Source organism: Barbus barbus, assembly GCF_936440315.1.
Source record: "Barbus barbus genome assembly, chromosome: 50".
In the NCBI taxonomy this organism is placed as follows: domain Eukaryota; kingdom Metazoa; phylum Chordata; class Actinopteri; order Cypriniformes; family Cyprinidae; genus Barbus; species Barbus barbus.
The window spans coordinates 10,484,160-10,739,019 of NC_136728.1; the positions used below are offsets into that span (position 1 = coordinate 10,484,160).

The following is a 254,860-nucleotide window of genomic DNA, read 5'->3' on the forward strand; positions in this document are numbered from 1 at the left end:
TTGAAATCAGTCGCCACAGAAAAGACAGCATTACTCTGGATCAACGCAGACTGAACCGTGTGCTGAACCGCCATTCCAGATACCCTCCTCTGAATATATGTTTGCACACTGGATCTTAGAGAGTACCCTTTTTTTACATAATATATAAAAAATAGTTTTAAACAGTTTTTTAAATTCGAGACTGTGAAAGTGCACTCTCCTTAACGTAAATATATTAGCTCTTATACTGATAGTTTCTTTACTATCAGTAGAAGCAGGTGAGAGGTCAGCTAACGATTTTTAAGTTAGTCCGTATTATAGGTTAAAGAAGACCAATATGTAAATCACTCATGAGCAATCTCTGTTTGCGTATTCAGAGTTTCATAGGACGATTTTTCATAGGGCCCCCCTCCACAGGTACATCGAGTTCATGGAAAAGCTCCAGCGTAACCTAGAGGAGATGGACCGGCTGCAGGATATATTAGGTGGGTATGATGGTGTGTTTTTTTGTTTTCACTCAGTCCACACTCATTTCTAATAAAATGTATATAGTTTAAATACTTTCTAAAATGACATAAGTAGACATTAGTAACATTTGTATTAGTAAGATAATAAACCTTTTCATCTTTATGATATATTTGACTGTTTTTAATTAATTTAATTAAATCTATCAGTCTGTCGTTCTATCAATCTGATAAACGTTCCAACATAATGCTATATGTGCAAGCCTTGTGACTTCACCTCAGATACTACCTAATTAGCAAACCTGACTTTGAGCATTGAACTCTCTCAAAAGCCATCTTGGCATCGGCACCCAAAGTCTAGTGGGCAGTACCGATATATAACGCCAGCTTTATTTTACATGGACTGGGTCGCTTCACGGGGGCAGTCATTTTGAAATCACATGACTAGCTGGAATCAATTAATCATGGCTGACTGCAAATAAAACGTTTCATCCACACCACTAAGTGTCAGTACAAGGCAACGTCCAGTGCAACATAAAAACATGACTGAGCACCTTTAATGTGAATTATTTCAGTGATAGTTTTGCTTTTCGCTTACTTCATGTAAAACAACAGTAAAATGTACAATAAAACACTCTCCGAGACCCTTCAGCAATTTATATCATTAACATCTTCAGCAAAAACATTGTTTAATTCTCTGACACCTGAGGCAAATCTTGAAAATGGCTATTATAGTATTATTGCAACACAATCAAGTAAGTTACAGTGTGACAAATTAATAGCGCCACATGAACACAATCATGATGTACGATACATTCACTCCTGTTTTATACTGGAGTGTGGTTTGTCTGGCGAAACACAGAGGCATGCTTATGGATCAGAATCAGTGGAATATTGAAGAAGGAAGGAACACACAAGAGGGAGGAGTCAGGAGAAGGGAGGAGCTAAGCAAGACTGCCAGTCTATTTAAACTGGCTGATGGGGGCGGGGATTTTGATGTCTTGGCCTCTCTCCAGTTTCCTCTCACATTCGATGAGGTAGTTCACTCCATCTATCACAGTCTGAACCAGCTGGACCTGAGTATATATTGATAGAGACAAGAAGTCACGGTGAAGAAACAGTTCACCCAAAAATTTAAATACTGTACTTACCACAATATATCGGGCCTGAAATTAACACTCAAGTGCGAAATACGACAAAAAAAAAAAAATCATCTTTGGAGAGTATTTGAAACACTGTTATTCACCAGTTGGCTAGTAACTTTTTTATTAATTCTAACAATGCCCAAAAACGCAATATGGTTTAGCATGATTATGAAATCACAAAGAATGCAGAGTAATTATACAAATATGTAATCTGATGTGCTGTGTGAAGTGCTGTTATCTTTTCGCAGTTCACAGTAAAAGATGCTTACAAAAATCTATATAAATTAAAATGATGAAATAGTGATACTGTAATATTTCTTCTTTAATTTTATAATTTGATTAAATTATAATAATAAATCTGTTTTCCCAGTTTTCTGCCTCTTTTTAATGAACTTTAAGGCAGTAATAATTTGATATCAGTTAAATATAATTTCTCACAAAATCCATTTTCATACTGTACATTATATAATGTTGTGATGCCTAAATTTACTTGTAACATTTAAAATGTTTTTTTTTTTTAGTATTTTATTTTTTATTTATTTAGACAAAGTAATGAATAACTTGAATATCATTATCTAATTTTTTTTTAAAACTTAAATATATTTGTTTATTGTGACACCACTGACCTCTGATTGGCCCAGCCTGTCCAGATTGGAAATATCAAAAGTGTTTCCAACAGCTGCGGTGTCCACTCCTCCAGTCCCCCTTTTCTGGAGTCGCAGGTTATCCAGGATCTTAGGTAAACGAGGGTCCTGCAAGAAAAAGTGAACATAAATATTGAAATGCATTCATATTAGCATCCATGTGACAAAACAAGGTGCAAAATTGTTAACATGACATAAGTTTATAATGCGAGGACCTTGCTGAGGCGAGGAAGAGTAACATGGACGCCAGCTCGTAGCCCTGTGCCCAGGTTTGACGGACAGGTGAGAACATAACCCAGGTGCTCGTTCCACATGAATTCCCAACCCTTCTCCTGAATTAGTCTCTCAACCTGAGAGACAAAGAGAGAGTCTTGTGAGAAAGATACAAAAGTGCTCTGTTTTAACTAAAAACAATTAAAAAGCTGCTCAAAAATAAAACATACGATATATATTTGTGATTCCCTTTTAGAATGAGCAACAGACTAAAACAGACCCACACACATAATTACACACAGATGCCCGTCTGGCAGGACGATGCGTTTACAACTGTATGTCCACAAAAGAGCATTGCTTTGAGCTGCAATAAACCCAGCTGCAGCATTTCTGCTGGATAAATAATGGAGGCTTGTGCACTTTTAACAGTGACTGAGAGCCACATGCTACACAATACACATACATGACCTCACCTCTTGGAGACCCCTGCAGAAACGCTCAAAGACCCTCCTCATGTTGCCCCCCTTCTCCATGGAGATCACACGAGTGTGGTCTTCCTCGTTGACCCACACCAGGAAGGTTTTCTCATTGTTGTGCCTGGAATTGACAGGCATCTCATTATTATCTTCTGCAGAAATATGTGGCCTGTAAATATATGCATGTGACGCCAAATGTTTTTGGATTGAATGAGGCTTTTGAAGAGATCTCCACCATTTTGATTCAGTCAAAAGAATCATATCAGAGGCATCTAATCTGGAATTGAACTACATTGGTTGCACTGTATATTTCTGATTCTGTAAAGAAAGAATCGACTCAGTCATTTGTTTGAGAATCTGACTCCACTGGTTGCGCTGTATGTTTCTGATACAGTAAAAAGGAGTGACTTAGAGTCATTCATTCGAGAATCGGATGGCACTGATTGCATTGCATATTTTTCATTTACTAAAACAACCAATTGATAAGAGTCATTCAGTTGGACTACAATAGTTGCACTTTATGCTTAACGCTTTGCTGCATTATTTAATATGCCAATATGTCCACATCGGCAAAATGGTTCTGTTATTTTTAAAATAAGAATCTGTTCTTGTTTCCCAAACCTAGTTACCATTGACCTTATTACATTTTAGTCTCACTTTTAGTCTCAAATGGTTTCAGAAGTGCTTTGTTAGCTCGAAAACCATCAGGGTATTAAATCAAAGGTAATTTCCAAATTGAGTCTAGCAACGCTGGGACACTTTCCCTTGCAAGCAGAAAGAAGAAGAGAAAAACAGAGGATGAATAATGCAGGAGATGTAAGTGAGCCACGGGTACACTCCGTGATCGATATCAAACCACAGCACATGGCCGTAGAGGTTGCTTCAAACTATTTCTGGATTAATGCAGGACATCGTTTGCCATCAAACCACTCAAAACTCACCAGATGCCTCTTGCGTCGGGCCAGTCGCGAGCCATGCCTGCACATGTCAGCAGGGGCGACACAGGCTTATCAAACAGGAAGTGATCCTAAATAGCAAAACGAAAGGTCAGCATGAAATCTTATTGAGTTAAATATCATCACATTTGTGAATATACCCACATCAATGAGCTGCTGCTGCTCTTGTTCGGTCATCAAAGTGAGGCTGTAGTATTTTCCAGCCAGATCCCCTTTTAGGCCTGCCAAGGCATCGATCACGACCCTCTCCACCTCTCTGCGCTCAGCGCGGGTGCAGGCCGGGGGCAGACTCAGGCCTCTGATGCTCCTACCTGTCCTGACTCGAGACGACAGCACGTACTTCTCATCGAATTGGCCTCCCCGTATCTGATGGGATGAAAATAGGATGAACATAATGGAAGTAACTTGAAACTGTAAGGCTTGTGTTTGTGACCTGCCTTTCCATTTAAAACATGTTAAAAAATACCAAACTGTTGGCGCCAGTAGCCTCATGGCAGTACGGAGATATATAGTGATAATGCGCTTCAGGCATCCAAAGTTCGAGTTCCCCTCTCTCTCTCCCACTTTGCTTTCTGTTAATTAACCGTGCTATCCAAATAAAGGCTAAAAATGCCCCAAAAAATTAATCTTAGAAAAAAAGAAGAATGCCAAACTATCATGATATTATATAACTATGTGCACTTTTCTTTTACCCCACAGTGTAATTTTGTGGTGGTGTAAATTACATTTTAAAGTTTCAAATTAAATTGCAAATGTATTTTTTCAAAAAATATTTTTTTCTCAAGATTAAACAAATAATAAAAAAAAAGTTTTAAATTAAATTGTTTATTTCATGCCAACGTTTTTTCATGCAATTTTTAGAAAATACTGGTGACTTGCCAAGGCTAATTCCATGACTAGCATTTTATTATTCCTCAATACCCACAATTAAATAGTATATCTTTATTTTTTGATATAATGAAATATAATTTCAGTATCATTTTGAATATAGATTTTCGGGAAATAAAAGTGCCCACAGTTCAAGAAACACTACTACTGTCAGTGTTGTATGTGCAAGTAAAACATTTCCTCTTACCTTACTAGAATCCAGGTCAGTGGGATGCTTCGTGTTGCAGGGGTCATAACCATTGTGCCTTTCTTTGATGACTGGGTTAAAGATGTCAGCAAAGACCTGCACAAAACATATTTGATGTACTTTTGTGCTCCAAATGTGCTAACCTCTTAATATGCCAAATGTGTGATATATAATATCCTCTTACCTCATATGACTCCTCATCTCCGGCCACCATTCCTACTGTCTTAATAAAGGGGTGGCCTGGGTTGTCCACGCCAGTTTGGATAGCCTGGTCCAAAGTGTAACCATTCGGAGTGGTTTTATCACACAGCTTTGCATATACAGCAGGAGTCAGGTGACTGGCCATACAGTTATTGTGCTTCCGCAAATCTGGATATTCAGCACTGTTGAGAAAAAGAACTAAGCTGAAAATCAAGGACAATGGCTGTGTCTCAGAACCAAACAAGCTGCCTACCAACACAGTTGTTGGGCCTATCTATCAAAACGGGCTTTTTGAGCGTCAAAATTAACCGCGTTCTGTACGCGTCAGATCTGAGCTCCCTAATAAAGCTCCCTATTACTGCCAGGCTGTTATTGAAAATAAGAACTTGTTCTTTATCAACTTGCCTGGTGGAATAAAGGTTAAATAAATAAATTAAAATTAAAACGGTGCTTTGAGCGTCATAACCGCGTTCCGAACGCGTTTTGAGCCGCTAACAAATGTCATAGACGCGTTCTGTACGCGTTAAAACCCAAGACGCTGTCTGTCTCGTGTTTTTTTGACACAGCCAACGTTCAACCACTACATGTGCATTTTTAATACAAAATGTGAATTATGATATTAATTGTATACAACATGTATTCAAACAAATAAATAGGCTAAATAAATTTGCACTGATCATCATTTTGTAATAGGTGTAAAAATAAAAGGGTTCATTCTACTGTATTTAAAAGATCTAAACGAAACAATTAGATCTACAATATAGAATACAAAATTTAAAAGGCATAATATAGCCTAATATAATATAATGCTTATTTATCGCTACGCGTCCGTGGAACTGAATCATTCCTGACTCATATGAATAATATTTGACGCCCACTTAGGCATTTGTGCAATACAATGCATAGTTTGTTTGGCATTCTCTCACAATATTTCATTGTTTTTTTGTAAGATATTGTCGTTATAAAACATTGACATGGCTGTAGTTACCTAGCAGGATAGATTCTCCGGACGTGCGCTCCTGCATTGACATGCTGCTCTCTATTCAGGAAGAATCCCACGGTCAGAGATCCCGCACCGACCAACGACAAGATTCCCACCTTCCTTTTACTGGACAAAATCCGTGCGAAGCTACTGGCCATTTTAACCCTACAGAAGCAGACGAGGTCTCTCCAGATGAACGTGGACAGACAGAAGGAGAGACACTAGGATTACTGGAGGATGCAGGGGAATGCTGCGGATATCTGCCCTTCTCCCAACACTACAGCCGTCTGATCACCCTCCCCTCCACAGATAGCAGCAGCACAGGACGAGATGAGCTTGTCCCAACCCTTACAGTAAACCAGTCAACAACCTTGAATATCCTTACACTTAGTGGGGTTCAATTTTATTAACGTCTTAATGAGTTTTTTAAGGTACCAAAAGGGAACATTAAATGTATTGTTAACCATGAAGCCACTGACACTGACAGCTCATCTGAACCTTGTACGTGACTTTGAAGCCCATTGGTTCATCTTTACCTGTGAAACAACATACACCCTTCTGCAGCACGCGCATGCGCGCTAGGGATTGGCTGATGAGTGGCCCCGTTGCATACATTATATGGTTATTTAGATATGGGTTGAGATTTTTTTTTTTTTTTTTTTTTTTTTTCTGTTGTATGAAAAAAAATTGTATGGGGTGGTGATGGCGCAGTGGATAAGACACATGCCTTTGGTGTGAGAGACCCGGGTTCGAATCCACTGTGAGACACCAATGTGTCCCTGAGCAAGACACTTAACCCCCTAGTTGCTCCAGAGGCGTGCGACCTCTGACATATATAGCAATTGTAAGTCGCTTTGGATAAAAGCGTCAGCTAAATGAATAAATGTAAATGTAAATGTATGATACCGTGAGTAGTTTAATTGCACTCTGGAGCCTTACAAGTTCACTTTGAGTCTTTAAGTGAAACTAAGAAGGTTAAAAATGCTAAAACAGATTCTGGCAGGGACTAGAAGGATGCCACAAAAATATAGTTTTAATAAAAATGTGTCCTTAATGTTATAGCCTAGTTTATAATTTATTTAAAATATTGATATATCTTCATTTTTAAAAAGCAAGACATTCAAGACTGTGCTATAAAGTGAATATTACACATTTTAGCTGCGTTACAATGTTTGTTTATGATGGCAAATAAATGCGTAAGCAAGTATATTTGCTTAAATATGTTTTCATATATTGAAGATCAATGAGTTTTCCACACAATGGCTAATGAATTTAACCCAGCATTTCACATTTGTGATTGAATTTGCTTTTCAGTTTGAAGGGTCTGAAACAAGTTATTTTAAATATAAAGAGCATATTGTTTTAACAGCATGTAAAACATTTAACAAGTGTGCTGTAAATCACGTGACCAGATACTGTATATGACCTCTGTCTCAAGACCCCATTAAAGAAGCACAGATATAGATAGGCTATATAGGATGATATTTGCTATAATATTTAAAGGGTCTGTTATTAATATATTGAAATTCTCTGTCATGATCACTTGCCAGCTGTCTGACACCTCTTACGCCCAATTTTGTCATTCCGTTGTCTTAAAAAATGACATGCTGTTTGTTTCATATGTGCTAATGTAAACTGGAAAACATTTGGGAACAAATGGGTTGACATAAATTCATCATAAGCCTGCTTTAGGCCTAACCGAGACAAGTTCATAACATTTACCGGTCTTAGTTGGGATGAAAATCCTTGGTTTAAACCTTTCCCCTAGGATACTATGCAGAAATCATTTGGAAAAAAACAAGAGAATTACTGTAGGCATAACAAGCTAAAGCCTGTATAATAATCCCTTACTGTTTTGTACAGCAAGCTGGTCATTATTGTGAGATTAAATCAGTGTTTAAATGATGCAAGGCAGAAATGAGTGAATTGCAGACTCTCTATAATACAGGAATATTTCCATTGAAATGCAGTGCAAACGTGGAATGTTTGAACAAGTATGTCATTCATCAAATGTAAAAGTACTCTAGTGGCGCTGGAAAATTAATGACACATTACACTGCTTGCATATTTGAAATGAGATTTTAAAGCTTACCGGGTAATTTTAATCCGCCGAAGTTGGTCTTATCTTTTGAAGTACAGTAGGAACCAGGAACAAGGGCAAAGTTTTTACTTTCTTCAATGCAGCAGAGCAGAAATAGGTGTGTCCGTTTTTATTACAGTGCCATGGCGTGTTAAGACTTCCTTTTGTTTGACCTGCCACTGTAACGCTCAAGTAGCACTGTGCCATTCATTCATTGGCTGGCTAATGCTGCCTAATGTTTCCTGGCAACAAAATCATGACTGGATTCCTTATCTGTGCCCGGTGTGATCAGAGCTGGGCATGAGATAATGAACCCAAAATCAGTTCAAAGGTCACTGGGACAACGGGATAAATGACACGTCTCTTTTACAATACTGTTACCTTGATGTCGTTAAAACCAACTAAACAATGTAACAAAGAAACTCTACAATATGCAAAAAATAAAAATAAATAACAAAACAACATTCAACTTAAAGCCATTATTGTCTTTATCATCTGTATTGTTTAATAACTGATAAATATCTAGCTGCTGAACTGTTGAAGGCCCCTGAAGTCTTAATGGAAAGCAAAAATGGAAACTACTTACAAATACAGTCAAAGCAAGAATGATATATATCATACCTATATATATATATATATATATATATATATATATATAATATATATATATATTTATATATATATATGTGTGTGTGTGTATGTGTTAAGCTTCTTTCAAACTTCTTTCCTTCTTTAACAAAAAAAAAAATTTTTCAGAACAGCTAAAAAAATCATTTTATGTATTTTCTTTTTGTTCTGTACGTATCCTTTAATCATGTCAAATTAGTCTTGCAAGAGTTGGATTAAAGTTCTTATTTCTTACTCGTTTCACTAATTGTATGAATAGTTCTTTAAGTAAAATCTATAGCTAATATGATATATATACACACACAAACATACATATATACATATCCTTTGTTTAGCCTGGATAATCTCTTTTGAGATTAAAAATCTCTAAAAAGAGTCCTTGCCAAGAATAGGCAGCAGTTATAATCACAAACTCACGAAACAAAAAAACAAGAAACTAAAACACACCTCATTGAGTCTTCTTCAAGTGACCGAATAATAGATTTAAAATGTTTACAGACTGTATATTGCTGTATTCTGTATATATTCTGTATCGCTGCTCCCCCTGGTGGAATTATTCTGCTATATACAAACATGGAAAATTAATTAGGCCCGTGTTAATAGGGTTTATAGCACAGCTTTATTTCAGTTTTATGACCGTCTGCACATCATGCATGTAATGAAACCCTGAAAATTTGTAAAACATTTTAAAATGTCACCCTAAACCGGTGTAGTAGAGTGCACCCTGGACGATGGGGCGGGGCGACACATTAAGGTGGGGTCGACACGTGTGGCTCCGCCCATCCCCAATTTCATTGGTTTATGATACAGCAGAGCTTATTGGTGTAGACGTTTGCGCATGAGCATTCTTTATATACGTTACACATTAAATATTATTATTAATATGAATGATCTACGCTGTTTGGCTGTAAGAAAATAAGACAATAATACCAAATAGCCCATCAGTGTGAACTGTGTAGATAATGAGAATAAAAACCTTGCTGAAACAAATTTTTTTTTTTTGCATATAGGCCTATTTTAAATGTTTTTGTTTACTAAAACAGCTATTATTAAATCTGAACTACATCAAATATTATTATTAATGTGCTTTAGTGCGTATTTACGCAATAGGCCTAAATGTTCATATATTTTCTCTGCAACATTTTTATTTATACTTTTATATATGGGATATATGCACAAATGAAATTACTGGGTTTGTGGCTCAATCCTTTAAAAAGTACCAGGAATCACTGTACTATATTAGGCCTACTGACTTTAGATCTTTAGTAGTTATTATAGTCATCAATAATAATAATAAAAAATAGTAATCACAGAGAAGGTCTCTTTTACTCATTAAGTGCTCACGTAGCCTACCTATTGCACATATTTAATATAGTTATGCAGCTCTATGTGGCTGCAATGATCGAGTGTTAATAACTGAATCTAAATTAATCCCGTACACAGATTAGAACACGCATTGAGGGATCAGATTAATATCTGATGTCACGGACACTTATTTAGGGCAGAGCGGGACACAAAGTAACACTTTTTCACTTCATTCTGGTAGACAGAATGGTTCACCTAATTACAGAACCACCCATACATATATTGTTAAGCTTTTTTTGTTTGTTATTGGATGGCTCTTGGATATGTCATAGTCTGCCTATGCACTGATTTTCAACATACCGTGTGTCCTGTCTGAGACTCATATTTTAGCCACGATTTCATTTAAAATGAAGGTCCGGACATTCAACAAAGGTTGATGAAAGTCTTATAGTGACAGCTAGGGATATGGCAGGATCAATAACCACGAAAGGTCCAATAGAAAGGGGCTTTACTATCTGTTTACACAGCCACCTTACAATTTAGAGATTTATGGATCAGTCAGTGAAAAATGTCAGTCTTAAATCTGTTAGTTGCTACACTTTTGAATGAAATTAAATGAAAGCAAAAACCTGTTAAATGGGGACACCTTAATCTCAGGAGACACATGGTTTCTGCCACTCTGTATTTAGTCAACACAACAGGCGAGTTTCCTGTAAACAGATATTTCCTCAAACATTGTTTTATTTAATGATAAAAAAAACACCACTATTATAGCTATATTTAAATCATAATGTCATACACAAGCACTAATTTAAAAGTGAATCTGAACTGGCGAGTGAATATAAGTATATTAAATAAAAGGTTTCGTTTACCTCCTGATAAACCCATAATTTTCAAGCAAACTGAGTGAAGGCATTGCTTACTTGAACTACCAATCAAAAGTTTGAACGTTTTTATTTTTTTGAAAGAAGTCTCTTATACTCACTGAAAATAAAAACATATTTGGTCAAAATACAGTAAAATAGTTATACAGTGAAATATTACATACTGTAGCTGTAGGGGTGAATTCAGAAAAAAATGAGGATACTTTTTGCCATTGAGATGATTGGGAAAAAAGTCCCAATCAACCTAAAGTTCAATTATAAAATGTAATTTATTCCTATGATGGCAAAGCTGATTTTTCTGCAACCATTATTCCAGTCTTCAGTGTCACATGATCCTTCAGAAATCATCCTAATAAGCAGATTTGCTGCTCAAGAAAGACTTCCTATTATTAACAATATCAAAAACAGTTGTTCTGCTTAATATTTAATATAAACAGCAACACATTTTGATAAAAAGAAGTTCAAAAGAACAGTTTTTTCAGCCAAGAAAAATAATGTAAGGACAACAGCATCAAACAGTAGTAAACCAAGCCCAAGGGTACCCCCCCCCCCCCCCCCCACCTCCATGCCATTCACACTGTTTCCACAAGCAGTTAGCGTGAAGGCAATGTTTAGACACCTTTAACACCCACATCTGTTCAAAAGAGGAACTTCAACACTCAACTAGAGACATTAAAATGGACAGCAGTCTCAACAGCAAACCAGAGGTTCAGTCTGCAACTCCACCAATGGAAGACAACAATAGCACGGAAGATAGTAGCCATAATGACGAAGCTGCAATTTCTTCTTCTCTGGAAACAGCTGGAAATGGAGATTCCTCACAACTACCAACAATTAGCTCTAAGTTACTGAGAATGCTGGAAGCAGCAACTAACCGGCGACCTGTGCTCACAAAAATGCAGTACAACGAGGAAGTGTTCGATGAAAATGATGGAATCATCAGTGAAGCACCAAGAACAAAAAAAGTAAGTGCAACTGAAGCTGAATAAATACAATGGATTTGTTATTGTTTAGTGTTGTGCATTATAATGTAATAACAGACTAAATGTAAGACATAAATACAATGAACTAATTCTATAAGTCTCCCATATTTGTAATATTACTTTGTTCAGTGTGTTCCTGTTTCAAACCTTGACTTGCATCACAAAAGTAATGTAAACTTAGGAAAGGAAGAATCATGAATCTTACAGTTATTTGGGTTCTTTACCTCCATTTGTCCTTGAACAATATACTTGATCCCTCGTTTTTTTCAACAGGAATACCCCTATAGAGATAGAGAGAGCTGTCAATTTCCTGTTTTATACCAGATTCTGAAAGGGTTAAATGTCTGTGCTGGCCGTTAGAGGTCATAGAAGTCCTGAGGTCAAACCTTGGAAAGGGAGAACCATGAATCTGAGTTGTTTAGCTTCTTTACCATTTTGTCTTTGAACAAGGCTCTTGATCAGTTGCCTCGATGAGAATTTCCTGTTAGCAACAGAACTGTCCATTTTCTTGTTTTATACCAAATTCAGAAGGGGTTAAATGTCTGTGCTGGACATGAAGCAGAGACCCATGAATCTGGGAGCTCTGTAGGTTCTTTACCAGCAATTTGTCTTTTAACAAAGTATTTGATCACAGGATGCTTGAACAGGCATTTCCCTAAAGCATCAGAATGGTCAATGTCCTGTTTTATACCAAATTCAGAAGGGGTTAAATGTCTGTTCTGAGATGAAACAGAGACCCATGAATCTGAGAGTGTAGGTTCTTTACTAGCAATTTGTCCTTGAACAAAGTGCTCGATCACAGTTTGCTTTAACAGGAATGTCCTGTTTTACACCAGATTTGGAAAGGGTTAAATGTCTCTGCTGGTCTGAACAAAGTGCTTTATCCCCAGTTACTTCAATGGGAAAGTCTCTAAAGCAACAGAACTGTCAATGTCCTGTTTTACACCAGATTTGGAAAAGGTTAAATGTCTGTGCTGGTCATTGGAGCTTATAGAAGTCCTGAGGTCAGACTTTGGAAAGGGAGACTCATGAATCTTAATGGTTTTTTGAATTCCCTTACTTCCATTTTGTCATTGAGCACTTGTCCATAGGTTGTGTCAAGGAGACTTTCTCTGTGAGAAGTGAACTGGTTGTTTTTTTACAAGGTGGGATAAGGGTACTACATCTGGGTGTAGTAACCTAAATGCACTGCATGGGTTTAAACGCCAAAAAGCCTAGAATTTGAGAGCCATTGAGTTTCCTTACCTCCACTGTGTCCTTAAACACTTGACCCCAGGTTGTGCCAAGGGGACTGTCTCTGTGAGAAGCAAACTGGCTTCAATATACCACAATGTGGTAGGGGTAAATAGAGTTTCTGGTTTGGTAAATTAAATGAGCTGGGTTTAAACCCTGGAAAGCATAAGAATTGAGTTGCCTTGCCTCCATTTTGCCCTTGAACAAGGCACTTGACCCCAGGTTGCTTCAAAGGACTGTCCCTTTTGTAAGAGAACCACAAAGAACAGCAAGTAATTTTGGATACAACATGCCTGCTAAATGACGTGTAACCGAATAACCTGTTCTTGATCATTATTAATAACCCTGAACAGAGACACGGGCTGAACACAGACCAGTGCTCTTACAAGTAGCAGCTCAGTGGCACTGGGCCAGAATTAATAAATGACTTGTGGGAACTTTTGTGACCTCATAGACTTTAATCATTGTCGAATCATGTAAGCGGATAGAGATCTCTGAATTTATTGTACAGGCTCTGGTCTCACAGTGTAGGATTTCATCTGACAGTGGACCCATGCTTCTCTAGCCTGCTCATTTAACATCATGGCATGACAATTACCATTGTGGTTCAGCCTTTAAATGCTTACGTGGGAGTTATTCTACGCATTTCTCAAGAGGATCAGACACCATGAGGAAAGTCTACAGCCTGGTTAGTCACACTAAAAACAGGGAATCAAAAGATGCTGTGTTGTCTCTTAACATCAAGGTATTTCCAGAGAAGTTGCTTTTTCTCAGAATTAGGTCATAAGTGTGTTTTTTTGTGATTGATAGAAATTTATATTCATTAATTTAGTCATTTTGTCCTGAGTGGTGTTATATTATTAGTTTATTGACTATGAAAACACAAACTTAATTTCCAATCCCAGAGTAGACTGTGAAAAGGTTTGGTGCTCAAGTTAATTTTTATTCATTACTTGCTAATATAGTTAAGCAGTATCAGCATTTTGATATATAATCACATTTTTGTTGGCAGGTAAAACAATGGGATTACTAGTGCTAACCCTAACAAACTCGTAATTATGATGCCGTGTTTAATTTCAAGTTTTCCTTTGTTATTTGTTTGTTTATTGTGTTTGTGAGCAAGTGAAAGTTACTGCATATTTGGTCTATTAGATCTCTTGTCTGTATCTGAAACATATGTTTCTATACATTTAGTCCCAACACTATTTTAATATTTCTACCATTAGTTATGAGTCTACTTTTAGAATAAAGGGGTTATAATTTTTCTATTATTTTGAGAAATCACATTAAGATTTTGGTTTTCTGCAGGAAATGGATACATTCGCATTCAAATATCAAGATTTGGAATTAGATAAAAGGTTGACAACTGTACAAAGAAATTAAAATGTTTTGGTGGTAATGCATTTGTATATATCGAATACTACATACAAAAAATACATATTTGAGGCATTTTAAATAGATTTTATTTTAAATATACAAAAAAAAAATATATATATATAATAGTTTTTTTCCTTAGCAAATCCAATATCCTGAGCAGACACGAGAATTTGACAGTCGATTAACAAAGACGGGACGCCGCTCCCTGTCCCACTCTATTTCTCATTCCTCTACAGACAGCAACAGCTCAGGTAGATGCCACACAAATTCCTTCAAACTGGAAAATTTATATTTTTGGTAGTTCTTTTTTATTTTCATCGCAATCTTTGATCCCATTTTACTTTCTCATTTTGCAGGGGGTTCAGATGCAGAAAATCCAGAAGATGAGGTCTCTCCTCGAAACATGCAACAGATTAACTCTAAAGGGAGCAAGGAATTCTGCATCAAAAATATCAAACTGGCAGACTTTGGCCGCCGTGAGATAGAACTTGCCGAGGATGGTAGGCATACAGTATGGTTTAAAACACATAAGCATTGTACAATATTCAGAAAGAAATGTAATAAATTTGTGCATAATTTTATTAATTAAAGAGATGACTGCACTAATGGCCTTGAGAAAAGCTGCCCAGGGAGAGAAACCATTGGCAGGGGCTAAAATAGTGGGATGCACCCACGTCACGGCCCAGACAGCTGTAAGTGTCTTCCCTTCACGGCATTTTAAATGTATACTGTATCATGCTAAAAAATTCACACAGAAACAAAACCTGTTTTACAAGGTTGACAGCACCAACATGAAACATGAAACCCCCAACACCTCCCATATCCCCCTAATAAATATACATTTAAACTACTGTTGTACTGTTTGGGATCAGCAAGATTGAAAAATGATTAAAGTTACCACAAAAATATTAAGCAGCACAGCTGATAATAAATGTTTCTTAAGCACCAAATCAGCATATTAGAATGATTTCTGAAGGATCATGTGACATTTAAGATTGGAGTAATGGCTAATAGATTTATATACTTTTTTTAGGTGCTGTTTGAGACTCTGATGGTATTAGGGGCTCAGTGTAGGTGGGCAGCCTGCAATATTTACTCCACTCAGGATGAAGTGGCAGCTGCTTTAGCAGAGCAAGGTAAAAGAAACTCAATCTAATTGTCATTCATTTTCTTTTTGCATGTGACTATTTACCTTCTTTGATTTCTCCCTCATCTTGCCCTCTGCTCTCCATGGCAGATTTTCCAGTGTTTGCATGGAAAGGAGAATCTGAGGATGACTTCTGGTGGTGTATTGATCGCTGTGTAAATGTGGAGGGCTGGGAGCCAAACATGGTACAAGTGCCTTCAGTGATATGGGACCACTTTCCCTTCAAGGATCAATAGTATCTCTTATCTTGTGTTTTCACCTGTAAATAGAAGTTTGTTAATGGTCTTTTCTTCTTTAGATCCTCGATGACGGAGGAGATATGACACATTGGATATACAAGAAATATCCTCACCTCTTCAAGAAAGTCAAGGGTATCGTTGAAGAAAGTATCACAGGCATTCACAGGTTGGGTCCCTTTCTAATCCTGGTTATTTGTCACATTTGTGGAGAGATGATTACACTGAATTGACACTAGGGTGTTTGACAATGAAACTTACAGCTTTACAAATGTTTTTGCATCACATTTATCAGACTTCATCACCTCTCTAAAGCTGGAAAACTATGTGTGCCAGCCATAAATATGAATGACTCGGTCACTAAACAAAAGTTTGACAATCTCTACTGCTCCAGGGAGTCAATTCTGGATAGGTAAGATAACAATACCAGTGTTTCTCCATTAAATTCACAGTATTTATATGATTAAACGTATACTTTCTATCTTATTCCTATTCTCTCAGTCTGAAAAAGACTGCTGATATCATGTTTGGGGGAAAGCAGGTGGCCGTATGTGGATATGGAGAGGTACGACTCCTGATTCCAGTAAATGATAGTTTCCATTGTCAATATGCCACTTGAGAGCGGTGTCCATCAACCTGCAGTAGTTTAGTATTGGCCTCTGTTTTGTGTGCGTAAGTGTAAATATTGGTGCCCACAGGTGGGAAAAGGCTGCTCTGCAGCTCTAAAAGCGATGGGATCTGTGGTGTATGTAACCGAAATCGACCCCATCTGTGCTCTACAAGCATGGTAAGATATTAGTTATTTGAAAGAAACTATCCAAAGAGTTATATTTTCTACAGTATCACTCCTGACAGCCAACTATATTTCAACTAGCATGGATGGCTTTCGACTGGCCACACTAGGTGATGTTGTCAGACAAGTGGACATGGTTATCACCTGCACAGGCAAGTTGCACAATATCATAAATAAAACAAGTCTTTGCTGTAATATTACCTTATACAGTTTGCTTTGACAGCGGACCCTTTGTCTACACAGGTAACAAAAACGTTGTTGTGAGGGAACACATGGACCTAATGAAGAATGGCTGCGTTGTCTGCAACATGGGACGCTCTAATACAGAAATTGATGTCGTAAGTGGTTGCAGGACGCGATAAAACACACAATTAGTGATGACAACTGCATGCTTGTAATTTAATTGTTTGCATTTCTTGTCATTTGTGTTAACTTTGGAATTTTCAGAGCAGTCTAAGAACCCCAGAGTTAATATGGCAGCATGTGAGAGCGCAAGTGGATCACATTATTTGGCCTGATGGCAAGAGAATAGTACTCCTTGCAGAGGTAAGAGAATACAGAATACTATTAAAAATATAAAACAAACATATTTACCTTATTTTTCAGCATGTTAGGAACAATTTGTGCCTCAAAGCAATGGATCTAAGAGAATGTCCTACTTGTGTAAAACATGTTAAGCTATAATCGCCATTTACTCATTACAAACCTCATGGCATATTGGTCATTAATGTTAATGGCATAGTTACTGTTTTACCATTTGATTCTAGGGCCGTGTCCTTAATCTAAGCTCCTCCACTGTACCCATATACGTGCTTTCCATCACAGCCACCACACAGGTATGAAAGCAGTTTGCTAATACATTAATTTTTTAGAGGTTTTAAGTTGGTAGCCTAAAGGCTAGTTATTCTTTTACGTAGCCTACACATTAGCTGGGCATAGCAATAAAACTTTTAAAAGAACATTTGCATTTAGTACAACACAATGTAAATGGGAAGCATGCCAGTCTTGGGCTATAGTTGGGTTTAAAATTGTTTTGTTGATACTGAATGGATAGGTTGTCTCCCTCTTGTTTACATGTTTAGCTTTCTGTATACTTTTTGAAGGCTTTGGCATTGATCGAGCTCTTCAATGCCCCTGAGGGCCGTTACAAGCAAGATGTCTATCTTCTTCCCAAGAAACTGGGTAACAACGCAATGGCCAGAATTTATTATTGTTCATCCATATTTCATAATGTACCAAATCATATTTGGATAAAAATGGCATCACAAACTGATTCAGTACTTTGTGTACCAGATGAGTATGTTGCAAGCCTGCACCTGCAGACCTTTGACGCACACCTGACTGAGCTCACCGATGAACAAGCCAAATACATGGGCTTGAGTAAATATGGCCCCTTCAAACCCAGTAACTACAGGTGATGAATGTGTTTAAAAATTAAAATTAAATTATTGCATTTATAGATATGTAGTGTGAAACATTTAACGCCTGCTTTGTGCTTTGGCTTGTTTTTAGGTATTAAGTCTCATTGTAACTCATCATCATTTAAAAGAAAACAGATGGATCTATGGGCAGAAACCGATTTGACTCAGCGGGGATTTCATTCATCCTGCTCTTCACCAACACATGATATTACAGGCTTGACCATTAAGGGTCAGAGCGTACAAATATAAAGTGAACTATAGCACTTTTTCCTCTTGCTATTGTACTGCTAACCATTTTAGAGAAGGTGTCCATTCTGGTTTTATACAACATACATTACCACTAAAACTTCCACAAAGTAAATAATTACATAAAGGTAAAAGAAAATGCAATAAAAGAACATAGCGTGCTACAAGTATGTTATTTAGACCCTTGCATGGTTCTCTAATAAAACACTGTATTCTGCTAAGTTTGTTTACTTCAAAAATATAAAACCTGACAGGGCAAATCCACTGTTTTTGCTACAAATGACATGGATAACATTATTCTTTAAACACTGAACACTGACACTTAACATTACACATGAAACCTGGAAACACAAACTGACAGTATAGAATGGAAAAGAGCTTGGTGTACTCACTTTAAGTCCAGTAAAGGGGTAAAGGGTAAACATTTCCATAGAACATCTGTCCTTCAATCTTGAAGTAGGGAAAAATTCCTCAATGTGCCTCTAGATGGAGGTAATGTAAAAGAGAGCAAGTCTTTGGCAAACAAGGCAAAGAATGCCAGGGATATTTGCTTTTCTAGCAGCAAGAATCTTGTTTGCAAGTTTGCAAGACAGAAATTTAGTTGATTATACTTTTCCTCCACTGTATCTTTTGTGTCCAAGTAGTTTAATAAAGGTATTTCCAAACAGCACAGCCTGTGCTTTCTGAAAGCTGCGGTTTTCATGTGCTACCAAAGCTTCCTTTTTCTGTTACAAAATATAAGTCTCTTACAAATATGGTTGACCGAGTTTTAGTTTACTACTGATAAGCAAAAGAAAGGGTTTGGTAATTCATTTTGGAACGTCATTTTGTGTAATATCACTCTATATTTTATTATATGAAAATTGCTTTTATAAACAGAAATTATAAATATATTTATAAATGACCACAAATCCAAGCCTTTAAAACATACCCGGAAAAAGCATGTGCTTTTTTTAACATGCTGAAACTATTTAGCATGTGCACTACTGACTTAAAACATCACCCAAAATTTAAATTCTGTCATCATTTACTCACCCTCCAATATTACAAGAAAACAGTTTTGGAATGACATCAAGGCATGTAAAGTGAGTAATCAGTAAGTGATGACAGGACTTAAATTTTTGTGTGAACTATCCCTTTAATCACCTCCTTAATGACATTGACACATACATTTGCTGTGACTTTGTATGCATAACAATGTTATGTTGTTTGAAGCGTGCCTCTAACATATTTTTTCATGGGTCCTCTGAGCTTTGACTGCATAGCTCAAGTTGTTTCTGCCCTAAATATAGAGTTGGCTTTTCCCTACAATGTCAAATGTAACTTGATTCCATAAGTTAAGTCACAGCACGTCAGTTGCTGGCTGACCGGCTGAGTTCCTCTCACTCTGTGCCACACTGCACGATGGAGTCTGTGGGAGTGCTATGCAGCCCCACTGGGGCCAGCTCCAACCTACTGAGCTTGCCGGCACCCTGCCCCTGGGATGAGGATGAGGAGTCACTGGGTCTGGAAGGAATCAAGCCCAAATCTTCACCCATACCGAGACGACGGAGTTCAGCGTCTTCCGATGACTCCCTGCCTCCCCCTTCCAGCAGCCGAAGAGTATCTTTTGCTGATGCCTTCGGTTTGAATCTTGTCTCTGTAAAACAGTTTGATGTCTGGGGAGTAACTGACCCATCAGGCTCTCTGGAGAGTGACTTGAATGAAGATAAGGAGTATTATATGGTTCCTCTTTTCACTCTTCCACAGACCTCTGAGGAACTAGCCTTGCGGGTTCACGAGCAGAAGCTAGAACTCGAGAGTTTGGAGTTGCTTTCTGGGACCACCACCCTAAGAGGAATCATTCGTGTGATGAATATTAGTTTTGATAAAATGGTCTATGTACGTACCTCTTTAGATTCATGGAAAAGTCATTTTGATCTGTTGGGAGAGTACGTACCTGGGTCAAACAATTTTGGGATGGATTGTTTTTCCTTCAAACTCACTCTAGTACCCCCATTTGGAGAAGAGGGCACTAGGGTCGACTTCTGTTTGCGATATGAAACATCTCTAGGCACTTTTTGGGCAAACAATAATGAAAAGAACTACTCTCTGTTTTGTTGTGAAAAAATTAAGGAGAAACCCCAAAATGAGAGTGAAAACAGAAGAAAAAGCTGTCTGAAAACAACCAGGTGAGAGGTCACCAACACATCTGTTGCATAAATAGTAATGAATGTCAAAATAAATATTTATAAAATGTTAATATTACTGTACTTTTATCAAATTTATCAATAATGCATACTAAAAGACTTGATAACAATTGCTACAGTTTTTAAATGTCAGTGACATGCCAAAGTTAATATATGTTTAAAACTACAATACTAAAGTGGAACTCAATGAATTATGCAACTATATACATACTGCCTTTTCCACAATTCTTTATTGTATAATTTTCCAGCCCAAATGTCTCTGCTTCGACTGTTCCAGCAACAAACAATGAAGAATTTCCTGGTAACTGACCTCCTGAAAATGACTTACAACTAGATTTGGAAACACTATACAATTTTGATAAATACATATGTTTTGTTTCCTCAGATATAGATCTAAATTCTGGATCTCTAAATGAAAACTTTGAAAAACTTGAAAGCAAGGAATTAGTGGTGAGTTCTAAATTTTACCAAAGATTCATCCACTATCAACTAATTGTGTGTTTTAATGAAACAATTTTAGCCTCAAATTAAATAGGGAAAACAATTTTATAAATTGTTCTGTGACACTGGCTGCATGTCATGTGGTTACTGATGTTAGGCTTTGACAAGTGTTAGTGTAACATTACAGTATGTACTGTCCCAAACAAGACACATGATAGGACATGCTGTTCAGGGTCGCTCTGAGACCATCAAGTACTGTTGTTAAAAGTAAACTCAAGTCAATGAGCATCATTCACTAAGCATGTGCATTGCGTATGCACAATTTCTTTGCGTGAAACCTGCATATGAACGTTTTCACGAACAAATCATGATTCTCTAAAACTTTCATAATAAAATTTATTCTACATTTAAGAAAAAAAACATAGGAACAGCTGAAAGCACATGCCACGTCTGAAGACAGTGTGCATGATATGGGGTTGCGCGGAGTATATCTTTGATGAAAGGCTGTAAGGAAAGCGTGTGCGTAAAGTCCTTGTATGGAGACGGCATGTTTTATGCAAATTACTAACCTTATGCATGCAGTGGTTCATTTAGAATACTCCAGAGTTTTCGTGAGATGTTCGAATATGTGAATAAATGCGAATAATCCAAGCAATTATTAGTGAATGAGACCCAATGTCTTAATTAAACCCATCTTAAAAGTTAAAAAAGGTATTTCAATAAGATTTATTTAAATTGTTTAATTTATTTAAAAAGTTATTTAAATTGTATTTACTGAAGACAGCATTTCATTCAGTATTTTTCACATTTATCTCTTTGGAAAAAGGAGGAAATTAACAGAAACCGCAGCCGAAGAAGCAGAAGAAAGGCTGCGCGATTAGCAAAAGTCAAGGAACACTTTGATAAGAGGGAAGAAGAAAAGAAACAAGGGACCAAGACCAAAGAAAGTGAAGGTACAGGAGACACCAGCATGCAGGAACATGCATCATTGCTGGAGAAGACATCATGCAGTTCCCTATCACAACAAACTGCTCGACCACCAACGTGTAACCAAATATCACCCTCTCTAACTGAGTCTCTTAAATCTGCTGAGTATAGTGGAGATTCCACTGACATCATCAGCCAAGCTCTAACACAAGAAGAAGACAACATAATCCACTCCAAGACTAATTTATCCACAGCAAACACAAATTTACTCCTTGAAGACTCCATCAGTTGTGATGAATCAATTGCATGCTCTGCTTCTGAGGTCTTGGAAGACGTCCAATCTACCGCGTGCATTACTGACCAACCAGTTTCAATCAATCAGGCTGCTCCTGTATGCCAAAATCCTGACTTGTCTATTTGCAAGAATGTTGAAAAAGCATGGAAGGACTTTGAGAAGGATGCGAAGCAAATAATTAAAAATGTGGAACTAAACTCTAAGATGCATGAGGACATGAATATTAGCGATGAGAAACCAAAAGAGGATGTGAGTTTGAAAACTAATTCAGAGCCTCAGCTGTGCTCCCATGGCTTCACATTTGGGACCATTGTAGCTCCACTTTATCATCAGGTTTTTAAAAACATGGAAAAAGAGAGAAAAGACTTCTTTCCGAAAGCTTTAGATAGGTCATTTAGGAAACTAGAGGATGCGAGTCGAAGAGCGGTCACAGCCCCTGAGACCACAGACATTTGGCCAGAGTCTTGCCTGTCTACAAAACAGACAATAGATGATATTAATGTTGGCGTCTGCAAAGAATCAACACAACAGAACTCAAAACTTACAATAAACCCAACCAAAAAACCTCTTCCTGAGCCAAATGAGAGTAAACATGTAGAAAATGCAGAAGCTTCTTTCAATCAAAATGATTGTATCAGTAGTATTAGAGAGTACCCAAGAGACATCACATTTACTGAAACAAACCCTCCAAAAGTTACATCCAGGCAGCCAGATCCTCCACTAAGAGAAGTTTCAACAGTGTGCACAGTCACACTAGCTTTGACCGAATGCTCCATCCAGGATGATCCTTGCCAAAGTCTTTGTTTATTTCCCCAACAAGGACCAGAACTTTTAGTAACAACAAATCAAACAATAGAGTCAGGTACTGACAGCCTACCTGAACAGATTCATCCATCAACCACAGCAGTTTTGAAAACTTCATCATGTTTGGATAATCAGCGGTCCTGTATAAAAACTGAAAAGTCGCAGAACCAGGAGGACCCTACAATTATCCACACCAAAGAGGAGAATATTTCTGAGCAAACAGAATATTCAATCAGCACTTCTTGCTTTCTAGGCCACACTCCAGAGGACCCCAAAAGAATCACTTTAGGTTCCTCTAATGATAAATTAGAGCCTGACTGCTGTGAGATGAGATCGAGCATTGAAAAACTTGAAGAAATTTCTTACTTAGCAATAGCAAAAGCCAAGCCAATAGAACCATATACAGAATTGGAGAACACACAGATAAATATGAGCGATATTTTGGATAGCTACCAAATGAATGAAAAGGAGGAACAAATTCTCATGGGTTTTTCTACGACTTCAGAGACGGAGAGCTCAAATATTATTAATTTTGATGCAGAATATAACACATCAATGATTAAGGAGTTGGAAGAAATTCACAAAATGAAAAATTATGAAAGCCTGGAAGAGCAAGAAGAGGGAAGTGGAAATCAAATTAAGCAGATGGACAAGCAGAAACAAGAGAAAGACCAAGAACAAGAAGATGCAGAAGAAAAGCATGAAAGCAAAGGAGTAATAAATAGCATTGAAGATGAGTTGAAATACATAGATGATGAAGAGGACTTGGATGCAATGGAATCTGAGAAAGAAAAGAAACAACAAGCAGATGCAGATGATCTGCTTTCTCTTGAACAAGATTCAGATGAACAGAAGCAGATCATTAGTACCAGCACTGTTGAATCATTACCACATCATATTGACTTAAAAGAAATAGAAAGTCTAGGTGAGTACTCCGAAAAAGAGGCCATTCACGTCAACCTTGGATTAGAGATCTGTGAGGAAACTGCTACATCTTGGCAAGAATCATCTCAAAAGAGTGATATCGAATTCAGTGGAAGTACGCAAGCTATGGCGAATGATTGGAACTGTTTTGAATGTATTGATAATGAAGAGAATGTGTCCTATGAAAGTATGAAAAGTGACTGGAAACCTATTGATGATGTAAAAAATATGCTGGAAAACATGGAATGCCTGGCAAAAGACAGAGATCTTGAAAACGTTGAAGACAATACCTCAACAGAATCGCAGATAGATGACGAGATGGAGCTGTACCTGAACAGTCTGAGGAATTCACAGCAGTCAGTATTCAGAGAAGGTGCAATGAGTGGAAGCTACTGCAAAAGACCCTCTTTGAGCAGAGGGAGGCCATTAGCTATGCCTTCAATCTCAGAGTCTGTGGATGAGGACCAGTCGAATAGTTCCCTAGAGGATTTAACAAATATGGAGTACAACATGGAGCTGGAGAGAGCTACACTGCCTCTAGTGGATGGGAATGAACATGTCATTGGACGTAATGTCTTGTGGTGGAGAGAGTTTCTGTCCTATGGCAATATTTCAAGGGTGACTGGATACACATTTTTGTTGATAGTGTTTTTAGTCACAGCATATTATTATGACTTCATTGCATGTTTTGCCCTATATATTATTACAGTGTATTGGATGTTTCGTCAAGGGGAGGAACAACCACTGAAAAGCTCTCGGAAAGGTGAAAGAGGAGTGCAGTAAATATGATTTACTCATTAACATTTGTTGGAGAACTTAGAAATGTGGAAGTGAATCCAAATATGTGTTGTACACATAGAGTTGCTGTACAACAACAGTGGATTATGTGGGGCTATTTATCACACAAAAGTGCATGATGGCAAAGACATGATGATCATAAGATGACTTTTGTAGAATGAAGGATTGTGAATAAACTTTTACATTAATTTGTCATTTGCATACAAGTATGCATACAATATCACAATGCTCTTTAAAAAGAGATGAACATACAGCAAGAGATCATATGGGGTCTATATATGTAGAAATGGTTGGGTTCTGTGCTAATGGTGCTTGGTACAGTGATGTTTAAAGGACCACTGGGTGAGTGAAAAATTTGAGAGATTATAGAGGATTAGTCTTGAAAAAAGGATTAGTTATGCATAACTTTAATTTCATGCCAAGTACCTGATTGGATTATGATTTATATACATATAGGCCTAATGCATATACAAAACACATAACTTATCTATAACTATAACCTGTTTTTTTTTGTAATAATCATTTTTGATTCAATCAATCAAGATGAATGCCCATGTAACATATGAAGTGATGATAAAAATGAAATGCACTTTTTCTGTTGCAATTATTTTTCCTTACTTGGTCGTACAAATTTACTAGAGTTAATCTGTTAGTTAATTTGTCTGGTCTATTTACAGTAAAACTGTTTGAGACTACCTTTTTCTAAAGACATCAAGGATCAATATCCTCTTTTGTTTCAATATACCAAACATTCTTAACATCTCCAAACTGACCAGCTTTTGCTTCATAAGGACAGAGGTATCAGAGGTGTCATATGACACAGGTGTGTAAACATAATGAATAAACCATGCAAAATAAACCATAATTTACATCATTATGCACTCAAAATAGATAAGATTAATGGATTTTCTTTCTTTCTGTTGTCTGTAAATTTGCTTTGTCCAATCAACAGAGTATTTTACTGTAATTCAATATTGTGCACCTGTTATTATTTCCAGTTGTCTTTATCTTGTCCATTTATTGTTAGACATCATTCATGGAACTGGCTTTCAATGAACAAACAAATGAACTATGATCTCATCCCCAGGATATTAGGCTCTGCAGTTCACAGAAATAAATATGACCACAGATCTCTCCAAACAGATTTTTTTTTTAGCTGTAGATATTTTAGGAATGTTTTAATTGCTGGCCATACAGTGAAAGTCATTGGGGTCCATAGCAACATCAGACCTAAATGACTTTAATTGTATGGAAATAAAAAGGTAATTAATTAATTAATTAGTTTTAAAGTAATTTATCTAAATATTGTCTTTTGTGTTCCATAGAAGAAAGAATGCATAAATGAGGGTGAGTAAATCACATAATTTTCACCTTTCTGTGAACTTTTCCTAAGGTCATCTTTAGAACACTATATAATTTCATGGCAAGATGAATGACTGCATATTTATAAGATGATAAAATAAGAAACACTGCAGTTCATGGGGAGGAGTTTGTACAGTTGAGCATGGTAACTATTATGGGATTATCACTCCCCATGATGACATTTTCAAACCCAAGGGGACACACAATGGCATTGTGGCTCCAGGTTTGCTAACGGTTGATGTACCATATAGAGTACTGACAAGATAATATGCTTACATATATGGTTAATCCATTTTTGACATTTTTCCCAGTGTTAAAAGTGTCCTACTTTACCTAAATTTACCTTATATAGCCTATATTTTGCTATGAGAAATTGGTAACAGCATCACAAACGTCATACTGTACATTATAGTAATTTTTAATACATAGTTTTAACATGATTAATCATAATTTGAAAAACTACAGCAAAATAACTTACTGGGTCATATCAGAGTCGTTGAAAAATGTTTCAACAGCTCTGGGTCAGACTAGTTGGGTGTAGTGAGGTTTACAGTACTCACAGAGTAGCCCAGACCTCTGTGGGGTGAAATGTGACAGAACTCACATTCTCTTCTCGCCACACAGGATTCCAGAGCGCCGATGTGATTCTCACGACCAAACACTAGAAAGACCTAGGCTACCTTACGTGGATCATTTTCAGCAGTGGGACTCCCTGCTTTGACCGCCCCTTTATTCGTAATCCTGTGTAAATGTAAACGTCTACTATGGAGCGAAGGAAAGCTGTGAATGAACATCTTTTCTTCTCACGCCACACTAATTTCGGCACGAAACTACAGGTAAGTTGTTTATACTCAGGCCAAGCCAATCACAGCGTGACAAAGTTTTCTTTTAAATTAATATTAAGTTCTTATAAATTATATGTATAATACATTTATATGTATTATACATTCATACATACATATACATACATATATATATATATATATATATATATATATATATATATAATACATATGAATATAGGGCTATTGTCACAGATCAGCCAGGCTCATTCACCTCCCAATCACAACGCACTCCTTCACCTGAGTATTAATTGTACATACCTGCACTTCATCAGCTCCCTCATCAGCCTGCACATAAAAGCACACACCTCACACTAACTCATTGTCTGATCTCGTTTTCTTTTGAAGTGGACTGATGCTACTACAGCTACTAACCTGTGTATTTGCCTTGATCCCCTACTTACCCCTTGTCTCATCTCCAGCGTGTTCTTCACAGCTCAACTCCATCGTCTGTGTCTCCAAGGATCTCCACGAGTGTGTCCCCCCTGTCCGGGATTGTGAGGTTTGTGTGCTCCGTATCCCCTATCCACGAGTTCCTGTGAAAGCAAAGGATATTCCATGATCTCCCTCATCGTACTACTATACCTGTTCATTGAACTTGTTACTCACCTCCATCAGCAAACCGCTGACCCCACCGATTGCAATTAAAACTCACCTGTTGTATTCTAACCATCTGTCTGAGTCTGCTTCTCTAACAGCTATATATATATATATTAGGGGTGTCCTCGACTAAGGATTTTCATAATCGAATCTGAATTTTCGAATCTTGCCGATATTCGACTGAGAGTCGAATCATATGTTTTGGGGGCGGGGCAAAATACATTAGTCAGACATAAATAATTACTGACTTTAATGCAGGGAAGATGTAAATAATGGTTTTAATGCTTTTGTTTTGATTAAAAGATAGTTAACATTAAACGTCAGCGAAACCCTAAGAATTCACAACATTTTTTACAATATACTCATTATAACGTTATGTAGGCCTACATGACAATTGTTAATAATGTTCTGTATTTCTGTTTTGAGCTGCACGCGCTGAAGATTTAAATCAATGGGATTTAACTCATCATTTATATAGAGTACTTCGTTATTTATACAACATTTCGTAAATATAAGATATCTGCACGAAATGCCCCGAAGGCACATGAACTTGTCCGCGTGCCTCTGAATGAACTCTTTTGGACGCATTCTTCATGCAACAACGTGCAGAAACACGGCAACTAAACTCTAAAAATTCACAGCGTTTGATTATAATAATGTCCTCATAATTATGTATATGACAGTCCCAGTCATAGTTATTAATATTCTGCATCGCGCTAAGAGATATTAGGCTAATCACCGTAGTACTACATGAAGCGTTTTACTGCAGTGTAACTCAATTAAATGCATCATATACGAGATAATATATGCTACACCATATATATAAACTGGCTGAAATGTTTTGAAATCACTCGTACCCTACCTGATCGTAAAAATCCAGTCTTTCACTCTGCCTGTGTCAGTTTGATTCGTGTTAAAGATTAAAATCCCTGCCGCCAAAATTTTATGGAAAGTGAAACGTACATCTATTTAAACTTATAGGCTACCTCTTATTTATAGCATTATTTTAATAGGCTGTATATTAACTTATTAGGAGAAAACTGGTAGTTTTATGTGAAATCAAACATTTTGAGCACCCCCATTTATCCCAAGTATAGGTCTCTGCAGCAAAGTAATGGGAGTTACCAGATCGGGGCGTTTTTAGACCATGTGTCCTGATTGGCTGACGTCATAGTGATGGTAGGTTTAGGGGTGGGGTTAGGTAAGGGGGATCATTTTGTTTGTATGATTGAGAAACTCCCAGCAGTTTGAAAACACCCACAAATTCAGAAACGCCCTCTTTTACTCTGCAGAGACCTCAATCTCATTTATCCAAAAAGGTATGATAACACCCGCGAATATTCGACTGTGAGATTGGGAGTCGAATCAGGCCCCTCCTATCGAAGCATCGAAGTATCGAATCATCGAATCATCGACTATTCGGGGGCACCCCTAATATATATATATATATATATATATATATATATATATATATATTTATTGTGTGTGTGTTTGTGTGTATATAGCCTATATATATATATATATATATATACACACACACACACACACACACGCACAAACAGTATGTTTATACAATTAAATGTATAGGCTATATCATGTACATATACTATTACTACTAAACAATAAGTTTGTTAATGTATTAGTCTAAATGTGGCCTATGCCTTTTAGGAAGGGCCAGTCCATTATCTTAAGTATTCTTATTTTTAATCATTTTATTAACAACGGTAACAATAACGATATAAATCATTAAAGCTGCAGTATGTTCGTTTTGCTTCGTTCTCGCCATATCTGTTTGAAACCCTGGAATTGCAACTTTTTGCGGGATTATCTTCCTTACATGGGGTTGTGAGTCGGCAAGGCTCCAGCGCAGATGAACCTAATGTTTTGAGGTGAGTAGCTGTCAGTCACGGCACTGGTGTGGATATTTACTGTACTTCGCAATCACAGATTCTAGCATACGTCTTGGAATATATGACCCAAATAAGAATTTTCACCATATATTGTCATCTGAACAAATAAGTAACAAGTCTGCCACGTTTGTTCTGACCAACTGAGGAAAAAAGCATTACCATAAATCACGCTACCATTGGTGATTTATTCTAAAGATCGGTTAGCTCATATCACATTAAACCATGCAAATTATTATTATTGTTATACTTTATTCTCAAATTATTAATGTTAACAACATCAGCATTGCGTGACTATGAGTATTGTGTATTAGCGAGTAGATTTAAATTTCTGTAGTCTAATCTCTAATTGTCATACCATTCACATTTTATATTAAGAAATTCTTTTAACCCAAAAAGCAAACTATGCTTCCTTCGAACTGGTTATCATTCACATGTGTTTCATAAACACATAATCCTTTCTGGATCACAATATGCCATCAAAATGATACATTTAATTATTCTGGCTGTTGTGTGAAAAGGCTAAAGGATCTGCAGGATCCTCACGTGCAATAGCCTAGTAGCCGGGACAACTTCTTTATGTTTAAAGACGTGACGTAATGACGCAGCAGCATGCTCGAATTTCCCACAAAAACCTACCCATACCACTCAAATTAGAACACATAAGTAAGACGATAGTTTTGAACACTGGCTGGTTATGTACTTGCTCAAATATTGATTTCAGATAATTTTTTATTAAAAAAGTTACGGACTGCAGTTTTATATTATTAATTTAATTTATATTTTGAAATAATTAATATGACATTTGCAAACATCTATATAATTAATAATAATTAATAATTAATATAATTACACATTTATATGATTCATTGTATAGAATAATACTGTGCATAATAGCCATAATGATGGTTAATAATAATAATAATAATAATAATAATTTATAATAATAATAAATTATAATAATTATATTATTATTATTATACAATAATAATAATAATAATTATTATTATTATCAGAAAGAGCTTTTATTGCCAAGTATGCTTGCACATACAAGGAATTTGTTTTAGTGTCATAAGCTTCCAGTTCACAGAGACAATAAAAAAAACTTACATGAGAATAAATAATACACATATATAAATATAAATAAACAAAAAAATGAAAAAGAAAAATAATTTGAAATATAAATGATTGTATATACAGTTGTGGTATAGATGATAGAATGGGATAGAATAGAAGGAGATGCAGGAATGCATTATTACTATTATTATTATTATATGTTAAATAATACAAGTTATCATTAAGTTATCAAAACTTAATGATCAAACTTAATTATCAACCCTTCAGAGAGTTTGATTTGAGTTTAATTTTCAGCTTTCACAGATTGGACGCGCACTTCCGGCACGTTCGCTGGAGAGGCGCAATCAGGCTGCGCGTTGTTGCAGTGCGTGCGTGCGTGCGTGCGTGCTGACGGCCTGACGGAGCCGGTGCGCCGGTAGCCTCAGTGCTGTGTACTATGGACCTGCGGAGCAGCGCCGAGACAGAGTCGGATCTCTCCGTCGCGACGGAGCTGCAGTGCAGGAAGCAGCAGCAGGAGAAGCTGTCGGGGGTGGTGAAGAGCGTGCACCGAAAACTCCGCAGGAAATACATTGAAGGTAACTTACTGCTTGAGATGCGTAACGTTAGTTGTGTAGCCTAGCCTAGACCAGTTTCTGTTGTCTGGCCTTATCAGAGATGCGGACATTCAAACCACTGGATAACAACCGTGAACCTACAGAACAAAAATTGAGTTATTTTAATGTAAACTTGTGTTGCATGACTGTTGACATGAACAGATTTCGTACTTGGCTCGTTTTGGAAACCTTTGGCTGTGGCTCAAAACCTAGTGAGCTGCCTACATAGACAGCATTTTGGGTAACATTTCAATGGAACGTTCCGAACGCACTAAAATAATGTTGTCTAGGTAACAGTTAGGCAGCACATTAGGTATTGAAACAGCCTCTGTCTGTCTGTCTGTCTGTCTGTAGCCCGACTTTATAGTCTAGTCAGTAAGCCTGTGCAGGGTCGTTCATCTGTTCCTGTTTTGCTCTTCATTGATCCGATGACTGCGTTTGAAAGCATAAACTATTTTGAATTCTCTTTAGGGAAGAAAAAGGCAATAAAGCAATAATTTATGAGCATGAAGCCTCTGAATTAAGTGTCCTGACTGTGTATAAGTGACAAGTGTGCTGCTCCAAAAGCTTTAATGTTCTCTACACTGTCAATTATTTATCCATTTATTGTTTAACACCTTTCTTATCTAATGACCTAATACACCTATGATAAATAATGGTCAGCTGACCAATTTTTAGTGTGTCTACTTACTGGGGATGATATAGTATAGGCAAAATAAGTATATATATACCGTGTTTTTTGTATTTATTTATTTTTTTACTTTTAACATTTGGTTTAAGGATAAATATATAAAAAGTACATAAAGTAAGTAGTAAATAAGTGAACTCAAAATGTAATTCAACCAGGCAGCAACAGAAGAATTGCAATCAAGAAGAGTTAAAGCTGACGTCAGTTATATTGGTTTCAGTGTGACAATGTCACCGTGGTTATGAGCACTTGTGGTGTAAATCTGGATTTTTTTTTTAGTTGCCTAATCTTTAGTACACTAGCTTCTCTCCTCAGTTGACTTTCCTATTAGAGATTTTAGCATGTTCTTTTTAAAGTGTACTTAAAAAGTACAAAATTCACTGATAGTGTTCTGACTTAAATATCTGCATCCAGTCCTTTTTTGGCAACCATAGAGGTCTTGGCCTTCTCCACTGTATATAAAACAAACATGCAACCAAACATACAAAACTGTCAACATTAATCTGTTGAAATGAGACTAAAATTAATCAGAAACTGATTTTAATAACTTTTGTCCAAAAGTAATTAATCTTGTCACCATGTAAAGAAATGAGGGTGAGTAAATGAAGACAGAATTTACATTTTTGGGTGAACTATCACTTTAAGCACAGTCTGTCACGTATAAAAATGCCATTTTTCAGGCCATATTTTGTACCCAGTTTTTGGAAAGTGCCTCTTATTATGTCTGATGAAGACTAAGTCCCAAAAAAACGATGCATGCACATTTTTAAAAAATATGTAAAAAATATTATTTTGAGAATTGTTAGACTAATAGGCCTAGTCTTTTTTTATTGATAGAGATAATTGACTGCGTGAGGATGTTGTTAAATTTCCTGTTACAGTCTTGCACTGAAGTGAGCTTCATCCAAGACGGATATCATGACAGAGATTATGAAATGTTATATTTTTGCCTGCAATTAGTTGTACCCGCAGGAAGCAGAATTTAATATAAAATACCACCACGTTTATACCATCTGGCTTTAAATGTGTTGTTGAGTTTCTCATGGTTCAGACTAGCTTTATCGAATCTTCCCCCGAGAGGGACGAGCAGCGCTATAAATCCCACACACAGTAGTCTATTCACTAGACCCCGTGATGGGTTAATAAGGAAGGCATGAGCTGGTCTTCTTGGCATTGTACAGCAGTATTCATATATAACGGCATTTCAGTCTCTTCCCTTCTTGTCTTACTCTCTGTAAAGGCCTGTATTTTCCATTCTGTCATGGGACGGCAATTTGTGTCAGTTCTTGCCCTCCCAAGCACTCTTGTAGGGTAGCGGTTGCTTTCTGATGTCATCGGCGTTATCAGCCAGTTTGTGAACTGTGTGTGAATCAGCACAAACGCTTTGATGATAGGGTACTTTTGAGCTTGGCGATGGAGTTTCACTGAGTTGTTGAAGAAATCGGACTGTGTTTTGTGAGCCGTTGGAGGCTATGGTTTCAGAATCAAAATTTAGAGGAAGCACAACATCAGCTGACTTATGAAAGTAGGCTATGTGAAATTGTTCACTTAGTTATGCCTTGCAGAAGGATCAATCATGACTGTACGCTCCTCTGTTCTGTCTTTTCGACTGCAGTGGGAGATTTCGAGAAAATATGGCGTGAACATTGTGAAGACGAGCAGACTCTTAGCGAATATGCCATGGCCATGAAGAACTTGGCTGACAACCACTGGGCGAATAAATGCGAGGGCGAGGGGCGCATCGAATGGTGCCGCAGGTATGAGTGCTAATGGTTAGTATTTTATGTTGAGAAGCTGATTTGGTATTTATTGCTGTTAAATCTCTCTTGCCGCAGTGTTTGTCAGGAGTACTTCCAGGATGGAGGGATGAGGCGAGTGTTGGAGAAGGATGAGAAGAGTGCTAGGCATGACGCAGCTGGGAATAACTCCTCTGCAAACTCTCCACCACAATCATCATCTTCAAGGTTCTCTAGAATGACAGATTTGAACAGAATTTAATGAGTTCATTGACTAAATCAGATTTTTATTCATGCTTGGCAACAGCTCAACGTTCCAGCTTGGGAGGATACGACTGCTGGATGTGGGCAGCTGTTTCAATCCCTTCCTGAAGTTTGACGAGTTTCTGACTGTTGGAATTGACATTGTGCCAGCAGTAGAGGTTTGTGTTTCTTGAAGCTATATGAGACCGTCGGCTTGTTAATTAACTTAATAAATAAAGTATTGTTGGCACCAATAGCACTGTGGGCAGTGCGCCGACATACAGCGCCAATGCACAACGGGTGTCCTGAGTTCGAATCCCGAATCGAGGACCTTTCCTGATCCCGCCCCCCTCTCTGTATCGCTTCCTGTCAGCTCTGATCTGTCCTATCATAATAAAATGCCAAAAATAAATCTTTAAAAAAAATATCAGTAAATGAAGTATGGCATATACCCTGACTAAAGTTTGCTATTGGTTAAATTACATTGTTTTCTTTGTCTGGATCTATTAATTTATTTATTAAAAACATCAAAATGTGGCTTAAATATACCTCTTTTCATTTGGATGTTTTTTGGGCATCAATTTCAAAAACTTGATGTCAGGGTAGTATAACCATCCTGGCAATGAAATATTTTAAATAAGGGTTGTTTATTTAATCAAAAATAAAGTAAAAACAGGATAATTGTGAAATATTATTGTAGTTTAAAATAACTGTTTTTGTATTTCAGTGTATTTTAAAATGTAATTTATTTCTGTGATGTAAAGCTGAATTTTCAGCAGCCATTACTCCAGTCTCCAGTGTCACATTGTCCTTAAAAATTATTTTAATATGCAAGAAACATTTCTTCTTATCAGTGTTGAATGCAGTTGTGCTGCATCAATTTTTGTGGTAACTGTGATAGTTTTTTTTTTAGTATTTTTTGATGACTAGAAAGTTTTTGTGTGTAATAAATATGGTAAATGTCTTGACTGTCATTTTTATCAATTGAATGCATTTTTTTCATATATAAAAACATTTGATTAATAGTATAATGTTACACCACATTTTATTGTCATTAAATTTAAACTTTTGCATTGTAATTTGTAAAAATGTTTTTCAAAACCAATATGAATACAAAAAGTAAATTTCTAGGAAATTATTATATAATACATACATTTATATCCTTTATTTTGGACACTCTTTCTGTCATTGACCCTTGTGCTAATTTTACCTGTTCTGCTGAGTCTAGCTAAATGTTCAGATTTTTTTGTTCCTCTTTATGGTTACAGAGCGTCTACAAATGCGACTTTCTCAACCTGCAGCTGCAGCAGCCTCTGCAGCTGGCCAGCGACGCCTTGGATGCCTTCCTGCGGCAGCTGCGCGGCCCCATCGACGCTTTACCTGCTCAGCTATTTCACGTGGTAGTCTTCTCCCTGCTTCTCTCCTACTTCCCATCGCCCTACCAGCGCTGGCTCTGCTGCAAGAAAGCACATGAACTCCTGACCCTGAATGGCCTGCTCCTCATCATCACCCCTGACTCCTCCCACCAGGGCCGGCACGCGCTTATGATGCGCAGCTGGCGAGTTGCAGTGGAGTCTCTGGGCTTCAAGCGCTACAAGTATGTCAAGTTCTCCCACATGCACCTGATTGCTTTCCGCAAGGTGTCGCCCACCACCAGCAGTGACCTGGTCAGCCGCAACTACCCAGAGATGCTTTACATCCCGCAGGATTTTAACACGCTCGACGAGGACGCATTCACAGATTGCTACGAACCTCCACGCTCCGATTTCGAGGAAGACCAGTTGGCTTGTAGCTTCGCAGAATTGCCAGACACACCGTACGATTCGGACTCAGGCGAGAGCCAGAGCAGCTCGGCTCCCTTCCACGAGCTGGAAGACCCTATTTTGCTGCAGAGCTGAACTTGTTTACTGCCCCTCTTGATATTTAGTACCCTACCTTCGTGCTGCCAAATTTGCTCCGCTGCGTTTGTGTACTCGACCCCTTTTTAAGAAGCAAAAAGTTTGCACAGAGTGAATGAGGACGTTTAAGTGGGCGTTGATTTTTAAGAGCGTGCAAGACATCCTTTTGAACACAAATGTACACACTAAGCAATCTTAACTAAGAAATAGAAGTGATGTAGTTTTGTAACAGCTGAGTGATTTCAGGTCGAGGAAGATTTTGCTCACCCACTTTGGCTGTTTTCTCATTTAGAATGACTGGACAAACCTTTTTAGATTTATAGCATAGGCGTAGTTATCGTCAGTGTCAAAAGATCCAACCTTTTGGTCAGTTACCATACTGCTTTGGACTTTTTCAGCTGAATTTCGTAAAAGGATAGTTCGCTCAATGTCGTTTCAGACCTGTATGACGTCCGTCTTCTCTGAAATACATATATTTTGAAAAATGCCTCAGTGTAATTTTGCCCATACAGTCAAAGTCAATGTAACTTTTAGTAACAATGAAACTCAATGGGGTCCAAAACAACATCGTTGTTACATTGAGTTACATTGTTACTAAAAGTTACATTGAAACGAAAGTTGCAATGAAAGTCGTTTTGGACCCCATTGACTTCCTTTGTTAGAACAAAAACAGTTCAACATTACAGTAAATAGAAATGAATACAGTTGTGGGACATGGTGGTGAATAAATGATGACAGAATTCTCCATTTTTGCGCGAACTATCCATTTAATGGTTTGACATTTTAGAGGACAATTTCAGCCATCTGTTCTCTACCGACTTTTTTGAATAGTCTTTATCAATGATATTTGTAGCATTTTAAGTGTCTGCAGAACTTGTGCGTGTTTGGTTATGTGACATTGTAACTGTGAATGTGGATTTCTCGCTTCAACAAGGTACAAATCATGCAAAGTAGTCATAGTTTTTCAGAACAAACAATCTTGCAGGTGACCAGATTGGATACATGCGTTGTGGCAACGTGTTTCTAATCTTGCGATCAAACGGCCTAAAAGTAGCTGCGTGTCTGCCTTCATTTTCGTTTTAACCGCTATTATAACCAGTAATATCCGATTACTTGTCAGTAGTATGTAGTATGGAACAGGTTCGATTTCTCTGCATTGCGCCATAATGTGACTTTATTGAGTAGGATGATTGTTTACTCTTGACTGTTTACTCTCGAAATCTTCGGTTGCTCTAAATCTACTTCCTGTATCGTTATCTGGTGTATATCCTATTGACTTTTTCCAGTACACTATTTTAGTTTTCCGCTTTCAATTACAAAATAAAGCTTTTAAGGTACAAAAGTTGGAAAAGTACTCTGCCAAATATTGATTTAAAAGTACTACAAAAAGATTGTCACGTATCACTGTACGTTTTTAGCTTCTATGTATGTAACTGCAGAATGTGCAGCTTTTTTATTCACTCCAGGTTCTTAAAAACACTATTTTGATCGTCCAAGCACATATTTGCACGTTTTCGATAACACCCTTCGTAGGGTTGGCAAAATATCGATATTGGCATCAGCACTTCATTAGAATAGCAATACGTTCATAATCATAATCGGTCAAAAATTCCCCATATCACTGTAACCTGGCAGTTATACTGAGTAACTAATATTAGGCACTGTTTTCTATTGTATTCATGTGGTTACCGTTTGGTAAACCTGATGACATGAGAATATGCTGTGATGGCTCTACTCTTGAAGGAGTGTGTGAGATGTACATTGGGGTTCTGTTGAAGTATCTATGTGAGGTTTTGGTGTTAGGCACTTTAAATGTGTTTTAGGGGTGCCAAAAGTAAGTGTGGAAAGATTTGAAATGGTGATAGAATTCAGTATGTGATCTTTCAGGGTATCAGAAAAAAAAAAATCCTCCTCAAGGTGCCTTCAAACTCAAATTGTATTTTTGCATTTGTGATTATATAGACTGGATTCAAGAACAGGCTACTGATTGTCATAAGAAAGTGCGATAATTTCTCTCCCACAGTAAACAGTTACAGTACATACTTTCAGCAAATTAACCAGCTCTTGGAAATGAATTACTGAAATACTGCCCTGTTAGCAATAGCAGTTAAAGGCATTCTTTAGTCTGTACCCGATTTATAAATCTTAAAAAAATTAAAACATAAAAAAAAAGCTTTGTGTTATATTGTTTACTCGGTGGTGTGTTCAGATATTCACATATCAAGTGTCTTTGTCTTCCCCAGGCTCTAATCCACTGTTTGCATGATTGATTTTCTTTATCAGTGTTAAGATGGTTGACTCCCACAGCACCGGAATATTTGTGAGGAATATTGTTATTCATCTTTTATAAATAAAGGTTTTTGTTGCCTTTTATCTCTGGTCTTTCATTTGCCTATAGCAGGTCGCTTTAAATTCTTTACAGCTATTCATAAAAGATTATATGTGTTTCATATCTGACGGAATACATTTGAAATGTTTATCTATTGTAGTGCTATTTAATGTACACAAACATTTGGGGTCAGTAATATTTTTTTTCATTCAGCAAGGATGAATTGAAATTGATCAAAGGTGTCAGTAAAGACTGTTAAACTAATTTTAATATAATGGATGGATTTAATGGATTATAATGTTACACTGATTTCAACATTGATGTTAAGAACTTTTTTTTTGAGCAGCAAATTGGCATAATAAAATCAAGTGACACTGGAGTAATGGCTGCTGAAAATTCAGCTTTGCATCACAGGAATTATATTTTAAAATCAGCTATTTTAAATCGTAATAATATTTCACAATATTGTTGTTTTTACTGTGTTTTTAATCAAATGCCGCTTTGGTAATAATAAGAGACATTTCAAAAACATAAAATCTCATATAACTTTATATAAACAAAAATTATACCCGTGTACAAATTTTCCAGTATTTTTAATATTGCTGCCATAAATAACAGTGGTGTAAGTCAAACATTTTATCCCATCCACCCGTTTCACTGAGACGCGTTGTTTGTCCTTTCAGGGACTCCGTAGCGGCTTAATACCGATGTGCAAACATGGCGGACATTGAGCGAAGTTTAGGCGATGGTTCGGGATATTGTGCGATAAATCTCAAGTTTTAGTTGTTTTTCTGTAAACGACAACGATCAATGTCTTGTATATCTACTGGCGTATTTCTTTTAGCTTGATTTAATGGATGTTACTCTCGTCGTGAACAGAAGCAACACATTGTGTCAACTTTCTGATGCCGGTAAACGCACTGGAATCTGCTCGACTAAATCATTAAAACTCTTCACCTCTGATATTAACCCTCATTTAATAACTTTTGACGAGTTTATCATTTGCACATGTACTTCACGCCTTCGTTATAACATGACCTTGAGTTGAACAGTTCGGTTCATTCAGCAGTAACAGGTTTCATTGTAGATGTTACTCTAACGTTTGCACTAAAATGTCTTTAGGAACGGTTTAGTTTTAGATTTACCTCAAATCCACCCTACAACATGCCCTTCTTACATCCATTTTGGTGACTAGTTATGTCGCGAATAATTGTTCCTGTTGTGAAGTATGAATTATGTGACTCACGACGTTGAGTCTGCAAGTTTTTCTGCTGTTGTGCGAGTTTTAATTCTGCAACGATGTGCAAGCTGCTCAAGTATTGCTTCAGTCACTTCCTTTATGCTGCCATGACCCGGCTGGACGAAGCCAACAAAGGGGTCAACATGTGGTCATCCATTCGGTACCTGGGTTACCTGTCCAGCCTGAACTCCCTGGTGGCCATTTGCCTGGGAATTTACATACAATGGGAGAAAACCACAGACACCATCATCTTGGTCATTTTCATTTTGGGCCTCTTCGTTCTTGGGATTGCCTGCATTCTCCACTATTACTTCAGCATGGAGTGCGTCAGTCTGTTTCTCCTGCATCTGTGGTTTGGTTTCCTTCAGGGTTTACTGTGCTTCATCAACGTCCCATCCAAAGAGCTCAATGTTAAGGAGCAGGTGGCCAACTATATGTTAATAGCGAGCATTATGATACGAACCCTATGGGCTTTGGTTGGAAGAATGTGCGGTTATACCCGACATCAACCTGCTTTCCTCACCTCAAGGGAAGCTTTGGAGCTCACAGGCTTCGCTGTGGCCAGCACAACCCTGGTCAGCCAAAAATCCATAAGCCTTGTGGTCCTGTCACTGGCTTTGGCTGCTGTAGTTGTGGATTTGCGCATGAAGTCCCTCTTCGCAATCCCAAACCTGGTCTGCTTCTCGGTTGTCGCTGCGTTCTTTTTCCAGGAATCTTTAGGAGTGTCCACAAACCCCTTTGCCTTGTCTTGCTTCTTCAGCCGCCTCGTCTGTGACCCAATACTGGACGTCTACTTCAGCGGACTTTCGGTCACTGAACGCTGGTCACCGCTGCTGCTGAGAAGAGGCCTGTGGAGACGCTTAACGCTTCTTCCCCTGGTTGTCATGGAGGTGATATTTTCGGTCGTGGCCGCTCTGAAGATGAGAGATCTGGATCGGTGGTACTTGCTCATCCCGGGTCTTTCAGTATCTGCTGTTTTCTGGATCATCTGCCATCTGGTTTTTCTCGTCACGCTGTGGGGTTTTCACAGCAAGCTGAGTGACTGTCAGAGGATGTGCATGCTGCACACGTCAGAGGCTGGAGAGCTGGACAGGGTCATGGCGTCTAAGGGTATACGGCACTTCTGTCTCATATCAAAACGCCTGGTGCTCTTCAGTCTGATGTCCACCATCATACTCGGGGCTCTGGGTTGGCAGGTAAGGCTTCCAGTGAAAATCTTTCTTAGAAATTTAGTTCTTGTGTTCATGGTGGTTTCACATGGTTTGAAATACATTTATACACTTTTCAAGAAAGGTTTAGACCTAATGACTCTAAATAAATAAAAGTAACATGTTTTGCTTATACCTTGAATACATGTGAGTGACTGTCAGTCCTTTCGAAAAAGTAAAAAAAATATTTTAAATGGGTAGTTCACCCAAAAATGAAAATTCTGTCATTAATTGCTCACCCTCATGTTGTTCAAAACCTGTAAAGTCCTTCGTTTATCTTAGGAACACAAATTAAGTTATTTTTGATGAAATCTGAAAGCTTTCTGACTCTGCATAGACAGCAACGCAACTGACACATTCAAGGCCCACAAAAGTAGAAAGGACATCGTTAAAATAGTCCATGTGACATCTGAGTTCAAGCTAAATATTATGAAGCTACGAGAATACTTTTATGTGCAAAGAAAACAAAAATAATGACTTTATTCAACAATTTCTTCTCTTCCATGTTAGTCTATGATGCGTGTTTATAAGAGTACCACGATGAGTAATTAATGACAAATTTAATTTTTGGTTAACTATCCCTCAAGGTATACAGTGTAATTATATATATATATATATATATATATATATATATATATATATATATATATATATATATATATATATATATATATATATATATATATATATATATATATTTTTTTTTTTTTTTTTTTTTTTGTACTAATAATATCAAATGAATATTTCATAAATATTCCACATTCTTTTTTTGGAAGTCGCACCAGATGATGGTGTACATCTTACCACCCATAAAAAGATTAAATTACAGTCATGAGGGTTTACAAGAGTGATATGATATAATTTCCTGTTTTATGGTTATTTTTCATGTTTGTTGGTTTCACACCATGACTTTGATTTGGCACACAAATGTTTTTCAAGTAATAATATGTGGTAATGCACCTAAATGTTATAAATAACTTTTCTGTTTTATAAATGTATAGAATATAATTTATAGAATAAATATTTCAGCATCACTACTCCAGTCTTCAGTGCAGCCCTCAACAATGCGAGTAAATCACTCACATATGCGACTACTCTTCACTCTGGGCGACTAAATGATGTCGATTATTAGCCAATGGCTAATAAACGCTCAGATTTTACTCGCCAGTGTGTGAGTTGGAGGCTAAGTATTAGTTTAGCACTGATGTATTTTCACTCTTTGAACGCACTGACTGAGCGCTTCAGAGTTTCGCTCTCTGTCAAGCGATCTGTGCTGTTTCTCAGTTCATCTGAATGGATGCGCAGCACACCTGTATTTGACGGACCGTGAACTCTAGTGTAACGGAGCACGACTCACCGTCGCTTTGGTGAGAGCAGAGAGAGCAAAAGAGAGTCTTACGAAACATGCAGAATTGACGCGCTACATGTAAACGATATTCTTTGTTGTACTTTCCTGTCAAAATAACGGAGTTCCTTTGGATTTGTTCAGCTTTTAAGAACTGCCGGTTTCTCCGGTAGTGGGCGGAGCTAATTCGCAAACGGCAATCTCATTGGCTGGCGCTCACCTATTATCCTCCCTGTTTTGATTATCAGCGAATCAGTTCGAGTGAACGCACACAACCTGATTAATATTCATGAATCCAGCTGCTCATTAACCCTTAGTGTATTTTATACTGTTCTTATTAGCAGAATTCCTATTATTTTCGTCTTATCAGTATTATTGTTAGTTTCCCCCCCCCCTTTTTTTTTTTTAAATAGAAACACTGAATGACCAAAAAAGCACCACCAGTCCTAAATTCAGTTAAAATGTCTATGCATTCATACATGGTTACTAAGTTTTAATTCTAATTACTAAAGTTCAATCATTAAATAATTATTTGTTTATCATAATGTTATATTATAATGCTTGACTGACTGATGTTAAGAGTGTACTTTCAGATATTTAAAAAGCTGTGCCATTTTGCAAACATATACAGTAATATATATAATAGGCCTAGTATTATCAGTCTGGCGAGTAAACTAAAATATTTACTAGCCAATGGCGATTCAATTGCCAATGTGTCTGTAGAGGGTTGCTTCAGTGTCACACAATCCTTCAGAAATCATTCTAATATGCTGATATGCTGCAAGAAAATTGATCAGTTTGGAAGTTGTGCTGCTTAATATCTTTGTGGAAACCGTTTTATATATATATATATATATATATATATATAAAATCGTCGTCAAAATATTCTGCCTGGTGATAATTTTCTTTGGTCCTAAATGTTTTATTTTCTTCTACAGACGTCCAACAGTCTGTTTATTGCGTTATTTCTGCTGGTGCTGCCTCTGGAGTCACTAGCCCACGGTCTCTTCCATGAGCTGGGAAACAGCCTCGGAGGAACCTGTGTCGGCTACGCTGTGGTGATTCCTACCAACTACTGCAGGTACTGGAAACATATACACTCACATTTCACTAACTCAGATACTTCAGTTTATTAGTCAGTAACTTACACAGTGTTTCAGTATTTCATCCTCATCCTCTCATTTTCTCTCAGCCCAGATGGTCAGCCCACCCTGCTGCCCCCGGCACATGTGCAGCAGCTCAACTTGCGTTCCACAGGGATGCTTAACAACGTGCAGCGCTTCTTCTCTCATCACATGATCGAGACCTACGGTTGTGATTACTCCACGAGCGGCTTGAGTCTGGAAGCCCTGCAGGCCAAGCTCCGCATTTTCATGGAGGCGCACACAGCTGACGGCCCACGACACGACACCTACGTGCTGTATTACAGCGGACACACCCACCGCAGCGGAGAGTGGGCTCTAGCAGGTGGGAGAATCATTACATAACATTTTCTCCTGTAGAAACAGACACAACCGAACTTGAGAGAATCTCATAACTTAAAACTCAAAACCATTCACCCAAAATGAAAAGAAAAAAAAGCGTCTTGTCAGGTATTTGAATAAGCAAATTAATTAAAGGCCTTGGCAAATACAACCATAAAGTATACTTTACAATTTAATAATATGATTTTAGTTTTTTTCAAATGGCAGCAATACATTTTTTTTTTAATTTTATGGAAAATGAAATTAATTTAGACCAATCACCATTTTTTTTACATTTTTAAAATGCATTTTCCTTCAATTCTTATTACTATTACTATAATACAGAAAATCTCATTAATATTAGTGTATTTGTAAAGGATTATATATTATTTGTGTGTTTAATTTTTGATAATTTTACTTATAGAAATCACTAAAACGAATGTTTTAAAGATAATGTATTATATTAATGAAGTCACTGGAGATATGAGAAAAAAAACATGATATTAAATGTAAAAACCTGTTAAATGTATTAGAATCAGCATGAATTAAACGTCTTACAGCAAATACAATCAATGTATAAACACTTTCCAATTTAAAAATATGATTTTTTCCAAATGACATCCATCCATCTACTCACCCAACCACCCCTCATCCATCCATCCATCCATCCATCCATCCATCCATCCATCCATCCATCCATCCATCCATCCATCCATCCATCCATCCATCCATCCATCCATCCATCCATCCATCCATCCATCCATCCATCCATCCATCCATCCACTCACCCACCCATCACCTATCTATCCATCCATCGATCCGTCTATCCGTCTGTCTAGTTGTCTGTCTAGCTGTCTATCTATCCATCCGTCTATCTATCTATCTATCTACTCAACCCACAACCTATCTATCCATCCATCCATCGATCCCTCTATCCATCTATCCGTCTGTCTGTCTGTCTATCTATCCATCCATCCATCTGTCTGTCTGTCTGTCTGTCTATCCATCCATCTATCTAGATTTTGCAGATAAATATGATCTGGAAATTTGTTTGTAACTAACACACATATTAGTACAATTTGCATACCATTTACATAAAATGCATTAAAAAAGCTATGCATATGGAGCTCAGCCGAACTCTGGGAAAGAGTTTTATACAGGCCTTTTTTGTCTTTTAATATAATCAGGTGGAGATGTTTTACGTCTAGATGAGATTGTGCAGATCTGGAGAGAAAAGAATGCCGGATTCTGTTCCCGTCTCATCATTATTCTCGACACCGACAGCTCGCTCCCCTGGGTGAAGGAGGTGCAGAAAATTGAGGGACTTTATGTAGCGGTTCAAGGAGCAGTGCTCTCTAGTCCCACAGACCCGGAGGTCCAGGACGCGCCTCAGCTCGGGGACTTCACCTGTCAATGGGTTGATTTTAACTGTAACCCTGACAGCATAGTTCGGTGGTCTGAGCGTGGGCGGCCCGTCCAAGCAGCCTATGGCATCTCCAGACACTGGAGCGACTACAAGCTTCACCTGCCCACTGAAAGCGACGTCACCAGGCACTGGAGACTCTACTTCCCACGCCTGACTTACCCTGTGGTTCAGCTCGCGCACTGGTGCAGCGGATTGAACCTCTTTTGGGTTTGCGGATACTGCGTTCGACTGCTCCGAAGGCTCAAACTCACGTGGTTCCCACCTGCGGTGCTGGATACGGGCCAAGGTTTCAAACTGGTTAAATCATAGAACAGGACCTAAAGTGTGGCGATACTGTAAGCAGCTGGTCTGAGCTGTTTCTGGACATGGTTAGGTGATGCTCACCTATGGCAGCTTTAGGTTGTATTGACCAGCACAGCAATTTATAAAATCTCAGGTGTGAAAACACTCCATGTGTGTGTTTGTGATTGAAAGAAATGGCTAAAAATTGACCAACTTACAAGAATTTCATATTCATTACTCAGCAAGGGTGAATCACCTCTAAATCAAAAGATAGATGAACATAAGATATTATATTTTGCATAAAGAAATAAAATCATTTTTTTTTATTAAGTTTATTTTAATGACAATTAAGTATATTTTCTTGTCAGAATCATAATGAAAAGATGTCGTTATTGTAATATGAATTTTCACATTTTTATATGAAAAAATTCACATTTTTATATGATATAAAATTAATAAATAATAAATACAAAAATAAATTACAGTAAAAAAAATCCCTGATTACATAATGCAATCTTTTGTTGATTTAAACTTTTAAATTATTTTTATATTAATTATATTATTGTTGTTATTATACAACATATACAGGATTATTTCAGTAAAAAAAATATCCCTGATTTAAATAATGAAAAATGTTTTTTAAATTTTTATTAAAAAAATGCAAATTTCTATCCTTAATTGTCATGAAAACATGACCCTAAAATAGGTTTTAATTTTTTATGCAAAATTATTCTTTCCTTTTGATATTAGGGTAAAATATGGCCTGGAGTTTTTTTTTTTAACAAGATTCATTGTTACTGATGGGCCTAACAGCATTACATCGTCTAGCCAATTCAGCTGTTACAGCTTTAACTTCTTGTATTTTTCTCCCACTGCCATTTTAACACTTCTCATTATAAACATTTTTCATGACTTTTGTAAACTCTTCAGTTATAATGTATCAGCACTAAACTGTTGAATGCAGGATTTGTACAAGATCCAGCAGCACAGCGTGAAACCATTACCAGCCATTTTGCAGTGCCTCTTCTTTACTGCACTAGACAAAGCACGGCCTTATATTTGGTGTCTATACAAGGGACATACTGTCCTTTAACACTATTACCCACACATTCAGATCTGTCCAGTCAGTGGAGTGGTGTATTTTGTTTTGTGTATACAGAAAACGATTTTCTACTGCCCTTTATAAATTGATAAATTCATACGTTTTTGTATAGTTTGGTTGGTCTTGACTAATATTGCGTGTTGCTAGCACTTACAGCAGTTTGGGTTGAGTGTTTATACTAGTTGGTTACATGTTCTGAAGTGCCTTGGGTAAGATTAGTCTTCACCAAAAGACATGAGGATTTACTCCTAGTGAAATATGCAATATTTATTGATTGACTTAAAATATGTATGAAGAATAAAGTATAAAGGAACCTGTGAATGGCTTCAACAAAGAATAAACGAGACGCTGGGATGATTTCAATGATTGTTTGCATGTTTGAAATCAGACATGAGAATGAATTTGATATTTTGATAATAAAAGAGTGGCTCTTTTACTGCAATGTTGTGTATTGTGTTTTTATCATACCGACAGACAAAAAAACCCTACTAAATATTTCTAAATTTAGGTTACTATTAAATTTATATTCAGTGAACTGGTTCATGTTTAAATAAGTGAAATAAACGAGAGAAACTAAAAATGCAGTGACTCCTAGTTATGAGTTTGCATGGGTGGAATTCAGTACAATTCGATAGGAATTTACACGATAGTATGGAAGCCAAAAGCTGGTTTCCGACACGAAAAAGGTAAATGCAACATTTCATGCTACACTATTGACAATAGACCAATTTTTCCCCCAGAAATTTTAAGCGAAGTTTTTTAAAGTGAAGTTTGGACATATAGCGCTGTTGCTCTCTCTCACCTCGCTTTTTGCCTGAAAACTGTCCTATCATAATAAAGATAAAAATCTTTAAAAAAAACAACAACATATAACTAACACCATTATATATAGCACCATATATTGATTTGATATTCCCATTCTCTACCTTGTTTTTAAATTTCTTCTGGCTGTTCTTAATAATTTAGCATTATTAAGTAATGTAAATGGACCTGTAAACTGTACTGACTATTGATACTGTTCTGACAATATCTTTATTAAAACAAATGTTAATATTTACAGTGCCAATACACTACTAAACTGCTCTGTCAGTCAGGTTATTTGCAGTCAAATCCTTTCAATTAGGGATTTCCATTGATCAACCAATGACATAGGTAAATAAATAAAGTTTACTTGACTGCTTTTTCACAATGTGAGCACTGTCAATATACTCTACACCCACATAAATAGAAATGAATAGTCACATCATTAGTCTCAACATATTCATTTTTACTCTGAAAGCAATAGACACATAATTTGAGCATAATTCTCTGGGTGTCCCTCGTCTTCAGTTAGAGCCGCCTCTGTCTTTGAGCAGTTTATTAAGCACGCTGGTCTGTTTTATAACCTTGAGGTTTGAAATGTCTTCAGCAATAACGGGAACTTCAGAGCTGGGATTTGGACCCTCAGATTCGCTCTCGCTGTCTGACAGAGCTGTAAGAAGAGCGTCGTTCTCATATGTAGGAAAGTAGTATCTGAAAAAGCAGCACATTATATTTTTTATTTATTTAGTCATTTTTACAGTATAAGTGCTCATTCTAATGTCCAAAGGCTATATTATAAAAAACTAATGGCTCATTTCAATTCTACAGACTTTAATGGGTCTAATATTTAACATAATAAAATCTAATAATAAAATAATATACAAATTAATAATATAACACAAATAAATAATATAAAATCATTTTTAATTGTCCAGATGGAAACTCGATTGAATAATACAAAAAAAGTGAGGTGAAGATAACAATAATATGGAATAGGATTAGGGCCAAGCAATAATAAAAAAAAGTGACTTTTTTTCCTATAAATTTAATGATTTTTTCTTAAAACGTAACAACTTTTTTCTCGTAATTTAATGAGTTTTTTCTTATAATTTAACAATTTTAATCTCAAGATCTCAAGCTTTTATTTTTTATTATTGCTTGGCCCTAATCCTCTTCCATAGAATTAATATTAAAAAATTAATTATATTAAATAATTTTTAATTTGTTCAGATGGAAACATGATTGAATAATACTAAAAAGGTCATGTGAAGATAATACAATAAAAAAAAAAAAATAATAATATAAAAAATATATATATTACTTGTCCAGATGGAAACTCAACTGAATACTTAAAAAAAAAAAAAGGGTGATCATAAACGCGTCATACTTACTGTGGTTGGTCCCAGTGCGAGACCTCAGGCAGCTGCATCACATGACCTGTGTTAACCAGGTGTTGCACTAGTTCCTCTTTGGTTTCAAACTTCTCCTGACAGCAGTAGCACCGGCACTGGTGAAGCTCACGGCGGATGTAATTTACTAGTTTCACTTGCTGGTAAAACTTCAGGCCTGGACAAATGACACACATGACATTAATGACCCTCTATGTTGTCAAGGGTTCTTCTTCTCAAAAACAATTCTGCATTACTCACTTAAGTCTGTTTTTAATTTGTGCAGGTCAAATTCATGAGTTTCCTGGATGAAGACAAATGTTATTAGTGTTATTAGTAGTATAATACTTTTTCAGGCACTCAAATATTACAATTTTGTTCAGCAGCATCATATACCTCCATGTGTGTGTACATTTTTTCCATTGTTTCGGCTTGCTGCTCACAAAACAGACACACAGCACACACAGGATGAGCCTGCCAATCTGACCAATCACTGCAGAGAGTGCAGAATATCAGGAAGGAGAATAAAACTGAAAATGTGGTCAGAGTAAAAATATAAAGGCCTTACTCATCTTCATCCTCAAAGAGCTCCCTGTCATCCTCAGACTGCACCTCCTCCCATGTCTTCCCCAACTCCTGCAACATTACAACAGCACAATAGGGTGATTTCATGTTGACTATTTATTTGTTCAGATGAGAAATGTACAAACCGACACATGGTCATACCAGGTAATTGATGACATAGAAGCGATCGTAGTCGTTGTTTCTGGCGTTTATTCGTCGATGCTGCTTTTTCCTCATGTGATCTTTCAAGGTGGTTTTGTCTCTGAATGTTTTCTCACAGTACAGGCACTGCATGCTGTATAAAAATAATAATATAGTGATATTAGTTTTAGTAAATAGTTTTAGTCATTGAAAACAAACAAACTTGCTTGAAAAATACTAAGAATGAATGAACAAGTGAAGAAATAAAAGTAGAAAAACTAAAAAAAAAAAAAGTATACAAATACATATTATTTACTACAACAGAAATACACAGTGTAAAATAACTTTCATTATGCCTTTATTTTTGCTTCTTCTATTTATGTCACTGACCTAAACACTAACCCTACTTGGTGATTTTGGATTAATGCAATGACTGCAAGCACCAAGAGGGGGCGTTCAAACCTTCTCCATTTCCATTTGAAATTTTTTCAATTTGTAATAGTGGTTTGACCATTAATAATATATATAGTGTATAAGTGTGTAAGATTACATGCAGCATTGTGGCAAAATCTCAAACACTCACTTCTCCAGTTTCCTCTCCAGAGCGTCGAGATACTCGTTGCAGTAGACGATGTTGTCAGGCAGACCGATGCTAAAAGAGTGTTCTTTAGCCATGTGATTCAGCAGTGAAGATCTGCAGTGAATCCACAGTGCACAAATACATCATGTTACATAAATATGCAGTGCTGTTTGCTACAAATAATAAAATAAAGCAAAAATAGTGGATTATATCTAGATAAGCGTCAGAGTGGAGGGCCGAAGATGGGTGGCTTGTGACATTACTATACAATGAAAACTGTATTCATGAATATATACTCTGACACTACAAGGCAATCTGCCTAGGCCTTCAGTCAAATGAGCTAATTAATATTTGTTTTCACCTTGGTATGATTTTGAAATCGATACCCTTAACAAACTTTGCAGATGCTCCATGTCAAATATATATATATATATACACACACACACACATTTGACATATAATGCAAATAAATATTTTTAATGTCAAAATATTCATAATTTTTATAATGTAAAAATATATATTTTTTATTAAATACTAAATAGGACACTATATTTAATATTGAATACTATATAATAAATGTTATATAATTTATAAAACATTTTATATATTAATATTATATAAATAATTACCATTATAAATATTCTTAATAAATAATTCAGAGATCGGATCTGTTGTAGAGCTCATGTACAAGATGCCAAAACTCAAATGTCAACAATTTCACATCAAGACATGATTTGAAGTTAAATATACTGATTCTAGAATGAGAAATTAATCAGAAATGAGTTTGTAATGCAAACGACAGTTGTGGGTCACCTGTTTCCAGTAAACTCCTCATTGCAGAACATACATGCGCGATGAAACGTTGTGTCGTCCCTCTCTTTTTGCTGCTGATCCAGAACTTCCTCCTATCAAAATATATCAAACTTCATTAACGATTTTGCAGCATTGTAAGACATTACCATAGTGCACATTATAAATATGGTTACATAATTGTTGTGAGTCTATAAACAATATTTATAATTGGTATGAATCTCAGTGTGGTGTTTTTATCATTCTGCGTTTCTGAAAACCCGCTGTTCGATTGCCATAATCATCGATAATTATCCCAGACGCAATCTGAGAATGATTTGTGTTTAATAAACAGTGCTAATCCTCTCAGCTGGAGTTCCATCGACGTGCAGCGTGTCACCCAATGATTGAGAAAGGTCACAGCTGCACTGTTAAACAGCTGGTCGCCACACTGCAGAGCCCACTGCAGAGGTGCTGAGAACACTGGTTGCCTAGCAACCACAATCGCAGATTTTTGCCTGAGATGAAGTGTGTGTAAGATGATTATGTTGACTCATAATATCTCTGCAAAAACAATCTGGGTGGGGGGGTTGTTTGGCTTCTCACTGAACACTGTGTTAATTGTTCCCTCAGTATTTTTAGGCATGTAACCATTCTGGAAATTCTGGCAACCCAAAATCTGGCAACCCAATTTTATTTATTTTTGTACAGTTACAAGCAACATTTCAGCTGTATTAGATTTGTTACGCAATTACAGACAACAAAAAAATCTAAATGCTTTATAGTTAAATATTAAAAGTGATCTACACATTCAAAAAAAAAAAAGTTTGCTTCAATCTTTTAACTCTCAATAACATTTTCAATCTATAAAATGACATTTTATATCTGACATAATAGGATTTGTAGGTAGAAAAAATGATTAATAATGAAATAATTATTAACCAAAATATCTCTTCAAAATCATTTTCATTACATATGAAAATACATACTACTGTCATTACATTAATATTTTTAATAACATTTTAACAATCCAATAATTTTTAGTTCAGGACACAAAAGTCCCTTGTTTTACAACAACAACAATAATATTATTATTAATAATAATAATAAACAAAATAACAATAATAATAAATTAAACTGAAATATTTTTTAATTTCCATATTTATTTAAAAAAAAAAAACTTTTTGAAATAAGAAAACAAAGTCTTCTCTTATGATTGTGTTATATTACATTAATTTGATTTTGGTTTGTACTACTGTTGGATCGGTTTTGAATACCCATAACCTAGTGTCAGACAGGATGGGAGCTGATCCCAGAACAGCACTCCTAACCTGACAGACACAGGTCCTTGTCTTTTTATAGACACTCACCAGTCGTCTCTGTTGTAGCTGCTCCCTAAGGATCCTGTCCTCTGGCAGAGCATCACACAATAGGAAGTAGTGCTCTTGTTGTTCTAAAATGACACAAAGCAGTTTTTTGGTAATTGGAGTCTAAAAGGGACACCACCTGAACAGGCCTTCATAGATTTAGACTTCACTTTTAAATCAGAGAACTTAAAGAGCTATTCCCCAAACCAGTATTATTTTAGTATTATTTATATGCTATTATAGTATTTATTGATATTTTGAATTAGCTTTTATTTACTATTATTAGTTTTATTTTTATTAGTATAAAATTGATTTTCATCTTCAGCTTCATTTTAATTAAAATTGTATTTTTATAGCTTCAGTTAATAATAACAACATGCTTGAACTGTGACCTAGAATCTATAAACAATTATGGTAAACTAATGGCAGATCATCACCAATATGCCATTTTAGCCCAGGTCACAGCAGGCACTTAAAGGTGCACTAAGCAATATTTGAAAAACGCTTTTGACCACAATGTCGGACCAAGTCCCAAAACACACATGTAGCCAATTAGCAGTAAGGGACATGTCTTGTAATGATGGAGAGAAGAGAGCTCTCAATTTGAGTGCACAGGATGGATTTTAGCAGATCAACTACAGATAGAGAGAGATGGCAGATAAAAAAAAGAGGAAAATATCTGAGGAACAAAACATTTAAAAAAAGGGTTACGATCAGGCAAGAGGTAGGACCTGCGTAAATATCGGAGCAGCTCCATTTGGGATATGAGTGTGTTTGTTTTGGTACTTTCAAATATCAACATCGTTTGGCAAAAATCGTTTAGTGCACCTTTAATGTCTTATTTTCAATTCATTTTATATGAGGTTTTCCACTTTTAGAACCTTGTTACTAAAATTTGTCATGTCCACATACAGCTAAAAAAAACCCGTGTGATTTTGTAACATAAAAAGCAAAAATTGAAATAATAAAATCTCAAAATAAAAAACAATGGCAGATTTTTAAGGTTTGTAAGTCGCAGACTTGCATTTTTGTTCTTAATTAAACTACATGTTTTGAAAAGTGGAAATGTGGGAACAAGTCAAATGTGCAAAATGTGGGGCAATGTGTTTTATGTTAAATATTATTCAATATATTTTGATATTTGAATCTATATGTTAAATACAATGATAGAAGTTAGTAGTATAATAATTAAACAATTCTGTTATTTTTACATTATATCATTTTAAATGTTGACTACAGTGGGACAGAATAAAAATTGTAAATTCCATGGCTATTAATTCACTATATAAAATGTAAATACAAGATGTAATACAAGATTGTTCTGCTTGAATGTGTCTTACCCACAGGACCTTCAGAGTTGGTCTTGATAACGCTGCAGAAGTCTGTGATGGGCTGTTCTGTAAACCGTTTCTTCCAGTACAACATGTACCTGCAACAAAACAATTAGAAATGTTTTCATTATTTTGTGTTATCTGTATTGTGGTTGATGAATTTCTCTATAAACAAATGCTGACACACGTAGGTTACAAATCTTGTGAATTCTCACCGTGGAAAGTCAGCGATGAGTTTGACATCAGCGATAACCAGTTTGTGATCCAACACCATGTGCTTGAGAAGCTGTTCTTTTTCAGAAGCGGGAAAAGAGTCTGAACAGAGCGCACAGGTCACCGGACGGCCATCGCTGGAGGAGGTGAGAGAAGTGCTACCACACAGGTACTCGGGGAAACAAAGCGGCTCAAGAATACAATCCTGCTCAGCTAACAATGAGAGAAAACACAATATTCATACATTTAATAAATATGATGCACAACTATCTTTGTGTAAATCCATTCTAGATTATTAATTCAGTCTGAAGTACTCCAGCTTGTGAGAAACCCTTGTCCCACAAATAAATCCCACGACCTTTCAAGATATGCAACAGTCACACAAACAAGCAGCTGATTCACACAAAATGACGGTGTGACTCATATAAACAGCAGATTATCCTCTAAAACCTGGTACATTTGTGCTCCTAAGTGCACTTTATGAGTTGTTTTGCCTCTTCGAAATGAGCTTTTGCAGTGACAGATTAAAGGGTCGCTGATCATCTATTTGAAGATACACATCAACAAACTTTACACTTTAACCACCCACTCCTTGCTGAGAAAAACAGCTTAAACTATGTTCTGCTGGTTTCAGCTGGCCTTGTTTGGCTGGTCTGTTGCTGGTTTTAAAGGGTTTTTGGCTTCTTTCCAACTAGAAGACCAGGTAGACCAGCTGAAAACCAGCTTTGCAGGGCTGGGAGACAAGTTCAAACCACTTCGACCATTAAAGTCCAGAAAAGCGGATGACAAACTTGCATTACTGTAATAATTTTTGAGCAGATTTAACGTTACTGTTATAACTAGCCATAGCTTTAACTTTACAATAGCTAGTTGCTAGTTCACGGACACATTCAGAAAAAATAAACATATAACTTGCTAGATATTCAAAAATGAGATAGAAACGCAAATAAAGCAATATAATATACAATATCTGCCAATATTAATAATTTCGTTAACCAACCTGTCAAACTAGCGTTGTACATCTGAGCGGCCATGTTTTGGGGTTTTCAAATCACGTGACCTGGTGAATGCCCTACTGACCAATCAGAGTTAAACCGCCGCTGTGTATGCGGTTACTGGGTGTTGTAGTTCTCCATCCAATCTTTCTCATTCATTTCCTACATCTCCCATGAGGCAATTGTGTTTTTCTTCAGGGCTGAGAAGTGTGGTGTATGTGGGGTGCTGCTGTGGCTCTGCCCTCAGAACAATACAGTGCAACCCTGTGTAACAACAATATGGATAGTGTCCGCCGTAATTGCCCTGTTTTATAGCACACTTTCTTTTACTTGACGCGGAAAAAATGTGGATACCGACTGAACATGAAAAATATGGCGTTGGTAAGTAATATATTTACATTATATTGCCGCATCGTTAATAAAACGCAAGTTATATCGCTGCAGGTGCGATAATGAGCCGTGACAAATACAATCTGATGGCAGATGAAATGCCACATCATTTTCCGCTGATTTAAAAATTTGAACGCAAGTGACAAAATAATGCATATCGAGTGTGCTTTATTATTTATTATTTTTTAATTATCTGACTGGAATTATTTATGATGTTTTCCTTCATTAATTTGAATGGTCATCTTTAATAGTCCTTATATGCAGCAATAAGAAGAAATAGCCGCAATAAAGGCTGATCTTTTGTTTTCCTTTATATAGACGCTCTAATTCATTTACTGAGCAAATGATTTTACGTCTAAAACCGAAGCAATACTGTTTTATTTGAGAAATGCATATTCATTATCTAGTCTATCTATTATTACATCAACAGCAAACAATAACGTATTTGACTTATATTCGTTATATTTGTATTTATTTATTTATATATGTGCATTTTTGTTTACATATTAATAAATGTTTACATTTTTGCGTATTTATTGGTCTATCTATCTATCTGTCTATCTATCTATCTGTCTATCTATCTATCTCTATCTATCTATCTATCTATCTATCTATCTATCTATCTATCTATCTATCTATCTATCTATCTATCTACACACACACACACACACACACACACAGACAGACCCTTTATGTACATATTGATAACTGATTAATTATTCACTAAATTGCTTAAAATAGTGTTTGTATTAAGTGCCATCAAATTTTCAGGGCAAGCTGACTCAAATGATAACCTCAGTGATAATATTTAGATATTTATTTATTTTTTGTAAGTTTGTTGTGACAGCAGTTGACAGTTTGAAGGATGATTTTTGGCAGATGAGCAGTCTGGAATCTGCTCATCTCTCATTGGCTGACGGGTAGAGATGGACATAAAGTCAGTTGAGCGGTTTTGAGGAGGCCAGCAGTACAGTGGAGTTCACATGGGCTTCAGGTCTCCTGTGATCTTGTTCACTACAGCTTTGCTCAAATAAACAGGATGACATTTGGTCATTTCTTCACTTAGAAGGAGAGAAGGTCAGAGCAAAGAAGAAATGTAGTTTGAGGGGGCAGGGAAGGTGGGACAACAAACAAAGCCTCTGTTTTTTATGTTCTTAAATTGCAGAATGATATTATTGAAAATAGCAAAATGGTTTTCTCTTTTTTTCATGTTAGCCTCAAACCACATCTTGAGCATATTGCAGTTGAATATGGTAAAATGGCTGAATATTACAGTTCTGCTCTTTGGAAAGTGTACACAGCTACCGAAACCTTTATCAGTCCTGAAATATGGATGGAGTCCAGCTGGGGTGGGACACATGTACACACACACACACACATAAATGCATGTATACACATTTACACACAGGCATGCACTGTAATCTTGGCCTCTCAGCCCTTTTGGTTGCAAATTCAGCTTAATGAACCATCTGCTATTTACAGTAAATGTATCATTAAATGCAATGGCATTTCAAGCAAGAATGTGTCTGTTGATCATCTTCCCACACCTGGCTTTTCCTCTTTAACCCAAAGCTGATGGAAGGAAATGGGGATATTAATGGGACTAAGAGAAAAAAATGAACATTTTGTCATTATTTACTCACCTGCATTTTTTTTCTGTTGTGAGATTCAACGGGATTATATTTTAAGGTCTTTTTTGTCTTTGCAATTAGAGTAAATGGGAAATGGTGTGTTTAAGCATCAAAAATACATATTATGTATGTAGTCCATATGATTTGTGTACAGTATTCCAAGTCTTCTGAATTAAAGCAATAGTTCACCCAAAAATTAAAATTTGCTGAAAATTGACTCGCCCTTAGGCCATGCAAGATATACAGTAGATGAGTTTGTTTGTCACTTGCTCACCAATGGATCCTCTGCAGTGAATGGGTGCCGTCAGAATGAGAGTCCAAACAGCTGATAAAAACATCACAATACTCCACAGGTAAATGACACAAATCCAGTCCATCAATTAATATCTTGTGAAGTGAAAATCTGCATGTTTGTAAAAGATGTTTTAACTCCAGCTAAAATATGAGTCCATTTCTCCAGTTAAAAAGTCAACTTGTCTGAATCAGTAGAGAAATATGCACAGATCAAGCACTGATTATAAGTGAAAACAAATCAAAACAGTTCTGAACAAATCTGTCAGTGGATTTTGATGTGAGAGGACAACAGGAGATGGACTTTTTCATTGGAGGAAGATTATTATTATAGATTATGTAGCGGTATTTTGGTTAAAACGCCTTAATGATGAATTTGTTTATTACAAACAAACAGCTTTACACTTGAAAAGACGTTAATTGATGGTCTGGAGTCGTGTGGATTACTTGTAGATTATTGTGATGGTTTTGTCAGCTGTTTGGACTCTCATTCTGACGGCACCCATTCACTGCAGAGGATCCATTGGTGAGTCGTCTGTAGATTTCTCCACATCCATTCCTATTATTCAAGTAGTATTGCGTGAGAAATAAATGTCAATTTAAAGCAATAGTTCACCCAAAAATATAAATTCTTTCATCATTTAGTCACCCTCTTGTCGTACCAAACATGTATGGCTTTCTTTTAAACATCATCTTCTTAAAAACATTTGAACAAAAACAAGAAGTTTTGAAGGTCAATGAAATTCAGTGTTGTTTTGGGCACCAGTGCCTTTCATTGTACTGTATGGATGAAAATGACATGAGAATTGTAATTTTTCGGTGAATGTTCCTTTGAAATCACGTCATTCTGAATGTCATCTCTGCATCCCTACTGAATTTGGACGTTGATTGGCTCGTGATGAAAACCACCATGTGGAATCTGCAGTGAACAGCTGGGAACAGACAGTTTGACAAGTCCATATTGGTTTATAATTACGCCATAATGTTCTGAACATTTAATAAGTAAAGTGAAAGCTAATGTCACCAGCACATAGTACTTTTCTTGTTACTTCTTATTCCAGACTCCCACATGCACATCAGCACCGTGTCACATCTCTTCCGATTGGTGAAGAATTTAGCGAAATTGAAACATCCAGCGCTTCACTTACCACCAGCCCAAAAACTGATCTCGGTCAAACTATTTAGCGATGTAGTCAGGGATCGGCACATCCCGTTCCTGTGATTCTCAGCTCGGATTTATGATGCCAGCGCTTTCCGCATACAAATGAGGCTCTTGCTTTTGTCACATGCTGACTGGGCGCCTACTGTGCCCTGGTCAACAGGCACGCTGCCACTCTGAGAAAGAGATAAGATTGACAGATAAAGCTAGAAGTGGCCTAGTCAGCTGCTAGATCTGTGAGGCGTCGGTGGGAATTAAATGAGACTTCTAGTGCACACATAAGCTCTGTTCCTAAACCTAGCGAGCATTTTAAGGCATCATGGGATGCAAAAGCTGTTTCAAAAGGTTGGCAGCAACATTATGCAGCCATCTAGGATACTTAATTTTGGCCGAATCCTAAGGCAGCGCTGCATGTGTCCTTAACAGACAGGGCCATCCCAGAATTCATAAAGAAATGTTTAATACCAAAAATTATCACTAAAATTAACAGTCTAATTTTATAAACTATCTATCTCAGTCCATGTTTGTGTGCGGGGTATTTATTGCGTTATATATACCAACACCCCCCCCCCCCCCCCCCCCCCCCAATTTCATTGGTCAACTCAATCACACAGTCAACTGTCAACAAAAGTATGGACTTAGTTAAGAGTTCATAAAGAAATCATTGTTGCAATCAGTTGCAGGACAGTCAATTTTTGAAATTGCTATTTTATTGAATATTGGTATACTATATCTTTTTACGCTTATTAATAACACATTCATAACGCACCATGTTAACATCAAACTCTTTTGGAATCAGCTGTAAAATAGAGTCTTACATACGCTTACTGTGAGTGAAAAAGATTTTTGAATAACAACAAAATGTAGGATGGGAGTTAAGACTTGTCCATATGCTGAGCATAATGTGTGCTGTTACTGTTTACTGTTACAATATTTAAGTCTAATTTTACAATGTGACTATTTCACTCAGTATTCATGTGACAAGTACGTAGAGCATTTCAAATCAGTCACTTAAGACTTAAGTTTCCGTCCAGTTAGGATGCTGTCTATGTAGGCAGTAGATGGCAAGACAGCTCACTAGATTTTGGAACACAGCTATAGTTGGTATACGCTGACATTTACTTAAAGATTTGTGAACGCTTAAAGGTTTATTGCCCAGAGTGAGCTTTCACTGTTCAAATAGCTGCATGTCGCAACAAGGTGTAAAAGTGTCAGTTGTGAGCTCTTTTGGTGATGTAGGAGCGTATTTTTAAAAATATCCTGTCACTGCAAAGACTCAGTTTAGAGAGAGAGCAGGATATAGATTTGAATCATTCATGCTTATAACAATCTCAGCAGCTCGTTTTGCATAATTCATTGTCATGTGTGCAGAACTCATTCCTGCATGTTACCACTTCAATAACATACGACGCTCTATGTTCTCTGTCACTGCCAAAACAATCGTTAGGGTTTTATTCTTTGGTAAAATCAGCTCATCCAGCATCCTGTTGCTAGTATCCACTCATATTTTGCTCACACCCAGTCCCATAATTCCTTTCACCCTCCAGGAGAAAGCAAAAAGAATCCAATATTGGATTCATTTTTCTATGGCCTTGCCAGGAACAGGAATCTCTATGGATTTCAGGCTTTGAGCTTTTGATTCTTCAGAGCTTTCTTCTAATTTATCTCATTGGTTTAAAGCGATCGTTCACCCAAAGATGACAATTCTGTTATTATTTACACTCATGTTGTTCGAAACCCATTTTTTCTGTGGTACATAAAAGTGGATTTTTTTTGTAGCAAATACAGCTCATTCCAAACAACGACAGGTCATAGTACCACATCTGAAATAAAAAAACACAAAAAGTGGTCCAACAAAGTCATATTGTACAGTATAGAAAATGGTTCTTCAAACAGCTGATAAAAACATCACAACAATCCACAAGTAATCCACATGACTCCAGTCCATCAATTAACATCTTGTAAATCGAAAAGCTGTGTGTTTGTAGGGAACACATCCATCATTAAGGTGTTTTAACTTCAAACCTTTTAATGGATACTCTTTCCATAATGTTGCTTTCTCCAGTGGAAAAGTAATCTCGTCTGAATCAGGAGAGAAATATGCACCGATCGAGCACCATTTACAAGCCAAAACAGTTCTAAGCAAATATGTTGGTGGATTTTGATGTGAGAGGACAACAGGGATGGACTTTTTCACTGGAGGAAGCGTAATGGATAATGGACATATATTTTGGCCAGAAGCAAAGGTTTAAATTTAAAATGCCTAAATGAGAGATTTGTTTCTTATGAACATGCAGCTTTTCTCTTCACAAGATATTGATTGATGAACTGGAGTTGCATGAGTTTTGTGGAGTAATGGATTGGTACCAAAACCAACGGATTGTTATCCATTACTGTATATATTATGGCTCGTTTCCACCGAGCAGTACGGGTCAGTACAGTACGGTATGGTACGATTCGGGATGGAACACCCTGATCCAGCTTGCGTTTCCACTGCCAACAGTACCCTTACTTGATAGGCGTGGTGTATGCCAGAAAGTAGTGATCGACAATAAACCATGACAATAAGCACAACTCTGCCTCTTTTTGTTAAATGTCAGTTTTAATGAACAATAATAGCCATTATAAAAGTATATGTACAAAGTATAAGAGGCTTATATAAGAGGAAATAAAGACAAAAGCAAACAATTCAGTCAAGCGTATGCTACAATGTCAGCGCTGAACTACGGTAAAGTTCAAAATAAATATATTAAGTTAAACATTTTGTGCTCAGCCAAAACAATATGACCAGGAACAAATAATAGATTCATGAGACCACGAATGCCTGTTAAATATACACAAACGAATTGTAGGCCTATCTCATGTTTAATCACTACAGAGACATCAGAGCCAGCGGCAAATGTCGGAAGGACTAGCCGTGCGTAAGGCTGCTCTCGGCGTATACATGAGCACTGAGCGCCCGGTGACGGCGTGGAGCTCCGAAATCGGCATAGCAAATTTTCCATATAGGCGCTATCTTTATAAATAAACCACAGATTTGAGTTTTAAACAACTACATTAAAACTACATTTCATGACACGATAACAGTAATATTTTGAAAATTACGTGGGTTTTTGGGCAATCACCTTTCACAAGTCCACAAGAACAGACAAGAACGTATATTGACAAACGGCTATTGTCTGCGTGAAAATATAAAATGATAAAATACACTGTTATATTTTTTTGTGTTTGCGCACTCTGATGTAAATAAGCCCAACACGGACAGCAGAGCGGAAGGAGACGAGTGAACTTTATCCCCTTCAACCAATCAACTTCTGCAGTGAGTTTAGCTCCAGCCTTTTGGTACCCTTTGCTGTGCTAGGTACCCCAACAGAAGGGTACCAAAAAAGTGGTACAGTACGGTTCGCTATTTTGGTTCCATTCACAGCTTCTGACAATGGAAACTTGCGTAATAAAAATTGCGTACCGTACCGTACTGAACCGTACCGCTCAGTGGAAATAAGCCATTAAAGAAAATATTGTGAATTGGCCAATTACTAATAAAAACAGCTCTTTGTTTACCATGGTTGAGTAAAGTTTCTTTTTAGTCCTCAACAACAATTATTTACAGTTGTAGATTTCATATAACATGCAGTTTTTGAAATCTCCAAAGATAAGAACTGACCGTATGCGCTGGAGCCTGTCTGTCAGGTAGTTTACAGTGTGACTTGAACAGTTGTGCTCATCGGTTGCTGTCAAAACGCATGTAGAGCATGGCTGTCTGTGTGGGAAGGGTTTGAAAGGGCACTCGCTCGCCAAACTGCTGCCTTTGTGCTTGTTACCATCTGTCAGAGCTCATCGGCTGTTTTTCATAGCAACCACGTTGATAGTCAGGTGATTTACTCTCACCTACAGGTTGAAGAAGTTGCATATGGTTTGCTTTTCTCAGAGAAACCTGCGAGGCCGTACTTGACATGGAGAATGAGACCTCAGAGTTATGTCAGATTTATTTTTGCCATGCTGTTGGACAGACCCAGTTGACAGGTTGGAAATATGGTGCATTCAAGTCCTCCTGGGAAGTTACAGCATCAGATGAGTTCAAGTAACTTTGGTCGGAGCAAAATGGAAATGTACGTTTTCTACTGCAATTGTACAGTACTAACGTATTTTGAATGTATAACAAGCTATATTAATTGCAAATGAAAAAAGTAATTAATTTCAACAAATTTACCATCAATGCCGATGCTGTGTCTATTGTGTCTGCCCTATTTTCTCACTGACACCAAACTCAGAAACTCTGGTTAAAGGTAGGGTTGGTGTTTTGGAGAGGCTAGCAATAGCAAGCTAGCTTTGAAAGCATAAGATCCCACTCTCCCTGCAAATCACTCTCCAAAGACATGCCTCAGCTCAGAGGGACATGGAGTGCTTTAACCAGTTAGAAATGCCCAATCTTTTGACATTTTAAACATAAAAAATGTAAAAATGAAAATAGACTTTAAATGTGAAATTAAAACCGTGAGTCATTGCGTTTGAACCGAATCATTTAACGGTTGATTCAGGAACAAAGCACTGTCATGTTGCTCAGAGATGCAAAACAGTGCTGTAGCTGTTTGGAATTATTTTTTTGTCGCGTAATGGAGCAAAAACAGGCAATATGGTGTCTAAAACGTACGTTTCTTAATATTAACTAATTGTTTATTGAACTGTTGCATAAAATCAATATCACATTTGTAATCATGCTTATTTTTGAAGAAAAAATGGCATGAAACGTAAATATATACATTTTCTGCCCCCATATCTTGAATTTTGCGATCATTCTTAATGCATTTTAAGAGACTGAATCATGCAGTGAAAGAACCCACTCTAAATGCGCACGTGCACCGTTTAACCCGCTTCATCACCACTAATGTAAGCATGCACTCCGAAGGTGTTTTGTTTGGTTTCGCAAAATACTCGATATTGTCAAATTGCACATCGTTAAAACAACAATTAACTTACGATATTATCTCAGACAATATATATCGCACACCCCTAGCTCTTGGCTTTCTTAGACTGTCAAGTACAGTTTCTCTGCCTTCTGTAACATTAGAGAAAATGACAGCCGAAGACAAACAATTCCCAAAAGTGAGTTTGCTGTGTGTTTTCCACCACTCTCCTCCAGTTCTTTCTCTCCGTCTCAGTTGTTCTCTCTCTGGGCATTCTGGTAATAACGGCCGTCCTGTGCTCTGTGGAGAATAGCTACAAGACAGTGCCACGCTTCACTAATGAACACAGAATACAAACACATTTAGGCTCTATTGTCAGAAAATCATCTGAGAATGCTTTCTTATTTAATTTTGAAACTGTGAAGTAATATTATTGTTTCTTGATGGATTTATTCACTTACCTTTCTTCACTTAAATAATGACTCTTTGCAAACAGGTTTCCAGAACACTTACCCTACCCTGTCATTGGTCTAACAACAGAAAGCTACGCCCCCAACTCACGTGATTGGTTAGCAATGTTTTGATAGTGCCTCAGAGCCTCATTTTACACCTTTGTGGGGGGAAAAAATGTTTTACCATGTCAGAAACATCTTTTGATGAAGGTCAGCTACTGTTATCAAAGGATCTTTGTCAAAAAGGCCTTGACTGAAAAATCATTAGTCTTCTTTTAATAGCATTGATGTCTAGGAGAAACAGTTGAGATGTTAAAGAGACCTCTTTTGTATTTCTCTAATTTTGTAAATCTGCTAATCCTGTCATTTTGATTTCTGACAGAATTGTTAATCTAAATGTTCTTTGTGCATCATAATGGCCTGTATTTATTTTAAGTGAGATGTCTTTATGGTGATGGCGTTTTGTTATTCTAGAACTACAATAGCGCTGTTTTATATGCAAATAAAGTGTTAATATAGAAAGATGTTGCACTCTGGGAGTGAACAGAACAAAGCAAAATATGTGATGTAATATCAAAACTAATATTCTCATTACAGCACACAAGGGCTGAGTCTGGGAATGATTACACATCAAATGAGAAAACCGCACTGCTGGTGTACCTCTGGTGCTTGATTTTTATTAAAGTTGTTTGTTTTAGAGACTGGCTGAGCCATTTTCGGCCAATATATTGAACTTGTGTCTCTGCTAATGCTTGGTGTGATTAAATGAGCCAAAAGCTTTATCAGCATCTTGTATTCTAAGCTTAGAAAGCCATAGTATATTTGCTTCAATAATAATGTCTAAAGGTTCAATCAAATGTTTTATTTAAAAAAAAAAAAAAACGATTTTTCTGATTTATATTTTTTCATGTGTGATGAGCTTGATGAGTGTAGATTTCTTTCTTTTGTTTACATATTTCATGTTGAAACATGAACCATGATTTGTTAGTGAGAAAACATGTCGAATGCAATGTATGCAGCATCTGTATTGATGGTAAATTTGTTCAAATGCATGAAGTTTTATAAATATATATTTTATATTTTAAAATAAAATACCATTGTATTGTACAGTTACAGTAGAAAATATAATACTTTTCAATTAAATTAATTTAATTTTTATTAATTTATTACTTAATTACTTAATATATTACTTTTCAATTCAATTAATATAACCTTCATAAACTGAGTAAAAACTTAAAAAACCAAAACACACTTTAAGCATGTTTTTATTCATCATGTTTAGTTAAAAAAAATCTTTCTGAATTTTATGTAGAAATGGTACTTTGCCATCTCGCTCCGACCAGGGTTATTAAACAATTAACTAAACCTGAAACAAAAACCTCAACCAAAAATATTTTCTCAAGCAGCATAAAGCAGCATTTCTCATTTCAGTGTGCTTTAACTTGATGCACTAAAATTACAAAAATTTAATAAAAATGTATTTAAGATATGCAAAAAACGATATTACTAAAACAACACGGTTGTAGCTGTGTGGACTAATTATAAATGTGTATACAAGTAGAATTTATAAATGATTAAGTAACAAACAACAATAATAATTTAATCATTTATGATGAAATAATAAGAATAACAAATTGATAGTAAAAAATTACTACTACTACTAATTATTATTATTATTATTATTATTATTATTTAATAATTTATCAATTCTAATTTTATACGCATATGTATGTTTAATCATTGTTTTTAAATTCAAATTACAAATTGAAGTTCCAAAAGAAACAATCATATAATCAAAAATTGTGTAAAACACCTGAAATATTTGTTATTTATATTTTGCTGACACAAAAATTCCCTAGAAGTTTACAGCTACTTTTGAATGGCTGTCATAGGAGAAACAGTAATAATTGCAGTGAACAGGCTGTGCTGTCCAGCCAATCCTGAACCCGTTGTGTTTAATAGGTGTCCAATCCTAGCCTCACTCACTACAAGAATAACTGCAGGATCCCAGGATACCCATACGAACATCCCTCTCATTAGCAATCTAAGTGTTGTGTTGGTATTTCTGTGTATCAAGAGTATGTCTGTTCTCGCTCTGCCTTCGGCTGGTATTGTCCTCTCTGGATGCTGACTCCATACAACATTACAGCTAGCGTCAAAAAGCAATATGAAGAGAGGTTAGTGAGCACGCCCATCCATCACCCTTACACACAGATATCAGCGAGCTCTGACTGTCTACAGGGGATTCTGCTGTGGTTTAATGTCCTGACATCAGCCATTTGCTGTCTCTGGTAACGCTGATAAATGGCATTTGCAGTGAATACATTAGTACATGTAAAATATAGTAAGTAATGATGGTTTTAAAAATACAGAATAAGTGTTTTGTGGTAAGTTGTATTGCATCAGATCAGTAGGATCTGCAGCTGTTCTTTCTATGAGGACTGCAGGTGCGAGTGTTTCGGGTCAGTTTCGGGTACCTTCAATTGCTGAATCAGATCAGTTCTGTGTTTTTCAGGCGAACATAGATGAGATCTTGTGAGAATGATAGTCGTGGAAGCAAAAAACTATTCAGTAAAGTTATGCATCATGTGATTGTATTCTAACAAAAGTGTACGTATGAATTCACAACTTCCATTCAAGTTATTTGCATTCAGCTGATGCAATTTCCAGTTACTATTGTAAATTTTAAAACATAGTAAATTATTTGAGGTATTTTTGCACAGAAAAAAAGCCTATATTATATATATATATATATATATATATATATATATATATATATATATATATATATATATATATATATATATATATATAATATTATACTAAAATGTAGCATATATAACATTAATAATTTATTTCAAATATTTCAATTTTTGTAATGTAGCTATGAAAAATCCTGTCAGATGTGATAATTATTTTCATGTTATGGTTACGATCAATAAGTAATTGGTATTAAAATGTTACAAGTTTGTCAAAATAAATAAAACAAAACAAAAATAAAAAAAAAAAAAAATAATTTGTTTTAAATGCTACAAGTAAATTTAGGCATCACAACATTTTAATGTACACTATGAAAAACTAAATATTTTGAGATTATACTCAATGTTTTTAAATGTTTACTTTAAGTGATCATAAGATGCCAGCAGATGTAATATAAATGTAAATAAACATTCAAATATACTATACTGTTTATTGATTAAAAAAATCTGTAATATCAGTGATAACCCATACCTGACCACATTAACAATATGTACATTTGACTGATTATAAGTTGTATTTAAATGCACAGGCTAGAAAGCTTTATACAATTGTTACACATTGTTCTTTGAGTTCATACCAGTCTATCTTGAGGAAAACTGCTTTCTGTGGGTAACCTTTGAGCACAGCAGAGAAAATGTGCCAACACATCAACCGGAGCGATGCAATGAGCAGACACGCAGTCCATCACAACCTTTTCTCCAAACATAGCCAACTCAAAAATGTGTGATATTCTTCATATCCACAGAGATTTAGAAGCTGAACATGCATAATATTGTGCAGTCTATAAATGTGGCCACAGTAATTAATGCTACCTTAACCTTTCTAAAATGCTCCGATGTATAATAGCAGCCACTTTACCACAGAAGCAACTCGACTGAACCTTCCTGCACGGTGACTGTAGATCACAGCCGCACGATTGAGTCACAGGCTCAGCGTTATAGGGGTCCGGACGGCTCTTTGCACCTGGTAAGGGTTATGCGAGATGGGCCTCTGGCTGCCCTGTCTCTCTGCCAAGCAGCAGTGTGTGTCCACAGCGCTGACAGCAGGACCGTGGGAAAGCGTTTAGCACAAGTGCACAGCTCAGACGGGTTCGCCCGTCCTATTACAACAGAGCTTTTGTCACTCCCGTTGGCAATGGCTGAGTTTCAAATAGGTTTAAGCTGTAATAAAATTTAATATTTGACTCTGTGAACCGTGCATTTCCTGGTTGTCAGGGTGTTGCTATACGGTCACTAAGTGAAGATCAGTTTGTTGTTGTTTTTTTGTGTTTGTGTTCGCTCAAGCTAGTTCACAAAATAATAGATTCATTAGCTTCATCTGAATCAAAATGAATATTAAAAATCCTTAATCCAGTAATCACTAGGGCTGCCCTCGACTAAGGATTTTTCTGGTCGACTAGTAGTCGTTCATTTGAAGCATTAGTCGACTAATCGCACGTTTATTAATAAACCATTTAAATCATTATAATGAGGCTTTAATTGCTTACGTAGCCTAATAAGCGCTCAAGCACACGCATAAAGCTTGCCACAGCGCACCAGCAGAAGTAATGATTATGATTGTGTCAGGGAAAAACAGTACAGAGGCTGCATTAACATTTTAATAATTTGATGAACTAGTGCTTTCTTTGTTTTCGGCTTAAGAGATGAATTGGCGACACTGACTCATCATCTCCACAGTGACGCGCCTGTATGCATATTTCATACAGATTATATAATCTGAGAATATTTGTTTTCCATTTTAATTGGTTCATTTGAAGGTAGACATTTCACTCTGTCTATATTTTTAATGTCTGTAAGGCAAAGATATACACAGAATTTCACGCTCGAGTTCACAGACCGAGATGGCAGAAAGCGCATCATGTTTGCTTTCATTATTTTACAATGGCGCAATGTTTTGTTGTTATTGTGAGTGCACACAATTAAACGAAAGATATATTACTCTTATCTGTATGAGCAAAAATGACGGAGTATTTTGTAAGTGAGCGCAACGGCGCCTCCATCTGTCCTGCAGTGAGCTACTGTTTAGCTTCACACTCCGCACAGACACTATAGCGCACATTTCTCTAGGTTAACATTAGATTGAGCAGCCATGTAAAGTTGCTAATACTTACATATTTCAGATGATAAGCCATATTTGAGGTTGATTAATGATAGGCGAGCGTTTGGATGTTCTGCATTACCACATAGTCTAGTCGTTGATGATCTGTCCGTCACGGACTGCGTGACTTCGCCTGTGGATTTAAAAAAAAAAATTCTGCGACTAATAAAATGTTGGTCGACCAAGCCTCTTCTGGTCGACTAACAATTAGTCGACTAATAGGGGACAGCCCTATTAATCACACATGATTGTAATGGAAAACAATGCAGAAATCCATTTGTTAAATAAGATATTTATATCTGTGTCAATGATATGTCACTTATTCAGTTCATTTATTCAGAAATGAATAAAAATTTGAAAAAAAATATTTAAGATTTTTTTACATTTTCTTTTGTGTAATAAAGTCAAAAATATCAAGGAGATACAATTGCTAGACCAAAGAAATAAAGTAATATTATGCCAAATTAATTACCAAATTAATTGTGATTTTTTTTCTTGATTGATATACTGGCTGGTGTTATAACAGGCTGGTGTTTCTGGCTAAAAACCTTTAAGGTTTAGATGTGTAACCCTAATCAGCATTTTGGTCATGTTGGCTTAAAACATGTTTACTTAGTCTGAAGTTGAAGTTATTTTCTGTTACTATTCTAATCTATTAACTTATTTATTGTTACTGATTGGAATTTGATTGTTGATTATGTTTAAAATGTAGAATGTTGTTTAGAACTTTTCAGTTTAAGGCACATACGGTACGTGAGCAAACTTATTTTGGTCTAATTTATTATTTCATCTGATATTTGTATTTTATTTATTACCTGTTTTTAAGAGATTGTGGAAACACACTACACTGTTGATCTTATTTGCCTTTATTTTTTTATGCTATTTATACATTTGAATATATTTTTTATTATTTGTTTTAAGGAGAATTCATTGTTCATATCGTGTAAAATAATCGTGATTTCAATAATGACCAAAATAATCGTGATTATGATTTTTTCCATAATCGAGCAGCCCTAATACATACACAGTACACACACATATATTATGTAAACAAAAACTTTTATTTTGAATGCGATTACTTGTTTGACAGCACTAATATATATATATATATATATATATACTGTAACATTTGACCCATTTATTAAATTATTTTATATTTAATCAAGTTGTTAAATATGACTGTAATTACCTGTTCTAAAATTGTTGTTAATTAATGGAAAAAAAAATCTCAACTTAGATTTTTTGACCTATTTAATGTTAATAGTAATAATATTTTGTTAAATGGCTATAATTACCCATTTTATCCTAAGAAATCACACAAAATATCCTTTAATATAAGTATCAATATTGATAATGGTGATGTTAACCTTGATCGTACTTAGTATCTGATTGGAAAGAGTACTATCCTTGCAGCGTCTCTGCTGGATTCAGGCCGGATGCTGTGTGTTTGTTTCAGAATGTATTAATGCACATCACTGACAGGCAGCGAGCACAGCAACACATCCCGTCTTTAAAAGCTGACACGGCTGTTTCGGCAGCCTGCTTAACCTCTGAGCAGTGTCAAATCTCTGGCGGGTTTTGTTTATGCACATAATTATTTATTTATTTCCATGTCAGAATATTTACTAACCCACTTGATATGCAAAAGAGTCTCCAAATTAACATATTTGTGCATAAAGAATCTACGCATATGAATGCAAAAAGTAGTTGATGGGTTGAGCCTGTGCACTCCTGTGTGGAGAGATCTTGTACTTGTTATGTAACTTATGCTTAGGGATGTGACTCAGGGTTTATTTAAGAAAGCAGTGAGATAATGTTAGAAGTGCAGATCTAAGCATAGTGTGGTTTAATGTTTTTTAGCAAATGTGTGGAGTGCTGGGTTGTGTGTCCTGAATTCAGAGTCAGTATTGAACATAATGTTGATATTACTTCACCCACTGAGCCAAACTAAAGATGGTTTCCATCTCTTCCATGCAAAGTTTTGAGAAGACCGATGGTTTTGTCACATTGTGGTCTGTCAGAGCCGTTACTTATGGAAGCCCGTTTCCGCCACTGAATAAAAAATAAAAAAAAGGTTATTTTTATCTCCCACTCAAAATTGCAATTTATAAAGTCACAATTGCAAGATAAAAACTCACAATTCTGACTTTTTTTCTCAGAATTGCATGATATAAACTCACAATTGTGAGTTGTAAAGTCAGAATTGCGAGATATAAACAATTGCAAGAAAAAAAGTCAGAATTGAGTCAGTATCTGACTTTATAACTCGCAATTGTGAGTTTATATTACAATTGTTAGTTTATATTATAAAGTCAGAATTACGATTTATAGTCACAATTGTGAGATTTTGACTTTTTTTCTCGCAATTGCGAGTTTATATCTTACAATTCTGAGAAAAAAGTCGCAATTACCTTTTAAATTTTTTATTCGGTGGCGGAAACGTGCTTCCATAGTTACTTTACTCAGGAGCCGTCCAATTTGTTTTTACTTACTGTTTGCTTTTTCTCTTTCAGTGCTGGCAAATTTTCGAGGAATGGTTCAGCATGGACTTCCGCTGGAGATCGGTGACACGGTGCAGATTTTGGAGAAATGTGAAGGTATTTGTTGTTGTTGTGTAGCTGACAATCAACCTCTTTAGAGCTGCATATCCTCAGCTGTGCAAACTGATTCTGTTGAATATAATAATAACACAGTGGATGTCTTTCTTTATAACTTTATCAAATTTAATTCTTACTATGTTTGCATTGTTTACATCTTTTTGGGTGTTTCATCAACTAGAAGCGGACAAAAGAAGCCACTGACATGTTTTTTTTTCTTCTTCTTTTTTTTTGGTAAAAACCCTTTATCCCTGAAACATGTTTTATTAGTCCATGCTGGATTTAACCACTGTGAGAAACCTTTTTATTTTCCTTTTTTTTTTAAATAATTTTTCATTTCAATTATACTAAGTTGAACCAAGTATAATTTTAGAGTATTAACAAAAATTGATTTTTAAAAATCTCTTAATTTACTATATTTTTCTTGCCATAAAATACCCACAGAAGCTGGCATGGCAATAAAAAACACATTTTATATTTTTTTGTTTATATTAAATATTTTTATTAATTTTTTTATATGTAATGTTTAATATATTTTGTGTAAAAATACATTTACAAATACAACTCTCATAAAACGCACTTTCCACACTGATCACTAGTATATTTTCTAGAATTCCACAGGGTTAAAGTGTCCATAGCTGAAGAAACACCCTCAGTGAAACCAGTTCATTTTTGTACCACATACTTAAAGTTGAAACGGTTGGAAGTGTTATGAATACGCTTTGCATTCTACTGTTGAAATATGAAAGTGTGAGATTATTATAAATGCCATTTTGCAGGATGGTACAGAGGATTCATCACAAAGAATCCAAACGTAAAGGTGAGAACAATCCCATATCGCTGTACGTTTGACTCTATAAATGTGCAAAATTTAAATGATTTCTATATTACCGTCAGTTTTTCATGTTTATCTGTATTTTCATCCTCTGCTTTGACTCTCAGCACATTTATATACAGATGATAGTGCATGTTTTTTTTACTCTGGTGTGTTTTGCATGCAGTAATTGGCTCATTAAATAACTTTTTGTTGTCTCTCCCAGGGAATATTCCCAAGCTCGTATATTCATCTCAAGAATGCCCACGTCAAGAACAAAGGGTATGAGTCCATGAAAAAACATTTATACAGTATATGCATATCTGTGACAATTAAGCCACACATAAAAACGTAAATCTAAAATTTCTAAAATGTTATTGCATTATATCATGAATAATATATCAATCCAAGTGGCATTTATTTTAAAGAAAGACCGTTTTGAATCTGGTGGAACTGGTGACCCATGAATGGACGGCTAATGAAATCTCACCTTTGACCTGCCACCAATGCCCTTGAGAAAAACACTGAACTGCTACTAGGGATCGTCCTTGTGCTTCAGATAAAATGCATTTGCAAAATGACACGTCTGCTCTATTGAAGTGACAGGAGCCTTCTCTATCCCACAAGCCATCGCAAGTGTATTTGCAGACACGTCCTCATGAGTCAGTGTTACTCCACAGGGTCATGTGAGGTCACTGCTCTCCATCCTGGACTCGTTCAGATGTGTGTGTGTGATTGTGTGTTTGTGTGTCTTGTCCTGCAGGCAGTTTGAGACCGTCATTCCCACTGAGGACTCGGTCATTACAGAGATAACTATGACCTTGAGAGACTGGGGCACCATGTGGAAGCAGCTCTACATGGTAAATATCACTCTTTGTGCTGCACTGAACAAATGCAGTTGCTTTATCTGTGGAGATTTCATTTGTAAGTTCATATTTTTTTATTAGTCTTGTCAATGATACATGCATTTATCAGAAATAAATATTTTTTACATTCTAAACTCATTAAAAACCTGGAAATCTGATTTTTTTTAAAATATTTAATGTTATATGAATATTTAAAATGTGGTCTCTAGGCCTGGAAAAATCATGGAAATTAATAATAAAATATAATAAATATATTTAAACTAAACTGGTATACTTTAAGTGCAAAATTATTTGTTCCAATTTAGCAAACTTTATGCACTTCAGTTGTTCAGAAGTAGTGATGCAGTCCAACTGAAGATATACTGAAGTATTTTGGATTGTGTTAAAGTGGAACTATTGTAAGTGTACTTTAGGTACATGGTAAATATCTTGCATTTAAAGACCAATATTATTCAAAGATCATACAATCTTCATCAATAGAGAGATTAAAACACATTTTAGGCTTAATATTAAGAAATGTGCATTGTGCACAAGTAATACTCCAAATAAAGAAGTGCTTCATATTGCATCAGGACAATGGCCCAAAACACCCTGCCAGTTCAGTCAAGGAATTTATAAGGGCAAAGAAATGGAAAGTCTTAGATCGCCCAAGTCAATCTCCAGATTTAAATCCGATTGAACATGAATTTCACCAGCTGAAGAGGAGAGTAAAGGCAGAAAATCCCCAAAACAAGCAACAATTGTGATTGGCTGCATTAAAGGCTGGGAAAAGTATTTCAAAGAATGAGACCAAGAGTCTGGTGATGTCTATGGGTCACAGACTCACTGCTGTGATTGTGATCAAGGGATCTGCAACTAAATAATAGCTTTTAATCTTTTATATCTGCCTTATGTTCAACTGTCCCAATACTTATGCTCACATCAATGAGTGGGATGGACTCTAAAAGTGCTGATCTTTTTATTTGGTAAAACATGTATGTGTTGAAACGGCTAATAATAAAATGTGAAATTCTGTAGTTTTGTCTCATATTCATCTTTTAATCATATTTGTAAATGTCTTGACTCCACAGCCAACAGAGAAATTTTGTCTTTACTGCTCCAATACTTATGGAGGGCACTGTATATTTATATATGAATAGAGTTGTTTTACTATTCACCATTGATGTAAAAGTTGTTATATGATAGTTACTAAATTGTCTTGTTTTTTTTCTCTTTGATTCATTCATGTTGGTTGTGTACAATTTTACATTTTGATTTGTTTTAACCATTGCATTGAAAAAAAAAATAGTTACCAGGCAACTGGCCAGTAATTTTGTTTCATTTACCCAAAGACAAGTTTTATTAATTTAGAGCTTGGCATGTATTAATTAATAAGTTGTAGTCTGAAAACTGTTTCTGCTGAAACTGTGCCAACTATATCGTTTTCATAAACTCATTTAATTAAAAAAGGTGAACACACTTTCTCTGTCACCCACTCATGTTTTCATTGTGTCTCTCAGAGGAATGAAGGGGATCTTTTTCACAGACTGTGGCACGTGATGAATGAGATACTGGAGCTGCGGCAGCAGGTTCTGGTGGGCCACCTCACTCACGACCGGTTGAGTGACATAAAACAGCACATCACGGCACGACTGGACTGGGGAAACGAGTGAGTTACAGTCACATACACCACAAAATAAAATACTGTCATTGTCGTGATGGTATTTGTATCTACTACTGCAAATTTGGGTTATGTGACAACTTCAAAGCCTTGCAAAATCATTCAGTTTGATTCATTTATGCCATTAGAGTTTGGCTTTTCTGTCTTTGCCACATTGTGTTATTTTTTTCAGTTATTGCGAATGTATTGTGCGGTACACATAAAAACAGTGGGTGGAACGCCGTGGTTGGGACAGTGATGATGAATTGCCGGCAAATGCTGGCCAATCTGTCAGCCATGTGCTCGAATGCATATATGCGGTTTTTCTCAAAAAAAATAAATTGCAGATGGTAGTAACGAGTGGGACGTGTTACGTATGGTTTTCTGCTGTCTTTCAGTACATAGTCGTTTTTTGGAGGGTTTACAATGAAATGGATTCTTCTCACATTTGAGTCATGCTTTGTGAAGGTTACTGCAGATTGTCCTCTGAAAATGACTTTGGTTATTGTTATGGGCGAAATCATGGAATCTGGTCATAAATATGGAATTTACTGTATAAATTGGAATGTCACAGAATTTGGCAAAATTTGGATGAATAAAACAAAAGTGGAAGTGATACACGTAAGAGTGTGTATATATTTATTTAATATAAAATGTACATGGGTCTATGAAATAAAAATGTGTCACTCACAAATCTGTATTTGTATTTGTTGTTGTAAATCAGAAAATAGTGCTAAAATAAAAACTAAATGGAAAATGCAAAATTATAATAACCATGGTGGGATTTGATAGGTAGGATCAAAATGTTGTGTTTTTGTGTGCGACAGGCAGCTGGGTTTGGATCTGGTCCCCAGGAGGGATTTCGGCATGGTGGACCCTGATGAGATCAGCATCACAGAGCTGTATCGGCTGGTGGGTAGGCATACATTCACTCTCACATACATGCATGCATACACACACACACACTCCCATTACCCATGAGTCACCTCACATCCCTCCTCTGCCACCCATATTCTTTGCTGTGTTACTATGGCAACTGCAGCTCGACCTGACGCCAAGGCTCTCTCTCGAGTGCTTCGTCCTCTGTTTTAACAAAGAGACACACACACACACACACCTCTAGTCGTCTGTGTATAGGGAAATGATAGTAATTAAGGACAAGAGAGAAATGCTAAATGGCGCATTAACAGGCTGTTTGCAAACTGCAGAGACACTTCACGCATGCAGTTTCCTGCCCTTATAATTTGGCATACATGCAGCATCATTGGCGCAATTGGTTCATATCTTTCAAAGTCACAACAGTGCCTGTGTACAGATCTTTGCAATGTAATATCTGTAACTCCGGACAATAATAGTAACTGCGGACATAAGCAACTGCCTTCTAAAGGAACATCTTAACTGACGTAGAACATTTTATGTTATTTTTATTTTATTTTATTATTTATTTATTTGTAATATGTTTTTAATTTGTTCATTTTTATTTTATAATTAGTTAATTAATATTAATTTATTTTATTTTATATCTTATTGTTTGTATTAGATTTTATTCATTTTTATTTGACTATTTAATATTATTATTTTATTTTATTATTTTAAATAGTTAAATATGAATTAGTCTTGTTTTAAATGGACTTCTTTTTTGTTAAATATCATTATTAAAATCCCTAGCATCTTTTTTTATTTGGCATATTTAGCATATTTTACTACTTATTTTGAATAGTATAAATTAAAAAAATGAAAACAAATATTATTGTATATTCAATTTAAATACTATTGTTTTATAACTATATTTCTCAGTTTTGAATATACATAGCACACACACATTTGGGGTAATATAGTCATAAAGTCATAATATAGTCATAAAATAAAATTTTAATTTATTTTATAATTAACTTTTAAACTATTTTTATCTATACTTCTCAGTACTGAATGAATAATAGTATATAAATATAAAAAACTCATAGGTAATTGCTATGGAATTACATTCTCTGCAAAGGAAACATACATTTCTGCATTAGAATTTGGTTAGAAGAAAAGTATCTTAGTAGGCTGCATTATGAAGTTAAGCCTTTGTATCAGGAGAGCGTCTGTAATGTCTTGAAATGCTGCCTAGCTCACTAGATTTTTAAAAGCGAGCTAGTAAGACGATACCAGTATAGTCAGAATTCACCAAATTCTCTGTCTTTTTCTCTCAGCTGCAGGCCTGACCACACGTGTCCCAGTTTCCATGGGTGGGCAGAGGTGTGGGGGTAGGGGTTAAAGGAGGAAGGAAAGAAACAAAAGAGAACAAGATGTGGGTGTGGATGTACTAGACTAGAGAGAGCGTTTAAAGAGAGGATAGTGGGAAGTGAAGGCGCAAGCAAAAAAGACACCAGTGTGGTGTCCCCTGGGTCAAGTGCCTTTTTGAAGGATCTTTCTGTTCAGAAGAACACAGGAAGGGTCCAAAGCTTAAAGATGAAACCACAGTGCTAGGATTTTAATGATCTGTTATTAAATTATATAATGTAATAATGTAGTAAAAGTTATTATAATTTGATATATATGGTTTATAGTGAAGAAATACATAGGTTACATAAAGCTTTAGTTTTACTTAATACTTTCAATATAAATTGTGCATTTTAGCAGCATTGCATGACTTTTATTTATGTATTTTTACACAAATATACAGTATGTGTGTTAGCAGCAATGCTAGCAACTAGCTGCTGCTGTGTAAAATCCTTTCCCCCACAGTCTGATGATAAAAAATAGCTTATTATTCATGAAAACATGCTACTGTAATGTCTTTTAAATGACATGTCAGAGAATTAAAAGGGTCATATTAAATATTTATCTTTCCTTGTGTTTTCAATTAGGCTTTGATTAGAAAGCTAAGAGCTTAGTTTATTAGCTTAGCGTAGCGACAACTGTTTAAGACTGGTTAACTGGCTCTTTTGGTTAGATAGATCAATATAGGCCTATCACAATAACAGGCTACTTTTTTTCAGTCAGGCATTGGGGGGAATAGGACATACTACTTGCATACAAACCATAAAGAATGACAATAAAAAAACAACAACAATGCACTGATTTAAACCACGATTATTAGATGTTAATTAGAGATATAAGACATGGTCACACTTTATTTTAAGGTCAAATTCTTGCCATTAACAAACCAATAGCCAATAGCAATTGATAGTTCACAATTATATTTAGTCATTTAGCAGACTAGTAATAGTTGTTAAGTTTAGATATTGTTAGATTGGGGGCTGTTAGATAATTTATGGAAATTTGTTGTTGTAAATGTCTTTGTCATTATAATGATTAATGATTATATTTTGGTTTCTTTTGAATAGATGGAGAGACGTCATCGCAGACGCGAGGCTCCCCCGCAGGCCAGTATGCACCACCTGTTCCTTCAGATGAAGAGCATGATGAGTTCAAACCTGGGGGAGGAGCTGGAAGTCTTCTTCTCTGTCTATGACAGCAGGGAAATGCGACCAATCAGGTGCCAACTCCGACCCTAGACACCCAATTGCAAGTCTTAAATTGACTGGAGTATAATGAAATCACCCAAAAATGAAAAATCAGGCATCATTTAATAATTCTCATGTTGTTTAAACCTGTATGACATTCTTATGTAGAACACAAAGATATTTTGAAATACGTCTTCCATACAATAAAAGTAAGTGGGGTCCAATGTTGACTTGTTTTGGACCCCATTGACTTTCATTGTATGAACAGCTGAAACATTCTTCAAATATCTTCTTGCATACATAAAGTGATAGTTCTCCCAAAAATGAGAAATTCCCCATGATTTACTCATCCTCAAGCCATCCTAGGTATATATATATATATATATATATATATATATATATATATATATATATATATATATATATATATATATATATATATATATATATAGTTATATTTAAAAATGTCCAAGCTTCATAATGGCAGTGATATATATATATATATATATATATATATATATATAGTTATATATATATATATATATATATATATATATATATATATATATATATATATATATATATATATATATATAGTTATATATATATAGTTATATATATATATATATATATATAGTTATATAGTTATATTTAAAAATGTCCAAGCTTCATAATGGCAGTGATAAGTTTGAATGCAATAAAAGGCTTTCATGTTGACTACTCACTAAGTTGTCCATCAGATCCGTCAATAAAAATCCCAGAAAACATGCATCGATTCAGTCTGACAATGATTTCATTATGAATCGCTATACTCTTTCTAGCTGTCTGAAAGACGTCTCCAAGCCCAACCAGTCACCCGTCAATGCGTTTACCTAGAGCATATATGTATGACGCTATCAGACTATTACGTTGATTGCGCTGCTACTGGGATCTTATATCTGAAATTCAATTCAGCTGTGACGTCAATGCATCTGTTTACCGCTCTCCATCCTACATACATCAGCCTGAGGGATGTTTTAGTTTCACATCCATGACGGAACTACGGCCTTGATGTGTTTGTTGAATTTTTCATTGGTTTCTGTCTCTTTTTCTCTCCCTCCTTCTCTCTCGCCGCTCATGTTAGGGGGTGTACTGTTCAGGCACCCCTCCTCGTTGTAAATTATTTAGAACGAGTGGCGCCCCAGGGCACTTAGTGAAAGTGAAGGAGAATCGAGGAGATACCCAGCCTCAATGGGCCTCTCCGTGTAATTACCTAGCACTAGTGTTGCGGACGCACACGTACACACTCGCATCGGTCTTGCTGTGTTTCCTTATGCTTCATGCCGTGTTTGTGGTGAACCTGACAGTCTCTCTCTCTCTTTCTGTCTGTGCAGTGAGAGGTTCTTTGTGCGCCTCAATAAGCAAGGGCTACCAAAGTCTCCAGAGAAGACTGAGAGGCAGTGTACACTCTTTGTTGTAAGTATGGACTTTTTTTGGGGTGCACCAAGGACGTATCCTTGGACCTTTTTCAACACATATCCTTGACTGAAAATTTTTGATAATGGGGGAGGTTTTAAATTTAAATGTGAACAAAAAAGCGTTGTTTTGTGAATCTGAACAGGAATTTTTGAAGAAAATAAAATTACACATTTTAGATGTGTTTTCTCAACAGTTATCATTTGTAAATATCTAGAGTAAGACTGTGTGTATGGCATGGTGAGTTATTAATCACGTTGATTGCAATAATCACATTTATCACTATTTGCTGTGAAAAGCCCCCAAATTTAGTTTATATCAGGAATTAGATTTTTTTATGGCAGACAAGCAGATCATTGAATCAACATTACAAAAAAATGTCTTTGGATGTCAAAATATTTTATTGTTTCACTGTTTATAAGGAAATCCTGTGTTTTCCTTGTTTTGTTTTGCTATTTCTTTAGATTTTTTTGTTCTTTTGTTTGTTTTGTTCTAGTAGTTCATTTCTTTTTTTGTTTAGTTTTGTTAGTTCTTTCATGTTTTGTTTTGCTAGTTCTTTTGTTTTTAGTTTTTGTTTTGCTTGTTCTTTTTATTTGATTATTTTGTTGCATTTTACTGCAATGCATTGTTTTTGTGTATTTAATAGCAATAAATTAGCATGTTAAACTGACATACTTTATTTGATTGTTTAAATAGAAGCTTTTAACAGCGTAGGTTTAGAGAATGTTTGGTTCATGGAATCTAGTAAATATTGCTCAATAAAACATTTGTCTTTTTTTAAGGATTTGGGAAGTAGCGATCTTCGCAAAGATGTGTATGTTGTAGCTCATATTTTTAGAATAGGTAAGAGCTTTTGGATAAACACAAATTTTCTCGCCTTGTGACCTGTCATAATGCCTTAGTGACTCATAATCGGTGTCATGAATTTCACAACTTGATAGTGCACTGCTTGTTAGTGCTTTAAGATTTTTATTGACAGATTATGTCAGACGTATTCGTCAATAGTAATGGCAGCATTATAAGGGCTGAATGACAGGCCACTTCAAGTCAGTTGTGACTAAGATGGTGTTTTTGTCTGTAAACGTCACCTTGTGTCTGTGTAGCAGTCGTCGCTACATGCATGGCCTGCACCGGTACAGATTCTGTGATGTTACAGTATAGATTAATGCTCATTTGCATGTATGTAATTCATGTCACTGTGGACTGGGAAGTGTTCGTTGTGTAACGGTTGTTGGTATGTCTATTTTGTGTTTCAAGAGTCATTATAAAGACATAAGTGTTAATCATTCTGTCATAAGAGCTACATAAAACTGAGAGTTTCTGGGTAAGACGCGGCTGTAATGCTTTAGTAGTGTAACATGACGCATTATGTCAAGCTTGTGACAGTGCTATGTGTTCTTTGAGGCAGAATAAGAAAAACTTTTTGTATTAGCTTATATATTTACTCTCATAAAAGCAGTGTGTGATCCTCAATATGTGTGTCCGCAGGGCGAATGGTTGCAGGTGAGAAGAAGAGTGTGAGTAACACGCAGTACAAGCGTCCATACGGTTGTGCTGTGATTAGCGTGGCTGACCTGTTAACAGCAGACTTCAAGGACGATCACTTGCTGAAGATTTACTCGTGAGTATTCAAAATTTGTACAGTATTCACTATATTTATAATTCATAAATATAGTGATGATATTCAGATATATCACACAGCCTATAACTTGTTGAAATATATAGCAAACCCATGGCACATTATGTTTACAGATGTAATGCAGAAAGTGAGTGGTACCAAATCCATGACAGTATTATCAGGAAGGTCAGCTCACGATACAGCCATATTGGCTCAAATACAGGTAAGATTTCATTTTGCTTGTCTTCTTAAAAGGATAGTTCAACAAAAAATTATACGTATGAACACAATGCCATGTCATTCCAAACCAGTATGACCTTTCTTTCTACAAAAGGAGAAATTTTAGTCTGTTCCTCACAGTTTTTGGACAACTTAAGAACAGAAGGCTTAGTCTGTAACAGAAGACACAGTCTATAATACACAATTTCCATTTTTGGGTGAACTTTCCCTTTAAAGAATTTTTTTTCTGTCATAGCAGCAGTGTTCTTCTGAAAATGTTGAACCAAGTGATTTAATTAATTGAAGTAGTCAAATTGTACCAAATCATGCTGCAGAATTTATTTTCTTCATGCTCTCTAGATATAAATAGCAAAACTCTACAGAGAAATGCCGGGGTCTCTCCTAGCAACAGGTTCTGAGCAGCAGCAGAAGCCTGCAGTCAAAGCATACGCCAGTGTGAATTCAACAGAGAGAGCGAGGAGAGCTGTTATTCAGGCGCTTTTGTTTTTATGATGTCTGCATGACTCAAAGAGTCATGGCCACTTTAATAAGACCAGCATTTCAAGAAGACCTTTTCACCAAGATTATTTTAGGGTTGGGCATTTGTCATAATACTAATGCTAATAGTTACTTATTATCATTTATTTTAAAAGTGGTGGTGTCTCTTACTTGCAGTGGATTAAAGGTGAAGTGTGTAATTCCTGTGCACCACATCAGCTTGCAAGAACAATGTTCTTTATACATTTTCTGAAGAAAACGTGAACGGTGCTTATCTTGTCAGTTGTGGCTAGTTGCCAGGGCACTTCTGTATGGTTGCTAAGGTGTTCTGAGATGTTTCAAGCATGTTGCTCGGGGCTTGTAAAATTGCTAGCCCAAGATTTGGGGCTTTTGTGTTTTCCAGTCGGGCTGCCAAAATGTTGAATAGTGAAATGAAATCCCATGGTCGGGGTAATTTGTTTATTGGTTCTTATTATATTACTGACGGTTAACTTTTCTTTAATAATGTTTGACCTTTTTAGTTATGTTGCTAGTTTGTGGTCATCCAAAAACTGATCCAATCTGTGACTTAAAACCCACAATATGATCCAAACCATGAGATATGTGATCTGTTGCAGCCCCACACTCTTGCTATTTGAAGAAGAAATGCAATCACTGAAGTTTTCAATCATGCTGATTTTGTCCGCAGTGAAGTTCATCTGAGGTCTTTTATTTATTTTTTTTTGTATTCGGGCTAGTTAAATTAATTTTGGGCTTCTAAAATTTGAAGAATGCCAGGGATTTTGAAATTTTGCTAGCCTTGATGCTACAGTATGTGGTGGCTGCAGTGCTTTTTAGGTGATTGTTTACTGGCCCAAATTAAAAACACTGTCCTCTATGAAATCTATATTTTATTTTATTTTTATGTACTGTATTCGTATAGTATTTTTATTTTGTTTTTAGCTTTGTTTTTTGTTAAATTTTGTTTTGTAACAATATTATTATTTAAGAGCCAAATGCTTTGTTTTGGTTTGGCTTATTTTGGCTTTCTTTTGTTTGTTTTTTTGTTTTGTTTTGTTGTTTTATTTGTTTTTTTTGCTGGGTTTTGTTTTGCTTTGCGTGGCTATTCTGTTTTGCCTGGCTTTTTGTTGTTTTATTTGGTTTGTTTTATTTGTTTTTTGGCTTGGCTTTGTTTTCTTTAAATTTTTTTATTTTGCACTTTGCTTGGCTTTGTTTTGTTGTTTTATTTTTGTTTTGTTTTTGGCTTGGCTTTTATTGTTTTATTTGTTATTGTTATTGTTTAGTTTTTTTTGTTATGTTTTGTTTTGCTTGGCTTTATTTTGTTTGTGCCTTAAATTTATATGCCTGGTCTATAGTCTAGGGTCCACAGACTCTTTTTGGAAGAATCCATACAATGGTTTACTTATACAGTACATGTCACAGAACTTTTGAATGGGATATGAATTGCAAACAACTTTAAACACAGAAGCCACAAACACAGACCTGTAATTCATTCAGCTAGATCAGAAAAAAACTGATCTCAATCAACTTGTAAATGGCATCTAGTCATCTGCAGTAATTCAGTTACGCTAAATGAATGTCTTTTTAACTGATGACCATTAGTAGCTATTTATCAGTCACACTCATCGGCTATCCGTGTGGACTAGAACGCCATATCGATCTCGTGCACAGAGAGCAGTTGACCCTTTTCATGACATTGTTGTCACTCTAGATGTTTTAATGGCCAAATCGCTAGCTCTTATAGCTATTCGCTTGGATAAAAGCCAAATTACTATTATTGATTTTGTTGCTGGTTTAAAAAAACGAACAGAGATAAAGAAACAACAATGTTCGTTTTAGGTTTAAAAAGGCAAACAGATGAAAGACGAAGTAGGGGTCTCTGAATGCATGGTGTTGTGTTGTTGATGCCATGTTTTGTGGAGGTGGTGGAGTAGTAGTTATATAATCTTGGTGTGCATCATCTCGCAAGTGGTTTCAAAATGAATGGACTGCTGGTGATTTCACTCGTGTGGGCAGCTTACTCTGAATATATTATGAAACCATAATGAAGCCATGGCTTTATAGATGCTTCCAGAGCTTATAAACCCATCAAACCTCATATATGCAACCCAAAACTGAAAAATGTACCTGCAATATTTGTTATTTGTGAAGTATGAGACATTGGAGACTTAAGCTTGAAGAAGAGGGCCAGATAAAAAAAACGGAGGGAGTCAAAAACACGATCAAGCAGGAAAGAGATTACGCAGTTTCTCTCATGTCAATCTAAACCGCAGGCTGTGTCCCTCAGCCGATGTTCAGCAGGGTTATACTTGAGATGAAAGTCGTTTAGACAAATGAAGGAATGGGAATGGGTGAAATTTCCATCTGTAAGAACTCAACATCTAGCTAGGCTTTGTGATGAAATTCGAGAAACAAAGTGTTTCTTCAAAGAGACTTTGGACTTTAAAGTGTAAATCTAGTGCACGGATGTCAGAATCGTTGACTTTCATCAGTTGGATGAATGAGGGACGCAGAGAAATGCTTGCAAGTCTTTAAGTGTGGTGGAACACAATAAGATCTATTACTGATTCGATGGAGAGGATATGGTAACAAGCACAAATGTACCCATAATTAATTTAATCAAAAGGCAGCCGGGTCATTCCTGTTATGCAGGACCTTTTGAACTCAAACTGTAGAAAAATAAATGTAATTCTGTTTTTTTATTACTTAGTAATTGCAAATGAACAGGGTGGAAATAAAACACAAATTTAGCCGTTTAGAAGGACTGACTTTCAAGTTAATTTTCATTGTTTATTTAGGGATATTCCCACCAATAATTAAAACTCAGCCTTGTGTTGTTCCTATATGACTTCTGTGGAGCATAAAAGAAGATATTTTGAAGAATGTTAGTAACCAGATGGTTTTGGGTCCTATTGACTTCCATAGTACGGACAAAAAGTGCAATGAAAAACAATGGAAACCCAAAGCTTTTTGGTTAACAAAATACCTTCTTTTGCATTCCACAAAAGAAAGAAAGTCATAAATGTTTGGAAAGACATGAGGATATGTAAATTGTGACAGAATTGTCATTTTTTGGGTGAACTATCCCTTAAAGTGTGTTTGGAATTTATCAAGCAGGATGTTTTAAAGAGAGACAAACCAACAAATACTACTAAATTTACCATGTTATTGCTAATACTTACTGATGAGTGTGCTGTTGTTTTCCCACCAATAAATTATGTCACTTCCTGGTGGATGATGTCATATCAAGAACTATCAAGTTGAAGGGATTGTACAAAAGTAACAGGGTGGAAGTGATATTGAAGAAAATATGTGTCATTGTGAGATCCTTGTTATATTTCATAATAAAATGCTGGTTTTATAAGTTGTGGAACTATTTTTATATTTTTATATATTTATTTATTTTCCAATATATTACCACATTAGTGAGTGAATTGTGAGACTGAATGATACATATTCTGTTAGGCTTATGTTCTCTTCCGGATTTTCTCTACATACAGTACAGTAAGAGGAAATCCAGCTGTTTTTGTTGTCAGACACTTATGGTTTTTGTCTGTTAGCATATGGTATAATACTGTGAGATTTTACCGCAAAGATTCATTAAAATGCATTTGTGTTTATTTTGTAGGTCTTAATGTCTCTCTCCAGCTCCTGCATGGGGATATGGAGCAGATTCGCAAGGATTACATGCGTCTTTTCACCCGCAACGTCTCTATTACTAAGAGGCTTGGTTTCTCCGATATCATCATTCCAGGTGGGATAATCATGTTTTGTTGTCATTATGCTGCTTTTATTCATCACATTACCATTGAATTTATGTTTTGCAATGTTATGCAAATGAAATCTGTAGCTTTACGATACCTTTTGTCATTCAATCATATCATATGGTAATGTGGCCGCTCTGTGCCATTTGTAGTAATGGTTTAATCATGTCATTATGCAGTTAAATAATTGCTTAGCAGAGTAAATACAGGCTTTACAGGAACAAAATACTGGTTTTATTGAGTTAATGTGAACTTTGAGAGATAACATTGTCATATACAGTATACCATAATTTAACACAGACACATCTAACAAAGATACCACAGTCAATTTTGTACAAAGTAGGATTGATTTTACAGGATGTTCTTGTTTTGCTCACTGTCACATAATGTACATGCACGAGTAAAGAATAAAATCAGTGCGATTTTTTTTTTTTTTTTTTTTTTTTTTTTTTCCTCATGTGTTCCTTCCCTTTGTTTGACTGTAACAAAAAAAAATGGCTTGTATTCTGTCCTTTCATTACACACAATGCACTGGTGCGCCCACATTTGATTTGATATTTGCTTTCACACCCTCAGTTGGCGATCAGGCACCTTTGAGCCACATGTGTTGACAGAGTAATTAGAAATGTTTTATGGTGTTTCTAACATCTCTGAGGATCTTTAACAGTTTAGCTGAAATTTATTCACAGTTTTCTTGTCCTGCTCAGACTTTATGTATGTATAAAGGAATGTGCCTTATAAAAAAAATACATACAACAATATTGTCTTGAAGTAATACTTGTAAACAAAGTATTCATGGTCAGTTATCAATGTATCTGCACACAATAGAAAAATCGACTCCATTTTCAGCTACTTCCCCTGATAAGCTGATTTCAACACCCGATTGCCGACTGGAAGTGCTGTGTTGGTGGAAAATGTTTTCTGGGATATGGTTATCTTCCTCTTGCAGGTGAAATAAGGAACGACCTGTATGTGACCCTTGAGAGGGGAGAATTTGAGAAAGGTGGAAAAAGCGTGGCACGTAATGTGGAAGTCATCGTCTATCTCCTGGGAGGTGATGGGCAACTTCTGAAGGTGAGAACTGTCATTGGATGTCACGTGTTTCATGTTACCATGTCATGTTGCGTCTAAATTAATAGATGTTTCTCTCACACTTTCAGTTTTCAGATAACGTAATATGCATTCGTAATATGCACCTCAAACTTTGTTTTTTATCTGTTTTTATTCTTCTTGTCTTGAATTGAAAGTAAAAAAAAAAAAAAATCATTTAGTTTAATTGATGTACTAAAATGACTACAACTGAAATAAAATTAATAAAAATGATAGACATTTAAAAAAATACAAATGTATAAAAATGTCAAACTAAAATGAAAATGAAAATATCAAAATAAATAAAAATTCTAAATATTAATAAGAATTATTATATCTCAATTATACTAAAATCTAATAATAATATAATATAATAAATACTTATCATTTGTTTACATACGTCACTACATCACATTTATGTCAGTAAATAATTAAATACTAACAGTTTCTTTATCAAAACAGTAAAATATTTGAGCATAATCCAAGTAATATTAATGATCTATGCTTTTGCATGGCTGTGATGTCAAATTACCTGCCAAGTAATTATTATTATGTTTATTTATTTATTTGGGAAGTTAAAGCCTTAAAGGGATGGTTCACCCAGAAAGGAAAATTCTGTCATCATTTACTCACCCTCAAGTAGTTCCAAACATGTATGAATTTCTTTTATTCTGCTGAACACCAAGGAAGATATTTTGAAGAAAGTGTGTAACCAGGCTGTTTTGGGGCACCTTTGACTTCCATAGTAGGAAAAAAAAATACTAAGCTCTGTAAGAACTGCTCTGTTTCCCACATTCTTCAGAATATCTTCCTTTGTGTTCAGCAGAACAAAGGCATTCATACAAGTTTGGAACTACTTGAGGGTGCGTAGATGATGACAGACTTTTTATTTTCAGATGAACTATCCCTTTAAAAAGAGCATTTTTGTTATTCAGCATTTGGCCCAGTGGATCCAAACTGTATAAAATCATTGATCATTTATGGTTCATGACTACTTCAAAATAACATACACTGGTGAGTGGTTCACAGTACGACTTTCAATATTTATTAAAAATGCTATTGGGGTCAATTTCATGTTCTCCATTTCTCTCTCAGGGTCTGGTTTATTGCGGCTCCGGGGAACCAGGAGTGGATGAGCACCGCTCTTTTGTTCTGTATCACAGTAACAGCCCTCGCTGGGCCGAACAGATCAAACTGCCCATCCCTCTGGAGATGTTTCACGGCACACACTTACGCTTCGAGCTCAGGCACTGCTCCAGTAAGACTCCATAACGCTTGCACTTTTTTTCTTGAAAATTGATTTTACCTCTACTTGCTATTCCATTTTCTGAGATTTTAGACTTTGCAATTATTGACTCGTTTCATATAACTACTGTTGCCTCTGTTCATGCAGCAAAAGAAAAGGGTGAGAAGAAGCTTTTCGGCTTCTCTTTTGTCCCTCTGATGCAGGACGATGGGAGACCATTGCCTGATGGGACACATGAGCTCATTGTCCACAAGGTACTGTCTCTTTGTGTATCAGTCTGTTTGTATGAATTGGAAGAATCTTCTTGTTATATATATATAGACTTACCAGAATTAACAAAGGAGAAAGCTCTTTGCAATTACTGAATGGGATCCTTTCTACAAATAATGTTTGGTGATGGGAAAAATTTACCTGTTTATCATAGATAGATAGATAGATAGATAGATAGATAGATAGATAGATTTTTTTATATACAAAATGATATCCATGGTTTCTTTGTATCTATTGTGTAATTATGAAAGTTTTGGTCTGTGAACTTCACTGTCTCCCTCACAACAGTGTGAAGAGACAACTGATCTCCAGGATCCTGCTCGGTACCTCAAACTGCCATTTTCCAAAGCCAGCCTCCAGCCAGGCAACAGCCAGACAATAAAGAACAGCAAAGAGTCTTTCTGGATCCAGTCGTCTCTCTGCTCCACTAAACTCACTCAGAATGGTGAGACGATGTTCCTCCTTACAATATGCCAAAAAACTAAATTAAGTTATCTGGATTTGAGATATGAGATTAAGTTAAACCTGATCTGGCATAAACACAACAAGAAGAAATTAGAGGTGAAACAATAAAAATAACTCAAGCTTACTGAAAACAAGTAAACAGTGATTAAATAAGAAACTAATTACACGCAATAGGACAAAAAAACTACAGTAGAACAAGTAAATAATAAATGCTGCAGTAATCAAATGTATAAAAACACTGGATTTAGTCAAGAGCAGCGAGAGATTTTCTCACTTTTGTTTGATAAAAAAGCAGGAATATTAGACTGCTTGGGCAGCTCTGTCACTTTAAGAGCTGCCCGGGTCCATTATACTGTTACACATGTGCTTTCTTTTTCAGCTGTTTGCTTTCACTTAAGACGTGAATTACGAGGATACTTGGAGATATGGGCATTTTGACACATAAAAGTCTGTATTTAACCTTTCAAGGTTTCAGAAAAAAAAAAATCAGTTAAATCTTTAACTGAGTGTTGCATAGCACTGAATAAAAATAATACAGTATTTTGAGATTTAATATTAATATGTTTTCTGTCCAATTTTATTTTTATTTTCAATAAAAGTGTTATTTAAATGGCTTGTATTTTTTTTTTTTATTTAGTAAAATAAAAGTTATTGCATTAACTTACAAGGCTTACAAAATTATTTCGTATTATCTAATAAAATAATGAATAATTATTAAAAAGCATTTTTAACAAACCGGTTTCGATTTTCCGGGAAAGTGCATACAGAATTTTTGGTTTCAGTTTCGCAATTCTTAAAAACGCATGCAAACGATATGTTTTTTGTGAGCGTGTAACCACGATAGAGATTATAGTCGAAAATCTCTACCAGTTGACACATTTCTACCGGTTAATTGTGTCTACCAGTATATCGCCCACCCCTAGAAGAAACACAAAACAAACAATAAAAATTTCTATCAAGTAAATGGAAAATTATTGTCTCAGTCAAGATCTCAGATCTGTCTTATAACTCAATAACTCACCTATGTCTGATGTCTGTTAGAGAGCGGTGATTTCAGAAATGCCTTCTCTCTGTGCCATATGGCCCCGTCTGCATCATGACCTTGATATTGTGATATATTGATCTGAGCCCTTCAGCAGGTGAATGTCATGGTAACAGTGGCAGGAAACAGAGAGGTCTGCTTTTGGACCGGAGATCACAGCGGGCTGAGCCCACACCTGCCTCTGTTGACCTTGGAGCTTCGCCCAGTGTCTCTGCGGCTCTGCCATGCCTTCGCCCAAATGCACACATATCAACGGCCATCTGGCTGTTATTTAACTGAAGGCACTGAACCCAAGTTAGATTCAGTTTATATTGCATCTATACTCAGTCTTAAGCTTCAGGCTTTTTAAAGTTTAGCTGTTTATATTGAGCTTGATCTTTGAAATATATCGGTGAGATGTATGAACTATAGACAAAGCCACTTTTGTCATGTTGTAAGTTTAAGTATTCAGTTGAATGTCTATGGCTGTGTTTGAAATACCATACTATCATACTACTCTTACTATTTCTGCAGCATCCAGTATGTATGCTGTGCATAGTATGCAAATTTTCTGTATGCATGAAATACCCAGATGACCTACTATATTTGCCAGAATCTGCTAAATATAACTCAAGTACACTAAAATCAGTACAGAAGCTGTGTTCGGAATGGCATACTATCATACAATTCCTACTATACTGCAGTATGCTATGTGAATACTGTGAATAGTATGTGAATTTTCTGTATGCATGGAATGCCCGGATTACCTGCTACATTTGCTGAAATTTGATGTATGCATCTGAAGACGCTGCATGGGATACTGTTTCCCAGAACGCAACGCGCTACATGTGACGTTTCATCTTCAAACGCGTGAGTGAACTGGAGGCGGGGAATAGTAATTATAAATGTTACACTTGTATATGTACGTATATACATATACATATAAACTACAAACTATCGCTGTGTATCTAAAAACAATATAATTTGTTGTACATAAATTGTACTTTAATCTCTATGGCACTTTTCCGATCAAGTCAAATGACATCACCTTTATTTCTATAGCGCTTATACATTGTTTCAAAGATATTAAATAATAATATTAATATTGCAGTAATATAATATATAAATAAAATGTATAAATAAAATTCATATATCAATTAAGCAAACAGAATTAAATTCCGCTGTCAAGCAACTCTAAAAAGAAACAGAGTGTATTTTTCTCCAAGCACAAATAGACCAATTTGTTGTCAGAGGCTATTTACATAAACTCCGCCCACCAATGCCTGGCTGCAATAAATAGCACTGCAAAAGACGTGCACTTTTGTAAAATCAGTGGCGCAGTGAGTAAAAGGCGCGAGATGTGTGCTGTTGATGCGAGCGATCCGAGTTCGATTCTGCCTTTTGTCAAACTCGTGCAACTCCTTTATCCATCACATACCAGATCAGAAAGGCATTTATTTAAAAAAAAAATTAAGCAAATATTTGAAAAGTGGAGATTAAACACCTCATTAATAATACAGTGTGCTTAGCTGTAGGTAGGGTTTTGTCCCAATAAAGTGGCGTTCATCAAATAAAATGTATGATAATTTACAATATTGTTTTATAATGCACAGTACTGAAGTATAAATATCTGCCACCTAACTACTATTTACACACCTCTTGTTCAAGAAAATGCTGCTATTTTAGTGTAAACAGAATTTATCATTATTTGTAGGGCTGCAACAACTAATCGATAAAATCGATTATTATCGATTATGAAAATCATCGACAACGATTCTCATTATCGATTAATCGGGTCTGCCCACAGTGCACGTCCAACTTCAGCTGGTTAGTCAAATTACGGCACTGAATAATGCATTTCTATGGACAAAATGCATCTAAAAATAGTGGAGGAAACAGAATGAGATTCTGCCGGAGAAGCACGTGATCCAAGCTGCCCAAAACATGATAATTCTTTATTTTAAGCTTTAAGTTAATGCATAAGAGTAATGGCTTGCCCTGTCAGGCGCTTTGACAGATGCGTGTGCGTCCTCAGCGCAAAAACGTTCAGTTTACGGTCATATCCTTATCTATAAATGCCACAAATTCACGCGAGCATTTCCATTTTTGCATAAAGGTCCGTCCTGACAGTCTGTGTTAAGTTTAAAATACCGAATGAGCGACGGCGCGGCGCGCACGCGCGTCAGACGGACAGAACACAGTAGAGAGGGAGACAAGTAATAGGCTTTTCAGCGCAAACATATCCATTGTGCTGAATTATCTGTTGTTGAAAGTTAATTTAAGGTTTAAAATAAATTAAAATATTTTATGAGAGTAGGAACTTTAAAGGGATAACAGCGTGTAATTGTCTGTCTGAATATAAACATGAGACGCTCCATAACGGCCTTTTACAGGATAAAGAAATGACGAGGTGACTGTGATCAAAGTAGTTCCTGCAGAACATTACTCTTACCTGTTGGTTAACACTGAGTTTGTGTTTTTATTCGTCTTTATTATTATCTTTATTATTTTAATTTTTAATAGAGGTTTAAACTATATTCAATTTTTACAATGCTTAACAAATTTATGTAAGTTTAACAATGTGTTTATGTAAGGTTTGTGCCACTGCTGCTCTAAAGTAACAGTATTGGTGATAACCAAAATCATTTTTCGGCTTTCTGTACTGGTTAGTACTCCAATATGTGTAAGCTCTTTAGTAACAGTAGTAGGCTATTTTTAATGCTATAATATCATTATTGCTGTTATCTATGAAAGAAAACCAGAGCACTTATTTTTTCTTGTATTTTTTATTTGAGTATTTTTTTTTCGCGATACCCAATTGCAGTCAAAAAGTACATAAACAATACCAGCAAGAATGCAAGCTGTTATGAGGCCATTTTTTATTATTATGTCCAATAAATGATAATAACATTTTTAAATTTAAACAAATTTTTGACAAATTTCTAAAATATGTTTTCTCTTTATTATGCTAAGTGGTCTAATAAATTAAGCACTGTATGTTTTCATAGCATTCAGTTGTCACGTTTGTTTGAAGGACATTGGGCAGAATGTGGAATAGTGGTTTTTTTTGGTCAATATTTTTTTTATCCGATTAATCGATTAATCGAAAGAATAATCGGCCAACTAATCGATTATCAAAATAATCGTTAGTTGCAGCCCTAATTATTTGCACTTAGTGTAACTAGAATATATCACTCTTTCCAATTAGTTTAACTTCCAAAAATATCTTTGTTCAGTTAAAGATAGCTCATTCAGTTCAGTCCAATAGCCTATGTAAAGTTCTTCAATTATGAAATGAATTCAATTGGGCAATACAGCATTGTTTACTAAGATGAAGCCTTATTAACAAGCCTTTGAAAAAAGAATAGTTAGCACATGTTTGTAAGGTAACAACCTTGATAGCTGTGCTGAATTAATGTTTGTGTTTGTCATGTCACAATTAAGCATACTACTCTGAAACATTTGTTGCTTATTGTATACTGTTTCATACACTATTCTTTAAAAAAATAGTTGGCAGAATGCACTGTGTACTGGGCAGTACGCAGAAAGCAGTAAGCAAGTATGCCATTTCGAACACAGCCTATGTCTTTGTCATTCTTGCATATATCCCATATATTTAATGACAGTGTTTGGAAGGACCCCTAAAAGGTTCACTGGTGATTGATATGAAGACGGTTGATTAACGTACAGTTGATTTGCCATTGGTTGATTTTGTACTGGCTGATTTGCCAACAGTTGATTTTCCAGCGGTTGACTCACTAGTGTTGACAGCTGATTCACCTACAGTAATTGATTCGCCGGTCATTGATTCAGTACCAGTTGATTCACCAGTGGTAGGTAGACTAATGATGATGGTTGATTCACCTATATTTGATTCAACAGTGATTGATTTACTAACAGTTGATTCACCTACAGTTGAATTACAAATGGTTGATTTCATACTAGCTGATTTGCCAAAAAATGGGGAAGTTGCCTCCTAATGGTTAGAGAGTTGGACTCGTAATCCAAAGGTTGCGGGTTCGAGTCTCGGGCCGGCAGGGATTGTAGGTGGGGGGAGTGAATGTCCAGCGCTCTATCCACCCTCAATACCACGACTGAGGTGCCCTTGAGCAAGGCACCGAATCCCCAACTGCTTTGGATGGGTTAAATGCAGAGCACAAATTCTGAGTATGGGTCACCATGTCATGTCACGTCACGTCACAAAAGTTGATTTGCCAGATGTTGATTCACCAATGATGATAATTGATTGATCTGCAGTAGTTGATTTACCAATTGTTGATCCAGTACCAATTGGTTTGCCAACAGTTGATTCAACATGGATGATAATTAATTGATCTACAGTAGCTGATTTGCCAATCATTGATTTGTTACCGGTGGATTCACCCAACAGTTGATTCCCCATTGATGATGGTTGATTCACCCACAGTTCATTTGCCAATCATTGATTTGTTACCGGTGGATTCACCCAACAGTTAATTCACCATTGATGATGGTTGATTCACCCACAGTTGATTCGTCAGTTGTTGATTTAGTTTCCGGTGGATTCGCCAACATTTGATTCACCAGTGATGATGGTTGACTCACCTAGTTGATTCTCCAGTGATTGATTCAACAACATTTGATTCACCAGTGATGATGGTTGACTCACCTAGTTGATTCTCCAGTGATTGATTCAACAACATTTGATTCACCAGCAGTTGAATTGCCAGTGTTGGATTAATCAACAATTGATTTGTCAACAACGGATTCATCAACATTTTATTTGCAGACAGCTGATTTTGTAATTGTTAATTCTTTAATGGTTTATTTGGAAACTACTGATATAAAAATTGTTGATTTGCCAGCATTGGATTTGTTAGTTGTTATTTCGCTAGAGGTTGATTCATTAATGTTTATTCTGCCAGTGGATTTAACAGATCTGCCAAAAGACTGATTCAGCAACTTTATCAATAACGCAATTTAAATAGTTCCTATTCAAAAATGCATGTTTCTTATATTGATTTCAGGTGATATGTTGGACTTGCTGAAATGGAGAGTCCATCCAGACAGAATCATTGACTGCCTCTCCAAACTGAAGGACATTGATGGCACTGAAATTGTTAAGGTATAAACCACGTACAGCAACTTGCTTTTACAGCTGAAATGGCTGAAATAGCATAGAATATTTCCCCAAAAATATTTCCCCCTTTTTTTGGCTGTCTCTGTAACAATTGATTGTCCCTGTATAGTTTTTACAGGACACACTGGACACCTTGTTTGGGATTTTAGATGAGAGTCCCCAGCGGTATGGACTAAAAGTGTTTGACTGCCTGGTGAGTGATGCCCTGTTCAAACTTTATGAATGTGAATGTATGAAATGTAGACACTGCAATGCTCTCAAGTTTCTAGTTTCCACAGATACTCTACATATTTTGACTACGAACTCACACAAATTCATCCATCTCTTTCACAAGGAGACGGTTTCTTGCCGTTAATGAGTACAAGATGCTTTCCTCACCTTTCCTGCACTGTGTTTCCACGGTTACATGCAAAATATGGCAACTCATAAAATCCATCTTAGACTTCTCTTGCTATAATCCAACTCCTGCCCTCACATCCTCTTTATTTCAGGCAGAACAAAGTACTTCTAGATCAGAAAGCAAATTTTAAATAAACTCTGCATGATTGAGTGTTCTTTAGGGCTGCGTGGGAAGCGTTTTGTACAGTAACTTAACTTTTTACACGGTTCTCTGGAATAGCTGATTCTGATTGGTCAGTTGCTGCACCCTTCGGTCTGTTAAAAACAATTGCTGTCTTGGGCAAACCGATTTCCTACATAGCTGTGCTTTTTTATGTGTCATATATCACTCCACGGCCTCCTTTTCACATAAAATAATTTAAATTTATCATGGAAATGGCACCTTAAAAGGTTCATAAAACGGTTGATTCACCAGTGTTTATTTCAATGGTGTCAATGGTTGATGTGATGCCAACTGATTCACCAATAATTCCTTTACTACCATATGATTCACCAGAGGTAATGCATCTTATCTCATCTTTGACTTCTCTTGCTATAACTCCTGTCCTCATATCATATGATTAAACTAGTATAATAGGCAGGATAATGTACATTAATAGTTGATTTCAGTGCGTTTCCGCCTATCGCACCTTCACTAACTTTAAGTTAATCGACAATGAATTGTGACTCCCGGGAAAAACAGGACGTCTGGTCACCCACTCCCTAACCCTTCGGGTGCTGAGGCCATTGTTTCAGATCGCTAGTTCGTGTTTTGGTAGCCTATCCGTCCACTGCGGCTGCCATGCAAACGAACCTTATCCAATGACAGAAAGACGCACATTTTGAAAGACAAGACAGTTAACTTATAGCCTATAGGATGTATTTTGAATGTCCGGTAGTCCTCAAATAACATTTTAGTTCCGTCTCGTCTTGTTAATGAAGATGTGGCATAAATTTCGTCATAGTTTTTATCATCAGATATTAGTTTTAGCTCGTCAACGTCTCGTCTTAGTCACAGAAAAAAGGTTCGTTGACGAATATTTTTTGTCGTTGTCTTTGTCAACGAAATGAACACTGCTGATTTAAAAAAGTTTGCCTTTTCTTGATTCTGCTGGTCAGTAATGCAAAATAAATTCTGCCAAAGCCAAAGAGACTTATTTATCTTAAATTATGTTAATAATTTTGCTATGGATATGCTTACAGCTTTATTGAAGTGATGATTTTCATTTTCTCCTCAGGTGCATGTTATAAATTTGCTGCAGGACAGCAAATTCCAGCTCTTCAAACCTGTAATGGACAACTACATCGAGAACCACTTTGCTGGTGCCCTTTCCTACAGGTAAACACTAGGGGTTACAAATCACGATTTATAATAAAAATGATTTTAAATTGTCATTAGTTTAAAAAAAACTTTCTGCAGCAGTTGGTATGTCAGCTGGCACAGCATGTTTTTCTTTTCCATTGTTTTTGCGCTTGATTTCACTGTTGTTGTGTCTTTTGTGGTGTCTTGCATATGAGCTCATGATTTTAAAATACTGTGTCAAATTAAAGGGATAGTTCACCCAAAAATGAAAATTCTCTCTTTATTTACTCACCCTCATGAATTCTGAGAGCTCTTTGACCCTCCTATAGACAGCAATGTAATTACCACGATCAAGGTCCAGAAACACAGCAAGGACTTTGTTAAAAATAATCCATAATTCAAGCAGACAATATTTATTTATATAAATCAATTTAGATTCATCTGTATTACTAAAGTGATTTAGTCAAGAGCAGTGAGTTTTTTTTTTTGTCTTTCTTTTGTTGCTTGATTAACATAAATGCCACAGACAATAGGAACTAAATTAGGCTGCTGTCCCTTTAAAACCGAATGCACGGATGCAGTGTACTGATACACGTCCGTTATTCTCCCAACTGTTTACGTTCACAAGACATAACCGAATGTGAACATCACTTTGTGTGTATTTCTCCGTTCATGAGGCACAAGAGAGCAGGCTAATCGTATGTTGTGGGAGAGGCGCTGCTTCGGTGTCTGCTCTCGTACTGAAGCGAATTCAGTTCTCTTTTGCGTCGTCAAATTTATCTATATGTCTACTCTTCTCTTACTCCTAGATATTGAAATTTTTGAACGTTTTATGAGATGTGCAGCAAATGTATGCCAGCTTATGTCCCTCCGGATAGATCAATAGGCTATGTTACAGTTCAAATGTGAGCATGATCGTGTTAATTACATTGCTGTCTATGGGAGGGTCAGAAAGCTCTCAGAATTCATCAAAAATATCTTAATTTGTGTTCTGAAGATAAACGGTCTTGCGTGTTTGGGATGAGTAATTAATGACAGAATTGTCATTTTTGGGTGAACTATCCCTTTAAAAGCAGTTTGATTTTTATTACAATGAGAACTTTGTCAAAACGGATTGGGGGCAGGACATATTAATATCAAAATAAAAGTCTTGCAACCTAAAGATATAAAGAATAATCAAACATTATTAATGTTGGTGAAAAAGAGAAACCCCGCTTACTGCTTTTTTTGGGGGAAATTTTTAGTAGCTGAAGCCCTTTGAATGAAACCACTCTTTGTCTGTGTTTTTATTTGTATTTTGGAAGCTATTAAGTGAGCTGTTAGCAAATATTTTAAGTATTTAAACAAAAATCAACATCTTGGACATCGAGAGCCAAAATGCATTTATACAAATTGCGTATATACTTAAATTGCAATAGAAATCAAAACGACAGCTAAATATCGCAATATGCAATCGGGAGATCTAGCCATTTCCAGCCCTAGTAAACATGCTACACATGTAAAAATTATGCATCACATACTTGTATGAGTTTCGAAACACTCCAAAAATCCTAGAACTCCTCTAGTTCATGCAATCTGAAATTGCATGTCATGCTTTTGGGAGAGTTGTGTTTGGTATCGTAGAAAGATAAAAGGTGTTTTATGTTGAGCTCCAGGTGTTGTATACTGTAACCCGTGGAGTTTCCAGGTCCTGTCAGCGCAGAGGGAGATGCAAAACACAGCGTAGTCTTGCTTTCATCTGTCATGACCCGTTTAATTTTACTGACAGTGCAGTTTTTGCATTAGATGTGTGGTCAGGAATGTAATGCGTGTTGTCAAATAGTGTTTCAGATCTCGAGTATAATTCAATAGGTCGATGCTTCTCAAAAGTCCTCTTTTGACTTTTTGTTGTTCTTTGTCTTTCTTTTCCTGCTAATGTTGGTTTTAACCTTGGTTTTAACCTTTTCTTCTGAACCTTCAGCTTTCTGTCTCTCTCTTTCCCTGTCATGTTTGGCTATGTTCTGTGTGTGTGTGTGTGTGTGTGTGTGTGTGCGCGGTGTTCTGGCCGTGCTGTCTGTCAGTAATGAGGCGTGTGGTTGTGTTGTTGTGTGTGGGCAGTGATCTTCTGTAACGCACTGAGGTGTGGAGTATCATGTCAGAGTTGAGGTGGATGTGGGCGGCTTGCAAAATACTCACTCTCGTGCTGTTCCCATCACCCAGTCCCTTAATGCTGTCCCGTGTTTCTGTCTGTCTCGGTCTCTATCCTCACTCCTTCTTTCTCTTCTTCGTCTGTATTTTGTTTTATTTTATTTTATTTTATTTTTGTTGTCTGGTTTTGTTTTGTTTTGTTGTGATACCTAAATTCAAACATATTTTTTGTTATTTTTTATTATTTAATTGTATTTACTTTTATTATTTTGCATTGTGTGTGTGTCAAGAGTATGTTTACATATTATTTCGAACTATTGTGTTTCAAAAGTGCCAAGAAAATTCCGGTTGATATGTTCCCCATGGATTTCAGACAGTGTTTTTTTTTCACAGCCTATTTTCAGTTTAATATTATTTGCTTTGTAACCATTCACACACACACACATCTTCACACAGCGCTGTTTCTCCCAGCATGCTCAAAGACACACTAAGGTTAATCTGCAGTCAGGATGGATGCTGTGGTGATAAGGGGCTGTTTTTATCAGGGTAGTGAAAAAACTGTGCCGCTGGGTTCAATCTGTGTGTCAGTGTTCCTAAAATCGCTGCAGTAAATGTAGCTGATGATGTTGTCAGACTATTTACTGCTGTTATCACTAGTGAATAAACAATTAGGGTCACATAGTTGTATTCACATTTGCAACACTATTTAAGTAGTATGAAATAAGAGGTCTGTATTATGTAATTTATGGTACAATCTAGGTGAAAAAAAGTGAATCGTTTCTAACTGAACAGATTTGAATTGATAGAACAGAACATATGTAATTGAGCTGAACTTAACCAAAATAATTGGTTCTGTCTGAACAAAGCTGAATTAAAGAAAATTAAATCAAATTTCAAACTGAACAGAACAGAAAAAACTAAACTAAACCTTTTTGAATCACATTGAATCTGGAAACAGGACACAATTGAATCAAATGTTTACTGAACAGATTTAAACTGATAGAACAGAACTAAACGAAATGAGTTGAACTGATTTGAACCAAGCTGAACTTAATCAAACAAAACTAAATCAAATTGAGTTGTTTCTAGCTGAACAAAGCTAAATTCAATTAAATTTAATCAAAGCAAACAGAACAGAACAGAAAAACTGAACTGAACCGATTTGAATCACATTGAATTGAGCAGAACAGAACAGACAGAGCTAAACAGAAACAAGCTGAACTGAATCAAGAGTAACTTAATCAAACAAAACTAATTTGAATGGAATCTAGATGAACCACGATGAATTGAATCACACAGAAAAGTGAACTGAACTTTTCTGAACAAAACAGAACACAACTGAACTGAACAAAATTGAGTCTAATCAAACTGAATTGAGGGCCGTGTAGTTCAGCCAAAATATATTTGTATTAATATATTTGTAAATATAAATAGGATCAATAATATTAAAAACGCACAGTTCTTGGTTAATATGTTTGGACTCTAATATTTTCAAGGCAGTTGATTTTAGCACAATCACAACATATCTTAAAATTAGTGAGGTGCTACAGTGTGTTTAATTAAGATCTAATTGGATTTTAAATGAAATCTTTAGGGGGAATGAGAGCTGGTATTATGCCGTGGTTAACATTAATTGCAATCCCATGCTGGGAATCTTAACATTTTCCTCCTTATGGCCAAATTACTCTCCTGGGCTTCCAAAATCAACAAGAGCCTCATAAAGACCCAGTTTGCCTCCAATTATTTTTCATTTGTTATTAATCACAACATCTCACTTTATAAATTAAGCAATGCAGCAAAAAACAAAAGTTTTAAGCAAAAGCAAACTAGCCTCAATCCATTTCTCAGGTTTTCCAAGATTTTGACCTACTGTACTCACCATCCACAGAAGCACAGTCCTTCTGACACAGATCTTGATGGATTGGACCCTAAGGATGTTTTAAACCATTTTAATGAGTTTTGACTGCAACAGAGACCATTAACCCAGAATGTTCAGAGTCTGTTTACAAAGAGTCCTGGCGACAGCATGAAGTATTCATGAAGACCTGTGTACTCTAACACCATTGATTCATTATCACCATCACGTTTCATCGCCTGAGTGTTTAAGTCCCCTTATGGGACAAACAGGACCTTTACTGATCTTGTAGAAACATTCAATGACACTGAAGACTGGAGTAATGATGCTGAAAACTCAGCTTTTCCATCTCAGGAATAAATTACATTTGAACATATATTAAAACAGAAAACAGTTATTTTAAGTTATAATAATATTTCACAATATTTCAGTTTTTACTGTATTTTTAATACAGTTTTTATTGAACATAAGAGACTTCTATCTAAAACATTACAAAGTCTTCAGACCTCAAACTTTTGAATGACAATGTATATTTATTCAAAATATCATTTTTCCTAGGTCTGTCAATTTATTTAAATTTTGAATTGAGTTTTATGTAATATAATGTAAATATGTCAGATCATCAAATTAAATGATAATTAATCACATATATCAATATTTACAGAGAAAGTATAATATACTTTATATTTCAAAAACATAAAAAAATCGTACTGACTCTAACAGAAGTATAAACCTTTATTCTCCATTAAAACTAAATGAATAACTGAAATATAAACTAGTGAATAAAAAAACAACATCAAAAACGTGAAGGTACCGAATAGTGTAACATGAGCATGCAAAGATTTTCCCATGCATTTTTTTTTTATCTGCAGATTTTAGATGATCCATAATATCTTGAGCGCTGCCTTTGAATAATTTGTGATATGATGCAGGACAAACAGACACGTACAGCATTCACACATAAATACATAGCATTAAACAAACATTGCCCTTGATGTCTGATATTCACGGCTTGTGTCTGCAGGGATCTGATCCGTGTGTTGAAGTGGTATGTGGATCGTATCATTGATGCCGAGCACCAGGAACAGATCCAGCAGGTTTTGAAGGTGAGAAGACTAACATATTATACTTCATTCAGGATGTGCGTTACAGTATATATGCTAATCTATGAGGAAACATATGCACCCAATCTCTCTCTGTCGGCCCATCATGTTGGGGTTAACCCTCACCCGCTGCTGATCTTCTGAGCTTCCTCCCCAGCAGCTATGAATACCCTTGATGCATCTATTTTACTGCTCCAGCCTCTCTCACCCACAGAAGTTCTTTTCTTACCCATCATGCAATTAAGCTACAAACATTCGGTCTTTTCTTTTGTTCATTCGCCTGGTTTACTTTCATGACCTGCCATGGGACCACCAGGCGCATTCTCCAGATACATCCATGCTCGTTTACACCCTTCAAAGGTGTTATTTAAAAGCAATTCCCACTTTCTTACCTTGAACCCTTCAAACCTCTTTGGGCACAATGTGCGCCATTCATCTTTTGGTGTTTTTGCTCTTTCTAATTGAAAACGGAAAATGCACTTCACACAGTGTCTCCAGGTTTGACCTTCCTTCCTTCCAATTATTTATTTATTTATTAAAAAATAAAAAATAGTAAGTAAACAGTTTATGCATCCAATTATATTCAGTATGTTAAATAAAAAAAGGCCTGTAAATTTTCAACGTTCAAAACTTTGCTGAAAAATGTATTGTCTCTACTATGTCTTCTGTCGTCTGATTGATAGTTAATATTTTTTTTAGCAAGTAAGATGCCTTTTAGTGTGTTTTTAGAAAAATCATGATAAAATGCCAGTTTCAGGTTTTGAGAAACATTTATTTGTACATCTCTCAGTCATCATTGTACTGCATTGCATCATGTTTTGCATTATATGTTTATTTCAATAACAGTTGTTTGACTTCATATGCTTGCAGGCATCTGAGAACTTGTTTAAGTACATTGTGCAGTCACGGCGTCTGTACGCAGCAGCCACCGGGGGACAGAACGAGGAGGAATTTCGCTGCTCTGTTCACGAACTCTTCAAATCCATCCACCTGTTCCTGTCACATGAGAGTAAAGGCATCAGCCCCATCACACACACACAGGTGAGACACACACACACACAAGCCTATAGATTTAAAAAGTTTGTACTGTACTGATGTGAAAGCATGCACTTCTTTTGTAAGAATGTAGTGAGCTAATATTCTAGCACTTGAGCATACAATTGCATTTTTACAACCTGAAGTGGTCGACACCCCCCCCTCCCACCTAAATTCCAAATAATTCCATATATATATATATATATATATAAATGTATTGTTAAATTATATATATTATTATTATTATTATATATATCATTATTTTATATATATATATATTTTATTTTTTTTTATTTTTTTTTTCAACAGGAATGTTGATTGTGAATTTTTGAAGCTATAATACCTTACAATAATAATAAAAAAGTTCTTATACTTGATGAATAATAAAAAATAATTTTTGGAAGGAAATATAAGATATAGTATATAATGTAAATAATAATAGATTTTTTCATTAAAAACAGATGTGATGATGTGTTTCTCATTTTAGCATTTTTAGAATTTTTGTGATTGGACCAACAGAAATCATTATTTTATGTTATTAATTATTTCAAATGGACCCAAACTTGGCTCTGGATTCGAAGCTCGATCTGCTGTTGTTGACATCTGAGTTTGTGGATAATGTTATTTGAAACACTGTCTATGGATACACACCTCCAGATATTTTCGGTTTATTTATGATTTGCACTAATTTAGCCCTATGTCTGTAAATTATACTTCACATAGATTTCAAATTGAATTTAAGATGTGTAAGGAAATTTGATTAAGACATTTATTTTACCCATATTGGAACCATTTTACTAATCTGTTCTGTTCCCACCAGTCTAGTTTTACTATGTTTATGAGAGCATTTCCAGAAATCTGCCACTCAATTATAGCGAAGCAAATGCATTAACAAGGAAAACACAAGTTAGCAGTCTTTATTGAGCACAGCACTTCTTTTTCAGCCCCACCCAGATTTGTTCTGTTAGCATATCAGTGTTCAAAGCTCAGTCAGCCCATGGAGAGTTAAGCCAGTATTGATATACACAAATGGAGATGCACACTGAGCGCGCTAAAAGCCCACCACACACTGTCACGGCCCGCCGAGCTCTGGGTCAGCTGGGCCATGTGTGTCCGACGGGCTCCCATTCTCTCCGAGATTGCTTTCGGTGCACGCACATTCGCTCGCACTGAACTCTCACACAGGTCTGTTCTTGTTATGGCAGCCCAGCAGGAGAGCAGATTTCAATTAACACAGCCAAGAAAACAAAGCGTCTTTGGACACCGCGGCATAATCCGAAGCACATGCAGACGACTGGAGCTGTGCCAGATTTGTGTCACCGCGATATTTGCGTGTGCGCGAGTGCCTTTGCTTACATCTGTTGTTTGACATCCCCTACTGTGCCAGAAGAACATTTTCCCACTACATCAATGCGAAAATGCGTTTTGAGGAAGATGATTGCGACATTACAGTGACACAAATGCAACAAAACACACACATACTGCAGCATGTTACACGTAGTATTAAACTTTATCTCTTGGGTACCAACTAATGAGGCTTTTTTGTATTTAAATAACTTGTTTATTGGCATTTTCGCAGGCTGTGTTCCTGAGATCGTTCCCGACTGTGTGCTGCGAGCTGCTAAAGATCTTCAGCATGAGAGAGGTGGCAAATCTGGCCCGTGACACTCTGAGCAGCCTGCCTGCCCTCACGCACACGGACTGCCCTCTACAGGCCGTCAAACTGCAGTGCATGGCCAAGACCGTGGAGAGTCCACTTTACGTCAACCCGGGTAAAGTATCTCACTCAGTTTTCTGTTTTAAAAGTAGTTAAAAAATAATAATTATTGCTAGAAACGTTGTAAAAACAAGTTTGTTTATTAGAGGCCATATAAATGCTAGTGTACACTGTGTCTATGTTGTTTGAAGGGACAGTTCACCCAAAAATGAAAATTCTGTCATTACTTACTCACCCCCATGGTGTTCCAAACCCGCAAGACCTTTGTTCATCTTCGGAACACAAATAAAGATATTTTTGATGAAATCCGAGAGCTTTCTTACCTTGCATAGACAGCAATGTAACTGACTCGTTCAAGGCCCAGAAAGGTAGTAAGGACATTGTTAAAATAGTCATAACATGTGATATCAGTGGTGCAACCGTAATTTTATGAAGCTAAGAGAATTTCTTCTCTTCCGTGTCAGTCTTTGACGGGCCTAAAGAAATCAATGTTTCATATCACAGGTACATCAGGCTTTTATGGCTCATATAGTTTGATATTTTTTATTCAGTGGTCTAAACCGAGCAAACATATGCAATTTGGTGCAGTTGAATATATTTTTATGGCCAAAAAGTAAAATCTCTCAACAATATGTATTAGTAAGTATTTAAATGTTTAGTTTTATGATCAAAGCTCTGTAGTTTTTATTGTGGAGGCAAAACTTATAAAGCAATGCAATACAAATACGGGTTGAAAGATGAATAGATAAACAGTCTTGAAAAGCCTGATTGTATCATTTTTGATATTGACATTTTACCATGAGTTTCCTAAAAAAACTGATCGAGTTACTCCAGTCCAGTAAAGTTATTCTTGCATTTACTTTAGCAAAATCAGTAAAGATTTCACAACAGAAAGACCTGAACATTTTACAATTAAACTAAAAGGTCTTTAACTTGCTAAAAAAATGTTTAAACTATCAATCAGACGACAGAAGGCATGTAGTAGATTGTGTACAACAGTTTTTCAGCAGTTTTGATAATGTTGATCATTCAAAGGCCTGAGATACGATAGAGTAGGCTTTATAGGGTTAGATGCTACTTGATTCTTATATATATATGTGTGTGTGTGTGTGTGTGTGTGTGTTGTCAGAGTCGAGGTGTGTGCTGTTACCTGTAGTGCTGCGTCTGCTGCACACACACCTGCAGGAGCAGAGGGAGCTGGTGCTATGTGCCAATATCCTCACCAGCATGCTGACGGTCAACACACCCGCCACGGTCAGTCTTATGCTCAAACTCTGCTGCTAGAGACATTTTCACACTGTTTACTTCATTCTCTGCATAAGTTTCTTCTTTTGTTCTATTTATTGGTTAGTTTGTATCTCCTGTCCTTTTTTGTTTATTTATTTTTTCTGACTAGAATTGCTGGTGAGATTTAGTACCTATTTTAGTTGCTTATATATATATTTATATAAGTTGCTGATTTTGTATAAAGTATAAAAAATGTAAATGACATTCAATGTGTCATGTTTAAATTAATTACTTAGTTAATATGATTAAATTAGGGCTTATTCATTCATATAAAAATTATCATTAATTATGTAACCAAATAAGTTTTCAAAAAAAAAAAAAAGGTAATTGTGACTTCCTGACCTGTATGCAAATTTCACAATAAGGGAATTTGGTGCGTTGAAATATTTTTAACCTGAAACTGATGTTCATTCAATATTTTCTCCTTTACTACAATAATGTAATGGGGCTTTTCTTAGTCAATATTTATATATGTGATTAATTGTTATTTAATTTGATCAACACATATTTAAAATATATGGAATATTTAAAAAAGTTAATGTGTTTATCCATTTTAATAAATGAAAAAAGAAATCAAATTAAATCAAATTAAATAAAATGTCTGTTTATGTCTCTGTAGGAGTGTGGTGTGTCTGAGGAGGTGAATCTGGTCATGGAGAGTCTGTCTGGAGTGTTACTCAGAACTGTACTGGAAGTGACCAACCGGCCTCAGCCTGCCGCCACCTCCCTACGCCTGCAGTACCAGGATGTTACAGTGCGTGTGACCTTTTCTGACGACCTTGGATTTTTACTTCAGGGAAAGTATTTCAGTAAATTGAATAACAAATTAGATGTGTGTGTTTCAGGGTGAATTTGTTGCCTGTTTGCTCACATTGCTACAGCAGTTGAAAGATAAAGAATACCAGCAGCTTCTCAGCAGATTTCCCACTAAAGATGAACTAACGGTAAAATCATTTTATAAACCTTACCAGAGTGCATTGAGGCTGTTTAACCAGCTTTTTAATAATAGTGATTGCTGTAGTTTAACTTTACAATCTGGTTTTTCAGAGTTTCCTCCTGCAATTATTCACTGTCTTCAGAATACTTATCCGACCGGATATGTTCCCCAAAGACTGGACTGTCATGAGACTGGTCGCTAATAAGTAAGTGCGGAAAACAAAACCTGAAATGGTTCATATATAATCTCATTCAGCCATAGAAATGACGTTTCTGTTTGTTTGTGTTTAGTGTCATCATAACCACCATCTTATATCTCTCCGATACTCTGCGCAACAACTTCCTTAATGAGAAATTTGACTTCAAGGTAAAGAGATTTTACATTTACTACTGTTCAAAAAGTTTTTATTTATTAAACGGATCAAAAGTGAAAGACATTAAAATGAACTGCAATGGATATGTCATTTATTTTCTAAATGCAAGTCTGGCTTTTTCATTTGTCTTGCAGAAAGCTCTTAAAAATATTGATTTAAAAATATTTTCTGGATCATTTTACAATTCATTATTATTTTTATTCATTAAGCTGATCAAAAGTGAAAGACATTTATAATTTTATGAGACATTTCTATTTCAAATGAATGCTGTTCTTTTTAAATTTCTATTCTATCAGAGATTCCTGAAAAAAAAGTCACAAAATTATCAAACAGCACAGCTGTTTACAACATTGAATTGTGTCTTGAGCAGCAAATTAGCAGATTCGATTTTATTTTTTAAATAATAACAGTATTTCACCATTTTACAATTTTTTATTATTATATGTTTGATAAAATAAATGCAGCCCTGGCTTCTTTCAAAAAACATTTGTGAATTGAACCCACGACCAGGCTGTTGCTAACATCAAAAGTTCACAATTTTCATTTTATTACAGTAAATATAATGAAGTATGTGAAACATCTGCACATAATCTTCATTCTCAACGTTTATATAAATAAATAAAATGTAGTGTAAATACTACAGATTATTAATATAATTAAGAAACATTTGCATGTACTGCATGAAATTCACTAACTTGCCATCACTTTTACTATTTCATTAAATATGCTAATATATTCAGATGTCTTTAGTACACTGAGTATGTATAAAATCTATAAAAATCTAAACTATAAAAACGTTTAATCAATTAACCTGTAAATAATATATATAATATAATGTTATTTAATATGGCAGAATCAACTTGAATACAGTAGATCATACCAGGAAAAAAAATTACGGGTCAGATGAAGTAGAAATATTTCCTTGCATATTTTTATTTACAGTGTGAACATATAAAAAATGACTGCATAGGAGCAATGTCTTTTTTTCTGTATCTCCTAGAGCATCCTGGGAACATGTTAAACATGTGCCTGCAGTGCAGATAATCATCGTCAGCATCTTAATTAGCTCTCTTTTTATCTGTAGGTATGGGAGTCCTATTTTTATCTCTGTATAATATTCATCAACCAGCCTTGCCTCCAACTGGAAATGTTCCCGCCCTCCAAGAGGAAAAAAGTCCTGGAGAAGTGAGAGCCCTTCGTGTTCTTTTCCTTCGTATGATCAGAATCCCCCTGGGAATGAGATTGAAGGATTTCAGGATGTAAAATGCGTAATGATGCACTATTAGTAGCAGCAGTTTTAGTGATTTACTGTATACTGGGTTATTTAGTACTTATACATTGTGAGCAATTAGCAAGTTGCACCATGGGAAAACCGTTGCAATTACCACAATATCCAGATGTGATATGATTTTTTAAATGTTTTTAAAGGTACGGTGACATGAGAGTGATGATCGGCTGTGAGATTTTCAGCATGTGGCAGCATTTGGGTTCGTCCTCTTTCACAACTCTGCATTGAGCACTTATGGAGTCACATGACTGGTGCATATGTAAAAGCAATGTATGGTTTTGTCTCCCAGGTGACTATAAGTTAAATCTCATTCCCACCCTGATTGGTCCGTTCATGGAGGTGACTCTGGTACCACAGATGGACCTGAGGAACGTCCTCATCCCCGTTTTCCACGATATGATGGACTCCGAACAGCAACGGAGCGGCAACTTCAAACAGGTGCTGAAATCACAGTGACATAAACATATTTGAACGCACGAGAGCAGCACGATGTTCATGTCACAGTAAATTATGTGCGGGCGTCAGAGTAAAACGCTGTGGATGAGAGGAAATCGAGCTTGCTTACCAAAATCGTGTCGCTTTGGAATGGAATTAAAATTTGAAAAGGATTGCCAGCAAGAATTTGAGCTACTCATGCAAATTTAAAGTTGAACTACAATGGATATATAATGTATTTTCTAAATGTAACTCCGCTGTCTTGCAGAAATCCCTTAAAAATAATGATAAAAAAGCTTGACTAACATCATACTGTAAGTGGATTCAAAAACATGCTGTAAGAATGAAAACTGATATTTTGAGGATTTAATTTTTTTGAGGTTTTGTTTTTTAAAGGTGGAGGCCAAATTAATAGACAAACTGGATGGCCTGATGTCGGAGGGAAAAGGAGATGAGACATACAGAGAGCTCTTTAACAACATGTGAGTTGTAATTCTTTCCTAAATCATGTTTTTTAGCTGCAATGAGAAATTTAAATAAATTATATTTATAGAAATTTATAGAAATATCAAACTTTATGTGCTATAAATGATTAAATATAAATATAAAATAGTCTATGCTATTGTCCAAAAGTTTGGGGTCAGTAGGTTTATTTTTATTTTATGAAATTAATACTTTTTTTAATTAGTATATAAAAAAAATTAAAATAAAATATTACAAACTATGAATTACTTCAAAGTATATATTCAATTTAAAAAATATATAAGAAAATATTTGAAATAGTTTTTCTATTTTTCTGCACTAGAATTCCACTGTTTGGTCCGTATCCGAGGTAAGACCCTCATTAAATACCATGCACTATATACTGTACAGATGGGTGTAACAAAATAAAAGGGTGATCACGTCTTCAATTTAGAATTTGACTTTAAGTTTGTATTGTTGTTTTAACTAGTTCTTATAATATATCTGATTTAGTCTCCTGAAGAAGATTGAGAGAGAGACCTGGAGAGAAAGTGGCGTTTCCCACATCGCTACGGTCACACGGCTAATGGAGAGATTACTAGATTACAGGTGAAGCAGACACACTCACATCCATACAGTATACAGTACAAACACACTCATGTTCCATGCATGAGGCTCAGAGATGCTCTTCAACATCTCTTCACAGGGACTGCATGAAGATCGGTGAGGTTGATGGGAAGACAATGGGATGTACAGTCAACCTTCTGGTTAGTTTTGGATATAAAATAGAACACATTTAACCTTTTATTATTATAGTTATTTGGTATTTATTGAGGCAAATTACAGAAAAAAGCATGTTCTGCTCACATCTTCCTGTTCTTTTCAGAACTTCTACAAAACCGAGTTGAATAAAGAAGAAATGTACATCCGTTATATTCACAAGCTCTATGAGCTGCACCTGAAGGCACAAAATTACACCGGTAATAACATATTTGTGTTGATCTGTATCATTTTCATTTTTTACTGTAATTTCTACACCAATTAATTTTGAGTAATATTAATATAATATTAAGAATTTTAAGAATAATACTAATAAATATTGTCCTATTAGAATATTATAAATGAGTATTTTCTGATAATTTTTTAATGATCTTTGTGACTGTGTTGCAGAGGCGTCCTACACCCTCCTGCTGTATGATGAGCTGTTGGAGTGGACCGAAAGGCCTCTCAGAGAGTTCCTCACGTACCCCATGCAGAGCGAATGGCAGAGGAAGGAATGCCTTCATCTCACCATCATACACAATTTTGACAGAGGAAAAGTGAGTCCATCTCTCCTTTTAAGATGCACCCCACCCATCTTAAAATAATTTATGTGACTAATTAGGCTTGATGTTGAAGGATCAGGGCAGCTACCATAAGTAAAAGACCAGAGGTTTACTGTGACAACTTCTGATTTCCAGCTACTGAACTGTGAATATGGACAACACCTAAGTTAATTTCTTCCTACATACTGCCATCTTGTGGCTGAAACCTACTGCTGCAATTACGCAACCGTTTTGATGAGCAGGGGTCCTTGTTTATAGCTAAAAAATATATACTTTTATGTTTGAAGTATTACTGTTATTTAAGCCTTAAAAACTGAACTATTCATTCCAGTGCTGGGAAAACTGCATCATACTGTGTCGAGAGCTGGCCAATCAGTACGAAACGTATTATGACTACAGGAACCTCAGCAAGATGAGGGTAAGTGTTTCCTCTTTACAGACCATGCAGTATGTGGGTAAGTATATATTTATTTATTTTGGTATTAATTTATTGAATACATATTTGATAAATAATATGTATTTTATTATTTTTTTTTTAAAGGGGTCATATGACGTTGCTAAAAAGAACATTATTTTGTGTATTTGGTGTAATGCAATGTGTTTATGCGGTTTAAGGTTCAAAAACATTATTTTCCACATACTGTATATTATTGTCCGCTTTTCTGAAACGTGTCGATTTTTACAAAGCTCATCGTTTTGAACAGTGAGGTGTGCTCTGATTGGCCAGCTATCCAGTGTGTTGTGATTGGCCGAACACCTCAAGCGTGTGATGGAAATGTTACGCCCCTAACCATATTTGGAAACACACAGCGTCTCCTCGACATGGCGGCGGCAAAAATACTACAGAGAAAATAAAAGTTACACCACCTTTCTTTGCATAAACATTTGTGCAGTGTTATGCAAATCTTCCCACACAGTGACGTAGATATGTGGGGGCGTGTTTGAATGAGTCGCTTTAGGAAGGCGTGGACGAGTCTTAACTTTTAGAAAGAATATCTCCTTGGGTTTGAGACTTTTTAATATTTGTGACTTTACGAATCTTATATATGCACGAACAGCTTGTAACACCCCAAAGACAAAGGAAATCATGTCACATGACCCCTTTAAATTTCTTTGTAGTTTTACAGTATTTATTTACTTATTTTCATGCACACTAGTCGGCAGTTCAAACACCCAGTGGGTGTAAATATAGTGCTTATTTGAACTCAATTGAGTTGTTAATATGTTCATTACACTTACAGCCAATTGTTATCCTAATGAGGCGTTTGGCTTTAACCGTTAAACTGAATCTCCCCGATTGTTTTTTGTTGATTCTGTTACACAGTCGATTGCTTCACAGATTGTGGCAGTAATTTGTCAGCTGTTTGTGTTACATTGTGCTCAATGGTCTGTTTTATTTGCATGTTTGATAGATGATGGAAGCCTCTTTCTATGACAAAATAATGAACCAGCAGCGGCTCGAGCCGGAGTTCTTCAGAGTCGGCTTCTACGGAAAGAAGTTCCCCTTCTTTTTAAGGGTATACAATTCTTAAAAGCATATTTGTATTATATTTATATATGTTTGTATACATATATTATAATAATGTATATAATATAAAATAATAAAAGCTGATTATATTAGGTAAATATTTTACAGATATCGCTATCTTATTCATCCATTGTTTTCGTATTTAGACGGATTTTTCTATTTTGGCCGAAATATGGCTTATTCTATTAAAATGTTATTCTGTAATTCAACATCTTGTCCTCTAGGGGGCACTTTCCTTCCAGCTCTCACTGTGACTCATCTATAATTTGTAACATTTCTGCAACGTTTGCTTTTTATTGAGCTATTTGCATTTTATCCAATTGCTATTCTTTGTATTTTCACTCCACAGTTCAATTTGTGGATGATTGTAATGGGAATGGAGGGGAAAATGAGAAGGAATTAGGAATTATGAAAGATTTACTCTATTCTCATTTAGTCCCTCAAACAGAGTCAATATTGTGTCCAGTTTCTTCCACTTTTCTCATTACTTGTGTCTGTGTGTGTTGCCGGCGGTCAGAATAAAGAGTTTGTGTGTCGAGGGAATGATTACGAGCGTCTGGAGGCCTTTCAGCAGCGGATGCTCAGCGAGTTTCCTCACGCCATTGCAATGCAGCACGCCAACCTGCCAGACCAGACCATCCACCAAGCAGACGCGCAGTGTATCCTGAAACACATTTCTGTCTATTTAATTTTTGTTTCATTTTTTTCCAGTATTTTTTTTTTTGTTCATTATGAAAGCCACATAAAAAGTCAAAATGGTTTTGAATAAATTGGGGGAAAAAATAAATAAATAAATATATATATATTTGTTCATTATGAAAGCCACATGATATATATATATCATGATATATATACATATACATATACACATGATATATATATATATATATATCAATTTGTCTTGTATTAGCTGGAGTTGTTTATTCAGGACGGTACATTCCCAGTTTAATTTAATTTCTTAAGATTGCCAAATTGCTCCTCAAGGGTTCTTAGATGAGGGCTGGTGTGTGGATAAGGGCAATTAAAGAACGGAGAAGTGCTAATAGGGCAGCTGTTAGATGTGTAAACTGTTGGTTAGCAGCCAGCAATACAGTTTCTAATCAGATGGGTATCTGAACTGAGTTCATGCTCCTCTGTGACCTCTTCTCTTCACAGAGTCCAACCAGCTGCTAATGGTCTGATAGCTGAGTATATCTGTGGCACAAGTTCATGAGTAGCTCGAACTTATTTCAGAGGAAGGATTTATTGCTCTATTACAGTTCGGAGACTTAAGTCTCAGTTATGCTTAATTTATAAGTGACACCTTTGTCTCTGATGTGTCCCATAAAAAAAGAAAAACAAATGAGATAACTATGAGATTTACTTGAAAGAAATGAGAGAATGAGATTATTAGTGTCTGCTTGTTTGTTTGTGTGAACTGACTGAATGTGCTTTGTACGTCCCTTAACTGGTCGTGATTCAGATCTGCAGATCTATGCCGTTAGTCCTGTCCCTGAAAACCAGGACGTCCTGCAGAGAGACGGAGTCCCAAACAACATCAAGAGCTTCTACAAAGTCAACCATATTTGGAGATTTCGCTACGACAGGCCTTTTCACAAGGGAACTAAAGACAAAGAGAACGAGTTTAAGGTGCTGTAGACTTAGGTTATGTTTCTTTGTCTATCTATCTATCTATCTATCTATCTATCTATCTATCTATCTATCTATCTATCTATCTATCTATCTATCTATCTATCTATCTATCTATCTATCTATCTATCTATCTATCTATCTATCTATCTATCTATCTATCTATCTATCTATCTATCTATCTATTTCTAAATCTCTCACTCTTTCTTTGCAGTTCTTTTCTTTTTGTGATGTTGCTAAAGTCTTGGGCACCAAGATGATGAAATTATTTCATTTTTTAAAATCAGTTTTGTGATGTTCATGCTGTTTGTGTTGTGCTGTAGAGCCTGTGGGTTGAGCGGACAACACTGACCCTCGCTCAGAGTCTACCTGGCATCTCTCGGTGGTTTGAAGTTGAGAAAAGGGAACTGGTGAGTCATTCTCATTTTGACAAGACACTTGTAGACTACAGCCTTTGATAAATCACACTGCCTATCACGTACCAGACGAGGATTTTTCAAGCACTTCACCAATGTCATGAATTTAAATTAACTACCCCCAAGACTGCACATCCACCATCAAAACAATCATATAAACATAAACGGAGACATCATAACCTCTGTCTGCTTTCAATACAGGTGGAGATGAGTCCCTTGGAGAACGCCAGCGAGGTGATTGAAAATAAGACGCTGCAGTTGAGGACGCTGATTGCCCAGTGTCAGATGAGGCAGATGCTGAACATCAACCCTCTCACTATGTGCCTGAATGGAGTCATCGACGCCGCTGTCAATGGAGGACTGGCTCGATACCAGGAGGTATGGGACTGGATGGAGAGCAGGGTCAATCTGCTTCTGATAGATTAGAGGTGGACTTTGGGTTGACTATAACTAATGTAAAATGTAGGAAATCTTATTTTTATTTCCAGGAAAATAAGTCATTTTAATCAAAGTCAATATTTTAGACTGGTTAGTTCAAGTTAGTAGCAATGAGAAAATAGTTTTTATGTAGACAAAATAAATATTGAAAATTTGAAATCTTTGAACTCTTCTGATCCAAATGCCTGGATTTTATTGTTGTCTCATGATCTTGGTCTTGAGCTGCTAATAAAAAGTAGCTACACTAAAGTTCATTTCATTTTATTTTATTTTATTGCATAGAGTAATTGCAGTATATAAGAGATTTTTTTATTTTATTATAATTTTAGTTTAAATTTTAGGCGACTGATTTGTTAAAAAAAATAGTGGCGATGCTGCTGTTATTAACTCCCCAATATTAATTGAATTCAAATGCCAAATATTATTTTGTGTTCAATCACTATTACAGAAAAAAATTGTTTACATATTTATCAATTACAAATACATCCTCTGAGTTTTTGTCATTTATTTATTTTTTTAAACTGTTTTTTGGCGTTTTATGAACTGTTGTGATCGAAATGTTTTGACTCTGTTGATGTCTCGTAGCCTTGACAACATAAATAGTCTGTAAAGTGATTTATTGGTCTGAGCGCACTCCAGTTTCACCTTCTTCCTTTTAGCAAGATGAAAGACCAGTTTCTAGCTGTTGTTTTCAGCGGAACCCTCAAAAGAGCATTCGCTGGATGTTTAATGACTAGCCCACATCCTCACAATTCATTGGACCGTTTGCTCCGTGTATCTCTGACAGTTGCCAAGCAACAGCATGTTGAGCACTGGGCTTTTGTTGGGCGTGAGCTTCAGCTAACTCTATTAAAAGGGAAGAGCTAACGGCAGGGGTCCTCCTGAATCCCAGCATGCACCTCTCTGCACAGATGATGAGTTTACCACAGAGCACAGGGCTCCAGGTCTAGTCACCGGGCTATGAAAGCTGGATCAAAATGTCACTTACATATGACAATTAGCATGACATATTAAAGGAGAGTCATGGAAACGTTCCCCAAGCCTCTTTGTAATACTGCATCATAGTTTGTAAGAAATGAGTAGGAGTGCAGGTTAGTTTACTGCGTTGAAATGCCTGTGAGACATGCGCTGGATTTCACACTGTATGAGTTTAGGCCTACTTATTAACTCTTCTTTTCTTAAAAAGTAGCCTGAATACAAATGATTCATGCGTCTCTTTATGTACTTCCCCACGCAGGCATTCTTTGCGAAAGATTACATGGCAAATCATCCAGAGGATGGAGAGAAAATTACTCGTCTTAGGGAACTGATGTTTGAACAGGTACAAAAACAATAATTGTTTGGGTCAGTGATATTTTTTTGTCTGTTTAATTAAAATATATTTTTAAATATATATTAAAAATACATCTGATAATGTGTCTCTTTGTGTATTAACTATTCATTATATTTGTTAAAAATACTTTTACTTTGAAAAATATTGAAAAGTTTTAGTTTAAAAAAAAAAATGCTATTACCTTTTACTTGATGGTTGCAAAACATGATACTTTTAAAGCTATTAGATGTAAAAATGTCTTGAAAATTCAAAACAATTTGAAGCAAAAACTAAATGAAGCCAACATTTATACAAAAAGTACATTTCTATACATTTTCCTCTTTTATGTTTATATAAATATTTAGTTTGTTCTAAGAATAATACAATTTTCTCTCTGACTTTTTGCAGGCCCATATTCTGGAATTTGGTTTAGCCGTGCACGAGAAGTTCGTCCCACAGGATATGAGGCCGTTACATAAAAAGCTTGTCGATCAGTTTCATGTGATGCGCTCCAGTCTGGGGATTCAAGTATGTTTACTTTTGCACATATAGATACATATTCACTGGTCTTAAAGTGGAATTGTGCACATTTTTAGATGTTAAAATGAACATCCCAATTTAATATGCACATTTAAAGGGAAAGTTCACCCAAAAAGGAAAATAACCCCATGATTTACTCACTCTCAAGACATCCTCAGTGTTTATGACTTTATGACTATTCTTTCAGACCAATAACAGTCAGAGTTATATACAAATTTTTCCTGGCTCTCCTAAGCTTTATAATGGCAGTAAATGGTGGTCGAGATTTTGAAGTCTAATAAAGTGCATCCATCCATCATAAAATGTTCTCCACACGGCTTAATAAATGCCTTCTAAAGTGAAGCGCTGCATTTGTGTAAGAAAAATATACAAAAATATCCATATTTAAAACTCACTTCAGAACAGGAATCACTTTCAGAACAGTTCCTGTTGATAAACAGACAGCCAATCAGAAATCCCGACCAGTCGGCCATAGTAACATTAGCTCAATCGGTGGCATGAGTTTGGGGCAGGGCCACTGAGTTTGTCTGACCAATAGCAGATGAATGTTTGAGAAACCTGTTTAAAAAGTTAATTTTGCTTAGTGCCTCTAGAGGCATTGAAATTACATGTGACCTTTAAAAATTGTGTTAATTTTAACAATTTCATGAAACACTTTCTATAAATTTTTTGTTTAGCCACAAGAGTTTCCCGCTTATGTGCGAGTTAGTCCTCTGCATTTTGCAAATGGCAGCCCGCGCACATGCAGGACCCCCGTACCTAATGCCATCAGTCCAGAGGGAGGCCGAATCGTGGCGAGACGCAGGTTTGTAGTTTAAAAAGTTGAACTCAGTTGAAATCTCAGCCAAGTAGATGCTATTTAGGAAAGCTTATGTTTTGGATCAGGTTTGACAGATTGGCAGCTTCAACGCACCCACACGTTTGCTAAATTTATCCTGTCTTTCTCTTGTGTCTTCAATTCCCTTTCAGTCCTCTCAGCTATCCAGCTGTCAACAGATATTCCTCATCCTCACTGTCATCACAGGCCTCAAATGAAGTGAGCAACATCACTGGCCAATCAGAGAGCTCGGATGAGGTCTTCAACATGCAAGTGAGAAATTCAAAGATACTTTCAGTGTTAGGGAACTAAAAAGTTACTAAAAGTTAACGCTATTAACTGTCAGATTCAGACAACCATTCTATTAATTAAATTAATTAATTACATTTTTTATTTATTTAATTTTTTAGGATTAAGTTTTCTGTTCAATGCTGTTAGCTGTCACCTTAAGTTTAAATAAAAAAAGTGCAAAACCCATTCTTTTGTGCCAGAAAATGCAATATCATAAAAATAATATCATTGGTGACATCCAACAGTTTTAAAAATATTATTTAATTATTTAATATTATTAATAATATTAGTAATTATCTAATATATATATATATATATATATATATATATATGTAATATATAATACATTTGTTTACATAATTTATACGTTTATTTTTTAGGATCTTTTTTAATGATAATTTATACACTGTATACGTTTTTCCTTGAAAGCGTGTGTATACATCATAATTTTCTTTTCCAAAAAAACGTTTAAAATGCCTTTTTTAACAAAAATAATGAATTATTAAAGAATACATAAACATCATTATGTTTTTGAGTCACAAAATTACATGTATTTAAGTATTTCATTTTGAATATATATTCTTTTAATATATTTTTATTCATCCCTTTAAAATGATAAAATCAATTTAAAAATAAATGTTACAATATGATGGCATTGTACACAATTATATATAATAGCATTATTTATATAGTTAACACTTGTTATTTATATTATGATAATTTATATGGTCATTTTTAATGTATCTTTGCTTATTTACTTCATAAAAGAACAACAACAACAACAACAAAAAATCACATTGCATATCTGTTGTCTATTTCTAGCCCAGTCCGTCTACCTCAAGTCTGAGCTCAAATCACTCTGGCTCACACAATGTGAACAGCTCTGCGCCCTCCAGCAATAGAGGTGAGTGAATTCAATAGACTATAAGCAATCCGGCACTCGAAAGCAAGCAGTACTTACAACGCCTCGCGACATAATTGGCATCATTTTGCAGCATTGCCTCATTTCCTCTGTTATTTCCTATCTTTTCAACTCTCACACTACGTGCCTTTATTCCTCTTCATTAGCTTCTCCACTGCCGTCTGACAAGCACAAGCACTCCAGAGACAACGCCTGCCTCTCTCCACGGGACAGAATCTGCAGCAGCATTTTCCCCAGCCCACTGGACCCCACACAGGTCATAGCGGCTCCACCGCCACTCTTTAACAATTACATGTCAAACTGAATTTTAAGTGGGAAATAATGTAGGGTGGGGCTTCATTTTTATCCACCAAAAATGTATTATGAAATTTTAAATTCTCATAAACTTACATTGAATGAGGCTCCCAAGCCACATCTAGAAACCATAATATTTTTTTTTAAGTTAAAAAAAGGTGGGCCCTTTGATTTAAGTAATTACCCAGAAGACGTTAGTAACCACCTAGCAACCAACAACTCCTATACTGTATTGTTTAGAAACCTTTTTTTTTTTTTAGTGCTGTCAAACAATTAATCGTTATTAATCGCATCCAAAATGAAAGTTTTTGTTTACATAATATGATATGTATGTGTACTGTGTTTATTTATTATGTATATATAAATACACACACATAGAGTATATATTTTTTTTAAATATTTACATGCATATACATTTATATATTTATATTCTTATTTTTATATTATACATAAATATATTTAATATATAAACATAACATGTTTTTCTTAAATGTATACATGCATGTGTTTGTATTTATATATACATAATAAATATACACAGTACACACACATATATTATGTAAACAAAAACGTTTATTTTGGAATGCGATTAATCGCGATTAATCATTTGACAGCACTCCTTTTTTTCATATATTTTTGGAAAATATGTTTATGTAGTTTGAGGTAGTTAAGTATTTTTTATGTTAATGAAAGAAGACTCTCATGCCCACCAAGGCAGCTTTTATTTGCTCAAAAATACAGAAAACATTATGAAATATTATTACAAAAAAAATGTTTTCTGTTTGAAAATATTTTAAAATGTAATTTTTTTTTCCTGTGATGGCAAAGCATCATTACTCCAGTCTTCAGTGTCACATGATAATTCAGAAATCATTCTAATATGCTGATTTGCTGCAACATTAACAACATGGAAAATAGGTTCTGCTTAATATTTTTGTTTAAACTGTGATACATTTTTTTCAGTACAGGGCTCCAGACAAAAAAATCGAGTAAGGAGCCATTGGCTCCTATAAAAGAAAAACTTAGGCGCCAAATTATTTTTTTAGGTGCCACAGAATAAAAGTGGTTTATTTTATTATTATCATTTTATTTTTCCCCCCTATTTTAACATTTCAATCATTTTGTCATGTGTTTGTCTTATCTTTTCTAGGCTTTATCAGCATTTTAATCCATCTTGTAGATGATCAGGTCGACTGGGGGACTAAGGTTCACTTAAAGTGTGAATTAAATGTCTTTTACAACTTGAAATATACAGCCACAAAGAATTGTTCGTTACACAGAATCTGTACCAATATCATGGACCATAAGCATCACTTGGCAACTGAGTGCAGTGCATCCTATAAATGTTGTCACGTCTTTCACACATTCAGTCTGTTTTTCTTCATTAGTAAAATGCAATTTTATAGGAGGAGTTGAATCATGTACAACAGAATAAGTAAAAATATTAATATGCAACAGCGCATAAATATAGCAAAACGCTCCTCTTTATAGTTATTTTTCTAGCTGGCTGATGAGTTTATGGACACTGAGTGGTTATTCTGAGGTAAATGTATTACAATGCAATGTTTACAAGCTTTATACATTTCCTCAGTTTGAAACACTGAATGAGCTTTTACATAAAACATTTCAGTAAGTTGTAGCTACTATAGGCTTTCTTATTGACTGAGGTGCTAAAGAGATCGCGCCTGAGCATTAAGTGCGATACTCTCCGCTCACGCGATCCGGACGCATACACGGACCGTGTGGACGCGGGGTGCTGGTGTTTATATTACCGACAGTGTGCGCTTGTGGTCCACATTAAAGAGCACCCAAACCGCATCATTTGAATTTCGTAGCATTTTAAAGCTGATACTTTGTTTATTAAAAAGTAAGACAGCACAAAGCTTTTTGCGATTACTGGATGGCAAGTGCGCTTCAAATAACAGGAAGTCCATGCATTAACAGAACACAGCATATAGACTAAGATCTCGATAAGAAGATCGACCGGACAAGTGTAAATGCATCTGGTTGTTGAAACTACATATGGTAATTTTACTCCTCCCATAATATTAAAATAATAGACATGTGAGAGCGTTTTATAGGCTATATGGCATGTTATAGTCAGATATGACAGCGCAATGCAACAAGCATCACCGCGGATGAGTAGCGGAGTATTTCTTCAGCAAGCGACGCGCAAACTGAATGAACCTGAAAGTAAGTCGCAGACGCTCAACACACAATCTTCTTCATTAAAAGTAGCGAGACTAGCCTATCTTTCCAGTGCCGATGCCGCGCGATCTCTTGTTGCGGTCTCTGATATTGAAATTAGCTGATAATTAATAAAATTATCCATTGCTTTCATTGACGTGAACTCCGTTATATTTGCATATGAAGCGGGAATTGAAGAACGGATTTATATCCGTTTTGCGATGACACATTTATGTGGCCAAGTGTAAATGGGGAAACGTTTTAACAAATCATATAGATATCCGATGAGAGAAAATGCATGAAGTGACCAGGTGTAAACAGGCCCTTTCAGGTCTCTCTCACTGCGTTCAGCAGACTGTGTGCGGCAGAGACGAGGACTGTTTGAAACTCTTTTCCAGTAAAACTTTGATGCGCATCCTCTTATGTAAGTTTAATACGTGAACATAACAAAAGATGTGAGCGCAAAACAATCGGGAAAAAAGTCCTTTCATGCAAATTATATATAGTCGCCAGTGGCGACCTCAGCAAAAACTTCACTCGCAAATTAATATTTTTGGTCGCAAATGCGACCATTTTAGTCGCAGTTTGGAGCCCTGCAGTATTCTTTGATGAAAAGAAATTCAAAAGAATAGCATTTATTTTAAATAGAAATCTTTCTCACTTCTGATCAATTTAATGTGTCATTAGCATCGTTACTGAATCATAGTAATTTCTTCACAAAAATCCTGCTGACCCCAAACATTTGGTATATGGTGGTATATATCTTTTTATAAATATTATTAAATATAATGTATTAAATATAAAGTTTTTTCCTGCTTACGTTACACCAGCAGAAATAAATACTGAAAATATTTTTTAATAATTACTATATGCATTATATAATATAAAAAATATGCAATTTCATTGTCATATATTATTACAGTATGTATAATTTACTGTCTGTAAATAGTATAAATAATAATTGAAACTATAAATACTGAGTATTTAAAAAACAATAATAAATTCTCCGTAAATTAAAAAAAGAATAAGTATAATAAATTAAATAAAAACAATTCTTTAGAGTAATGTGCACTGATGAATATGTGACAATGATGACTAAAATTAAGTCCATTTTATCTTACAGTGTTCAATAAATGTCCACAGTATAGCAGGAGTAGCAGATTGACTGGGATTTCTATCTTTTCTATCTTTTGCAGAGGATGATTCCGTTCCAAATACCAGTGGATACAGCATTACCACGCTGTGAACCCAATCTCCCCACACCTGAAACAGGTACTGCAGCTTTCTGCTGTCAGATAACAGCCGTTACACTTCTATCGGTTATGTACAGCTCAATGACACGTCCTTTTGTTCCTCTGTGTGTGTGTGTGTGTGTGTGTGTGTTGAACAGGATCTCTGTGCAAGAACGTGAGGTCTCTGTCTCCCATGCCAAATGCCCGTTCCCCTCAGAAGGTGACTGGTTTATGCTTAAGTCCCTCTGTGTTACTAGTTGGTGATAAGTTGGTGTATATCTAATGAAGTTTGTCCTTGGTTTTGCTCTGCAGTCAATGGTCCCGCCCCTCACTCCCTCCCCGACCGATGGCTTGCCGATGGGGAGCCTGGTGTCTCACTCCCCCGCCCGCTCTGGCAGCTACAGCAGCGGGATCTCGTCCCTCAGCCGCTGCAGCGTCTCCGAAACGTGCGGGATCGACCTCCCGCTGCCCGACCCTCCTCTACCTCCCGCCGTCCCTGCAGACATGCCCATTCGCCGGGGCAGCAAGACTCCTCCACCCTACAGCGTCTACGAGCGGAACAATCCTCGGCGAGCCACACCGCTGCCACACAGTCTGTCAGTGCCGCCCAGTTCCGACAACCCCAGCCTGACCGGCAAACCCCAGCTGAACCGCGTGCAGCGCATTAATTCAGAGCCCCGTCACCGGCCCACACCCAGGAAGGTCTCTCAGCTGTAGCGCGTCAGCGGTAACTTGGACTACATTGCATTTTTTGCAGCCGTTTACTGTAAAATAGCTGTAGGTTATGTATCATAATTGGCAATGTTTTCAAATGCAAGGAGGTGCATTTTTTTGGAGGATAGGGAGTGGCATATAAATAAATCTTTCAAATCTTACTAATTTTACTAAATTAGTAAGCATATGTCAATAAATAAAGCAAAATATGTCAATAAATATGTCAAAGTCCAAAGCAAACAAGCAAACATTTAATTTGAAAGTCATTTATTTATTGACACATTTCATGCTTTATTTATACTATATAAATAATTTAAATCATATTAAAAAATTCAATAAATAAGTATGTTAATAAATAAATCAAGAGGTGTCAATTAAGTAAATCAATAAATAAATGTTAATAAATCTATCATAGTCCGATACAAAACATAATTTAAAAATTATTTATATATCGACACATTTCAAATATTGTGTCAATAAATAAATTGTCAACATTAATACATCAAAGTTTTTTGCAAAATAGAATTGATTTATTTGACACATTTCATTCATGCTTTATTGATTTATTTGTTTAAATGTTATATATAATATTTTATAATTGTATTTATTTATCAAATAAGCAATTTCATTTATAAAATAATGTAATTATTTTAATTTATTAAATAATGTTAATACATGAGTAAATTTATTGGAATTTGGACTATGTATTTATTGTCATACACATTTCATGATTTTTTTTATTTATTTATTGACAAAAGATTTATTTATTATCATATGCCACTCTCGGTCCTCCATACGTTTTGATTTTTAATTGAGCGATTTGTATTCTAAAATCGAAATGAAAGTGAAACGGAATGCTCCCGTGATGAATGTTTTCCCTTTTTTGTTCGTTGATATTAAGTAGATCATCTTAATTTCATTTTAAAGCTGCATATTTGATGGTTTAGTGACTATTTAGTGGATCGGCTCTTTAGACCCAGTCTAAAGCGCAGCTCAGAATTGTTCTTCATCGATGAACTGAACCGGCCATCTCGGCACAGTCCTTCTGATATGCAGTTACGGCTAGAAATGAAATGTACTAGAAAAGCCATGAAGAGATTATGTACGCTTTGAAATGGCATGTAATTTACAGCAAAATCTGAAGATCTGGCAGGTCCATATCCCATTTAGAGTGCTCTGAAACATATTGCTAGCAAGGTATTTTTGATAGAAGTACAAAATCAGTGTTGTACAGCTTTTCTTTCCACACTACAGCAGTTTTTTTTTTTTGGTTTTGCACAAACCGAGGCGTACAGCTAGACCTGCGTCCCGTTTTAACCGCTTTGTACTTTCTGGAATGGCTAAAAGGTGCTACATATTTCTTAGTGTTTGGTTTTTTCTAATGTAGCCTCGTATCTACCGAAACTGCCTGACCGTTTAAATGTGCCAATGTGATGAAATTGTGTGGTCTCCGAGTATTGTGCCAAAGATGCAAACAGTATTAACTTCTTTGTCAGTGAGAGTAGTTAGGAAAGCTTAACTGAAGTTAGCGTGACCGCTAGTGCTCAACAATGTGCTTCGTAAACCATGTGCAGAGGCGTAGATCAAGACTGCATGGGGCATGAGCAGTACAAAGCAATATAACCATTGTAGTTTGCAGAGAGCGATAGAAACAAACATCATCTAGTTCTGAGATGACTTTTCCCAGCAGCCTGATCCCAAATCAGGTTGTGTCGCCGCAGTCACTTCCAAACAATATTGGCTAGATCAAATCTGTTTTTCTTTCTCCTTTGAATGTTAAATCTGACAGAACTTTTCGCATTACGGTCAGAAATTCAATTTGGGATCTTATTTGGACTCTAGGTTGTAGACGATAAACAAAATTTAGGAAATGCCGTGTGGAATTGATGTTCATTTATGCTGTTTTACCTTTTTTATTCTTTCAGTATTTGTTTTCTTCTAAAAAAATTTTTTTTTAGTATTTTTTTACATCGCATTTCCATTTAAAAAAAAAAAAAAAGTATTTTCTCATTTTATGTGTATTTTATTTGTATTTATTTTTTACCATGGAACATGCTAACAACATTCAAATATTAGTTTTTCTTGCTAACGAAGCCAATGTGGTCAAGTGTTTAACAAAACAGCTGATTTTAGACATTTACGAAGTTTCATTTCAAAGAAAATACAAACCCGATCTCACAGGAAAACGTAACTATATTACAAAGTGGTGATTTCGTTCGAATTCATACGATGTTAATCTTATGAAATCGTATGTTTTTCGGAAAAAGTAAGCATGAAGGTCCACGCCTGAACATAACTGAGCGTAAGCAAATTGTACGAATTCATATCAATTAGCCACCAATTTGTCGAAACGCAAAATAGTTACGAATTACCATGTGTGTTGCTACATCCCTTCCTACGAAAGAAAAATTTCCACATACTGATGTAAAATTGATAGTAACAAACAGCTTTTTCACTGCCAGCTTAAAAGCCCGCCGTTATTTTAATAAATATCGGATACTAAATGTTTGATAGTCATTAAAATGCAATTTTAAAACTTTGTGAATCTCGGCTGTCAGTTTACATTATTGATCATATATAGACAATTGAAATGGTCTGTACTTGATTAAAAAAAATAATAGTTCTTGGCAAAAATATCCCCTGCGATTTTATTCTATTATTGCATTTTTGTAGATAAATAAAAAGTTCAAAGTGCTGTATTTTTTTGGCAACCTAAAATATTTGAAGTGTGAAGAATCGAACTAACGTTGGAATGATTATAAAATACTTAAAGATGGGCACCGTAACCGATTCGTTTGTTACCTATTTTATTAACGGCTTTGCAGCTATGTTCTCATATTGCCATGTTATGAGATTTGCTTATTTTCGGCAATCACGTTTTGTAATTTCGATAGATTGCCAATGGTCAACTCTAGTCACGCCTGTATTTCTTCTGTCCTGTTTTCTCCTTTCACTCTCCTTTTTATGGATTATACTCTTTCTGTTCAATTTTTTGAACTTGTAAAGTTGTACTTTATATCATACAATGGGATGAAAGTATTCCATATAGCCTGTGTTACAGATTTTGTACAAAAGGTGTTTATATGAAAATGTAACCAGTTCATAGCTTTGAATGTTGCAACTAAAGTTTTTATTTGTAAATGTTGAATATTAACCATCAAACAAATAAAGGTTGATTGATGTAAACTGTGATGTTATATATATTATGGCGTCTCGTGAGATCCAGTTACAAGGACTGTAAGCAACCTTTTACTATGTTTACCATGTTTAAACAGTTACCACAGCTTTTTAACTGTTTGACAAGAGTTCTCATTTTATTTTATTATGCATGACTAGTATTTTGATGGAAACTTCATTCAGTTTCATTGAACTTTAAAGAACCAAAATGTACATCTGCCACACGTTAGTTAAAAACAGTTTTATCATAATACCATAGTAAAACCATGTTTTGTAGATGCCATTTTTATATTTGTGATTAAAAACAATGCTATGGATAGATTCATAGTCTGTATAAGGGATTGTAATATTTTTCACATTAATATTTTTAATTATATTAATTACTATTAATATAATGGTTATGAATATATTTTTAATGGTTATAAAACTTTTCAAATAAATCTCTAGTGACAAAAAATCATACATATAAAATACATTATGAAAATGACATGTAACAACCTTTTGATCAGACATCTACCTCAGCCTCATTTTCGTCAAATTTAAAAATTAATGCAATGTATAGTATTTTTTTTTCTGTCCTAAAAATATTTCAAATTTCTAAATCAAATATAGCTAATTTATTTCAAATATCACATTCCATTTATTTATTTATTTTTTATCTTAAATATTACCTTATTAATCATAATATGTAAAATAGGCCTATTACTTTGAATAATTATTTCAATTTTATATGCAGGCTATGTATGTGTGTATGTATGCATTTTATTTTACATTTTAAATATTTTATTATTGTTTTTAAAACAAGTTTAGTAATGTTTATTTACTTTGAAAGAATTATACACATACTTTATCTAAATTTCCAAACATTTCCTTATTGTATTATTACATGTGAAATGTAATTATACACTAGTCTACACATGCTCAAGCTAATGATATGAATGAGAGGGAGGGCTTTAGGACCCGGAAGCAGCGAGCGTGGTGTCGTATTGAACGGAGCGACGTACAGCACGTACATAAAGACATTAGGTGAGTGTATGAACACGCGTCTGATATCAACGATACTCGGCATTTAGTCCGCATTAGTATTGAGGGGTATATGCTTCACTTTTGGTTATGTATTATAATTGTATGCACCGTTTTGAAGTTCATCACACGCCCACTGTTTGCCCTTGTCTATAGTAGCGGTTGACCTGTCAATGCAGCGTGGTCGCCATAAACGCTGAACTACTGGAGCATTTACTGATGTAAGTTAGTTTGAATTAGTATAGTACACCACAAAAATGAAACGAGAGATGGAGGGAAAGACGACGACATACTGTACATTTGCTAATGTAGTAACTGTTTTGTTTGTACAGTCGGTTTGTCAGAGCTCAGGCTGTATCTCAATTTACGTAGAATACCTAAATTACTACAGTAGTAGTGTACTACACAGAATACTGTACCCCACTAAGTTATATGCAGTGCACTTTACTCGACCTCCCATGTCCAGCGAGTCCAAGTTGTCTATCAGGAACTATTTAAACAGTTGTAAGACATTTTTTACACAAAATGATGGGAAATAATAGTTTTTATATCCGAATGTTTAACTGAACAGCACTTGCTAAATTAAACAAACATGCAAAAGGTCATATAAAGGTAATACAGTAGCTATAATAGCATGTGTGTATATATACATACGCTTTCTTTTAAGTTGTAGAAATGGCCATAAGCATTCAAAACAGGCCTGTGATGCCCAAAAATGTTGCTTGTTCAAAATGTGTTTATGCCAGCTAGGCAGGCAGCTCATTATGTTTTGAGACACAGCCTTTGCTTGTTTGCTGCACATCACAGTCACTCAGTTCAGGAGTAAAGATCAGTATCTTTTCACTTTAGCCATACAGATCTCATGTAAAGGTAGGTGAAGACACTGATATAAAAAGAGGTCATTCTCCCATATGAGTGCTGAATTTAGTTTCTGGGTTAATTAATTAACGAATTTGCCCTTGCGAAGCTGCCCTAATGAATAAGATTATTTAGAATTTCTAATCAGTAACTTGTGAAAACATCAATTTATATTGGCTTTGAGGTTTAAAATAGTTGTTTCCATTAAAGGAATATTAGACTTAGTGTATATTAAATATAACAGATCATATATTATACATACACATACATATATGTATATATACATTTTTATAATTTTTTATTAAAATCTTTAAATAACATTTAATTTAAATAATTTAATAGAATATTTTATATTTTTGAAAGAAAAAAAACACACTCTCATATAATCTCAATGACAGGCTATATGGAATATTTTCCATTGTATGACGACCACAAGTGTGTGTGTGTGTATATACACACATACTCACACACACTTGTAATTAAAATATTCAATCATTTAATTTAACCCTAAAAAGTGCAAAACCATAAAGAGACATCAGAAAAGTAATTTATTTCTATTTTCCATGTTATTAGAACTCAAATAATAAAATTTCATTTTTCAAATTTGATTATTTTGATTTTAATGTTTGTATCCCACAGGATACATCGCTCTTTGGGGTATAAATTCACTGAAAACAGAATACTTGTTTATCAATGCTTATTACAACATGGTTGTAATTCCTGAACACTTTGGAATACAGAGCTAAGGTTGGTCTCTTTTTAATGAAGACACATAGCAGATTATTGCTGAAGTGAAAGCATTTAAAAAAAAAAAAAAGTATAAAAAAGTCATAGAAGTTTAAGTTTACAATAAAGATAATGTAGTATAGTATTTTATATAAAATAAGTATAAGTAATTCTAAAATTTCTATGAAATCAAAGCCATATGTCTAACCAAGTTGTGTTCCAAATTTGAAGTTGATATCACAACAATTGTGGTTCCTGTGAGATTTTGTTTGGGCATTATACCAAAAATAACCACTGGGTTACACCCAAACTGCATTTTGATGCAGTTTTCTGTCACAAATCAATCATTTTCTATCACAATATCACTTCTATTACAAAACAGTTACCAAATACGGAACCTTGACTGTCAGACCTTTCCAACGATATGCGTTTTGTCAAGATTACAAAAAGATCTGTTTTTCTAAAACACAAGCCATAAAATCACTGTCTACATGTTTTTATATCTTGATTGATACCCCTAAAAGGGCGACGTATCCCCTGAGATACAAACATTTAGAGACAGATTACAAAAAATGTAAGCAACGTGTAAATATGTGAAGTAGATCAATTTTTATCAGAGGGTGAGTAGATTTCCCACTACAGGCGGTCATGCAGTTTTAAATGCTTCCTGTGAGCGAGAAAAAATAATAATGTAGAAACAAAAGTCACTTCATCTAAATAATCACAACAAACACCCTTTCAACACCCTACACTTTCACTTATTCTCCCCACAGCTTCTCAAATATTTGTATCCCGCAGGATACAGTGCCCCTTTTAGGGTTAAATCATTTAATAATCACACACACACATATATGAATATATAATAAAACACTCTTGTTTCACCCTCATTTTAATGGATTATATATTTTCTGTTAAATTTTTTGAACTTGTAAAGTTGTCATACAATGGAATATATTCCATATAGCCTGTCATTGAGATTTTGTACAAAAGGTGTTTATATGATGATAATTTTATTTTTTATTTAAAAATATGTACAAATAATCTCATCTTAAATATGAAATAGCTCAAATGTATATTAATTGAAAAATAATAATACGTTTGTGTGTGTGTAGCCTATATGTAAGACTGTTTAAAAGCAGCCAGTTGTGTGCGAACCTTTGACTTTTGCATATAAACAGATTTAAAAAGTTTTACCATAGGATATCGTGAGTCAGCCTCGTTCTTTTTTTGTCTGCTCGTCTACAGCTGTCTGCAGCACATCATTAATCTCACCGCTGCTGTGATGCAGACTAATGGTCAAGCATTCCAGCTGAAATCATACTTACAGGTGTAGACATTGAGATAATTTAATCAGATTCGGTCTGTCAGTGCCGTGTTGTGAAATACACTGTTAAAATAGGCCCATGCATCAAGGAAATTGCCTTGTCGAGAGTGGAAATCTGTCATTGCGGTTTCAAATTACCCCAAAGCAGCAAGTTCACTAAGCATTTTTGGACACATTTGATGACTGGTGCAATTAAAATGGTTACGCTCAGGTATGCATAAACAAAGCTACCAGGCTACAGTTTTACATTATGCAGGTGCCATATTTGACAGTATTACTCGCAGGATAAATGGGTTAGAGAAGTTATAAATGCAAAGCATATGATAAATTGATTCTGCTGGCATGAGACCACCGTGCTCCGTTCCACAGCTGTGTGCAATGGTCACCTAATATTTCCCAGACATTTGCTTTCAACTCTAGAAACACATCTTTAATTGGACGCGGCTACAAAAAAATCCATCTATGTTGCACACCTGCTGTGCCAACCTTGGTTTTTTATCGCTCACGGTTTTATTTCTGTCCGTAGCACATGGAAAATGGTGCAAAATGTTCTCGACTCGGAATATGAAAGCAGCCTTTGATGAAAACTGAACTCAACGCTTTCTTTTGATCACCGTGCACTAGTCCTAGATTCTTCCATCTGCCCGTTTTTAAGAAGAAACTGTTAGATGCTCCACTTTACACACCTTTGAGATCCTCGTGGCAGGTGCCAAACTCTCCGTGTGTAGCCTGAATTAAAAATATAGGATTGTGGCTCAGTGGAGGGACAAGCAAAAATAGACGTCTTTGGAGAAAAAAAGGCCGTTGTGTGGCACCAGCATGATTGGCAGTCTCTCACTGTATGTGCTGGTGAGGGATTATTGTTAGAGGAACCTGACAGCTGGCACTTGGCAGGTCTGCCCTGAACACCATGGATAATTTAGCTGCTCGTTGTCATAATAGTTCATTAGTTGCACTCTTGTGTGAGACACAGCTAAGCGAATGAATACTTAAAACTACAAGAAGTTTCAGAGCAGGGTGAGGCACATGAGAGATGAATCTGCTAGACGAAAATGACGTGAAATCAAAATGTACCCCGTTTGCTTTCTTAATACATGTTTCTGCTCTTATTGTGTTTGATTCAGCACTTACAAGGTCTTCCAGAGAAAAAAAGAAAATTGTGTTTAATTAAAATTCAGTAACCTTTGACATTTATATATACAGTACCATTTAAACATTTATTTGAAGGAAATTATTACCTTTATTCAGCAGGAACACATTCAATTGATCAAAAATGACAGTAAATACTTTGTTACATTTATTGTTTTTATATTATTTTTTATGTAATTTACGGTTACAAATTTTTTTTTTCTATTTTCTATTTATTACCTTTAAAAAACCTTCTACAAAAATATAAAGCAGCATAAACTGTTATAAACTATTTTCAGCAGTGTTATTAATAATAAATGTTTCATGAGCAGGAGCAAACCAGCATATTAGAATGATTTCTGAAGGATCAGGTGACACGGAAGACTGATGTAATGATGCTGAAAATTCTGCCTTTTCATTTTACATTTACATTCAATTACATTTTAAAATAAATCCAAAAAGAAAACAGTTATTTTAAATGTTAATAATATTTAATATCTGACTTTTACCTTCTGGAAGGCGTTATAGTCTGGTTAAAACAAGAACTACCAGATTTCAGAATAGCTTTCTTCCAGTAGCCGTAAAAACTCTAAATTCTACCATGTAACTTTGTAATACTGTAATTTTGCAAGTTTTCTTTCTTCTTTGTGTGCATGTGAGAACACAAATTTGTATAATGACATGGGTATGACAGAGGTATTACAATATGAAGGTGGTTTATGAGGACACTGCCTATGTCCCCGTAATTCAAAAGGCTTAAAAAACATACTAAATGGTGTTTTTTTTGAAAATCTAAAAATGCACAAAGTCTCCTGTGAGGGCTAAGTTTAGGTGTAGGGTTGGTGTAGGGCAATAGCACACAGTTTGTTCAGTATAAAAACCTTTACGCCTATGGAGAGTCCCCATAAACCACAAAAACCAACGTGTGTGTGTGTGTGTGTGGGGGTGGGAAAAATTTAATTTTTTTCTTGTAACTTATTTCAAAAAGTTAAATTTTCATATATTCTAGCTTCATTATATGTAAAGTAAAATATTTCAAAAGTTTTTTTTTTTTTGTTTTTTTTTTTTGATAAGAGATTACAGCTAATATCTCAAAATATTAGAATATTTACATTTCAGTTTAATTTGAGACCATCCATACAGTATAAATTCCAGGTATCTCTTGTTCTTTGAAACCACAATAATGGAGAAGACTGCTGACTTGGCAATGATCCAGAAGACAATCATTGACATAAAGAGTGTAAGTCACAGAAGGTCATTACTGAAAAGCAGTGTTGGGGGTAACGCATTACAAGTAACGCGAGTTACGTAATAATATTACTTTTTTCAAGTAACTAGTAAAGTAACTCATTACGTTTTAATTAACATGAAAATATCTGAGTTACTTTTTCAAAAAAGTAACGCCAGTTACTTTTTCCCCATTTATTGACTGACAGTGCGCTGTGTGAGCATGCTGTTACTGTAGTTATATACTAAATGTGAATGTGCATGAATTCATCCCACGCAAAAAACTGATTTAGTATTCATCAAAATGAATTAAAACAGTGAAATGCAAACTCAGAATATGACGCAAACTGCAATAATCAAATATGTTAAACAACACAAATGTATCTAATCCCATTTTATTAACCAATGTCTTTGCTGCTGACCTTTGATGATCCAGTTCAATCATACTAATAAGCAAAAATGACTTTAGATAAACTAACAATTGTGCTTCATTGTTTTTTTATTGCCGAAGAGTGTTAAACCTTCTTATCCTGAGTTTTACTTTTCCTTCACAAGATACAGGGCTTTTACATTTGTATTAATGTAAATTAAAACAATCAAGCCCTGCTCATATTTAAAAAGTAACGCAAAAGTAACGTAACGCATTACTTTCCATAAAAAGTAGCTAAGTAACGTAATTAGTTACTTTTTTAGGGAGTAACGTAATTGTAATGCATTACTTTTTACTAGGGGGCAGTCGTGGCCTAATGGATAGAGAGTTGGACTTGTAACCCGAAGGTCGTGGGTTCGAGTCTCAGGTCCGGCAACCACGACTGAGGTGAGACCCTTGAGCAAGGCACCGAACCCCTCAACTGCTCCCCGGGCGCCGCATTGATGGCTGCCCGCTGCTCCAGGTGTACCTGGATGGGTTAAATGCAGAGAACGTCCCTTTCCCCCTTCCCCTTTTTGGGGAAGTTGTGGCCTAATGGTTAGAGAGTCTGACTCGTAATCGAAAGGTTGCGGGTTCGAGTCCCCGGCCGGCAGGGATTGTAGGTGGGGGGAGTGAATGTCCAGTGCTCTCTCCACCCTCAATACCACGACTGAGGTGCCCTTGAGCAAGGCACCGAACCCCCAATTGCTCCCCGGGCGCCGCAGCATGGCTGCCCACTGCTCCGGGTGTGTGTTCACGGTGTGTGTGTGTGTGTGTGCATTTGTTCACTACTCACTGCTGTGTGTGTGCACTTGGATGGGTTAAACGCAGAGCACCAATTTCGAGTATGGGTCACCATACTTGACAATACGTCACGACTTTCACTTTCACTTTCGACTTTCACTTAAAAGTAACTTTCCCCAACACTGCTGAAAAGGGTGGCTATTCACAGAGTGCTGTATCAAAGCATATTAAATGCAAAGTTGACCGGAAGGAAGAAATTGGGTAGGAAAAGGTGCACAAGCAACAGGTATGATCGCAAGCTTGAGAATACTGTCAAGCAAAGCCGATTTAAACACTTGGGAGAGCTTCACAAGGAGTGGACTGAAGCTGGAGTCAGTGCATCAAGAGTCACCACGCTCGGACGTCTTCAGGAAAATGGCTACCAAGCCACTTTTGAAACAGAAACATCGTCAGAAGCATCTTTCCTGGGCTACGGAGAAAAAGAACTGGACTGTTGCTCAGTGGTCCAAAGTCCTCTTTTCAGATGAAAGTAAATTTTGCATTTCATTTGGAAATCAAGGTCTGGAGGAAGACTGGAGAGGCACAGAATCAAAGCTGCTTGAAGTCCAGTGTGAAGTTTCTGAAGTCAGTGATGATTTGGGGTGTCGTGACGTCTGCTGGTGTTGGTCCATTGTGTTTTATCAAGTCCAAAGTCAATGCAGCCGTCTACCAGGAGATTTAGACCACTTTATGCTTCCATCTGCTGACAAGCTTTATGGAGATGCTGATTTCCTTTTCCAGCAGGACTTTTGCACCTGCCCACAGTGCCAAAACCACTTCCAAGTGGTTTGCTGACCATGATATTACTGTGCTTGATTGGCCAGCCAACATGCCTGACCTGAACCCCATATAGAATCTATGGGATATTTTCAAGAGAAAGATGAAAAATAGTCGATCCAACAATCCAGACGAGCTGAAGGCTCAATAGTGCCTCAGCAGTGCCACAGGCAGATCGCTTCCATGCCATTCTTCACTGATGCTGGGATTTGTGCTAAAGGAGCCCCGACCAAGTATTGAGTGCATAAATGCACATACTTTATGTATAACTTTACACAACTTGAACTTTTCTGTTTTGCAAATCCTTTTTTTGATTGATCTTAGGAAACATTCTAATATTTTGAGATACTGGATTTTTGACTTTCATGAGCTGTAAGCTCTAATCATCAAAATAAAACAAATTTTTTTTTAAATGTTTTACTTTACATGTAAAGAATCTAGAATAGGCCTATATGAAAGTTTCACTTTTTGAAATAAGTTACAAGAAAAAAACAAATTTTTCCACAATATTAGCATTTTTTTAGATGCACCTGTATAAATACACACACACACACATATATATATATAGAGAGAGAGAGAGATTACTCACATCTTGTAGGACTTATAAGTGATATTTGTGTAGAAGCTAGTCATACACATCCTCCTCAAGTATCCTGCAATTTTATGTTTCAACCACAGGTGTCGATAGACTACGTATAAATGTTGTAATTTTGATTTACGTTTTTAGAATTGCGATTTTACTTCCCGTAATTGTGACTATTTCTCACAATGCTTCATCACACAATTATTTTTACTCTTGCCCACTTTTCACTTGGGAATATATCTTATTACAGAAGTAAAGTGGTTTGCAAATGCAGTTTCGTGCTAAATTGAAATAATCAGTGTTTGTATTATATTATTAATGTTGCTTTGGGTAGCCTACATATGCAGCAGAGAGTCAGGAAGGTGTCTCTTTGCGACCACAAAAGAGTTTTTTGTCATTTTCCCTGCTTGAGCCGTATCTGGCTCACAGCAGTGCAACCCTGACAAATCCTGCACTGCGTTATGATTCGCTCAGCACTTTTTTTTTTTTTTTTTTTTTTTTTTTACCCTTTACATCTCCCAGATCCTAAGCTAAGTTGTTGTAGTCTCTGATTTTTGAGCCTCTTGAATGCCCTCCTGCGAGCAAATGGCTTCAAGACTTTCTTTAAGTGCTTACCAGTAAGTGCAAAGTTGCTGCCGGAGACCTTGAGGGCTTTTTTGGGAAAATGGTTACTTTGTTACTGTGGTAAACTCTGTCAAATGAATGAGAAGCATAATTGCATGCCGTGTACCTCCAAATCAAGCATCACACTAGCAATTAATGGTATTAGAGCGAGCGTGCTCTTGTCAGATTCAATTTCAATGCCTCAGTAGGTTTTTCTGCCCTAATGCGTTGGGTGTTCGGAGTTTTGTCGTTGCGAACACGGTCCACAGATGGCCGCAGATAGGTGCAATTACTAAATTCATTATTAAATTGGCTGCTTTATGAGTGTTTTCTTCTTTTTGACCTCACTAGTCCCTTGCAATTTGATTCAAAACAAGATGGTTCATGCTTAGAGGCATATAGTTAAGCTTTTGATACTTTTATTCTCTTTGTGACTAGATCATCCAACATATCCTTGAAACATGCCTTTTTCCTGTGGAGAGACTACTTCTCAATACTTAAACAACAAAGACATCCATATTTTGTTGAATGTTTGAATTATTTCTTCATAAGATGTTACCAGACCAGAAAAAGATGTTTAAATTGCCTGGCTGAACACTTTGAACAAGCCAAGGTCATTTCTCTTTTCATTCTCTCTCTTCAGGCGATGGCGCAGACGGGCTTTGGGCGAAGATACTTCAAAGCTTTTGTTAGTGGCTTCTTTGTAGCCGTCCCTGTGACAGTGACTGTTTTAGACCGTCTTGCCTATGTGGCACGCGTGGAAGGTGCCTCGATGCAGGTGGGATGTCCTTTATCAAACTTGGTAATGTTGTTTTGATTAATCTGGTTTAGTCTAAGGCACCAAATTTAAAACAAAAATCGCATTGTCATAGAATTTATATATATATAATATTTTGGAAATTTGCTTTATATATGTCTATATATGTTTTGAATTTTTAATATAAAGAAGGAAAAATACTTTAAAAAAATTTTTTTGTTTGTTTTTTTTATTATATTTTAAAAATGTTATACTGGAAATTCAGAGTGATGCAAAGAAAATTTGAGAATTGATTAATTGAGACAGACAGCTTGAACTAAATTACAGAAATGAATCAAACTTACCAAATTTTCCCCATGTAAAAGTATTGTGAAACTACACCAATAAAAGTCTGTAAAAAATAGGGCACAATGTACTGTATTAATTTGAAGGAATTTTACATATTTATTTTTTTACAGGTGTTTTACCGGTATTTTGAACTTTACACTGCAATGCGTTATGTTAACGGAAATGTCCGTATGTGTCCACTGCCAGTGCTTTTCCTGTTATTATTTTACAGATTTATTTCATACAGTGTTTCATAATGCAGTTAAGTAAACTTATTAACCAATAAAAAGCACCTTAAAATCACCATTTTCACAATGTTACTTGATTTTTGTATTAACATCAAAATAACTGCAAATGCACTGTAAATATTTAATATATTTCCCAGCCTTGTAAAATAGAAGACATTTTTACCTTAACAAGCTGTTCTATTTAAACATTAATAACCTTTTACTTATGTTAGGACTTTGCATTACAGCTTAATCAAGCCAAATTTGCTAAACATTGCACTAATAGCACTAAGACCATCATGAAAGACACCTCTAATAGTAATGAGAGAAAACCGCCTGAATACACTATGCTCAGTTCCTCGCCAAACAGAAGTAATGGTTCATTATGTACCTAATGAACACTTAACTAACCAAAACAGTGTTGTTGTTTTCCTTTTTGAGTCCAGTTTTCTGTCTTGGCTTATAGTGTTATATATTTGCTAATGGCTTTTCCAGGTTCATCTACAGTCTTTGAATCCAAATAAGTCACTCCATGGACAATGCTGAAAGCTGACGCCACTGCAGAATGAGAAAATGTGTCTGAATAAAAAAGATAGAGCGCCCAGCTGTGACAGATAAATTCTCTAGGCGGGAATGCTCGTTGGGATATTTATTTTAGAAGGACAGATAAGAGATATTTCTGTCAATTATCCCAGCAAGCGTGAAATGGCTCATCGAGATCTCCCTTAATGATTCATTGGAGGCCCGTGTATCAAGTCAGTCGGCGACTTGCATGCTTGAGAAGGTTCGTCACACACAAGTTGTTTGATATCCCACCACAAAAGAGTTAAGAGGAAAACAAATAGTCTACAAAAAATTCTGTTTTGAAGTTAACTTGTAGACGTTATTTTTACCCTTAGGATGTCGTCAGTCGAAAGGCTGAATGAAGAACATAGGCTTTTTTCCAGAGCCAAATTAAAGCAAAGTTGCTGAGTTTATTCTTAGAGTTGGCTTAGTAGTTTAGGACGTTTGTGTGGTATGGAGGATTAAAGCAATAAATCACAGACCAAAAAGAAAAATTGATAAAACCTAAAAGTCTTCTCCAACTTCTAGAGTCTAGAGTTTATGAAGCATGTTGACTCATGTGGTTTGAATCTTTCCCAGCCGTCTTTAAACCCAGATGGAGAGTCCTCACCAGATGTTGTGCTGCTCAACCGTTGGAGTGTGAGGAACTACCAAGTACACCGAGGGGACATTGTCTCAGTTCTGTGAGTAGCCGCATTTAAGTTGTATTTTGCGCAACATGACGTTTCGCTGTGGGCGCAGCCACAACACTGTAGAAACTGTAGAGACCAAGTGACTAAAAAAACATTTTCTGTTGCTTGTCCTGCCAGGTTAGAGCACTTTTTTTGCGTTTTATTGTGTGTAGTTGTGGTGTGGTGTGGTGTAAAGTAGGGATGCTATACAGTTAAGGATGCACAATATATCGATTAACAGGCAATATTAGAGATTTTTTTTAATTTGTTGGTATCAAATGATGTGGGCATCATCTGATATCACGTAAAGTCTTTAAGTCTAGACATCTTTAAAAACACTAATAATTTGAATAGCATTGATAAATGCAATCTTTAGCACGTCTCAAAATAAATATCCATTTATCATATTGTGCATTATCACATTGTGATGCCAAAAGTAACTTGTAGCATTTAAAATGACTGATTTTAGTTTCAATTTATTTAGATAAAATAGCTTTTTTTTTTTTATATTGGTCATTTAACGGTTATTGGCCATCGCAATAATTATTATCGGCTTATCAAAACCGGCTTGAATTTTAATATTGGTGCATGTTTAAATACATGTTGATTATTGATTAATTAGGGATTTTGTAATTGAATTTGGATCTTTAAATTATGTCGATCTTTACATGTAATTGTAATCTTTTTTTAATATTCAAATTTAATGGCGCTTCAGTCTTCTCAAAATAAAAATCTGTTACTTTAACATACTTTCAGTTTTAATGTTGTGGTGCCTAAATTTACTTAACATATAAAATTACTGATTTACACCCCTTTTTTCTATTTAAAAATAAATTATTGTAGGCCACTTATCAGTTATCAGCTGTAACATAAAAATAATTATTGACTTATTGTGTTGACTGAAATTGAGGCAGTTCTAGTATAAATCTTAATTTTTGCACCTCAGCTCTGGCAAAATCTTTCAAAATGGTCTAAAATGTCTGAAAAGTCAGTCTATTAGTTGAAATTTGACAGCTATGATGTTTTGTGACAGAACATTATGTTGATGTCAAATGGTTGAGCCTGCAGACCTCTGCTGCTTCAGGGGTGTCATACTGAGTCCTCACATTCACTCAGGTTTTCAAATCCTTGCTGAAAAATTGCCACTAAGATGTTCTCCATCCAGATAAAGACATCTGTAGCACTCAGAATTGCTAATTGGACCATTTTGCTCCCTCTCTAATCTGCCACAGATCTCCTTGACCTTAAACCCAGCTGCTCTGAGCACACTAACTCAAGGAGAATCCTCCTCGGGATAATGAGCCCACTCTGTTTTAAGGGTTACTGTCATCGCGAGAAATTGGTATGGACGTAATCGTCTGATATACTTTAATGTGGTGCTCAACACCAAGAGCCTTTTGACACAGGCCCTGCGGAGGCTATTATCTAAACTCTAGTTAGGTAACTTCTCTTCAGTTTTATGTATGGTCTGTATTTTGAAGCACCAGGGGGAAAGAAAGCATTTATTTCGTCCAACTTCTTGATCAAACACTCACCCTGCTGTGTTCTTTGGCTTTGTATGTTTGATAGACCAGTAGATGGGCTCAGTGCCGTTAGCTGTTCAAATGAGGTTTTGATACTGTGAAACTGAGGGACTTGTGTATGATTATAATGCCGCCACAGGATGTATATCACATTTAAAACATTACTCTGTTGGCCTGTATCCTGATCAGAGAGTTTAACATGGATAAATGAAGTAGAAACCTTCAAACAATTCATTATCAGTTACTAAATTATTAAATTTAAAGCATCTTACCGTTTCTGTCATTTTTGTGCCAGTAGCAGTGCTGAATGAAGCAAAAATAATGACTGTTCTCAAGAAGGTTTTCAGAGCACTGTCTCTGTCTGTCATTGGTCAAACAAACAGATGACTCCGCCCCCAAACTCACGTCATTGGCTGAGCCACTGTTGCTATGCCAGGCTGAGCAGAATTCTCAAACAAACAGAGTAGTGTTTTCAAAACACCACAAAGTTTTAGTGTCTTATTTATAGTTTTTAAACTGGAATAGCAGTAAGGTTTCTTTTCTGTACATAAAAGTGCACATTTCAGCTTTAAATTGATATACTGTTTATTAAGTTATGTAAATCCTTGTATTGGGAACAATGTTGAGAGTGTGGTAACGCAGATTCACTCTATCATTACCCAAAGATGGCACTCTTCCCCTGCTGGGAATTCACTGCGCTGGGAACATGATGTTCATCCTTTGCTAAACTGTTCTGAGGGGAAAAGCTAGGAATGCATGCTAACACTCCTGACTTTGATTGTTTAAGGCTTATTTAGACTTTTAGACACTTTTTACACACTTTGTAATGTGATGTATTGACAAGGGAATTGCTAATATTTTGGATGAGCTAGCAAATTGAGCTTGTATCCTTATTATTATTAGGGGATCAAGCACGTAGTGCTGAAACTCTATTGTAATTGTTAGGATTTTTAGGGGTTCAAGCTCGAAGTGCAGACCCCTATTGTAATTGTTAGGATTTTTATTTTATTTTATTATTATTCTCTGGTAAAACTGATCATGCAGACCAAACCGTAGACTCGCAGATTCGCCCCAATCGGCCTATCGGGGGTGCTACAGCGATCAAAAAGGCGTAATCGCTCATAGCTCCTAAACCGCTTGTCATAGACTCAAAGAATCCTTGGGTCAAGGCCAATCTAAAATGGTCACTGTGACTTTGGGTCTAGGAGGTCCCGTTTTTGCGCAAAGTTGAGTGATATCCGAAACCTACTTTTGCGAACTAGTCCTAGGTTTTTCGCACGATTGGAACCAAACCACTGCAGAAATATAAAAGAAATTTGGTATGCAGTGTCTTTGTCCAAACTGGCACAAATGGCTATGAGGACATTTGCGTATCTAAAAAAAAAACATGGCTGCCATTGGCCAAATAATTTTAAGCACCTATTTGACAAGGTTAACGGAGGTCGATCGGAACGACACTCATTGGGCATGTTCGATTCATGGCCCTAAAGGTCTGTAAGAATGTAGAAAGAAATCAGCCACTAGTAAGGCGCTAACGAGTTTTATGGCTCTTTAATCACGTGGTGTTTCACACATCCGCACAATATGCATATCGTTTGATAGACCTCCTCATAATGAACAACTTTGCCTTTGCCTTTGCAACAAGAACCATCGCTGTCAATCAAATTGTTCAATAAGTATTCACAAATATGTTAAAAACCTACTTTTGCGATCTAGTCCCTGGTTTTTCGCTCAATCTCGATCAAACCACTGCAGTGCAATTCTCTGGACTCTCTAGATCAATAATTATAAAAAAATAATAATTTTGTCCTTTGGTTAGCTATAACAGGTCATTTAGAAAAGAGGCATGGCTACATATGCCCAAAAGCCTATAAAACCTAAAAGCAAACTCAAAAGTTTGCAAAACTAGTTGAAAACATGTCAGATGACTCTTAACAAGCATGAAAAGTTTCATGGAGATCGGACCATAGGTGGTGCTGTAACAGTGAAAAAGTCCTCAAAAACTCAGTATTTCTGTAGTAAATGACCTCAAATTGCAATAAAATGTTTATACTCTTCACTTATACACTATATCTTCATATCATATGATAGATCTCCTCATTCTGAACAACTTTGCCTCTAGGATCACTGCTGTCAATCAAATTTGAGATTATATAAAAAAAAAATCTTTTGTGAACTAGCCCTCAGTGCAGTACTATTCTCTAGACTCTCTAGGCCAATAATTATCAAAAAACTGTTGAACATTTGCATTTCAACAATTACAAACTGGTCATTTTATAACACATTCATAACATAGTGTACCCAAAGGCCTATGAATCCTAAAACAAAGCCCACAAATTCTCAACACGGAGTAAAATGATGCATTATGTCATTCTAAACAAGCATGCAAAAATGTAAGAGAAATTGGGCAAAAAATAACACTGTAATAGTTATAAAGCTTAAAAACACAGTGTTGTATGAGAAATTGCTATTTATAACCACTAGATGGCAGCGGAAGACCACTAATGTCAAGTCAAGTCAAGTCACCTTTATTTATATAGCGCTTTTAACAATGTAAATTGTGTCAAAGCAACTGCACAATATCAAACATATCACAATATCAATATCAAACATATCACAATATCAATATCAAACATTGGCCTCTGGCCAACAAACCAGCAGTTCAATTTAACTGCAGCAAAGTCAGATTGTAAGGTCTCAACTAGTTCCAGTGGTCATTTGGTAATTCTGTATGTTGTCTGAGCGTTGGCATCCTCTGAGGGGTTGGCATTATCTTTTCTCAGGTGTTCGGTCATCTCAGATCATTTAGGGGTTGGATCCAGACTGAAGCTTCTGTCATTCCTAATTACCACGGGATGTTAATCCCGTGGCAGAAACAGAGACAAATAGAAACATAATTAGCGTAGCTGCTGTTCCATCCCAAGCTAAAGAATAATAATAATGTACATTTGATCAGATATACTACAGTACAAGATTATAAAATGCATTATGTGAATGCTTGGCTAAAGAGATGTGTCTTTAATCTAGATTTAAACATAGAGAGTGTGTCTGAACCCCGAACGTTATCAGGAAGGCTATTCCAGAGTTTGGGAGCCAAATGTGAAAAAGCTCTACCTCCTTTAGTGGACTTTGCTATCCTAGGTACTACCAAAAGTCCAGAGTTTTGCGACCTTAAGGAGCGGGTTGGATTGTAGCGTGGTAGAAGACAAGTTAGGTACGCAGGAGCTAAACCATTTAGGGCCTTATAGGCAAGTAATAATATTTTGTAAATGATACAGAACTGAATGGGTAGCCAGTGCAGAGACTGTAAAATTGGGGTAATATGATCATATTTTCTTGACCTTGTAAGAACTCTAGCCGCTGCATTTTGGACTATCTGTAGCTTGTTTATTGAAGATGCAGGACAACCAGCTAGCAGTGCATTACAATAGTCCAGTCTAGAGGTCATGAATGCATGAACTAGCTTTTCTGCATCAGAATGTGCTCATTAAACGCATTAAAACAGTACTGTTCATATTCTACTAATGGAGATGTTCTAAAATCACTGTTATAACATTTAAAATAACATTTAATTCAAGTTTATCATTTTGTTCATACAGATATGTCAGTTTTTATAATTTTGCCATATGATCGCAGAGAAACCTGAAAATTACTATATAAACTCTTAAAAAGAGATGACTTGCAAAAAGTATTGTCACCTCTCATTTATTTCATATCTGTAACAAAATATGTGTGCATGTATGTCCGTGTATGAGTGTGTGTGTGTGTGTGTGTGTGTGTAAGCAAGCTTAATGATTATTAATATGATAGTTTAACTATTTAATTTCTCTGTGTGTGTGTGTGTGTGTGTTTCTGTGAGCATATTGTCCATTTTCGATGACTTTCACTGTCAGCTATGCATCCAGGTTGGCCTAGACCCTAAAAGCAACCTTAGGCCTTAAAATGCTTGAACCCCGGTTATCGCTGCTTGCAGCTATATTTATTATTATTATTACTTTAATCTGGTTCTGTCTTTTTTATATATATATTCAATAATTTTAGTATTTTATATGAATAGTTCAACCAAAAATGAAAATTCTGTCATTATTCATTCACCCCCAATACATTTAATAGGCTTTTTTATTTTATTTATATTTTTATAGTGACCTTGCGTGTCAAGCTCAAAAAACAAACAAACATAAAAGTAGTTTATCACCTATCTATATTTGATGTGAAGTCACGTCATGAGGTTCTTATGAAGTAAAATTAGGTCATTATTCAATTATAATGTTCAATTCTTTAAAAACCAGTGTGATTTCAGCATTCAAAAGTAATTTTTTGACTTCTTTTATGATATTTCTGTGGTGCTTTTTTGTCTTTTTCTTGTTCTGTAGAAAAAAGCTGCATAAATACAGCAAAAAGTCTTCTTTTGTGTTTCACAAGAAAAAAAGTTTGAACAACCTGATGGTGAGTTTATATTGACAGTGTTTATTTTTGAATGAGCAATTCCTTTTTACGTTTTTATATTTCTTAACCATATGTTTGAACATATGTAGATCACATGACTATGTAAATTGGCACAAAACAGTCTAAATCAAATCAGGAATCGAATCAGACATTTCCGAGTGCAGTTCAATCTGAATGTATATATGCAGTTGCAAGAGTTTTGTTTTCCTCTGGCTGTTTGGATCAAAAGCAGATATAATTGGGACTCATTTCAAACATTGTCTAAGGAGATCTCTGAGCCCACAGAGTAATATCTTTTTAGAGAACATTCCTCATCTTCAGACAGCAGTCGATGGGGAAGAGGTTCTGTCAGGGCGTTTTATGCACACAGAAAACATTTTGTCATGCTTTCAGTGTAAACAGGGACAAACTTGACGATTTTATGAACTGCATTTGTACTTCCGTAGAGCAATCTTAATAACTAGTTCTTTCACAGCATTATTTGGTCAAAAGTCAGGTCTGTGCATTTGTGACTAAGAGGAAACGGTGGCACAAAATTTAGAGTGCCAAAACATTTAGTCCTTTTGAAAATTTCGAAACAAATAACCACAGGTCGCAATAGGAAATAAAAATTGTTGTTTTGACTGGATTGATAGAGGAGAAAAAGAGCAGATAGATGTCCATTGATTCACAGCATGCCTGTCAATTTTCCCATTCTTTTCCGAGCCGCTTTGAAGTGTGCTGGGCAGAAAATGGGATCTCGTTGGGGCTGGATTGGGTTGAGAGTAATTAGCCATCTACATGGAAACCGGTTCAGTTCACGCGTCCTCAGAGAGGTTTTGTGGAGCCCGACCCGCATTCGGGAAATTTTGCATTCAGCTCAGGGTTTGAGGTGAACCGAGGCTTCTGTGCTTTTAGTAGCAGCATGCTTCTGCTTTCATAGACAACCTGCTCGGTTGTTAATATGGTGGCCAGGAAGACATGATGGTGGCAAACTCAATGGAGGTGGGTCGGGTTTGTGGGTGTCTTTAGTCTAGAAATCTGTTTTTTGTTTGTTTCTAAAAAATGCATATGAAAAATATCTGAAAACTATATAAAAAAAAAAAAAGACATTGAGGATGGTCCAGGACCAGTGTGAGGGAGGTTTGGGCCAGTTGACAGAACTGCCACATACTAAATCTGACCAGTGTTGCATTTATCCTTGCGTAAATACATTATTGCTCTGTGCAGGTTTAAAAATATGATACAATTGTATTATTATTATTATTAGTTACCATGGGTTTGATAAAATACCAATGATAAAATATTTAATTAAAAGTTATCATTGGTACTAATAATATATGTAATGTTTTTGTAATATATGTAATATGACATTGATTGTTAATGATATTGTTATTATTATTATTAACAAAAACAACAAGAAGAAAAACTGGAACAATTGTACAAGTGTTGATCTTTGTGTAAATATGTTTATGCTACCTCTTTGGCAATTTAATGATAATGATAGTAATAATAATATCTTCTTCTTCATCTTCTTATATAGAGACAGAGTAATTAAAATGTATTATTTTTATTATTTTTAAATTATTATTATTATTTTTATTAATATGGTTACTATTCATGTATTAATGGTAAAATAATAATAGTAACAACATATTATAGCAATTTAAATTCTTTTAAAATCAATTAACTTTCATGTGTTAATGAAACCTTATGTTTTGATGATAATAGTGGTAGTAGTAATAATTAGGGCTGGGCGATAAAACGATAACGATATGTATCGCGATAGACACGTGAACGATATCAATAATAAATGTGTTCGATAAAACGTTCGATATTTTTTATTCTTCGTCGGAAGAAAACAAAGGTTGCGAAGCAAGTTTGATTGCATTAACAAAGGCACTCGCTCTCTGGTAACCTAGCAACGTATGGAGTGACACGCTAACAGCCAATCATGTAACAGTATCAGGTTTGGTTGCGCCATATCGTTGTCTCGTGTCTAAGTGCGCACGTGAGGCTATTTGTGCAAGTAAATCAGGCTTCAGATGATAACTGTCACATCAGAGCGGTTAGAAATGACCGTTTCAAGGAAATTTAAACAGTTAGAATTCCTTTAAATAATGTAAAACTACTTTCCTATGCAGTGAGATCTTATAAATATTTAGAAAGTTGATCATTGTTATTGTAATTTTTCTCCTTTTAGTCTGAACAGCAAGATGAACCTTCCCCTTTTGACCAGAAAATGAAATTATCAGTGGAGCAATCGCTCACAGATGTTTAATTTGCAGAAGCTGGAGGCAAGCGCTCTATTCATCCAGGGAACTCTGAAACTCATTTTCTCCACTGAACAGCCTCACCAATTAAATCTGAGGTCAACCGTCCATCATCCTTAGCAGCCAAAGCTTTGGCTGCATTTGTAAAAGATGACTTATTCCATTTGTTAGTTGTGAGTGCCGGATTTGATGGTTCTCTTTGTCTCAATCTGCAATGCATGCAGAGAATTTGAAAAAATAGAAATCAAGGAATGTGTGCTTGCAACCAACAGTACAGCAACTCAACCTCCAGCGATTTAGAAGCAAACGATGCTCTTCCAAGTTCACTTCGCTTGAAGCATTTGTGTCCATGTACGCGCCTAGAGCGCTTTCTGAGCCTTAATCTCTGTCATTGTAGAAAGAAACAGCTTTTATCTCGTGACTTTTTTGCATGACACTGTATTTAAAACATTTCATTTGATTTAGTTTTGTTTAGTTTAATTTTATAATTCCTTGACATGTTCAAGACATCATAAAGCTGGAAGATCTGGATGTAGCAGATGGAAAATTTGTCTTACAGATGTCAAGGGCTATAGATCTTTTTTAATATATATATATATTTTTAATATTTTACATTTATTATTTTACATATTAAAGTATTATATAGAATTTGGATATCAGCCATTTATTTATATATATATATATATATATATACAGGTGCTGGTCATAAAATTAGAATATCATGAAAAAGTTGATTTATTTCAGTAATACCATTCAAAAAGTGAAACTTGTATGTTAGATTCATTCATTACACACAGACTGATATATTTCAAATGTTTATTTCCTTTAATTTTGACGATTATAACTGACAACTAATGAAAGTCCCAAATTCAGTATCTCAGAAAATTATAATATTGTGAAAATGTTCAATATTGAAGACACCTGGTGCCACACTCTAATCAGCTAATTTACTCAAAACACCTGCAAAAGCCTTTAAATGGTCTCTCAGTCTAGTTCTGTAGGCTACACAATCATGGGGAAGACTGCTGACTTGACAGTTGTCCAAAAGACGACCATTGACACCTTGCACAAGAAGGGCAAGACACAAAAGGTCATTGCTAAAGAGGCTGGCTGTTCACAGAGCTCTGTGTCCAAGCACATTAATAGAGAGGCGAAGGGAAGGACAAGATGTGGTAGAAAAAAGTGTACAAGCAATAAGGATAACCGCACCCTGGAGAAGATTGTGAAACAAACCCCATTCAAAAATGTGGGGGAGATTCACAAAGAGTGGACTGCAGCTGGAGTCAGTGCTTCAAGAACCACCACGCACAGACGTATGCAAGACATGGTTTCAGCTGTCGCATTCCTTGTGTCAAGCCACTCTTGAACAAGAGACAGCGTCAGAAGCGTCTTGACTGGACTGCTGCTGAGTGGTCCAAAGTTATGTTCTCTGATGAAAGTAAATTTTGCATTTCCTTTGGAAATCAAGGTCCCAGAGTCTGGAGGAAGAGAGGAGAGGCACATAATCCACGTTGCTTGAGGTCCAGTGTAAAGTTTCCACAGTCATTGATGGTTTGGGGTGCCATGTCATCTGCTGGTGTTGGTCCATTGTGTCTTCTGAGGTCCAAGGTCAACGCAGCCGTCTACCAGGAAGTTTTAGAGCACTTCATGCTTCCTGCTGCTGACCAACTTTATGGAGATGCAGATTTCATTTTCCAACAGGACTTGGCACCTGCACACACTGCCAAAGCTACCAGTACCTGGTTTAAGGACCATGGTATCCCTGTTCTTGATTGGCCAGCAAACTCGCCTGACCTTAACCCCATAGAAAACCTATGGGGTATTGTGAAAAGGAAGATGCAATACGCCAGACCCAACAATTCAGAAGAGCTGAAGGCCAATATCAGAGCAACATGGGCTCTCATAACACCTGAGCAGTGCCACAGACTGATCGACTCCATGCCACGCCGCATTGCTGCAGTAATCCAGGCCAAAGGAGCCCCAACTAAATATTGAGTGCTGTACATGCTCATACTTTTCATGTTCATACTTTTCAGTTGGCCAACATTTCTAAAAATATTTTTTTTTGCATTGGTCTTAATTGATATTCTAATTTTCTGAGATACTGAATTTGGGACTTTCATTAGTTGTCAGTTATAATCATCAAAATTAAAGGAAATAAACATTTGAAATATATCAGTCTGTGTGTAATGAATGAATCTAATATACAAGTTTCACTTTTTGAATGGTATTACTGAAATAAATCAACTTTTTCATGATATTCTAATTTTATGACCAGCACCTGTGTATATATATATATAAATATATATATATATATAAATTATTTATATTCTATTTAATATATTTTCTTGTTGTTATTTTACTACTTTCATATGTATTATTAGTGTTATTATTATTATTGCTACTGCTTTATTTACTTCATTCTTATATTACATTTTTAATCATTAAGATTAAAATGTAATTGCATGTAATTTTGAGTAATAAAAATTTTAAATAGTTATATATTGTTAGTTATTATATATTGATTGAATTTTTTTATTCTATTTAGTATTTTTCTTTATTTTGATATTTAAGTTTTGCATAATATTTATTATTATATCTGTATTTTAATAATTAATTTTAGATTGTTGTTAGAAATAGTTAACTATTAACTGATTAAATTAGATTAAACTGTAATTGAATGTCATTTTAATTCAAATTAAATGAGTTTTCAGATTTTATATAGATCGAAAAATATTTGTATTTTCAATAATGAAAATTAATTATTTTATTAAATCTTTAATGATTATTTAAAATAAAATGTAATGAATGTAATTTTGATTAATACAAATTTAATGATTACATTTTTATGTAGGCTAAACATTTTATTTTTATATTTATTTTATTTTATTAACATGAGTCTAAATCAACCTAATGTAGTAATTGGACTGACTTTTCTGCAGTTATTATCTAAAGCATGTGTTGCTGTAGAGACGGTCTACCTCTGCAGCTGTTTTTACATCTAAGAGCTTCTCTTAACAATACAGAGACTTCTGCAGTGCCCTATTTAATGTGGTTTATTATATAATTTTTAATCTCAACCGAAAACTACATTAGCCACACTCATGTAAATATATCTATAGTTGCAAATGTAGCAGTTAGTGGTCTGTCATCATGCCTTGTGGATATTTAGTCTGTGATTGGAGCAGATATCTCTTTCTGGACAAACATCAAAGAGGCTTCCCTGCCACTCACCGCCAATAGGATGCGTCCTCTAAAATGAATTAGCACTGGCATTGTATGTTCCCCTCGTCTCCTGCATGAACTGTGCTCTGCCCACATCAGTGGGAGATGTTAGTGCCTTGACATATTCAGGACATGATAAGGCTGGAAGATCTGGATGTAGTAGATGGGAAATTTGTCTTAAAGATGTCAAGGGGTATCAAACTTATTCTTACTTATTCTTAATACCTTTTTCTCTCTGCTTCCTTTGATACATATATATTGCATTACATTTATATTATTATATATGACATATATAATATTTGTTTTTAAATATTTTACATTTGTATTATATTATATTATTGTAAACTATATAAAATAGTATAAAATTTTAAAATCTGAAATTTGTTTAATTTAGCAGTATAATATAATATCAATAAAATAAAAATCGTTCTTATTTAGTATTTTTTTTTTATTTTGATATTTAAGTTTGAATTAATATTTATATTAAATTAATTATTCAGTTCAGATTAAAATGTAAAAGATTGTCATTTTAATTAATATATTAAATTTAATAAAACTGTTCAGTTTGTATATAGATTGAAAAATGATTTTTTTTTTATTGTATTTATCTTTTTCTTTATTTTATTATATTTTACTGAATATTTGTTCTTGGATTTTTAATAATCTAATAAGAAGATTCAAATGGTTTTATTATATGTTACATTTTAATTAATAATTTAATTAAATCTCTGAATAATTATTTGTATTAGATTTTTAAAAACCTAATTTAGATTAAAATGAAATTGAATGTACTGTAATTGAATCTAAATTGAATACAATTGTTAAATTTTTTGAATAGCTATTGAAAACTTTTTTTAAGCTGCAGAAGATGTACAGGTTATTTTAAAATTTGTTCTGCTTTGTAAGGTTTTCACCTTTTTGTTGTTCTATAATTTGCATATCAAAGCTGGGGTGAAAAAGCGGCAGCCACTGCCGAGTCATTGCTCCTGGTGAAAGTGTTTGTGGAGTCGCTCGAGTCACGTTTGCTTCGGAGCACAAACAGCTGTCTCATCACAATGCAGCAGCCGTCGCCATGGCAGCAAAATATTTCTGTCCCTCAGCAGTTAGAGAAGACTCATTACAGTCAGGTCACAGCCATTCACTCCGCTCCAGCCGTTTGCGCTCCTCTGCTCACCTACTGTTCACTTTATTATCAGTTTCGGGAGTGTTACAATTCATTTCCCCAATGGCGGCTGGTATTAAATTCGCTGTCACACTCGGGAGGTCAGCGCTTCAGAGGAGCCATGCTAATGAGTGCGAGGGAGCCGGGAGCCGGCCGTGGCAGATTAAGACAACGTGTCAACATGCTAAGCATCTAATAAGAAAGATATTCTTTAGGGGAATGACCGGCTGCTCTTAGACGGCCACAATAGTGGTTAAGGCCGAGAGATAGCGGGGATTTCAATGAATTCCCAAATTCATTTCCGTGCTTTTCAGACCTTTTGGTTTGGAAAATTTGGCGTTTGGAGACAATTCATACTTTCATAAACTCTGAGATTAATACGAAGGAAGAAGAACAGGTCTCGACAGTAAGGCTGGTGGGATGCTGCTGTCCAGTGTGACACAATGTGACACTTGCCCCGTCTCACAATCAGTGATCGCATACATGTTTTTCGGCATTTTTGAACTTTATTAGTAAAGGACAGTGTAGCTGTGACAGAAAGCGAAGTGGGAGAAAAATAGGGGGGTGGGATCGGGAAAGGTCCTCAAGATGGGATTCGAACTCGGGACGCCCGTAACGCAATGGTGATTTAAACTAGTTTAAAGGCAGATGAAACAGCGCTGCCATTCTCAACAACACTGATGTGGAAAACAGGAGAAACACTGTGCAACAACAATCAGTTAAAAATACTTTTCAATCCACAAATTAATATTTACAATGGATCCCTAAACAGGGTCGTAACAAACACTAAACCTACCCAATTAACACATTATTATTATTAAACACTCATTAGCCATTGATTTTCACTTTTCTGATTTGATATGTGATGAGAAAAGGAAGAAAAGCGAGCTCGGTAAAAGACAGACTCGAACCCTTGTCAACCACAGATATGCTACGTCTGTGTGCATTACTCTCCGACCTATACCACTGTAGACACTGTTTGACACTCTCCAACGAGATAAAATTAACCTTCTCCGCATTTTAATTAGTTTTTTCTTGAAATTTTAAGTTTTTTTTCTCAACATTTTATTTAAACTTTTTCTTGAAATTTAAAGATTTTTTTCTTGTAATTTAACAAGTTTATTCTCAACATTTTATTTTGAGTTTTTTTCTTGAAATTTAACAACTTTTTTTCTCGTAATTTAATGAGTTTGTGTATTATATTATACTGATCTCTTTCTCTCTCTCTCTTTCTCTCTCTCTTTTTTTTGGTTGTGGGGACAGTGCGGACATAAAATTACATTTTGTTCTATTGGCCTGACTGAACCAGCAGAAAAAGTGGTTGAACCCAGAGCAGAGACTTTGCTCACTGGTGTAGTTTGGTCATGTGACCTTCATCAGGCATTCAGCATCTAAGCAAAAAAGTGTTAATCTCAGAAGTCCAGCCATTGAGTGCTTGTTATTGAGTCTTTCTTGTGCATCACCAGACTTTCTATCTGAGTTTGCACCATCTTCTTCTGTCATTACCTCACAGCTATCTTACAAAAAAAAAAACACTCCCTACCCAGAGACTCGGATAAAGATTGATGTTTCTTGTACTCCCAAAGACATTTTTCTCTGCACTCAAATATAGCTTAGAGCCTTTTTTCCAGTCCTGCCCTGACTGAAAAGACAGTGTGTACGAGAGAGAAATGAACTATACAACTCTCAAGCCGTCTTAAGAATGCAGAATGCTCTTCTGCTGTCTAGACCCAGATATTTATAAACCGTTATTAGCCGACACACACCTGTGGGCTCTGGCTGTCATTATGTCTATAGGTGGTCTCTGCTTAGGGCTAATGCCAGTGGCAAGTGTCATTTCTTGGTGCCAGTGATTCTCCATACTAAAGACGTGTTGTCTCAGCGGCTTGTGGCGCTTATGCTGTTGTTTGCAGTGCTGAAGATCCCCATGGAAACAAATGAAGCCACAGAATCCACCTGCTCCATTATGCAATCATGACCGCAATCCAATCCACAAGTGGTGCTGAACGTTTAGCCAACTTGCCATCCTAATTTGGATGCCTGAAGCAGTGACAATGGCCCCCCAGGTAGAGTTAACCCATTTCCATATTTAGCTCAAGCCTGGGAGGAGAGGCAAAATTTGGAAGGCTAAATGAGGGATCATGCATTTTAGCAGACATGATGGTTTCCATCATCGTCTTTATGACAGTGGGGTCCAAAAATGTGTTGTGCAGATGCCATATAAATAAATATTTTTCTGTTTGTACACATACACTGCTCAAATCTCAATGGGGAAAAATATCAGGCTGGATATCTATACTGACGTGGACTGGGTAATATGTTGGGAACGAAAGGATGCCACATCGTTTGATGGAAATTAAAATTATCAACCTACAGAGGGCTAAATTCAAAGACACCCTGAAAATCAAAGTGAAAAAAAATAATGCAGCAGGCTAGTCCATTTTGCTGAAATTTCATTTCAGCAACTCAAAATGGTACTCAGTAGTTTGTATTTCCCCCACATGCTTGCATGTATGCCTGGCAATGTTGGGGCATGCTCCTAATGAGACAACGGATGGTGTCCTGGGGTATTTCCTTCCAGATCTGGACCCGGGCATCACTGAGCTCCTGGACAGTCCGAGGTGCAACCTGGCAGCGTTGGATGGACCGAAACATAATGTCCCAGAGGTGTTCTATTGGATTCAGGCGAGCGTGGGGGCCATTCAATGGTATCAATTCCCAATGTGCGCACTATCCATCCTATATTCTATGTGATATTAGTAATTTTCAATACTATTTAGGCCAGACAGGGTGGATAGTATGCACATTGGGACGCAGGGATTGTGTGATTATGAGGCGCCGTGCTCGACAAAAGTGAAGCGATCAGCAGTCTGGACTACCTTCCGTAGTCTTCTGAGGTCAGATTTGGTAGCTGAGCTGAACCAGACAGTTATTGAAGTGCAGAGGACGGATTCAGTGATGGCGGAGTAGAACTGTTTCTGCAGCTCCTGTGGCAGGTTGAACTTCCTCAGCTGGTGAAGGAAGTACAGCCTCTGCTGGACCTTTTTCAAAATGGACTCAATGTGATTGTCCCACTTCAGGTCCTGAGAGATGGTGGTGCCCAGGAATCTGAATGACTCCACTGCAGTCACAGTGCTGTTCCTGATGGTGAGTGGGGGAAGGGCAGGGGGGTTTCTCCTGAAGTCCACGATCATCTCCACAGTTTTGATCGTGTTAAGATGCAGATTATTGAGACTGCACCAGATAGCCAGTTCCTTAACCTCCTGTTTGTAAGGAGACTCATCACCGTCCTGGATGAGGCTGATCAGTGTGGTGTTGTCTGCAAACTTCAGGAGCTTGATAGAGGGGTCTTTGGACATGTAGTCATTGGTGTACAGGGAGAAGAACAGTAGGGAGAGAACGCAACCCTGAGGAGCTCCATTGCTGATGGTGCATGTGCTGGATGAGAATTTTTCCAACCTCACTAGCTGCTACCTGTCTGTCAGGAAACTGGTGATCCACTGACAGACGGAGGTGGGGACGGAGGGCTGTGTCAGTTTATTCTGAAGGGTGTACGGGATGATGGTGTTAAAAGCGGAGCTGAAATCTGCAAACAGGATCCTCACATAAGTCCCTGGTCTGTCCAGATGCTGCAGGATGAAGTGCAGTCCCATGTTGACTGCATCATCCACAGATCTGTTTGCTCTGTAGGCAAACTGCAGGGGGTCCAGTAAGGGTCCAGTGGAGGCCTTCAGATAAGCCAAAACCAGTCTTTCAAATTATTTCATGACCACAGACGTTAGAACCACAGGTCTATAGTCATTAAGTCCAGTAATTTGGGGTTTCTTTGGGACAGGGATGATGGTGGAGCGTTTGAAGCATGAGGGACTTTGCACAGCTCCAGTGATCTGTTGAAGATCTGTGTGAAGATGGGGGCCAGCTAGTCAGCACAGGTTTTTAGGCAGGCTGGTGACACACCGTCTGGGCCTGGTGCTTTCCTTCTTTTGTTCTTTCTGAAGACCTGGCGCATGTCATCTTCACTGATCTGAATTGCAGGTGTGGGGGAGAGGGGGCTTGCTGGAGGTGATAAATGTTGTGTGGAGAGATGTTCAGGGTGGGTGTGGGGTGTGTTTTCAAACCTGCAGTAGAACTCATTCAGATCATCTGCCAGTTGTTGATTCTCCACAGTGCTGGGGGATGGTGTCTTGTAACTGGTGGTATCTTTCATACCTTTCCACACTGAAGCAGAATCACTGGAAGAGAATTTGTTCCTTAGCTCTGATCTCCTTTTCCAGTGTGTATTTGACCTGTTTATACAAGACTTTATCCCCCTTTCTGTAAGCATCATCTTTGGCCTGACGGAGATGTCTGAGTTTTATAGTGAACCATGGTTTGTTGTTGTTATAAGTTAGATGAGTCTTGGTAGGAATGCACTAGGGATGTAACGGTATGAAAATTTCTTATCACGATTATAGTGACCAAAATGATCACGGTTATCAGCATTATCACGGTATTGTTAACGTGCTGGAGATGTTCAAAAAGTACAGACACATAAATCACTTCAAGTTTTATATTTAAAAAAATCAACAAACAACAAATAAAATGACTTTTTGTTTGTATAATCACTAAAACAATAACATTACCAATGATGTTCGGATTTTAAATGACAATTTGACTGACAACAGTTTAATAGCATGTTCAAATATCTAATGTAAATGTTCAAATAAAGCTTTGAAAAAGTTTCATAAAAAGGTAAACCTTACATTTTAGCCTTTAAACAAAGAAAATGAAAAAGTCAAAATGAAAATTGATTAATAAATGATCATATGTATTTTATCTGTTTCCCGTAACCTCCGTGGACAAAGCAGTGTTGCGATTAGGAACACTTCCTTTTAGGTATTACATGGAGCGAAGATGAAAGCAAAATGCCATCGAATCGTTTCTGAAGACAGTCAGAACCTTCAGAGGTACATTCATATAATTAATTAATTCATATATTCATGTGTATAATTCCCTCAGCACTCTTTTAAAACCTCCCATCTTTTCCGCCCTATTTTCACTCGAAACAAAACTGCTCTGCTGCTGTGAGCACGTGAGACTGTTACTTAAAACTGTACTTTATGCTGGACAGTATATTTATTTATCGTGAGTTGTTCAAATCGTGGTAATCGGTGTCACGATCTCGGTGGGGGCTGTCTTGGTTTTGTTGTCCTGGAGCACATGGCTTTTTGTTTTGACAGCTTGCCATGTGCTCCGCTGTCATCGTGTGGTTGACTCCGCCCCTCTTGTTATCCTGTTTGCTAATTCCTCATCCTCACCTGCACTCTATTTCATCCTCATTATCTCCCCTTTATCTTGCCCTCTGGTTTGTTGTCTGATGTCAGTCCGTATGCGTTAGTCTGAATGTTCAGTTCATCTCGCTGCCGGTTGTGTATCTGACCTTTTTGTTTGTTTATTTTTCTAGTCTGGCGCACCTATTTTTGCATCTTTCCCTGTTTACAAGCGCCTGCTTCTCTAGGACTCTGGTCGGCTCTCTTCCTTGGATTGTCTCTGCCTGTATGCCCGCCTCATCTCCGTAGTCCCTCCCGATTCCTCTCTGCTCTCGCCCTGCACTCGCTCTGGATCTCAGTGGCGGCTGGCTATTGCCGTCTCGCCGCCACTCTGCCCGGTTGGCGCTTCTGAAGTGGGCTGGTCTTCACGCTACACACAATTGATTTTTTTTCTGGACTATTTGCTGCGGTTATGCCGTTCAGCTGATTTTTTGGGACTGAGTCTTTTCTGTTTTCATTTTCAATAAATTAGATTTTTTCACCTGCTGTTGGATCCCGGCCTCATCCCTGACAATCGGAACACGGTTTTAATGATAATTAAAATATGAAAAGGTAATACTAACCGTGGGAAATGTTATACTCATTTATCGTCAAACCAGTAATCGTTACATCCCTAGAATGCACATATCCTCACAGAAACTGGTATAAGATGTTCCAGTCTCTGTGAGCTCGCCAGATCGTTTGCAGATCGTTCCCAATCAGTAAGGTCGAAACAGGCTTGTAAAACGGTCTGTTTCATTAGTCCATCTTTTAACAGTTCTTAATACAGGTTTAACAGATTTGAGTTTCTGCCTGTAGGTCGGTATGAGATGAACCAAACAGTGATCAGAGAGTCCTAAAGCTGCTTGTGGGACAGAGTGATATGCGTCCTTTATCGCTGTGTAGCAGTGATCCAATATATTACTGTCTCTGGTGGGACATGTGATCTGCAGAACAGCACATCTTCTTTAACACAGTTACATCTGTACACCACCTCTCATTGATGTAAAAGCACATTCCGCCACGCGATTTCCCCGTTGTCGCGATTTGCTCTGATCAGCTGGAAGTTAGGCAGATGTAGCACGCTGTCCGGTATGACGTCATTCAGCCAGGTTTCTGTGAAACACAGAGCAGCAGAGTTTGAAAAATCCTTGTTTGTCCGGGAGAGCAGAAGGAGTTCGTCCATTTTGTTGGGTAGAGAGCGGAGATTCGCTAGATGGATGCTAGGCAATGCCATTCTAAATCCGGACTGACGAAGCTTCACTAGCGTGCCCTGAAGTGTTTGACCAGAGCTACGGCTCCGCCAACAACAATGTCCAGCAAAACGTCCAAATAATCAAAATCCGGTAAAAGATTTTGTGGTGTGTTCTACCAAATGTTCAGCAGGTCATCCCTGGTAAAACTGATCGTGTTTGAGAAACAAAAAACAGGAAAAACAAACAAAAACAGTACAAACACTGAAGAGCAAAGTACTGTAGCTGCCATCTGCGGCGCCATCTTAGATTAATTAATTTATTATTGTATTATATATTATATTTAAAATATGAACAAATATTTATAGATAATATAAATGTAACTCAAATGTAATGTAATATTTAATCATTTATATATAATGTAATTACATTTGCTATATTTGTATATTAATTTATTTAACATTTATTGTTTATTTTATTGTAGTTTTAATATTTATTATTTCATTTTTTTATTTGTGGGGTTCAAAAGTCTGACCTCATTGAAAATCTTGAGTTCATTATTTGATTTAAACCTGAAAGTGACCACAGATTTTTAGAATTTTATACTTTTTTAATTAATAAAATTATTTAAATTATTTCAAATTAATAAGAAATATTTCAGATTCTGCACTACTTGCGGTTTTTATTTTAGCTCCTATTTAGCTCATTACATTTTATGTTAAATGTAATATACTTTTTAATGAAAATAAATGTCTAAAAAATGTGTAAGCATCCCACCTCAAATCTTTCAGTGAAAACTGAATCAATAGAATTGTGCTCCACATGTGATGTTTGGACTTTCTAATGTATCATTAGTGTTGTATTTGTCAAGCCTGAGTGCATCTATACTGTCTACTCCCTCCACATTCAGCCGTCTGAACTCTCATGTTGTTGCCTGGGTAACCTGTTGAGGGAAGGTCTGTACCGCAGTGTGTGTCTCGCTGCTCACTTCCTAATTTCTAGTCAATATGCAAAACGTATTTAATGGTGGGTAATTTATTTATTGCCATTTTTCATCTGCTGGGACTCCAAACGTCTTCCTTGGCAATGGAATTATCTCAAATGGTTATTACTTTGCATGCATTGAATTTAATTAGTGCATTATCTTTGTGGACAGAAAGTCTCTTAATTGTGTTTTAGATGAAATTAAAGTTGCTTACTGCCTCAGGTTCTTGTTTTTGGAGTGAAAAGCTAATGCTCGGGCATCTCTGCCGCATTACCTCTTTTTTGCCTAAAGATTTGATCTGGGCTGAATTACTCCTCCTCTTGGTTTGATGTAGGTTATATAATAGCGCAGCAATAGTGTTACGTTTTTGATATACTGTATGAGCTTCAACAGTGCATCTGTACCCATCATCTGCTGCGTTTCCATTACCCTTCAAATTGCGCAAAATTGAAATTGCGAATTGAAAAATACCCCTAATGGAAACACGTCAATTTCGCATAAACTCCCATAGATCACAAAAAAATGTTTTATGCTTGCACGAAGTGGTTTTTCAGGCAATTCTAAAAAGAAATATATCGCAATGGAAACAGGTTTTTCGCAATTACAGGTCTCCTGGCGTACGTGAAATCACATGATCATTCTTTATATGCTTTAACCTCCAAGAAACACTTCTTATGTATAAAGGGGTTTCCTTGCCATTAATGCTTGGATAAGCCCTTATTTACACTACGTTACAGCTCCGACATGGTCACCAGAGCTGATCGTGGCCACTCTAGTCAATGCTTGTATTTATGCCAGCTTGTTTTTAGGCTCTCCACGGTGCTTTGTTAAAGATAGACATATACGTCTCCTTCAATTAAAATAATGGCTAGTAGAGTGGCTGTGATATACGTAAATATCACTCTTTCATTATCGTTTACTTTTATCTGCTGTCAGACTTTCTGAGATGTTATTGTTATAACGCGTTACGTCTTGTTGCGTCTTGATTTAGACTTGACTGACACACTGCAGTCTGACACCGTGAGCTTCATGCTTTCTGTATATATAAAACACAACAAGTTTATATCAGTTGTCCCATATTCATAATTGTGACCACAAAGTCTCTCTGCAATGTCTACCATTGTAACATGTTTCCATCTGCCAGTGTCTGTATACAGTGTGTGCATATATATACATGGAGAGAGAGATTGTATCGTCATATATATATTTCCTCTCTGCACAAATCTGTATACATTGTCAGTACTGTTTCAATCTGTATACAAGTCAAAACTAACAAACAACAAAACAGTTATCATATCAGTAGGGAAAAGTGTTTTAAAAATGATTTCAATATAGTATGTACAGTATGATTTTATAAAGTAAAGAGAGACCCGAGAAGATTTGTTTACTCTGCTGCTGTTATTCCCAACCACATTTGACGTTCAACACAATTACAGTTTCAAACACATCCAGCCCGACCTCCCTCTGTAATTAACTAATTGATTTGCGCTCGTTCATCCGTTACTTTTTCCAAAGAAGCCTGCTGTTCAGGCCAGCTGCTGGAGGCCAAGGTGAAATATGGGCTAACATGACTTTGACTAATAGCTTGGAGGAAGAAAGATGGCCCTGGCGCTCCTGACTCCGCAGATCTCGTGGAGGTCAGTTCTGGAATGGGGCTGATTAGAAACTTTCCAACTGTAAAGCAGTCACAGTGCATTCCTGAAGAGGACAGAATGGAGCGGAAACACTGCTGTAATGAGCTCAATAACAGTTAACGCCACAAGGCCACGGAAGGCAGGCGTTCTGACGGCCAGGTTATTGGAAAAAGACACTTAATGTGTTTTTTTTTTTAATTAAATCTCCAGTTTCACCTCAGAAATCGATATGAAGTGCCGTCATAATAAACCACAGCTATTGAGCAGGATGCGGACTGCAAAGCCTCTGAAGCTTAATGTCGGAGAGTAAGCGCTACGCCGTAAAATGGATTAATAAGTATTAGCGTTAAGGCGAAGACATTTCCAGGCTGTGCGTACCGTTGTTTGCAAGAGGTTTCTCATAAAGTGGCATGAACATTAAAGTTAGTAGACCTTTATATGTTAGCAGTGGCGGCGCTTGTAAACCACATTTTACTGAAAAGGTAAATTTACTCTTTCACAGCTCAGAGTGTGAAATACTGAAGAAAAGTGATGATTTGGACCATCAGGATATTACTCATGTTTTTTTTGCCCCTCGAGACCTTATTCAGTTTTTAAATTGGATCTTGTTAAGACTAAGGCAAACGTCTCTCTTATATTGTGCATACTTCGGTTTATGGATGTGTGCTACAGACGTAAATGATACCTCAAAACATGTGGGTTGTTGAGAAGAAGTGTGCTTAACCCTTTTGATTTTCCAGGCAACAAAAAAAAAAGAAAAAAAAAAATAGGTATAAGTAAAAAAAAATTGCAACCATATAGCAATGCCCCACCCTAAACTTTTTATATTATTTAAAGTATGAAATAATTACTTATTTCTTATAATTAGGAAATGGGACACTTAGATTATTCTCTTTTTGAGAGTTTTCAAAGTGTTTAAGTTAAAGTATGAACCAATATTAAATTTCCGGCCATTGTTATATAAACGTACCTATTTTTGTGTTATGGCCTTTTACCGAAACATTTATCATATTAAAATTCAATATTACTTTGTCTAAAGAAATGAAAAATGATGTGTTATGGCTGATAAAATGGACAATATTAAAATTATATTTAAAAAAAAATATACTTTTATTTAATATATTTAAATGAACAAATGAATGATATTAAAGTCTTCTGCTATTTTTTTCTGAATAAAAATAAATATAAAATATTATAACCAATAACCTAACAAATGGAAAATATTAAAGTTCTATACAAATTTTTTTTTCTAAATAAAAATTTAATTAAAATATTATGGCCTATAACTTGACAAATGAATAATGTTAAAATTATGTTCTATTTTTTCTAAATTAATTATTAAAAATAAAATGCTATAGTTGAGTACAAATGGATGATATTAAAATTATATACAACATTTTTCTGAAAAATAAAAAGTTATATATATATATAAAATATAAATTATATAAAATATAACATTTAATTATTTTTAAATATAACATTAAAGCCAAAATCAGACATTTTAAATGAATGAATGATGATGTGCCGTATGAGAAATGGATATTAATTTTGAGATTTGCTAAAAAATAAAAACATGTAAAAACGGTTTGAAGACATAAACAAATGTAAAACTCTTGGCTGTAAATCTCTGATTCGCTTGTGCCTCATTAGTCTTTTGTGGCTCTCAGTAATATTATGCTAGTGGGAAGGCAGCAGAGGATTATAACTCCATTAAAGCATGCATTGTACATCATCCAGTCTATTGTCTGAATGCTGCATATGGTGATGAATGTTATCCAGACTGCAATGTAGTGTGACAGGAACAGAAATCGTCACTGGTAACTATTATCTCTTCTCACTCCAGCACATGCAGTGTTATATTTAAGCACACATGCCTCCTCAGTGCTTTATTATATGCCGTCTTATTTGGCCCCACCGCTGAGAGCTCATCAGGGCCAGACAGCGGGAGCTGAGAGGAATATTGCTCTCAGGCAGGAATGTTGTAGAGACGGCTCTGTCGGGGGGTGACGTGTGTCATATGGTTTCTGATTATGTACGGGGGCAGGAGTTTGTACTCAATCTCTTTTTCCCGCTGTCTTTGAATCTGTTGGTCAAATATAAATGTCATGGGGGTCTTTAAGCTACTGTTGTGTTCTTGTTCTTAGATGCATTTAAAGGAATATTCCAGTTCATTCAACATGATTTGTGGCATAATGTTGATTAACATAAAATAAATTTCCACGTAATTTCGACTGAAATAAAATTAAAAGCAGAACTACTAAAAGTGAAAATTACTTTAACTTTTAAAATGAAAAACACAAAAATATAAACTGATTCAAAATATTAACTATAATAGTATCTCAGTAATAATGAAGTAATACTGCACATAATGCCATAAATATTAAAACGGCTGTTAAAATGATTATTTAAACAGCTTTACAGCTCAAATAACACACGTTTCAACAGAAAAATGAATGTAAAGGCTTTCATAAAATAAGCTTCACCTTCACTTCAGTTGTAAGTGCCTCGGTGTGACCTCTTTTTTTAATTTAAAAGAAAGATGAGTAGAATTTTTAACACTTTTTTTTTTTTTTTTTACCTTTTTTTTAACCTTTATGCTGCCTTTATGCTGCTTTCATGTTGTTTCTGAGTCTGAAATTTTCTATAATAACCAGAATTTTAGCTTAAAAACACCCTGTCAAGATAGACAGTAGAAGCCATAACTAAATAGTAATCCCATCTGTTAAAAACAGCATGAAAACACATTGGTGTGGTAGGATGGTAGGATTCTCAACCTTTAATACGGCAACAGATGCTCTCTCCTGAGAGGAAGAGACCGCCCCAGAAAAGCAGTCTTCCTCCTCTTTAGTTTCCGCTTCTATCAGTCCGGCTCTATTTGATAGTTATTCAATGTCTCGCTTGTTTGCACCACATCTGCCTCCTGCCACCCCCTCAAAATCAATACTAAGAAACTGTGTCTTGTAGATGATTAAAGCGAGTTGCCGACTGCAGATATGTCATCCTTGAAAAGCAAAATCAGTCTTAGCCAGCAATACAGTTGCACAGCGTTTTCTTGATTAATTGCTTGTCTGAAATTGTCAATTGGCATCATTATTTGCCATTATTACGTTCATCAGCTTTTCACATCAGGAGCTTATTTAAACCGTCCGCAAGACACACTGGGACCTGAATAAAAAAAGAGAGCAGTTCAATCATTGGCATGATATGGAAAATTCATTCTGATTTTAATATCTGTGTGGTTTTGCTTCTTGAAGACAACATCAAATGGCATTTACAACTTTGTAGATTGCAACATTGTAATAAGCTTAGCTGAAAGAAATTCCAAAAGAAAAGTTGATATTTTTTTTAACCCAATATGCAGCATTATTTTAGCGATATGTAATTATATGCTAACTACTAAAATCAGTTTTAAGTCGAGTTTTGGTTACATAAACAGAAAAGAAAACATTTCAGAGGTGAATAATTACATTGTTACATTGCTGTTCCAAATACTAATACATTTTTTAAAAACATTTTTATGTTGCATTAGCAGCAATAAATCAGTTTTGGGTACACAAGCAGAAAAAAAGAAAATATTTGGGAGGCAAAGATCGTAATTACGTTACTGTTCCAAAACCTTTTTTTAAATCTAGCATGTTTTTACACGATTAGCTTAGCAACATGCTAATGTCAGACAGTAAAAAATCAGTTGTAAGTCAAGTATTGGCTACATAAACAAGAATATACAATACCAAGGCAAAGAACCTAATCAAATTACATTACTGTTTCAAAACCTATTTATTTATTTCTGCAGTATTAGCCTAGCAACATGCTAATGTCAGACAATTGAAAATCAATTGTAAGTCGAGGTTTGGCTGCATAAGTAAATAAGAATATACATTACAGAGGCAAAGAACCTTATCACGTTACTCTTTCAAACTTATTTATGTATTTATTTTTTGCAGAGCTAGCTTAGCAACATGATAATGTCAGACTATTGAAGAATTAGTTGTATGTTGAGTTTTTGCTACAAAAGCAAAAAAGAAAACTCTTTTCAGAGGGATTGAATGTAATTATATTAAATTACTGTTCCAGTTATTTTTATTTAAGTATTGTTTTGCTTTATGTTAGCATCATGTTAACGTCAGTCTGCATAGTTTGTTTTATATAGTATAAGTTGTGTAGTTTTGCTCTGTGCCTCCTATCATCTCATAAGGTCTTTCGTGAAGCGTATTCTCGTCCACTTCCTGCCTTTCTGAAACCCTGAGGTCTCAATCTATAACCCCAGCAGCTGGTGTGTCCTCACCACCCATAATGCTCTCCTACCTGTTCACGCTTTTAATTATGCTAAGTGCTAAGCGCATCAACCTTCAGCCGCTTGCAGAAAGATGTCACTTTTATAAATTGAACCCTCCCTCCTCTGTCACTGGTTCCTGTCACAGTTTTAATTAAACAGAGAGAAAGAGAGACTTAAGGCCAGCCAGCAGATTTGATTGGGGTTTGAAGGCCAGAGGGGATTAAGACAAAATTGGTGTTCGGAGTGGAGAAAAAGATCAGCATGCGGACAATTCACGCAAATCTCTATTCACACGACATGAAGACAGTTGCTTTAGGTATTAATAGTCATTTTGGAAGATGTAGTTGAGAATATGATGTCATTTTAATGGACATAATCATTTACAAGAGCATGTTTGCAGCATGAAACGGTATTTCAACCGATTTTGTTTTATTATGTGGTGAATGAGCACCGATTTGCCTCCGATCTTGGGCATTTGTTAGCGATTTCCCAAAACCTGTTGGCGAGTGAAAATCAGGGTTAAAATCGTGCAGTGTGAACTCGACATAATACTATTACAAATTGTTTTTGTAAATTGAAGATAAAATTCAGATTTGAGATAAAATTAAAAATGTTATGAAATAGTTGAAGTACTGAAATGACATCAAATAAAAATGAAATCAATTATATCTATGTATAAATATATTTGTGTGTGTGTATATAATGTAACAGATAAATAAATTACTAAATTACTAAAAAAAGCTAGTTGAGTTGAAAATATTTATAAATACTTGTAGTATATTCTCTAAGTAATAAATACTTGTAGTATATTCTCTAAGTAATAAATACTTGTAGTATATTCTCTAAGTAATAAATACTTGTAGTATATTCTCTAAGTAATAAATACTTGTAGTATATTCTCTAAGTAATACTAAAATAATAGACTTTAAAGTTAAAAAATAATTGAATAAAAATAACAGCATTCCATCCTGTTTTACTTAATTAATTTCCATAGACGGGGACATCTTATTACTACAGAATTGATTGGGTTATACTTTTCATTAAAATAACTTGAACCAATGAATCATACGCATTAAGATCAGGAGCATATATTGAAGTAAATATAACCCATTTTGATTCCTGTTTACTTGACATTTTTTGACTCTTCAATTTTTTAAATATCAACGCTCCAATATCTCATTCCCATCCTGTCACTGTTATCTGCTGTTCAATTCATTCTGGTCACCCTCTGTCTCTCTGACGCTCTCCGTCTCTAATTCTCTTCCTCGCCTTGATATCTCCTGTACAGCACGGCCAGCAGTTCCTCTCTCTGTACTGCTGATCGTATCAGACGTTTTCCATCAGTCTGCCTCGCATTGATGTCTACTACAGTACATCCAGTTCCACAAACGAGAGAAAAAGGGGGAAAAAAAGCTAGAGTCTTGGAGTAAAATAATGGATCTGGATGTAATGGAGCATGATGTTCCCTCAGAGTAAAGAGCCGTTTAAGTGTCATCAGAGCTTCTGTCCACATCTAAGACCAGCTGGGCACTGGCAAGAAACTTGCATTTGGCATTCGGGTGTGTGAAAGTTTAGATAAAGAGAAGCTAGTCTCAGAGCTGCTGGATGGAGGAAACATCTAGCTGAAGCAGCTTTGGAAAATGTCTCTATGTAATTAAATCATAATTTGCTCAATCTTTATGTGCTAAGCCTTGAATTCAAGAGTTATGTTCTCCCAACCTTCCCACCACCTCATCTGAGCGCTGATGCTCTTCAATCCCCAAACTTACATCATTCCTCACTGCGACTGTGTAGGAGTGTCTATATCAGAACTCTTTTCCCTTGAGTTGAGACACAATTCATTTTATATATATATATATTATTTTATTATTTTTTAATAATATATGTAATATTATATATGCCCGCTTCAAATCAGGCTCAGAGATGAAATAGTGCAGTAAGATCACATTTATTTTAATGAATTCTAGCAATTATTTAAATTAATTATCGATTGGGAGAGAGAGAGAGTGAGATAACAGCTGTGTGTGCGTTACCTGTGTGGTGTATCTCTCTACAAACAGTTAATTACTTCAAAAGCAGTGATTTTACCATCTCGTTGCTGATTAAATATAATGTAGCGATCTAGTATCTAGGCGATTTTATTAATGAAAATCATGGAAAAGCGTTGACAAGAAGTTCATATGTGTGCGCAGCGACCTCCGACCCCTCTCTCTCTCTCTATATACATATATGTAATATTAAAAAATATTTAACACAGTTTCTGGAAATATATAGAAATTTTATAAAGTTATCAAACACTAAATTCTACATTAAATATAGATAATTCATCATAGATCATTTTATTAAATTTTGTGTATTTCCTATTTGCAGAAGGGCACAGTAGCTAAATATGACATTCATTATAGTGGGTTTATGTGGATTTATGTGGAGATTGTTTTATGTTCACACATTATAACTTGTTATTTTTCAGTCTAATAAATGTTCAGATTGATAGCTCTCAATGTTTGATGTTGAATGGCTATAGCCAATGGTTAAAAATTAGGGAAGAAAATTCATAGAGGCATCAGTAGTATTGATACTTATGACTTAAGATTTAAAAACTTTAATTCATCACGATTATCGATTCATCATGATTAATCAATTGTCATCACTAATATACACACACACACACACATATACATACATAGTTTAGCATATTCAACAGTCACTGTTGGTTTGATGTTCCATGATTTACACCTCCCATACCTCTTAACATTTAATATGTATTACTCCAGATTTGTCCTAAACCAAGGCACTCACAGTGATTCTCCATCTATTTGAGTCCAAGATCGGGTTTCTTTCAGACATGGTGTGTCTGAAGGCTAAAGCTAAATTATGTCTTACTACAGCTAATGTCCCTGGTCTTATTGTGCATGATTGATCAGTGGACTTAATTTTTTTAAAAGCTGTCTTTCATAAATGTATCCTTCATTAAGGATATAAAGAATGCACAGACACAAACACAGTCTATTAGTGTAGAGTTGAAGCACTCAAAGATAAGTCATTTCCACATGTAATGGATTCCACGTGCCTAACTGCAGGATATGAAATGTGATGTAATGCTATTAATGGCCCGAATTAAATAAAATATTCTTGGGTTGAATCCACTCATGGTTGAAGCAAGAGCAGATGGAAGGTAAATATCTTCATATCTCATCCACCCAGCTTTTATTAACCCCAATTCTCAAAGCCATATTGTCTTTTGAGCTTTGCGAGAAGTGGGTTTTACTGAAAGAAAAAAAAAGAAAAAACTTGCTAAACTTCTTAGCCTAGAAAGTTTGTGGTAAAAAGTATGTATAGCCTTTATACAGGCCTATATAGCCTATGTACTACCGTTTGAAAGTTTTGAAAGGTTTTTTTAAGGATGCATTAAATTGATGAAAAGTGACAAAGTCTTTACAATGTTCTAAACAACAAACAAAATACTAAGATACACTGCAAACATGTGTTTTCAGCATTGATGATAATAAGATAATAAGCATCAAATCGCCATATTAGAATGATTTCACATGGAAAATTGCATGAAAATTAGAGTGATAATCTGTAGAGTGATAACCTTCCAATTCAATCAACATTTTAACTCAGAGAAACCACTGAAGTTTTTTTTTCTATTCATGGTGACATAAAGTGCATTATATTAACAGCAAAATATCACATATCTGCCAAATCGCCCAGTTCTAGTGCAAAGTTGCACTTTCAATCTACTGAACCAGACCAAAACCAGCAATTGTGATAGCAACAACCAATTATTTAAACTTCCACTTTCCCTGAAGGTGCTGCCCAGATCAGAGGTCTCGCTTGCTTGCTTTCTCTTTCCACCGTTGTTTTCTTTGGTTGCTGAATTAAGATCAGACTGCAAGAGATCGAACTGCTCTCCAGCGTGCGGCTGAAAGACCCAATTTAACCAGGATCGGTAAAACGCCTGAGAGGAATGATCTTAGAGAGCCTAAGTGGCCCTGTGTAGCACATATCTGCTTTTACGCGCTCTCTCTCTCTGCAGGCTGTTATTTGACTGCTAGCTTCCTGTGGATTGGGTCAATCTGTGCTGCTTCCCATCCACTCCATCTGTTCTGAGGACACTTGGGGACGCTACTTAGTGTGTGTATATCATACCATTTAAAATTATGATCATTTTACATAGCGCATGTCATATAGAACAAATTTAAAGTAATTCTATGGTGCTTTTTTGTCCATTTTGAAGCCTGACAGGCCTAGTCCCCATCCACTTTCATTGTATAAAAGAGAGCAGCATGAACATTGCTCAAATCATCTCCTTTTGTGTTTTACGGACAAAAATTAGTCGTGGTACTCACACATCGAAGACTGACACGGAAGAAAAGAAATTGTTGAATAAAATCATTATTTTTGTTTTCTTTGCACACAAAAAGTATTCTCGTAGCTTCTTAACACTATGGTTGAACCACTTGGAATTAAATGAGGGTGAGTAATTAATGACAGAATTTTCATTTTTGGGTGAACTACCCCTTTAAATACAAATATTGAAAGAAGTAGTAAATGACTTTGCTTTTTTTAACCAAATCCTTTGTTATATCTTCCAAATAGATGAAATAAGTAGAGACGAAACAATGATAAATGTGGCATGTTTTCCGTCAGCTGCAGCCTAAATATTACAAGAGGAGAAAAACAATGTGATTGACGCGTTTATTGTCACCTAAAGCAAATGTCACAGAAAGTGTCTCACCTAATTTAGCACAGAGTAACTTTTAATTGAAACGTTTTATGGGGGATTTGAAGGCATGGTTTGTTTGCCTGACACTTTACACTTGCGGATAAAAAGGGACTTGTGGAAAATTCACCTCAATCTGTTGTTTGTTTGTAGTTTCTGTTTGTTTGACCTTACTGGCTTTTGAAAAGAAAATGGGGGATTTTTTTTATTTTCCTATTATTTTTTTATATATACTTTTCTCTGTTATGGGAAAAAACACAAATAAAAAGCAGTAGAGAAAAAGTTTAATCCTTTACCCCCAGTTTATGCATAAAGCAATCAAAAATCTTTTCACCACTTTCATTAAATGCAATGCAATCATAATTCATATCATAATTTTTCCCTGTACTATCCTGTGCCGTGAGTGCTGCTATATGTCTTCTCCTCAGGAGATGTAATTCATCTTTGTAATTTATCACGGTTTTCGGCCATTGAGCTCATTAATTAGTTCTTCCCTTTGCCTTTTAGCTGTCATGGCAACATCGCAGCTAGACTCTTGGCGTCACACAGGGCTTTCAAAATTAGCATCGCAGAGTGTAATTTCTTATCAGGGCATTTTAACCCCGTATGTCACCTTTCATACAGTCCCGCTGCTGTTATCTAATGAATAGCAAAAGCCTTTTGTTTTGTAATTAGCGATTAATTATCTAAATGAAAAGAGCATTGTGTGAATGGCCACATTTGTTTACTGTCACTCTTATTACGTGACACATTATTACAATGCAAAACGAAATGTGTTCTTGTCGATGCATTTCTTTGCTCTAATGCTTTTTGTCCCTCCAGGCTTTGTCGTTTCTCTATTCAAAGCTTAGTTTCGAAGTAAAATGGTTGTCTAAATGAGAATTACACACTTAGATAAATCATTGTACTATAATTCAGCATTTTCCAGAGAACTGTCTGATGAAAGATTGTGTAAGACTGACTGCACTTATAAAAATTATGCAATGCAGTTCTCAAGAGACTTCTTGGCATGCACTTCAGTTCGGTATGCTTTACAGGTGTGTGATTTCATATGCAATAAATTAATGCAACTAATGCAAGACCTTCCGAACTTAATTTAGTCCAAGTGGTAACGGTCAAACGAAACTGTTAATAAAATATAAAGTGGACCTGTGTGTATTTAATAATACAACCATTTTTACTCACCCTCTAGAACAAAAGACATATATCTTAATGTTTTTAAGCACACAGATACAGACTTTAATAGCCTACCCAGAACCCTTTGCTCTCTTAGACTGGATACATTAGTGCCATTTTTTCAATATTTTGCTGTCATAAAAGGTCTGTTGTCTATATCCAGAAGTTCAGCGATGTATGAACAGCTCAAACAGAAGTCTTTATCAAACCAAGCAGCTTTCTGTTGCTCAGTGCAAATTTGTTTGACTAGCTTGAACCAGTTGCAAAATCAAAACCCTTACATGCAATTCCAGATTGCATGGATTCCTGTTGAAATGACTAGATTTTGCCCGCTAATATTTGCTGAACAACTGTAAACGCTCCTTAAAAAATTCCAAAACTTTTAATGCATTTTAACAAAAACTGGACAAAGTCCCAGACAAAGTTTCAAAATGTAGGCAGCAACACGATCCTACATTCTGAGACAGCTAGTAAGTTCCAAAGCAGCAATACATGTATTCTTTGCAATGCAATCCATGAATGCAATGCGAAAGGCTCTGTGAAGTCAGCCATGATTGTAAACGGAGACAAGAAAACACAGAACACTCTCAAAAAAAGTCTGGGTTAAAAAAACAGCCATTTCTGGGTTATTTGGCAACCCAACGCTAGGTAAATGTTGGACAGGACACATGCTATTTTGATCCAGTTTGTTTGATTTTATACATTAACTTATTTGCTGGGTTGATTTGACATGCTGGGTCAGTCAACCAATTGAAGGTTTTTCATTTTAAATAAAAATGCCCTCTAAAATCTGTTTAAAAAGGACAAGAACAGTACAGTATATGTTTTATTGTGTAGATCTAATGGATGCTGTGTTTGTAGAAGGCTAGTGTTCCAAGCTACCCATTCAATGCAGACGATCCATTGGTGAGCCATTGATACAGTGCTACATTTCTCCAAATCTGTAACGATGAAAAAAACGAACATCTTGGATGGCCTAACCATGAGTAAGCTTTCAGCATTTTTTTAGTTGACCTGTTTCTTTAAACTATGATTTTGCCTCAGATTTGTTTTTATGCTTGTCGAAGTACTGTTTAAAACAAACTCACAAAAATTCCATTGGAATCAATAAGTCGAGTCGCCTGTGTGATTCCCTTGAGAAACATCTATTTGTGTGGCTTGTGGATTTGTCGCCTTAGTTTAGTATTACAAGTCAGTCATTTGGTTGTCTTAGAAGGCAGCTGCCTACATGTGCACAGTAGACAGCACACGATTTTGTGCTAAATAATAACATTTATTGTATTAATTCCCTCAGAGCTTAATGGGAATATTGTTTTGGTATATCTCAGTGCTATGGTTTCCGGGGTTCCTGGACATCATATTGACTTGGGCCCCCGCAATCGCATTCCGGGGGTGGAAGGGGTTATCCCCTCTGTAAAAATCGTGCTCCGGGCCCCCTCTCCCTTGCTGGGCCCTTGGAAGCGTCCTAAACTTCCCCCCGTTACAGCGCCCCTGTCTCAGTGTTTTCATAATGTCAGCCATTTTGAAGTCTTGAGAGCGATTTTACCCCGATCGCTGCACGTTGTGATTTTAATTGAAAGTGTGTTCTCAATTCACTCTCAACTAATAAAACTACTAGTACATTCAAATAAGATGGCTTCTCAGTCGAAGAATTGCTTTTTGAATTAGTGTTTTGTACACAACAGGATTAACAGTAAAACCTTGATACGCTCTTTGAAGACATTGACTGTGATAATGATGATATGTGAAAGTCATTCTTTTATGCGGCCTCCTCGTCAAATGCAATAAACTAAAGGACAGTCTTTGTGTTTCTGTCTGCATAGCATCCCCCCCTTTCCAGATCACTGTTCACTGTCTTGGCAGTGATTCAATCCCCGTCTTTCTCTCTCTTTAGACTCTCACAGGTGTGCAGTTGCCAAGGAGACGTGTGTTCAAGGCTAGGCGTCCCACATATATTCATATTCTTCAGGCTAGCTTGGATATTTCAGCTACTGTAATGTATGGTTTAGCAATTCTGTCCTTTGCATTTTGAACTGCCAGCGTTTGTTGAAGTTAAAGTGAGCGTGAAATCAAATATAGTTTGCTCTCCATGATAGAGTGCAACATCAGTATAGAACCAGTATCAGTATCACTTTCATTTTCTTCATAGATATAAATGCTGGTTGTTAAGTGTATGGTTTGCCTACACGCTCAAACTGCTTCTGTATTTGTGCTCAGCTCAATATTTTGTAATAAAGTATATTGTTTTATACTTATAAGCAGTATAATGCTCTATAGTCATTTCAAATGAATAAAATAAAGCACAGATCAGTGTAGAATTTTAATTCAAACTGAAAATATATATACTATACTGTTCAAAATTAAGATTTTTAAAAATGTTTTTGAACAAAGTTTCAGGCATTTGAACAAAAATACAGTAAAATTGTCAAATATTATGACAGTTTAAATTTTCTTAAATTGAATTTATTTAATTTATTTTTATCAGTGTTGAAAACAGTTGTCGTTCTTAATATTTTTGTGAAAACCGTGATACAGGATTTTTGAATAGAGAGTTCAAAATAACTGAATTTATTTAAAATATAAATGTGCAATTAAAGATTATACATTCAGTATTTTAGTTTTTCATTTTAATTTTGCAAACAACATATTGTCTTCATAATATCACGCTTATTATATTTAGGAAGGATGCCTCTCATAAGATTGCAGTTCCAGTTATACATTCACATGAATGGAACAATAATATTGCCAGAACTATATTGCTTCAGTATAGATTCTGTATTTCTGAAATGGCATCAAAACACTGTGTGGCTGTAACAAAGGAGTTTTGTTAACACCGATCTAAGCGATAATGGGTGAAACCGCAGAGGCACCTCGACTGTCAGCTCGACATCCTCAGGCGTTCTGATGGACTAACTTACACTGTCAGTTCCAATGTGAGCTCTGTCACTGCCAGTGTGGCTTTCCAGCAGAAGTCAGACATCACTCTGACATTACAATGCAGCCCGGCTTGCCCACACATGACAGTGACTGATGTTCATTCTTGTAAATGACTCGTCTTTTATGGAGGTGATGACTTTGTTGGTCTCGTGGCGCCTCTCGTTTCACCTCATCACGCTGATTGGTCAGCGTGTCTGTTCGTCTTTTTCTGACGTGGGTGAACACCGGCCTGTTCCTCAGAGGTATCCTTTGACTTCTTTCTGTCAGGTTTCTGGACGTTCTCATTGTAAATGATCTACCCCAAGGACAGTCAGATGTTGCATGTTGCATTGCAAATTAGATGTTTGTTTTTTTGGGACCACACAGTGATAAATAGTTGGACTGTTTATTGATAGAACAGATTTGATTTGATTGATTTAATTTTGATTTCCATTTAGATTTGATTCTGATTTACAAGTTCTCAATTAAATTCTGATGATGATTTAAATTTGATTTGAGTCTAATTCTCAAGCTCTCTATTCTATTCTTATTCTGATTCCAATTTAATTCATTTTTATTCTTATTTACAAGCTTTCAGTTTTGATTCCAATTTGTTTTGATTCGATTACGATTCACAAGCTTAATTAAGTTCTGCTTATGATTTCAGTTTGACTATTTCAATTCACAAGCTTTTGATTTTTATTCTGATTTCAATTTCATTTTGATTGACAAGCTCTCGATTCAGTTCCGATTTTAATGTGATTCTGATTTATTTCCATTTTAATTCGATTTGGTTTGTTTCTGACTCACAAGCTTTCAATTCAATTCTGATTATTTAAATTTGATTTGATTCTGATTCTCTAGCTCTCAATTCAATTCTGATTCTGATTTGATTGGTTTTGATTCTAAATCACAAGCCTTTTGATTAAATTCTGATTTCATTCAGATTAGATTATGATTCACAAGTTCTCAATTCAGTTCTGATAATGATTTCAATTTGATTTGCTACTGATTCTGTAGTTCTGTTTAATTCTGATTCTGATTCCAATTTGATTCATTTTGAATATAATTTACAAGCTCTTGATTCAGTTTTGATTCTAATTACAATTGATTTTGATTTGATTACAATTCACAAGCTCTTAATATAGTTTTGATGCTGATTTCAATTTGATTATATTTCAATTCACAAGCTTTTGATTTTGATTCTGATTTCAATTTTATTGATTGACAAGCTCTTGATTCAGTTCCAATTTTAATTTGATTCTGATTCACAAGCTCTCAATTCTGATTTCATTTAATTGGATTCCAATTCATAAGCGCTCTCAATTTCATTCCAAGTTGTTTAAACATATATTAATTTGGAAAAAATTCAGGTACGTCACGTCAGTTTTTTATATCTCAACTAATGCTGTAAACTCTTTTTTTTTTTATCTGATTCAGTTCATTTCATTTTACTTCACAAGCCCTCAATTCAAGTCTGTTTCCAGTTTGATTAAATTAAATTCCAATTCTGATTCAGTTCTGATTCTAATTTAAATTAGATTAGAATCATTTTCAGTTCCCAAGCTCTCAATTCAATTTTGATTTAAATTTTATTTGTTTCCTATTCACAAGCTCTCCAATTTGACTCCTATATTAATTTAATTTGAATTTATTTGGAAATATTGCTGGTTTAGGTCAGTTTTTCTGAAGCAAATAAAAAACATATAGGCCTATCTGTAAATAAGTCAATTTAAAGATGAGGCTGTTCACATGTATCAAAAATAACACAATACATACATTTGCAACAAGCAATGTTTAGTGAAGATTCCTTCCAGTTTAACTGAAAACAGCATTGAGTCAATATTTTTCCCCACCCTATCTATCCAAACCTTGAAATGTCCATGAAAAACTTGTGAAAAAACACAAAACCACAAGGTCAGTCAGAAAAAAAAGCATTTATGTATGTGCACATGTATGCATGTCCTCACTGCTTACTTTGTTGAAGTGTGCTGGTGTATATATGTGAGTGAATATAGAAAGAGCACTTTCACCTGTATGCACACGACTACATAAGCTATTCAAGCAACACTGAATGAACCTTGTATGCATTTGCATTCTTCTAACTCTCATTCACTAAGCAATCCGTGCGAATGGACGACCGTCGTCATTAGCGGATTGATTTCACTGACAAAGAGCCGGCATTGGCTACAGGATGATTTTCAGTGGCAAGCAAAATGAAAAATCCCCAATTTATTTCAATTTGCTCACCAATTCAGGCTGAAGATGCATGTGTGCGTGTGTGTAGATGCAGTTTTAGATGAAGTATTTACCCTTAGCCAGGACAGATTACACTGGGTCTAACAGACCTAAGGCTGTAATTACACCCACTGAGAAATCAGGCCAAACTCTAAGGCGGACTCTATTTCCCAGAGACAGGCTGAAACGTCAGCTTTTTAAAGGCCACAATAAGGGCTTAAGAACCTCTCCAAATCAGGCACAATAGTCATTTATTCCATCCGATTTTTCACAAAGCAATAAAAGATTCCAAATAAACTCGTTTCACCTTAAAGAAAGTCCTCAAGGTTTGTCTTTAGATTCTGTCAGTCTGATGTTTGGATGAGTTCTTATTTGTCCTAAATATTGTAATAGGCTGAATTAGCAAATAACAAAATTCATGGAGTAACTTGTGTGTAAAGTACATTTACTGTAGAAAGGATGTGTTGAAGGTCATATAAACAGTGAGCTGAAATTGAGAATGAATCATTCTTTTGAGTTGGCAATGAACTGGTTGATTGAGTTGATTAAAAAACTCATTTATGAAGCTTAGCACACGGGTCTGAAGCAGCACATCCAACTGATAGTAATTTTGAATGAATAATAATCATCAGAAATGTTTTTGAGCATCAAATCAGCATATTATAATGATTTCTGAAGGATCATGTGACACTGAAGACTGGAGTAATGATTCTTTGCATTACAGAAATTCAGCTTGCATTATAGGAATAAATTTTACAAAATCAACAAGTACTGACTCTGTTAGAAATCTTATAATGGGCCATATTTGGACCTTCCAACCGTACAATAATCCAAACACAAACCTCAAAAACAACACAAAAATGGGTCACTGAGCACAAAACCAAGCTTCTGCTATGGCCATTCCAGTTCTCTGACCTGAACCCTGTAGAAAATGAGTGAGGTGAACTGAAGAAAAGAAGCACCATCATGGAGCTGGGAATCTAAAGGGTCTGGAGTGATTCTGGATGAAGGAATGGTCTCTGATCTCTTGTCAGGTGTTCTCTAACCTCATCAGACATTATAGGAGAAAATTTAGAGCTGTTAAACTGGCAAATGGAGGTTTCAAAAAGTATTGAATAAAAGGGTGCCGTTAATTGTGGCCAATGCGTATTAGAGAAAAACATTTATTTCATAATGATATTTCCCCCCATTTTAAATTCTTACTATCCAATGAAAGGTTAGATTTTTGTTAATTTTTTAAATAAAAGATCAAAAAGATTAACAATGCAGATTAATTTTCACAGCCTTCTTTGATCATATTTACCAAGGGTGCCGATATACACATAGAAAACACACACTTAAATAAAAATAAAAAATGAATATAAATGTATGAAAACTATTGCAGTATCACGCATAATCATTCTGAAATTATTGTGAAAAAATGATACAAAAGTAATCAGATGTAAATAAAAACCTGTAAATTATTGGCATAGTTTTCATTGTATGATTATTAGATATAATACATACAGTAATAGTTTGAGAAGCAGATCTGTAATAAAATACACTCTAAATACAGTTTTTGTGCCTCACCAATACTGTAAGACTGGTATTTTATTTTATTTTTGTCATTTTGGTGTTAAGTTAAATCAAATATTTGTCGTAATGCAATTTTGTCATTCTCTCACACTGTTTTAACACCTGCTGGAATTGTTTAGCAGCTGAACATTTGGGAAAAAAAAAATCCAATCTTCTGAATAAACTACTGAAGGTCCCTGTGCTGTATTTCAAGATGTTCACAGAGATGCATTGTTCTCTTTTAAAATCTTGCATGTTTTCATGCCTAACTTGGTCTGAACAGGTGTTTTGAGTTCACTGAATCTTTGAAAACAGGCACTTGGCAGAGAGTGAAAAGATTTGGGTCATTCAAATTTGATGAGGCCCTTTTCAAATCTGCTATTGGAACAGTCAGAGTAAAATTTGTGGACTTTCTGCAGTGTGACATGTAATTTCACAGACGCTGTGCGCTAATGTACAGTAACAGTTTTGAAAATATCTTCCTGCTAATGTTTTTAAGGAAAAATTAATATATGTGACTGTGTAGTGATCATAACACCTGCAAAAACTTTAATTATGTTGTCAGATAGTTCATGATGATTTTTTTTAAACATTGATTTAATAGCACACACAGTGTTTAATGAGACCTTCAGTTACACAGCTGTTGTCTTGAAAAGTTAAAAATAGTCAGTTGTCATGTTCTCCGATGGAGGCGTGCGGAAGCAGAAGGCTCACCAGGCTTTATGAACTGTCTAATTAAGTTCGTAGCAGTTGACGTGAGTCAAGTGGCTTATTTCTCCAGATGCTTCAGGAGTACAAGTATTTTGAAGTCGGATGATAAATCCGTAAGCTCTCTGCGGCGTTACCCAGGAACGAGTTGCCCTTAGAGTCACGCGCTAGTCGAGAATGAATTAATCAGAGCACAACATGACGCAGGAATGAGGACGTGTGTGTGTGTATTTGTTTGTGCATGTAACTGTGTTATCCACATCATTTCTGTAGCGTGGGCTGATGACTCTTTGATGCCCTTGCTTGAGCGTTCATCTCAGCATGAGCTGCGATCGATCGAGATGTTTATCTGAGAAGAAGATGCCAAACTGGAAGGACGTTTGATTGTCATTAGAGATATGAGATTACAATCTTTGCTCACATGTCAGTCAGTCAGTGTTACAGCTGTGCACTGCCAGACTCATTTACAGTTAGCTTGTATGATTTAAGAATCGATTTTGATTGGGGTTAGGGAAGTTGCAACGTGTTCTAATTGTAACTGTTTTCTTTGGCAGAGAAAAAAAATTAACCAACTGGCCAAATTTTGCCAAAACCTAACTTACTTTGTAAGTTTTGCATTGTTTATGGAAGCAAAATCATACTTTCATTTAAGCTCTTATTCTAAATATTAAGATTGCTTTTTTTGTGGCTGATACCAACTTTTAATTATTTTTCATTGTTTTTGACACATAACTGATCACTATACTACAAAATAAAAATATGCATTCTTGTTGTTGTTGTTGTTAGCAACAGCTATTATTTGTTTTACTACTATTTTTATATATTTGTTTTATTTATTAGTTGTTTAAGTTATTATACTTATGCAAAAGAAATGTACATGTTTTATGGATGCAAATTTATTTTCATATTTGTTTTGCGCTACTGTGTGGCTATATTTATCCCTTGAAAATAAATTTATTTAAAAAACTGATACTTTACTTTGCACACAGTTCATTGCTCTTGCTTGTGTGATATTAATTAAGGTTAGATTTTACACCATTTCTTAATATCTTAAATATACATCAGATATGGGTCTTACATGCATTATTGTTGTATGCGTTCATCAGCACATATGGATTTCTTTCTGTGAATGTGAATATGAAACAGCACCTGAATCAGTCTGTTTGGAATCACAGTGCTGAATTATTTTGGATGGGAGCTTCAAAGTTTTTAGGAATGTAGGCGATCTGGGAACGTTTAATGCAGTATTTATTTTCTATTTGAAAATAGAAAGCTGGCGTACAAGCTGAAAAAGAACAGATGGAACCTAACAATTAACAATAGAAAAATATACACATGCTAAGATGTACAAGTTTTATAATACTCTCTAAAACTCATAAACAATGGCCAAAAGTACTTCTAATATATACTGTATATATAAACACATACATGCATACACACACACACATAATTGACATTACAAATGAAATATACCCAGGTGAACCAGAATCGAATCTGCAAAATCTGTATTGTTACCCTGCCCTAATGACTGTGATGTCCACATCCTTTTACCCATATAGTGTAAAATATACAACAAATGCATATTTTAGTTTTGTGTAGAGATATTTCTAAATCATTTTTTACGTATGACTTGCAGAGAATCACACTCTCCTCCGGGTTACTGTTAAAGAATATCTCGTTCCAAAAGACCCAACGTTTTTAGAAATGTTCCTTAGAAAGAAAATCTTTTTGAAATTTTGAATCATTTAAAATGCTAGCGAAGCACCAGGTGATGTTTTTATATGACTTTCCTCCACTGTTTCTCAGGCTGTGCTGTTGAAGTTGCCCCTCGCTGCTGAACTGAGACCAATTTTATTGTTGCTCCAGCAATGGTTGTGTTTAATTAATGGCTGAGGGGACGCGGTGCACTCGATGCAGTACCAGTAAAGGACCCTCACAGGGGTTAATTGAAGTTCCTCTTTGTTTCTCCAGGGAGAGAGAGAGAGTTTAACTACAGCTTCTCCTCTCTGTTGTCTTCCAGTCGGGCCTGGGCCACATTTTTGTTCTCTGCAGAAATCTTTTGTTTATCTTTCATTACAGTGACTTCATTTTCCTTTCTGCTTTTCATCATCTTAACTGCGGCTCCGGAGGATGGACGGCTCTGGGAATGAGAAGGAATGAACTGAGAGCAGGATATCTAATAGGATGGGGAGATCTTGCCGCACAGTTGGATTAGGCAGTATAGATGTTCATAAATAGTACATTGCGTCCTTGTCTGGGGTTGGAAACCCTGTTATTTTTATTAAAAAGCATATTCGCAATTAAACATGATTAGACTGAACAGATATGTGTATTAGGACTTAATAAGCAGTAAGCTCTCTATCATTGTTTGACATTAGCTGCACTTTGGGTCACATAAACTTCAGAACTTAAATATTGGTCGTATTTTGTGTGGCAGAAACCTAACTGAATTGATTAAGTTGCATTAAAATTAGACATACTCCAATTAACACTACGGAATCACTTACGGCTAACCTTTAGCAACCAGTAGCGCATTGTAGCATGTTAAATGTCACTATTTTGATGAACATTAAACAAAAACAAATCTCCAGCTGTTCTCATCTTCCTCAGAAACACATAAATTAATACGTATTTCAACATTTACTCACCCCACATAGTGTAATGGAAACTGGGAACCGGAAACTCCTGCCTTTTGTTAGCAATGCTATGCTAATGCAATGCTATGCTATTCACATACTGTAGTCTCAATGCAAATCAAGTACGCTATTGGAAAAACAAGTGAACATGTTAAAGTAAGGGTTAACTATACAATAAAATTACATTTCGATTGAACTGTGTTTACAAGACCAAGTGTATACTTTATAAATATAAGGTTGAGTCCAGTCTTCATACATTTAGATGTATATTTGTATAAAGATATAGAAATTATTCAAAAACAATCGTTTCATGAATCGTCTGTATTTTCATAATTATTTTACTATTTCAGCTTTTCTGAAAACCCAATTATAAGATATTTAATGGTAAGTTCCGCTGTAACAACTTACCCTATATAATAATGTATAATAATTCCACGTGTGTTTAATGAGCTAAAAAAAAGAAGCCCACCTAGATTAAAATAATTACATCTCTCTGCAGCAAAAGGTGCTTTTTTTTTTTTTTTTTTTTTTTTAAGTTTAATCTTGTTTTAATATAGTCTGTTGATAATTGTGAAGCCACACGTACTGATGTACTGTACAATACTGATGTCCCAAACTGCTGACTATAGACCTAATGTGTACATAATTATCTCAAGTTTGCAAGGCTCCAGCTTTTCAAATTGTGTGCTCAAAAGTGTTGAACGCACAATATTAGCACTGCTAAATGAAAAGATTATAGAATGGATTTGAGCATGAATGCAGTATTCAAGCCACAGCAGATTTAGTAGAGCAGAGGCACATTAAAAAATAAAATAGTTTTCAACCTACTATTACAAAATGTGCTAAAAGATAATGTAGAAGTCAAGCAGGTATTTATGGTTGTTGTACATATTTTGTGGATGAAGTCTGCATAGTTTAGATGGAATATAATTTGTAATTTTTGCTTTTGATGATGTACAAGTGTAGTTTTAATGGATCCTACTGAGTTGGCATTTCTATATAACTGACTTGACTTTCAAGTTCATTGCTTTGTTGGAATTTAAAATGCTGTCAAGTACCAGAAGAGCATAATTTAGCACTAACATCTGAGGATCCCTTGAGAGGTGCATTGAAAACACAGCGTGCATGCACACACACACACACACACACACACAGCGTCACACGTGATTTTAGTTTTCCTTTGAAGGGCCGTCATGAAGCGGTACGCCGGTAGTCACAGTTCAACATTGCGTGATATGCATGACTAAGCGCTGATGTCAAAAACGCTAAGAACTAGCATAACTCAACTAAAAGATGCTCTCTGTGGAAAACATCAAGGAATTTGTTCAAGGGAATGTGATATAACATGCGGAATGCACTGAATCCTTTGATTAATTTTTCAGTGCTTTGCTAATTTTTGAAGATGAGGTGAGCATTTAGAAATATTAACGGCATTAGCAGTAGTAATTAGTCGTTTAGCAAAGGCCATTATGCAAAGCTGTTTAGGTTGTTTTGGGATTTTATTAAGAGTTTGTCTCTTTGCAGATTGTATTTTTTGGTTCTGTACTGTGGTCTGTTTACCTTGATGAAGCAAACAGCATGGTGAGTACTAGCGCTAGCTGTAAATATGCGGTGACTCAGGGGAAAAGATGCCAGCTTCACTCTTTTATTCATGTGTTTCTTCAGTTTTACTGGTAAAACTTAACAATGTCCTGTGGAAAATGCTTTTAGAAAAGCTTTGTTGTCAAGTGGTGTGCATTTTCACAAGAGGTTGGTTTGCTGTCATGTATCAAAGTGGTGCCCACATGCCAGTCAATGGTTATCAAACATAATCCTAAAAAAGTTCGAACTGAACTGTGGATGTCAGATATACTTGGATTTGCTCCAGTTGTGAAAACACACTTAAAGTCAGCTTACAAACTGTTTATTTTACTATAGTGCAAGCAACTTATTTCATAAGTGATACACAGTATTAGAAGAGATAATATTGGTATCGGTCAGTATTGGATATTTAATTTATTTCACTTCATGCTCATTTCCCCTATTTTTATATTTAGATTACAGAGGTATTATTATTATAAAAAATAATAATATAAAATGATGAAGATGTGAATATTTGATTGACTGTAATCAGTTACATAGTAACTAATCAATTACGTTTTTGCAAATCATGTGTAATTAAAGTGCTCAATTTTAATTAATACAAAACAGAAGCTTTAATAATAATAATATTTAAGATATATGATTGATATTTGATTGATTGAAGGTCACTAACCATAATATTTACTATACTATTTTCTATTTATAATTTCTTTTGCAAATAATGTGTAAAGAAAATAAATCAAAAATGCAAAACGGAAGCTTTAATTTAATTTAATAATTTTATTTTATTTTATAAAAAACATTCTGAATCCCAAATCGACTTTTGTAACATGTATTTATGAATTTCTATACTGGCCTGCAGAGTGCACAGTTAAGATATCCTGAGGTGCTATCTTTCTTGGGTTCATTTTGCCCGACAAGTCCCTACCAATCACAAAACACAAGGCCAGGACTTTGTCAGGAGAGATTTGCAGGATAAAGTCAGCCTCTTTATTCTCTACGGCATCTAACGTCACCTGGGGCTAGAATGTTCCCAGAGCTGTAAGCCTGAACCCAGACAAAGAACAACTTCAAATGGAAAATCTCTGTTAAAACTACACTAGGCAAGAAACTAGGAACACAAGTCTGTGAAGCTGAGGTTCCCAATGAAAGTTTCAGATTTGACAAGTGTTCAGAGCACAGACATACTGAGAACACGCAGACGTTACACAAGTGAACTCAAGCCAGCTTCCAATCTGGGCATAAATCTGGGCATTAATATTACAATATGATTTGAGCAAATTAATTATTGATGGAAATATAAACGGTGTCTACAAGCGCAAACTGTTCTATCCTCTTTCTTCAGCAGTTTATGGTGAGTCAAGACGGTTTTGCTCGTAACAATGTCACTGCAGGGAGTGGAGGACATTACTATGTTTTTAATATGAGAAACTAGGGAGCACATTTATAGATACATTAGCATAATACATCCACCATCGACATTTTCTGAAATCAACCCGTAAGGCATTATGGGACAACCTCCCATTACCAAAAGCCATTTGCCTATTAACACAAAATCTGAATTATACCAATAAGATGTTAAAGGTGTTGACAAGGTGACCTCTAAAAGTGTGTTTCCAGAGGGAAAAAAAGCACTTATACTGTGTTGGCACGTTTTAGAAAGCCATATCGGCGAGTTTCTCAATGACAAATTTGGTTTTACAAGAAACTATTACTTTATTAAACCACACCTTAAAACAATACTAACCAGTCCTAACTTCACTGTTATCGCTCTCCAATTTTGTTTTTGGAGTTGCTGCCCTCCAGTTTTTTAAATGCAAGTCTGTTGGCCATTGGTGTGTTCAGATACTTTATGTAAAATATCCAAAGCGTTGTCACTTACAGTAACACTAGGATTAAAAACAAACAAACAAACGATATTTTCACCAGTAAACGGGTTTTCTCAATTCAGCTGTCTGTGAAGTGCTCACCTCATGGTCTCCAGTTTTAATTATGTAACTACAAAATTTATCACCTTCTTTCAAGAAAAACGACACATAAAAATGCTTTGCAGTGTCACAATTCATTTCAGGCCTCATAAGAATAATGTCAGATCAAATGTGACCACTTTATGAGCACATTTTACACATACAGTCAATCACACTGTTCACGTAAATCTCCAGTTCATTCCTATATGGGATGTTCTGCAACGCTTGTTAGCAAGAGAAACCAAGAAAAGCGAGGCTTAGCAAAAGGTCAATTGGTTATCAGTGAAAACGGCAAGAGTGTTATAAACTCACAATTCTAGGAAATTACATACGATATAAACTCATAATTGCACAAATCAAATCTTGGGGAAAAAGTCGTAATTGTGAGAGATAAACTCAGAATTGCAAGGAAAAAGTCAAAATTGTAATTAACTTTTTTATATATTGAGGATTAAACAGGCTTTAGTAAAGAGATTTTAACATGTACAGTAGAAAAAAATACAAAATTCATATTCTACCTCTTACCTGTCAAACACTTACTTTGTGCTTTTGTTTTTACTTATGTTTTAATTTAATGATTTAAACATATGTGTTAAAACTTTTGAAAGGAATGGAATATTCATTAAAAAAAAAATACTTCCAACATCAGGAATTGATTGGATCTTTAAAAAGTGTTACATATCAGAATGGATATTGCTATTTGGGTATTGGTTAACATTTTCGGAAAGATGCGGAGCAAGCAATGACATTTTGACTGATGAAACATTCACAATAAGAACAGAAACATGCATTAAGAAAGGAAATTGGGTTATTTTTGACTCGTCAACATGTATTTTAAATCAATAGGCATCATGGACCTTTGACTTTCATGTCATTAATCAAGTTTGGCTTCACACTGAATGTTTCAAAGTTGTAGGAACATAAAACTAATCATAGCAAACTACAATGCCTTGAAACAACTATTTTGGATTAAAACAGAGCTTTTATTCTAGTCTACTTCAGACGCCCACAAAATCTCTCGTGCACATGTACGATTGCTTTCACGAGTTGCCCACTTGTTTATATATAGATATTTCTGTACCTTCCTATACAGTGTGTCTGAACTGGACTTTCTCTCCCGCATAAATCCCTCGTAAGCATAAGAAGAACACGCTTATCTACTTCTCTCAGACCTGTACTTACATTCGAACATCAAATGAAAAGAAATGTGACTGAGGCAACAGAAAAGCACTTATCTTCCAGAAAACAAGACTCTGTGTGGACAGGAACCCTTGAATGTAAACAGCCTTGTAAGAAACATGTTTGAATGGAGACAGCGTTGGAGTTTATTTAAATGAATGCAAATGCAGCACTCCTGATTAATTGGTTGACTGATGGGTATTTGCAGTAGAAGGTCTCAGCAGTCAACTGACAAATAAAGCACTTTAGATTCTCATTAATTTAAATGTAGTCCAATATTTTATGTAGCAGATTTGAGGTCAGCTGTTAAAAAAACATTCCAGGCTAAGTGCCAGTTAAACTAGGACTGCAACAACTAAACATGAAAAAAACGCAAATGAAAATAATAAACAAGGAATTTCATTATCGAGTCATGTGTGCGCATCGTGCATGAATAAAAACTCAGTACATACTCTATTAACAAAACACTTGTGAAAATTAGCGGAGATGACAGAGCCGCTGCGAGTAAAGTGCCCGACCAAACCATGACAAGGTTTTCTATGAAGCAATTAAAACAAACCCAAGTTTTTGAGACGCCAGACGTCACTGAACGAGTGCTATGAAATATGTGATTTTGTTCTTTAATATTAATACAAAATTAAATGTACCATTTCTTGAACAAAATATGCATTTTGTGATGCAGACAGTTCCTTTCGTCCACAGAATTAGGAGTTGGGAGATACAAACTCAAAATTGTGATAAACACAGAATTGCGATAATAAAGTCAGAATTGTGTGTAATAATCCATTCTGAAGAACTGAATACAATAATTGTTATATAATTCTGAGTAAGAAAATCTGAATTGTGAGATATACAGTAAAGTCAGAATTGTGCGTTTAAAACTGACAACCTCAATTCTGAAAAAGACAGAATTACGGGATGTAAACTCGAAATTGAGAGATATAAACTTGCGAGAAGTCAGAATTGTGTATTGTAAATAATTCAGAGTAAAACACTGAAATGTCAACTCAAAAATTGTGATAGAGTATATAAACTCAGAATTGGGAGAAATAAAGTCAGAATTGTCTTTCAAAAACGTACAATTCGGAGAAAATCTGAACTGTGAGATATAAACTTGTAATTTTCAAGAAATGAAGTCAGAATTGTACGTTTTAAACCTGCAATCTTGAGAAAAAAAAGTCCAAGTTGTGAGATATAAATTTATAACTTATAATTTGCGAGAAATTGACACATGAAATTGAGAGAAGAAATCCAAAAATCGAGATTTTAACTCAAATTTGAGAGTTTATAATCCATGAATTGGAATAAATAAAGTCAGAATTGTTTTAAGTTTACGATTCTGAGAATTTCGGAGCTGTGTTACATAAACTTGTTATTGTGAAGTTAGAAGTCTTTAAGTCATTATTTTTGTTTTCTTTATGAGCAAAGTATGCTCTCATTGCTTCATAACATTACTGTTGAACCAATGATGTCACATGGACTATTTTAACGATGTCCTTACTACCTTTCTGGGTCTTGAATATGTCAGTTGCATTGTCTATGCAGGGTCAGAAAGCTCTCGGATTTCATCAAAAATATCTTAATTTGTGTTCTGAAGATGAACAAAGGTCTTACAGATTTGAAATGGCATGAGGGGGAGCAATTAATGAAAGAATTGTCATTTTTGGGTCAACTGTACCTTTAATTAATAATTGTGAGATATAAACTTGGAATTTTGAGATAAAACATTTTTTCAATATGTTGTGGCAGAAATGGACTTCCGTAGTTAAGAGACATATATGGTAATATGAAAATCGGTCCAAAGAAATGATATGTTTTGAACAGGTAATTGTGGTTTTATAACTTGCATTTCACTGCTGGTTATACTCTGTATAATTGTGTATGTGATGAATAAAATTATTATATATTATATTAGATTGTATTTTATACCTGTTTTGCACATACTGTACCTGTATTGGAAAAGAAAAAAGAAACAACATGTTGACAGAAATGCACTTGCAATGCTAGTCCCACAGACCCACAGACTTCCATTGTAAATGCATTACCGTCAAAACATTTTTTTGTTTTTCTTTAGAAAAACAGTTCATCTGTCCTACTACAAGTCCTTAGTTCTACATTGAAGCTACACGTCAACCAAGGGCTATAAACCTGTGCGCATCATTTATTAAAGCCTTCGTAAATGTGACACGAAAGCCTCATGATTTATTTGCAAACAAATGTTGCGCTTCATAGAAAGGATGTTTTGATTCAGTGTCTTTCGATCACTGGTGACAGCAGAAGGTATTAACAAAACACATGACGAGTGGCACGACTCATCTTTGTGTTTAAGTCCTACACTGATATTCTCTGGCTGGTGTCAGTGCCTCCAGACTGTGGCTGCTCTTTCAAACCGCTGAAAGATGTTTCACCTGCTTTGCTCCTGTCCGACTTCTAGAGCCTTCCGTCTGGCGCTTATCTTTCCCCTGTCACACTCAGTCATTTTCTGTCAATCCTTTCATCCATCTTCTAGTGCTCCCTGCATCCCGGCAGCTGTGCTGAGGACATGGCGCACGCCCCGACGCTGAGCGTCAGCGCAGTGCTGCTTCAGAGATACTCGGGTCCTGTACTGCATTACTGCTTTCTCCTCAAGAGAGAGGAAAGATGGAGAATGAGAGAGGTGATATATGGATATGAAGCAGAGACAGGAGGCTTTTTTGCAAGAGAAGTGGGCAGAATTGACTCATAGGCTATAAACTGGTGTGAAATAATGGTTTGAAGATGAGTCAAAAGATTGTGGGCTCCAAAGCAGCCTTTGGGCAAGACTTTACTGACAACATGAACATCCAAATCGAGAATCATTTCTGATTCTGAGAAAAAGAATCATTCCTGGTCTTACTGCCAGTGCATTTTATTACAAATAAATAAAGGTTTGTATTCGCAGTCTTTTATCAAAATGTAAAAACTTGCTCCACCTCTGAAACTATTGTTTCAACTAAACTAAATATTAGGGATCGGACGATAAGCCTACCTCCCGATTCGATACTATCGCAATACTTGGGTGCCGATACGATATGTATTGCGATGTTTTTGAAGAATTTCGATTCTACAAGTATTGCGATTCGATATTGCTGTTGCGATTTTTTTAATTTAATGTTTTTAACTCTAGACCATGGGAAAAAGTTAAATGATACACTTAATAGACTGTCACCACAATAGAAAAATACTTTTTGAAGAAAATTTTCATATCTGATATAATTGAAAAACATCAGATATATTTGCAGGAAAACACCAATTAAAATTCTCGCTGACACCAATAAGCCAGACAGTTATTTTAATGTTATGGTCAATAACTATTTAATGACCAATATTAAAATGCAATAATATTTTTGATTAAATAAAACTCTTAAAATTTTAATTTTGCCATCACAATATAATAATGCTATATATATTTTTATTTATTTATTTATATTTAACAGTGTTATTAAATTTAAACTAAGATTAACTTTTAGTTGGCAATAAATGACTTAATTACTTATTAATTACTCAATTGATTAATGACCTACAATAATTTAAATATTCACATATTAAATATATTTGAGTTTATTATTATTATTATTATTATTATTGATGCTTCTGTTTTGCTTTTTTATTTTTTTAATTGAACATATTTTTTTAACTACATGATTTGCAAAAAACAATTGATTACAGTCAATCAAATATTCACATATTCATCATCATCATCATTTTATATTATTATTTCTGTTGCTGTTTATAATAATAATAATAATAATAATAATGCTTCTGTTTTGCATTTTTCGAATTGAATGCAATTTTTCCATTACTGATTATACATTCAATCAAATATTTATATAATATAATATAATATTACAATATAATACACAATACAATATAATATACAATACAATACAATACAATATAATATTCCTTATTTAACATTATTATTATTATTATTATAAAATTAATAAGGCTTTTTTTAAAAAGTCAATATATAATTAATATAATAATGATTATATTGAAACTTATGTAAATGATATCATGTGTAATAAAAAAATACATAACATTTAAAAAGTGCATTTTCACTAGTGCTTTAGTGAGATATATGGAGATATATACACACAACTATTTTGTCTAATGAAAAATCTGCGACCATGATATGCAATGATATCACAGCTGATACCATCATTATTCCATGATACTGTCATATTACATTTTTATAAAGAGTATTATCTCATGCGGTCAGTTCTGTTGAAACCAACAGAATAAAGTCTAGATGCACATAACTACGTGCTTTAAAAGAAAAGCAAAGTAAAGATGTAGTGTCATTCCTCCATCACACTGACGGACCGACACATGAAGCTTTAGCCATCTGTACCTCAGCACTGCCAGACATCAACTCTTCATCACTGCTTCAGAACAGAAGCAGAATTACTCAGCCATATCTGTCACGCTGTACCTCACTGTGATTTTAAGCCTGAATTTCTCACACTTCTCCTTTGTTGTTATAGTTTTTTCACAGGTGATGGAGTTTGTTCTGTTGTGCTCGAAATGTAGCTGCACCGTGTAATCGTCTGCCTTTTTCATCAGGCGAGTAACAGCAGCCCTTAACGTATACAATCATATCACAAATCCTCGTCCAAATGAAAGTGCAAAAGTCTGTCCGCATTAAATCATACAGCGTTTCCTCTTTAAGTAGAGTAGATCTGTTCATGTATTGGAGCGGCTCTGAAATATGAGCGCACATAAAATGAAGTGTGAGCTTGTTTTTATTGGGAAGTGGAGTGATGTATAGTGTTATTATGTGAAGGGGTGCATGAAGCAGATCTGTATTATGACTATGATGCCTTGGAAGACATGACCTGTGTCGAATTTGGGCGACATGCTTTACGTATGTCTATTTTTTTGTGTCTGTTGTCAAGGCTAATGGTCTTTAGTTACAGAATTAGAGTCAGGCGGTGGATCCTATCACTGAAACACGGTGAGTTTGGCTAACAGCACTGCACAGTAATAGTCGTTTTATATTCCAGCATGAAATATTTAAACAATGTCCATCAGCCATTGTTTGTTTAATCTTCCTGTTGAAAGCCTTTACTTTTCAGACCCTTAAAATGTCAACAATAATTTCAATGGTTATGCGGCGCATAAATATCAGCCTTCATTTAGTTTTCCTTTTAGTTTCAGAAGGACATAAAAAAAAAAAACATTTTTCTGCACATAGAAAAGGATTTGTGGGAAACAGCAGTACAGAAATATTTTCTTTAAATGAACTCTAAAAGTTCACTGTAACACAAAACTAAGAGTGCATTCAAGTTATGTTGGAAAGATCATATTTACAAGATCATTCATTGTCCAATTTACAATAAATTCACTGAAAAAAGTTATTTACTATAAAACTACTAGCTATTATGTATAAAATTCTATAGTATTGCAGGTTTCAACTAAAACTGATAAAAACAGTTTTTAAAAATTTAAATAAAGCTGAAATAAATTATTTGATGAAAAACTTAAACGACAATTAGAAAAGTTGCCTTGTTAACTAACTGAAAGAAGTTTAAGTTGAAGCACTAAAATGAATAACTGGAAATAAAGAACACCTAAAACTGAAAAATAAAATAAATATATAACAATATAAAAAAATAAATAAAATACTAATAAAAATGTAAAAATCACAGAACTAAAATTAACCTGAAAACTGAAAAAAATTTAAATAAAACTATATGATTCAGCTTACAGCACCTTCAGAAATTTAATAAAGAATTCACGCCAAATGCACATTTAGACAAATAGTTTAAAAAAAACTTGCTGTAATTTTTTGTAGAAAAGGTACATTGCCATCTCCGACCAAAGTAACTTTAATGTATACAATAATTTAATATTTTTATTCATTCATTCATTTATCTCTGAAGCATATACATTATAATTATAACAACATTTTCAAAATTATAAGTTCATCCTTCATATACAGCTTTAGGTGACAATACAAACACTACCATCTGTTTGTAAGGAACTGATATGGCACTGTTAATCACTGTTAATCAGTCTTGACATAAATTGACATTTTAATGTTAGAGATTTATCTCATCGGCTCTTGCCTGCAGCTGTCAAGCTCCCTGCATGATTCAGTCAGCGACTCTACAGAAATTGTGAAGCCAATGAGTGAAAGGACAGTGGATGTGTTTTGGTCACGTATTGTCCTAATACTTATTGTCATGGAATGTGTCTGTTTATATGCAGTAACATGAACTGTAAATAGGATTCACCGGGCGAATCAAGGCAATAAGAAAGGTATTGATAATTCACTTTACATATCATTTGCCATTATAAGGGCTCTGGCTGTCAGGTTTTGTTTTTGATTGATTTGAGTGTTGATGAAACCAAGCAAATTTGTCATGTTTGTGACTCCTAGAGATGATTTCTCTGTGAATTGATTGTTTTTATTGGGTTGCTGTAGTGGTTTTGTGTCCAAACATGCCCGTCTTTTCTATTTCATCCTTGCACAGATTGACAAACTGGCATGCGATCACATCCGTGCCCCATACTGTCATTTGTAGATTAATTCAATTTTTATATAAAAAGGTGTTTCAGTCGTCATTAAACAAAGATGAAACACCTGTTCAGTGGCAATGCCAAGAACACTTGTTAGCTTGGTTGAATACTAATACAATAGCTGTTTGCCGCTAGCCTCTCACTAACCTCCCTCTGAACTGTGCTCATTTTTTTCTCTAATCTTGGCGTCTCACATTGGCTCACTGCTGTAATCACCTCGTTCAGAACGATGGCGCTGCTTGAACGGGTCGGCTTACAGGGTCATTAGAACCAGGTAAATTATTCATTACAAAATGTGCCATCAAAGTGAAGCGCTAAGCACAAGGTTCCCAGCTCTGCCAAGAGGCACAGTCGTGTCTTAATATCTTTCCTAATTAAATCTGACTTTTACAGTACAAGTCGAAGGCTGATGTCTGTGTGTGTCTTATTTATTTCGAATTATGAATGTATGTATAAAATTTCTAGAATATTTCTAGAATATATTGCTCTGGATGCGTGCATGCGCGTGTGTTTTGAAATACATGATTTGATATATGTAATTTCTATATGATTCATGCATATTTCTGCATGAATAAAAATGCATAACGCATATTTTATTTTGTGGTTAATTTATTAACTACTACATTATACTACATTTTTCTTGAATATCAGATATTATACTTTGAAAACTAAATGAGTACATTTTAGAATTGGACCTTGTAAATTTAGATTTTGGATTTTATATGATATTTTTTGTATTTTTAGTATTGGTCATTTTTATTGTTTTTTAAATTGTTGGTCTATTGAGTAATGATGTTTTATTGTAACAGTAAAATAATTCAGTGTTTTTAATGACAGTCGTCTTTAAGAACCTGTGATGATGTTGAAAGGTCAATAAAACAATAAAAAAGTCAGATTGAATCTGAGTCTAACTCATCTGGGGAACATAAAAGAAGAGTTTTTGAGAAATGTCTTCATACATTTTCATACATTGGAAGTCAGTGGTCATCAAAACGGTTTAGTTACCAACATTCTTCAAATAATCTTATGTTGTGTTCCACAGAAATTTCATAGAGTTTCATAGAGAATTTCATAAAATTCAGAGAGATTTGGAAATGACATCAGGATGAGATATGATGGAATTTTAATTTTTATTTTTCATTTTTCACTATCGCTTTAACTTTCATTGTATTTGGGTGCCAGTGTTAACTTGATGCTATGGCACATACCCATACCGAAAGCCTTGTAATTGAGTTGCATAGTAATCAAACCAGGTGGAGCTTGAAATTGATGTTCGAAGTTCATCGTATTAGCCAATTAATAAAGTTATTTTGAGTCATATGATCATGGCGTGACCGTATGGAAAGAAGGACATAAACACTGTGATAGGTGAGATAATCAAGATTAATTGAACTAATGTTCCTGAAGAACTAGCCCATTTGCTCATTTTCTCAGTTGCTGAGCACATAACTTAATTAAGAGGTAATTCGTCTTCCTGTTCACACACAGTGTGACATATACCTTATATTAATTGTGACGTTATGTGGTTGGAAATTAATGGAGAGTGAATTGATTTTCTTGATGGGGCAAATGCTAGTCTATAGTGTCCTTGTACTTGATGAAAGTTATGGTTGATTGAATGAGTCTCATGTTGGCCTCTTGTGATTTCAGCCTGCAGGAGGCACTCTCTACCATCCTCTATCACTTCATGTGGTCATTTGTCCATCTTTGCTAATGCTGTTTTTAATTCAACTCAGAAAGTCTCAATATCCAACTTGAAGACCGTTAATGATAAGCTTTGACTTATATAAATAAAATGAGCTAATGAGTTGAAGTTCTTACATGACATAGTTGAAAACTGTATTTTTTAAACTGATAATTTTGCGTCAACATGACAAAAAAATACTATGACGCATGTCAAAACTGCCTCATGAGGTCAGTAGTTTAGGTAGACAATAAAACAATTGAATTGAATTGAATTAGGTAAGGTGTCTTCTCCTTAACCTTTGTTTTTTGGCTCATTGCTTGCCCTCTCAATGTGAACCACAGGTGTTGCTGTGTCCGTCTCACCAGGCTCACTGTGAAATAGAGAGACCAGATGCAGCTCATTCCTGCTGACCTATTCGGTACCTACCGCTATAATGGCGCATAATTTAGCTGCTGTGTAGGTGACAAATGGCCCAACTCTAAAAGCCCCTGTGTTGGGTGCTAAAACCCCCAGTGATATATGAGCATGCAAGTCTGATAAATCCTCCACATCATTCGTTCTGTGACGGCAATTCATCACCTGTGGGAGTTTAGCGTTGGAATTCCTATTGGATTTTTAATGAAAGAGAAGATAATGTGACTTAAAGTCAATGAGTTCTGTGAATTTTTTTCTCCCACAAACCCCACCCTCACACTGAAAAACTCCACCTCCTCATTTTCCACAATTTTCTCGTATTTCAACTTCCCAGGCACATTCGATTTTTGGGCCAGCCTCTGTTATTGTGTTTCTATAAATATCAAAAAGTTACTTTTATCTGAAATATAGCCTTTGGTTAAAATACGCAAGGGTTTTTGACACATTAAAAGGCTTTTAAAGTTATATGTATGTAAAGTTATATGTATGTATGTGATGTATATTCACATACACTTCATCTAACTGTGACTTCACATTGTTCTTTTCATCTTGTGCATCTCTTCTGTTTCTTTACGTTTATGTCTTCTCAGTTGACAGTTTAATTAGTCAATTGTAAAACACTTACAATGAAAACAAGTTGTCATTTTCTGTATAAATGTATTTTATCACAAAGTGTCGTACATGTGTCCTGTTATGATCTATTCTACAATGCGTAGTCCATCATAAACTTGACATTGTTAATTTAACCAATGACACAGCACAAGTAGTGTTGCTACAAGCCCACAATAAAAAGACTCTGCCACTGAGGCTTTGCGCTCTGTGTAAATAGTCAAGCACAACCTTTCATGTGCTGTTCTTTGATCCCGCATGAAATAACGATTCTCTTCATGCTCACCAGTGAAGTGTGACATTTTGAACAATTAGTGGCTTTTTGGCAATCAATGTCAGATTTAGCGAGAAATGTCTTGGACCACAAACCACACAGAATCCGTTTCATAATGATCCAGTGGTGTGAGTCGGTATCAGATTGAGAGAGATATTAGAGACACATAGTCCAGTGACCACTGCATCCCAAAACATTGCTCTTCTCTCAAATGGCATTTTTGGAGTCTGTTTCTGAATCATTGGCTTTAGCCCTTGACCCCCAGATTGGTTTAATGTGAGAGGGTAATATCTCAGACTGCTGATTCCTTAATTTCCTGTAAAGGTGATCACTCCTCCGCAACATGCAAATGAACGAACAGGCCACCGCGGACACAATCAGAAGCAGTGCAGTGATGCTGATTATCAATCCATCATCGAAACCATCATCAGTTTTTCCAATTGAAACCTCAGCTGTACTGACATTCACACAGTTTTTCAAATGTCTACTTTGCAGGTCTGTAATTTCCACACACACCTCGTACTGCGTCAGTGGATGCAAGTGTGTGAGGTTGAACGCTTTTACATCTGACAACACATGGGCGGTGAACTGCAAGGAGCGCTGCTGGGATGTGGTTGACCACTTAATATTCGACACAAGACTGCCCTTGGGTGGCACCCAAGAAATCCTCACCAAATGTGGCTCAGTCCCTTTGACTTGGATGTGCAGGGATTCATTTGCCGGCAGCGGGTAGTACCCGTTTACTACGACCGAGACGGATCTCATGTCCGCACCTATGAGATTGTGGGCCACGCAGGTGTACTGCCCAGCCTCGTTCTCTGTGATGCCATAAATGTCAAACGTTCCCTCAGGATGCAGGTGATACTTCTTGGAAACCATCTGAGGCAAAATCTTCTCTCCTGAAGGTGTTACCCAGTAGATCTCAGGTTCAGGATCGGCAAATGCCCTGCAGTGCAGAGACACTGAATCCCCGGCACCCACATTGACCTGCTTGCGAAGGGTCTCCGGAGATATTACTGGCAGGCAGATATCTGCCATTTCACGGAAATGCACATGCTTGACAAGTCGACCTTCAAACTCGGAGGGCCCTGCGCATAAGAGGGCGTCTGGTTCCATGAAGCGGACCTTGGTCTTGTTCATATTGATCCAGCGGATGACACAGTCACAGTAAATGGGGTTGGAGTGCATGCTGACCTCCTGAAGGTTAGGCAAGGATTCCACCGTCACATGATGAAGGGCCCGGAGCGCATTGCTATTCAGCATCAAGGACTCGAGCCTCGGGAGTTTGGAGAATGCATTCGGGTGGATGTAGGAAAGTCGGGGGTTGTTCATCGCTTCGATTTTGGTCAGCTCTGGTAGGTTGTGCACAGCAAAACTGTCGATTGAAACTAACTCCGGCATGCTGTTAATGCCAAGTTCTTTCAAATGGATCATGTCCACGAAGTCACCCCTTTGGATCCTCTCTATGGGATTCTTGTTAAGGTCCAGAAACTTGAGGTTCCGCACTTGTCTGAGAGCAGCTTGAGGTACTTTTGGGAACATATTATCATAGAATGACACGCTTTCCAGCTTATCGAGTCCAACCAGGGCACTGTCAGGGATTTCAGTGAGGTTCATTCTGGTTAGCACAAGACTGCGGAGATTGATAAGGGGCTTGAAATTCATGTCCTGTATTCTGGCAATTGGATTCTCTCCTATCATCAAGATTTCTAGCTGGAAAAGATCCCGGAACCACTCTGTTCTTATGGCCCTCAGCTGGTTTGAATTAAGATGGAGCCTCAAGAGCTTGTTAAGTCCTTGGAAAGCCTCCGCACTGATCGAGGAGAGAAGGTTATGGTTAACATAGAGCTCCTGCAAGTTTGGGAAGTGTGCAAGGCAGTTATCATGAAGGCTGCTTAGCCAGTTCTCCTCTAAGTGCAAAGACAGAAGTTGTGGAAGGTGACCTAGATAGACATCACTCAATGAGTATATGTTGTTTCGAGATAGGTCTACCTCTGTTAGGTTTACCAGATAGTCCAAAGGACTGTCAATCTTTGCGATGTTGTTGGCCTGCGATAGAAGTACTTGTGTGTCTAAGGGCAGCCTCTCCGGCAGAGACAGAAGTCCTAGATCATTACAGTCCACAGTCGGAGCCTCATTATACATGGACGAGGGAGAGAACCAGGGCCGGACTTCACATTTGCACAGCTTGAGGCACACAACCCTCCATTCGGAGGCCTGAACTGAGTTAGTCAGCGCCAGCAAACAAACTGCAAACAGCAAATCTTTCATCTTGGTCCTACTCTCTTCAGCTTGTAATTGGTCTTTATGGGGTCTGGTGTTAGAGGCGTTAAATTCACAGTCACAGAATCATTTGTTAGGATAACAGGGCGTATTTCTGCTGATGGCAAGTCCCCCAAAGCAGCAAGTTCGCCTGTTGTCGTCCTTGGCAGAGAGTAGCAACCTTTCAATTTACCCTGTTTTGGGTTGTCATGCAGGCTGCATATGTGAAGGTCAGTGTATCCTTAGGGGAATGGAAACAGGGAAAGTGGAAATTTGCAGGGTGAGCTCAGGTTCCTGTGGGGGGTGGACCACTTGTCTGCCATCGTTATTATGTTCAATCAGTCACACTCGTCACTTCCCATCTGTGGAAGATAAGAGACAGGAGAGAGAGGAAATTAATACGGTGACACATTAGCGTCAAGAAGAGCCGTACTGCCATTTAGGAGCGTGATGATATATTTAGACCATACGAGTGAAGGTATTATTGCTTTTTTGTGCCATCAAATAATACATTATTGCTGGTTTGACCTCATATGTCTACCCTCCCCACATCTATCATGTGGCCACTGGGACTGCTCTTGCAATATATTCAAATGTCAAGGAGGTTTTATGTGCACGAGGGCAGGTGTTAAAAACATCTGCATACATCACAACCATTCTGTTTAGTGTATGACTGGGTTGTGCATATAAGAGCATCAGTATGCAGTGCCGTCTTCTGTCGTAGATCATTTTGTAATTGTGAGATAATGAGCTTTATTTGGCGACTGACTGGCCAGACACTTAAATCTGTTGTAACATGCTTTCATTTCTACGCTATGATGCGCTGTGAATATAATAACTTACTTTAACCGCATTTATATGAAAGCCAATTTAACAACTGATTCTTGTCATACATAGCGCATTTAATTTGTGTTTTGCATTTCTTACAAACGTGTTATTCATGCATACTAAGGGCATTTGCTAACATTGGTTTTTATTGTCTCATAAATAGACATTAAAGCCAGCTGAATGCACAGAGGGGCAATTATTTCGCAATGAAGTGCTATCCCAAAGGGCTCAGTGATAACCACTGCATTTTGTATTTCATTGGCAGCTGCCAGTGGGCACAGTAAGTTAATTAAGATGTTTTAAAATTTACTCTGTGCTTTGTACCTATTGTATGGTTGACTAAAACTATATCTGAATGCATTACACAGTGAGCAACCCAGTCAGTTGCTCTTTAACCTTTTATATAGTGACGAAAACTGATGCGGTCTGTGTTTTTCAACACAGCATTTAAATCAGTTTTTAATCAAATTGACAGGGTGTCTTTAAAATACAGCACTTTAATTCTGTCTTGGAAAGATTGTTAATTCGATTGCAAAATGGATTGCTGTGCACTGTGAGGTTTGTGATAAGATTTATGTTCAATGATATTGATAGACAGCCCTAATATAAATATAAAAATTTGGGTGCCTACACAGAAACTCTGTGTATTTGCTAGATCTTATTCCATATGTTGAAATTATGATTGGCTTGCAACCTTGAGGACAGAAAGCACAAAGCCGCTTGCCTGTGCTAGATGAAGCTGTCAGTATCACTATAGGAGCAGGTTTGCAAAAGAACTCCTGTAGGACAGTGTGCTTATGTTAGTCCGACTATGGCAGCGAGTCAACCCAAGCAGGTGGGCGCATTTTTTTTCTCCTTTCTCCTTGCATAGCCATCTGTTTGGTCCTGTAGTCTGCTTTTTTGCCAGGATTGTGCAAAGATCACTATTCATCTGAACGACCGTACGAATTATGAGGTTGTAAACTTATTTCAGAAGCTGCTTACTGTCTGATGTATGAGAATTAGGTGGTGTGTTGCCATGTTGAGGAGAGACTAACTAAAAGCAGTGGCTTTTCAACAAGCAGTTAGTAGAAAAATAGCAAAAACATCACTGTTTTTATGTTACATTTTATGTGCACAGTTTTACAGCCAAGCAAGATAACCAGCTGTGCTCCCCTATTTTCATCTCTTATTTATAGACAATATAGACAGTGTTAGAAAGTCTGATTTGTTTTAATGAATCAGTTAATAAAATAACTGATAAAAAAAGACATAAATCAGTTCTGCAAAGATGTCAATTTTTTATTTTATTTTATTAATTTAATTTTTGTAGATGTCAGGGTTTTATATATAAATATAAATATCTAAACTCAAAAATGAATAAATAGATTTATAAAATAAATAAAATTATATATCTATCTATTAAATAAATTCTTAAAATGTATATTCTTAAAATAAATATATAAATTTCTGAATTAATTTTTTATTTATTCGTGTGTGTGTCTCTCTCTCTCTCTCTCTCTCTCTCTCTCTCTATATATATATATATATATATATATATAAAATATATTTCTAAATATAAATGTCAAATAAATACAATCAAAAATATTTCTTAATATTTATATTATAATATATATTATATATATGATAACCTAATATATATTAGTTTCACTGTGTGTATGTGTGTAAAATTATTATAAATATATATATATAAATAATTAAAATGTCTAGTTTCATCCATCGTATATAATATATAACTGCTTGAGACTTTAATGTCTTCACTTTGACTTAAACTGCAAATTTGTCTCAGAATTTAAATCATCTTCAAAAGCTGTTTTTCTGAAATACTCATTTATTTAACAGATAATGAACTGACATTACTTGCAGAGAACATGTTCTTTGTTGCTATGACAAGCACAACATGGATGCACTGAGCTGAACACAAGTGTGAACAAGTATTGATACACACACAAGGACACACATCTCGCTTGCTCTCTCCATCTTTCCCATTTCTGTCGATTTTCTGTTAAGAGCTTAGCGCTAAAGATGCCCACACACACTAATTTGATTTGTTCATGTATGTGTCCTCCTTAACTAAGAGAGCCCTCAGCTGCGGTTCATGAGTGTTGTGCTCACTTCATTATGTGTGACAGGGGTTTGAAATGGTAGAGAGTGCTTCTATAGCTGAATGCTGGAAAGGGTCAAAAGAGCAGACTATTTCTGCTCTGTTCACTTGCATCATGGGTCGACACATGCATTACACATGCACACAGATACACAGTATCTGGAGAGATGTATATAATGTAACGTAAACACTATTATGACAGGATTTTATCAGTGATTAATTGTGGTTTATACAACAGTTATTGCTGCTCGTCTTGAATTTAACTTGAAACTTGTTTTTGAAAGTCAGAATGTCTTAATCAAAAAGTATTCTAAATGTGTGTAAAATATTTATTATTTGGGAAATATTTACATTGTATTATTTTGACATACTTTGTATTAATTTGTGTTCTTTTTCTACCCATAATTAGAATACTGAGAGGTGTACAATCTTGAAAGAAAATTGTGGCTTTCAGTTATAATTTTGATTTCAACTCATAATGTGATTCAACTCAAGAATTAAAAAAAATATATATTAAATTAATTTGTTTATTTAATGCATTTTTAATTAATTTATATTTATTTTTTACTTTTTTCCTGCACATTTTGCAGACACTGGTGTGAAAAAGTCCTGCATTACTCAACTTATTGAACTATTGTTTAAAAATGAACAGATATTTAGTACAACACTCTTGCTCATGTGATTCAACAATTCTACATTGTTATTTCAGGTTTATTTACTGTATATTTTATCATAGTATTTATTAATATTTTGAATTGGTTTAGTTTTCTAATTTTAGTTTATGTTTTAGAAATTTGGTTTCAAATTTTGCTTCTGTCATTTCTATTCGTTTATATATATATTTAGCTAAATTTACTAAATTTCAGTTTTAGTTACTGTAATACTTCAACTTTTTTTATTTCAATTAGTTGCCAAGTCTTCTTTCAAGTTTAAGTTTGTAATCTAATATTTAATCTAAAAGCTATATATAATAGCTTTAATTAATGAATTCTTATTAGTAACAACACTGAATTTTCAGCCAAAAAGCTGGAAGCCAAAGCTGGACGTAATGTTGGTATTCCCACAGTAAGATCTCCAAAATTCCACCATATTTTAAACATGAAGTATGTGGTGATTGGCTAAGGGATAGCTGTCAAAGATGTTGTTTGCGTTTAGCACTGCTAGTCTTTTCTAAGGAAGTTTTCAGTGGAAATTTGTAGTGTGTTTTGTCTGAACAGTACCGACAGCAGTTCCTCTGTCTATCTGCATTAATCACAACATTTTGTTGACAACTGCTCCTTTCTAGAGTCAAGAGTCCAACCACTTTACCTGAAACATTTATGATTTGCCTCCTTTAGAGAAAGTACTCATGAAACTAACACACATAGACACACACACTCTCTCTCTTTTCCATCCACTCGTCTAATGCTACAGACACCACCTAAAGTGGCCTTGCTGCGCTATGTTTTATTCACGAGGTAAGAAATCTTGCCGTACTTCGGCAGCGGGGCAGCACTCCTAGTGAAGCGTGTGTGGCAGGACATCACGAATTGGAGGTGACACCTTGTCACATTACGATGGCGTAACGCAGTCTGCGAAATGCCTTCCCCTCTGGTTTGCGTTTAGGGAATGGGGTGGATCTGAGGGGGCTGCTCAGGTTTTGTTTCATACCGCACAGTGACTGAAAGCAAGAGTGAAAAACGTGTGTGGTGGGCAGAATACTTAAAAACCAGCAGCGGCAGACTCTTGTGACGGTGAAGTTAATGGATTAAACATTTAGCCCTTGACCGTGTGGGTCCACCTGCGTGGTTTCAGGTCCACTTCTAGTTTGGCTTCAATAGCAGAAATATTAGCTGTCGGAACAAAGAGGCAATGTTCAGCTGTTTTTTATTTTGCCTTCTGCTTTGGTTTTAATTCATTTACAGATTCATCTGAAATGTTCTATTGCTTTCAGTGTTTGAATTGAAGTTAATTATCTCTGTAAGTTGACTTTTAACACCACCACCATGTAAAACTATCACGCTGTGGATATACCTGGTTGAGATTTTTTATTCTGTTCTGTTCTATGCATTCCATTCTATTCTACTCAATTCTATTGTTATTTTCTGCTTTTGTCTCATTCTGTTCTGCCATGTTCAAGTCTGTTCTGATCTGGGCTGTTTCTCAAAAGCTTTGTAGAGATCATTGGTGGTAATTGTTCTACGATCTTCTTAGGCTTATTGCAATGCTTTAGGAAAGGCAGCTCTGGTCAGGTGTATTTGATTCTGTCGTGTTCTCTTTTAAATTCTATAGTGTTTTATAATCTGTACTGTTCTATATTCTGCTCTGTTCTATTTTGTTTTCTTCTGTGTTCAATTCTACTCTGTTCTGCTCTGTTTTGTACTTTATTCTATTCAGTTCTAGGTCATTGTTTTCAATATATTCTGTTGTACTCTATTCTGATTTTTCTTTCATTTATTGTATTCTGTTCTGTTTCATTATACATTATTCTATTTTGTTCTTTTCTGCTGTATTTTCTTTTATTTAAATTTCTTCCATTGTATTCAATTTTTCTCAGTTCTGTGGTATTCCATTCTGTTGTTTTGTTTTATTCCGTTTTATTCTGTTCTGTTTTTCTATTGCATTCTATTCTACTAAATCCTAATATTATGTTCTGCTCTTTTCTAATTTGTTCTACTCTTGTTCTATTTTTCTGTTTTATTCTGTTTATTTGCAGATGTGGTATGTTATTTTCTCCTCTGTTTTTATTTATTATTATTCTGCAGTAGTAAATTGTTTTGTTTTGTTCTATACTAACCAATTCTGCTCCGTTTTATATATGTCATTATATTCTACTCTGCTCAGTCCTAATATTCTTTTCTGCTCTTTTCTAATTTGGTCTATTCTGTTCTGCTGTGTCTAATTTTATTTTATCTTGATAATTCAGTTCTATTGTGTTTTCTATTATGGGTGTATTTCTATTCAATTTTTCTGTATTCTGTTCTATTTGGTTCTAATTTATGTTCTATTTTACCCTGTTATACTCCATTTTGCTTTTAATATTCTGCTCTGTTCTACTCTTTTGTTCTGTTTTCTTTTAATTTTATTGTTTATCCACTAGTGTGTTATGATTTTATGTTCTCCTCTGTTATATTTCTTCTGCTTTTTTCCTGTTATATTGTATTCAGTTCTGCTAGGTTTTCAGATTTTTTCCTGCTCTTTATTCTGTTCCATTCAGTTTATTCCATTCTATTCTGTTTTGTTTGCTTTATTCTATTCTATTCTATTCTGTTCTGTTCTGTTCTATTCCTTAATTGTATTCTGTTCACAAACTGTTCAAGATAACCAAATTTACTTCATGAGTTATGAGCTTGACTACATGAGTGTGTTTTCCCTCGTGTGCTGTAATATATCAGCATTGTTTCCTATCACAATACACGGTGTCACTTCAAACGCCTGGTGTGAAGTATAATTAGCTAAAATACTACACTGACACAGGCACCGTCAGAGAGTGTGTGTGTTATACAGTCCTACAGCTCTCACCTGCTCCGCACTGCTGGCGAACACACCACGCGCTTAATTACGCTTCAGCACTGCTGACAGAATCCCTATAGATATATCAGCTATTTCTGTCGCATATTCTTCAGCCCTGTCTCAAGACGTTCACATTTTTTTTCTTCTATTTTCCCTATCGATTTCTCTCTCTCATCTCTACGCTCCCATCTACACCTTGTTCATTCACATGAGACAGGAGCAAATACATGCCAAATACATAAATCAGTGGTGCTTAGACCAAATACATGTCTCCTTTTGGTTCCTTCCATGTCCCTTTTTATCTTCCATTATATTGCATTTTAAATCCAAACCAAAAACACAAACTTTGTAACCGCATACCAGAAGAGAAGCCAAATGTTTTTATTATACAACTGTACTACTAGGCTATAAGATCCCTAACTGTTCTATTCCAAAACTACATGAACTATGCTGAGGAAACTCACGCCAGTTTGTTTTATATTGCCGCATAATAACCTCCTTTACCATCTGACATAGCAAGCAAACATAACCTGTATTTAGGCTGAAGAATAGCACAGGTCTTCTTTAAAGCAGAGCCGAGTGATGTCTGTTAAAGTGAGGTGCTGTATGAGCTGTGGTGTAAAATATTTTTGTCATATTTCACTGTAGCACTTGAAAGTATCTGTGACGGTCACAAATTTTACACACAGCGATACAGCAAGGTTGATAAGACCATTTTATGAGGGGTGATTGTGCATGAACAAAGCTAATTGTCCAGAAATAATACTAAACCTTTGTTTTAACGCTATGATAACGTTTAGGTAACATCCAGATGAGTAGCCTATGTGCAAAAATAGTTTGGCCAAAAGTTGCTGTCTAAATTCTCAATTTTGATAATACAACATTCATTGTGCAAGTATAGCCTATTGATAACTTTTACTAAGCTTTTTTTCCCAGAATGATAGTAATGCAAACTGGTGATAGAATAAACGTATATAGCCTACTTTATAATTGCTATGTATTACTCACATTAAAAAAATTTAAATCCCTTGCAGTAACTTGGGGAGACATAAATCAATATTTCCTCTTGATCCATCACATTATTGGATTCACAGTTATTCCTCCCCATGATACCTGTAGAGTACATGTATGCGCAGAGCTTTCTGATCAAAAACATAGCAATGATTAAAACAAAAGATAAAAATATACATTTAGAAGTGATTCTGATATTAATTGAGCGCATACGATATGTTTGGCTTTAAACCCCCTGCACTGGCACACTATTAAAATCCCCCCTCACACAGGATGCTCATGAGTCATGAGAGCGAGAGAGCCGCGCTTACCGGAGAGAATGAGATTCCTTGTTTGAAGCGCATAATATATTCCTTCCCTCTCAACCGCGGGATCGAGCTCCAGACTTGCGGGGGTTTTATAGAGATCTAGATCCAAATTAATTTTAGCTTTATTTGAGCATGTGTGTGAGATGTGGAGTCTTTCTGCATACGGCTGTATTGGAAAGGATGCTGAGCGCACCGCGGACTGAGGACCGGAGAAGCGCGTATCCATCCATCTGTCTGTGATACTCACTCCCTCCAGTCTCCCCGGGGACAGGCAAATTCTGCCTGGCGTTCGCTGCAAGCTGATTGGTCGAACAGAGGGCCCCCTCATACATATATAAACTGGAAAGGGGGCGGGGCTATTACATCGCTCGCTTTTTACCGTCTCTCTCTTCCCTCCGCATTTTCACACTCCCACTCTCTCTCTATCTTTGCCTCGTCAACTTGATCTCTATTTGTAGTTTTCTGCGCTCTGCCCGTGAGGCTACAACTCTGATAAAGATAAGCTATTTGAATATTCAAATGCTGACGACTAGATCAGTGCTTCTCAAGTGGTTTTGCTCAGATTTGACTTTGAACAGTAATTGGTTCAGAATCATAAAAGGGATCACTGAAATGTATTAATGTAGACAATACACTACCAGTAGTACCATTCAAAAGTTTGAGGTTGGTAAGATTTTAAAGAGTTAGTTCACCCAAAAATTACTCACCCTCATGTGGTTCCAAACTCGTAAGACCTTCGTTCATTTTAGGAACACAAATTAAGATATTTTTGATGAAATCTGAGAGCTTTCTGACCCTCCATAGACAGCAACACAACGGACACATTCAAGACCCAGAAAGGTAAAGGACATCATTAGAATTGTCCATGTGAAATCAGAGGTTCAATCTTAATTTTAGGAAGTTACGAGAATAATTTTTGTGTGCAAAGAAAACAAAAATAACGACTTTATTCAACATTTTCTTCTCTTCTGAGGGTCTTGAATGTGTCATTTGCGTTGCTGTCTCTGCAGGATCAGAAAGCTCTCGGATTTCATCTAAAATATCTTAATTTGTGTTCAGAAGATGAACGAAGGTCTTACGGGTTTGAAACCACATGAGGTTGGGAAATTAATGCCAGAATTTTCATTTTTGGCTGAACTATCCAAATCCAAACATAGTTTAGTGTTTTTAATAGAAATCTCATATGCTCACCAAGGCTGTGTATATTTGATCAAAAATACAGTAAAACAGTAATATTGTGAAAATAAAATAACTGTTTTCTATTGTCTTATAATATAATTTATTCCTGTGATGCAAGAATACTGCAATACATATTTCAGGATTCTTATATATATATTCCTATGTTCCATCCATCCATCCGTCCGTCCGTCCGCACACGCACATATGTATACATACATACACACACACACACACATATGTATACACACACACACACATACATACATACATACATACATACATACATACACTGCACTAATTCTAAATGTATTTAAAACATTCATTGAGGCATTTGTACCCAGCTCTGCATAATAAGAGCTTTTCTCATTTTTTGCATATTTTTCCAGTTTGGCCAACAGTCTTTGTGAGATATAATCGATGTTGGAAGTCTTTAGATAAGTCTTTCTTAACACACACTTAACTAGACTCTTGCATTTACTGCAAAATCCAACTTGGCAAATCAGAATATATTCTCCCAGCATGCTGTATGTAACACTTGAGATAAACACCAACAACATTCAGGCCTGCAGAAGTAATGAAAATCACAAATCAGGCTGAGAAGAGGTGTGTGTGTTTATGATGGATGGAGGCTGCGCTAGAGCTGTTTGAAGATTTAACATTGCATAGCTTCTGGCAGGGAGCTTGAAGTGAAGCGTTCATTGAATTTTCTTTCTTTTAATCTGAAATTAGATTTTAAATAAATGAGTTTTAAAACAGAAAAGTTGCGTCAAGAGTGGTCTCAGACTTTTGAAACCTCATCGAACTATTAAAAACTAGAGTAAATACAGATAAACTTTATTCAATAAAAGATAACACAATGTCCTACCAATGTCTTGTGAGATATCTAAAGGAACAAATGTTGTTCTTAGGTGCCTAGATTTTCAAGACATGGTGTTCAGAGTGTCACAAAGAAAGTAGGCAATTTCTCACCAAAGTGCTTGCTCAGCATTTGAGAGATGTTTGGCTCCAAAGTACACACTTCAACCGTGAGAAGTCATCTTATAAGAAGCCTTACAGGGTGTGTTGCAGCTGAGAAAGCGCTCTTGCGGAAAGCCAACAAGCAGAAAAGATTACAGTACATGAAATTCCATAAAGCATGGAGTGACAGCCAGTGGCAGAAAGTTTCAGACGTGGATGGGATGAGAAGTTTGCAGTCTCCTGGAAGACAAGGTTGCAGCTCGGTCACAGTCAGGGTCATTGTGGGTAATGATGTGGGGATCAGGTCAAAACTGATGGAACAAATACTTCAGACACTACAAATGTAACACTTACAGAGACCTGACCTCAAAATAAAAGCTATGTGGGATCATCCTGGAAATATTAGGGAACTTGGGATTGCCAGGCCTGAAAAAGTCATGGAAATAACTGTAACTTTAAAGAGTCATGAAAAAGGAGTTGTACACTGAAAAAAAAATTATTCATTAAATTTACTAAAAAAAATTTGGTAAGTGTTGAAGTCAATTTATTTTAGCTACATTTAAATAAACTAATTTAGTTGACTAACTTTCAACATATTTTTTTTAAATGTAGCTAAAATAAATTTTGTATCCACATACCTTAAAAAAAGTATAATTTTTTAGTGTATTCTTTTACAATAAATTGCACTTTGTGCCATTTATCATGAATATTATGTTTGAAAATGAGCATTGTGTATATAGATTAATAATATATGGTTTTGAATAGTGTTGTTTTAGTATTATTTATATAATCTTTTAGTATTTATTAATATTTTGAATAAGAAAACTCTTCAGAAACTCTTCTGTAACTAAAACAGCCAAAATTCATAGATGAGTAAATATATGTGATTTTGGAGCACAAAACCAGTCTCAAGTCGCTGGGGTATATTTGAAGTGAAGTGAAGTGAAGTGACATTCAGCCAAGTATGGTGACCCATACTCGGAATTCGTGCTCTGCATTTAACCCATCCAACGTGCACACACATAGCAGTGAACACACACACACCGTGAACACACACTCGGAGCAGTGGGCAGCGGCGCCCGGGGAGCAGTTGGGGGTTCAGTGCCTTGCTCAAGGGTCTCACCTCAGTCGTGGTATTGAGGGTGGAGAGAGCGCTGGACATTCACTCCCCCCACCTACAATTCCTGCCGGCCGGAGACTCGAACCCGCAACCTTTGGATTACAAGTCCGACTCTCTAACCATTAGGCCACGACTTCCCCGAAAATTATTGATTTTTCTTTTATGCCAAAAATCATTAGGATATTAAGTAAAGATCATGTTCCATGAAGATATTTGGTAGATTTCCTATAACAAAACTTTTTTGATTAATAATATGCATTGCTAAGAACTTAATTTGGACAACTTTAAAAGCGATTTTCTCAATATTTAGATTTTTTTGCACCCTCAGATTCCAAATTTTAAATGTGTTGTATCTCAGCCAAATATTGTCCTATCCCAACAAACCATTCATGAACATAAAGCTAATTTATTCAGATTTCAGATTATGTATAAATCTAAATTCCGAAAAAATTGACCTTTCTGACCGGTTTTGTGGGCCAGGGTCACACATAACATTCAAGAAGTATTTTCCCTTTCCTACATCTAAAGCTTTAGGCATTGTTCCAAATGAGTACACTAAGGGAATCAAGTGAAATATGATCTTATAATATTGCGCCCTGAAAATCAAGAGTTTTGACATTTCAGAGTCTTTTCTTGACTTACTCCAGCAGATAAGACCCATCTGGTCTCTGAAAACTGTCCCTAATGCCCCATAATCCTCTGAGCTCAGCAGCATCCTCAGATAAACCAGGAACAATTCTGTCATCGGTATGCAAATGTTGTAGCAGTACCATCTCATATCTGCTCACTCCTTCTGCAGGAGCCCAAAGGACCCTCAGCAGAAGATCATCAAACGGGTCATTGGGATCGAGGGGGATTTTATCAAGTAAGTGTGTCCCAAATTAAGTTACCAATGAGGTAGAAATGACGTTTGATGGCATTGTGATCGATTCTTGGGTTTTAATGGCAGAAAATGTTTTGTTGCCTGAAAAGTGTTTACACAGACTAACAGGCCTTTGTAGCACCACTAGAAGGATCTGTTTGAGCTTATTAAACGCGCCAATTCAGCCTCGGTCCTCTTTAAATGCTTGTATCGCACAAATGTACCATTTAGCCGTAAGTGTCATTAAACATTAATGTCCCATCAAACCATTCGTGGCCAAAAGCATTACATCTCAAGGTGATCTTGGGATTCGGTTGAGGAAATCCCAGGCCAGATGACTTCTCGAATTTGATTTCAAGATGATTATATGAAGAGGAAGTTCATTTTGTTCTGTGATGGCTGATGAAGAAAAACTACCATTAAAAATCTGAAATTTGCTTCTCGCTCTAAAGCGCTCACAGCACCGCCTGCAATGGATATGAGCTATTGCTGTGTCAGAAAGTCATCTTAAATATAAAACAAAGACTGCAGCAGCTGTGCGAACATTAATTATTGATCTTAGATTTAGAGAGCGGGCCAAGAGCCAAATGCAGGATTGGTGAATACTAGTAGCTGGTCATCTGTAACATAAACAGCCAGAAATGAAAAAAAGCTTGGTGTTTTCCTGCATTAAAAGCAGCCAGAATCCATTACTGTGTTAATGCATTATTTTTTTCTATTATCAGAACGCTGGGATATAAAAACCGTTATGTAAGAGTTCCAGATGGACATCTGTGGATCGAAGGGGACCATCACGGACACAGTTTCGACAGCAACACATTTGGACCGGTAATCAATGAATTGGTGCCTACTAAGAACAAAATTTTATTGCATACACAGGACTCTAGAATCATGCCAGCAGGTTTTGCAGAACTCGTATTCTCTTCAATTGTTTTTTTTTTATATTTAAAAAAGAAAATGTATTCCAAAACATTTCAGATTCACATTTTGAACACAGTGGATGATTTGATTTTATAGGTTTTGCTCTTTTTTTAGTTATTAGTTTTTTCAATTATTTTCAAATTGAGTATTTTGTTTAACTGATATTATTAGGGATGGGCATTTAGAGAATTTAGCAAATTGACACAAAACCTTAAATATAAACTTAAAATATTAGCCTACTACTTTAAATTTATCGTTTTTTATTCATGTTATATTACCAATAATGACATCAGAATTTAAAAATAACATTTATCAAATATTAATTAAATCATAAATGTAATTAATATTTTATATACACATTCAAAAAGTGTATATGATTAATGAATACTTTTCAGTAAGGATGCACTAAATTGAACAAAAGTGATGGTAAAGACTTTTATAATGTTACAAAGGATTTCTATTTATTAAGTAAATACTGATTTTTATTTATTTATTTTTATTGTTAATCAAAAAATCCAGAAAACAGTGTCACAGTTAAATAAATACTGTATTTTTTTTACTACTTTTTATATTATTAATCAAATAATACTGAAAGAAAAATGTGCCACTGTTTACACAAAAATATGAAGCAGGATCATGTGATACTCAAGACTGGAGTACTGGCTGCTGAAAATTCAGCTCTATCATCACAGAAATAAATTCCATTTTAAAATGTGTTCAGATAGAAAACAGGTGTTTTACATTAGAATAATATTTCACAATTTTCCAGATTTTTGCTGTTTTCAATCAAATAAATGCAGCTTTTATGAGCTTCTTTCAAAAACATAAAAAAAAATCTCACCGACCGTAAATAACATACATGAAAAAATTTTTTTTTAAAAATTAGATTTAATTGTTGACTATAGCAGGTAAAGATGCAAAATAAAAATAAATTTGGTATTTATTTTAAATTTCAAAATAAAATGGCATATTACTAGTCAACTACAGTACAAAACACGTATCCACCAGTCATTTTCTCCGGCATGTCACTAGATGGTATACATTTGTCTGATCCCACAGGTGACCGATGGAAACTGTCTTTCAGGCTGCAGTTTCAAAGGATCTTTTCTGGAAGTCACCACTGTAGGCAGATTTCACCACAAATAGACGTTTATAAAAAATTCAACAAACGCCGACAAAGATTGCTGCTTTCTGGGGACTTTGTTAACAGCCTTGATGCGCTCGAATGCCCCTGCCTGTAATGTATAGAGATTTATTTATAGAAGTATTATTGGTTCTTTGAAGAAGCTTCTTTGCTGCACGGCTCCTCAGATACATTATTAAACACAGCAGTGATTCTCTCTCCCATCTCAACTCCAATTGTGACACGACTCGCTACAATCATTCGCAATACGTCGAGATCTGTTGCTCAGATTCGGCCTTGAAATGTTTTTAAATGTTGGGATTTGCTTACTTGGACTGAGAAAGAAAAACAAATCGTCCTGTCCATTTAGTCGCTGTCTCTGTCGTGTTCTTTGAGTTTTGCTGGTTCTGCACCGTTTTCGGTTTTGCTGAGGTTTTCGAGTGTTTGTCCTCAGGCAGATTTTTAATGATGTTTCTTGTCGGAAAGCAAATGAATATGTTTCTCACTGAACCACATACTTCATAGGTCTCTTTTATTATTGTTTCACATCCATTACCCAAAACGCTTTTGGTTTTCCCCAGAGACCAGGCCGGAAAACTCAAGGGAGGGGTGTGAGATAAAATTGGCGAAAAACCATCAGGTCATATATCACTAAGCAAATATTCTCGCTGGATGTTTCAGGCAATTGCTTTCACTTTTGTCAGTACAGACTGCGCCGTTACCTTGACTTGATGTATTATGCAGCAAGATGTGTGTGTTTACGTGCGTGTATGGAGGAAAAAAACATGTCTTTTTTTTGCTTAATGTCCTTTTCGAGGCAACATTTAAATCTTTTGGAGAATTTAGGTTGATATTTAATGCTGCAAAGGCTTCTAATGTTGTTGTTTGAAATATTTGGATTCTGAATTAATGACAAGACAGCATTTCACAAAGCACTGATTGAAAGTCAGGTCACCATATCCAGACTGTCTGAGACCGTGTTTATTTTGCCCACAAAACACTGCAAAATGTCACACGGATTCGACTCAGACATCCAATTTGTGGGCTTAAAGGGGCAGTTCAGCCAAAAATTAAAATTCTGTCATCATTTAACAAACATCATTGATACAAACCTGTAGGACAAACAAAATGTCTTGTTTTGGACCCCATTGACTTTCATTGTATGGACAAACCACCTTTTGGTCAAAGGCTTCTTTTGTGTTCCACAGAAGGAAAAAAAGCCATACAGTTTTGGAATGACATTTTGGGGTGAACTATCCCTTAAAGTGTCTTAAAGACTGGACCAGTGTTATTATTTTTAACTAAAACTATTTTTTTTTTTTAATCATTACTTGAAATAAATGTGTGTGTGTGTATATCAAAATAAAATAAAAATAATTTGAATTTATTTAATGTTATTTAATAAATAAATTATGAAAACAGAATAAAATATAAATTCAAAATATTAACAAAAACTATAATAGTGTATCAGTGATGCTAAATGGACCCAGTAAGGCTCTTCTCAGAGCTTTTCTATAGTATTTCAGACTCATATTGTGGTCTTGTCATGCTGTTAAACCCAAAGGATTGTGAAGTCTATATCTTCCTCTGCAGGTGAGTACATTATCACCCCTTCAAGTCCCTCCAAACCCTGCAGATATTTACAGAACCCTCCAAATCAGGGTTTTTGGGAGCTTGTTGGATTCTCTCCCATGTCCTTCTGGCAATAAAATGCAATGAGGTCCCTTTCTCTTCTAGCTAGAGATATATTGCTTTGTATTCACTAGATTAGAAAAGCATGTAATTCTTGTTTTAGTTGCTCTTTGTTAAACGATAGTCTTATCAAAAGCTACTTTCTCCTCCAGAAATAGACTGTTTTGTTTGACTTTATAGAAGGTGTCATGGTAGTTTATAAGCAGAAGCTTGATGATTCTGATCTCCACAGGTTTCTCTCGGTCTTGTTCATGGTCGGGCGTCTCACATCATCTGGCCGCCCAGTCGGTGGCAGCGGATCGAGCCGTCTGTCCCTCCAGAACGAAGACCGCTGCTAAACTGGAATGGAGCAACAGAGGACGGTTATTATGACTGAAATGAAGGACAGTTATACAACCATTTTAACCCTCATGTACAGTAAATGTAAATCATGTGTTATGGACTATAGAAATGTTCTTGTTGAAACCTTGTGGGCCAAAACAGAGCCCAAGAAAGACTTTCTGGTTTTTAGCCACATAAATCGATTATTGTCATTTGTACACATTCTTGACCCTTTTGTCAGGTCGATGTCAATTCAGTGGTCAGATTATACTCTATTATACTCTTTTAACTTTTTATTAATAAATCACATAGTCATACGGTTATCTGCCTAATGAATTATTTTTAAAGGTCAATGGTGTATCTATATATAATTTGTTATTTATATAAATTAAAAATCTTATCCTATAAAAATAACAGTGGGTGAGGTTTATAAAACACCTAATTTTACTTATTAAACAAAAATTGCTATAACCCATCTTGGAGAACCAGTTGCTTTTAATTTTGTATAATACATATTTATATTAAGTAAATTATAATAGTTGTATTGCATTAACATTACAAAAAGTAGCTTATCTACTAGAACATCATGCCATAAACACATTTTAAAACACCGTTCTCCTGTGGTAGAAAAATACCTTTTTTTTGTATCGTTTTGTTCATTCATATATATATATATATATATATATATATATATATATAATAAACCATGCATGTTTTGTAATATATTATTTATCCAAATATGTTTAAGATAGCTCTCAGAATGCATCAAAAATATCTTAAATTGTGTTCCGAAGATGAACAAAGCTTTTATGGGTTTGGAACTACATGGGCATAAGTGATTAATGACAAAATATTCATTTTGGGGTGGAGTAACCCTCTAAAGGTTATTTTTAATTTAGTTCTCCTAAGATTTTCGACTTCTAAGCAAGCTAACGACTGTTGTGAGCTTTGAAAGAGGCTAATAAAATGTTGCTCATGTGTCTTATAGGAATAGTTTACCCAAAAATGTTCTCACTCAAGCCAAGATTTAGATCTGATTTAGAGAAATTACATCACATTGCATCATGTGCTCACCTGTGGATCCTCTACAGTGAATGGGTGCCGTCAGAATGAGAGTCCAAACAGCTGATTAAAAACATCACAATATTCTACAAGTAATTCACACAAATTTCATATATGTAATTCACATATTTTAATATGCACAAATCCAATATGAAAGCATAAATGGCTGCAATTTTATATTGATCTCACGCTGCCTAAGATAGATTTGTGCTTAAATGCTATAGCTATAAATTTTCCGATTACTCTAAGACAGGCTTCCTCGAGGGGGTCGAACATCATGCAAGACTAAACTCGATAGGATTTAATGCGAGTGGCCACAGGTCAATACGGATATTCGCACAAGGCTGTGATGAGTTCAATGGCTGTCAAACATAAATCAACACAGACAGCCCTAGGGCTAAAGTACATCGGGGAACAGGCACAAATCTTAGGATACTGCAGGAACTGGAGATAATGGAGCTGCAGCCAAGCGGGGCCTGAAGATCCTTGATTTGAAACGGTGCGTGCGTGTGTACGACAGTAACGTGTTTTTCACGTCTGACACTCTGCATTCGTTTCCCATTCGGAGTAAACAAGATGTCTTGCATTGGTGACGAAGCATGATTTTGATATCAAGCTTTTAATCTTCTCTAGAAGGACACGGGGAACGAGCATGTCATAGCAGCCTATTTCAGTTCCCACAAAGCTCTTCAGAGGGGAAGCAATTTCTCATTGAACATGACAACCACATTACATACCCACAAGAGGAAATTGAAGCCCCAAATTGAATTTACCTTACAGAATCACAGAGATGTGCGCTTTGGATATTGATGTAAATGCAAGCTGAATTGTGTATCTTTCGCATGAAGCTGTTTTGTACTGGAGATACTCGCATGTGGTTCATCATGTGTTTTTTATGTTTAAATGGGGTTGTTGCATTCCAGTCAACTCGGAACTCGGAAGAGAAGAAACTGTTGAATAAAGTCGTTATTTTTGTTTTCTTTGCACACAAAAAGTATTCTCGTAGCTTCATAAAATTACGGTTGAACCACTGACTGCACATGGACTATTTTAACGATGTCCTTACTACCTTTCTGGGCCTTGAACATGGTAATTGCGTTCCTGTCTATGAAGAGTCAGAAAGCTCTCAGATTACATCAAAAATATCTTAATTTGTGTTCCAGAGACGAACGAATACCATGAGTAATTAATGACTGAATTTTCATTTTTGGGTGAACTATCCCTTTAAATCTAAAGAAAAATTAAGATTAAAAATTATTTGTTTTCTTAAAATTAAGGTGGATGGGGACTAACAGGATACTGAATTTTGTCATGCCATATGTTCAGGTTAGAATGCCAAATTGGTTTTATTATATATATATATTTGTCACCAAAACATGCTCAAAAATAGACAACGCCACAAAGCTCAGTTATATGTGAGGACACAGTACTACAGGGAATATTTTTAATATTTACTGTGCAGCTGTGCTTGGCACAGGACTATAAAGGACTCTATCTTTACCTTAATTTGAAATATTCATATTAAAAGTCAACGCATAAAATTGTGCCAGATTGAAGGAACAAATTATGTAAAGGCCAGATAAGGATAATCTTTTCTCAGCCCTCAGTGTCACCGTATGATGTAATTTTAAAAAGATAACAGTTCTTAAAACCAGCTAAGACTGGTGAAAACAGTTGTGTTGCTTAATAGTTTTGTGGAAACTCGGATATTATAATTAAATAATAATATACTTCAGCAAGGATGCATTAAATTAACCAAAGTAACAGTAAAGACTTGTTGCAAAAAATCTATTTCAAGTAAATGCCTTTTTTTTTTTTTACTTTCTATTCATGAAAAAAATATGGGAAATTGATCATGGTTTCCACAAAAATATGAAGCAGCACAACTTGTTTTCAACAAAAATGTTTCATGAGAAAATATATTATGGCATTATCTGAGAAAGGGAATGCACATAATTTTCATTTACATTGAATCTATAGTTATAGATTAGATCAATGTAATAATGTGTTACTCCCTTAAAAAAAAGTAACTAATTACGTTTAATTATTTATTGCGTTACTTTTCTCATCTGACTTGGCCTAATTTTTCTCTCGTCAGAAACGAGCAAAAAAAAAAAAAAGAGACAAATGTTGTTATCTAAAGTCATATTTGCTTATTAGTGGTTGAATTGGATTATCAAAGGTCAGCAGCAAAGACATTGATTAATAAAATGTGATTAACGTTTAAATATTGCTGGTTATTGTGTCATATTCTGAGTTGGCATTATACGGTTTTTATTCATTCTGAGGGATACTAAATCTGTTTTTTGCCAATCAATACATGGGAAACATTCTGGCATTAGTTAGTTGAAAATGTAACTCAGATATTCTCTTGTAAATGAACAAGTAATGTGTTAAGGTAATCTGATTATGTAACTTGTTAGACTTGTAATTCATTACCCCCGACACTGACTATGATCCTACTATAAATGCTATATAAAAACTATTTTACTATGCAAGAACTGTGGTCAATTTTTATAATGAAGCAGCAGGCCGTTCCAGGTATGTGTGCAGTCTGAAACACCTTGTGCATCTTCATAAAAGCTCTCTATTCACTCACGTGGTGGCAACAGGCTGCAGAATCAGACTGACCCAATTAAAACAGTGTCCTCAGCCCAGGGCCTCAAGGCAGCTTGCAGTTGTGTGGTTTCACTGATAAGCAACACGGAGCAAAGAAGCCGCTTTATTATTATTACCTGGCTTTTGTGCCCCTTAAGGCCTCAGTAATGGCAGCCACAACAGGACATTTGCAAAGGGTAATAAGCTCATTAACTGATTCAGTTTGGATGTGGCTTTTTGTGTGCTATCAATGCACCTCCTTGTCTGGATCCTAAAGGCTATTTTAGAAAACAGGTCATTGTAATATTTTATTGCAAATGAGTGGATTCTGATGGTTATCTCAGATGTGGAATCAACCTGAGAGAAATCTGACAAGTTTTCTTTCATCCCGAGGGTGAGAAACTGTAGAATGTAGGCAAAACTGAAGCAAAATATTGGGATAATGATTCATGTATATTCTTTTAATGGCAGATTCATCTTTAGGACCAGTTTGCTAGCAATGCCACCTAGAAGCTGTTCAACGGCTCAAAATAATGAAACAGCGCCATCTTGAGGATGAATAAAGACCTCAAGGGTGTAACATTCTTAGCTACCAGATGGACATGCCAGCTAAAAAGGATAGCTCACTCAAAAATGAAACGTAAATCATCATTTACTCACCCTTGTGTTGTTCTAATCCCATATGCGCCTCTTTATTTTTCAGACCACAAACGGTGAAATTCAAAGAAATGTCCCATTCGCGACCATTAAAGTTTTTTTTTTTTTTAAAGAGACGTACAATGTCAAAAATGGTTCCATGCGACACGTATAATCCAAGTGTTCTGTCGGTATACAGTAGGTTTTAGTGAAAAACAAACCTAAATTTAATATATTAATGTGAATATCCTGCCCGTTTGTGCATTCATGAGAAATCAAAATTAATCCAAATACTAAAATAAGCGTGTATAAATATCTGACCGTGTAAGGCACAATTAATCTTAAATTCTTTGGAACAATGTACAATTAAATTGCTGTTTAATGCGCGTCCTCCAGTCCGCTAGATGGCGCTGCGCGTACATCAACTTAGTCCTTCAAGAGAAGTTGTTTTGAAAACGTCGGTGTTAAAATACACACAGTGCAGAAGGGGGACATCGGCTTTAATCATTTACCCCTCTGAAGGCCAGCCGGGTTGTCTTCATCATCGGTAAGCTTTTGCGTCAGTGTGTTTTCCCCGCTTCCTGTCGGTTTGCCTTCATAAACACATAAAGCAGTCCGGTCTGTATATGCTAGTTTTGTGCTAGTAATGAATAGCTCCTTCATTTTAAGAATGTGTCAGGATGGAACAGTCAAGATAAAATATGGATAAATAAAAGAAATGTTCGTTTATTATTGAAACCGAACATTTGTGTGTCTTGCATGTTAAATACAGCTTGATGAGTAGTTAAATGTAGAGATAAGTTACTTACTGTACGTTAACTAAAACAGTTTACATTTGAAAAAATCGGCTATTGCAGGATGTTAAAATGAATTATTTAATGTTCAACAAATATTAAAACCAAGTTTTAGCCTCTCATGAATATGCATATAATCTCAAACGGCGCATAGTAAACATGCTACTATTTAGTAAATAATAGTATTATTTATATATTAATGGTAAATTATTTATATATATATATATATATATATATATATACATATACATATACATATACATATACATATATGTGTGTGTGTGTGTGTGTGTGTGTGTGTGTGTTAATTGTGCAATCCATTAGTACTAATATTATCAATTCATTAATTATAAATTCATTTATACTATTATTTTTTTAATATAATATGTGACCCTGGACCACAAAACCAGTTATAAGTGTCAATTCATGCAGTTTATACTGTTATAAAAAATATAATCTGAAAGCTGAATAAACAAGCTTTCCATTGATGTATGGTTTGTTAGGAGATACAACTATTTGAAAATCTGGAATCTGGGTGCAAACAATTCAAAATATTGTGAAAATCGCCTTTAAAATTGTCCAAATGAAGTTCTTAGCAATGTATATTACTAATTAAAAATGAAGTTTTGATATATTTACAGTAGGAAATTTATAAGATATCTTAATGGAACATGATCTTTACTTAATATCCTAATGATTTTTGGCATAAAAGAAAAATCAATCATTTTGACCCATACAATGTATTTTTGGCTATTGCTACAAATATACCCCAGCGACTTGAGACTGGTTTTGTGCTCCAGGGTCGGTCCAGGCAGGGTCACATATACAATAATAATATCTTACTACTTGAAATGCCCCTCTTTTGCTTTAAAAGCAGCATGAACTCCACTAGATGAAATTGACAATGTAAATTGAACTCATTCTTCCAATGATAAATGTTTTGCCTCTTTCAGATCAACTTGATGCTGTGCCCTTAGGCCAGCGTTTCAAATGAACATGTCTCTTGCTCAAAGAGTCCTCCTGACATGGATCTTCACACTTATATTCCTTATTATGCTGGTCCTGAAGTTGGACGGGAAGATCTTTTGGAACTGGTTCCTCATCTTCCTTCCTGTCTGGACCTTTGATCTCATTCTCCTCCTCATGCTCATTGTCAAAATGACAGGTCGGTGCAAGCCAGGCTTCGACCCTCGCAACGGGGCGGAGAACTTGAAGAAGCGTGTGTGGTACCTCGTGGCCATGCTGCTTAAACTGGCATTTTGTCTAACGCTCTGTGCCAAATTAGAGGGCCTAATGGACATCTTGGTGAGCTCGGTTTGCATCCCTCTGTGGGCACTGCTCATCGGAGCTATGGCCGAACTGGGCTACAACGTTTTCCACTTCAGAAGAGACTGAACATATGAACGGTGTTCTTTGAAAGCCAGCAGAAGTCTTTACTGTATTCTTCAGGATTAAAATCATCTTGAAAGTAGATTTTATTCATAAAGAAGGGAATATATAACGGACAATAAGAATGTACAGCTGTTTCAAGCTCTTTATCAGGAATTGCTCGTTTCTTTCAGGCTCAAGAGTGACTACGCTGAATAGCCTATGTTTCACGTTCACAATGATGCAGGGAGGGTTACGTATTTTGGCTCAGTGGTGAGTTTCCACTCAGGTGACAGAAATGACTGATTTTGAATGTTGCTCAGAATATTTATTGCATTTTAGTGAAACACTGAGATCATTAGCGGCATACCATAATGGACATTTGAAAAATAACCGTGCTGCATACACACTGTTTGTCCAACCAGTACTGTAACACAACATGGTTTGCTTACGGAAAAGACACGTTCTACAAAAACTGTGTATATTTATGAATCTGTGTTTCTTTATCATACACTTATGTTTTGCATTGCAGAACTTATGTAATATAACGTAATATAATACATGTTTATTATATACGTAATATAATAAACATGTTTACAAAATGTAATTTTAATTTTCTCTTGTACAGAGTGTGTAAATAATAATAAAAAGTAATAACATCCTTGTTATTAAAAGATACATATTTATTTTTCTTTATGACAAGTATGTTCAGTAAGTGCACAGTTACTATATTTACAAATGTTTCCAAGATCATGCAGAAAAGGTCTCAATTCAGCAACAATTCTGCAGGGAGCAAAATATGTATTTATAGAAGAAATTTAGTCATTTATTCATGAGTTAATTTTAAGTAATTAAATTATGATCCTCTTTTTTTAACTGAAAATGACATTTCCTATTAGAGTCGTCTGTCTTTTTGGGGTGTACATACGTACAATGTTTGAAAATAACACTTGGTGTTAATTCAAAATTCCTACAATGCACAATGAAAATAATAGAAAATGACAGATGCTTTTATTCAGCTGGGAAAATCCAGCTATTTGTATAAAAAAAAAAAAAATACAGGCATCTGAAATTCTGCAAATATCCACGTAAACGTAGACATGGAGTGGCCCAGATTTACAAACATTTTATTTAAAAAAAAAAATACAATATACAAGATAATAGCTGAATCTGTAAATAGCATGGTTTCATATGTCTTATGCAGACAGTATTGTTTTCAAAGCAACACAAGAGGGCTCAGTTGTGTATTCTACTAATGCATATGTGTACAGCATATAAAAAATAACAACATAGATACAGAAACCATTTATCAATGTTTATTCAAGTTCTGACACCACACTTATATTTTCTATTAAAAAAGCAATAAAGACGAGTAGCAATATACTTAAGGCACTTGCCTTTTTTTCTACAATCTAACTTCAAAAGAGAGCTTAATTTTGGTTGGTAAGTTTTAGAATTGATGGTTATAATATTACTTAGCATAGTTTTTAGGTCTAATCATCATTTTAACAGTCTTAAAAGATTGTCTGTCGTTGGTTGGGTAATATTCCATTGTAATGTTGTGCCACGTACCCCAAAATATCCCATTACGTACCCCTTTGTACATTGATTGATAATATCTCCCATTTAAGTTTGCTGACATGCATGCGTCAAACCACCAGCCTGAGCTGTAATAGGCCCCGCAGTTTCCAGAGGGATACTGGTCATTGTCTCTGTCCGGAGTGGTAAAGAGCTTCTGGTCGTGATTGTAATTCTTACTAAACTGCATGGCATTACCAGCAGTACCGGAGTAACCACCAATGGACAGGCGGTATTGTTGGCTTTCATTGGCCACATAGAAGTGGTCATAATGGGCATATTCTTTGATACCCTCAAAGTCTTCGATTTCTATTCGCAATGACATGTTCTTCGCCTTTGTCAACAAGTGAATCTTGTCATTGCCAAGCCAAAACTCCCCTATTAGTTTACCAAATCCATTCTTGTACTCGTCCCATGTGCGATTGAAACTTGTGCTGCCATCAAAGCGATGCTGTATCAAAGTCCAGCCCCCGCCAGAAGACTCCATGTCACAGAAAACAGGGAACACGCTGCTCTTTACCTTCGGCATCACTCTATATACACCATTCCTTCTGGATTTCGTAATGTAATCAGCGCAGTCTTGTGCAGGTCCTTTTTCTGTGGTCAATAAAAACTGTTTTAGGTTATCTCATTCTTTGTTTATGAAAAATGCATTTACAATGTGTAAACAGCCTAAATCTGCTTTCTTAAACATCTTAAGGAACATTTCTTTGCCATTGTCATCTTTCAACTAAAGAAGCTTTAAGGCACTTTTATTTGTAAAGCTACATTGAAACCATATTTATTGTGGAAAGCGCAATACAAATAAATTCAATTGGGTTGAAATTGAAAAAATAAACGTTCAGCTGAAAATCTGGATCTTATGAATTTGTAAACGGATGCAGAGCAAGATGAGGCACTGAAATTTTCTATCCATCTTTGTTGTTAGACCCAACCAACAAAGCTGCATTCGACAGACCATACTTAAGGTCTCATTTAAAAGATATGTAAAAGCTGTTTTATACATAGAAATTTGGACCACCTGGATTTTATTTATCCTTGGTTTCAAGAGTTTACATTGGGCCAAATTTCAGACTCCAATCACTGAACAAGTAAATTTAGCATTAGGCATGGAATGGTACTAAAATTCTGCGTGCATTAATTATGCATTGCAAAAAAGTTTATGCCTTTGAGCCTTTCCTCAAGCACAACAAAGACACCACATCCTGATGCATCAGACAAAAGAAGACACCTACAGCTAGTCCTCTTCACGAAAACCACAACATCTGCTATTCAGATGAGAATCCATATCCACTTATCCTTGTTATGGAATCCTATCACACTATCAAGATAAAGTGCGGGGTCGCACGTCCTGATATTGCCGAGTTAGACGAGTTAGACATATTTTGTTGACCCTGGAGCAACATTTTAATCCAAAAATATAATCTTAACCATATTCCTACACCTAAACCTAACCTTACCCATGAGTAATCCCTAAAATCAGAGGAACTGATAGATGAATTACACTGATGCACAGGCACCAAACACTGATTGTAATCCTAAACTTCACAAAAATTATAAACTGGTTCTTGAAATCTGATTGGTTAATCACAATGTTGTTCCAGGGTCAACAAAGATGTTGACCCAGGAACATGTCGCACTCAGCAATATCAGGTTGTGCTGCGGGGTCAAAAGAACGTGTTAAAAGGATACGTTCATATTATAATATTTCCTAGGAATGATTATCTGGGTAGATTGTACCTGTAGTTATTTTTGGACATGTGTCCCTGTTTGCACTCTGCTAAAACCTTGGGTATAATCTATACAAAGAGTCAAACTGACTTATCCCACTGTACTAAAGCTTTGTGTCAAATAAACATACACTGCTGCCATACTCAAAACACTCTAGAGGGCTTTTTGCAGTGTGCATTAAGAGTAAATACTCGTACAACTTGTTTCTTAAAAATAAACATTAACATGGGTTGTGTAAGAAAATTCCTCACCTCTTCCAGAGTCCACTGGGGGCCTGGTCTGGGTTGTAGACTGTTGGGTTGACGTAGTGTTACAATCACTGTCACAGGTGCTGTGGATCTTGTTCTCTACTTGCTCTCTCCCTGTTACCTCATCACTGAATGCATGTGATTTAAACCCTTCAGCAGTGTCCTCGGGGCTGAGTGAAAAAAGCTTTGAGCCTTTAATTTCTTCAACATTTGTAAGCGTTTCCAAAACAACTGGTATTGTGTTCCTCTCTCCACTGTACCCTTGGACAGTGTCCGCACTGTTTGGGTTAGATAATGTCTCCCCAGAGTTTTCTTCCACTCTGTCTTTATTAAATTTAATAAGTTCCAGTTCTCTTGTTGCTCCGATACTTTCAAAGCTTATGGGTGTTTCCCAACTATTGTTTTTAGCCATTTCAACATGTGTATTTGTCACTCTATGAATATTTTTTGAGCTGTCTTTATGGTCTGTGTCCATAAAAGAGACTGTCGAGGTGGAAAATAGATTTGTTCCTGGTTCCTTAGATAACTCTTTCTTTAAGGTTGGTGCAGTTGGTCCTTTCTTTCCACTGCTGATCTTGTTCATCTCAAATGGTGGTTGATTGCTGGTATCAACAGTTCCCAAACTAAAAATCTTGCTTGCTTTCTGACCAGTAGGTGAATTCGAGGCTCCACTTTGCAGATTGTTAGGATCCTCTGCACTCCTCCCAGTCTCACTGTTGTCTCTAAGTTGGTTCTTACTTTGTTGAACCTTATCCAAATCTTGTACACTACTTGAATTTTGAGACTCTGGTTGTGATTGTGACTCTGTACTGTTGTTTTTTAACCATTTATTATCCAATACATTTGACCTCATCACCTGCGGAATGTGTTTGATTTCTTGTTCTGTTGCACCAGTGGGACTGGAGAATTGAGTCACTGTGCTTATTTTTGTCTTGAAGCCTCTGGTTGTGTTTGGCTCAGTTTGAAAGTTTGACCTCCTTATATAGCTTGGTCTTATCATTCCAGAGCCATTTTTCCTGGCAATATTGGTATTTCTGACTGGGATTGACAGCTTTGAATGTACGCCAACACTTTTGTTTGCTGACATATTGTCCATCACATTAGGTTGTCTTAGTTTGTTGACTCTCTGTGAAATCACAGTTGTTGGATGTCTATCGAGGTGTCTTAATGGGTTTGGCATCACATACCTTTTGTTGTCTTGACTTACTCCATGTATCTTGCTTATGTTTTTCCTGCTGCTCTGAAACGGTCCCTCTCCAGCTGGAGCTTTGAGCGGAGTTACTGAAATTCTCCTTGTCCTCTGGCCTGTTACTTGTGATTGAACCCTACTGGTCATACTTACTGTACTATCGGTCAATTTACTCTTTACAGTTGGGACAAGAGTGGGATTCACCAGATCTTTTTCCAGCAGGGTGGCTTTACTGTGGCTTGGTATGTCCTTCTTCATAGTAACGGCACTCAGTGAGTTGACCCCGATATGCTCATTTGCCCCTTCAATGAACGTTCCTGGCTGCATGTGATCTTTAAGATCTGGAGACAGTGGATTATCTGTCCTTCCATTAAAAGTGCTGTCAGCCTTGCCTAAAATTGTGGAATCAATTTGTCTGTTATTTGTTTCTGTAGTTGGATTTAGATATTTTACATTTTCCACCTGTTTTCCTGGGAAAGTGAAGTCGTCTCTATCCACTTTGGAGCTAATCTCTTCCTCGCTACTAATAACTACCACACTTTCACTCAGTCCCATATGCCTTTTTTCCTCTTTGACCACGTTTGGCTGTTCGCCTTGGTTCATAACAGTAGAGATTGACTTATTTGTGGATATGTGACTCACATCACCTTGGTTTTCTTTTCTCAGTTTTGTTGGAAGTCTTATAATCCCAGACTTGTTTACCTTTCTCAAATTGTCCTCCCTAACTTTAGTTACTTGGCTTGCATCTTTCAAGCCATGTCCGTCTTCTGTTCTGGGACCAGAAAACCTACTGATGTCTGATGTGTGTTTGTTTTGGTCATCTGTTGACAGGGTCGGTCCACTGGTTGCCCCAAGTTTTGTGTTTGCTATACGAGGACTTGTTTCCTTAACCCGCGTAACGCCACTCCTTGCTGGGGAAAATCCAGTCTCTTCTGGCTCAGGCTTGACCGTCATGTCCCCAGATTGTGGATTGGACTTTCCCACCAAAACCCGCCTTTCATTGAAAGTGCTGTCAGCCTTATCCAAAATTGTGGAATCAGTTTGTCTGTTATTAGTTTCTGTAATTGGATTTAGATATTTTTCATTTTCCACCGAACTTCCTAGGAAAGTCAAGTCCTCTCTATTCAAATTGGAGCTAGTCTCTTCCTCACTACTAATAACTACCAGACTTTCACTCAGTCCCACGTGCTTTTTTTCCTTTTTAATCATGTTTGGCTGTTCAGTTTGGTTCATAATACTAGAGATTGACTTATTTGTGGCTATGTGACTCACATCACCCTGGTTTTCTTTCCTCAGATTTGTTGGGAGTCTTGTAATCCCAGTCTTATTTACTTTTCTTGAATTGTCCTCCATAATTTTAGCTACTTGGCTTGCATCTTTCAAGACATGTCCATCATCTGTTCTGGGACCAGAAAACCTACTGATGTCTTGGTTGTTTTGGTCATCTGTTGATAGGATTGGCCCAGTAATTGCACCAGGTTTTGTGTTTGCTATATGAGGACTTGTTTCCTTGACCCGCATAATGCCACTCTTCACTGGGGAAAATCCAGCCTCTTCTGTCTCAGTCTTGACCATCATGTCCCCGGATTGTAGACTGTGGATCCTCACCAAAGCAGGGTTCTTCAGTCTGTCTTCATTGGTAACCTTGACAACTCTACTGTTTATGTAAGATCCCTTTGGCCTCAGTGGTCCACCTACTCCAGGAAACTTTACAACCCTTCTGTTCCCAGCTGATGTGCTTAAATCCATTCTCTTAGTGTTAGCATCCCTTGAAATGCTGCTTAATCCATTCAAATCAGGCACATTCTGCACTCTTCTTCTCGCCGTCAGGATGCCACTGATGTTCTTTACATGTCCATTTCTGAGAATGTTTGGCTGCTGTTTCCCATGGGTTGAGGATTGTACGGCGTCCTTTTTTCTATGAAGGGACGGTTCTATTAATTCACTTTGCTTAAACTTCAGTTCCCTCTCTGACTCCTCAGATGTAGCCGAGACCACATGTTTGTCCTTGGATAAGTCCTCAGGTGTCTCAAGTGAGGGGTTAAATATTTTTACTTCTCTGCTCATCTCAGACCTCTGATCTATGGTGCCTTGGTTTGGAAAAATCCTTGGAGCAATGTTCCATTCCTGACTTTCCAAAATGGAATGATTGAGCCTCTTCACATCATTCTTGATGGTTCCCTCACTTTCTGATGTGTCTCCTTGCAGTAAGGTTAAAGTTAAGATCCGGACCACTTGTTCTCCGCTATGACTTTGTGTCTCATTGATGCTGATGTTATGCCTTGGAATTTGAGGAAATTCCTTTTCCTCACCGTTTTCTTTCTGTCCACTTCTCTGGATACTATGTCTGTCCTTACATTCTTGGCAGTCCCTCCTTAACTGGTTAACAACATCCTTTAGGTCCTGCAGCTCTTTGGCCATTTTCTCCAGCTCCCTAAATGGCCTGGGAAGCTGGATGGAGAGAGGAGGGAGGGTGAGTTTATAAGGGCACAAGTTCTCCTCGTCCCCGCAGTGCCCCAGGGGCTTCAGCCTTACCCATGAAGCAACGTCCTCGGAGGTCTCTGGGCAGATGTGACACACAGAAAATGCTAACAAGCTTCCCCATATGTAAAACACAGCAAGCCACATCATGTCCTGTATGGTGAGTAGGTCTGTTCAATGTTTCGAAGAGTGTGTGAGAGAGAAAGATCAGGAGAGACTGGAGGACCACCTCCCTTTATAGAAGTATGAGAGGGGCGATACTCTGTGATGACTCTCAACAGAGGAGTGTATCAGCCTCCTATCAGAACAGTCAGCACAGAATATACTCAGAATTTCAATAATATTTATCTCATTACTGTGCCGCCTTTGTTCATTAGTAATGTAATGATTTTTGACAACACTATGCATATACATATTAAAACATGAGATTAGTCTTGTTGTTGATGTTGTTTCCCCAGTTACAATTTCTAAAAATTCTTAAAGCAGGATAGCTTTTAACATTGCATAATACATGCTATAGAGAATAGAGAATGTATATTTATTTTGTCTTGCTTTACTGGCAGTGAAAGTGAGTTTAAAAACAGGAAATAAAATCCGCTAGTGCAGTAAGACCTGCATTGAATAAAAGATACAGCATTAATATCTTGTCTCAATTAAATGCATATTGTTTTAAAATTATTAAGACTTTTCACAAGTTGCAATACCTGCTATTTTATGTATATACGGTGAAACAGCATGCGCATTTCTATATATAGCTATGTATATATCTACATTATTTTAACCTTTTTAAGGGCATCAGAACTGAGAAGCACAATATGATTTGTCAAAGTCATTTGCGTTGGCTGAACCTGACGTTTAATGAAAACCATCACACTTACGATCAACCTTTAATCTAGAACACAGTCATTTCCTTTGTCACATGTGAAGATATGTCATGATGGCAGCAGCTTCTCAACATCCTGCCAATAAAGCAGCATGCCCCACACACATGCACATATGCACACAAGCCACAGAAGTTTCAGAGGTGTATTGTAACGCTAAAAGGCGACTCAAGGCCTGTTAAGGCGGGACTATTTTTCAAGGTATTTTTGTGTTTCTGCAACATACTTTGAATTAAACAAGCCTGTATTTTTCTCACAAAACCTCTTAACAATTACTGTTTTTCAGCTAACTCAGACATCCTCTAAATCTAATCCCACCTGGACAGCAGTGCGTGATTGTGGTATTTACATAGTCATTATGATATTGTCTTATATAAAATGTAATTGTGACTCATATTCTGAGATATTGCTCTTTCCCATTCAAGAAGATGACTACTGTACAAATAGCTGCCCAGAAGCATTACAATGTTGACCAATTTAGCTGACTAATTTCTCTTCAGAGGATTTGGGTAAATGACAATGGACATTATCCACTTTAGTTATAACTTCTGTCCAAATCGGTACATGTAATGATAGACGTTAACAATTGCAACTCAAATGTTGATGAGATCTGGCGACCCCACATCAAACTGAGAATGTCATTACGAGAAATGTCGTAACAACCATATAAACAATGGAGCCATAGTAGTCCAATGAAAAGTAGTACATGAAAATCCCCTCACCAATGTTTACAATGTCAACCTGTGTCCAAACAGAATTGATTGTCTTTTAAAGAACTGACTTCACAATTTTTTATAGTGCTCAGCAGTGGTTATATTACAAGTTTTATTACCACTAATCAGAAAAGCCTTTCCATTTATGGACAGGACTATTATTGTGTGGTGCCCTTTAAGATATCACAGTCTGAAATCCTCTGGGATAGTTCAGGCCATCAGTGTCGCACATTTGCATGATGTGGTAGTGGTTATTATGTAATTGTGATAAAAGAACAGACAAGTGCACTCAGACTCTTTCCTAACAGTTATATAACACTAATGAGGCAAATTCTGTGGGAAACCCAATGCAAGCAAGTTGGCTGCTTTTATCCAGATTTTCAAACTGGAGGAGACATCTGGAGTTGATGGTTACAGTGCATCAACAACAGATAACGTCAAGACCGCTTTTTTGCATTACAAAAGCCTTGACTTAATTAAACCGTTGGCTAATGCTTGCACAGATTCCTCTCATTGTTGCATGCAATGAAATGGGTGAAGTCTTGACTTCAGGCTTTTGTTTCTCAGTGATGAGTTTCTTGGAATCAATTTAAACAGTTTGATTGTTAATTTGTGCAGGGTTTCAACTCAATATCTGCACGAAAGTCTTAAATTACACTAATTGTAATGTAATAAATATGCCAAATCAAATTTCTGGATCAGTAACGGTGTCAGACGTGCAGTATGAGAGACCACGAGATCCCTTTAGAAGTCAGAAACTCATCTGTAGTGTAACGACAGGATGGGTGAAAACAATTTAGTGTAGCCTATTTTTTTAAAGTTGCAGATTAATCAAAGATGACATATAGGCTGCATTAAGTCAGCTGTGATTTAAAACACATGTATGCTGAAAAGTTACTCTGCCAAACAATGACTTTTTCACCTTGGAACACAGAGTATATATTGTGTCACGTGTAGAGAATAGTGCATACAAATTTATGAATTTCTTCTCTAACGCATTTCCGTATTTCAGCTAAAAGGAAAAAATGGCCAATGTTGGAAAATAACATCAAATCTCAAAATAAAGCATTTTAAATCTATTTTTGTTAACCAGAATGTTTGTTTGTTAGAAAACTGAAAAAGCCGCATTAGCCACACCCACTGTGAGATTTCATTGGTTCAGAGCTTTTTTTGTAAACGCAGACAGCTAGATTTTTTTGTTTGTATTTTTTCCCCAAAGAAAACATTTTTCCCCCCTGATTTTTGTAAATGCGAACAGCTAGAATTTTGAGTGTTTTTTTATTTTTTTTATTTTAGGAAAAGTTTTTTTCCCCTGAGAAAATTTTGGTAGCCACACCCACTGTGAATTTTCATTTGTCCAGAGCTATTTTTGTTAATGCAGACAGCTAGATTTTTGAGAGAAAAACCAATGAACAATATAATTTCACAGTGGGCGTGGCTACCACAAATTTTTCAAGGGGAAAAACTTTTTCTAGAAAAACAAATATTAGCTGTCCACATTTACAAAACAATTTTTGAGTTTTTTTTCTAGAAAAAGATTGTTTTTGCCCCTGAAAAAGCTCCCAACACAAACAGTAAATGAAAACTTCAGAGAGTGAAAACACTGATAATACATATTTATATACATACACATTTATACAAATTCAGAACACCCATACCCGTGTCTTTTGTCTGATTTTATCAACTCGTTTTCATTTTCTTTTCTTTTTTTCTTCTTTTTTTTTTTAGTGAACTATCCATTTTTTAATTGTAATTTTAATACACGAAGACAATAGGCCACAAATGCAACATAAAAAAATTCCACTTTGAGAGAGAGAGATAGACACAATGATATCCACATTTATGAGAGCACATAAAACCAGCAATGCGCTCTCAGAAACTGGTTATCTGGACATGATATGAAGATATTTGGGAGCCTACAATGTCCTGTCTAAGAGCTGCTAGAAAACAACTATAGTCTCATTAAGTGAGAACTGTAATTTCTTGCACGCACCCCTCGGTGGACTCCTTCATGAGCAATACAAACTCTTTTCATATATATTTTATGTCTATTCCTTGTAGCAGCTGTTAATTTGAATTAAAGGATGTACAGAACCTGATTTTTTCCACTGACGAAGCATCAGGTGTGACAAATAGACATCACTATCTATAAATGTTTATGTCATGCTCTTGAAGGTGTCCTATAGGTTTTCAGTAAAGGGGAAGGGTTATCCAATGAAGTATAACCAGTGCAAGATGCTACCTAAACGCAGAATAGATTGAAGATCTGGTAGTCTTAATGCTGAGTGCAGTTTAAGTAGCATAACACTTTTTTTTTTTATTATTGTTTAACAACAGTTTGGCATTCAGTTATGTTTATATAGCACCACCCATTGATCAGGTTAACATTCTAAATCTGTATTTACTCAACCATGATGACATATCAAGAGAACGAAATTAAAACTGCATTCACGACTCAACTAACACTGCATATTTTCAATGCTGCACCAGTATTAAGACTACAGACAGTTACAGGCTCTTAGAGGGCTCCGGTTTAGTTCAGGTGAGAGGTGAGGCCAGAGAGACAGTGGAGGTTGGAGTGGAGCTGGAGGGTTCGATCATGGCTAGTTTGGTTCTGAAAGTCCAAAGCAGGGTCCAGGGAACTGCAGCTCCACACTGACTCACCATCCCAGGCCCCCACTAAAACCCAAAAAGATTTACACATTTTTGAATCAGATCATTTGCAGAAAATGATTTGTTACCTGTAATTAAACATTTGAATTTAAGTGTAAATATTGTTTAAAATAATGACAATGAAATAGATTTTAGGGCCGTCAAGTGATTAAAAATTTATTGGCATTTATTACATGTAATGATGATCAATTAATCAAATTTATTACAAAAGATCTGCCTGATATGTGTAATATCAAATAATATTTAAATAAAAGAATAATATTTGGTTGAATTTCTTATTATGGTTTTCGTGTGCAGGTTGAGTATGATTAAATTGATAGTGTATATATATATATATATACACACACAGTCCCCTCCATAAGTATTGGAACAGTAAAGACAAAATTGCTGTTGGCTGTGGAGTCATTTACAAATATGATTAAAAGATGAATGAGACAAAACTCCTAAAAGACATGTCTGTAAAATCACCAACAACTTCCAGAAAGCTGAGGTGATGCTCTGACAATCTACTGTCCTCAGGAGACTTTGGCACAGAATTACAGATGCTACACAGCAAGATGCAAACCTCTGACCAGCACCAAAAATAGAAAGGCAAGATTAGAGTTTGCAAAAAAGCACAAAGGTGAGCCAGAAGAGTTTTGGAACTGTGTTTATGGACCGATGAGACAAAGATGAACTTTTATCTAAGTGATGGGAAAGCAAAAATGTGGGGGAAAAAAGGGAACTGCAATGATCCCAAGCATAGAGCCTCATCTGTAAAGCATGGTGGAGGTGGTGTCATGGCATGGGCATGCATGGCTGTCTCTGGAACAGGCCCTCTCAACTTTACTGATGACTTAATGTATGATGACAGTAGCAGAATGAATTTGGAAGGGTACAAAACCATCTTGCCTACCAATATTCAAGAAATGCCACCAGATTCATTGGGAAGTGCTTCATATTGCATCAGGACAATGACCCAAAACACCCTGCTAGTTCAGTCAAGGAATTTATAAGGGCAAAGAAATGGAAAGTCTTAGATTGCCCGAGTCAATCTCCAGATTTAAATCCGATTGAACATGAATTTCAGCAGCTGAAGAGGAGAGTAAAGGCAGAAACTCCACAAAACAAACAACAATTGTGATTGGCTGCATTAAAGGCTGGGAAAGTATTTCAAAGGATGAGACCAAGAGTCTGGTGATGTCTATGGGTCACAGACTCACTGCTGTGATTGTGATCAAGGGATCTGCAACTAAATAATAGCTTTTAATCTTTTATATCTGCCTTATGTTCAACTGTCCCAATACTTATGCTAACATCAATGAGTGGGATGAACTCTAAAAGTGCTGAACTTCTTAGCTGGTAAAACACGTATGTGTTGAAACGGCTAATAATAAAATGTGACATTCTGTAGTTTTATCTCATATTCATCTTTTAATCATATTTGCAAATGTCTTGACTCCACAGCCGACAGAGCAATTTTGTCTTTACTGCTCCAATACCTTTGGAGGGGACTGTATATATAATTGTTTCAGTAGTTAAAAGCCATAACATAAAAGTTCATGATTTGCTTATGCACCTCAAGAAAATTCTTTTAAAGTACTTTGAAAAGCTTTGACATGCGCAAACATGTAAGTGTTACCTGTGAGAATGCGTGTGGTCGCTGGCAGTGGGTTCTGGGTAACTGGTGTGATGAGATGTGGGCTGAGTTGATTGTGTAAGTAAAGGGGTTTGGGTGGTTGTACAGGATAATCAGGTGGCCGGTGTAGAGCTCCTGTGCACTGTAGCTTTCCGCCCAGATCTTATCTACAGAGCAGACACACTGTTACTACCACACGCAGAGGATTATGGGAAACAGACAGTCTGTTCTCATGCATTTGCAAACTTCAGCTTGCTTGCGTTGATATTGTTCACTGCAAGCACATCATTTCTATCAGCACGATGCTTTTAAAAGACACAAGATGTATTGGCATGCAAACACGTGCTTTTTAGACATGATGAGACGAGACAAGACAGTACCCAAGACAGTGAAAAGTCATTCAATTTCATTATATTACTGTGACCGTTTTTGTTGCAGGAGGACTCTTATAAGGAATCATTCTGGTGGTGCAACAAGCATTGTCATCTTAATTTGATTTTACTTTATTTGTTAATATCTTTTCTCATTCTGGGTCATGCTTGCAGTGAACATTGGTTTAGTTAAATACTAATAAATGAGTCTTCCTTTTTAGTTGATGTTTCTGTAAACTGACAGCAAACTGCCGTGCAGTAATTTCCTCTAGCTAGACTAACTCAAATGGGTATATTTAATAATGGCTGCATTTTGGGTTGGAAGTCATTCGTTAATTAATTAAAAAAATTAAAACACATGGATAAAGATGGGCTGACATACATGGGCTATTGGTTAGAAAATACAATCAAAATGAGCATCCCTGGTCAATACTAGCATTTTTACTATCATAATTTAATTGTAATATACTAGTCCAAAGTTTGACGTCAGAAAGATTTTTTAATGTCTTTGCAAGAAGTCACCAATTCTGCATTTATCTGATAAAATATTACGTAAAATTAGTAATGTTGTTAAATATTATTATAATGTAAAATAGGTGCTTTTTATTTGAATATATTTTAAAATGTAATTTATTCAGCATCATTACTCCAGTCTTCAGTGTCACATGATCCTTCAGAATTCATTCTAAAATGCTGATTTGCTGCTCAAGAAATATTTTTTTTTATCAATGTTGAAAACATTTGTGCTGATTAATATTTTTGGTGATTCTTTGATGAAAAGAAAGTTCAAAATGACAACATTTATATGAAACAGAACTATTGTTTGCACTTTATTTTACAGTACATGTACTTCAACAAAGAAATGTCCCAAACATTTGAATCTATAATTTCAGATTTTTTTTAATATTTAGGATGTTCTATATAACAAATGCTTAAACTTTCTTTGTTTATTATACAGATTTAAATTAAATTTTGAATCTCAGATTCTCGATGTGGCCTCAAACCACTGTCTATGCACATTATTTATTATACTGGATATTTAACTTTGTACTTGACATTTTTATGAAAAATTCACATACAAATTTAATTTTGTATGTTATTTGTATCCTGTATATTACATATATTATACATGTACTGTAATGGAAAGTGAATAATGTAACTAAGTTTTGTAAACCTGCTAATTAAAAATTGTTTATCATCATGTTTAAAAATGATTTTGTTTCTGTAGAAAAGGATTTGAATCTGGTGAGAGCAAGTGTGGAGACTGTAGGAAATACAGTCTTAATGCACCATCTGGGATTGTGTTTAACCACAAAAACGTACAAAGAGATAACAGGCTTCAAAATGGGGAAAAACAAAACCAGGAGAAATGAGATTTGTAGACTATTTCATAGCAGTGCAGTTCTAAATGAGTTATATGTGTGTAGGTTTTAAATCAAAACAAATTGCCTTTGAAATATGAAAAGTCCTTTGTTAATAAAACATCCCACAGGAAAGCTTGTTTGCACTGCAGTGACATAGCCAATAATCTCAAACAGGCACAGCGGGACAGGCAGGGTTTGATGTCACATGGGGAGGATCAGGGCAGCTGAGATTGGCTTTTACATGTCCATCAAAGAAATGCTCACCCTTCTAAAACAAAATGGCTGCCAGTGAGGCTATGCCCAAATGCCCTCCTCATCATCCTATTGGTTAAGAGATGGCAGGGTTTTAGCCAAGTGCAGCATGGGAAAAAAGATCAGGTTAGTATGCGTATTTATCCAGGTAGAAGCGACCCGTAAGCGCAGACGCAGGATCAGCTTTCAGCATGTCAATGTGAAATACCATAGTACGAGGTTTAAGGTGAACTGATCCTGGATCTGCGATTAGGGGCGATTTCTACAGTCATGAATAATAGAAATCCATAGGGTTGAGAAGTTGTGATCAATATGAAGGCAGTAAAAGGAAATGATGGCGTCTGCGTTGGAGATGAGGGCAGCTTCATTTCAATTACGACAACGCAACTGCAATGGAAATGGACGGCCGAGCATCCGTTTCCAATTCAGTTTCTAGTATGAATATTTTATTAATAAGTAATGAAATGAAACTGACCACACCTCCAATTTGTCTTTCTTTAGCTTGCAGTTAAGATTAAGCTTTCATGTATATGTGATAAGCAAAATACAGCAACGGTACAATTATGTCATATTCAGCCATATTGAATTTCCACTAAACAAAAAAAGCTGATGACCGTAACAATTATAAAGTAACAGTTCACCCAAAAATGAACATGCTGTCATAATTTCCTCATTTTATTCACGGATTTGGGATGTCATGAGAGTGAGTAAATAATGACAGGATTTTCATATTGGGGTGGACTGTCCCAATGTTTGTAGGACCAGATTGTGACCTGATCGGGTGATTTTGGAGGTTTGTGGTTGGTCTGGTCAGGTGGTGTTTTCAAGTAGCCGTCGTCGTAATTATCCGCCATGAGCTTCATACGGTTCTGTGTCTAGGAAAAAAGAGGAGGCACAGATGTAAGGAAAGATTTGGGGTGGGTAGAAACGGATGAAAACAAAAGGTTGGGAGGGGGGTGTTTGAGAAGAGATCAGTTAAAAGCACATCAATAGACCTTGTTTGCATTCAGAAACTCACCAGTCAAAACAAAGATGTATTTTGTCTAGGCCTTTTATGTTCTACAGCAACTCTAAATTTAAAGCGAACAAACAACTTGACCTTGAGGACAGACAGATAAGCTCGGTCTGAGCCTTGTGACGCAGTCCGTACCTGCTGTTTGAGCTGCTGCACCAGACGATCCTTCTCCCTCCGCAGCTGGGCCACTTCCTCTTGTGTCTTCTTTTTTTTGGACGAAGACAGCTCCAGCAAGGCTATGTTAGCATCTTTCTCACTTATGGCTGCCAGCAGAGCCTCCTGTCTGTGAGTTACAATTGTTGAAATCAAGTTATGTAACAAAATAATTTTTAACTAAATTGAAAACTAATGGTGTCAAACGATTAATTGAGATTAACTGCATACAAAATTATAATTTTTTTGTTTGCATAATATATATGTGTGTTCTGTGTATATTTATTATGTATATATAAATACACACACATACAGCATATATTTTGAAAATATTTATATTCATATAATTTATATTATAATTAAATATATTTAATATATAAACAAAAATTTTCTGAAATATATACATGCATGTGTGTATTTATATATATATATATATATATATATAATAAATATACACAGCACACATACATATATTATGTAAACAAAAACTTTTATATTGGATGCGATTGACAGCATTATTAAAAACAAATCTATATAATAATTATTATTATTGTTATTATTATTATTAAAACTATTTCAAATGAACTACTTATAAAACAAAACTAGTTATAAAACAAAATTAAATTATCAAAACTATAATAACCCTGGTTTAAATATTAGAAGTCAACGGCCAATGTCAAACAGAATTTATTATTAATTAATACATATTTATTATATTAATAAATATTTATTATTATATATTATTCATTATTATTATTACAATTAAGAGCAAAAATACAAAAATTTAATTACATTTTCAAAACTATATTAACCTTGGTTGAATTTAGTAGAAGTCAACGGCGAATGTCAAACAGCATTTATACTATCATTAATAATATAATATAATTATATAAAATAACATACAATAATTATAATATAATAATAATTAGTTCTGTCAAACGATTAATCGCATCCAAAATAAAAGTTTTTGTTTACATAATCTATGTGTATACTGTATATATTTATTATGTATGTATAAATACAAACACATGCATGTATATATTTAAGAAAAATATGTTATGCTTATATATTAAATATATTAATATATAATATCAAATATAAGAATATAAATGTATATACATGTAAATATTTTCAAAATATATACCGTGTGTGTGTATTTATACATATACATAATAAATATACACAGTACACGTACATATCATATTATGTAAACAAACTTTTATTTTGGATGCGATTAATCGCGATTAATCATTTGACAGCACTAATAATAATAATAATAATTGCAGACTATTAAGGCAAAGTCCAATGCCAAACATCATTAATTAAAATTAAGAACAAAAAATTTAATGAAATTACATGTTCAAAACTACCCTGCATGGTTAAACTGACTCAAAGTCAAAGCTTAATGTCAAAAAGCACTTTATTATTATTATTACTATTATTAATTGCACACTATTAAAACTATAAATAAAACAAAATTACATTTTCAAAACTATAATATCACTGGTTGAAATTATTACAAGTCCAAGCCCAATGTCAAAAAGTATTTTAGTAGTAGTAGTAGTAGTAATTGCACAAAATTCAAATGTGAATTTTTTGTGGAGCAAAAATGAAAAAATAAAACATTTTCAAAACCATAATTACTCTGATTGAAATGATTAGTAGTCTAAGCTCGATGTCTAACAGCACTTTACCGAAGTACTGTGGAAATCCTCTTCAAAGCAATTGACCTCATTGACAATGACCAGGAGGCTTACAACACTCGATGGAGCAGGTTAAAGGATGTTTGCTTTCACAAGTACAAAACATCTCAGGGGAATATGGATTTTGTCAAAATGATTGTGCATAATTGTCTCAGAAAGACTGAAATAGCTTGCTTATTCTCAGGTTTTCTACAGTTTCCCAGGTGCAGGGCTGAAGTGTGGAGACAGAAATAGCAAACAGAACAAGCCACGTGCAGAATGAATCATCCTCTGTATTTATTATCTGCACAAATACATGGCACGAAAAAATGTACCAAGTTAAAGTTTTACAGCCTATTTTTCTGTCATGATGTTTATCCCCGTTTACTCTCTATTAACTGATTTATATTATTAGCACTACTGCTTGCCAAAGTAACCTCAGAAAAAGCTCTCATGTGAACAATGGATATTTAATGATTTAAATTTATCTGGAAAAGCAATTTATTTAGATCTCATTAAGTTCATTATAACACATAGCAAATGCGTATCCTGCACAAACGGCAGTCGAAGATGAAATATATTTTAAATCTTAACAATCTGCTGTTTGTTGCTGTTCCTACATACTATATGTTGATGCATGACACTAAAGGACTAGACTGCATGTGTTCAATTAATAAATAAATAATGAAGATTATGAACTAACTTACCAATAGGTCAAATTCCACTGTATCAGACCACTAATTTTCAATGTAGATAGATGGACATCCAATATATATACATTGCAAGTGAGCAACACAACAAAACCAGAAAATATGCTGTAAATAAGAGATTTATTCTGCATTGTCGGCAGTTTTATTGATTATAATGGAAGAAATCTGAGTAGGGACAGTCAACGAGCTCATGCTGTATCCAGACGCATGAAACTATGTAATGTAGCAATGACAGCTTCATTCATTATAAAAAAGATGGAAGAGTTCTTGTATTATGTTACTTTCTGTATATAATTAATTTTAAATCTAATTAACACTATTGTTTTTCATGCAGCTATGAAGACCAACGCGAAGTTGGTCGTTTAGTCACTGTTTTGATTTATTAATGTATAAAACAGGATAAAGTCAAAAAACTATCTGCTTTGAATGTGCAACCTACATATGGAATATAGCCTGCAGTCTGCGCAAAATACTTTTTTTTTTATTTTCACAAAACGTCTGCACACTCACTTCATCCTTTCGGTCTGCACTGATTCACAGTTTTCGGTTTCTTTGCAAGCACTGTTATGATAAGATGTACAAATAAAGTTCATAACGTACTTCATCTCCAGCACCTCCTCCAGGTGTCGCCTCCTCTCGGCCCTCAGTGTGGTCAGATGAGCTTCTTTCTCTGCCAGAGACTGCTGGGTGGATGACATCTTGGCCTTCATGGACTCCAGCTCCAGCTTCACTTTCTCCATTGCTCCCAGTAGCTCTTCCATCTTTTAAGACATAAACAGAAGGTAACTTATTCATTACTGTTTATTCTGTACTTCGCAAAGTGACTAAATGTGTTGTCACATTTATCACTGTTCTGGGAATTTTTGTGGGTGAAATCCAGTAACTTAAATAGGAATCCACGTGATCGGGAATGTTGCGTGAGTGTAAAAGATTTTTCTCCAACTCATATTCTGCATCATGTTGAAGGTGGTCACGCAAATTTGCCAAGTTGACCAGAAAGCTGCTTGGTCTGAAAGTGACTTTTGTGTAACCTGTGATTCATCGCTACACTACGGTCTTAAAAATGAAGATTTCACAGAACAATCATTGTGTTTTTGTTTTTGTTTGCCACAGAATCCTTCTTGAACAGTTCTTAAAGGAACCATTTTTGTCTTAGTTTGAGGAACATTTTAGGTATCTAAAGAACCTTTTTCCACTTTTTGTGCAATTGAAAGATTCAATGGATGTTAAAGGTTCTTTTCACTAATGTGAATTTCTTTCGACATTTTCACTAATGTGACTGCACCTTAACTAACACATCATGATCAGTTATCTGTCAAGTGTTTTTTTCAAAAAACATTAAGGGGGCCATGAACTGAGAAATCTGAGTTGTGGAATGTGCCACTTTATGACGTAATAGTGTGGCTAAACCCCACCTCTGCAGAAGAAGATCAACGCCTGCTTCTACATCACTGCCTGTTTAGCCCCGCACACCGATTTGCATATAGTAGGTAAATGACAAGAGTGGCAAATGCAGGTCTACACAGAAACCAAACAATAAACTTCATTTGACGAACTTTATGTCAGTAAGAACTCTGTCCTTTGTTCACTTCATTTTTAAATTCAAACATTCACATTCCAGGGGCTAAACATCACGTTATTGGGCTCGCTTCAACCCGCGGTCATGAAAACAACCTGCGGCAACATTGTTAAAGTATCCCAATTCCCCGGGAAAACCACTTGGCAACACTGCCTACCCCTTTTATTTTTCTAGTCTTGATATTTTGTGGTGGTGTTTTGATTAGGCCCTCCCATTGTCCACAACAATATTTGAAGACTCCATGGTTTTTCTAGTTTCCTGCTATTAACTGGACTTCTATTTACCCCCCCCCCCCCCCCCCCCCCCCACAAAAAAAATAAAAATAAATAAATAGTAAATTTACTTTTTAAATTTTCTAGGTCTGAAAATCACACTTTAATAAAAATTTGGCTTCATCATATATTCAGGTTTTTCAAGACTGTGGAAATCCTGGTTCTTTAAAGAAAAAAATCTTGATTTTTAATTGTTTTGGTTTATTTTATTGCTTGTTTTATCTTATTTTAAATCAAATGAAATCATCTTGGAAGTTTGCTGAGGCCGCCTGATTGAGAACCAGCATGCTGTGCTTTAGCTTTTAGACAGTTTTCACAGTAAACCACTCTCTAAGAAGTTGCGTCTTTAAATTAATCCCCTTAATCAGCACATAAACATACAGACATCTTTGACAACTGCATCACAACTCACTGTTATTTTGAGCATCTTGTGTCAAGAACATTAGGGTGGCATATCATGGAGATGCATCAAATAGTTAAGGAGTCACAAGTCGATTCTGAAATAGTAAGTCTTGTAGTATTGACCTGTTTCTCCTGATGGGTTCGTGCAGCCTCCTCCTGTGCCAGCACCATCTCCCTCTCGGCAGTGATTTGAACGCTCTCTCTGAGAGCCTCCTCCAGCTCCTCGATGCGCTCTGCCTTCTGCCGCAGGGACTCCTGAGGTAGACGGGGCTCACATCATCATACGCACACCAGCACAGTTTGACAATGTTTAAATATACAGCGATCTGTCAAAACAGAGGAGATTATGACAAAGCTGTCATAACTATCTCTCTGTTTGTCTCACTGTTTGTCTCACCTGCTGTGGGCCATCGTTGACATTTCTGCCCTTCCCTGACGGCTCTTTGTGTTTGCCAGAGGACTTCTTACTCTGCTCCTTCATTTGCCTGAAATATAAACATGAAGCACTTGCGAGAGGAACTCTCTGGGGTAGCAAAATAAAGAGTTTAAGAGATTTGGGGTGGAGGGGACTATTTAATAGCTGGAAAAACAGCTGGTTTTATTATTGGATAATAAATATCACTAAGCCTGATCACATAAATAATAACTTCCTTGTGCTAGTCATAAAGCTAAAACAGCGATTATACAAAGGAACAAAATACATTGCCTTGCTTTCTTTTCATTTAAAACCCCATGAAACTGATTGACAAAAGTAGTTTTCCGTAGGCCATAACGAAGGGCTTGTTTTTGTGTTTATTTATTTATTTTGTTAATAGGCAAAACACTTTATTTATGCCATCCATGAACTTTCAAGACAGTGTCCGGTGGGATTAGGGCTGGAACAATCTTATTCTAGAGAGCTCGTGATTGGACAAAATTGATGCACAATAATATTGGTTAAATAGACTTTTTTTAAATTGATTTGATATCAGATAAATTATCAGATATGTAATTTTATTGTATTATATAATTATATACATTTCTAATATTAACATTAATTTTTATATTTTTTCATGCTCATTTTCCCTATTTTTATATTTAAACAACTTTTGCTGTCATCTAAAACTAATTTAAAGTTCATCTTTAAGAAACACTAATAATTTAATAACACTGTTAAGTGTAATCTTGAGCAAATCTCAAAATGAATAGCAATTTCTTATATTGTACATTATATTGTTGAGATGCCTAAATTTTAGAATTTTAATATTGGTGCATCCCCAGAAAAATGATCTATTTCAGGATGTGTCATTAATATTTTTGACCAGTTTTCCAGGAAGCGAAAGACTGTAAATTTTAAATGCACATCATTAAAAAGTATTTTTTTTTTTTTTACTTTTCGGTCTCTCAAAATTTAAGTATGCACTAGTATAAAGCTACAAAACTTTGATTTCATGGGGTCTTTAACAGATTTATTCTCTAGTTCTTGAGGACTCCATTTATGTGTGTGGAAGTACACGTGTATTTACTAACCTGGAAGTCACACTAGGTACACATTTCCAGGTGAAAAAGTGAAAAAGAGGGAGACAAAAAGCAGAAGTTCAAAGGCCACTCAGTGTGAGAAAAAAACATGTGATCTGTGCTTCAACGCAAAACTCAAAGGGGAGGGAAAGAAGCCCAGTCAAAACATCAACCTCATCAAACGCAGACACTGAAAACATTTTGATGGCGATGCTTAAACACGGCAGCAAAAAATGCATAAAGACGTAACACATTTGTACTGCTTTACCAACGCGACACCAATCAAGACGATCAGGGAAACAAACTGACCTCTCCAGCTCACTGATTTTTCTGTCTTTGTCATTCTTCTCGTTCTCCATCTGACGCAGGATGTCCAATAGACGATCAACTTCAGCCTGAGCTTTGGCGGAGTCTTCTCGGTGTCTGGCCACATCAGCTTCAAGTGAATAAATCCTCTCAGATATCTCTGCGTTGGCCTGTGAATTGGCTGCGGCACTCTGGGCCTAATAGATACACAAACTCACATATATACAGCCATTCTTACACTCCCATTTGTAGTTTATAATAGCTACATCCCAGTTTGCATACTTATACTATGCATTGGGTTCCCACATTTTTTGTCCAATGAATTTCTACAGCCTTTGCAGTTTTTTTTTTAGAAATCATGGTAAATTGCTGGTTGGAATTCTATTTGTATATAAGGTACCAATCTTTGGAATAAATACACTCTCGCTCACCTTCTTTAGTTGGTTCTCAAGTTTAATGCATTCCTCCCTCCTCTGCTCAAGGGCGATCTCTAGGCTTTTCAATTTGGAGTCTTTCTTCAGGCCAGACGAGGCCAGCGACGACGCATGCTCTTTGAGGTCCAGCAGAGAAGTCTGAAACCAAACTCAGCATTGAGGTCCCGGGTATAGAGCCATCAAACACTTGTAGTATACATGTACCTTTAGAAGCTCATCACGGTTTATCTGTTTTCACAGGCTCTCAACCAACCTGTCACATAGGATATCTGCCTAAAAGCATGTTTCGAAGTTGACTATATTATGTGAATAATGACTCCAAAGTATTTTTTACACATATTAGATACATCAAGACCTTATTTTCGTAATAAATATCAAATCATTTTCTTAATCAGTATTTTTTCTTGCGTTCCAGTAAAAAAATCTAAATATCCTTAACTTAGCAGGGTTATTATTGTTAACATTTTTGTCAATTAAAATATTGAAATATAAATATTAGATGAAAAACTAAACGAGAATCGTTGCCAAGGCAGCTAACAAAAATAAGTTTCATTTGAAGAACTAAAATTACTAATGGAAATAAAATAAACAAAAACAGAACTCAAATGAAAACTAAAATAAAAATAAATGAAACAAAACAAATAGTAATATTTAAAAATAATAATAAAATTGACAAAAGCACATAACAAAACTACTAAAATAAAACATTTAACTAAAATCTAAAAAAGACAAAATATTAAATAAATGTAATACAAACTATAAATAAACTTAACAATCCAACATAAATGAACTTGAAATGCAAAATTGTGATAAGACTATCTTGAAAATATCTGATATATATATTAAATATTTTAGGATTTACTTGAGAGCAAAATTCAAGAATATATCTTGAATTGAGTTTATCTCAAACTCATTGGCCAATAATATTTTCTTTTTGTTAAGCATAAACCTTACTATATTTTGTTAGATATGTGCTAAAAACTTTTTGCCAATGGGGTATGAAAAATAAACCCAAGATATATTCTCTGTTAAGTTTTGATATAGTTAATGGCTGGTCTTTTATATATATATATATATATATATATATATATATATATATATATATATATATATATATATATATTCATATAAATTAATATCATTACCCAACAAAATACAATGTTTTGTGTAGTGTATTTTGCACAGTTAATAGCTGCACGTTGTTCTACAGCTGAAGATGTTTTCATAATCTTGTTATGTGTTTTTAATGGTGTTTCCACTCGTCTTTCAGGACTGTTTGGTGATCTCTAACCTCTCGGTCTGACAGGTCTCCCTGCAGCATGCTGACTTTCTCCTTTAACTCCCTCAGCTCTTTTTTACTACTGTCCAGCTCCTCTGCCTTCTCTCGTTCCTCGCGGTCACGTTGCTCCTTCAGGCGCTCAATAATACGTTCCTGTTTACAAGGGGACACATTAACACAGTGCCAAAAGAAAGCATATACAAGGAGCATGAAATGTTTATAACCAAAGCGCAGATGTTTCGACTCTAGTCTACGACCATGCTGATGCCATTTGGAAGAGCACCAGTGATTTGTCCTGTAGTCCGGTGGTGTGTTATAGTGTCCTCTAGAGGTGAACCTCACCTTCTCGGCCAGTGAGTCCTCCAGTGTAGTGAGGGCCGTGTCTGTATTAGACGTGTCTGTCTGTAGGGACTTCACCCTCTCTCTAAGGCTGCTCATCTGCTTCTCTTTATCCCTCAGCTGCTCCTGCAGGTTTTCAATCTGAGACACAGGAATTGATGTAAGATTGATGTGAATTGGCATTTTTAAACATTTTCTAAGACTATTTTTAATAATATTTCCTGCATTTGAAGGTAAAGCACAGCTTACCCCAAAACATCTGACACACTTTTCCCCACAATTTTTGAAAATACTTTATAATGATGATTCAAAATACTGCATAATAAAGATTAGTAATTAATTGTACTTCTTTAGTCTATAAAAATGTTTTTATACTTTGGCAATTCACCAATATGCATGATACATATTTTTCGACCTGGATCATTTTGACAAAATTAATTTTGGTCATACTGTACTTTATTTTAAGGTCCAATCCTCACTACTAACAAACCATTAACTATGACTTTTGCTTCAATAAACTCCTGATTTGCTGCGTATTAATAGTTAATATGGTCATACAGAATATAAACAGCCAATATTTTATTAATATGCATGCTTATAAGCAACTAGTGAATAGTGAGAATTGGTCCCTATACTAAAGTGTTACCTTATAATTTATTTTTATTATGTATTTATTTTATGATATTTTTGGATGTGCTCATATTAAAATACACAATGGAAATCATTTGTTTCTGCTAAAATGCCATTAATCAATTTATAATAAACCCTAATATTATGTTTTTACAGTAACAATAACTGTAGTAACTGTGATTTTTTAATTTGTTTTTATTATTGTTAAATCTATGTATTGGCGAACATCCAGAGGTAATTTTACTCTTAGTTTTGTTCTTTGTTCATGCTTAAAGTTATATAGGTAATATATATATAGTTATATATGTAAATGAATAAGCTGGGTAAGTCATTTATTTATTTTTCTTTATGTTTCATTATTAGCAGTAATAAAGTAGTAGTAGCATTAATACTATTAGTAGTAGTAGTATTGTATGTTATATTATTATTATTGTATTTTTATCATTTATATTTTACCTTATTTTTCTCTATTTTATTATAGTTTGATTTATTATTTTTATTTTATTTTTATATTTATTTAATGTTTTGATCATTGTTCTGTTATCTTTGAATCTGTTTCAGATTTACATCTTTATCATTAGTTTAACAGTATTAATTACTCATTAGGTTATTGTAGATGTATTTTTTAATGTATGATATAATGCATGACTATGTATTTTTTAAGAATAGTGGATTGGTGACATTGGTGACATTTCTGACATGTGTATTAAGACAACATTTTGTTCATTGTTTTTAACAGTTTCCTGTAATGAAAAGTACAATTTAAAAAAAGTATGCATTTGGTGAAATCCAGTCCTCACTTTTTTCTGAAGTACGTTGACTTTACGCTCCTTGACCTCCAGCATGTCCTTCAGATCATGGATCTCTCCATTGAGTGTGCTCTTTTCTTCAGACATTTCCTGGATTTGCTTACTCTTTTTGTTTAACATGGTCTCCTTCTCCTCCAGACGCAACCTCAGAGCATCCACCTGCAAAAAGAGTTGTATGCCATGCTCAGAGAATCTGCTGGTGTGATGGGTGAAGACCAATCACTGGCCTGATCTACTACCTCTGTCTGTAGAATAGCAGCACGTTGTTCTTTGGCAGTCAGAGACTCTTTAAGCACTTCAATATGCTGTTTGCTGTCAGAGAACTGATTAGTAAGGGTCTCCAGCTTGGTCTGCAAGCCAAGGAGCTGGGTGTCCTTCCTGGAAAGGTCTTGCTTAACTTGGTCCATCTGCATAACAGAATTATTCAAGGTTTGTTATTCGTACATGAGACTAATCTGGATGTGTTCTTCTAAAGCAGGCTGAGCAGTACCTTGTTCTTCATGAACTTGGTGTGGTTGCGGTAGACCTCCATCTGCTTGGCCTCCTCCTGCCGTTCCTCACAGCTAAGCATGCTACTGGAGCGAAGCATCATGACCTGGTCTTCCAGTTCTCTGAGGCCCCGCTCTAGAGAACTGATCTGAGAATCCTAAGAGATGCATCAAAAATATGATTATTTGTCTATTAACCAAATCAAATGTGCTGAATTTGAACATGCAACTTAATGCTACTTTTCTGTTGTGCCATTTTTGGTTACCATTTACTTTCATTATATGAAACATGAACACCCTGCCTTAAAGGGACAGTTCATCCAAAAATAAAAATTCTGTCATCATTTACTCACCTGGTAGCCATTGACTTTAATAGTATTAAAAAAATACTATGGAACTCAATGGCTACCACCAAATATTTTGTTACCAAAATTCATCAAAATAACTTCTTTCGTGTTCAACAGAAGAAAGAAATTCCTACAGGTTTGGAACAATTTTAGGGTGAGTAAACGATGACAGAATTGTCATTTTTGGGTGAACTAGCACTTTAATATCTTCAACAGAAGAAAGAAATAATACAAGTCTGCAATAACATTAAGGTGAGTAAATGATGATATAATTTGTGTATGCTTAATTGTATTGAACTTGTGTTGTGAACTTGAATCGTATTTCAAATCTTGAAAGTATATTTAAAAAAAAACTGTACTGGCAGATAATATATTATTAATGAAACAAAAGACAACTTAAGTGTCATTATCATGACTATGTTCCATAACCTTTATTATGTCATTTTTAAGTTTTAAAGTACATTTTAAATGTTAAATGTTTTAATAAAATTTTATCATGCTTTAAAAAAATACTTATTTTGATACATACTAAAGTTCTTTATTATGAGTACATATGTAAAGTACTTGATTATAATCTTAACTGTAATGTAATTTGATTTTACATTTAACGTTAATTTTCAATTTTGCCATTGCAAATGTATAATTACAAATACTGTATATTAAAATACACAATTTTACAAGTTCAAATAGAAACTACTATTTGTCAGTAAATTCGGCAGTACATTTTAACAATATTTCACTTTAACCATATTTGTAATTATGATATTACATATAAAGATGTACTTAATTCCTACCTAAGTGGGTAAAAAGCATTTTGAAGTTCAGCTAATTGGATTAATAATACATTTTCACTTAAATGCAATTAACATGAAATTAAGTGTCCATTTAACAGTCAGTTTGCACTTAAATATCATGTAAAATATCAAACAGTATAAAATACTGTTTGATATTTTACATGTATTTGTAAATGCTTTTAATCCACTAATGGACAAAGCATTAATGTGGTTGCTGTCATCATATGTAAACAGCCATATTAATTAAAATGGGAGCTAAAGTACTACCTTCATCTCAATTACAGTCTGAAGAGCTTTGGTTTTCGTAGTCTCTGGTGTCCCCTCGAGGCGGCGATGCAGCTCCTGGAATTAAAGACACATGGTTGGCACTTCCTTCACACCAGTGCCAGAAATAGAGCTCTCCAATATTTCATCATACCTTGAGGGAGAGCAGTGCTGTTTAGTTTTGGCTGAATTCTCTATCACATTGCAGGAGCTGTACTCTATTATAGGTACAAATAGGGTTTCCTGCTATCTAGTTCAATTAAGTATCCTACTTTTTTTGCACTTTGAGGAGAATAGCTGTGGTCATTATGCAATTGAATGTGGTATAATGGAGTATGAAGAGAGAATAGTCTTTCTGCTTTAATTCAATGCAGTTAGTTGACTGTATATGACACTTACCTTATATGGCACTAAACCTTTTTAAAAATGCCTTTTTTATTTCTTTTTTTTTATAGCAAATGTTCAGTGAAAGGAGGTGCTTAACCTTCAGAAAATGTTGGTTGTCATCCTCAGGAAGTTGTACTAAATATTGAATGAGCTGTTGTATGTGCTATTCATTTTATATGAGGTTTGTCATTTCAGTAAATGTTATTCAAACTGTATTATGTCAACATACAAAAAAATTTTTATTTGTTCAAATTTGTTTCATAGCAATAAATATTACAGTATATACATATTAAAAAAATATATTTTCTAAAACAAAAAAATTATAAAAATACTACACTAGAGTGGGTATTGAATTTAAAATATATATACTGTATATATATATTTTATACTTTTTCTGACAATAACTTGGGTAACAGCTGAAAGGTCGAGCTTGATGAATGCAAACACAATTTGTGTATAATCTATGAAATAGAATATATGTTGTCTATATGTTAATCTTAATATTGTAATTTTAAGGAATATATTTTTTAAATGGGAAAAAACTGCTAAACATTAAGATTTTGGTATTGTTTTAATTAATTTATTTATTTTTATATAATTGAGATATATTTGCCTATTTACGTTTTAAAAATATTACCCTATTTATGTATATTATTAACCTATTTATATTCATTTATATTTGACCCTATTTGTATATTATGCCATATGTAACACTGTTTTCAGCATATTATATAATTTTCATATTTTTTTATTTATATTTTGTACTAGCAATCACATACCTCTCTTAAAGCCGCTAGCTCTTTATCACGCTGTTCTAGAAGGTTCTCCAGGTGGTGCGCGTGCATCTCAGCATCTGCGAGGCGACGTGTGCGCTCGTGATCCTCTTCACTGGCTTTAGTGGAGGGTCCCTTGCTGTGCAACATCTCCAGGAGCTTTTTGACTGACTCATCGCGAGCAATTAACGTCTGCCGCTGGGTCTCCAGGCGAACCTCCATCTCCTCCAGGGTACGCCGGAGCAAGAACACCTCTCGAGCCTGCCGCTCCTGCTCCTCGCTAGGCTCACAGGCCAGCGGCTCCCCGGGAGGCTGGAGTAGCTGGTTCAAGTCACGCTGGATACGCAGCTCGGCCTGCAGCGCCTGCACGGTTGTCTGCAGGTGCTATGATGGATAGAAGAGAGTAATATGCAATATTTACAATATTAATTCTTTCAAAAAACAGAAGTAGTTGATTATCCAGTGACAATGTCTGTTGGTAGATTTTGGAACAGATATAACGGAGAGTTAACAGCCAAGATGTTTCCCATGATTTATCAGCTGTTATCCTATTATTTATAATGGCATCTCATAGAAAGCTTCTCTTTATTCATCAGTGAATACAGTTCAATCTACAGCATCATCTTTCATAGAAGCAGTAATACGAGTAAGTACTGAGAAGAGTTATGATGTAAACATCTCATTTGTAACTACATGCGTGGTACTCTCGTGAATGCGCGACAGAGACTGACACGGAAGAGAAGAAATTGTTGAAAATTTTTATTTTTGTTTTCTTTTTGCACAAAAAGTATTCCCGTAGCCTCATAACATTACGGTTGAACCACTAAGTAGTTGAGCCACTAAACAGTCACATGGACTATTTTATCAATATCCTTACTACCTTTCTGGGCCTTGAACGTGTCAGTTTCGTTGCTGTCTATGCAGAGTCAGAAAGCTCTCGGATTTCATCAAAAATATCTTAATTTGTGTTCTGAAGCTGAACGAAGGTCTTATGGGTTTGGAACGACATGAGGATGAGTAATTAAAGACAGAATTTTCATTTTTGGGTGAACTATCCCTTTAAGGTTTTATGAACTGGATCATGAGATTAATTTAAAAAAAGATCTGACTCATAAGAATGATTCATTCAAATATCAGACATCATTATTTCTCTAATGAACTCTCGTTAATTTGTCAAGGAGATCTAGAGTTGAATTTCAGTGAATAATAGCTTAAATGTTGTTTATTTCTCACATAAAGCAATCACATGGCTTTAGAATAAATATTTTCAAGATATACTTGGAATATTGTAATAATTTTATTGTTAAAAACCCTCAGTCCCAAATTACTGATCTAAAGAGCAGAAGTTCTTCAAACTTTTCTTTTTGAGTTCAGTTTTCCAACAACAAAAGTTCATAAATAATTGCCTAATTTTTATTTTGTGCCAGTAAGATGCTGCTTATGTACAATCCATCACACTTGTCTTCAACACCAGTTGTAAAGTTGACAAGGAGACTGAAATAAATGTGTTCTAAGGTTCAAACTTTCTTTACTCCAAATTCATCCATTCAGATGCGACTCCTATGCTGCAAACTTGGTATGCAGCCAAAAGGAGACTGAACAAGAGTAAATATACATTTTCTTAATCATACACACACATACACAACTGTGCCATAATTAATGGTGAGGTCTCATTAAGCTCAACAGGCACAAAACTACTTGCCAAGAATCGCCAAAAAACACATACAGAATCTGAGCTCTCTGATGATTCACGTGTTAATTTCAATCTTGAGCGAACGGTGTGAGGAGCGTAATAATGCTGATTATGCTTAGAATGAATAACCAAGCCGTCATTAGCTTAGTGCTGTACGCCCCTTCGTCTGGAAATCTGTCATGACAGCCATGTTGCAGTGAATCACAGTTTGAAGCTAATCATTCAAATAAAGGGAGTGTTTTAAACGCAGGAGGACTATGCCACTGTCACTGCCATCAAAACTCGTCCCAGTATCTCAACGTACATTTAAAAGAACCACTGAATATTAGAAAACAGACCTTCATCCTTAATTAGCTCATGTATTGCACACTGAACATATTGTGGCTAGCAGGAATTCAGGCAGTCAACTCAGCAGTGAGCCGCACACAGCAGGACCAGGATGTCCATTTCAGGATTGGCCATTAGCATCACCTCACAGCGGAGGTAGACTTCTCCTTCTCGTCTGAAGATGAGCTGGATCTTTAATCACGCAATTCTCACTCCTATAATTCTATGAAAATGCATTGATGCAGTAAAAATGTGATGATTATATCATCTTTGTCTATAAATAGTTAGCAGTACCCAACCTAAGATGGTTTGCAGGTTTTTGCTGGTTTAAGCTGTTCCTGGATGGTTAGTTCTAACTGACACATGCATTTCAGGATCAGAATGAAATACTATTGTATTGAATACTGAACATCGTGCAGTATATACTGTATACTTCTTACTATTAAAACAAATAGTATTATCCATGACAGTATGCATTATGTCAATAAACGAATGTCAAGTTGTCATCTCCAGTTTTTTTAAATCTTGAATAATCAAAAAGATGAAAAATATTTGTGATTTCACATTGCGTGTGTGATTTGTGTGTGTGTGTGTATATATGTATATATATATATATAAGCTTTTATCTTTAGATTTTCAGTGTTCATTTTAAATTTAGTTTAAACTTTAGTCATTTTATTATTTGATTTTGTCATTTTCATTGTTTATTTTTAGCATTTTTTATTTTTGTAGTTTTATTTCAGTTTTAGTAATTTTACTACTTCAACGATTTATTTTAGTTTCTTACCAAGGCAACATTTATCATTTTCGTTTACGTTTTTTGTTTCGTTTAAACAAAGTTTTCATTCAAGTGTAAATTTCTCATCTAATTTGTATATTTGTATATACTAACATATATATTTTATTTCAGCTTTATTTTAATTATCAATTTTAAATAGTTTTAGTTGTGGTTAACAATAACAATACTGTGGTTGTGTTGTTATATATCCACACCAAGGCACAGTAATGTTATGTTTATTATAAGCATGCACTGCCGTTTTATCGTCTGCCGCTTTAAATACTCAAGCTCTTTACAGTCAGAATCTGATTGGCTGTCAACTGATGTCAGTGTTTTGATCATTCACCAGCTCGAAAAAAAAATTTTCTGGAAGTGGTTTCAACATTATCGTTCCTCTGTGTCGTTATCGTTATAGTTAGTGTGGACTGCCATATTCTTATACAATTAGAACAATTGTAAAAATGTATATTTACCCTCCATAGTGTGAACAGGCCTTACACTTTAGAAGTACACTTTTATAGATATAGAGTGCCTTTTAGTACTTGTCTAAGATCCTAATTTAAAACTAGATTCCTTTAAGCACACGCTTTAATCCTAAATCCCACTGAAACCACAAAACAGCTCTCCGATCAGCAATAAATGTCTTTATACTTAAAAACAAGCATATCCTGCCAGATGTACCCACCTGTGTCTCGTCTTGCACAGCGCGGTACTGCTCCTTCCACACTACTATTTTGGACGCCTCGTCTTTGCGCAGCGCACGTTCCTTCTTCAGCTCTGGGCTCCAGAAGCTTTTGATAGAGCTCATGGAAGAGCTGAGCTTGCTCTCCTTCACCTCGATTTCCTTCTGAAGGAGCTCGTTCTCCCTCAGTACCTCCTTAAGCTGGGCTTGGAGCTCCATGATGGTGTTGTCCCTCGCCTGACGTAGCGAGTGAGGAACGGTTGATGCAGCGTGGATCTCCCCTCCAAAGCCCATAGAGTCAGTGGACACCGCCGGCACCATGGCCATGTCCGGTGTGCTGCCTGTAACAGTTGCCCGGACCCCATAAGGAATGCTGCCTCCAAAGCGCCCCGTCGCTAAGCCGCTTTTAGGGAGGTCAGAGGAGGTGCCAATTGCAACTTCGTTGTCGCTCATATACATCGGTCCCGACGTGGCGTAGGCAGCATTGAGAGATTGAATGTTCTCCATGGACAACGTCTTGCCTCCAGAGCCGCCCGGGCCTCCGCCGCTGCCCCCCATGCTGTTGGTGCGACGGTGGCCCATACGGGGTGACCGAGGCAGCCGTGGCGAGCGTCCAGAGTTGCCCTGGTTGTTTCTTCCCCCGCTGTGATTACTGTCCATTTTGCTCACAGAGCGTGAACTTCCGTACATATTGGCAGGCTTAGAGAGCAAGCAAGAGAACCCACTGAAAATGTATTGTGAAGGAATGTGCTAATATACAGGCCAGGTCATCTTCATCTCAAGCATTAGGAATGTGATCTGTCAAGCAAAGGCCGGTCTTCTGTCTCTTTCTGTCAAATGGAGCAACTATGGTGGCCTGTAAAATGAAATAAAAAACCAAAACCCTCAAAACACACAAAATAATACTATAATCACATAAGAAATGACAAGAGAGTGTACACCATTTTGAGGCAAAAATGCAAAAGCCATTTAAATTTTGAGGTATTATTTTCAATTTATTATATCTAATGTTATTCATATATGTATAATGTTATTATTATATCCATGTATATTTATTCTGGGCTTATCTAGGGATGGGTTTGGTAGCTGTACAAAACCCAAAATGACCTGTAGCTGTCAGATATCTGTATTCTCTGTCTCAGATGTGAGTTTTAAAGTGTTTTTGGTTAAAAACACTAAATTCAGCTCTACAAAAGGTGAATGTGAAGACTAGAAATTTGTCCAAATCTACCAGGATGGTAGACTGTAGAGAACTGTATATTCAAATATAGTGTTAGTGTTTATTGTGTTATGATATCTTGTGCATCATTTACACCTACATTTGTATGTAATGCTAATTTGATTTAGTAGGTTACAGATATAATTGTTCATGTTGAGACTTGCCATGCTTAAAAATGCCCTTAATATGTACAAAACCAATTACAGGCAGCAAATAAAGTACATATTTGACACAGATTTCATCAAACAGCAGAGATTAAAAAAAAGCTTTATGTTCAGTCAGGAATGTTAAGCTTTTTTCCTCCAAACCACGTCTACTATTACTATTGTTCATAATATTATTATACATATCTCAATAGAAATCTGGCTCGTGCTATAGACAATGACTCTCATATACAAAAATAATTCACAAGCTATTTAATGTAATAAAGCTTCTCCCATTTACACACCGAATGAGTGAATCGAAGGAAAGGTGGGATTTTATTGTAGACTCACACTCCAAGGTTATCAAACATCTAATGTCAACGAAAAAGCTAACATTATTATGGGATACTCAGCTGATGATTTATAAAACAGTGTTCATCGCTGTCGATTGAATAATGCTGTTGTATTTAGGTGAAGGCTGTTAACAACGCTGACAAACCAACCAGAAGCCACGTCAATAAGGCTTACAAATGCGCAAAGTCATAGACTACAATTCTTATATCAGTACAATTTAGATTACAGATATACTAAACCTAATTTTCCTTTAAATGCAGCCCTGCAATTGCTCAGCCACCACAATCCTGAGCATCCTCCCTCAATGTCCTTCCTCTCCACCATTGCATGGCTTAACACATTTGCCTCCTCTTTTGTTAGTAATAGCTGTCCAGCAAATGCGACAGTAAATAAGAGGCGCTATTTGAATATCAATATATGCACATATTGAATAAACGTATCATATACTATTTTAGCCTGTTATAAACCACAATAGGGGTTTTTCCAAAAATCGTTTTACCTTGTATGGCTGGTCTGTTTCATCCGATATGTAACGACCGTCTGTCCAATAGATGTCTGATAGAGAGGAAGCGGCCTATTTTTTCTTTGTAATGCTTTATGATTTTATTATTTGCAGACACACACCAGCATCTTCCCAGAGCTGGAGGAGTTCAGTGACGTAACGCCTACGCTGCGCGCTCACAACACTCGCCTCTGAAATGCCAACGCCATGCAACGAAGGTCATTTTATTTTAAAATTTTAATTATTTTTTTTAAATAAATCGTAAAAATATTTTATCTCACAAAAATGACGTTAAAATGGCGATAATCTTTATGTAGTGTACATTTTCCGAACCGATTATTTCAATATTTTATAGGCTAACAAATATGTTCCATTTCTTGTGTGTAATTCGTCCAAATTGGACAAAATATGTGTAATAAATAAAAAATAATAATAAAAAAGCTGCTTCTAATATATGCCATGATATGCTCTTATAATATTATCTTTATTTGCATCTGTGTATAGTCGTCTTGCCCCAAACCATGTACATTTCTAAGCTACACTTTATCACCTCCCAGTCAGTTTATAGATAGAGAACAGAGATAAACGCCAGTTGGTGGGGTTTGAGCCCTCTTAAAGGGACAGTTCACACAAAATGGATATTCTGTCATCATTAACTCACATTCTCATGTTTTGTAGGCCTATAAAACATGATTTTCTCTCTTCTGTGAAACTTTGTGTTAGGTGTACTATTATATGCTTCCATATGTTTAATTCAACCACGATATGCAAATCTATTTTAATCAAATCACAACACACTTCCATGCCTAATATAGGCCTAGCCTGACATATGAAATAATCAGAAAAAAAATAATGGGATGTTTTATTGAACCTTTTACTAAACATAAAGCCTAATATTTGTTTTATATTTAGTTTCATATTTGATATATGAGGCTATATTTAGAATACCGAGAAGGAAAAAAACTCCACAATTTTATGACAAAATTATGATAGCTTATAATGTCAATCTATTATATTTGTATAACAGACAGCATACATAAAATGCATAATATCAGTTGCATATAAATACCAATAATATATCTTAGTATATTTACATGCTTAGTTTTATGATCAAAGCTCTGTAATTTTTATTGTGGGGCAAAACATATAATGCAATACAATACAACTGAGAAATGTATAATATTTGATACATACATTTTAACAAGTTTTTTTTCTAAAAATAAAAATGGATCAAGCAAACCTGAATTGTTTCAGGATATATTATTATATATACAATTGCTTTAAGAATATATTATTGATAATCTTATATATATTATTATATATATTACTGATAAGATAATAAAATATTATTTTTTTCCTGTATCTTTTCTGCTACAAGTCTGTAAATGTCCTTTATTTTGTGTACCTTTGATATATTTGATATGTTTGTTTTAATCTTATACACTGTAAAATAATAATAATAATAATGTTACCCTGCTGACTTAAAATTTTTAGTGTGGTCAACTTGAAATTTTAAGTTACTCGATGTTAATTTAAGGGACAACTGGAATATTTTAGTTGACTAAACTAAAAATTTTAAGCTAGCGGGGTAACAAATTATTTTAAGCTGAAACAACTTTTTTTTTTTTACAGTGTATATATTTACACCCAATAAAAAAATGAATGAAAGAACAAAACCTGCTCTTTTTAGCAATTACATTCATTATGGTAAAATTCCAAACTACCTCTTAAGAAGTTATCATGACGTGTGCACTGAGAGTAGAAACAGTCATTCACTTTCATTTTATGAAAAA

The 254,860-nt window shown here is 35.7% G+C and overlaps 10 protein-coding genes and 1 pseudogene across 17 annotated transcripts; 7 read left to right on the forward strand and 4 right to left on the reverse strand.

Annotated features, from left to right (window-relative positions):
- Positions 1-970: 970 nt before the first annotated feature.
- On the reverse strand, positions 971-8,415 carry LOC306868022 (creatine kinase U-type, mitochondrial-like). 2 transcript variants are annotated; one of them, XM_079413994.1, is made up of 10 exons: positions 8,228-8,415; positions 6,142-6,300; positions 5,137-5,335; positions 4,953-5,048; positions 4,022-4,243; positions 3,863-3,948; positions 2,919-3,042; positions 2,448-2,582; positions 2,215-2,340; positions 971-1,519 (listed from the first exon to the last, which is right to left on the reverse strand). In XM_079413994.1, the coding sequence occupies exons 2-10, from the start codon at positions 6,291-6,293 to the stop codon at positions 1,406-1,408; spliced, it is 1,254 nt and encodes a 417-aa protein (XP_079270120.1). In that variant the 5' UTR covers positions 6,294-6,300; positions 8,228-8,415; the 3' UTR covers positions 971-1,405. The 2 variants fall into 2 exon arrangements, with proteins under 2 accessions (XP_079270120.1, XP_079270121.1); XM_079413995.1 differs by having other exon boundaries at positions 6,142-6,321.
- Positions 8,416-11,694: 3,279 nt separating this feature from the next.
- On the forward strand, positions 11,695-19,153 carry LOC306867944 (putative adenosylhomocysteinase 3). 3 transcript variants are annotated; one of them, XM_079413898.1, is made up of 17 exons: positions 11,695-11,996; positions 14,764-14,875; positions 14,981-15,124; positions 15,216-15,316; positions 15,658-15,760; positions 15,862-15,956; positions 16,070-16,176; positions 16,303-16,419; positions 16,509-16,572; positions 16,706-16,794; positions 16,882-16,952; positions 17,044-17,138; positions 17,248-17,346; positions 17,568-17,636; positions 17,904-17,982; positions 18,094-18,214; positions 18,313-19,153. In XM_079413898.1, the coding sequence occupies exons 1-17, from the start codon at positions 11,709-11,711 to the stop codon at positions 18,317-18,319; spliced, it is 1,761 nt and encodes a 586-aa protein (XP_079270024.1). In that variant the 5' UTR covers positions 11,695-11,708; the 3' UTR covers positions 18,320-19,153. The 3 variants fall into 3 exon arrangements, with proteins under 3 accessions (XP_079270024.1, XP_079270026.1, XP_079270025.1); XM_079413900.1 differs by lacking the exon at positions 11,695-11,996 and adding an exon at positions 13,602-13,935; XM_079413899.1 differs by lacking the exon at positions 11,695-11,996 and adding an exon at positions 13,612-13,992.
- A 669-nt stretch (positions 19,154-19,822) lies between these two features.
- Positions 19,823-27,611, forward strand: LOC306868348 (uncharacterized protein; the record flags this gene model as incomplete). The annotated part of the gene is made up of 5 exons (XM_079414453.1): positions 19,823-20,638; positions 20,905-20,957; positions 21,042-21,106; positions 21,924-24,615; positions 27,472-27,611. The coding sequence occupies exons 1-5, from the start codon at positions 19,872-19,874 to the stop codon at positions 27,609-27,611; spliced, it is 3,717 nt and encodes a 1,238-aa protein (XP_079270579.1). The 5' UTR covers positions 19,823-19,871.
- A 3,380-nt stretch (positions 27,612-30,991) lies between these two features.
- LOC306868240 (S-adenosylmethionine sensor upstream of mTORC1-like) lies at positions 30,992-37,932 on the forward strand (annotated as a pseudogene). Its single transcript, XR_013786131.1, has 4 exons — positions 30,992-31,208; positions 33,530-33,671; positions 33,750-34,072; positions 35,162-37,932. The product of XR_013786131.1 is annotated as an S-adenosylmethionine sensor upstream of mTORC1-like (transcript).
- An 871-nt stretch (positions 37,933-38,803) lies between these two features.
- Positions 38,804-45,243, forward strand: LOC306868218 (transmembrane protein 168-like). The gene is made up of 4 exons (XM_079414299.1): positions 38,804-40,556; positions 42,852-42,994; positions 43,106-43,380; positions 44,564-45,243. The coding sequence occupies exons 1-4, from the start codon at positions 39,420-39,422 to the stop codon at positions 45,109-45,111; spliced, it is 2,103 nt and encodes a 700-aa protein (XP_079270425.1). The 5' UTR covers positions 38,804-39,419; the 3' UTR covers positions 45,112-45,243.
- A 1,957-nt stretch (positions 45,244-47,200) lies between these two features.
- Positions 47,201-54,422, reverse strand: LOC306868379 (zinc finger protein 277-like). The gene is made up of 12 exons (XM_079414485.1): positions 54,361-54,422; positions 53,363-53,573; positions 53,157-53,245; positions 51,820-51,902; positions 50,474-50,565; positions 49,664-49,774; positions 49,102-49,234; positions 48,944-49,011; positions 48,772-48,868; positions 48,637-48,679; positions 48,379-48,553; positions 47,201-47,698 (listed from the first exon to the last, which is right to left on the reverse strand). Exons 1-12 carry the CDS (start codon positions 54,392-54,394, stop codon positions 47,512-47,514), a joined length of 1,323 nt encoding a protein of 440 aa, XP_079270611.1. The 5' UTR covers positions 54,395-54,422; the 3' UTR covers positions 47,201-47,511.
- Positions 54,423-54,553: 131 nt separating this feature from the next.
- On the forward strand, positions 54,554-122,119 carry LOC306867976 (dedicator of cytokinesis protein 4-like; the record flags this gene model as incomplete). The annotated part of the gene is made up of 52 exons (XM_079413946.1): positions 54,554-54,736; positions 70,553-70,636; positions 71,416-71,456; positions 71,677-71,732; positions 72,214-72,310; positions 73,816-73,964; positions 74,783-74,867; positions 77,288-77,439; positions 78,781-78,862; positions 79,645-79,705; positions 80,351-80,483; positions 80,615-80,703; positions 84,826-84,951; positions 85,911-86,035; positions 87,146-87,308; positions 87,444-87,550; positions 87,855-88,011; positions 94,059-94,156; positions 94,281-94,364; positions 95,788-95,888; positions 100,859-100,940; positions 101,808-101,978; positions 103,552-103,744; positions 104,819-104,943; positions 105,596-105,730; positions 105,822-105,920; positions 106,024-106,118; positions 106,204-106,279; positions 107,371-107,471; positions 107,715-107,773; positions 107,864-108,012; positions 108,406-108,491; positions 108,815-108,841; positions 108,985-109,080; positions 109,178-109,238; positions 109,358-109,451; positions 109,642-109,790; positions 110,128-110,214; positions 111,209-111,313; positions 111,842-111,983; positions 112,787-112,953; positions 113,277-113,363; positions 113,571-113,747; positions 115,045-115,128; positions 115,528-115,647; positions 116,337-116,464; positions 116,629-116,749; positions 117,590-117,671; positions 117,836-117,945; positions 121,367-121,442; positions 121,561-121,622; positions 121,715-122,119. Exons 1-52 carry the CDS (start codon positions 54,700-54,702, stop codon positions 122,117-122,119), a joined length of 5,778 nt encoding a protein of 1,925 aa, XP_079270072.1. The 5' UTR covers positions 54,554-54,699.
- Positions 122,120-126,242: 4,123 nt separating this feature from the next.
- LOC306868026 (mitochondrial inner membrane protease subunit 2) lies at positions 126,243-211,973 on the forward strand. 2 transcript variants are annotated; one of them, XM_079414000.1, is made up of 7 exons: positions 126,249-126,319; positions 126,473-126,537; positions 135,378-135,512; positions 137,189-137,292; positions 207,533-207,598; positions 208,321-208,423; positions 211,564-211,973. In XM_079414000.1, the coding sequence occupies exons 3-7, from the start codon at positions 135,381-135,383 to the stop codon at positions 211,705-211,707; spliced, it is 549 nt and encodes a 182-aa protein (XP_079270126.1). In that variant the 5' UTR covers positions 126,249-126,319; positions 126,473-126,537; positions 135,378-135,380; the 3' UTR covers positions 211,708-211,973. The 2 variants fall into 2 exon arrangements, with proteins under 2 accessions (XP_079270125.1, XP_079270126.1); XM_079413999.1 differs by lacking the exon at positions 126,473-126,537 and having other exon boundaries at positions 126,243-126,319.
- LOC306868024 (leucine-rich repeat neuronal protein 3-like) lies at positions 193,237-203,728 on the reverse strand. Its single transcript, XM_079413997.1, has 2 exons — positions 203,481-203,728; positions 193,237-196,096 (listed from the first exon to the last, which is right to left on the reverse strand). Exon 2 carries the CDS (start codon positions 195,741-195,743, stop codon positions 193,680-193,682), a length of 2,064 nt encoding a protein of 687 aa, XP_079270123.1. The 5' UTR covers positions 195,744-196,096; positions 203,481-203,728; the 3' UTR covers positions 193,237-193,679.
- A 4,443-nt stretch (positions 211,974-216,416) lies between the features above and the next one.
- tmem60 (transmembrane protein 60) lies at positions 216,417-218,774 on the forward strand. The gene is made up of 2 exons (XM_079414847.1): positions 216,417-216,495; positions 217,696-218,774. Exon 2 carries the CDS (start codon positions 217,733-217,735, stop codon positions 218,135-218,137), a length of 405 nt encoding a protein of 134 aa, XP_079270973.1. The 5' UTR covers positions 216,417-216,495; positions 217,696-217,732; the 3' UTR covers positions 218,138-218,774.
- Positions 218,775-231,335: 12,561 nt separating this feature from the next.
- On the reverse strand, positions 231,336-251,539 carry LOC306868036 (ELKS/Rab6-interacting/CAST family member 1-like; the record flags this gene model as incomplete). Of its 3 annotated transcripts, none has more annotated exons than XM_079414017.1 (16): positions 231,336-231,389; positions 233,983-234,084; positions 234,360-234,507; positions 237,370-237,530; positions 239,146-239,277; positions 239,420-239,507; positions 240,799-241,022; positions 241,257-241,397; positions 242,551-242,691; positions 242,881-243,018; positions 244,308-244,475; positions 244,556-244,723; positions 244,807-244,962; positions 246,213-246,287; positions 247,376-247,753; positions 250,853-251,539. In XM_079414017.1, the coding sequence occupies 16 exons, from the start codon at positions 251,537-251,539 to the stop codon at positions 231,336-231,338; spliced, it is 2,961 nt and encodes a 986-aa protein (XP_079270143.1). The 3 variants fall into 3 exon arrangements, with proteins under 3 accessions (XP_079270143.1, XP_079270145.1, XP_079270144.1); XM_079414019.1 differs by lacking the exon at positions 231,336-231,389 and adding an exon at positions 233,222-233,278 and having other exon boundaries at positions 240,829-241,022; XM_079414018.1 differs by lacking the exon at positions 231,336-231,389 and adding an exon at positions 233,222-233,278.
- Between the last annotated feature and the right edge of the window lie 3,321 nt (positions 251,540-254,860).

Excerpts from the sequence above, each read along its gene's own strand:
- LOC306868022 (XM_079413994.1), bottom strand. The coding sequence starts at position 6,293 with ATGGCCAGTAGCTTCGCACGGATTTTGTCCAGTAAAAGGAAGGTGGGA. Across the intron at positions 5,049-5,136 it reads GAGATGAGGAGTCATATGAG|GTCTTTGCTGACATCTTTAA; the intron begins GTAAGAGGATAT and ends TGTTTTGTGCAG. Across the intron at positions 3,043-3,862 it reads CCCGACGCAAGAGGCATCTG|GCACAACAATGAGAAAACCT; the intron begins GTGAGTTTTGAG and ends TGTCAATTCCAG.
- LOC306867944 (XM_079413898.1), top strand. The coding sequence starts at position 11,709 with ATGGACAGCAGTCTCAACAGCAAACCAGAGGTTCAGTCTGCAACTCCA. Across the intron at positions 15,761-15,861 it reads AGCTGCTTTAGCAGAGCAAG|ATTTTCCAGTGTTTGCATGG; the intron begins GTAAAAGAAACT and ends TCTCCATGGCAG. Across the intron at positions 16,177-16,302 it reads AGTATCACAGGCATTCACAG|ACTTCATCACCTCTCTAAAG; the intron begins GTTGGGTCCCTT and ends CACATTTATCAG.
- LOC306868218 (XM_079414299.1), top strand. The coding sequence starts at position 39,420 with ATGTGCAAGCTGCTCAAGTATTGCTTCAGTCACTTCCTTTATGCTGCC. Across the intron at positions 40,557-42,851 it reads TCGGGGCTCTGGGTTGGCAG|ACGTCCAACAGTCTGTTTAT; the intron begins GTAAGGCTTCCA and ends TTTCTTCTACAG. Across the intron at positions 42,995-43,105 it reads ATTCCTACCAACTACTGCAG|CCCAGATGGTCAGCCCACCC; the intron begins GTACTGGAAACA and ends ATTTTCTCTCAG.
- LOC306868379 (XM_079414485.1), bottom strand. The coding sequence starts at position 54,394 with ATGGCCGCTCAGATGTACAACGCTAGTTTGACAG. Across the intron at positions 48,680-48,771 it reads AAATGTACACACACATGGAG|GAAACTCATGAATTTGACCT; the intron begins GTATATGATGCT and ends GTCTTCATCCAG. Across the intron at positions 47,699-48,378 it reads TCGCACTGGGACCAACCACA|ATACTACTTTCCTACATATG; the intron begins GTAAGTATGACG and ends CTGCTTTTTCAG.
- LOC306868026 (XM_079413999.1), top strand. The coding sequence starts at position 135,381 with ATGGCGCAGACGGGCTTTGGGCGAAGATACTTCAAAGCTTTTGTTAGT. Across the intron at positions 135,513-137,188 it reads TGGAAGGTGCCTCGATGCAG|CCGTCTTTAAACCCAGATGG; the intron begins GTGGGATGTCCT and ends AATCTTTCCCAG. Across the intron at positions 208,424-211,563 it reads ACAGCAACACATTTGGACCG|GTTTCTCTCGGTCTTGTTCA; the intron begins GTAATCAATGAA and ends TGATCTCCACAG.
- LOC306868024 (XM_079413997.1), bottom strand. The coding sequence starts at position 195,743 with ATGAAAGATTTGCTGTTTGCAGTTTGTTTGCTGGCGCTGACTAACTCA.
- tmem60 (XM_079414847.1), top strand. The coding sequence starts at position 217,733 with ATGAACATGTCTCTTGCTCAAAGAGTCCTCCTGACATGGATCTTCACA.